The sequence below is a fragment of the Anolis carolinensis genome, chromosome 4 (genome assembly GCF_035594765.1).
Source record: "Anolis carolinensis isolate JA03-04 chromosome 4, rAnoCar3.1.pri, whole genome shotgun sequence".
NCBI classification, from domain to species: Eukaryota; Metazoa; Chordata; class Lepidosauria; order Squamata; family Dactyloidae; genus Anolis; species Anolis carolinensis.
In genome coordinates this window covers 41,033,872-41,322,229 of record NC_085844.1, presented here as the reverse complement: position 1 = coordinate 41,322,229, position 288,358 = coordinate 41,033,872, and the positions used below count along the sequence as shown (strand labels likewise).

Sequence of the window (288,358 nt, the reverse complement as noted above, 5' to 3'; positions counted from 1 at the left end):
TTGGGTTGAGAAAAAGAACAGATTCATCCCTACTGAAATAAATGGATTCATTTATTCCGTCCAAAAAAAGTAAGGTGTCTTCTCAGTCTCTTTAAACCTCTAATACTGGGAAGAGATTAATAACAATTAATTGTGTACATTAACACAACAAATCAAGATTCCCAAATAAAGAGAAATCATAATCAGGAATAGGTTACTTTGCCTCATGAAGGTCCTGCTCAGAATATGGAAGAGATACTGTTTCCCCACAGCCAGCATAGCCAGTGTGATCCAAGAGATTAACTTTCCTGAATTCTATCCCTTCTCAACACGACATCAAAGATTTTGGAACAGTAGAACAATGGAATTACCCTCCCATTTCACATTGTTATATAAAGAAATTTCTCTTTTCTATCATAACTCCATGTGGCACAAAGTCTAAAGAGGCAAACCATGAAACCCAAACATATAATTATCTTGCAAAATGATTCACAGCATCTTCCCCCTCCCCAGTTTTTTGGCTATGTTTTCTTCAATATTTCTTGGACTAACCATCCAAATCTTAATGGGAACAGTATCCTCTGGGCCCTTCCACAAGATTTTGCTCTTTGGCAGGTGGAGTGCTATGCAACTTGACATTTTAGTGGCTGGATTATGACTCATGAGCTTTGTTTGATGTTTTTCCCTTTGGTTGGGATGTAATTTTCCAAAGTATTTGGGTACATTTGCTAAGCCTTGCTGTATTACCACACCTCTACAGAGCCAAGAGGGTTGCTTTCCTTGTTGAAGCATCTCACTTTAGTTAAACATACGGTTTTATTAAACCTGCAGCTTAAATTGCTTTTTATTTCTTGATAACTGGGGTCATTCAAGATGTCAGCATTATGACAACCTCTGTATGATGTTTAATTTGTTTTTTTCAAATTCTGTTTCTTTCTATTACTGTTGCCCTTCACATATTATTTATTATTATTATTATTGTATGACACAGCAAACAAGATAGATATGTTGGATTTCATATCACAGAATCACAAGTCAAACACTTCCCAAGCGTTTAGGACAGTGTGATGTTTATTATTATTATTATTATTATTATTATTATTATTATTATTATTATTATTATTTTATGGCACAGCAAACAAGATAGATATGCTGGATTTCGTATCACAAAATCACAAGTTGAACACTTCCCAAGTGTCTAGGACTGTGTGATATATTTTTGGATGATGCGTGCAGATTTCAGTAGGGTGGCCTTTTGCAGTTGGCAGATTGTGGTTTTGTCATTGTCTATTGTTTCCAAATGCCGGCTGAGATCTTTTGGCATGGCACCCAGTGTGCCCATCACCACTGGGACCACCTGCACTGGTTTCTGCCAGAGTCTTTGAAGTTCAATCTTGAGGTCTTCATAGCAGCTGAGTTTTTCCTGTTGTTCTTCGTCAATGCGACTGTCACCTGGGATGGGATCAATGATCCAATGATCCAAACCTTTTTCTTTTCCACAACTGTGATGTCTGGTGTGTTGTGTTCCAGTCCCACAGTATCTTTGCATGCTCATTTTCCAATACTTTTGCAGGTTTGTGATCCCACCAGTTCTTTACTGCTGGGAGGTGGTACTTGAGGCATAAGTTCCAATGGATCATTTGGGCCACATGGTTGTGCCTCTGTTTGTAATCTGTCTGTGCGATTTTCTTACAGCAGCTGAGGATATGATCAATGGTTCGTCGGTTTCCTTGCACAGTCTGCATTTTGGGTCATCAGCTGATTTTTCGATCTTGGCTTTAATTGCATTTGTTCTGATGGCTGCAAGGATCAGGCCTTCTGTCTCCTTCTTCAGGGTCCCATTCGTGAGCCAGAGCCAGGTCTTCTCCTTGTCAGCTTTTCCTTCAATTTTGTCAAGGAACTTTCCATGCAATGTTTTGTTGTGCCAGCTGTCAGCTCTAGTTTGTAGTGTGGTTTTCTTGTACCGATTTTTTGTCTGCTGTGCTTTGAGGAGTTTCTGATTTTTGACTTCAATCAAAGCAGGTTCTTCACTTTGCTTTACATATTCTGCCATGGCATGTTCTTCTTCTTTGATTATTATTATTATTATTATTATTATTATTATTAATTCATTTCTATCCTGCTTTTCTCCCATGGATGGGATTCAAAACGGCATACAACATACATCTGACCACAATACATAATCAGTTAAAACTTCATATCCAGATATAAAACTCAATTACCATATCAGATAAAACAATTTTAAAACTTACAGCAAGCACCATTTAAAGATAGCCATAACCTACGGCCACTGAAGTTATTTGTCAAATATTATCAAAACATGTATCAGACTGGCAGTGCCTATTTTCATTCATCTGGGAAGGCCTGGCTCAGAAAGGTTTTAACTTGCCAACGAAAGGCCAGTAAGGAGGGGGGTCAATCATGCCTCATAAGGGAGGGAGTTCCAGAGCCATGGGTCCACCACCAAAAAGGCCCTCTCTTTTGTTCCCACCAAATGCACCTGCAATGATGGCAGGACTGAGAGAAGGACCCCTCCCGAGGATCTCAGGAGTTGAGTGGGTTGGTAGAAGGAGATACGGTCCCTGAAGTAGAAAAGTATGCATGCATTTCAGGAGTTCTTTTAAAATGGTTCTCCAGATGATTTGGCTTCTGATTCCTACCAGTTTTTCCCAGAACAGTCAATAATAAAGAATTGTACAGGTAGTCCCTGAGTTACAAATATCTAACTTACAAACAACTCATAGTTAAGAATTGGGGTGAGACTACAGGAAATGAGAGAAATATACCCCTAGGAAGGGAAATTCACTCTTGAAAGAGTTATCATGGGGAAACTGTGTCTTCACTGAAGCTTTATCTCCACTCCTTGTTTCCACAACAAGTCAAATTTTTCAAAATCCAATTATCACAGAGACAGAAAGTGAGGCATAGTGGATGGGGCACAGACATCAAAATAAACGTCACAGGGGTGTTCATCTATATATATATATATATATATATATATATATATATATATATATGGAGTTACTATAAAATGTACCTGTTCCAACTTACATCCAAATTCAGCTTTAGAACAAACCTACAGAACCTCTCTTGTTCATAACTTGGGGATTGCCTGTAGTCCAAAATATCTGTAGGACCAAGGTTTTCCATCATCACATTATTTTTGTCCTTTCACTGCCCTTGCATAAACCAGAGTTTTGTTGATAATTTTACAGTCCATTAAGACATAATATGTAATAGCATAAGATAAAATAACAAAAAATAAAATTAAGAGTAAATGTAGACTACTTTAGTGTGAGAGGTCAATGCTCCACAGAAGTAAAGAAAAAGCATATTATGTAAGAGCTGTATCAAGATGCCTGAACCACAGAAAGTTTTCTCTGCTTTCTTTTATCAGATCAAAGTCCAAAGTCACTGCAATGGTTCACCCACTGTCACAGAGGAAGAACATCCTGACAATGATCTCATACTGGCTAAATCCAATGACCAGAGAAAGAGCAACAGGAAAAATGGTTAATGCTGTAACCAGATTGTCGAACAGAGTTGACTAGACAGAGCTTGAGATTCCTTCATCCCACCATCTTCACTGTTTCTGGATTACTTGAAAGGCTGCATTCTTCAATGTGAGTCTGCCTGTGTTTTGAGATCCTTGAATAAGACTCTTCTTTATTTCCCACCACAGTTTGGAGGATTTTTTGTGGAAAAGTGAAAGAGAACTTCGTTTGTGACTATTTCTAGTTTTGGAACTCCATATTAAAGAAGACCATGCTGACTGTATTTTATCTTACAATTGGGATGTAAAAATATTTATATTCAGATGGGTTTTTAGCTTTTAAGCTAACTTGTTTGTTGAAGTAGTTTGGAAGGGTGGTGTTGGTTTTTTTTGTTTTTTGGGTTTTTTTTGGGTTTTTTTGCTAGCTACAGTCTATCTATTTTTGATCCTAAGGCATCCATGGAGCATTTTCTTTTTGGAGGAACTTTACCAGCATTGTTTCATATTGCCTAGCCCTTTGCCATACTTTTTAAACCTCAAGAATGTATCCCCTGTGTCCTTTCTATTTTACTGCCTTCCTTCCTACACTTCAGGAATTCGAGCAGCAGTTTCTTCTATTTTCTAACTAAATTGTATTCTGCCTAGCCTAGGCTTAGACTTATTATATCTCATTCTTTCACTCTCACACAAACAAACACATTTAAGCATTGTCTTAGCATGCTTGCTTTCCTGCCTAAAGAATCAGAGCAAGAGGACTTCCAAAACTCTCTTGTATTTTCTCGTATTATTTCTGGGTGAGTCATGGAATACCTGCCAACCTAGCAGTTCGAAAACATGCAAATATGTCTAGATTAATAGGTACCGCTCCGGTGGGAAGGTAATGGCGCTCCATGCAGTCATGCCGGCCACATGACCTTGGAGATGTCTATGGACAATGTCGGGTCTTCGGCTTAGAAATGGAGATGAGCACCAACCTCCAGAGTCGGTCATGACTGGACTTAACGTCAGGGGAAACCTTTACCTTTTCATGGCATACACAACTATAGTGCTTCTATAAGCCTCTCCTTGGAAACTTACATTGACATTGGCTACTTAAACTTGGACAACAAGCAAATTACACTGTCATTTAAAAAAAGTTTTGAAATCATTCTTTGCTTGTAGGATCCCCTCCCTTCTTGTATATCAGCTTGATACTGGCACTGCCAGTATCAAGTCTTGTAAATTTCAAGGCATCTCTGTAAATTATGGTTGCCCACCCATTTGCTTCTAGCATGTACACACACACACACACACACACACACCAGATTGGAGTTCTGGCTTGAAACCTGGTCCTGCTACTTGGATGGCCACTGCCGCGCTTCTCTCCCTCCCTCTGTCAAATACTGAGGCATCTAACACAACACCCCATTGATTTATGGCTGTCATATGCAGACATTATGCACATTAACTTTGGGGGGGGGAGAGTTTGTTGTCTGGTCACCACACTAAATGGTCAGTGTAGATGGGACCATAGTATTATGGTGGTAATAAGTTGGTGTATTTTGCTTTTGTCTCTAATACTGAGCTAAATGGGTTAACTGAATTTGTATTCAATGCTTTAAAAATGATAAGAATAACAGAAGTGGTAAACTTGTTACATAAACGAATTAGAAAACACATAGAAACCAATAAGAGGAATTCAAATAGATATTTATTAAATGGACCCGATTTTAAGCTTCTTTTCAGTGCTCACATTTAACACATGTAATGAGAACTAATTGTAATAGCAGTTTTTGAAGCCAACATATTTGATGAGGTCTCTCTCTCTCTCTCTTTATATTAAAGTCATTTAGGGGAAAACTTGAAATTGAAGTATATGTGTGATTAAATAAGTATTCTTCTACTATTTTAACAGTATTTTCTCATTTTGCAAGCAGAATGTAAGAGGGAGAAAATCTACAAAGCTTCCTTGAGATCTTTTAATGTGGAGATGGTGATGTGCGTTTAAAAAAGCTTAAGCTGTTGACTACAGCAAGGAGGCTAGAATTATTAAGTGAAGAATAGTACAAGGTAGTGATCATTTTTTCTTTAACATCTGTAGCCAATGAAATGGCCACTTTGGTCCTGGAGACAGCAGCCGTACAATTGATATGCTGCGGGGTCCTTTTTCAGCTGCCATTTCACTGAAGGGCCAGGTGCAGGGAGAGAGAGAAAGAGAGGGATGGCTTTTAAAGGAAACTATAGAGAGAAGCGAGTCATATTGCAAACCAGTAATTGTTCACTCTTTTTCCTCATTAGAAGCAACTGGCTGTTTCAAGGTTTATTTTTCTGTTCTTTATTGCTTTCAGTGGCACAGTCAAGATAATGGGGGGTGCGTTTCTGTATTATAACTCTAAGCCCTTTATTACACCCCCCGGTATTGCTATCATATGTGATTAAAGCATGCAGCCATCTCAGTTTGTGAAACAGCCACTCTCCGCATAGCAATCATGGTTGTTAGAGACCTTCACATTATTTTTATGAGCTTCCCGGAGTTCTAACTGACATAATTTGCAGGTAGAAAGAGAGAGGAAAATGAGGATCAGTCACCCAATTCTAGTTATATTGTAGCTTTTAAATCTATGCAATAGTCACTGTAGTCCTCTAGATGTTTTGGGGCTACAGCTTCCATAATCTCTTGCCTTTGGATATTAAAGCTACAGATGGTTGGAACTGTGGATCAAAAGCATTTTGAAAGCTACAGTTTCCTTCACCTGCTACAGAAAAAAGATGAGTAACATACTTGGTTGAACCAGTCAATTAAGCCCCTTCCACACAGCTGAATAAAATCCCAGATTATCTGCTTTGAACTGGGATATATGGCAGTGTGGATTCAGATATTCCAGTTCAAAACAGATATTGTGGGTTATGTGGCTGTGTGGAAGGCCCATAGTGTTGCTGTGCTTTTTTAGTGTTATTCACCCATTAAAGGGATTCCAAAATGTGCACTGAGGGAACCAAAACATTATTTCAAAACAAAAAATGCAGTTTTGTTTTGTATATCTACAAATAGCAGATACATAGGCTTCATGCCAAACTTTTTCTGATACTTGATACTTGCTAGGGATTTTTTTCTTCTTCTTCCCCCCACAGCTCCTGAAATCCTCTTTAGTGTTTGAAAAAATGCTCTGGATATGAACCAGAAAAAAGTTCAAGGTCTGGGTCATGAGTGGACAACTGCAGAGCAGGTAGGGACCATTTTAGTATTATAAAAACTGGTTTTTACTGTATTATAACAATTTATTTGTTTTCATTTTTATTTAAAATATTGCTTCTTTTATTGTTTTGCCAGTTACTTCAGAGTCCCAGTTGCTTGGGTTTCTGGTTAACTGAGTCTACTGTATATGAAACAGAATGATGTTCAACATGTAATTCTGCATACGTGGTGTAACAACGCCACCAGTTGAAGAGACGATTTGTCAGGGTCTCCTACAATTTGTAATGAATCTATAAAATTGATGACACAGTTACTAGCCTGTAATATGATGTTTATCTTCCTTTGATATATAGTGCGGCTTGACTCAAAAGTATAAGAAACAGAGATTTGAATTTAAGAGAAACTGTAGTAAGTTTATTGACGTATAGAAGCTTAATGGTTTCAATGTTTCTTAACTCCAAGAGGTACATTCCTTTAGTGGTTACCTTTATAACCTATCATAAAACAACTCTTAAGAGGATTGTTCTTTCCACTAGGCAAATTTTATACTTATTTACTTCAGAATGTGTTCTTTCTTTAATAGATCACTCCAGGTTCTAGCCTATTCTTTCCCTCTGTTATCTCTGTTACAATAAAGACTCTTACTGGGTTTTCTCTTCCCCTTTATGCTCCAACCCTAACTACTTATCTAAATAAGTCAACTTGACTTATCTAAACCACACAGGCTAAAAGCCTAAACCTTCTTGATTCTCAACACAGTAGAACCGACTCTTCCTGCGGTTCTCTGACCACAGACTGCCTATTTTTTCAAAATGCCTCCCTTGTCAAGTGGCAGTTGGCTCCTCCCCTTTTCCATGGCAACCCATCTCAGAATGAGCTGAGCTGGCCACCATTCCCCTAGTCATGCTATTTTAAGTACTTACCTCTTTAAACACCTACCTATAATTATACATGACTGTAGATTAAAATTCACACTTCACCACACGTGGCATGAAGCTTCCAAAAATGATCCACATTCTATCAACTATGTCACTTGCAAAATCTGATCTGGATCTTTTGCACTGGTTAGTTTTACCTGCTGGTGTACAAATCCATTAATAAGTACTTTCATTTAATGGTCCCTCCAAAAAAATTGTGATCATAAATGCATTTTCTAGACCAGTTTATACACTTTGTGGGCAAGCATTAGATTACAGTATGCAATCTTTCATTTCCCCCCAATAGTAGTGATAATTAGAAAGTTCAGTTTAAGTAGCATAAACCTCTTGCCTTCTATTTTGGATTGCTGTTCCCATTGTCCCTAATTTTGGCCATAATGGCTGGGTTTGAATAGAGTTGAAGTACATCCAGGGGTTCAGAGACTAATGGCCCTTCAAGACAGTGATATAAACCAGAATATCAAGGCAGATAATCCATAATATCTGCTTTGAACTGGACTATCTGAGTCCACACTGTCATATAATCCAGTTCAATGTGGATTTTATACGGCTGTGGAAGGGGCCTAAGGTTGTAGGAACCTTTTGTAGAAAACTTAGGTTTAATCACATTTCAGATGTTAATCACATTGAGAGCTCCAGTTGCATGAATTCTGATTAACTTCCAAGTCTACTGTATATAAATCTGTCTGTAGCAATACAAAATATAGTTGCATCGTGGAACTATCAGAATTTTAAAAGAAGGATTTTCAATTTTGTAAACGGAAGTACATGATTTCAGCATTCAACTGCTATAATTGCATGAAACTATCCTAATATCAAAGCAAAAATTGGAGTTTGCTGTGCTGTCATTTAAATTTCTGAAATGGAAATACCTGACTTTAGCATTCAACTGCTATAGACATTTCGGCAACCATGTTCGAATGCTATGGAAAGTTTTATATTCATGAGGAAAACCCCAGCCAACTACTTAGGGCCCTTCCACACAGCTCTATATCCTAGAATATCAAGGCAGAAAATTCCATAATATCTGCTTTGAACTGTGTTATCTGAGTCCATACTGCTATATATTCCAGTTCAAAGCAGATAATTTTATTCAGCTGTGTGGAAGGGGCCTCAGCGGGTCTTATTTCTCAGGGCCCTACTACCCAGCCATATAACCCAGAATATCAAGGCAGAATAACTAATATCTGCTTTGAACTGGAATATCCGAATCCACACTGCCATATATTCTAGTTCAAAGCAGATAATCTGGGATTTTATTCAGCTGTGTGGAAGGGGCCTCAGTGTCAAATACTACTCCTTTTCAGAACCTGGAACCCAAAAACCAACTTTGGTGGGTTTTCTAGCCCTCTCAAGTAAATTTTGAGTGTGCGTGGTTGTCTCAAGAAAGTAGAGAGACCAGAATCCCTAGTTACTCTGACAGAAGTAGTTCCTTCCATTTATATACCCAATCCATCCTGGCTTTTAACAAAGACATTCTTGCCCTAATGTTTCCCATATTATCTCCCATCTGGAAATATATTATGTGTTTCTGATCACATAAAAGAGGGATTTACATTATGAATGGATAGTTCTCCATGCATACAGGTGTGCCACCAGATCCATGCACTTCTGACACTTACGGATATCTGGTGGAAGCTTTTATATATATAAATGACATAAACATAAAAGTTTTGATTATTGAAAAGATCTGGAAACAGGACTGATGCTTAAATTTATACATACAACACCATTATCAGCTCAATCTAAAAAAGGCAGCAATTGCTATATAACATTTTCTAGTCTGGAAAGGTCCTTAGTAATGTGATAATCAACTATGCATTTTTAAAGAAAATACTGTTGAGGATGTTAGGGGGGCAGGATACCTGCGGAATTGGGAAAAATATAGGTAAACTACCCCTTATTTTTGTGTGAGAGAACACCTCTCTGGGAATCTCTTGGGCCCCTTCTACACTGCTATATAACCCAGATTATTAAATCAGATAATCCACATTATCTTCTTTGAACTGGGCCCCCTTCTACCCTGCCATATAAAATCCAGAATATCTTCTTTGAACTGGATTATATGGCAGTGTAGACTCAGACAATATTGTTCAAAACAGATAATCTGGGTTATATGGCAGTGTAGAAGGGGCTTGGATTTAATGTCTACACTGCCATATAATCCAGTTTAAAGTGGATAATTTGGATTTTATATTTCAGTGTAGAAGGGGCCCTAGAGATTCCTAGAGCAAATGCAGTAAATAATCAAATCTGCAAAGGTTAAATCCACACATGTGGCAGGCCCACGGTATACATGTATTAAATCATCCACATAAATTGGTTTCAGTTGGATTAATGAGAAATATCTCATATATGGAATATTGCACCATTTTATCAACTGACTTTTTATTCCCAAAGGAAATGCATTCTTTCCAGCCAAACCCTAGATGAGCCTTGGCTGGATACAATAGCCCTGCCTGTATGTTCATACTGGCAAATCTCTGTTTGACTGTCCCAAAATTCTGTTTTCATTCTGGTTAATTGGGCGGACATCCGAGAACAATAGAGAGTTAGCCTCTTCAAGTCCTGTACCCACTGTCTGCAACAATAATTCCCCTAATCCTGTTCTGGCTCTCTGACAAAGTGGAAAGCAAAATGCCAAAGCGAAGTGGAATAAGGTAGTAAACTTTATGTGCAAAAATGGATTTTTTTAAAAAAAGTAAAATATCTCAGGATATTTTTCATTTAAAATTCACAGCCTTTGGAAATAAGGAAATGCATTCCCCCTCTCTTTCTGAGCCCTTTAACACAGCCATATAACCCAGAATATCAAGGCAGATAATCCACATTTGCTTTGAACGGTATTATCTAAATCCACACAGCCATATAATTCAGTTTAATGTAGATTTTTTACGGTTGTGTGAATGGGGACTCTCTCTCTCTCTCTCTATGGGACCTTCCACACAGCCATATAACCCAGAATATCAAGGTAGATAATCCACAATGTCTGCTTTGAGCTGGATTATCTGAGTCCGTACTGTTATATAATTTAGTTCAATGTGGATTTTATACAGCTGTATGGAAGAGGTCAATAGATAGATGATATAGATATAGATATAGATATTTCAAATAGCTATAGATATCGATATCTCAGAAGTCAGAGCAATGCCAGTAGAAATATGGAGTAGAACCTTTCATTATCTGTAGGAACCAAGTATTTGCCATTATAGTGTCGTTACAATTTTGAAAGTAACTTGCTTTCTATTTTTTTAAGTAACCAAGATGGTTATCTTTTTAAATACTCTTTTAAAAAACATTAGTGCTACAAACTATTGGATCACAGTATGTATAAAAGTACCCGCAGTCAGCATTTGCTGGACTTGGTCTCCTTCACTGACATTCCCTTTTCCTTGTGTTTCACATTTTTAGACTGTAAACCTGTTAAAATGGTTTATGTTATATACCTAGAGAGAAGTGCGAGTAGTCAATTTACCATATTATAAGCCACCTTTTGGCTGAAGAAGCCAACAAACAAAGAACTGTTCTGTTTTTAAGTCATTTTTACTTATGGCAACTTTCAGGCAAACCTATGCTGGGATTTTGACATGCCCAAGTTCACCCAGTAGGTTTCTATAGCTGACTCTCCCAAAACTCTACACAAAGGGTCCAATAAATTTATCCCATTGGTAGAAAACATTACCATTGACACAATCAGGAGACTGAATCCCTCTCCTTCCTACAACAACCACATGTGTTCACGGCAGACTTTTATACAGTGCAGAGCGACCAGTATATCTTTAGATTCCAGCCATACTTTGAAGTATATCATTCTGAACTGTATTACTTCGGTTTTCTGGAGAAAATTGGCAGATTTCTCAAAGATCCCCAAAGGATTACTCAGTAGTTTATGAACCATCAATGTTGAGGGTAGTGGGCTATTGAAACACTGTGAAACAGTGATGGTATCTGAATTCCAATATGCACATCCAGCATGAAGTACTCTATTGTGTCAAGATGAACAATGTTCTTGCATGAATTTGGGGTGCTCCTTCTTGATTCCTCATGTCATTCCATAAAATCTTGTAACCAAAAGTTTGAATCATCAGCATACTGAATTGGTCAAACTCCTCATTATGTACTGTAACCTTGAGAAATCAGACTTCGCCATGGTGGTCCATTCTTTGGTTACATCCCACCTAGACTACTGTAACGTGCTCTATATGGGGCTGCCCCTACACAGGCTGGCGATATGTTTCCAAGTCAGATTCAAGATGCTGGTTTTGTTGTTTAAAGACCTAAACAGTTCAGGTGCAACTTACCTATCTGATTGCATCTCCTGATAACAACCCGCCTAAGTATTAAGTATTAAGATCTTCTGGACAAACCATTTTGCCACTGCAATCCTGGCAATCAGCAATGAAAACCAGCATTTTCATGCTTGTGTTGAGACCTAAAATAAGGGCCGTGGGGAAAATTGGCGCTGGGGATGTGTGCTGCTGTTGGAGGAGAGTGAGAAAGAGAAGAGAGAGAGAAGGAAGGAAGGAAGGAAGGAAGGAAGGAAGGAAGGAAGGAAGGAAGGAAGGAAGGAAGGAAGGAAGGAAGGAAGGAGATGCCAGCGCGTTGCCCTCGCCCGCACCTTTTCGGTCTTGGGAGGCTTCCCAGGCCAGAGTGGAGAAGACTCATCTGGTGGCAAGTTTCTGCAATGCAATTTTCTGAATCAGTACCCCAAACAACCAAACCAAATCTAAACTGATTGGTACCAATGTTGGAGAGTGGTCCCTGGTCAAATGGTCCCTGGTCAAGTGGTCTCTGGTCAAAAAAGTCTGGGAACCACTGCAACAGCTGCTCATAATGCTTCCATTAGTAGTGTAAAGAGTTAAGCTTAAAATCATCTTCATATTTTTCCATCAACAGTAAAGACAGAAACAAGTTTATAACAGTTCCATAATCAGTTCCCAATTTTGGAAATGTTACTTTTTGACTACGTATAGCTTCCAGAAGTTCCCCAACTATGATGGCCATAGGCCATGTTGGAATTTGGAAGTTGGAGTTATGAAAGCCATTTTGCCCATTTCTAAGGATTCTGAAGCTAAAGTTCAGAAAGTTATTGTTCAAAGTTCTGATGATTTCATGTGTTGCATTTATTAAAGAAGTGAATGCTGTATTAAATATCATACAAAAAAATCAAGATTTCTTTAATCCTGCTTATGTTGTATGTTACATTAATCCATGTTTTCACATTAAGTGGAAATGTGGCTTCTTTTCTTGTTGAAGTTGATTAGACTGCAAAGAGCCAATAAGATAAAATCAGTTGATATGTTAATTTATGGTATTAAAAATTCGGCCTTTGGCAATTGTTGCTTCAATTGGCTAGTGCTATGTTTACATGATCATGAATCTGACAGAAAATGTGTGCGAACAATTTTCTCTGTAATGTGATTGTTGGCAGTTACTACGTAATGAACACAGCCCTGTGAGTTTTCCCAGAAATCCCCATGCATTTGCTGCTTTTTAGCCAATCTTCTCATGCATCTTAAATTGTGATATGCATAAATATGGAATAACACGCTTCCAGGTTTTATGCACCAAGGCAAATCTCTAACTGGCCTCTGCTATCCTAGCAGTATTAAACTAATAGATCTGCCCCATTATTTTTATGGCCTATTCTTTGCTTTAGTTGTATAACGTTGGATTAACAATTATCATATTACTTTTCTCTACCATATAGCTGGAAATTCTATTGCTCAATTAAATTTTATGTAGTGCAACTGATGAGCAGAATTGAATCAATTAACAGATTCATAAAACCGAGAATACATCATCCTTAAAACAATGGAATGATTCTAGTTAAATCTTTTTAATTCTTTTTATATCTAGTTAGTAACCCTGCTGAGAGCTTAGGCTTGAGATGGGTTATCCAGCCATATTGAATGTCTATTTGTACAAAATCTACTTTGTTGAGAAACCTAGCCAGTCTTTACTGTTATGCTCAGCGAACAGTAGCACAAGAGTGCACTCTTCCTTTTAATGTTGAAAGGGATGTTTTGAAGTGTTCAACAGGGCAGACATGCACAAACAATAACTGCAAAATATTTACATAAATTCGTTAAGCTTTTCCCCTGACATTAAGTCTAGTCGTGTCCTATTCTGGGGGTTGGTGCTCATCTCAATTTCTAAGCCGAAGAGCCGGCATTGCCCGTAGATACCTCCAAGGTCATGTGGCTGGCATGACTGCATGGAACGTCGTTACCTTCCCACTGGAGTGGTAACTATTGATCTACTCACATTTGCATGCTTTTGAACTGCTAGGTTAGCAGAAGCTGGGGCTAACAGTGGGAGCTCACCCCGCTTCCTGGACTTGAACTGCTGACTTTTCAGCCAGCAAGTTCAGAAGCTCAGAGGTTTAATCTGCTGCGCCATCGGGGTTCGGATCACATTCTAACACTGGCTCATTTATCCCTGAAATAATAATTGCAGTCAGGAAATCAGAAGAAGATACAGTGTGCTCTACATGGTAGTTTTAATTTGGTTTGATGCCATTTTAACTGTCATGGATCAATGCTTTGGAATTGTAGTTTCTCAAGGTCTTTAGTCTACTCTGCCCAAGAGTGTTGGTGCTTCACCAAACTATAACTCCCAGGAGCCCACAGAATTGATCCATGGTGTTTAAAGTGATGTGAAACTACATTAAACCTACACTCTAAGGCAGAGACTATGGGGATCATAATCCACCCAACAGCTTGATACTGCCAACTAATTGAGTCATTCTTCAGGGTAAGCCATTTAAATATTTTTCCTCCCATATCCCACAGATTTGTTATTATAATGGTATAATGTGATTTGTTAAGATGGGTCTCGGGGTCCCTCCAGTTGGCAGTATGATACTTGAAAATCAGCTCCATTGAAATCCTTGATGTGTGTAGGCATATACAAGGTTGTGTTGTTATTTAATTCTTTTATGGCTCATTTTTATATATTTACTAAACTCACTTGAAATTATTTTATTGAAAGACGGGGTTAAAATCTTGCTGCATCAATATGTCGCAAATAACTACATTAAAATATCATTATCTTGATTGGTGTTACAGTGGGTCCCTGGTGCCAGGACCCCTTGTAGATGCAAACATTTATATATTTTCAAATCACATTATATACAATGGTGTAGTCACATGCAAAATTTGCTTTTTGGGTTATTTAAAAATATGTTTTCCGTCTATGGTTGGTGGAATCTATAAATGCAGCTTCCTTAGAAATGGAGAGCTACTAATAGGTGAATCTACTAGTTCAGTGGCTAGCACTGGGAATGAGTACTTGAGGCAAAATGGTCTGCGGCTTTAGTAAGGCTAAAGCAGAATACAGTGGCTCAGGAAAGAAATATTCACTGTGGAAACATGCCTTGGTTTTATGCTTATGGAAAGAGAGTTTCGTGTTTTTATAGCTTCCATCTAAATGAATTTGGCACACAAATCTCTCTGTAACTGTTTGGTATTTGGCTTGCCAATGTTATTGTGACTGAGCACCAAAAACTGTGTTTCAGTGCAAGAGTTGTCCACCCCCACGGGCAAAATTCTCCTTCCCTCCTTGTCCTGCTCAAATCCTCAATTTAAATCATGGTACTGAATATGTGGCATCACTCTCAATCATTTCCACATGGCTTCATTTCTGGGATCAAAAAGAAGGTGAAACGCTTGTGTCAAAAGGAAGACTCATGAAAAGCTATTCCCAGGGAGCTGGAATAAGCTACAAGGAACCCTCTTGGTGAGGTGACACGGGGTATATTTGGAGGGAGAGCTGTTGTTGTGGTTTCAATTTTATTTTCCATCAAAGATGTCGTTCTAGGAAAACCCAGCTTTTAAAAGGATGTAGTGTTAACTTAGTCTCCGGTGTTGGTTGCATTTGGCAATGGGTTAAAGTATAAACATTTTCCATAGTCCTTCATAAAGACTCCAAATAAATACGGTATGTTTTTAGTGAGTAGCCAAATGAATTGAGTAATGGCATGTTGGGATACATAGCCAAATACTTCCATTCTCTCTGGTACATTAGTTTTCTAAAGGTGGCGTTTTGGCTCTAATCGAATGAAAGGGCAAAGGTTACAGAATGCAAGGATGTGGGAGCCAGAAAAGAGGACAGCAATTACAATGGCATGGAAATGTGGGCCACCAGTTCTGAATGTCTTGGGAGATGTGTTAAACCGACAAGGAGAAAAAAGGTGTCATTTTAAAGGGGCAGGAAACCAGTTCTCTGTGGAAAAAATCTTCTCAGTTTTGCAAATGATTCTGGTCCTAAATGTAGTGGAGTCAAGCTAGTTATTATTTATGTCCATGAGACAGGTAAAGTGTGTGTGTGGTGCTTTAACTGAACTTTAATCTGGGGATTTATGCCCAAGGAACAGCTCTTTTGCAAAAATCATGAACACTTTTCCCTTCATTCACAAGAATTAATCTATATGTTGACATACTACTGAGTAAAAAAGCCTTTGACAGATTGGGTTGCATAGCTTTTAGCACCATCGGTATTAAATGACAAATTCGTTAAAGTTGTAGCAGTATTAAAATATTTTAAATTGGTAAAATATTAGGAAATAGCATATAGTAAATGCATAAGTAAAATTACCAATGTGTATTGGGTTCATTTCACTAATCAGGATTTCCTAGTGAAAGAATCTGAGCAGTATCTGATAATGTAGTCACTTACATTCTGAATTTTTATTTCCTTGGGTTGATCAAGGAAGCCACAAGCTTAAGTCGGCAAGATATGAGCAGGACTGTTGATGATGGGTGACTTGAAGGTTTCTCATTCATAGGGTGATTAAAGGCCACAATCCACAGAAGTTATCAGCAACAACAAACAAGGAAGTACTTTGCATATAGGAATTTAGTAACATGTGATGCAGCTCTTATAGTGTAAAACTGCATGCAGATTGTCAGTATTGATGTTAGTATGCAAATCCTGGATATAAACCATTCAAAATACTTTGCGGGTACTTATAGATATTCATCCACAAATGATGAAAGAACACTTAATACTTGCTGGGATAAACAATTGGGGGACACTGGAATGGGGAAGAAAAGAACTTGAGTGCTTGAGTGTATACTATGCAATTATAGCCCTATGATTCCATTTAATTGTCAGGGTAGAACCCTGCAAAACATCTTAGGTTTCTAGGATGGAGAGACACTACAGCTGTCTGGCTCTAGGGAATAGTTTGGCCTTCTCTGCTAGATATCTCTAGGGCCTCCCCAAACTACAAACCCCAAGATTCCATACGATATTACCATTATAGTGCTTTCCATCTGTGTTGTGAAAAGGGAACTAGACAGATGTCATGGATGTACAGCTGTTATACAAAGTTTAGGCTTTGAAATCCATGTCAGCGACTTAGAATGTTATCCCATTTGGGGGGAGGGCATCATATATCCACGGTGTTATGCCCTGTTACATTAGAAAGCGAATTGTATCATTTTTCAGACCCCATCACACGTTGTTTTTTTCTTGCTTTTTCTCCCGAGATCATCCATTTTCAGATTTATCACATGAGCGAGTGCAGTTCCTGGCCACTCTATTTAAAAAAAACTTAGGGGAAAAAACTTTGGTGATACTTCCCTTCCAGTCCTGCTACCAAAAGGGAGATTTACACTTTCCCTTCCCATTCTGCTACTCCCAAGGAAATAGGAGGCATTGATCTGCATTGATCTGCATTCCCCCCCACCCCCGTCTTCTCTGGGCTACTGTCCATCCTCCCAATTTCATTGCTCTGAATCACGAAAGTCTGAAACAAAGGTTACAAAGCTAGCCATAACACAAGTTTGAAAGCCAAAATTTCTATGAAGGAGAAATGAAAGGAAAAACAAAGTGGTCATGTTTTCGAATTTTGGTATTTCTAATGATTAAATTAACTTTTAAAAATTACCATGCCAGGCTCATGAAGCAGAACTACTCATAGACATGCCCCATATTCCATGTCATCAATTTGATTCAATGTAGGGAATCTGACAAATCCCATCCTGTGTGTGTTTTGCCGTTTTCTCCAACTGTATAGTGATTCCTGAGCTCAGAAGATGACCTCTGCTCATGTCCACCCTGCCCCCCCCCCCCAGTTTCAAGACACTTCAGAAACAATTTATTAACAAGACTTGTCAAGACACAGGGAGGAAGGTCCCCTGCATCATGTGATGGGCTCTGTTATACATCATTAAATTACTGTATTATAAGTTTTTTAAAATGTGGAGGGGGGCTGCATGAGATAACGTCCTTCATTTCACCATTGGTTCCACTGGCTGTGGCTGCTGAAGAGCCAAACAATTCCTACCCACTGTTTGTAGAAACAAGGAATTTTGCCCCAGATATAGATTCTGAAATGCAACAGTGGAATTGTGTAGTCGGCAAAGCTGGAAAAAAAATTAATGTCAAATAAGGATCTTCAGTTATTTATGTGCATGCATATTTAAGTGCCCAATTATCATAATTTTTCACACTTTGATTATGGTATTTAGCAATCAAAAAAAGACAGATGTGCAGGCTTTTACTGCTAAGTTTAGACCGAAAATGGTACATTTAAGAACAGGTTACAAATATGGGTGGCTATTCTGGAGGAAGTAAATCGAGATGTAAATCAAATACTGGTAAATTAACAATTTATCTTCCTAGCCTTGATCTTATTCATTTGGGATATATATAGAAAACATGGGACCCTTGAGACATGTTTAGACAAAAACTCTCATTCCTTAGTCCTGGTTAGGCTGGCTAGACTGACTAGATGTACAGACCAACAACATCTAGAAGGCAACATAGGCTTCACTCCAAATGTAGGAATTACTTCTGGAAGTATTTTTTTCTCTTCTTGTATTTGAAAATGTCTAGAAGAGAAACAACCAATGTACATCCTTAATATTTGTATGATATTAGAAATTCTAGGATTTTATTGCATGATGTTGCTAGTCCATGTCATTTGTGTGATCAGGGATAGCTATACTTCTGTTTAGAGGGATAATACTCCCTACCCCACACCACTCCACAGTTCTGCTGCTCTGGGTATTTTTTTACTTCCTTCATTAAAGAAAATTTGCAATTTCAATGAAGTATAGTAAAAAAAAATCTAGATCATTAACTGCTACAAGGATAATGGAAGAGGATGACAATCCTATCCCCTGATGCCAAGTCCATGCCAACACAGAAATGGCTTGAAATGATTTGCCCATCAATAGCAGGTGATGAGTAGACTGGCAGTGAGTTGCATACATTATGCCAGTTTGCCACCTACTTACATTAAAGTCCTGAATACAAGTGCCCTGACTAACATCAATTAGAGACCACTTTCTGCATTTGTTGTCATCCAAAAAAAATGATGGGGCAGTCACAGAACAAGGAAAAATACTTTTTTCAGCACAACTCCATCCATTCTCCATGACCATTACACTGATTAATTTAATGCTGATTAATGCAATGCTCTTATTTTTTTTAACTTCCTACTGTCAAGTATTGAATATTATTAAATGAAGACCATGGTCTTATCAGAAATGTAATGAGAGGCAGATGTGAGTTGGCTGGGAATCCCAAAGAACAAATAGTGAAAGTTAAGTACTTAATATACGTATTTCCACTCTTTCTTATCTTGACTGGTTGATATCACCTTCAACAGTATCATAGTCTATGCTAGATTGTACTTTAAAGGTAGGGGCACTTTTCTTTTTCTTTCTTTCAGTACAGATCTGACATTTTGTTTAGGGGCAGACATCAATTGTATGGATAAATTCTGAACTTAAGGAAATTCTATTAAAAACTAGGAATGTTTGAATGTATCATGATCTCATTGCTTAGGACAGCCACTGATTTAATTACAGTAGAAGCAAGAATTTATTGGTTGAGATTTTTATTCTCGGAAGGGACTCCAGCTCAAGAAAATCACTGTAATAATTTTAATTTTCTACTCAAGATACATTATGTTTTCCCATGAACTATAAGACTGAAAAATATTTATTTTATAACATTTGTCACAAAAAATGTCTCTACTACAACAGATTATTATCATTCCAAAAGAAGGCTGTGATAATAATGTCATGGCATTATTTTCCCCAAGACATTCCTTACTCTGCCATTCTGAAAGGATAAATAGATGTTCATTTGATAGTCAACTGTTTACCATTGTTTCATTTCTGTTGAGATTAAAGATTGGAATTATTTGCCTTTTTTGTGAGTTTTTATTTAGACGTTTCCTATTCAACTTTTTTGTAACTGAACTGGTTGCAAGACAGGTTCTCCAGGCTTAAAATTTGTATGGAACTCCTGATTTTCTGAAAAAATATTAAAAGGTACAGGTGCAGCAGATTAAACTGCTGAGCTGCTGAATTTGCTGACCGAAAGGTCGGCCATAGTTTCTGCACTCATCTTTAAATAAAATATCAAACAGTAAATTTAAAATGATCAAAATCCAATTAGTTATGTTTTATGGAACTTTAATTCTCTTATATCCCTATAGCTCATTTTTTATTTCTATTTTTCTAATCCCCTAATTTCTGAATTGAATCATTTTCTTCTTGTTTCTTGATTAGGCTAATTAATTACTGATTACATAATTAATATAAATCATTAAATACTTACTATAGAAGAGTGATTAAAATGTACAATTCTCCTCAAATAAACCATCCTGGAGTTCAATTATAAGGGTTAGCGAGATTAGCAGACAAAGGCAAAAATGACAGGTATATGTTTCAAGTTGAAAAAAATAAAGTTGAGAATTGCTCGGAAAATGTGTTCTGCTTGATATGCTTTAACTGTTGCAGACCAGTTCTACATGAACAAGTGATCCCAGGGCTGATCCAGAGGGTCAAATTTCAGATTGGCCCCAGGATGGTTTTCACTGCCAGTTCCCCAAGCTACTTCAAAGGCAGAAAGGAAGCCACCCATACTGTCGATCTCATCTGAAATTATGTCAGCTGGGGCACGAGAGAGAGATAGGGGAAGTGGCAAGTAACACATTGACCTGCTTCTTTCACCCTCTTTTCTCTGTTTGCCATTGTACCCCGGCCACCATCACTCCAGGTAACCAATGATGGACACCAGCCTTGTTGTGCCTGATAGCTGCCACTACAAGAAGAATGGGAGGGGGTTTTCCAAATCTGGGAGATATGGGAGTGCCATGTAAACAGTCATGGCTAGGTCCAATGTTACAGTTTTCTCCAGATTTTGGTGAAAAATTTGGGACAACCCTGCAACTTTTTTAATGCAGTCAGGGCCAGGTTAACATAAATCATCTCCATGTGTCATGCAGCTGCCATAGAATTGATTCATATCCCCATCCCCTTCAGGATAAAAGGCCAGTGTAGGACGTGCCCTTGGACATATTCTCCATCCCTTTCTAGGAAAATGTTTTTCCAATGAAATTTCCTGATGTACATCAGAAGGGATTCTTCACTCCTGTTAGGGAGCCAAATGCTTGCTGCGAAGTGGTCTTCTCAGGAACAAGAACAACACAAACACAAAGCTATTCTTTCCAACTGTAAGGCTTTTCTTTCGTCACTTGCAACAGTAGTACAAACAGTACAAATACTAACACAGTATGTGCAACAATCTCTCTCTCTCTCTCTCTCTCTCCACCCATCAAACTCTTATCCTGATCAACTAACACAGAGTTACTACAACTGATATACAACAGTCTCAGCACTGGCCACCATACCCCAATTACAATGACACCCGCAGTTAAGCCTGAGACACTTATCATGTCAGCACTTAAAGAAATGCTGAGTCACTTACAAATCCTGACAGACTTTTTAAAGCAACATCCAGGCAACTTCACCAACACCAATGGAATATTAAATGTGTACATCCCATTTCTGGACTTTTTCTGCAGTCAGCTCCAAGGAAGTTTTACAAGGCACAGGGAAGTAATTCAATAACTGCAAGTGTTCCTCCCTATTAATTGTGGCCATGTAAAATCCAACTTGAAGAAGTGCACAGAACTTTACAATGAAGTATTTCAAGATACTGACACACTGATGGAAGAGCTTGACCTGTGATGTAGAAAATGGTAAAAGATTACACCTGCAGAAAAACCATCAAATGCACTTGAAGCATATCTTGTTTGTGTTTTTCCAAATGTGAAGAAACTTTTTTAGATTTCTGCAACATTTCCAGTGTCAACAGCTACAAATGGAAGGTTGTTTTCAACACTTAAACGTTTTAAAACATACATGAGAATCACAACGGGGCAGGAAAGACTGACTGGACCTGTACTTTTGAATGTCCACCAAAGTTTATTGGTGTAGCCTGATGTCTGTCAGTGTATTGACACAGTTTTCTAGTGTTTCCAACAGGTGTTGTGGTATTCTTTTGTAACTACTAAATTACCAATAAAGAATCATTTTCAAGGGGGAAGGGGTTAAACTTGAAACTTTGTAACTAAAATAGAAATGTGATTTAATTAAGCCTATATAACAATACAGACTGAGTCATAGAATTTAAATTATTTTGCATTATGGACCTAATCCAGACAGGTCTTTGTGATACAGAACAGGTCAGCATGCTTTTACTTGAGAGAACACCTCTCTTGGAAACTTCACTGTGACTTTGTGATCTATTTTCTGCCAGAAGTTGACCAGAGTTGTACTGTAGGACCTTGAGATTCCCAGAGAAAACGTATTTATCAAATCTGCAACAGTTAAATGTGTAGTGTACTTTCAGACTTACTGATAGTCCAGCTCACTCTTGGTTCATATCTTTTGATGTTTCACTTTGTAATACCTACCCTGTTTCCCTGAAAATAAGACATCCCCGAAAAATAAGACCTAGTAGAAGTTTTGTTGAATTGCTAAATATAAGGCCTCCCCCGAAAGTAAGACCTAGCAAAGTTTTTGTTTGGAAGCATGCCCAGCACCTGCCAAACAACACCAGAGCATGCAGGATTGGTAAATGTACATACCAGTTGTATATGGAAATATGTCAGGCTCACTTCAAAGGACCAGTCTGAACGCAGATCAAAGATAGCTGCTCTCAAATTCAATCTTTATTGAAGAATACATGACTTTGGAAAAGTCGAGAATGACCTAATGTTTACATACATCTAATTTTATCACTTCTGATGCAACGTAATATCACACGCAAATATCATCATCAAACCCCACCTTCGGGATCATATTTCTACCATGATTTCTATTCCCACACACTACAGCAATTATAATTGTTTATACTTTCAACTCTGAGTTCCCAGGCTCATTTTATCTTCTCCCGCCAGGTGCTTGCAGGATTGTTTATGTTATGAAGTCAGATTCAGGGCTTGGAAATTCAGCCCTGGGATCTGGCTCCATGACATGGCGCCCTCGTTTTCTTCGTCCTCCTCTTCGGTTCTTCTTTCATCATAGTTCTGAAACAAATCAAACAATAACTCTATGTGTCCATTTTGTCCAAAGTCCCCATATACTTTTTCAGTAAGCTGCGATGGAATACTGGGTGTATTTTCCCTAAACTTTTTGGCAATGCCAACTGGAAAGTCACTTCATTGATAACACCCTGTATTCTGAATGGTCCAATATATTTGGGGCCCAGTTTTTTTGAAGGTAGCCCCAATTTGATGTTTTGGGTACTTAACCACACTAGATCCCCTTTATTTAATTTATCGCCTTCCACCCTCTTTCTGTCTGCGAACGCTTTATACTTTTTGTGTGCTTCCTTTAAGGATGCAGTCACTTGACTCCAGCATTCTAGCATTTGCGTTTTCCACTTCCCTGCCTCTGTTTCCTCATTTTCTGTCCACCTTGGCAACTGGGGTAAAGGCTGTATTTCATACCCGTAAACTACTTCAAAGGGGGTTTTATTTGTTGCTGAATGTATAGTTGAATTAAAGGCTAGTTCCGCAAAAGCCAACCACCTAGACCAGTCATTTTGTCTCATGTTAGAGTACATTCGAAGGAACTGCCCAAGCGTTTGCTGAGTACGTTCTACCGCCCCGTTTGTCATGGGGTGAAAAGCAGAACTTAGACTCCTTTCTGCTCCTAGCATTTCCAAGAATTTTTCCCAAAATTTTGCTGTGAACTGTACTCCTCTGTCACTGACTACTCTACTGGGACATCCATGTAGTTTGTAAATATGATTTATGTACAATTCAGCCAGTTTCTCAGCCGATGGTAGTTTCGTCAGCGCTATAAAGTGGGCCTGTTTAGAAAACAGGTCTAATACTGTCCAAATATAACGATGTCCTTTGCTAACCGGCAGTTCTCCCACAAAGTCCATAGCTACACATTCCCAAGGTCTGGTAGGTTCCGCTACTGTTTGTAACAATCCCATAGGCTTCCCTCCTCCCGATTTATTTCTGGCACAATCATCACATTGAACAACATGATTCTTTATGTCCTTCCTCATTCCTGGCCACCAACAATGTTTTACTATTGCCTTTGTTGTTTTTGTAATTCCTGTATGACCAGCGCTCTGGTTGTTGTGAAAACGATGCAGAATCTTAATCCTTAATATTGCTGGGATATACAGTTTCTTGTTCACAAACCAAAATCCCCCCTTCTGTTTCCCCTTTTCTGCGTTGGACGCGATCCATTGATCTCCTTCATAAGACTGTTTCAGTTCATTTCCCCAGTTTTCTTCCCCGCCGAGTTCAACAAAAGCCGTGTCCTCCTTTTGGGTTTGTGCTCTTGTCCTGACAGCTAAGCCCCATTGTTTGTCAGAGAATATTGTCCCCTCTTTTGCTGTGGTTATGCCTTCGTGTTGAGGCATGCGTGAAAGAGCATCTGCCAAGACATTCTGTTTCCCTTGAAAAAACTTTAATTGGAAATCGAATCTGCTGAAGTATTGCGCCCATCTAATTTGTTTGGGGGACAATTTTCTAGGAGACTTTAAATACTGTAGGTTCTTATGGTCAGACCAAATTTCAAATGGGATTCCGCTTCCTTCGAGGAAGTGTCGCCAGCATTCTAAGGCTTTTAATATGGCTAATGCCTCTTTTTCCCATATTGGCCAACTTTTCTCAGTTTCGCTGAACTTCCGTGACAAATATCCACAGGGTTTTAAGTTCCCATTTTGATCTTTTTGCAATAGTACTGCCCCATACGCACAGTCTGAGGCATCGCAATGGATTATGAAAGGGCTCCTGATATCGGGGTGTTTTAGGATGGGTCCTTCAGTGAAGCATTCTTTTAAGGTTTCGAATGCCTTTTGGCATTCTGGCGTCCAACTCAGTTTGGCGCCAGGTGCTTTCACTTTTGCTGTCTCCCCTTTCCCTTTTGTTTTTAAAAGTTCTGTAAGGGGTGCGGTTATTTGCGCGAAGCCTTTTATGAAGGGTCTGTAAAAATTTGCAAACCCCAGAAATGATTGTAATTGCCTCCTTGTTTGAGGCACTCCCCATTCTTTCACATCTGCTACTTTAGCTGGATCCATAGCTAACCCTTCTGGAGATATCCGATACCCCAGAAAGTCAATTTGAGTTTTATTAAATTCACATTTGGACAGTTTTGCGTACAGCTTTGCTTCTCTTAGTCTCTGCAAAACTTCCCGGACCAATTTTACGTGCTTTTCCTTATCTTCAGTTACAATCAAGATATCATCAAGAAATATGAATACCCCTCTGTACAATAACGGGTGTAGTATTTCATTTATAAGCTGCATAAAGCAGCCGCCTCCGTTTTTTAACCCGAAAGGCAAAATTTCATATTCAAAATGGCCGAATGCGCAGGAAAATGCAGTTTTCCAAGTATCCTCCGGTTTGATCCTTAATTTATGATACGCTTCAATTAAATCCAGTTTAGTAAATATGCTCCCTTTCTTCAATACGGTAATTAAATCCTTGACTAAGGGCATAGGGTATTTATTGTCCTTAGTAATTGCGTTTAAATTTCGATAATCAATGCACAATCTTAGGGAGTTGTCTTTCTTTCTCCTAAATAACACTGGGGCCCCGAGAGGAGAATTGGATGGCTTAATGAAGCCTCGCGCCAGGTTTTTATCAATGTATTTCCTCAATTCCTCCTTCTCCTGCACAGACATGGGATACACTTTTGGTTTGGGTAAGTTTGCTCCTGGGGTTATTTCAATTTCTACTTCTATATTCCTTTTGGGAGGCAATTTACTGGCCTCTTTCTGATTGAAAACATCCACAAAGTCTCTGTATTCAGGTGGCAATAGCTGTGGGTCTATTTCCCCTGCTTCATCTTCCTCGTCCTCCTCTTCTGCAATATTGCTTATCTCCCATTGCATCTGCTGTTCTTTGAATGCTAGGCTTTTTCCTCTCCAATCTACTTCAGGATTTGCCTGTTCGAGCCATGGTATCCCTAATATTACGTGGTATGTGGCAATAGGGGCTATCACAAAGGATATTCTTCCTTCCCATTTGCCTATTTTACATGGGATTCCCCGTATTTCCTTTGTAGACACTTCCCCAGTAGCGACTGATCCATCTAGCTGCGAAAATGCAATTGGGGAGTCAAGCGCCATCTGCTGGCATTTCAGCGCTCCTGCTAACTCCGGGGTTATAATATTTCTAGAACACCCACAATCCACAAATGCCTTGCAGGTGGCCCGATTTTCTAGCCCCGAGAGGCAGATTGGCACTACTATCATGCGCTTGTCCCGACTCACCAGTTTTTCTGAAGATTCTGGGGCCTGCACCTCCTCTTCTGCGCGCCTCCCGGTTGCTGGCTTGGGCTTTGGGGCTTTTGGCGGCTCCCCCTTCCGGGCCCAGCATTCTGCTGCTCGATGGCCCGTCTTCCCACATACAAAGCATCCCGGTCTAGGTTTGTTGTCGTCTCCTCTGGAGGGAATCCCCGGCCTCCCTCCGGGTCTTTCCTGCTTCTTCGTTTCTCCTCGACCTCTCGCCACCGGTCTTTGCTGGCCGCTGCCGCTCCTGAAGCGCTTTACTTGGGCCAGGGTGGATTCGACGCGCCCCGCTAGTTGAATCCATCCCTGGAGCGTTTCGGGGTCGTCTCTGTGCGCAGCCCAGCTGAAAATCTCGGGGCGTAGTCCCTCTTTAAATAATTCCACTTTGGTCACTTCAGACCATTCTGGTACCCTTTCCGCGAGGTGAAGGAATTCCTCTGCGTACTCGGGCACTGTTTTGTCCCTCTGCTTTATTCCTTTCAGCTGGTCTCGAGCCCTCAATTGCTCTAGCCGGTCTCTGAACCGGTTTTCCAGTGCGGCGAGGAAGCGGGGCACTGACCTCAGGCATGGGTCGCGTCTGGCATGAAGCTGCACATACCAGCTGGCTGCTCCTCGCTTTAGTGTGTTGCCGATGGCTCGAACCCTGCTTGCCTCGGAGGGGAATGTGTGTGCATTGTCTTCCATGTATCCTCTGATGCTAATTAGAAAAAAGTTCAGTTCATCTGATTCCCCTCCGTATTCTAGTTTGAGATCTTCCCTTCTAGGCATCCATTCTGCAGCCCGTTGATGCTGTCTGGGAGGCATGGGGAAGGGTTGCATCAGGTTTCCTCGGGCGGCTCCTTGGAACACGCCGCGCCCCACTCCGGTGGTCATTCTGCGCGGCTCCCGAAAGTCTGCCGCCGCTGTCGGCTCTTCCGCCCATCCGCATACTGGCCTTACTGTAGCCCCCTCATCTCGCCTTTCTTCGTCGTACGGCACATCCTCCTCCTCTTCCTGGATCCCCCGCTCCTCTCCGCCTTCGTCTGCAAATCCACTGGACCCGATCCCTGGCCCCAGTGGCCTTTCCACCCCGACGCCCATTCGGGGGGTTGGGAGCTCTGTTGGAGATGGCGGCTTCAGAGTTCCCAGGGCTCGCTGACGCTCCACTTCTCGCGCCATTCTGTCCCGGAACTCCAGCTCCCGCCAGTATTCCTCATCTCCCTCGTCCCTTGCCGCCACGGGACTCTGCGTTGACGCTCGCTGGCCCCTCTGGCTCCAATCTCCTTCTTTACTTGGTTCTCTCTCGGCGCCATATCGGCTGGGCTCCTTTTGGAGATTCTCTTCCAATAATGGCACCAATCTCCCCACGGTTTCCGACAACCTGGATAAATTAGTTTCCAGGATGGATAACCGCAGGGCCACGGTCTCCGGCATACTTCCTCCAGATCCCCAACTGGTTTCTGCAGCCGCAGAGACGCCTCTTCCTCCCCTGGGAATTCTCTGGGTCACGCCGTTCGGCCTGGGGTACCCCGTAGAGGAAGCTATGGCTTGCAGCGTTTCTTCTCCCTTCGGCCGGGCCCCTTGCAAAGGCCTCTCTGCCCCATTTGGGCTTTGATCTCCTTCTTCACTCATTATCACTTCACTGCGAATTCCGCAGGAGGGTGAGAAATGGATTCTCGACTTTAATGTCAGGCTCACTTCAAAGGACCAGTCTGAACGCAGATCAAAGATAGCTGCTCTCAAATTCAATCTTTATTGAAGAATACATGACTTTGGAAAAGTCGAGAATGACCTAATGTTTACATACATCTAATTTTATCACTTCTGATGCAACGTAATATCACACGCAAATATCATCATCAAACCCCACCTTCGGGATCATATTTCTACCATGATTTCTATTCCCACACACTACAGCAATTATAATTGTTTATACTTTCAACTCTGAGTTCCCAGGCTCATTTTATCTTCTCCCGCCAGGTGCTTGCAGGATTGTTTATGTTATGAAGTCAGATTCAGGGCTTGGAAATTCAGCCCTGGGATCTGGCTCCATGACAGAAATAATGGTAGTAACAGGAAATTCTTGATAAGATTCACAGTTTGTCTGGTTATGTTGGCTTGTGATGACAACTACTGTACAGTATATAATAAATGCTGATTTTTTGTTCAACAATAAATGTGAATTCTTCTTCATAGAAAAATAAGACATCCCCTGAAAATAAGACCTGGTGCATCTTTGGGAGCAAAAATTAATATAAGACACTGTCTTATTTTCGGGGAAACACGGTATCATTTAATTTCATCTTCACAGAAAAATTATGTTTTTTGCAATCTGTAACATTTGCACTTATGATGCTATTCCAACATGAGTGAGTTTGCCTCAAGAAGAGCAATACCAATTTGATATGGTCCAATTCAAGCATTACATGTTTGTTTCCCATGTTAGCAAACCTTTATTGGGAAGATTTCTTAGATACTTAATATGTAAGCAAAGCTAAATCCAAATAGCCATCTGCCCCTTCTTTCTTCCAACTTAAAAAACTTGTCTACTTTTAAACAAATCTGTTTCATCTTATTTTATTGCCTTGAATATGATGAATCACCTGCATTTTATTTATTCATTTAATAGTTGGCAGCTGTACAGGTAATTTACATTCAAAACAAAAAATATATAAAAATCAAAATAAAACAATAAAAATAGCATGTAATAAAACAGGATAGAGTAAATCTATGGGTAAGGATTAAAATAAATCAAGAGTAAATACCAATAGCAGAGAATAAAACACTAAAAAGTTATAAAAGCACCAAACGGTTCTTTACAAAGTTCTAAAAGAGCAGTGTTACTTGGATCAAATTGCCATAACAATGGCACCAGACAAGCTTTGCTGCAGAGGATATTGCACAGATAGAGTGCCATTACTAGAAAAAGCAGGCTTCTCTCTTGTAGATACCTTCTTAGTTTTATTAAGTTGAGATCATGGAAAATGCACAATATGATCTGTCTGTGAAAGGCAAATTGAATGCTGATCAATTTGCAAAGTTCCCAATGAGTCTCAGGGAATAAACATATCTTGACATCATACTGTACATTCTGTAGCCAATGTGCATAATTTCTAACCAACCTTAGGCTTTGTCCACATCTCAACATGCAGATGATCCAATGTGTATATTTCCGTATATTTTTTCTACATGCTGTAGGCAGTAGTCATGATTTCCAAGAGTTTTCAGAAAATGTACATATGTCTATCTATTGTATTCTCAACATCCACCAAGCAGTTATATAATGTACAGCAACCCTTGGGGTATGCACATCTCTTTACATCTTTTTATGCATTCAGTGAACTACATGTGCATTCGCTGATTAATATAAAAATAGGCCTTTATTTTTAGTTTGTCTATTCATTACAATTTTATCTAACTTTTCTTCAAGGATGATCAAGACAGTATAAACATACACAGCCCTCTCTGGCTTATGTCTTTACAACAAGCTTGTGGGGTAGACTAGAATAACCATGCTGCATTTCTACTCCAAAATACTGTCTTCTAAAAATATATATTCAAGAGAAAATGGAAGTTCAATAAGATCAATTTAAGGCAAGGATGAGGAATATATGGCTCTCCTTGCATTGCTAGGCTATAACTGCAAAGGAATTGTAGTCCAACATCTAGAAGACAACAGGTTCTCTTGACTTTCATGCTTTATATACAGTAAGCTCATCACCAAAAGGGTCTTGTGGCACCTTTGAGACTGAGAGAACTGTGTGGTATTTCATGAAGCAGTCCCACTCAATGGGATTATGCTGTTAACTTCTTCCTCATTATTCTCAAAGGTGCTATTAGATGCCTTTGCGTGCATTTCATGTAATGTATGGCCTGTGTCTGTGATAGCTAGGTATCTTAACCATAAAATTTGGTGTCAATTATGGGATTCAGACACAATTCACATTCAAATGAATATAACCAAATTTGAGCATGGGAGAATGAAAGGTACAGAAATCTTATCCTTGCTGATTAATATATAATATTTGAGAGTCCATTAAATTTGGGCTGTATGCATCACTATTCAAAATGGCTAACAAACACAGAGAAACTCCAGTATTTGACTTAATAGCTCTTGTAATATCTTCCAACTTTGTGTTTCAATGATTCACCCTTAAACCCTGTTTTTACCCACATTTTGAAGCTTGCACTTATTTTCCATTTTATTTTTTCACAAATGTTCACAGGAGCAAAATACAGATAAAGAAGGCTGTGACTTTGTTTCAAATTTCATTTTTAAGCCAGGGACTGCTGTGTTACCCTCCTTTGAGTTGCTTTGAAGAGTTTGCTCATTATAATTGCATTTAGCCTGTTTTCAAAACCTACTGTGAAACAGTCATTGTGTACGAACTCTCCAGTTTTGTGTGTGCTTTCTAAAGTCCATAGCTTTGATATTATAATTGCTGCAAGTGGATGCAATTAAATCTTTATTTGGAAACCTGTACCAATGCAAGTTATTCAGAGCAAGCTTCTGACTCTGTATTTTAATGTGTATTTACACTTATAATCAAAGCTTTTGTTCCCTTAAACTAACAAGAAGTCTTTAGCATTAGAAAGAGTTGAGTCTGGCTACTTTAGGCTGCTTTCCAGAAGAAAACTGGGTCTGGAAATATCTGCAGCCTTCTTTTCTTTGCAAACAGTACCAACTAGTAAAATTGAATAAATAAATATTGTGATAAAGAGATAGAAAATGCTTTAATAAGTTTAGAGTTGCTTTGGAAAGAACGCAATGGATCAAAGTGAATATTATAAGGGACACACCTTGTTTATCCAAAAGCGCTTAATTCAAACAGTGCCGTGGTGTGACATCATTGTGCTGTGCACCTTCCCTGGGACACAAAAGGCTCTTACATCACATTATACATTGTATTAGATATTACAAGAGAGTCAATGTCAAATTATACAGCATTTTGTGTTTCTTTTTACAGCTACATTGTCCCAAAGTCTTGAATTCTTGAAATGGGATTTGAATGCTGTATTTTTTCCCCAGCTGTTCACGCATGCTTTCCTCTCAAATTTGTCTCTTTTCTTATATGATATTTGATTAATAACTGGAGTCTATGAGGCAGAGTACTACAGTCCGTGGTTTTGTAGATGAGCAAGTTGAATCCGAGATAGTGTTTCACATAGATCATATGATGCTTTTATCAGCCAACTTCAGTTTTCCAAACTGGAACGGATATGTGAATTAACATTGTGGGAGGCAGTTTCTAGTTATGCTAGCAATATTATGTCTCTGAGTGCTATTAGGTGAGCTAGTTTATTTGATAAGTGGCAATTTTGTTGGTGCCCAGATATCATAACATATTTTCATACATTGGACTCTAGGGATAGTTCTCCAATGATCATGCCAAAATTAGGTCTATTTTTCTAGAAATATCTCCTGATTTTGAGGGATGGAATCACTTAAGTTAAGCATCTTGGATGAGGTTAATATATTCAAGATGAATCTTTAGCCATGGATATCTGAAGGGTTTTTTTTATATGTGTGTGGTATCCCTTTACATATTCCTAAAAAGCTTTGTAAAAATTTTAATACTATAATTGAGGAAATGTATGGGGTGGGTTTCCCCCTTCCCCCCATATTTTAGTTGAAAAAATGCAGCTGTCAGTCCTTGTGGGTAGATTTCATGTTCATGATCTTGGTGCATATACATTAAAAGCCACCATTGTACAACCAAATGGCAAATTTCTTTTTCAAGGAACATCCATTTATGTTTCATTTTTTAGTCAGACTGACTCCATTTTTCAGGATATCGTGGTAGGCTCTATGTACGCAGTAGTAAGAATCATTCAGCCCACCAAATATTATCAGACTACAACTGCTGGTAGCCTTAAGAAAAGTGATACAGAATGCTGAGAATTGTAGTCTTACAACTGAAACACATTACATAATTCTAACTCCTGAGGCATGCGTGTTATCCTTCTTTACCCTTCTTTGAGTTGCTTTACTATCACTGTGGTTAGGTAGACTTGGCGTATAATTTACAGGGTGTTTGAAAAAGAACTCCCTATTCACCATTTAATTTCAATGGTGAATAGGGAGTTCTTTTTCAAACATCCTATATTTTTCCAGATAGACTTCATTCTCTGTTGACAGTTGTCATCAACAGCAATTTGGTGACAGGTTAGCGGATCATTTGGGATGCCTGACCAGACCCGCTGGCCAATCATGGGATGGTTTTACCTCTTACTTTCCCTATTTCAAGGTATTACATGATCCAACATATATTATGGCCAACAATATTATAACAATATAATCAACAGAGACAATACGCATTGGAATACTACCTTCTGGATAACACAAGCAAAATAATGATGTTGGGGCTCATCAAAAAAAAATAGGGGGCATAGGACATCATCAGCTTTGCCAGCTCTAGAAGCTCAGAAGACACCAAACAGATGATGAGCAACTTCACGTTGTCTATCTCTGCTGTAGTGATGTCCTATCTTCAGAACCCCCAGCCCATGTCTCTTCCTTGGTAAAGTGCCAACCGTTGTCCTTCAGACTGCCTCTTGCAAAGGAAAGCTGCTCTCCCTGTTGACAGAGGACCATTTTCTCAAGCAATGCAGATCCAATCTCACAAACTGTGGTGTTGCAAAAATATTGGAAGAACTCGTTTTGACATGTCAATAATATGATTGTGGGACATAGGGCCCTCTAAGTATCAATGGATTATGGTTTCCATAATCTCTGCAGATTGGCCATGCTGGCTGTGGCTAGTGGGATTCCAACAATATCCAAATTGTCACTCATGTCTAGTAGTCTACCACAAACATTTGGCCACCAATGCCGGTCTGATCCAGCAGGACTCTTGATGGATTAAGCTGAAAAATTAGGATATTGGTGTTTTCCCAAATGCTTCCAGATAAATACTTTTAAAATCAAAAAGATTTTGGATTCCAGACATTTTTTCTTGTTGAAAACCAAAAAAGGAGGTTTTATGAGGATTTTTTTCTGTACATTTGCAATATTGTTTCCCATGATTTTATTAAGGAAGAATATTTAACTTTGTTTTACCAAATTCCTGGATCAATGAATGCATTCATGCAGCTGCTTCCCATCTGCTTCTTGCAGATCTTTCATGTGGACGTGTATTGCATTGGAGCTGTGTGTCGTGCAGGCATTGTGCTTCTTCTGTCCACAAAGAAAGGACAGTTCAAAGGGTCATCTCCAGCATGGTGTGCCCCTAGATTTCAGAAAATACATTGGGAAAGCTGTGCACAGTGTTTTCTATCTAACAGAAACTAGGGAGAGGAAAGCCTGCTGCAAAATACTTCATTCTTTATATTAATACAGTATATGGTCTGTTTGATTTGTCCCACTTTGATTAGTTCTCACCATCCTATAGTTCTAGTGACTCATAATATAATTTCGACATGGGATCTATCTTATCTATCTATCATTTCATTTTACAGGCAGTCCTTGAGTTACAAACATCCGCCTTACAAATGACTCATAGTTGAGAACGGGGGTGAGACAACAGGGAGTGAGAGAAATCTATCCCTGGGAAGGGAAATTTACTCCTGAAAGAGTTATCAATGTCTCCACTGAAGCTTTCTCACCAATCCTTGTTTCCACAGCAAGCCAAATTTTTCAAAATCCAATTCTCATAGGGACAGAAAGTGAGGTGAATATGCCTGTATTTATATCTTGCCTTTTCTTAATAGGCTTAATGGCAGCTCACCTAGTTTCCCTCATTTAATTGTACAGTATTCTTACAACATTCTGGTAAAACAGATTAGACTGAAAGTTGTTGATTAGACAAAGTTTGGCCAGGAAGATTTGGATGTAGATATTTCTGATCCTAATCCTATCCATTGACTGGATAAACCTATGGGATGCCTTATAGTTTGGGAAGTGTTCATATCATGTGGAAAGGTATTAACTATTTAAAATTTGTCTGAAACAGAACTTTGTGAAATAGAAAACCATTATAAGACCAGGTCAGAAAAGTGGAAAGTTAATTGCTCATCACTTTTTTTAAAGTAGGTTCAGGTTAAAGTCTGACTCATCAAAATACTGTTGAAAAACCAAAATGAATATTTTAGAGGGGAATGCATATTTAATTCAAATGTAGTGTTGCAACAAATTCCAGTTGACTGTTTCTGCTGTTCATTTTCCTGATCACAACTTTTCCATATAATTTTGCACTGCTGGAAGTAGGAGTCAGTATTGGAAGTAATACAGGAACTCACACAGTCAGGAGGCTTGTTGTCATGCTTTTCATGGATAGTAAACCTCTTCCCTCCTGACATACCCGTTGCCTTGGCGTTATAAGAGAGTTTCATGAAACCAGTTGCTCTCATTGCAACAGTGTAGTAATGGTGGGGCTGTGGACCATATTTTAGTTCTTGGGGACCACTGATGGTCCATGGAGCACAGGTTGAGAACCACTTCTCTAGGGACTCTCCAACATGGTTCACAGACTGGTGTGATAATCTCCTAAATAATCCAGGAATCCACACTTTTATGCACTGAAGATTTTGCAGCTATACAGTCAAAGAAATCTAATAATCCACTTACTTTGTTTCTGCTCCTTGCTATGGCTTCTCATAGAGGACACTCAAGCTGCAATCTAAGTTCTTGAGAGTAAATGCCATAGAAGTAAATGAGACTTCTTTCTAAACATTGTACTGAAAGAAGTTGGTAGCCCTAGCCTAAACTTTCATAGACTTGTCTACTTCATCGGATGCTACCAAAGCATATACTACCATCTTATTTCTCACAGTTGATCTCAAAGGTGCTACAAAATCCTTTTGTGTAGTAATCCAGACTAACACAGCTATGTCTTTGTCAACAATGCACTGTAAGGGTTACTAGCATTACTCTTCTGGAGTGGTATGGGATTTAAGTGATCAGTTGTCACCATGGATAGTGTTCATTTCCTTTAACTGTTATGAAAAAATAATCACTACATTAACAATGAGCATTCCCACGCTCTCTGTTCAGAGAAAAAGTTACCCTCCTTTACTGTTTTCGTAGGAAAATGGTACCTCCACACTGTGTAATAATAGACGTAAGCTCAGGGGGAAATGCCGAAGTTAAATGTTGATAAGAAAAATGTATTTAGAAGCTTGTGGGTTACTCATATCGCTTTATGTCCATCATTTTTTAGAGCCAGGTTTGTGTCAGGCTAAGCTGGGAAGGAATGGAGATAGTGAGATCTGGCTTAAGTGAAAGATTTAATTTTGATCATTTGTTTGGAGTTTGTTCACATTTAACACTTACATCTTATAAGCTCCATTAGTTCCTTAACTGAGCAGGGTTTGCTTTGTTTTGCATGGCATACTCCCAAATCTTTAAGTTGAATGGAGCTAATTTTATTCTTGAGAACCAGAAAGCAGGGAGTGGGGAAAGATTAAGAATCTGATAGTCAGTGCATTAAGGGAAAACCTTATTGTCAAATACCACAATCTATATTTCCCAGAGTTTAGAAAGTAACTACTAATTCATTTCTATTGCTCATTACACTATTTATACAGTTATATTGCTTAACCAGCAACTAGTTATCAATAGCCATTGACTTTTTGATGTACTTGTTACATCATTTGGATTGGTACACTGTACTTTTTCAATGTAATTTTTTAAAAGATAACTCTTGCTGCTGATAAGGGAATTAAATAAACATCTACACTGATGAATTATTGCAATTTAACACCACTTTAACTGCCATTGCTTAATGCTATGACATTATAGGAGTTGCAATTTGATGAGGCTGCAGGACTAGAAAGCTAAACACCTGGTAGATATTGTAATGCCTAATCGTATTGAGCCTTTTATTTAGTAAACGTCATCCTTGACTATCCTTAGGATACATCTCCCTTTTTGTGATTCCAACTGAATGCTCTCCAGTTTTTATTTTCTCAGTGCTGCTCTGGGACATTCCTCTTAAAAATCTAGTCCTTATCAAATGAAGCTTATACTCCTGAGATAACAGCTGTGCAATGTGCAAGATAAATCGGTTTCTTGATACTACAGGATGGGTGAAAGGTGAATTCCTCCTTTCTAGCACGATCCTCCTAGAACTAGGGTTAGAAGAGATGTCAAGGACCATGTGGACTGCCCTGTCATGCAAGAATACAAAGCTAATTAAAGTCCACCACAGTCTGAGGCAGTGCAATCAACTATTGGACAGCTCTTACCATCAAGAATGTTTAGATGGGATTGCTTTACTCCCAAAAAGTGTGCCTCTTGCTTTTCTTTATCTCAAGAAGCAATATGGATCATCCAACTCAGAATGTTGTGTTCCAAAGTTAGAAGAAGATGATCCAGTTTGCTTTTGACTGCATCTTCTGGGAAAGTTAAGCTTCCACCCCCTTCTCTCCTTTCTCCTTTGCTGGGTTAATTGAGTATAATCTGCTTTTGAGTAGAATCTGCCTTTGAGTGCAATTTTTTCACTTTGAATTCATTTTTCAGCATTTCAGGTAAAGTGGAGGAGGAAAGGGGGAACAAAGGCCTTTCAAAAGTGCTGAGAAAATAACATGACAAAGGATTAAGTGGGATGGTCCCTGCCAAACTAGGATAGTTAAAGGGCATGGTAGAAATGTTCCTCCCATGTAATCCTGCATCCTTGCACTTTCAGATGGAGTGTACCCTCTAACTCCAAGGGTTCAGAGCAACCTTATCTTCCTGTTCCAAACAGTCTGCTTTCCTTATCACTGGTAAGAAGCAAAGAAGCAACAAATCACAAGGTCAAAGAGAATAGCCTCATGTACTTCGACAAAAAGGAAACATTCCCATTTGCATGCCACAACAGAATCCTGGCCTCTATCTTAGAATCATAGAATCATTGGAAGAGACCACGTGGACCATCTAGTCCAACCTCCTGTCATGCAGGAAAAGCACAATCAAAGTATCCCTGACAGATGGCCATCCAACCTGTTTAAAAGCCTCCAAAGAAAAAGCTTCAACTACTGAGGCAGAGTTTCGCCGTTGAGCAGCTCTAATGGTCATGAGGTTCAATTAGAATCACCTTTCTTGTAATTTGAACCTATTGCTCCAAGTCCTAGTCACCAGGACAGCAGAAGAGAAGCTTGCTCCCTTATGACATCCTTTCAAATATTTAGACATGGCTATCATGTCTCCTCTCACCCTTCTCATCTGCAGGCTAAATATTCCCAGCTCTTTAAGCCTTTCCTCAAAGAGCATGGTCTCCAGACCTTTGGTCATTTTAGTTGCCCTCCTCTGGACACCTTCCAGCTTGTTGATACCTCTTTTAAATTGTGGTGCCCAGAATTGGACACAGTATTCCAGATGAGGTCTGACCAAAGCAGAATAGAGGCATCACGACTTCCCTCGCTCTAGACACTAAACTTCTTTTGATGCAAGCCAAAATCCCATTGGCTTTTTAGCTGCTCCATCACACTGTTGGCTCATGTTCAACTTGTTGTCCACAAAGACGCCAAGATTTTTTTCACATGAACTGTTGTCAAGCCAGGCATCACCCATCCTGTATCTCTGCATTTCATTTTTTTCTGCCTAAGTATAATATTCTGCATTTCTCCTTGTTGAAATTGATTTTTGGCCCAGTTCTCTAATCTTTTAAGATTATTTTGAATTCTGATCCTGTCTTCTGGAATGCTAGCTATTCCTCCCAATTCAGTGTTATCTGCAAACTTGATCAGCATGCCCTCTAAACCTTCATCCAAGTCATTAATAAAAATGTTGAATAAAACTGGGCCCAGGATTGAACCCTGTGGCACTCCACTAGTCACTTCTTTCCAGGATGAAGAAGAACACTGGTGAGCACCCTTTGGGCTTGGTTGCATAACCAATCTACCTAACAGTTGTATTGACTAGCCCACATTTTACTAGTTTGTCTGCAAGAAGAACATGGGGGACTTTGTCAAAGGCCTTATCTTGCCATTTCTTGCTTTATCTATTCATATCTTGTCCTTATCCCAGCACAAGATCCAAACCAGCAATCCCCGCTGCTATGTTACTTCCACATACCTTAATGACTTCACCTAATCAGTAATGAAAGCATTTTATGCCCTCTCTGCCTAGGATATGACTTGATATAGAAGCATGTTACATCAACATTGATAGTTTCTCCCCTTTGTTTGCTCACCATGTTCTCATCTTCTGAGTTCCTTTCAAGAAGCACCACTCAATTTGTGGTCACCAAGGAATGATTCACTGTGGGATTTCATGTTGAATTTTCATAGCGGCTGCCTTCACTTGAGAAACATTTCCATTCCAAAAGCATTACAACACCCTTATACATTTCAACATTATCAGGTTATCTTAAACATTGGTAAAGTGCCTGCAGCCACAATGGGAGCACTAAAAATTGTTCAAATATACATTGCTAAATGACAAGCTATTCCAAACTTGGCCAAATTCAATGTGAATGCCCAAGAGTAATGGGGAAGTTGCCTGGTTAAATCTGATTTAAAGATTCCAACAGTTCATACAATGCTGTATGATATCTTGGACATCTGTATGCAAGGAAAGACTCCAGAAAGTGTAATTTGTCCCAGTGCTGGAGAAGCTGTGCTTGTCACAAGTTCCATTGCAATGAAAGTATAAGTGTATCTGTCATGTACTGAATATGGAAAAGAAAACAAGTACAGGAGAGATTTTCTGTCTTTCCTTTTAAAAATCCAGTGTGTAATACTCCCATAAGTACTTCATAATGGAAAACTTTAAATCATTTTATAAAGAAATATACATTGTTTTTATAAAAACCAAATGTCACTATATTATATTTTTCCACAAACAATGTATAACTTTGTAAAATAAAGCAGCTTGTTAGTTTTGATTTATAAATACTCTTTTCTCCTTCTTGCCTGAAAAAATTATGGATGGAGTGTCCAGCTGTGAAAAACCTAGGGGTGACATCTTTCCCCTTTTCAAACCCCTCTAGCACTTCACCCTTCCCATCTAAATCAAAAGTTACCCTATTTTTGAAAAAGAAAACCATCTTTTTCAGGCTCCCAAATGGTTTGATCTTGTTGAAAAAATCTTGAAATGGGAATCATTTATCTGTATGCAAATCTGAGGTAGCATGCCTTCATTTTGAGGGTGAATTTGTGGGTCATATGTGCCAGGAGATAGCAGCATTTGTTACTATAGTTGCTTTTTAATATACAAAATGACATTTCTGTTATCCGAGATCATTCGCATGACTAGCTGTAATTTTTCATTTCCACTTTCAAGTGGATTTCTTTTAGGTCCAAGAGGTATCATAACAACTTAGAGTTATAGGGCTATAGTACATCAGGTAAATAACACCATATTATTAAAATCTATTTTTTAAATCTCAGTTTAGAATTTGTCCTTCCAAACAGGAAACTGTGGCAAGGTTTTAAGAAATTAATAATAATAAATAAAACTTTATTTATACCCCGCCACCATCTCCCCAACGGGGACTCGGGGCGGCTTACATGGGGCCATGCCCAAGACAATACAATAAACCATAACATAATACAATTAAATAATACATTACATAAAATAAACAGTACAACATAAGATCAAAACAGCAATATAACACGAGCGGGCCGCATGAATACTACATTTAAAAACTAGATTAAAAATTAAAACTCTGGGTGAGAAAGGGATCAGAATAAAACCTCGAGGGACGGGACATCAGATAGTGAACCAGTCTAGAGGATAAATATCGGGGGGGAGTAGCATAGAACATTTACTCTCCGAAAGCACACCGGAAGAGCCATGTTTTTAAATCTTTCCTGAAGGCTAAAAGGGTGGGGGCTTGCCTGATTTCAATGGGCAGCGAGTTCCACAAGCGAGGGGCCACCGCAGAGAAGGCCCTCTCCCTTGTTCCTACAAGGCGAGCCTGAGATATAGGTAGTGGCGACAGGAGGGCCTCCCCCGATGATCGGAGAGGTCGGGCAGGTTTATGATAGGAGATACGGTCACGAAGGTAGGCGGGTCCCAAACCGTTTAGGGCTTTATAAATGATGGTCTGCACCTTGAATTGGGACCGGAAGATGAACGGCAGCCAGTGGAGCTCCTTAAACAGGGGAGTAGATCTCTCCCTGTAACTCGCCCCCGTTATTAGTCTGGCTGCCGAACGTTGGACCAGCTGTAACTTCCGGGCCGTCTTCAAGGGAAGCCCCACGTAGAGCGCATTACAGTAGTCCAGTCTAGAGGTAACTAATGCATGCACCACCGTGGTCAAGTCAGACTTCACGAGGTATGGTCGCAGTTGGCGCACAAGTTTGAGTTGTGCAAAAGCCCTCCCGGCCACCGCCGACACCTGCGCTTCAAGCGTCAGCGCTGAATCCAGGAGGACCCCCAAACTGCGGACCTGTGATTTCAGGGGGAGTGCAACCCCGTCCAGCACAGGTTGCCACCCAATACCCCGATCCGACGAGCGACTGACCAGGAGGGCCTCTGTCTTGTCAGGATTGATCCTCAGCTTGTTCCTCCTCATCCAGTCCGCCACAGCGGCCAGGCACTGGTTCAGCACCCGAGGGGCTTCCTTGGAGTCAGGTGGGAACGAGTAGTGGATTTGTGTGTCATCTGCGTAGAGATGGCAACACCCTCCAAAACTCCGGATGACCTCTCCCAGCGGTTTCATGTAGATGTTAAAAAGCATGGGGGATAAAATAGACCCTTGCGGGACCCCACAGGTCAAAGGCCAGGGGTCCGAGCAGGTGTCCCCCAGCTTCACCATCTGGGAACGGCCCTCCAGGAAGGACTGGAGCCACTGCAAAACAGTGCCACCGAGTCCCATCCCGGAGAGCCTCCCCAGAAGGATACCATGGTCGATGGTATCGAAAGCCGCAGAGATGTCCAGGAGAACCAGCAGGGTCACACTCCCCCTGTCCAGTTCCCTGCGGAGGTCATCCACCAAGGCGACCAAAGCCGTCTCAGTGCTGTGCCCAGGCCTGAAGCCAGACTGCGAGCGGTCCAGAAAATCAGTGTCATCGAGGAACTCCTGGAGCTGCGTGGCCACCACCCGCTCCAGAACCTTGCCCAAAAACGGGAGGTTGGAAATTGGTCTGTAGTTGTTACATACAGATGGGTCTAGCGAGGTCTTTTTTAGTAACGGTTTTACCACCGCTTGCTTAAAACAAGATGGAAATGACCCCTGACCCAGGGAGGCATTTATTATAGCCACAAACCAATCCAACAACCCCTCTTTGGCCTGCTTAACCAGCCAAGAGGGACAAGGATCCAGAGCACAAGTGGTCGCCCTCACAGACCCAAGAATCCCCTCCACGTCATCCGGAAGAACAAGCCGGAAAGAATCCCACAAAATCGGACAGACAGGTGCCTCGGTTACCTCCGCTGGAACTACAATTAAGCTGGAGTCCAACTCATGGCGTATCTGAGCAACTTTGCCTGCAAAGTGGTGCGCAAAATCGCTGCACCTAGTTGCCAAGTCATCAGGAAGCCCCTGGGTCTCAGGAGGCCGCAGGAGCTCCCCAACAACTCGGAACAACTCCGATGGCCTGTTGGCCGCAGACGCTATGCGGGCAGTCGTGAAAGCTTTCCTGGCTGCTCGCAGAGCCACGGAGTAAGCCTTAATAGCGGCTTTAGCCCGTGCTTGGTCAGACACATCCCGAGATTTCCTCCAGATGCACTCTAGTCCCCTCCTCGCACGCTTCATCACAGCCAGCTCCTCAGTGAACCAAGGAGTCGACATGACTCTACGCAGCGAAAGAGGACGTTCGGGAGCGATCGTGTCAAGTGCCCTTGTCAGCTCACTATTATAGCGATCAGCCAGGACATCGACAGGATCGCCAGTCTCCAGAACAGGAAGATCCCCAAGAGACCTCAGGAGTCCATCCGGATCCATCAGCCTCCTGGGGCGGACCATCTTAATGGGTCCACCACCCCTGCGGAGGTTAGAAGACACGGCGAAACTCAAACAGATCAGATGATGGTCAGACCATGACAATGGAAGAATATTTTGCTCTTCCACTCTGACTGTCCCACCGTCCACAATGAAGACGAGGTCCAGCGTGTGTCCCGCCTGATGTGTGGGCCCAGATATAACTTGAGTCAGCCCCATGGTCGTCATGGCAACCATGAAATCCTGAGCTGCACCTGTCAAAGAGGTCTCGGCATGAATATTAAAGTCCCCCAAAACTATGAGTTGTTGGGAGACCAGGGCCGAATTGGAGACCACTTCTGCTAGCTCGGACAGAGAGACTGCTGGGTCGCGGGGTGGACGGTACACCAGCAGAATCCCCAAGCTGTCTCGGGCTCCCACCTTCAGGAAGACACACTCAAACCTCGAAGACTGCGGAACGGCGCATCTGATCAGGGCGATGGACTGCCGAGCAATCACCGCGACTCCTCCTCCCCGCCCCCCAGCCCTGGCCTGCTGATGCACCCCGAAACCTGGTGGGCACAGCTGAGTGAGATTCACACCACCCTGCTCGTCCAACCACGTCTCGGTGATGCATGCCAGATCCGCCCCCTCATCCAGGATCAAATCCTGGATAATAGCTGTTTTACCGTTGACGGATCTGGCGTTCAAAAGCAGGACCTTAAGGCTGGGAGGTCTGTCCTGAAGACTACCACACCTATTCCTCTCCAGGGTCGCAAAAACTCTGTTGCGCTTCTCCCTGGGTCGAAAGTGACCGTTCTTCCTTCTCCCCCAAACCACCTCAATGAGACCCTGCCCGTGGAAACCCTCTCCCCCCTGGAGAGATGACTGATTGAGGTTGCCCATTGAAGGGGATAGTCAGCTGTCCTGAGATAGAAAATCACCAGCAATACTTGGTTGTTTAAAGGAGGGGCCTATCTCCGCTGGTGTAGGAGGAAAGGAGTCATCTAACAGATCATCATCTAGCGTGGGAAGAGGGCTAGGCACTAATGATGTCTGAGAACGGGACTGAGAGGTAACATAGACATGGCCTAAACCTGGGGGATCTTGTCTACCAAGATTCCGCCTGATGTCCAGGGGGCGAATCAATGGGTCTACTAGTACCCTCCTGAGAGTAATGCCCCACTGTTGAAGTTTGGGCCTATACAAAAACAATTCCTCCATCAGTGTTCTGTCTTCCAATCCAATGAGAAGACAAATGGAGCGGTTCCAGGACTGATAGTCTCTACGAAGCCAGTCGATAGTCTTGATCTTCACTTTCGACCAGCTTAAAGATAGAATTTGTGAGAGAGACGTCCGGACCGCTCGCTTAGATGTCCATCTTCCTCTGTTCAATAGTGAGTCTTGCACTTCCACTGCCACCTTATTAGTTCGCAACAGATGTTGGGAATTGCAGTAAGTGTCCAGGGAGTGTCCAAACAGTTCTGGGGACAGCGTGTTGTTTGTCCTCTGAGAGACTCTATTAGTTTCCTTCCGGCCGTCCCTCCCCTGACTCTGACTCTCTTCCCCAGATAAAGACTCCACCCCATCCCTGGCCCCTTCCAAGCCTGACCTATTGCCTTCCTTCTGCTCCTCTAGCTTTTTTCTTCCCTGGCTTTCCAGAGCATTTAATTCCTCATTAATATTAATAAAGCTGGTTGGTACAGTTTGTATAATGTCTATAGGAGAAGGATTCTTCACCATTAGGGAAATTCCTTTGAAAAGATGGTCAATTTTCTTGTTCAGTGTCTCCAACTGTTGTAAAACAGTACTGAACGATTTTCCCAGTAGATCACATAGGAAAAAGAGTTCGTTTTCCCTCGATGTTTCCTGCCAACTCATTCCTATTACCTTTCAAAAACCTTCCTATAATATACCTCTCTAATCTTTCAAAATTACCCCTCGTTTCTACTATCTCTTTCAGCTCAACAGTATCTCGTCCAACATACACATACCTTCATTCACATTCTGGGACCATCAATTTACCAATCAATAAAACTCAAGAACTCTCGAATCCTATGTGATCACTTCCTATGACCTAAGTACCAGGTTCTCAAACCTGCTTCCTATCAGAGTCTCCCTGAAATTAGATAAAAACTTTCTCACTCCTATCTATAATACACACACACACATATACACACTCAAAAGAAAAAAAGGAAAAAAATTAATAATAATAATAATAATAATAAAATAAAAAGAAATAAAATAAAATAGATGGCAGGCTGCAGCACTGAAGAAATGATCCAAGCTATTCCTATCTAGAACTTCCTCATTGATTCAGTCTCAACCAGTAAAATTAAACTCTCTAATTAAAAAAATAAAAATAAAAAAAAATAAAAAATAAAATAAAAAGAAAGAAAGAAAAAAGAAAAAGAAAAGGCTTGATGGTGTCAGGTACAGGAAAACCCTTCGTCACGCGGCACTGGCCCTAGCTGTTGATTCCAACAGGGCAGGGGCAGATGGAGAGGTCGGCCAAGCCCAGGCAAGTCCCAAGGAGCAAGATGGTACACTCCACAGCGCTGCTTCCTGTGTCCTTTAGGAGGATAGGCAATGCAGGAAACCCCAGCGGATGGTGAATAGCAGCTGCAATAACAAGAATGCCTCCAGGGGGGAAGGTCTCTAACAACAGCAGCAGCAGAAGTAGAAGTCTCTGCAGCCTTTGAGCCTTTGAAGCAGCTAGCACTGATAATTGGGTGTTAATGGCTTCGGAAACAGCCAGTCCCAGTCCCAGATGGAGAGCCGCCTCGGGAAGAAAGCTCGCTGTCACGAGTCAAACAGGTAGGCAGTGTTAGGCAACACAGCGGCCAGCTGCAGAGCAATGATCGGCTCCGAAGAATTCAAAGCAGCGGGAGCAGTGTAAACCCTCCTCCCAAGCTGGTCGTTAGCGATGGAGAGGTTAGAGACCAGCAGTGGCCCGAGCTGCTGTATAGTTCCTGCTACCTCTCCGCCATCTTAGCCGAAAATTGCTACAAATAGCTTACCAATGTGGAACAAGTAGACATCAAAGTGCTAACAATGGCAAAACTTAAGGAGGTATCTTATGAGACTTCTTTAGGCCAGTCTGGAAGACCTCTTGCACTCATGGGACACCTTGAGGAAACATCAAGGTACTAGGAATCAATCTAACCCACAACTCATGTATTTGTGACACTTCAACATGTTCAAGCTGCAATCCTAAACGTATTTAATACAGAGCAATTAGACCTCATTGGATTCACTACTGAATAAACATTAGTGGCTAACACTGTAAGGTAGCTGTCTTGTACAAACTTACCTTTGGAAAAATGTACTTACTAAAAAAAAAAAAGTAAGCATGCATTCAGTTGCATTGTAAACTATTATTTTTCTTTGGAAGTGGTATTTTAAGTCAGCATATTTGCTGACTTTTGTAGTTTTACTTTGGGAAGAAATGTTCCCATTTTATTTGGTTTGCACTGACACACTAATGAGCATACTTTTTGTTATATTTATATCCCATGTTTACTCAGGGTGCTGAAAAGGTATACAAAGAAGCTAGCAAATGATCCTTGCTTCAACACCTTATTTTTAGCAAGGTTGCTGTGTTACATGCCTTTAGACCTTGCTCTGAGCACTGAACCATTCTAAGGAATCGTTTAGTTCATGCAAAATGCTGAGGCAACTAAAAAGCATGGGTTGTTGATAGGTGAGGTTAAACAAGCAAGATATGATTGACAACTGTTGCTGTTCCCCATAATCTTCCCAGGAGGCTGTACATCAGTAGAATGTGTGGTTTCTGAAGATTTTTGACCAATGCTCTACCGTATACGCCTTTGACTGCTTTTAGTTTGCTGTTATTCATCATCACTGTTTCTCCAGTCCGTTGTAGATCTGTGTCAATCTGTCTCATAAGAAAGAAAGTAAAGAAAAATGATGAGAAAGTTGCTCAGAACCTGCAGCACCTCAGCATCTAAAAAAGTGTCTAGTGTTCCATCTGATCAAGTTTCTTGATCCAGCATTTCCTCCATCTCTCATTCAGAGTTGGAAGATCCCAGTCTAATTTGACTGTTTTAAACTTGCTTTATTTTTTAAATCTCTATGCCACCTATCTGCTAAGAACTTTACATATAGGAAAAATGTAATTATTCAAATGAATGAATAAATAGTAATAGTATATTATAATCGTCTTCTTTATAATGGTTCTAGCCAAAGTTTGAAAAAGTTGCTTTTTCGGATTAGAACTCACAAAAGCCTCCCTGCCAACATAGGTAGCATAACTTTCCCAGGCTCTAATTCCAAGTATGCTGTTCATTGGTGATTTATAAAGCTTGTCTGCATGCATATGTGCCAAGCACAACACATTGTGGTACATTAATTCATTACAGCTAGAAGATGATGTATCTTCAGCTGGTAGTATACGGTTGCAACTATGCTTTACCCTACAGACATCAGCGATCCCTCATGTCCGGGTATGATTGCCTTCCAAGTGTAGTGTCTTAGCAGTGGGTCCGTAGGTGACTGTAGAAATCTATTCTTGATCCACATGTTCTTTTGCAGGGAGGGCATTGATTTCCAGGTGGAAGGCAGTCCTAGACATGAGGTGCCTTCCTTTTGACATGTTTCTCCCTTTCACTCTCCATTCATGCCTCTTCGAATTTGACAGCACTGTTGATCATAGCTGACCTCCAGTTCAAATGCTCAAGGGCCAGGGCTTCCCAGTTATTGGTGTCTATGCCATAGATTCACAGAATCATAAAATCATAGAGTAGTAGAGTTGGAAGAAACCTCATGGGCTATCCAGTCCAACCCCCTGCCAAGAAGCAGGAAATCGCATTCAAAGCACCCTCGACAAATGGCCATCCAAATTCTGCTTAAAAACCTCCAAAGAAGGAGCCTCCACCCCAGTCCTCCACCACCACTGCCGACCAGCTCTCACAGTGAGGAAGTTCTTCCTGATGTTCAGGTGGAATCTCCTTTCCTGTAGTTTGAACTTCATTTTGTTAGTTTCGGCCCATCTCTCTAGTCTGTAAGATCATTTTTAATTCTGCTCCTGTCTTCTGGGGTGTTAGCTATCCCTCCCAGTTTGGTGTCTAAGGACAGGGATGTTCACCCCATCCTTACCCGCTGGGTGGAAAATGACATGCGGCGATTGCCCCGATCCTCCTAACTAATACCTCCTCCCTCAATCTTCGGGCTGTCCTCTCAGCATTATGCTGGAAGGAGGGCGAGACAGGCGACATCTGAGAGTGCTCCCAAGGGTTCTCAACCTCTGCATGCCTTCCTCGAGCCATCCTCTCGACATAAGTACAGGCCTGCCTGCACCGCCCTTATGCCAGGAGGAGGGTGACACACACGGTAGCTGAGAGCGCTCCAGAGGGCTCTCAGCTGCTGCATGCCTTCCTCCGTCATCCTTTCTGCATAAGGGCTGCTACATCTTTATGCCAAGTGGACAGAGAAAATTAGGAGGACCTGAGATAAGCACCCAGGGGGCCACATCCAACCCCCATGCCTTAGTTTGCCTATGCCTGATCTATGCAATAATTGCTACGTAGTTGGGAATTCATGGTGGACCAAGATAAGAGATACGTAAATGCAATAACCACCACCACCCCTAAGTTTCTGTAGATTTGAGTCCTGACAAGTAGGAAATGCACTCAAATACTGGAATGTGGAACACTGATGTTCAAAATTCCAGTTATTCCATTTCACCCTCTGCTCAAAAACCCCTATTCCATTTCCTTATACACCAAGCAAACTCATTGTTTTTATTGTTTATTTATACTTCAGTTTTTCTTTCCACAAAAGAAACACAAAGCAGCACTGCACCATATTGCACATAGGATGGCCAGATGTAAGAAAGTACAACAATTGTTACAGAGAAGAGCTCCCACACTACCCAATTAAGTAAGTAAGTAAATAAAGTAAGTAGCTACTTTAATTGCCATGATTGCATCATGTACAGTTTTGGGATTTGTAGAGCTCTTCATCTGACAATATCAGCATAGGATGTAGCCATGTCAATTAAAATGGAAATGCAGTGTTGTTACTATATAGTGTAAATGGTCTTGTGTTTTCAGCAGGTGCCATTTTTCATGCAAGAGACACCTGCAGCTGAAATTCCCTTATTTGCCATTCTTCCCTGTTGTCTTTTGCCTTTGGCCACCTACTTGTGTGTCATCCACAGACACTGAGACTCTCCCTCCTTTTGATTTGTAGCTGGTTGGTGCTGTTTTGACACAGCACTTACAGGCGGAATCTCAAAACAGAATAAGGTACTAACTATGGGAACAAAAATGTAACCGATTTAAGTATTTTTTTTTTAAAAAAACAAGTCTTTTCCCATCAATAAATCCTGTTTCTTAGGAATGTCTTGACTTAAATAATGCCTTGTTTATTTTGTTCTAAATCTTATCTGAACAAGGTCATTTTGACCCAGCCAGGATTTCCATTTTCCTTTCAGCTTTTATGGTGAGTAGTTTGAGCACAGAAGGCTGCAAAAACAATCCCTCTTATACACTTTAAAGGGGAAGTACACACATTCAGGATATGGTGCGCAAAAGTACAGTATGTTTTTCCTGTGATATATTTCATATTTAATGGCACTATGCAGGTTTTATAAGTGGTACTTTATTTGCAATGGCTTGTGATATCATATCTCTAAGAAACAAGGACAACCTTGTGAGTCCCAGATGTATTTGATTGCAACCGCTAGTATCCCTATCTAACTTTTCTAGGGTAGCTGATGGTGGTAGGAATTGACCAACACATCTGCAAGATACCAACCTAGCGAAAACTTCTCAAATGACTACACACAGCACTCACTTCTTGTGGATACAGAACACATCTGGGACTTCATCAGACAATCAGGGAGAAAGTGGAGGGAAATGTCTTACACATTCCCTCCTGTCTTTTCCCGTCTTCTGGGGTAGCCACCTATCCCATGTCCTTTCACCGTCTTCCCCCATCTTTCCTCTGCTTTACTCTGTCTTTTTTCTATCAGAAATTGATTGACATCTGACTCCTGATAGAGGTCTTGAGGTTTTGTTTCCATGTGCTTGGGAAACGGAGCACCACAGAGTCTCATCAGAAGTGCCCTAACATCATCTGATGGACTTCAGGGGATTCCCGTGGGGCTCCATTTCCCAAGTGCATAGAATGGGAGTCCAAAGACCATCGGATGAAGTCCCAAGACGCACACACATATATGCAGATATATCCACAGGGGACACATTCAACATCATAAGCCAATGACCTGCCTCAAATACCTATAAAAGACTGGTATCTCTCATTATTGGGGCAATGTTTCCCCCCTCCCCTGACAAATGTATTAATCCCCACTCTTGGAAATAACACTTTGTTGACCTGATATAATATCAAGCTTCATTTTGCCTTCTTTCAACTTCCTTTGTCAGCAGAGGATGAAAAGCTGATATCTCAAAGGTTAGATAGCAGATTAAAAGTGCTAGGCTATGTCAGAGGCTTGAATAAACATTTGCCATGTGCAACAGGACTGGAAAAGGACCACAGATCTGGCTTTTGAGTAGAAGAAGAGGGAGACAGATAAACAAACAGGTATGAATTGCTACAGACCCATCTTAGCCAATTTTATATAAGCATTACAGATATAATCGAAGCACTGATGGAGCAGAACTTGGGGAAATTTAATTTCATGGACTGCAACTCCCTGATCCCACAGCTAGTATTACCAGAAGCTGTGAAATCCTTGAAGTTATAGTCCATAAAAGTAACTTTTCCAAGCTGTATAATGGAAAACACTTTATGCAAGAGCTCGTTCATTTCTAAACCACATAGCCATTCAAATTCCTACCTTTTGATGATCAGCTCCTTAACATTTCATTAATGCTTGTAAAGGCACACTTGTTAAAATCTAACAAAATGAAGTCTTAGGAGAGAAAGAAAAATAATACTTTTAAATGTTTATATTATCATTGGCTCCATATAACATGGCAAACAGAGAAACACCATTACTGCCATACTAATGATATTTTTATATTGGTTGTTCAAATTTCTTTTTTATCAACTTGGGACAACTCACAGCAGTTTCACTAATTATTCCCCAAATGGCTCAAACCCTGTTTGTACTTTATTCAGAAACAACTTAAGAATGTATTTGAATTAGTTTAGCAGTCAACTTCTTTTTCACCTGTTCAGTTTCTATAGCTATAGCTATCTGTTCTAACAGCTGTTTGCAATATTTTGGTTTTCCCTGGGTCTCCAAGTAGTATGCATTTTCTGATGTGGTGTTATTGACACAATAGGGGTGAAACTGTTAAGTCTACACTTTCACAGCTTCTTAGGTTTTACTTGGGTACTCAGAGTACAGTTAAAGTGAATATAAAACAAACTGGTTTTAAGAATGCCTCCAGGGTTTTCCAAATCGACAAGGTTATCCAGAGTCTTTCCAGACCACAGTCTGGTAGGAAAAGAAATAAAGAAAAACAAAGCATGCCCTGTAATATTAATTGGCACAGTTTAAAATCTTATAGTCCCCAAGGGATAATAGTTTCATCATGACCTTGCCACTTACCATTATTGAAAATATTGTCCTGTTGCTTGTTTACCTGACTTTCGAAGAGTTGGGTTTTTTGTTTTAGTCTGCAGCCAACCCAGCATCTGCAAAAGCAGTTGCAGTTTAATAGGCTGAAACAGACACCATATAATCACTTCTGAGAAGAACGTAGAGCAAATGAAATCAGGAACTGTTCATTTTTCTCCATTTACAAGTCATTTACTAACTAAGCACAAAATATATCTGCCTTAATTAATGCTTTATGAAATAGCACTGGTTAGTCTAAAACACTTTCCATTAATATGTATTGATTTTACAAATTAAGCAACTCAAAGCAGGCTTTCCAGACTTTGAGATAAGTTCATATGCATATAGCACTTAAAACAGACCACATTTACAAGCCTTTTCCACAGTTTAGACTTTGCACTTTTAATGTTCTTTTTAGAATTCCGTTTGTCAGTTAAAAGAAATTCAACATGTGTCATCATGTGAAATGCAGATCTAACACAAATGTTAAGATGGACGCTTTAGAAAGCTTTTTTCCACAGGTTTATAAAAATCGTTTTTTCCCTAGACTTGCATATTTGAGAAAGAATATGGAGTGTTTGTTTGCATGGAAACATTCAAGTTCTCTTCATTAGGCTAAGTGATTAAAAAGTAAGAGATGGGGAAGAAACAGAAAAGTTAGGGGGGAAATGGCATGGACTTTACAATTACCTTTATTCTCAAGGTGAAGTAAATTGACTCACTGGTTCACATAGTAATCTGTATTTTGAAACTAGATCTAACTCCAAACAGTATATGACCTAATATTTTTCTCCTTCTATACACTACTTTTTATACCACCTAGTCTGATGAAGAGTTCCAGAAAATGCAAAATATTGCACACTTTCGAGTATCCTGAATGGCCCAACAGAGTATGGTAAGGAATCATGCTGTCAAACTGAAAATCATAGCAATCAAAATTATGTACTATATCCTCTCTACTTTAATATGATTCTTACAATGAAGCCTGCTTTAGAAACATTGGATTGTGCCAGTTACGTATAAGAAAACTTTCAAAAGACGAGAAAACTCTGGTATTTTCCTTCAACACTAATGGATTTACACTTACTCTGATAGTAGCATTTATAATTCTATGGTTATTTGCCATTGATTTCAACTTATGGCAATTCTCCAAAACCCTATAGAGGTTTTGCAAACTCAGGTCAGGGCTTCTTGATTGAATCAATCTGCCTGTAATGCAGCTCAGATAGTTTACGATTTCCCATACTTTGGCTCAATCATTAATCAAAGTGGAGACTGCAGTCAAGAGATCAGAAGACCAGGGGTGGTTCTACACAGGCACTGTAATGTAGTTCAAAGCTGGCTTGAGGGCAGAGTATCCACAAAACATACTCTCCCTCAATGTGCACTGCAGTGCATGTTAATCTGGAAATAGTGTCTTAAAAAACCCTCTAGAAAGTCCAGAAAATCCGCTACAAGTATATCCCACGTAAGGTTCAAATCTAAGACTGAAAAATGTGGAGCACTTGTCAGCACATTGCTAATATTAACAGGCCGTAGGTGCTCCACAATGGAACCAATTTGGTTGAATCCACTTCCTAACTCGCCCTAGGACTCGGAAGGGCAACTATGAAGAAACTAGACAAGATCCTGAAGTGTAAATATACTAGATGCTTTGTATTAAAGTTAGGATGGTTCCTGTCATCATATTCTCAATTTCTATGTATGTTAGTGAAAGATCAACAGTAAAGAAAACTGATAGAAAAATCATTTGAGGGGTGGAGGGTTCTACAGATACTGTGGACTGCTAAAAAGACAAATGAATTCTGGAGCAAATCAGGCCTGAACTTTCTCTAGAAGTCATGATGACTAAACTGAGACAATTGTTCTTTGGCCATATCATAAGAAGGCATGACTCATTAGAGAGAGAGAAAACCCCAATATTGCTTGGTAAGTTGGAGGGTTATGGAAAAAGAGGAAGACTGGATTTCAGGTGGATAGACTTAACCAGGGAAGTCATGGCCCTGAGTCTGCAAGACCTGTGCACAGCTGTTGATGAGAGAGTGATTGGAGGTCTCTCATTCACAAAATTACCATAAGTAAAAATTGATCTTGAAGGCAGCTAACAACAACATAGTCTTCCTCTTTTCCTACTTCTTTCAACTTTACCAAGAATAGTCTCCTTTTCTAATGAGCCATGTCATCTCATGATATGTCCAAAGGATGATAGCCTTGTCATAGACATCATGGCTTCTAATTAGAGTTGGGGCTTGACTTGCTTTTTTTGTAGTCCATGGTATTCAGATAACTTTCTTTCAGCACTACAATTTATGTGTGTTGATTCTCTTTGTTGGCTTCCTTCACTGCATATGTTTAGCGTCCGTACATTGACCCTGAAAATATGATGGTATCGGTGATTCTGATGGTACTTAATGATAGATCTTTAATCTTGAGGAACGTATCTAGTTCCTTCAGATTTGACTTCCCACATCTAAGTCTTCTTTTTTCTTGACTGCATTAGTTATTCTAAATGTTATCAGAGCTACAGTATAGAAAATCTTCAGCAGTTATAAATATTTAATTTCTCTTCCCCTAAATAGGAAGTTGGCCCTGTAATTCTAAGATGTAGAGACAGTAATGGATGAGGGAGGTGACATAGGCTATGATTTGATCAAGAGTTAGGGAAAGAATTTACCAAAATTAAAACCCAGTTGAGCCATCATGAGGTGTTTAAAATCTTTAAATTTTTTTTTTAAAGGTTAGCTTGTGTACAGGTGGTTTTGGCTGTTGGTATGTTCTGGCTCAACTAGCCTTAAGGCACCAGATCTGTCTGATTTTGGAAGCTAAGCAGGTTCAGTTCTGGTTAGTATTTGGATCAAAGATGACCACCAAATACCAAGTGCTAGACCAGGGGTCCCCAAACTAAGGCCCGGGGGCCGGATGCGGCCCTCCAAGGTCATTGACCTGCCCCCTGTCCTAAACTTTAGACTTAGGGTTGACCTAAGTCTACCTGGTCTTTGGAAGTCTCTTTGCTTACCTGTGGTCTTATGAGATCATCTAGATCAGGGGTCCCCAAACTAAGGCCCGGGGGCTGGATGCGGCCCATCGAAGCTATTTATCCGGCCCCCACAGCACAAGGGCAAAAGTGGGTTGGGCTAAATGACTCAAGGGGTCTCTTCTTCTATTATTATTATTATTATTAACATTGAGGCTGGGTGGCCATCTTTCAGAGATGCTTTGCTTGTGCTTTTGGTGCACAGAGGCAGAAGGGGGTTGGACTAAATGGCCCAAGGGGTCTCTTCCAACCCTCTTTATTATTATTATTATTATTATTATTATTATTATTATTATTATTATTAACATTGAGGCTGGGTGGCCAGGACTCAATGGCCCAAAGGGTCTCTTCCAACTCTCTTTGTTATTGTTGTTGTTGTTATTGTTATTAATTAATTATTATTGCTTGGTGGCCAACTATAGTCTGGCCCTCCAACGGTCTGAAGGATCGTGAACTGGCCCCCTGTTTTAAAAGTTTGGGGACCCCTGTGCTAGACAGTACATGCTGCATTTCAGAGGATGGATCTGGCAAATCCACCTTGAGTATACCTTGCCTTAAAAATCCTCTCTTTATCGTGTCAGGAGTGACTTGAGAAACTGTAAGTAGCTTCTGGTGTGAGAGAATTGGCCATCTGCAAGGACACTCAAATGTTTTGATGTTTTTACCATCCTTGTGGGAGGCTTCCCTCATGTCCCTGCATGGAGCTGGAGCTGACAAAGGGAGCGAACCAGCAACCTTCAGGTCAGCAACCCAACTTTGAAGTCATCAGTCCTGCCTGCACAAGGATTTAACCCACTGTGCCACCGGGGGCTCCAAAAAAATCCTATGAAATTAATGGGGCTGCCATAAGTTGACAGGTGACATTGTAAGGTCTTTAGCCTTCTCTACCCAAGAGTGCTGATACCTCATCAAACTACAAATTCCAGGATCCCATAGCATTGAGTCATGGCAGTTAAAGTGGTGTCAAGCTGCATTACTTCTACAATGTAGATGCAGCCCTAAAGACTTCAGCAGACACTTTGTTGTTCTTGGTACATGAGACAACCCTATTTGTTCACAAAATGGACAGATGGCGCATTTATCCAGTTGGATTAATGCAGTTTGACACCACTTCAATTGCCATGGCTCAATGCTATGGGATCATGGGATTTGTAGTTTGATGTGGCACCAGTGCTCTTTGGGCAAAGACCTTGTAAAACCATAACTCCCAAGATTTCATAGCATTGAGCTGTGGTAGTTAAAGTGGTGCCAAAACACATTAATTCAACAGTGTAGATGAACCATGTAAAACATAGGCATACTCATTGTTGGTTTTTGGCATATGAGGCAATCATATTCCTTCAAAAAACAGATGACACAATCTGACATGAGTCTACTCAAAAGTAAGGACCCACTGATTTCAAAGGGACTTGCTTTTGAAAAAAAAATGGGTATGGCATTGCATCCTGAGAAATTCAATCATGAAATTCATGGGGTCATGGGATACTTGAAGCCACATATACACATAGTTAAAAATGCATAGGTCAAGAATGTGTTGTGATCAGAGGATCTGCCCTGATGTGTGAAGGAGTATCAACTTTCATCACATTAGGAATGTTATAATCAATAATACAAAGTTTTCCCAACTGTGTCTCGCGACACATTACTGCGTTGGCTGCAGTGTGTAGATGTGTTGCATGACTGTAATGAGAAACCCCTGAGTCTATGTGACAGAAGCAATAAATCATATACTGTATATATGGTTTTCATGAGATATGTTGTTTCCCCATACATTACAACAACATATGTATGTGTTTGTGTCTCTAACAAGGGGTTGGTTTAACCTCCGGTTTGCTAATAAAGCTGAATTACTGTGCCACAAAATGATCTATGTCTAAAAAACGTGTGTCAACAACAGGAAAGGTTTGGAAACATGTGTTGTAATGTCTTTATTATTATTAACTAGTTTGGGTACCTGGCAGTGCCCAGGTTATTTGAAAAGGGCATTGTTTGTTTTTAGATGTTAGGGGATATCAGTTTGGTCATATGTTACACAATTTCTTAGAAAAAACACAGTCTTTCCTGTTGTTTTGTATGAATGCTCCCATTAGAAAATGCACAAGGATGTGGGTGAACTACAATACCCAAAAATCTTGGATCAATTCTCCCCAGATTATGCCAGTATTCACAGTTGGTCATCTTGGGTCTGTGTGCCAAATTTGGTCCAGATCCGTCATCTGCTGGATTCCGTATTCTCTGAACACAGGTGCACTATAAGTCTCTAATGCCAAGGTCAATCACCCACAAAGCCTGCCAGGATTCACAGTTGGCCAAGTTTGGTTCAGATCCATCACTTGCTGTGTTCAGTGTTCTCTGAATATGAGTGAACTATAACTCTCCAATGCCAAGGTCAATCACCCCAAAGTTCACCAGTATTCCCAGTTGGCAGTGTTGGGTCTGTGTGCCTAGTCTGGTCCAGAACTGTCATTGGTGGGGTGCAGAGGGCTCACAGAATACAGGTGAACTATAACTCCCAGAGTTAAAGGTCAATCACCCCCAAATTCTACCAGTATTCCCAGCTGGCCATGTTGAATTTGTGAGCCAAGTTTGGCTGAGCTCTGTCCTCATATGGGTTCAGTGTTCTCTGCATATGGGTGAACTATAACTCCTAGATGTCAAGGTCAATCACCCCCAAATCGCACCAGTAAACAAAGTTGGCCATTTTGTTGGGTCTGTGTGCCAAGTTAGCTTCAGATCCATCATTAGTGGGGTTCTGCATGCTCTTAGGTAGCAAATGAACTATACATCCAAGTCCTACAACTCCTATAAATTATGGTGAATTCTGCCCAAACCCCTCTCTCTAGTATGTTCAGTTGCTGTGTGCCATAGAAAATACTTCACGGATTTTCACATATCGCGGGTGGTCCTGGAACGTAACCCCCACGATAAGTGAGGGAACATTGTATAGGTAAAGGTTTGTAGTCTGTCTGTCTGTGTGATTTTCTTACAGCAGCTGAGGATATGATCAATGGTTTTGTCGGTTTCCTTGCAGAGTCTGCATTTTGGGTTGTCAGCTGATTTTTCGATCTTGGCCTTAATTGCATTTGTCCTGATGGCTTGCTCCTGGGCTGCAAGGATCAGGCCTTCTGTCTCCTTCTCCAGGGTCCCATTTGTGAGCCAGAGCCAGGTCTTCTCCTTATCAGCTTTTCCTTCAATTTTGTCAAGGAACTTTCCATGCAATCTTTTGTTGTGTCAGCTGTCAGCTCTAGTTTGTAGTGCAGTTTTCTTGTACTGGTTTTTTGTCTGCTGTGCTTTGAGGAGTTTCTGATTTTTGACTTCAATCAAAGCAGGTTCTTCACTTTGCTTTACATATTCTGACAGGGCATGTTCTTCTTCTTTGACTGCTTGTTTTACTTGTAAGAGTCCTCTGCTCCCTGATTTTCTAGGCAGATATAGCTGGTCAACATCACTGCGAGGGTGCAGTGAATGATGAATGGTCATGAATTTTCTTGTTTTTCTGTCCAAGTTGTCCAGTTCCACCTGTGTCCAATTTATAATGCCAGCAATATATCTTATGACAGGTATGGCCCAGGTGTTTATGGCCTTGGTGGTGTTGCCTCCATTGAACTTGCTTTTGAGAATTTGTGATCCCACTAGTTCTTTGCTGCTGGGAGGTGGTACTTGAGGCATACATTCCAATGAATCATTTGGGCCACATCAGGGCCGTAGCCAGAAAAAAAATTCACGGGGGGGGGGTTGAAAATTTGGGGGGGGGGGTGTTTGAACCCCTAGCACCCCCCACCCCCACTACAAACCTGTCAATATCTGCTTGAGATAGTGCCTGGAGGGACTCTTAATGTTTTGCGTCTCATAGATTTAGCATGGGGATTTGGTTAACCAGTTAAAATTCATGAGTAAACCAGGTTTTTTTATAACCTGAAAAATTTCGGGGTGGGGGGGGTTGAATCACTTCCTTCCATCAGTTCTCTTCCCCAGGCTTGGCAATAATTCTTGCTGCCTAAAAGAAAACACAGAAAATAAGTTTCCAGATACGAAAATAAAAATTAGTTGGAGATGACTTTTGGAATTCCTCTTCTATCCCAACAGTTACTAATATCTCATTTCCCATGCTTTTTACATGGTCCCTGAACTCTTAAACTGAAGAAGAGTACACAGAACAGTTCATATGCTGCATATCACGTCATCTTTTTATAAGTTTTTAGCTATTGTTCTTAGATGTAGTTTAGTCTTAAATTTATGTTAAGTGTTATGTTTGTAGGCGTCATTTACATTCTTATTGTTGATTTTTTTTTGTTATCAAATTTAAAGTTAGGTTGCTTTAATATTGCTTGACATGGTTTGTCCTGATGTAATTTATTTATACGTTCTCCCTTTTGGCATTAAATGTTTACCATACATGTCGGAAACCACCCTGAATCCCTTCAGAGGATTTACAAATAAAGTCCTATTATCATTATTATTATTATTATTATTATTATTATTATTATTATTATTATTTTATAATGACACAGCAAACAAGATAGATATGCTGGATTTCATATCATAAAATCACAGGTCGAACACTTCCCAAGTGTCTAGGACTGTGTGATATATTTTTGGATGATGCACGCAGATCCCAGCAGGGTGGCCTTTTGCAGTTGGCAGATCGTAATTTTGTCAATGTCTATTGTTTCCAAATGCCCGCTGAGATCTTTTGGCACGGCACCCAGTGTGCCCATCACCACCGGGACCACCTGCACTGGTTTCTGCCAGTCTCTGAAGTTCAATCTTGGGGTCCTGATAGCGGCTGAGTTTTTCCTGTTGTTTTTCGTCAATGCGACTGTCACCTGGGATGGCAACATCAATGATCCAAACCTTTTTCTTTTCCACAACTGTGATGTCTGGTGTGTTGTGTTCCAGAACTTTGTCAGTCTGGATTCGGAAGTCCTACAGTATCTTTGCGTGCTCATTTTCCAATACTTTTGCAGGTTTGTGATCCCACCAGTTCTTTGCTGCTGGCAGGTGGTACTTGAGGCATAAGTTCCAATGAATCATTTGGGCCACATAGTTGTGCCTCTGTAGTCTGTCTGTGTGATTTTCTTACAGCAGCTGAGGATATGATCAATGGTTTCGTGGTTTGCTTGCAGAGTCTGCATTTTGGGTCATCAGCTGATTTTTCGATCTTGGTCTTAGTTGCATTTGTTCTGATGGCTGCAAGGATCAGGCCTTCTGTCTCCTTCTTCAGGGTCCCATTCGTGAGCCATAGCCAGGTCTTCTCCTTGTCAGCTTTTCCTTCAATTTTGTCAAGGAACTTTCCATGCAATCTTTTGTTGTGCCAGCTGTCAGCTCTAGTTTGTAGTGTGGCTTTCTTGTACTGGTTTTTTGTCTGCTGTGCTTTGAGGAGTTTCTGATTTTTGACTTCAATCAAAGCAGGTTCTTCACTTTGCTTTACATATTCTGACAGGGCATGTTCTTCTTCTTTGACGGCTTGTTTTACTTGTAAGAGTCCTCTGCCCCCTGATCTTCTAGGCAGATATAGCTGGTCAACATCACTGCGAGGGTGCAGTGAATGATGAATGGTCATGAATTTTCTTGTTTTTCTGTCCAAGTTGTCCAGTTCTACCTGTGTCCAATTTATAATGCCAGCAATATATCTTATGACAGGTATGGCCCAGGTGTTTATGGCCTTGATGGTGTTGCCTCCATTGAACTTGCTTTTGAGAATTTGTGATCCCACCAGTTCTTTGCTGCTGGGAGGTGGTACTTGAGGCATACATTCCAATGAATCATTTGGGCCACATCAGGGCCGTAGCCAGAAAATTTTTTCACGGGGGGGGGGGGGTTGAACCCCTAGCACACCCCCCCCACTACAAACCTGTCAATATCTGCTTGTGATAGTGCCTGGAGGGACTCTTAATGTTTTGCATCTCATAGATTTAGCACGGGGATTTGGTTAACCAGTTAAAATTCATGAGCAAACCAGGTTTTTTTTATAACCTGAAAAATTTCGGGGGGGGGGGGGTTTGAACCCCTAACCCCCCCCCTCCCTCGCTACAGGCCTGGGCCACATAGTTGTGCCTCTGTTTGTAGTCTGTCTGTGCGATTTTCTTACAGCAGCTGAGGATATGATCAATGGTTTCGTCGGTTTCCTTGAAGACTGCACTTTGGGTCATCAGCTGATTTTTATTATTATTTTATTATGACACAGCAAACAAGATAGATATGCTGGATTTCATATCACAAAATTACAAGTCGAACACTTCCCAAGTGTCTAGGACTGTGTGATGTATTTTCGGATGATGCGTGCAGATCCCAGCAGGGTGGCCTTTTGCAGTTGGCAGATCGTAATTTTGTCAATGTCTATTGTTTCCAAATGCTGGCTGAGATCTTTTGGCACGGCACCCAGTGTGTCCATCACCACCGGGACCACCTGCACTGGTTTCTGCCAGAGTCTTTGAAGTTTAATCTTGAGGTCCTGATAGCGGCTGAGTTTTTCCTGTTGTTTTTCGTCAATGCAACTGTTGCGATCCATGCAACATCAATGATCCAAACCTTTTTCTTTTCCACAACTGTGATGTCTGGTGTGTTGTGTTCCAGAACTTTGTCAGTCTGGATTTGGAAGTCCCACAGTATCTTTGCGTGCTCATTTTCCAATACTTTTGCAGGTTTGTGATCCCACCAGTTCTTTGCTGCTGGCAGGTGGTACTTGAGGCATAAGTTCCAATGAATAAGTTCCCAGGCAAGAGACAAAACATTTCCAATGCTAATTAGGGTGATTAACTGAAACATTAATGCTGGCTCCCAGTGACAAAGAACTCTTGCCACACCCTGGACTCTACACAGATATATATTATTTCCTTTCCTTACTTAGTTTATCCATACCTCACAACCTCTGAGGATGCCTGCCATAGATGTGGGCGAAACGTCAGGAGATAATACTTCTGGAACATGGCCACACAGCCTGAAAGGCATACAACAACCTTTCCAATGAATCATTTGGGCCACATAGTTGTGCCTCTGTTTGTAGTCTGTGCGATTTTCTTACAGCAGCTGAGGATATGATCAATGGTTTTGTCGGTTTCCTTGCAGAGTCTGCATTTTGGGTCGTCAGATGATGATGATGACGACGATTATTATTATTATTATTATTATTATTATTATTATTATTATTATTATTATTATCCCTCCCAGCAAACTTTGGGTCCCAAAGATGCCAGTGGGTCCCTGCAGGGAGAAAGTTCATTCTCTCCCCTCGTCTTCTGGAGGCGAAGCCTTTTCAACTCATCCCGAAAGAAAGCAGCCAGCAGCAGGTTTCCTTCCCTCCGGTGCTTTTCAAGCGGCGGGTCTTTTGGAAAGGCAAGGCGAGGAGTCCGCCCCCTCACCCCCCAAAGACGAAGCCCCGCCTCTTCCCGTGGCCCCGCCCCCTCCCTCTCCCCCTTGCAAAGCGCTTTTTAGCAGCCTCCCTTCCTGCGGGCCACTCTCAGGTTACTTGGCGAAGGGCGCGCTCGCCCACCTCCAGCCGGGTTTTGTCTCTGCCTGGCTCTCGCGCCTCCTTCCTCGCGGCGCTTGGATTGGGCCGCCCTCGCCTTGACACCGTGATCTCTCTCTCTCTCTTCCTCCTCCTCGGAGCGGCCAAGGGTCTGGAGGACGGCTTCCAACAGATGGTTGGGGTTAGTGCCTGTCCTCAGCATCGCCTCCGAGCCGGGATTAGGGCAGCCCCAGCGGCGCGGTGCTCTCCTCAGCCTCCCAAACCCAGCGGAAAAGGTGCCTTTTAAGACTCTTTTTTGGGGGGTGGGGAAAAGGAGGGGGAGAGGCCGAAAATGGACCCATTGGATGCCTCTTCGGGTGCACCTACACTGTGGACTTCATGCAGTTTGACCTCACTCGTGAACTGCCAAGGCTCGGTGCTATGGAATCCAAGGCTCCAAGCTGCAACCCTAATTCTTCCACAGCATGGAGCCAAAGTGGTGTGAAACTGCATCAATTCCACAGTTAAGTATGGGCAAACTTGGGTCCTCCAGGTGCTTTGGACTTTAACACCCACCATTCCTGGCCTCAGGCCCTTTCCTTTTCCGCCTCAGCCGCTTAAGCGGCTGAGGGGGAAAAGGAAGGGGCCTGAGGCCAGGAATGGTGGGTGTTAAAGTCCAAAACACCTGGAGGACCCAAGTTTCCCCATGCCCTGGTATAGATCCCCATGCCCTGGTATAGATACAACCCTCCTCTTTCTCTCTCTCTCTCTCACTCACCCAGTCCTGGTTTTGAATGGCATGCCAGCCCAGCGCACTTGTCAATGCCAGTTGCGGGTGCTTTATCAATGCGGCTATTGTCCAGCTGACAGATAACACTGGGTAGGGTTTGATGCCTGCTTATCCTCAAGGACCTGAAACTCCTTCCTCCATCAGCTTTGGAAGGAAGGGAGGAGACGAGGGAGGAGGAGGCACAGGATATTGCAAGGCACTCTCAGTGCCATGAGCCACCCCTCCATTCATCTGCCTTCCCCCCTCAAAATAATATTTCTGAAGCTAGCCTTCAGGGAGGTATGGCTACCATGAGTTTAGTCAACCTTCCAAGCTTCTGGGCACCTTTTTCCCTTTTTAAAAAATGCCCCCCTCTCCCCTTAAAATTGGGGGATCCCCTTTACAAAGAACCCCCACTCCCGAAATAATTTGCGCAATGAGATGTTGGGAGTACAGATACAGCAGTTTGTTGTGTTGTCGAAGGCTGCCATGGCCAGAATCACGGGGCTGCTGTGAGTTTTCCGGGCTGTCTGGCCATGTTCCAGAAGCATTCCTTCCTGATGTTTCACCCACATATATGGCAGGCATCCTCAGAGGTTGTTAGATCTGTTGGAAACTAGTCAAGTGGGGTGTATATATTTTTGGAATGTCCAGGGAGGGAGAAAGAACTCTTTGCCTGTTTGAGGCAAGTGTGAATGTTGCAATTGGCCACCTTGATTAGCGAGCCCCCGGTGGTGAAATGGGTTAAACCCTTGTGCTGGCAGGACTGCTGATCTGAAGGCTGCCAGTTTGAATTTGGGAGCTCCCAATGTGGGGACATGAGAGAAGCTCCCCACAGGATGGTAAAATATCAAACATGTAGGCATCTCCTGGGCAACGTCCTTGCAGACGGCCAATTCTTTCACACCAGAAGCAACTTGCAGTTTCTCAAATCCCTCCTGACATGAAAAAAACCTTGATTAGCATTGAATAGCCTTTCAGCTTCAAAGCCTTGCTGCTTCCTGCCAGGGGGAATCCTTTGTTGGGAGGTGATTAGCTGGCCCTGATTGTTTCTTGTCTAGAATTCCCCTGGGTTTTTTTTAGTGTTGCTCTTTATTTACTGTCCTGATTTTAGAGGGTTTTTTAAAATACTGGTAGCCAGATTTTGACAGCATATTATTTGAGAACACAGAAATGCTGGACCACTCTAACAACCATCATATCAGACTACACAGAGAAGCCATTAAAATCCACAAGCATGTGGACAATTTCAACAGAAAGGAGGAAACAATGAAAATGAACTGTCTATCAGTATTTTTAAAAAATCCCTAAAATCAGGACAGTAAATAAAGATCAACATTCAAAAACAGGAGGATTCCAGACAAACAATCAGAACCAGCTAATCACTTCCCAACAAAGGATTCCCCCAGGCAGTAAGCAGCCAAGCTTTGAATTTGAAAGGTTATTCAATGCTAATCATGGTGACCAATTGCAACATTTACACTTGCCTCAAATGGACAAGAGTTTTTTCTCCCACCGTGGACATTCCACAGATATATATACTTCACTTGGCTAGTTTCCAACAAGCCTCACAACCTCTGAGGATGCCTGCCATAGATGTGGGTAAAATGTCAGGAGAAAATGCTTCGGGAATATGGTCATACAGCCCGGAGAAATCACAGCAACTCAGGTACGGCAGATGTTGGCTTGGTAGGAGATGAGGCTCTCCCTCCCAATTTTTGTCTCCTTAAAGGGGTGTCTATACAATTTTGGGGCTTTTTTTGGGAAAGCAGGGCAGAGCAGGGGTATGTCAATGGCTTGGCAAAGCTTCTGCGTGGATATTTCTTTTAGGGAGAGAGAAAGAAAGAAGCAGGAAGGGAAGCCAACAAATCTAGTAATGTGGAGAAGCTGCTCTTGCAGCTGCGGAGGAGCAGATGGATGTAATTCATTTGCAGGTCTGTTTGTGAAAGTTTTACGAGTCGCTGAAAACTAAGTAGCATTACCATAACGGATCATTAAAGCCTAGCTGTATTAATAGATTCTAAACAGGCTATCTGAAGTGTTAATTAAATTTGAAAGGGTTTTTTTATGTGCTCCTCCTTTTAGGGTGAACAGGGCTAAGGTGCAGTGTGATCCGGTGCAGGTTTCTCTGGCCAAACCCCTTCACAACAGGATTTGCTTCCTTGGAGCAAGTGTTTTCATGATTGCAACCCGTTGGGCCCTATTGCCCACTGGTTTTCAGAGTAAGCTCCGCTGAACTCAAAAATTCATTTGAAGTGATATCATGAATAGGATCGGGTTTTTTACTGCTCTCTGGGCTCCTACAAAGGAATGAAGAAAGCAACTCTGCAACTTAAGTAGAATGCAGCTTTGTTTTCTGATCTGGTATTTATTGGCGGCTGTCTCTGTGTGTGAAACAACAAGATCTGTTCCTAAAGAACTGACACTTAAAATAATGCTTGCATTCCTCATGAAACACGTGGAAGATTATAGTCTCTCCCATGTCTACTGTGGCTGATCTAACACTGCTGTTTCAGCCTTTGCAGGTGGGAAATTCTGTAAATGATACACTGAGAATAACACTCTATGAAATAGGATTGAGCAGGTAAAGGAACAGGGCTCATTTATGATGGATATTCCATGATTCTGTTGCTTGACTCTGCCAAATATCAGTACCCAGGAAACCTTTTCCCAAGTTGGAAGTATACATTTTAGCATTCCTTTGCCCCCACCCCATGCGCCTGTTTGGCTGCTTTACAGATTATACTCTCCTTTGATTCTCAAGTGCTACAAGAAAGCATCCTTACAAATAACCCCCTCCAGCAGTATTAAATAAATGTATTAACAAACTGCTAATTAGTCTAGGAGTGAAATAACTGTTATAGAAGTATTTCAATTTTTCCTCTCCACTCAAAGCTCCTCAGGAGATATGGAAACTTTCCCAGATCTTTTAAGGCCAAAAAAAGAAGACCACTTCTTTCAACAGTGGTGTAAAAACGTTACAAGTCTGGTCCTTTGCTTCAGTACAAAGAAATACAGAAACGTGGGAAGGTTCCCTCAGCCAGTGTGTCTCCATAAAGATGTAGGGTTTGGAAACTATATAATAAATGCACGGCACAGCAGTGTCAAGAATGTTGACATGCAAACAGTGTGCATGCCACAGTATAATTACAGGGTTGCTTCCAGCTCTCTGGGGGAATTTCAGATAACTGACCTACAACCTGATCTTGTGCATGTTTGTTCCAAAAGTAAGTCTGTCTGAGTTTTGATGTGACTGATATGGAGGGAGTACACATAGGGTTGCGTAATTAGTGATTTGTAGAGCTTGGAAACATTTTTGAAGCAGTTCCCCAAATCCCACACCAGTTGTAGTTTCCTCAAAGTTATTTTCCAAACTCAAATAATATACATATTTTTGAGAAGTTCGGGCAACCATGCTACTGTTTCACAAAGTCCAATCCTGAGCAAAGATGTCAACTCACGTTCATCTCACATCTGAAGACGGCTGTCTCTTTTTAAAAGGATGGGAGGAGGAAAGTGGGAGAGAAAAAGGCAATGCCCTCAAGCTAGTTCAGCTCTTTGTCCAAACATAATCTACTGTTCCAGATGGGAAATGTTCAAAGGAATATTTATGGCTACTGCTGCATACCTCAGGTTGACATTTGGTTTCATCCTGACAGCGCTTGTGCTGGGTACACACACATGAAGTTCCCATTAGCAACTCAACAGCTGTAAAACTGTTCAGGGCTTAGAGGATGTTGGTTGGTGTGATTATCTGAAGAACAAGAAAAAGGACATGTTGTCAGAGGTAGGAGGAACCACTGTGGTTGAGACAGTTGCCAGCACAGAGGAAACTTTCTTCCCCTTGGACCAAAGATGCATTTCTCTTCATTCTTCTCTCTCTCTTTCACACGGGGAAGGAGGGACTTGGTTTCATTCTGGAATGTAGAACATGCCAGGCAACTTAAAAGTCAATGTGGTGTAGGAGGTTGGAGTGTTAGACTTGGACCAGGAACATTTCAAATCACTTCTCAACTATGACGCCCACTTTGTGGCTTTGGTCAAGTTTGTTATTTCTCAACCTCTAACCTAGGATTCTAGGAAGCTCTCTTCATTCTGAGTCATACCATAGCTCAAGGTTATGTAAGCTGGGCAGTGGCTGTTTCTCTCAAGGATTTTCAAGAGGTTCTTTGCCAGCTTTACCTGGAGATGTCTCATAACGTTGCTGGGAAGGTAGAGTCCTTGCCAGAAAAACTGGACAAAGTGCAACCGTAGAGTTACACAAATTGTGGCATAGAAATGAAGTGAAAAGAACAGCTAGACTGAAAGATCAAATGTTAGGTTTCATTTGTTTTCTTGGGATTCTCTTCTTTTAACAATTCCTCACCTTCACTTAGGTGTCAAAATGTAATTTTACTGAGCTAAGCAGCATTATTTGCTTTAACCCAGTTCATCCATCTCTTCATCCTTCCTTCCCCCTCTCTCCTCCTCTTTGTATGTGGTCAGGCAAATGGCAAGTAACACAACACTTTGAGGCTGAACATACTTTGATGTAGATTGGCTTAATTGTGTGTTCGTTTATTACTTGGCAGGGGTTTTCTCCTTTTGGCACTTCATAGTTGAAGTAGGTGATCCTGCTTAGCTCATGATATGCCAAAACTGTCACTTGCTGTTCTTGATCTGAGTTTTTGCTGGTCAAATTGGTAAGTGTAACTGCAAAACTTAAGTTAATTCACATATGTTCTGCAGAGTAATTTATGAGTCTTTTCAGACAGCAAGTAAGACATTTTTAACAGACAGAATAGATAAATGTGGTGAATGAAACACAGCAGATTTTGATTGTGTTGCATTTCAAACCTGGTCCCCCCTTGTTCCATGCTTGTCTTGGTCCTTCTCCACATTGAAATAATTGTAGATATTGAGATAGGAGTTATATCAAATCACAAATTTCACTCTGGACAGGGACCAATGAAAACAGATTGTGAAACATCCTGAGACGGCGTGGGGCAGCATTTCCAAATATGGAAGGCATTATAAAGCAACATCTCACAGGAAGTTAAAAGCATCTATGGAAAGAATGATTTTGAAGTATTTTCAAATAGTGTTCTGACTAGATAATTCCAAAGGATTTTGGACAGCTTATTATCAAGGTTTTCAATTTTGTGCAGTTCAGAATTTTATAGCTATCTATCTCAAGCCTTTAAACATTTTAAGTGTTTCTGCAAATTGGCAGGGCATACTACAAACATATGAAGCTGGACTCTTGGTTGTGGTTTTTATGACTCTGAAAGTATAACTTGTTGACATCTGTGGATTTGCCCATGTGGAAATAGAGGGAATAACTGCTTAGAACTCTACAAACTCTACTTATGCTGATGTGAGGCTTTGGGAACTGTAGTCCAAAATGTAAAAATTTTAGTCACTGTCAGTACTGAGTGAGCTTCATATGAGAAAGCCCTTTTGATCATTGCCACAAGTTTTGAACCTACAAACAACTTAAAGTGACTTCATCTCTGAATTTAGCAGTTGCTGCATCATCCATTATAATGAAGAACTATTGATAGTGGATTTGCTACTTTAATCAGAATGCTGCAAGATTTTTCAAGCCATGATTATAATGACAATGTTCAGAGGTAATTTAAATACTAGTAGTCATTACTATCTCTCTACAATTATGCTGCTTCAACTGGTTGAGGAATATGCCAGTGCCTCCCTAGAATTCTGTGAATATATTTCAGTGCATCTCAAGAAACAGGTTGATAGTCACAAAAGACCATGTTAAATAAGTTCATCTGAAAGGTGCCACTAGATTCTTCCTCATATCTCCTTTTCACAGAGCCCCATTTTTGATGGGGAAGTTTACTGTTTGTAATATAGCTGGAGCATGACTATTGAAAAGCTTACAGATATTAAGATAAAACAACTATCCTTTTTCCATGTCTTTACTCATTGCCTCATTATTTGTTTCCTGATTAGTTTAGGGCTCATACTATCCAGGTTTGTGGTCAAAAATTATTCTTGATTTACAATGGGCTTAACTCATCCTGTCTAGCAGGAACTGACTTCTTTGTCTAACATGATATCTCCTGATTGGTAGATTGCTTCAAATCCCTTTATAGGGCTGAATGATTGCTGTTGTCTATCCTTTCCTTTCTTTTCTTATCTCTAGAATTTTTCTGTGAGATTGAGGCTGATTGAAGTTGCTTAACAGATGGCTTATTCAAAGTTGTAAAACAGACATTATCTACTCCGGGAATGCTAGGATACCTTAACTTGGCTTACTATCTTGGGCCACACCAGGGTCATTGTGCAAATAACAGTGAGTTGCCCACTACTTATCTTACAGCTTCCTATTTTGCATTTTGCCTTGCGAGTCTGTTATAGGGAGTTCTATGGAGTTTATTTTCATGTAAATGTGTGGCACACAACAGCAACGTGTACACAAGATTGAGCCTGAATGTGTGGTCACATTCTGGTTTTTTTAAAGTGACCTCTGGATTTATTAAATGGGCAGTCAGAGTTTGAAAAATTCACTCTTTATCGGCCACAGCTCTCATAATTTTCCAAGATTATTGGAGTTTGGATCAGCTTTTCTAACTTCTACTAGAAAACATATTATGGCTTTTGACACACCTACATTTTTTAAGAGGTGATTATTGCAGGGCACACTTCTATTTTCCATATCTGCAATCTTGGGGGAGATGTACTCAAAAAAGTAACTTAGTGGTCATTTCCACTTGCATTATGCAACTGCTGATTTCATATTGTAAAATAGAACTAGGAACCATGCAGCCTCCAGCAGTTGTTGAACTGAAAATCTTTCTGTTGTTCCAATACTTCAGAAAAATTGACCAGGAAGGCCAAAAATATAGTGAAAGTGCTCCCATTTATCCTAGGAGCAAAAATGATATTTGGGTGGGGACAGGATTAGCTGTGTGTGGGGTGCAGTGGTCCAAGGTTTCCTGGGGGGCTAATGTGGCTCCATACCATTCTACAGTTGTCTATCTCTGCTGTAAGATGTTTTTGCTAGACTGCAGTTCCCATTTTGCTTGACTACAGCTTTCACCTACCTTTAGTATTCGCTATGCTAGCAAAGAAGCTAATAAGAGTCGCAGTTGAAGAATGCCTGGAAGGCTACGTGGTTTTCATCCGCCCTTGTTTTAAAGGCTGTGCAGGCCAAGTAGATTTCGTCATGGGTTCACAATCTCCTGGAGAATTCCAAACAATTGGATACCTCTCTGTAGCTTGTAGTATACATTCTTGTCTATTGTGATGGAGGGAGTGTCTAATTGCTTTGGTGATGTGTTTTAGTGATTCTGTTTTTAACCTGTATTTTATTACCATTCGCAGCTCTGAGAGCCTTTTGGGAGAAAAGTTAAATAAATGGACTGTTATGGAAATGTAAGATCAGCATTTTGGAGAGAGCTTGACCTACATGACATCAGTAGATCTTCCTCCTTGCTACTGATACTGATGGGAAAAAAATCAGGCGAGCTGAAGCTAAGCTCACTCCTCCTTTTCCTGTTCTCACACTTGGAGAGGGAAAGGCCAAAGCAGGGCATGTTTCTGGGGATCAATAGTGGGGGCCCTGCTGAAGGTGGTCCTAGGCAACTGTCCAGCTACTCAGATCCCTAACCAGAGTGTGACTGACTAGCAAATCTTTTTAGTTATCATCACAGTGAACGAATTAGATTATCCATCATATGCAGCTGTTTTTTTTTTTCATGGAGCAGAAGGATGGCCACAGTTTATATTTTCCTGGAAACAGGGTGCTCATACCATGCTTGTTCTAATCATCCATCTGGACTATAAGAAGCTATTGTTGAAATTTGTTCCACTGTATAATATTTCCTGTAGGGTTCACTATTTACAGGGCTGGTCATTTCATTAGGTGGGGTGAGGCACTTGCTGCAGGTAGAGAACCACACCCACTCCCTTGCTCTAGAGAACCTCACTGGCTGAAATGACTGGTGTCCAGAACTGTCTTCCACCTCATAATGCAAAGGGTGCTTCACCCACAAGTCCTGTCTCTGAAGGACTCCTAAGATCCCAGAGCTTGGACAGGCTCTTGTGAGGAGAAGTAGAAACCACCTTGTGTCGGAATAAGGCAGTGGATAAGCTCTGGCTAAGGGGCAGTTCTTCTCCTCTTGTCCCAGGTGTGTGAGATTTTGGAACACCACTATCTACTTCTATGAATTGCCTTTCTTATGATGAGAACACGTTATAACACTGCCAAAGAACTCCCATTTAACAGCTGTAGCTCAGTGTTAGTGTACATTGCATATTGCATATGAAAGATTAAGGTTTGTTCTCCCCACAGTAGCTCATGTATTGGTAACTTCCCAATTAGACTACTATAGTGAAGTTTACATGGTGCTGTCCTTGAAATTGGAAACTGCGTCTAATACAAAATTCAGGATCCTGATTTCTGAAAAATATATTTCATAGAAACCATATTCCAGTGGCTTTAACTGAATGCACTGGTTTCCATCATGCGTCTGGTCTCAATAAGTGTTGGTGATGTTTGAAAATCTCATATTACCCCCTACCCCTTCCAAAAAAAAACCCCTGTAATTGACTCATTTGTGAGAAGTATTGGGACTAATGAAACTTATAATATCATGCTTTCTAACACTTGAAAAAGCAAAAAAGATAAAAGATAGGGGGTGGGGTGGGCAGGAAGCTTGGAAAGGGTCAAGACTGCTGTGATCAAGTTTGCAGGTGAAATTATTTCTGCATGATTTCAAGGTCAGCTTCTGGAAGTGTTTTGTTGCCCTTATTCCTTTTAAATGAATGTCTTGCATCTCATGGCTAGATTTTGCTTATTAGATTTTCTTCTTTGACAGTGGACGATAAATTTTGTTAGCAAGGGCTACCCGGAACACTAAATGAGAATTGGCTCCTGATAAAAACAAGGAAAAAAGGAATAAACTGTAGAAATAGTTAGGCTGTGCTACTGGTAAGAACATGAATGTTGGCCTTCCCAGGTTCAGCATCGAAACGTTGACATCTCTCCTGTCATTGTGTTTTAGGACATCAGTTATGATATCATTATTGTCTGTATATGTTCACTCATAATACCCCCATGAATTTCATTGGGCTTTCTTATGCAAGAAATATTTAGAGGCAGTTTTACTTCTTCAGAAATACACCTTGCAGCACCTGGTGTTCTTTGGTGGCCTCCCATCCAAGTACTAGCCAGGGTTGACCTTGATTAGCTTCCAAGATTAGCTTGGTTATGGTGCCTTTAGAATAATTTGGACTTTTAATCTGCATTTGCCTCCCACTTTTCCTGACAGAATTTTCTTTTCCTGATATTTTAGGGACTGAATAGCTTTCTTGTACCTTATATTTAAATTGACTATTTTATTTTTAATCTGGAAGGAACTGAAAGGTAGGGGAGCCTTTTTCCTGAATTAATACCAATAATAACTTCAGACTAAGGTTAAAAGGGGTAATGGCCTGCAAAGCTTTTATTCATTTGTCTCTTCTTTCATGGAGATAAAAGATAATGGACATCTATTTTATCCTGACCTGTTGAATAAAGGACTTCAGCCAATAAGCTTTCTGTCACACATTTTATACCGAATCCAAAGTCATTGAATAATTCATTCCTTTAAAAGCTTTGACCTATGTTATAAAGATCTTAATCTCAAGGCACTCCCAAGTTCCCTTTTTTGTTATCCTCCAAACTAAGTAATACTTGGTTCACTTCCAAGGAACTTCCTGCAAATGATTTATAAGCATACCAAATACTTGTAAAGCAGCATAAGATAATATTCTTGCATAATATCTAGAAACATATTATTTTGCTCAACTAGCACAAAGAACTGAATTGGAATTATTTGTTTCCTGCTTGTTGCACACATTTCTGAAATTTAAATTACTTTTTCATAGCCTAAATTGTGACAATTGAGCCATAAGTCTGCAGATATCTTCCATAATTAATATTGTCTAACTATAAACATTTTGTTTTCTTACTGCTTGTAGCTAGCTCTCATAGGAAAGAGAGGGCCTGGTATATATGTATGTACATTTATTCTAGATTTGTTTTACAAAGACTATCAAGATGAAAACCATGTGAAATTAGGGATTTTACTGGTATTTATGCTTATCTGTTAGCTAAATAATTATGCCAGTATAGCTGGATGTTTTGAGGGATTTGTGTGTGTGGAAAATCCAAAAGTTCGTTCCTGCAAGAAATGATGTCATAGTTGAGTTATAAAAAGGTCTGTAGCCAAGAGGGGGGGGGGGGGTCAACCCCTCCCCCCCAAATTTTTTTTTTCAGGTTTAAAAAAACCTGGTTTACTTATTAATTTTAGCTGGTTAACCAAATCCTCATGAGTGTCCACTGAAGTTTATCTGTCTTGAGTGTCCACTGAAGTTTATTGATGGAGCCTGATTTCTAAATTATTTTGCTTTATGGAACTACTCTTCATGATTCGCTTAAAAAGTTTCAAACCCCCCCCCCCCCCTCATTTTTCTGGCTATGGCCCTAGTTATAAGTGAAGACTATCAATATAACTATCACTTCTGGGTATCTTTCATAAAGTATGGCTAAATACTTTGAGGTATTCTTTTTCCTTTGATATGTAATGACCAGTGATAGACAGGTGATGTCTTAGACAGTGGAAACATCATTAAATTTCCTTGATACCCTGTATGATATTAAAGGGGATGAGAAACTACACCACAAATTCTATGTTTTGTAGCAGTAATGCAACTCCTGCATTCCAGGAGATATGCTCCTGAATTTTGCTCCCGAATTTTGCATGGATACCCAAAATGACAGATAACAGCAAACCCTGTTTAAATGAAGGTCATCCAGCTCAAAAATACTTTAGAGTTATGCAGGAAGACCTAGAAAATGCCCAGAAAGGCAAAAGTGGATAAATGAAACCACATGTAGCAGTCCTACAGATAATGTTGTCTGATTTGGTTATTCTACTGTCATGTCCTAAATTGCTACCTGATTACTTCAATGATGGTTACAGATGGGCACCGAGACTTAAATGGTGTATAGCTGTCTAATGAATTCATGCATGTAATGGAAATTAATCCCATTTTCCCAACTTCAGAGCTCAGTGCGCTCTCTCCATTGGATTTCAGGGTTAGCATATCCTTTTACATTCCCAGGTTTACTGTTTGATGGTATGCTTTAGAAAGCAGAGTCAACTCTTTTTCACCAAAACAGAAAATGTGCAAGCATTTACTTACGGGTAATTTATTTCTTCCAACAGCTGGTCATATACCGCAGAATACATGTTTGACATTTCCTTTATTTCAAACTTCAGTCAAGGTAAGTGAGCTGATTTTTCAAGAGGATAACCTAAGATACTTTGGTTCTTCGTGTAAGCTAAAGTGCTGGCATATGAAATTTAGGTATCTATTAAATTTGGCATGTTTTAGCTTTTAATGTAATGTGATTTGGAGTTGTTGCCTGATGTAAAGCAGTACCAGGCATATTTGTTCTACCTTCCATATCCCATCAAGTCTCTTGCCAAATTATCATGGTTTCTGAAGAATTAAATCCCATGAACATGTGTTCTGTTCCTTGATGGAAAAATACCACAATAATGCAGTAATGAACAATTTGCTGCCCTTTCACATCCAGCCATTCTTTGATGATTCTGCCACTCTGCCTAATGGTAGGAACAACCCAAAAAATATCCATAGCTTCATTGAATCTTTTTCAATTTCTCCTTAATGCATTACTGAAAAAGAGGTTTTGAATAATAAGGAATCCTCCCCGAACCTGAACCCAACATGGTGGTTTTAGTGTTTGGATATGCTGATTCATTTACAGATGTGCATATTGAGAAAGACATTCAATGTATCTCAGCAGAAATTGTATCACAGCAAATAATATCTTGTGAAGTATACTATCCAAATCTTGTCAATCCGCAAGAAAATGGAGGGGGGGGGCTTTGCATAATGATGTTGTGTTTATTACTTGTAAAAAGTGGATGAACAAAGTGAGAAGGTTTCTCCGCAGATAGTCCCTTGGGTTTATCAACATTATACAGCACTACTTTGTTATGAATTGTGATGTATGTTAATTATTTTTATTAGCTTCCATAAAAGAGATAGTGGTTGTTTACCATATGAAACCACAATTTTTTAGATTTGAGTATTCCAAAAGATTCAACTTGATTTTTCTTTGCCTCCTTTGTAGGACATTCAGTGTTAAAATTTAAACTAAAAATTCATTGAGAGATGACAAATAAGTTTATTCCTCTTCTTGACTTGCCAATATATAGGGTTCATTCAAATCGCCATAATCCTTGGCTGCCTTTCGAAGAGGCATAGCAGGATTTCACTATCTGCTTGTCTGTTCTGAATGTGAATATATAGCAAGATACATTGGGCCCTCTTACATATAATGGTGTAGTGTAATTTGTTCTCCTTACATAAAATGGCAAAATCAAGGTTTTCTTTTGGAATTATTGTTATTATTGGGGTTGTTGTTTGTTTTCCGGTCAGTATGGCCATGTTCCAGAAGCATTCTCTCCTGACGTTTCGCCCACATCTATGGCAGGCATCTTCAGAGGTTGTGAGGTATATACCCCACAACCTCTGAGGATGCCTGCCATAGATGTTGGTGAAACATCAGGAGAGAATGCTTCTAGAGCATGGCCATACAGCCCGGAAAACACACAACCACCCTGTGATTCCGCCATGAAAGCCTTCAACAACATTATTAATGTTGTTATTTAAATCTGTGGATGGTGGAATCTGTGGATATGGAGAACCAACTGGACACATTTTTCATGTGTGTGAGGACACAATGTAAGTATGATGAACATAAATTGGGAAGCATATTGCACTGCACGCATAATGGCATGATCAGTATCAGTATAATTTGGGGGCATAGGTTGTTGGCTGGCTTTAAACACTGTTGTCACTGCTCATATGAGCTTTGCTTCACTGATTTTTAAGATGTTCCTATTAGAATAAACATTGTTCCAAAAAGAACACATATCCATTGTGTTTAGACAATGTAAGCATTACCTAAGAGTAGCCTCACCATACCTAATTCCTACCATACTTAACTAGCATGAAAATGTTTCTGTTGGCTGCTGCTGATAAGAATTATAGTCCAACATATCTGAGAAACACCTTTTTCCCCTGGGGTGGTAGTATTTAGAGGCATGCCCATTTGTCACTTGCAGGGTCTTTTCTTGATAGTGCTATTAAAACTTTTTTGCCTAATTCATCAGGAAAAAATGTCAGTTGATCAAGATCATGTTTAATCTAATCATTAATCAGCATTTAAATCCTGGGCACAATGGGGCTTGGTTCTCCAAAGGTCTGTCTAGGATTACGGATTAAAAATTGCAGCCCTAATTATCTTACTTAAAGTTCAATGAGTGTTAAAAAAAGCAATAGAAACACACATGTGAGTATTATGCTTGTAATAAAGCACCTGCAGTTTAAACAGAACTTACAGTGTTCTGAAAGAAGGCCACTTTAAAAAATATTTTATTAGAAACTTTCTAATACATTAAAAAGTATACAAAGAAAAAATATACTATTATTTTTTGAAGGAAGGTCACCTTTATTCCATTTGTTTCTCTTGAAATTACTTTAATTTAATAAAACTGAAATAATTCTATTCTCTAGAATTAATTCAGTTTGACACCACATTAACTTTTTTTTTCGTGTCAGGAGCAACTTGAGTCGCTTCTGGAGTGAGAGAATTGGCCGTCTGCAAGGACGTTGCCCAGGGGATGCCTGGATGTTTTTGATGTTTTTACCATCCTTGTGGGAGGCTTCTCTCATGCCCCCGCCTGGAGCTGGATCTGATAGAGGAAGCTCATCCGCACTCTCCCCGGGTGGGATTTGAACCTGGCAGCTTTCAGGTCAGCAACCCAACCTTCAAGTCTGTGCAATTATGGAAGTTTTAGTTTTACAAGTTCTTAAATATTCTCTGCCAAAGAATACTGGTAACTTACCAAAATGCAACCCTCATGATTACATCGTATTAAATCATGGCAGTTATAGTAGGGTCAGACTGCATTAATTCTACTATGTAGTTGTACCCATGGATAAACTCTAAAACGAAAGCACATGGTATAATCAAAACTACAAAACCTTGTAAGTAATATGATCTACATATTAGCTAATTCCATTTAGGGAGGTTTTTAAAAGATCATATTCTTCCATTAGATATTATTATGTATAGCATGGGCAAATGATATGAGTTCTAAAACTCCAAGCAATGTAACTGCCAAGGATAACTCTACTTGAATGTGGAAGAAAAAGCATCTGTTAGTATTAGAGTTGTTTTAACCATCTTTCCACAGTGAAGAAGCAAGTCGCTGTCTTAAAGCATCCTCAGTCCTGGGTGGCCTAAAATGGTAGTCAAATCTTATTTTAGTAATGCATTTCTCCTGGTTACGCAAAATCTTGCATGATAAAACAGTGGCATTTAGAAATTGTGGAATTCTAATGGAAGAGTATCGTGTTGTAATGAGGATGCATAATTTATCCCATCTCAGAATACTTATGTCTTCAGTTCTCTGCATGTAGCTTAGAGTATCTGTAAAAGTTTAAACAATGCTGGAAATAAGCCCAAGCTTGTGCTTGGGGAAATATTTGTGGTGCAATTCATTAAATTAAGACTCCTAAAGATGTATCTAATTACCCTCTTAAGCCACTTACTCCATGTTTAACTAACAACTGGTTATTATGCTGTTTGCTTAAGGCTACCAACACTGGCATTGTATGAATTTGTTTCTTACTGTTTAGACCTCATGAAATACATTGCAAATGTTCCACTATTATTGCATTAGCATAAAAGCAGCTGTCTTAATTAATCCAAATGAATGCACACTGAAGGAGGTTGCTTTTGCGCATGTTTTTAATTTCAGAAGAAACTTCAAAATCTCATTGGAAAAATATAGAAGCATTCCCCATCCTTGTGTGCCTGTGTGTTTCACATGCAGTCATCAGCATGCTCACATGTTGTGCAGTCATTTGCATCTTGTATGCCTTCTCTAGTACACAGGCATAAATAAAAGTAAAGGTGAAGGTTTTCCCCTGACAATTAAGTAAGTCTAGGTGTGTCCAACTCTGAAGTTTGGTGTTCATCTCCATTTCTAAGCCAAAGAGCTGGCGTTGTCCGTAGACCCCTCAAAAATCATGTGGTCGGCATGCCTGCATGGAGCGCTGTTACCTTCCCACCGAAGTGGTACCTATTGATCTACTCATATTTGCATGTTTTCAAACTGCTAGGCTGGAAGCTGGGGCTAACAGCGGGAGCTCACCCGACTCCCTGGATTCGAACCATTGACCTTTCAGTCAGCAAGTTCAGCATCTCAGTGGTTTAACCCACTGTGCCATTGGGGGCTCCATAAACTACCATATATACCTGGCATTGCCTGTGTGTCTGAAGAGCTGCCGCCTACATGCTTTCTCCTTTCTCCGGCTCTGAAAAGACCTACCTCACAATGTCTCCATGGCAATGCGCTTGCAATAGTGAGCAGGCTCTCTTTGTGGATCTTTCTTTCCTCCCTCCATTTCTATATATATAAAAGAGTGATGGCATCACGGCAATTCACAAAACAACAAAACTACAGGCCCCCCAACCTCGAAATTTGACAACACAACCCATCATCCATGCCTCCAGGTTGATACAACAAAAAGAAAAGAAAAATAAAGTCCTACTTAGAGGGAGAGCAATAATTGTTTTTATCCAATTGCTGCCAGTTTAGAAGGCTAAGCTCCGCCCACTTGGTCTCCCAGCAACCCACTCAGCCCAGTGTTAATAAAAGAATAAAAAATAAAATAAATACAAATAATACAATAAAAAAATAATAATTAAAAACACTAAAAAATTTATACAATAAAATATTATAACAAAATAACTAAAAATAATACAACAAAATAATAAAATATAATAAATAAAAAAGATAAGTTACAATAAAATTAATTAAAAAAATACAAATAATGTCAAATAAAAATTCCACAACTTTTAACCAATACCACCACCACTTTGCCACAGCAACGCGTGGCCGGGCACAGCTAGTCCCTTATATACCTTCTCTCTGTCTTTTCTTCTTTTCTTTCTTCCTTCTCTTTCTTTCCCTCATACACCTTTAATCCTCCCCTTTCTGTTATTTCATTTCCTTTCACTTTCTTCCTTTTCTCCTTTTTCTTTCTTCTCTCTCCCTCTTTTCCATCTCTCTTCCTTTCTCTTCCCTTCTTTTCTCCTCCCCTGCCCTCATGCATTTTCCCTTCTTTTCTTTTCCTTCCCTCCTTTTTTCTTTCTTCTCTCTCCCTCTCTTCCTTCTCTCTTCCTTTCTCTTCCCCTCTTTTCTCCTCCCTTGCCCTCATGTATTTTCCCTTCTTTTTTCACCTTCCCTCCTTTTTTCTTCCTTCTCTTTCCCTCTCTTGTTCTTTCTCTTCCAGACAAGAAAGTTAAATCCAGAAAAGACGGAGGTACTTCTGGTCAGTTGGAAGGCGGATCAGGGTGTGGGGTTACAGCCTGTGTTGAATGCGGTTGCACTCCCCCTGAAAACACAAGTCCTCAGTCTAGGGCTGTCCTGGACTCATCACTGACCATAGGACCCCAGGAGTGCCTTCATACAGTTAAAACTTTTGCGTCAGCTGAGCCCATACCTTAAGACGCCAGATCTGGCCATGGTAGTCCATGCCTTGATCGGCAGCCAAATTGCTAATAGGAGCTCTGTACAGGGAGAGATCCACTCCCATGTTATGGTAGCTCCACTGGCTGCTGGTCTGCTTCCAAGCTAAATACAAACTGCTGGTCATTACCTTTAAAGCCTTAAACAGCTTGGGCCCAGTCTATTTGGGCAATGGCATCTCCTCTTACAGACCAGCTCAGGCACTGCGGTCAGTGGAGGAGGTCCTGCTCTCGGTCCCATGCCTCTGGAACTCCCTCCCTAAAGAAATGAAGATGGCCCCCTCCCTACTCTCCTTCAAAAAACAACTGAAGACTCATTTTTGCTCATTAGCATATTGAGAAGAGGAGGATTAAATAATGAGAAAACTATTGTTGTATTTGGGCCCTGCTAGTCCCTGTTGGACCAGCGGTCATCACTGCCATGCAATCAACCCACATGACTTTGTGAACTTTGGTTGGTTCCTGTAAATCAATATGGATGTCTCATGCTTAGGTTTTATATCATTTTATAATTTGGTTTGCTTATGTTTTGTTTAATTTATTGATGTTAGGTTCTAATTTTACGTTTACAAGTGGGGTTATTCTGGACTATTTTGTCTGTATATGTTTATTTTTATTAAGGCATTGAATGTTTGCCTTTTTGTATGTTGGAATCCACCCCGAGCCCCCCTGGGGAGATAGGGAGGAATAGCTTGTTTTCTGCTGCCCTGCAGACTAGGACACGGAACAATGGCTTCAAACTACAGGAAAGGAGATTCCACCTGAACATCAGGAAGAACTTCCTCACTGTGAGGGCTGTTCAGCAGTGGAACTCTCTGCCCCAGACTGTGGTGGAGGCTCCTTCTTTGGAGGCTTTTAAACAGAGGCTGGATGGCCATCTGTCGGGGGTGCTTTGAATGTGATTTCCTGCTTCTTGGTAAGGGGTTGGACTGGATGGCCCATGAGGACAGGTTTTTTTATTACCATTATTATCTTCCTTCCCCTATTTCTTTTTTCTCCCCTGTCCTCATACATTTTCCACTTGCTTTTCTTTTACTCCCATCCTTTTTCTTCCTCTCTTCTCCCTCCGACACTGAAAGAGAAAGTTGCCTAAATTTACTTAGAAATCCCATCTGATCTCAAAAGCTAAACAGGGTCGGGCCTGGTTAGTACTTAGGGAATTCATGGTGGCATTGAGTCAAAGATTACAGTACAACTCTGTGTATATCTGTTGGGAAGCAAGCCTCAGAGTTCAATGCGACTGCCTAGAAATTGTGTCTACAATTGGAACTATAGTCTCCAAATCATTATGCTACACTTGATTTCTAATGGGTAGGTTGGTTGTTAATTGTTTTCTCATTCGCTAAGCATAGACATTGCTGGTAGACTGTTCCTTGTTATGCTTCTTGAAATAATAATTTTTATCTGGCCAAGAGTCTCTACACACTAGAGAGCAACCAATGAATATCAAGTAACTAGTTTGCAAGGCTTGTGTGTGTTTTACACTTATGCTAAAATACTTGAAACCTGGGTTGTCAAGTCTGCCTGAAGTGTCATTGCCTCTAGTAAGTGTCAATTTGTAGCACTGTACTTACATTTTACTGCTTGGAGCCAAATCTGCCAGAAATAGAAGCTGATGACTGAGAGAGATGCTGATACTTTAACACGGAAAGTGTAGGTACCATTTTGTCTCATTAACTTTTCTTAAGCCATGCCAGCATAGTGACATATTCATGTCTCTGTGTAAATGATATACAGGTCACCTGTACTAAAAGAACATAAACCTGCATTTATTTCTACACTTATAGCCCATCGTTTTCCTAGCTCAGGATCCAAAATAATTCATATCAATTTTAAAAGAGTAGAAAAAAAATCTATTTGATCCAAAATTTAAAAACATTGAATCAACAATTCTATTAAATGCACGTAATTAAAACAGTTTTAAAACATGGACTCTCTGTGAAGGACTACTGTTAAACTAATATTTCTACATTCTATTCTGATTTCAATATTTACAGTATACCTCTATGTCTGTGCAGATATACATAGATTCCCAATAAAAGTAGACAGTTATCCTTGAAAGTTTATAATGTAATAAATGTGTTATATGATTCTAGGATTCCTCTCTCTCTCTCTCTCTCTTTTGGCAATGAGTTATAGCCATGTGTTATTCCAAGAAATTTGACTGTCATCTATTACTGGCTTGATTTTTTTTTGTATCTCCTTGACTTGGATGTGTTCCATGTCTTTGTGTGTATTGATTTATAGTTACTGATCTCTGTCTTCTTTAAGTATAGTTTCCATTAGCACTCAGATCACTTCATGAGTTTCTAAATATGCGTGGTCTGCTCCCAAAATAATAAAAATGAGGAGTTTTGCACAGCACAGAAGGGTCGGGAAAGGAAAGTGGGGACTGAGGCAGGTGGAGGGGGAACCCAGACATAGTTTTATCTTTCTCAGTTGAGCCTGCACCTTTATAGCAGTCGATACATTAGCAAAGTGCATAGTAGTTTTTGCGTCTTGTCACAGTCAAAAATGCAGAGGAGTCTGGAGTAGCATCCTTCAGCTTCAGGAAATGAGGATAATCTGGCTCATGTGAAGGCTTCCCCACTCGCCGGGGATTTCTTTCCCCAAGTTCAAAATCCAGCACAACATTTTGGTACAGTTGAAAATGACTAGGCAGCTACAACAAAGGTTTCGAACAACTCAGGTGAAGACTTCTGCCATTGCTATGAAGAGTGGAAGCAATGCTGGAATCACAAGCCTATTTCATAAAATAATAAAATCATAGAGTTGGAAGAGACCTCATGGGCCATCCAGTCCAACCCCCTACCAAGAAGCAGGAAAATCACATCTGCAGGAAATATGTAATTGCATGTATGTTCTATTTAAAAAAATAATTCTCATTACTTTTGGGAAGACCATGTATGACATAGCCTTGTAAATTACAAATAAAGATTTCAGCCTTTGTCAATTCCATGCTGAGATGTTGAAATATTTATTTTTAAAATACTTCTCTTAGGAAGATCTTCCATTTAAAAGCTTCTGGTGAGCATACTGCTTCTTTAAATAACTTTATCAGGTTCAGCTTTCTCCATACATGAAAGTATTTTAATGAGGTTTTTGGATCAAAAGTTGGAACTTTCTGTAGACACTCTACAACAACAGGCTTCAGATGTATAGTTCCACAGCTGGAACATCTGGGGCTGCAACATTATGAAGAAAAGTGATCTTACACTTACAAGTCATTGCATTTCTCTTCAGGGACTGGAAAACATTGAGCATACTGGCATGGGATTAAGGCCTCATCTTTATTAGTTGTTATCAAAGGAGATCGGATGTGAAGAGTTCTTCCATTAAAAGAAATGCTACTTGTTTTAGAAATAATGGCTAAATATGGACCATTAATTGGTCTTGAATTTCTAATAGCTTGTCTTGTTTAGTATTAAAGATATTTTTGGTGTTTATGTAGGCTCCCTCTATTTGTCATGTGCATCTTTGTACACATATGTACATGCAGCTATTATGATTTTGAAAGCTATGTATGAAAATTATCAGTAATGTGCCTTTAAAGTTAACTCCAATTTATGGCAAGCATATGGTAATACCAATATCCAGAAGGATCTAGTAGCACTTAGAGACTGAGTGAGGGAACATAAGCTTTTGTAGACTTAAGTCTACTTCCTCAGATACTTAAACTTAATCATAGATTTTATCTATGAAAGCATATGCTACCACATAGTTCTCTAATAGCTTCTAAGGTGCTACAGAATTTCTTTGCATACTGATATTCCAGATTAACATGGTTATGTTTTTGAATTCTGATGTTTCCTGCCTCATAGGCTTGCAAGTGTGATGTGCTTGAAGTCATCCAGTTGGTTTCTTTGGCCGAATGGAGATTGGAATCCTGGTCTCCCAAAGTCCTAGTCCAACATTCAAACCTCTAACTGTATGACAATGATGGAAATCTATATATCTGCCCTTTGGACTTGCTTGTGTCAGTGCAAACAAAACTCAACAAAATAAAAATAGATGGAGCTTGAAAGTGAAGGAGACTGAACATGAATATTAGGATGTTAGAAAGGCAAACTGTTCCACATGAAATTAACTTAAATTAACTTTAACTGGGCATTGATTCTTTTGATGTTTTAAAAATAGTCCCAAGAGGACTAGAAGCTATCATTTAAGATGTGATCCATTTATAGAACTCTTGTTAATTATATTACATTCTATTGTGCTAATATTTATTCTTACAGTTAATCCAAAATGTGTTCCTTACAGCAAGCTTGGCAGTGGTATTGTAATGGAAAAATTCCTAACACCCTGCAGAGTTTGATTGGATACAAAATATTTGAAACTTAGCTGCTATGACTACCTAGGGGCCTGGCAAGGTAGGATCTCCCCATTGAAGAATCTGCACAGCTTGAAAAGTTACTTTTTAAACTGCAAACTCCAGAATACCACAACCAGCAGGACCTAACTGTGGTGCTAAGGGACTTCCCAAATAACTTTTGGAACTCTATGTTTTTAGAAGTGGAATTATTTCTTTTGACCAAGACTAACCAGTAGCAAAACATATATTACTGCCAATCACCAAATTGCTCTTTGGGAAAAAATATTTAAGGCTGAAATCGAATTGTCTTTGGGATTGTGTATCATAGTCCATATGATGTTCTAGATCTATCCTCCTTGGGGCAGAAAGAGGGCAGGGTTCAATTATGAAGGGAGAGATGCAAGGGTCTAACCTTGCAATAATTTTGATTGCAGAGAATTTGTGGAAATATCTTAACTGCAGAAACTTTGCAGAATTTTTCACTCCAGAATTAGTGAATTATATAGGTAGAGAAATATTTTATTTTTGCTGGTGTGTTAATGGGCTAGGAAAAGGCTAGCGTTTTTTCATCGCATTCGCCTGAACCTGGTGTACATAACTTTACTTGCTTTTCAACCAATCCTAAGAAAACAACTAAAAGTAGAAATCAAATAAAATTACTTTCCTTTTTCCCTTACACCCTGTTAGCATGAACCCTGATTGCAGATGGATGACAGTGTATATAATGCAATAGTAACTCTACTTTTCTGTTTATTAATGATTCTCCCCCTGTGATTCCACTGATTTCTTTCACTGTTGTGAAAACGAGCACAGACATGTTGTCTTCAAAGAGTGCTTAACTGAAATACTATATTAATTACTTAATTAGACCAGACAGGCCATCAGCAGAGTTTACATCAACTGAGTAAGAACTGGTCAATAATTAAATGATAATAAATCTTCACAAGTCAGTTCTCATCCTGCCTAATATTAAGTTCCTCTAATTGGATTTAGGTTCTAGTGTTTTATGATAAATGATATTACGACCTTATTGCACATTAAACTCTCACTCTGGATTGTGATCAAACTCCACATCTCTTTGCAGGATGTGTCAGAGGTCTTTGTGGGAGGGCTGAAATCAATCCCAAATACAAAATCCTTATTGCCCAACTGTCCTGGTTAATCTGCTGTACCACTATTTCAGCTACTTTTAAAATATTCAGTTTCTTCCTCCCACCCCTCTTTTCTCCTTGCTTCCCATTGAGGCAAATTTTAATTATTATTTTGAGTTTGAATTGCAAAAGTAGTTTGTACTCTTATTACTCAGCAGAGGAGGGAGGATAGGATAGGAAGAGGCTTGCCCTTCCCTATAGACTAGGCAGAACTGAACTGCTGCAGACTATCCTGGCTCAAATGTTCTTTGTCATTAATAATTTTTGCATTGTGCTGTTGTTTGGTTGCATGTGTCCTAATTTCCATTTTTGAAATGCCCAAGGGTATGAAAATTAAGGAGAGCTGTTGAAAAGATAAGAGAATTTTAAATATTATATTGGCACTTTTTAACAAAAGATCTAAGTTTTCTGTGTATTGCCTATTTGATACTCTGTGTAGTGCACAGCATGTCTGAAGAAAAAATAATCCAAGTATTAAAATAACAAATAAGAACCTAAAACTCACTGTCTTTGGTTGTTGAATCAATAGCTTATCTTAGAGTGGGAACCTAAACATTTGTGACTTGTAGCTCCTCTTTTAATCAGCTTCCTAGTTATAATTCAGGCAATGCCTCTTGTACCCTGCTAGGAAACCAAGTGGGTATATATGTGTTTGCTTGGATTTTGTGAATCCAAAGTATTTAGATCACAGACCACATCTTGACAGGCTTTCACCGTGATGAGAGGAAGCATTAAGCACTCGGGTCCTCTTGAGATTATAGTACTGATACAGTGCATCTGCTTGGTTTCCCCCAAATAACCTCCCTCTCCCTTTTTAAAAGAAGAGTCTCTTAAATCACTCAGACAGCTTATCTTTCATATAGAGCTGGTTGAACAAAATACTTAAGTGGAGAAGTAGACAGACCACTCTTGTTTCTAAAGTCTATCTACATCAGTCTCCGCATAAATTTATAGATGCAAATTTAATTGGGTGTTGTAATTATAACAGGAGATCCAGCAGAGAAAAAAGGCACTTCTGCTACTCAAAAGCTAACTCATATGTACAGCTCTTCTTCTGAATACCCAATCAATTTTCTCCCCCATATTTTGCCCTACAGCAACCCTATGATTAGTCATTTTGGGTTAATAAACCATCCAGTGAGTTTCATGGTTGAGTGGTGATTTTGAACCTAGTTGTTCCCCAGCCTTGGTCCCCCCAATTGCTTTGGTCTATAACTCCCATTATCACTGCACATTGTCTGTTTTGGAGCATGACCTGAGGCAATTGCAAGCCGGAACATCCAAAGGAAACCAGTTTGCGTAGGACAATCCTACATCATGATGGCAGAATGCAAAGGACAATGTGTCGAGGGCAAAATTAAAAAGTTCCAAAAGTGACATGCAGAACAGCCACGGCCAGTTGTTGAAGTTGGCGGTTTTTCATCTCATCTTCTGATTAAAATCTTCAGGTCATATGTAGGAAGTAAAGTGGCTTAATACTTGGAAGGGAGACAACCAATGTGTACCAGGTGCTTCAGACTATATTTCAGAGGAAAGAACTGGCCAAACCACCTCTGAGTATTTCTTGCCTAAGAAAACACAATGAAATTCATGAGGTCGCTATGGGTCAACTAGCAGCTTGAAGGCACATACACACACACTACATATGTAACACCTTGGAAAAACTCTCACTGTAGTAAAGATTGGTTTACAAGTAGATTGGTCATTGACATGTTACCCAAAAGAGGACAAAAGATGTAGATATTTGTTTAAGCACAAAAGTAAAGTTGAAGATCGTGATCATAGTTTCATGCAGGAACAGGGCATTTTTTTCCATAGAGGGGAACACTACCACCACCTGATATCTGTACCTGCACTGTCTGCTGTCTAAGGGAGGCATCTACACTATAGAATTAATGTGGCTTGGCATCACATTAACTTCCATAGCTCAATGGTATGGAATCATGGGAATGATAGTTTTGCGAGGCATTTAACCATCTTGGCCAAGGAGTTCTGGTTCCTCACAACCTCAAATCTCAGGATTCTATAACATTGAGCCATGACAACTAAACTGGTGTCAAACTCCATTAATTCTATAGTGTAGGTCCAATCCTTAGGGTTGAGTGTCTGAAGTCTCCCTTCTTATTGTTTTGCAGCTTTAAACTGGACTTGGACAGGGCAGTCCTACAGTTAGAGCACTTTCCCATCTAAAATAAGACACATTATTGAATCTACAATTATTTTGTTTCCTCTTTGGAGCAAAAATGGCAAATAAGTCTAAGTACCTTGGAACATTTAAAATGTTTCCTGGTATTTAGATTACTGGTAACTTGTTATCAACATATTTTTCTGTGCAGATTTTGTCTTGTTTTTTGTCTAGTAGACATTACCTGTTTTATTGCCTTTGAATTGTAAATTCTATTATTATGATTATTATGTTTATTTATACTCCACTTTTTCTCTCCATAAGGAGACTGATTCCCTATTTATATTAATTCCAGCACAATTTTAATTTGCACTTTCTTCTTCTTCTGATTGTCCTTTTATAAACATTTCATTTTGCAAAAGGTGATCAGATTTTGTTCTCTCCCCAAGTACTGGAACCCATGATTCGGAAGAATGTACTTTGGTCAACCACATGCTTCTACTACCAGTAATGTGATCCTGGTGTGGACTGTTGTATTTCAAGATGTCTAATATGAAGGGAACCCTATAGCATCATTAGGATTACAGCTATGTATTCAGGGCATGGAAAAAATCCAGAGAATGAAATCCCTTTCCTGGCTTAAACCCAGAATGAAAATAATCAACCACATCAGTATCAAACCAAACATTACAACCCTACACTGGCAAATTCAGTTTTTCTTGGGACTTAAAGTCCAGAATGTAAATAATGCTCATTATTGTAAATTGGATGGAGGGGATTAAATGAGTGAAACTAACAATTCTTCATTGAGCACATTGTTTGATGGAATCTAACTCCATTACTGGCTACTGCATAGTCAAAGAGGCAAATGGGGGTTGCTTGTATTTTGTTGATTAAAAGCACTTCTTTGAGTAGCTTACTTTAGCTGAGTTTCTCCCCACAGATTTTAACTGTTGAGAGCTGCATATTTTGAAAAACCATAATTATGCTATTGTAAGGATACTGGAAGAGAAAGTTCAAACCATTCTTAATTCGTGTCATTTTATGCCAGCCTCACTATGTTTGAATTTTTAGCAGTGATTGTAGATAGTAAATCTTGTATCATATATAGAACCATAGAATAAAAGTGTTGGAAGAGACCACATGGGCCATCTAGTCCAACCCCCTGCAATGCACGGAAAGCACAATCAAAGTATCCCTGACAGGTGGCCATCCAGCCTCTGTTTAAAAGCTTCCAAGGAAGGAGCTTCCACCAAACTTCGAGGCAGAGAGTTTCACTGTTGAACAGCTCTTACAGTCAGGAAGTTCTTCCTAATGTTCAGGTAGAATCTCCTTTCCTGTAATTTGAACCCATTGCTCAGAGGCCTTGTTTTCAGGGTAGAGGGAAACAAGCCTCTTCCCTCTTCCTTATGACATCCTTTCACATATTTCTACATGGCTATCATGTCTCTTCTCAACCTTCTCTTCTGCAGGCTAAACATACTCAGTTCTTTAAGATGCTCCTCATAGGGCATGGTCTCCAGACTCTTGATCATTTTAGTTGCCCTCCTCGAGACACTTTCCAGCTTGTCAATATCTCTCATAAATTGTGGTGCCCAGAATCAGACACAGTATTGCAGGTGATGTCTAACCAAAGCAGAATACAGAGGCACAATGACTTCCCTCAATCTGGACACTCCTTTTGATGCAGCCCCAAAATCCCGTTGTTGTTGTTTTTTGTTTGTTTGTTTGCTTTTTTTTTTTTTTTTTTTTTTTTTTGCTGCTGCATCACATTGTTGGCTCAAGTTCAACTTGTTGTCCACAAAGACTCTATGATCTTTTTCACATGAACTGTTGTTGAGCCAGGCATCAACAATCCTGTATCTTTGCATTTGATTTTTTCTGCCTAAGTGTAGTATCTTACGTTTGTGCTGGTTGAAATTCATTTTGTTAGTTTTTGCGCAGCTCTCTAATCTGTTAAGGTCATTTTGAATTCTGATCCTATCCTTTGGAGTATTAGCTATCCCTCCTAATTTTGTGTCATCTGCAAATTTGATCAGCATACCTTCTAAACCTTCATCCAAGTCATCAATAAAGATGTCGAATAGTACTGGGTCCAGGACCGAACCCTGTGGCACTCCACTAACCACTTCTTTCCTAGCCCACATTTAACTAGTTTCTTTGCAAGTTTGTTTAGGAAAAGGAGAGTATTGTGTTCATATTACTGTTGTGAGATGTTTTGGCTGTTGATAAATCCCCCCATTACCTTACACAAGGAAGTGTACAGTTACAGTTACTGATCATTTTCCTGTGTTTTAGAAGATTTCTTTACCCATCAGGGTATGTTCTCAGTGATAAAGTTGCAGAGAAAACTAGTTTCCAAAATATTGATCTTCCCAATTACTCAGAACAGAAAATACCACCATGCAATTTCATTCCACCAAAGTTTTCATTTCCCAGCCTGACTCTCCCTAATTTCTGGGCAGTAGTTTAATTCTGACTTTTTGCCAAGACTGTTCATTTTGCTAGTCTGATCCAAACATCCTTGTATAAGGTGTTCCCATTTTAGTATGGATGACTAGATAATGTAACAGGTTCAATTAACTGAGCTACTTAAAGGAATTTTCCAAGTCAAAAAAATGGATGCAACCCTCTGTACCAATTTCCAGAAGTGAAATGTTCTTTCAAAAAAGCTTCAGTAAAACACTTTCTATGTAGAGTGGCATCCTAGTTGTTGTTGTGTGGCATTAAGCCATTTCTGATTTGTGGCAACCCTAAGGGGAATCTGTCTCAAGAGTTTTTTTGGCAAAATTTGCCCAGAGTGGATTTGCCTTTGCCTTCAAGACCGAGAAAGTGTGACTTACCAAAGGTTCCCATGGGTTTCCATGACTGAAATGGAGATTCAAACCCTGGTCTTCAGAATCATAACTGGCAGTTAACCAACTGCCAACACAGGAGTCCAACTGGTTAACAGAAGTTTTTAGAGATGACACATGTTACATTGTATACATCAATCATGAGGTTTTTAGAGAGATTTTGGAGATTTCTTTGCTCTGATTTGTGGTTCTCGTTGTTTTTACTCTGACCTATTTGTATTACTCTGTTGTCTTGTTTGAGTTTAGAGCTTGTAAAATTGATGCTTTTATTCAGTGTTAAAATGTATCACATCTGGAAAAGAATTTGTGGAAAGTATCCATTTTATATTTTCCAAATGCCTAATATAAGACAAAGCATACTTCACATGTTACTAAAGTTTATATAGTGTTGGGGGCAAATAGAATATGAAAACATGTGTGTCATTTTGAAAAGCAAAAATACATGCAATTGAAATATACTACTGTACTTCAATCAATGGGGAGACTATGAGCAAAAGTAAAGGCACACCTTGTTTTACAAAGCCTCTGACAAGGAAGCTTCTTTTCACAATGTTATTTTACAACAGACCAGCTTCTCTTTTTCTTCTTTGTATTCTGCTTAGTTAAAAGCTTTCAAAGGGCAGTAACTGGCTAGAGAAGCAGGTATAATAATAATAATAATAATAATAATAATAATAATAATAATAATAATAATAATAGCTTATGCCTCAAGTACCACCTTTCAGTAGCAAAGAACTGGTGGGATCACAAACCTGCAAAAGTATTGGAAAATGAACATGCAAAGATACTGTGAGACTTCCGAATCCAGACTGACAAAGTTCTGGAACACAACACACCAGACATCACAGTTGTAGAAAAGAAAAAGGTTTGGATCATTGATGTTGCCATCCCAGGTGACAGTCACATTGATGAAAAACAACAGGAAAAACTCAGCAGCTATCAGAACCTCAAGATTGAACTTCAAAGACTCTGGCAGAAACCAGTACAGATGGTCCCGGTGGTGATCGACACACTGGGTGCCGTGCCAAAGGATCTCAGCCGTCATTTGGAAACAATAGACATTGACAAAATTACGATCTGCCAACTGCAAAAGGCCACCCTGCTGGGATCTGCACGCATCATCCGAAAATACATCACGCAGTCCTAGACACTTGGGAAGTGTTCGACTTGTGATTTTGTGATATGAAATCCAGCATATCTATCTTGTTTGCTGTGTCATAATAAAATAACAACAACAACAACAACAACAACAACAACAACTTTATTCTTGTACCCCACCTCCATCTCCCCGAAGGGACTTGGGACGGCTAACATGGGGCCAAGCCCAAATAACAACAATAAAATAACCATAATTTTCCGCATTGCGTTGTAGTAGCGGGTCTGCAGTGACCAATGCAATAAAGTTTAAACTGGAAATGAGTGGGATTCTATTCTAGTTGATCCTATTGTGGTTGGATGTGTCCACATACAAAAGGCAAGTTAACAGCCACTGCCTTCAAAATCCTTACTGAGCATGTGTGTCAAGTGTGTCTTACCTACTGCTCAGAGCATGTTTTAATAAAGCCACCAAAATATAAAACATAGGAAAAATGGAGGTTCATTCCTGAATGCAATTTGGAAAAAGCTTTCATGTGGTTTGTAGAGGTTTAAAAAAACTGTGGGAAGGCTTACCTTACCTTACCTGGTTCTTTAATTTCACGTGTGAATATTGCTCGTATTTGATAAAACATTTCTGGAACTTTTTGGACCACTCTTCTTCGTTTTTGTTGTGTAGAAAACTAGTTCTGTTCTCTCCAGTTATTACTGCCTTGGGTACCAAATGTTCTGTTCAAGAAGTAATGCTCAGAAACACATCTGTCTTTTTAACTGAGGTATACCTGCAGGCACATTACCAAAAAGTGTACAAAACAGGAAAAAATGTGGATGGGATTCAAAGAAATACAAAAAAAATTAGAGTTTTTAACTTTCCTAATCAGGCCTTTATCACAAATTGCTTCAGTTCTTACAAGGAAAGTTGAATATAGTTAATCCCATATGTCTTATGGCGTTTCTTTCAAGGAACAGAGTGGAAGCAGTAACTGTATTGCCTGGAGGATATCTGACCTTTCCTCATTCTCTACTCTGTGCTATTATATCTGTTCCAAGCCAGGCCTACTCACAGAGTTAAAGACCCTTCATTTCTCAGTTCTCCTCAACATCTTCAATACATTTCCTCAAAGAAGCAATGACTATGCTTCTGCACCCAAGTAACCAGAACCAGGCTAAGAAGAACACAGCAGTAGCCTGGAAGGGAAAAGAGGAGAAAAACAAGGCAAGGGAATCAGAGGAAAGTAGGGAGAAGATAATGACAAGAGGCAAGTGGACAAGGCTGAGATGGAAAGAATGAAAACCAATCCAGAATGAGGAAAAGAAATAAGGGTGAGGAGACAAAAGGTGGGGAGAGGTCAGAGGTGTTGAAGAATAGCTTGAAGACTGAACAGAGGGCAAGAAAAAAAGGAGGGAGCAGAGGGAGTGAAATAATAGAATGAATAAAACAAAGGAGGAAAACCAAAAGAGATCCAGTTCAGACCACTTAGCACTTGCCTAGATACTAAGCTATGTTCCTAATATCTGTCTCTTAGAAGAACATTTTTCTAGAAAACATCTAGGAAAAGATGGAAAAGACCCAGCAATGAAGTCTCAGTAACCTTCTTTGCTTCTGCAACTGTCCTCATCATCCATTTGAAACTAGCCAAGGAATGGTTGAACAAAAAAAACTATTGGCATATATAGATGATCTTCACTTGTTTCTGAGACATGAAATTTGAACTGCCAATAATTGAATTGCCTGTCAACCTATAGTGAATTTCATAGGGTTTTCTTAAGCATGGAGTACTCAGAAATGGTTTTGTTGATTGTCAATTCGATCCTCTGAAATATAGTATTTGGTATTTGATGGTGGTCTCCCATCCAAGGAATAGCCAGAGCTAACCTTGCTTGGTTTTCAAGATCAGACAGAATCTGGGGCCTTTAGGGCAGTGGTTCTCAACCTGTAGGTCCCCAGGTGTTTTGGCCTACAACTCCCAGAAATCCCAGCTAATTTACCATCTGTTAGGGTTTCTGGGAGTTACCTCCGTAGACACCTCCAAGGTCATGTAGCCAGCATGACTGCCTGGAGCACTGTTACCTTCCCACCTATTGATCTACTCACATTGGAATGGACCTTTTGGTCCTCAAGTTGAGCAGCTCAGCGCTTTAACACGCTTTGCCACCGGGGCTCCCAATAAAGTTGTACATTTTTTTTAACTAAGTGAAATGATAATGTGTCATCCCCAAGTTATGATGCAGGTATGGGGAGACCTTTTGGCCTTCTAGATGTTTTGGAGAATAATTTCCCCATTACATCAGGAATGCTAAGTGTTAGTCATAATTAGCTGTGGATTCTGGGAATTAAAGTCCAAACCACCATTCTTGCAGAGGGAATCTGGAGAAGTCCTGATATCTGGGATATAAGAATCCACAGTTTTATCTAAACAGTTTATTATTTCATGAAAAAATAAAAGGTTTCTCTGAATTGCCTGAAGGGATAAGCTTAATGGCAGTACTAAATTCATTGTGGAGTTAATGCTGGTGTCAGATGGATCAGAAGGAAGTGAGTTTAACATGCCCTGGGAGCTAGAAGGCATTATTCAGCAGCAGCAAAGGTCACATGTTTTCAGGTATAGACAGTGCAAGTAAGGACAGGCTGCTTCTGTGTCTGAGAGGGCGAGGGTCGTCTTTAGTGTGCATTCAGTGAAGCTGGCATGCTGGAGTCTGTGCCTGAGAGGAGAGACTGTGTTTGCCACTGAGCAAGGAGCTCAGGGAATTTGGAAACCTGTACTAGACAGCAATCTATAGCTTCATTTAGCCTGCTTGCCCCCCACCCCAAGGAATTTGTGTACCTTTCAGTAGACAGTGAGGAATTTGGAACTTGTTTTAACTGCCCAGGTAGTTGGCTTCTTCGTGATCATAAAATGTAATGAGGAGTGTATTTAGGGGTTTTGGCCTAAAAATGAACCAGCTCTTTGGGATTTGTATTTTAATTCATCTTGCATAGTAAAATTAGAAAACTGGTCTTTTAAGCAGATCCACATTCTTGGTGAAATTGTTGAAGGTATGGGGTCTTTCCTGACTGACAGCTCCTGCCCACCCAAATTGTTCCATTCCAAAGAAAATCAGCAGTGCCGCTCTATAGGTGTTTGTTCAGAAGTAATTTTCATTGGCCTAAATGAGGCTTATTCCAGGTAAGAAGCAAGCAGTGATAATCTATGTACAGCTTCCTGCAGATGCAGGTTTGCAAATACAGTATATCTAACTTTATTCGTTTTCCCCTCCTTTCTCTTTTATGGGATTCATGTGGCTTACTAAACATGAATGAACACAGGGAGAAATTTTGTAATGATAAGGGCTATTTTACAGTAGAATGGACTGCTTTGGGATATGCTTATTGTTATTTTTTTGTTCTTCACTGGAGATGTTAAAACAGAGGCTAGATGTCTTCTCAAAAACGATACAGTTGTGTCCTGGATTATAGTTCCACTGATCAGGTGGGTTGGATTAGTCCTTTCCAACTCTTTTTAAAAAATTAGTCTTTTTACTTATGTACAGAGGAACAGAAATACGTGACACAAAACCAGTTCCAGATTAACAGATGTGTCCTTGCATCTTCAGCAATACAAACACAAGGAAACCTACCTTAGATTTTCTAACAGTTATAAAATGTGAAGTAAGGAAGACTTTTAGAAACCAGCTGGCATGTAAAATATTTGTAGTTATCTATGAAGATAGTCAAGCTTTGATCCTTCTTTGACCAAGAGAAAATGCTTGAGTGTTATTTTAAAAAAATGCTAAAGGTGCAGCAATCCTGTGTCTATTGCTTTGTATCTTTACTTTAGTCTAATGGTTCTCAACCTGTGGATCCTCAGGTGTTTTGGTCTACAAATCCCAGCCAGTTTACCAGCTGTTATTATTTGTGGAAGTTGCACTGTGTTAAATCTTTTATATATTGTATTTTACTGTGTTATTTAACTATTTTAACTGTTTTATTCTTATTGTATTATGATGTACTGGTAGTGGTCCTGCCAGTTGTGTAAGCTGCCCTGAGTCCCCTCGGGGAGAAGGGCGGGGTAGAAATATCAGAAATAAATAAAATAAATAAGTTCAAAATATCTGGGAAACCACAGGTTGAGGACCACTGCTTTAGGCCAATAATTTCCAAACTTTGGTCCTTCCATAATATCTGACCAGTGGTCAAAGTGACTAGAGCCACTGGCAACTGAAGTTCAAAACACTCGGAAGATCAGAGTTTAGGAATCATTGTTTAGGACATAGACAAAAGTGGGCTGGTAATTATGGGTTTACCTTTCCCTTGCCTTTCCCTTAAGTGTCTACCTGCTGTTAAGTTGGTGTTCTCTTTGAATATATATCACTAAGAAAATCTCAGTTTTCTAAACCAGTTTTGCAGTTTGTGGTAACTTGGTTCATAGAGTTATTTGAAGCTGATCTTTCCATAGAGGAATTCTCCTTCTTGTTAAGGTAGGGTCTGTTAACTCTTATTCCAGTATCCCAAGGAACCTTTCTGTCATGCTTCCAAAACATTGTTATTTTATAACCCAACCCAAGATGTGTAGAATTGTGATTTACTTTAATTCTTGAGGATTCCTGTTGGAAACAATTGGGAGCTTCCTGCTGATTTCAATAGGCACAGAATTGGGCTCATGTGTTTATGATTTAACACTTTCTTCTGGTTGAGGGGGGAAAGGGGATTATGGCTCTTAAAACTTTCAGACTAGAGCGGTTGCATGGTGTGATTAAACGGCCATTCTTTTCTTTCCCCCTTTATAAACAAAACAGCAGTGGAGAACTCTTTTTGATGTTTAGTATAGTGCATCTCGTCATAGGAAAACTAGGGGAGGTCTTGTAAGCTGATTAAATAAAACCAACACAAGTCGCAGGAAAAGAATGGTTGGCCTAACTGAGCAAAGTTTGAAGCAGCCAATATGGGCTGCCTTAGAAAGATAATTAGTGATTTATTTTCCCCAGAACACTGAAAGAAAGGTTTTCACACAAAGAGGCAGCAGTAGGGTTAGACAGGATAAAAAATGTTTATATATTATTCTAGATAATGTTACCAGTCTGTTTTACCATGCTGGAATAAATGCATTTCATGATTATCCTTTCAAGACTCAAAATACCCTAATTTTCTCCTCTTTCTGGAAAAGATATCCTATCCTTTTAAGGTTTCAGTGAATGAATCTCATGTTTAATTGCTTCATAGAACAAAAAATATGAAATATTATATGTTTTGTCCATGTAAATAATGATTAGTTTTTATTTGAAAAAATTAGATACTGGCTTCTATAATCTGTATTGTATTTGGACAGAATTCAGCTCCGCTTTTTTGGAAGAATAGCGATATTGCCCTAAATTTAGGATTGTATTATCTTGTGAGTTTTGATCTTTTTTAAAAATTCTAAACAGAGGTCATTCAATTAGGCTTACTAATATGGTTATATACAACATCTTTGCTATGTGTGCACAATACAAAGCTATATTACGAGAACTTTAAGATGGTCTGGGGAGTCCCTGCTCTTGGTCCCACCTGCCTCGCAAGCGTGGCTGGTGGGGATGAGAGACAGGGTCTTCTCAGTGGTGGCCTGAGAGGAGAGACTTGCAGCCTGTGATGTCTCATGGGCCTCAGAGTTCTGACCCTGGCGCCATCATGGATAATGATGACGACAACATGGGGTTTTTGCCGTCTGAGCAGGAGACGGAGTCATTCCAGATGCCTCCTGTTGTTGACACTTCTTGCCAGGAGCCCATTAAAATGGACCTTGAACAAGTTTTTCCCAGCGCCTCTCCTCCCTTCTTGAGAAAAGAGTCCTATGCTGCGAGTCGGGGTCAAAAAGAACAAACAAGGAAAAGTGCTAGATTAGCAGCCAGGCAGAATGTTAATTAGCTAAGTTTCTCCTGGGAATTTGCAGGGAGGAACGCAGCTTCAGGAAGATGTGTTTCGCTTCTCTTTCCCTTGGGAAAGAAAGCTCTGGACACCTGCTCTGCAGGAAGATTGAACTGCTTAAAAGTTTCCAGCACCGGGGAATCCGTGCGGAGTCAACAGATCAGCTTCAGGATTAACTTCGGTTCCAGCCTTGTGTGGACTGCGTTTTAAGTCTGCAACTCCAGTTTCCTTGCCTTGCCTTGCCTTGCCTTGCCTTGCCTTGCCAAGTGTTCAAGAACTATCTTGTCATGTTTCCAGCCTTGGATCTTGTCTCAAGTATCTAGCCTTGCTTCCAGTTCTTGCTTAGGACTTACTTTGAACTATAGAAAAACTTTGGACGTTTCCCCACTCTACTGCTTGGAAGTAGAGTGTGTTTCGGTTTTGGGATTACAACTTTCAACTCTAATATTAATTACTGGACAATATATTTCTGGACTAAATTTGGCCTTCCTTGAAAGGCCTATTACTGGACTACATTTTCTACTTGTTTTTATTCTACTAAAATATTTCCTTAATAAAGATATTAGATTGTTTTTGGCTTCCGTGTGTTGGTTCTTAGTGCTCTGTCCCAGGGCGTGACACAGCCTTTGTGTGTTCATGTTCATGGGACTTTATCATGCTTGAATGGGACCTTGTTTATTCCTTATGATTTCTTGGATTATTCTTTGAAGCCTTGTTTTGCAACAATCTTTTGGAACTTTACTTTTGCTTTTTAAGAACTGTCTATTTTCTATTTCCTAATAAACTACAAAAGACTTCAACCTGTGTGTAGCCTGGTGTATAAAGCAAGGTGAAACTAGCCTGAGGTGCGACACCATCCATCATTAACTACCTTCTCTTTTAGTATTCTGCCCATGGAATCACGCTCAGTGTTTCCTTAAATTTCCTGATGCCAGCTCTCCTAAAGCTTAGAATGCATGTTTGACTTCTCTTAGTTTCTCCTTTCCTTAGTATCACAAACTCCAGGAGCACATGGTCACTCCCACCACTTCAATTGACCAGATCCTCACTGTTGGTTAGGATCAGATCCAAAATAGCACATCCCTTTGTTACCTCTTCTACCTTCTGGACAACAAAATTGTCTGAAAGGCAAGTGAGGAATTTGTTGGACTTTGTACTGTTGGCAAAGTTTGTTTTCCAACAAATATCAGAGTAGTTAATTCCCCCATTACTACTATATCTCTTCTTTCTGCATGTTTGGTCATCTGGTCAAGGAAGGCTTCATCAGTTCTTCAGTCTGGCTTAGAGGTCTCCATTGCTACATTCCAGTTATAGGACCCATCATACCAGGTTTCAATTATGCCTGTTACATCATAACTGTTTTGTTGTGCCAAGAGTTCCAGCTCATCTTGTTTATTTCCCATGCTCTGGGCATTAGTGTAAAGACATCTAAACCCAGTCATGATTACGCCAAGGGTTGTATTTAAGTGAGCAAGCATAGTTAGTTCCCTATTCTATTATGCATTTATTGCCTGCTATTAAACATTGCTGAACTTCTTCTGATAATCTTTTGTTTTATAAAACTTGGAATATCTGCAATCCTGGCCACAAACTATTTTTGGGCAGCTCTCTATCTCCAAGAAATGTTGAGGTGCTCTCCATTTTTTCCACTACTTAATTTAACATGCCTAAAATCGGGGGGGGGGGGGTTAAATTAGCATGTTTAATTTATCAAGCTGCAAAAATATTTACAGAAATAACATTTCTTTATTTAAGCAACTTTTACCGCACTCTGTAGCCAAAAAGGCTTGTGGGGCAGTTTAGAAAATAAATAATATGACAGTCCCTCCAACCTAATTTCACTGTAAATTTTAAGGCATGACATTTAAAGGCAAAGCATATGGGGAAGGTAAGTTCAGTGATTATAATCTATCACCTGGATGGAAGCAGTTCAGGCAAACTGCTGGAGAAGTGCTATTCACAATGGTGAATAGTCAGTCTATTGCCTGAAACAATGTCACCGGAAGACCTGCTTTCAATAAACCTAGGTAAGGCAGAAGGTAGTGAGTACAGCAGGTGGAAAAGCTGGATACTGAATAAAAGATGGATAGTGAAAACTGATACAGGAAAAGGGCTTCAACTCCTGTAGTCTAATAATACTGGTTCAGTTATTTTGTAACATGCAGGGGTTCATGGCAGGCCTACCAGCTAAACAGAAGCATACAAACCAGGGAGGGTTTTAGTGCCATGAGTTCACTTCAGCTGAAATTACAACATCTTATCGAATCTTGGGATTCCTGGTTTAATAATGAAGACAGTACTTAGAAAACGCTTCTATTGTAGGATTTGTCAGAGTATGGGTCCTCCAGGTATCAAAATTTAATCTGCCCCGAAATTCTCTAAAAAAAATATCTCTAGAGAATGTCAAGGGCATTTTTACCACATTTGGCACCCCATGGACAATCCCTCCTAAAGTAAATCATCATCATTTCATATAAAAATATATGGTTTTGTCTCAAGATGCCTTTTAGGGGCCAAAGAAGTCCCCAAACCATGCCCCCTGTCCATCAGAAGCCATGGGAGGAATTATTTCTTTTTGCAGGGGCAGGTCCAGTGAGGAATCCAAGGTCTCAAGTATGGCTAATGCAGCCACCCAGTCCTTCAAAGTTGTCTACTCGTTCTAGTGACCCAGCAAACGACAAACCCCAGAATTCCGTAGGATACCATTGTGAAGTGAAACATACTGCTATAATTGTATAGTGTGAAAGGCCCCTGGTGAACAAATGCTTATTCCATGAGAGGTGTTGAATCTGGTGTTACATGTCAACCACCATACCATTCTGTATCAGTATCTCTACGTGCTGTTGCTGTGCTGCTTTCTTCTTACAGTATGTACAGCTTTCTTTTTACAGCAGCACTATTTACACAAAACAGTCCCATGGGTACAGCATTGGCAGTGTATGAGACTAGCGGAATACTTCTCAATGATGCATTCTAGAGGCACGTTGGGTATTGCTAAGCCAGCTTTTGTCACAAAGGCTTCTAACATTTATTAAATACATATAGAGGTATAAAATCAAAATTCAAGTAACTACAAATATTTTTTTCCATTTAAAAAAATAAATTAAGGCACTTTTATGATAAAGTTAATGTATCAGAGCTCACTTCCTAGTTTTTAGTGATCAAAATACTTAGTTTTCTTTCTAGATAAGTGATACTAAAAGATAAGAATCTCTGACATACAATCAGTTGGCATAACTAAATGAACTTTCTGGAGAGATGAAATCCTGGTGGGTAAGAGATTTCTTTAAAGACTTTCTCGGGTGCCAGAATAGAAGTGTCTATCTGAAAGACACCTACTTATAGCAGGCAGTTAAACATCAAAGACATGAGGACTGAGAATCACTGGCCAGCTAGATTGCTTCCTTCCTAATCCTGCAATTATTTTTACAACATCAGCAAGGGACAAAGAAAGCAATTTAACATATAGGAAACTGCCCTTCTTATTGCCTTAGCAGTAGAGTTCAAAAATAGAGAAGGCTACTGAGGACATCAGGACACTCTAACCCTCAGAGGAAGGCAATGGCAAACCCTTCTTTTAAGAAACCCATAATAGGTTTGCCTTAGGATTGCCTTAAGTCAAAAACAACTTGAAGGCTCACCACCAACACCACCACAAAATCAGTTATTTGTAAAAGCCACTTTAGGAAACTCTTCTTTTAAATAGCACCTTCTGGCCTTTGCCCCTATCTGTTCAATATCACTGAGATGACAGGCAGAAAATGATTGTGGAACTTTCATATGGCAACCAAGTGTCAGTGTTTCAGAGGAAAGAGTTTTCTCTGACAATTCTTTTCTTTATGAGAAAATAAAAAACCAGGGCAGTATGGTATCTTTGTAAAAAACACAGGCAACATTGATTCAGTAACCTCGTATGCAAGCCTGATTTTATTAATTTTAAAGTCTTTGAAAGGTCAGTGTGTCTATACTTGCACAAATTTATGTCATGCATAATTAGTAAGCAATGTACCAGGACATACATCCCATCACTTTTGCAATCACTTGTATTAAATTACTTCATAGAACATAAACAAGGTTATCCCTTACTACAAATGGGAAAAATATTTATAACTCATTAATTTTTTACACAAAGAATGTGGATTAATGTATCTCCAACAATAGCAGATGCTGTTGTCGAAGGCTTTCATGGCTGGAATCACTGGGTTGTTGTGCATTTTCTGGGCTGTATGGCCATGTTCCAGAACAACATGTTCTTCTGGAACATGGCCATACAGCCCGGAAAATGCACAACAATAGCAGATGGTGCTACACACAACTAGTCTAATTAATTCAGTAGGAGAAAAGCAAATGGAGTCAAAATAAAACAACAAAAATATGAATGCCTCAAGTAAAAAAGATCCAAGATAACCTTCTGTGCATGCTATAATATTTTAATCCATTAGAAAAATTGTGTAATGTATCATAGTACAAAATGATGGGAAGGGGAGCAGTCAGAATATTTTCATTTTTTCTTGAAAGTCAAATACATACAATGTGTTTTAAAAAATTAGAGGAGATAATAATGTATCAGAAATTGTCTAAAATTTTGCTTGGTGATCTGCCTTCAACCCCATTCTTCAGCGTTCAGATCTTTCTCATTTCTTGAATAAGATTGTGCAACAGAGAACATCAGCCAGCTAATTCTGTTAAAAATTATGAAAGATCAGATATAATAAATGGCAATTAACTTGCGGAGATACAGACAAGATATAAATATGGAAAAAATCTTACAACATCTTTAAGACTAGCTGATAGATTTTTAGCATGAGCACTTGTGGATTTGAACTCACCTCTTCAGCTGCACTGATGGAATTCAACATTGGAGCCACAGGCTTATAGCACCCTTTGAAGATTTACGGCAGTCACATAATTTGCATTTTTGTGTGCTGTTGCGTGTGTATCCCATCCATGCAGTTATATGATGGTGTCAGATACCTTGTGGCTTCTGTTTTGTATTCCATTAGTGCCTTCTATGCCTCAAGTGTATTGAAAAACACCCTCCCTATCTCTAACTCTCTCACAGCTCACTAACTTTCTCACACCAAGTGTGTGCCTTGTGCCACTGTTTGGAGCAGACAGCCTGGCAAGACAACCTGACAAACACACAAACCCCAATGCCCTCACATTAATCCTCCTTTTTTTCCTGCCACTGGAAGCTGTCTCTTTTACCCAAATAGAATGGAGGAAAGCAGAAAATGCAAGCTATGCAGGTCAATACTTAAAAGTTTGGAAGAACATTTCAGCTAACTCAAGTCTTTTAAGGCTGATCATGTTTTTAATGTGTCTTTTCTGTCTGTCTGTTGTCATCTCCTTTACTGGCTCCTTGCAAGAAGCACAACACTCCAAAATGAAGGATCATATGAATCACCAACCTGCGGACCCTTCATCCTCTTCCATCGCTCAGTCTGAGTCAGAACACACCATACAAAGAATATAAGGCAGTAGTTATGCTGAAAACATAGTGTATTACACTTCTCTATCATTTCAGATTATTTCTATAAAAATGACTAGTTTCTGAAGTAATAATAATAATAATAATAATAATAATAATAATAACTTTGTTTTTATACCCCGCCCCATCTCCGCGAAGGGACTCGGGGCGGCTTACATGGGGCCTTGCCCGATACAACAATATAATAACAACAACAAAACAATAAAACAAATATCCCAACAATAAAAACATCAGCATCAATAAAACAGTCATTAAAATCAACATACAGCATAAAATGTTAAAAACAAGAGACTAATACACAGATCTAGACCAAAGTGCAGAATATTCCAAAATGGGGAGAGGTAGTTTCACAGCTAAAATGGACAATAAAGTGCAATGTAATAATGGCAAAGCATCAACGATGGAGCCATTGTAGAATGGGCAGATAAATCAAACCCACAACAATTAATCATCAAAGGCCTTTTGGAAGAGCCAGGTTTTTAGGCTCTTCCGGAAGGAGAGGAGGGTAGGGGCCTGCCTGATCTCTCTAGGGAGCGAGTTCCAAAGCTGGGGGGCCACGACGGAGAAGGCCCTCTCTCTTGTCCCCACCAACTGTGACTGCAAGGGTGGTGGGAACGAGAAAAGGGCCTCCCCCGACGAGCGAAGAGAACGTGCGGGTTCATAGGGGGAGATGCGGTCTCTAAGGTAGGTGGGTCCCAAACCGTTTAGGGCTTTGTAAGTGATAACCTGCACCTTGAATTGGGCCCGGAAAAGAAAAGTAGCATCAAGTTTTCAAGCTCTTCCTTCAACCACATTTCTTTTAGTGACCAGCTGTTAACACCTAAAAATGAGGTGGCAGAAAAAGAGATGCAAAGGATAATTGACCATGAAACTTAATTATTTCCAGCAGATTCCTGCCCACAACACCATGAAAGGAGAGTTTGGCTGGTATTCTTGTCCCAAACTAGATGTCAGAGCTGTCGGTTATCAAAGTCTATTCCTCTTCCTCCCCTTTGGCAATGGCAAGATACGATCTGGGCATTTTCTTTATATGGCGATTCTCTTTACATAGAGATATGTGCTATCTTATTTTTTTCTCACCTTATGTTGACATTCTGATTGGTTCAAATCCCTTTTGGTCTATATCGTACTCCTTCAAAAATGGATATGTGCATAAAATGCACTTGGAATGTACTTGGACAGATATATTTTAAGTACATTGAATTTTGTACTCCTTCAAAAACGGATATGTGCATAAATGCACTTGGAATGTACTTGAACAAATATATTTTAAGTACATTGAATTTTGTGCTGACAGTATTGTCATGACCTATTTATATGAAAGGAAGGCTTCTTCCTTTCTGATGTGTTTGCTGTCATAAAAAATAGAAAATCTTGGCATCCAACCCTTATAATTCTGTGACAGAATTCTTCAGTAGTGCAATTCCTAGTTTTACAATAAAGCTCTTAGGTGAGTTTTTGTTCCAAGTTCTTACAGAGTGTGCTCCTGAACTTGGGAATACATATATATACCAGCTGTAACTATTATGAGTATTTTAAATGAAGAACTGGTGTTTTCCCCCCTCATGGCATGATTATTCTGGTATGCAGATTCTGGAATGCTGCTATTTCTTCTGGCACTAGACCATGAGTATTATAGAGACAGCATTCTCGAGTTTGTTGTAGCAGGTCAATTACAGGTCACTAAGAGCTTCCTCCAAGTGTTAGATAGGTTCATATATCTATCAAATTGTAAAGGTGTCATTTGTGATAATTGTGGAATAATATATAGAGGTACAGAAAGTGGGGATATTGTTTTGGAGAGAATTAAATATTCCAAGGAAGTTCTCTCCAGAAGTTTTATGTGAATTACAGCAGAAAAATGTATATAAGCACATTTAATGCAACTAATAATGTTTCTAGAGAGTGCCTCAAGTCAAACCAAGTAACTTCCTTACTGAGTGTAGGTTTTATGGAATAGGATATTGAAGCATCTGTTTTCTGTAAGTGATTTATGATGACTCCCTTTCCTGATTTAGACATATAGGGATATCTCTCAAATTTAAAAATGACAATTTAAAAATAACAATCACTCTGTTTTATAGTATTTGTTTAAGCTTTTTCACAAATACATTCATATATCTGCATAACCCATATTTTAGAAAGCATTGCATACACATATAAATTAATCCAGTTTGAAGAAATGAAGTCCTGATTCCTTGAATGCGTCTGTTTGTGTCTAAGATTTACCTTTATATGATAATAATCATGTATGGACTTGGATGTTACCTTCAAAAAAGAATCAAAGCCAGTTCTTAAAGTGCTTGTAAGTTGCTTGACATTTAGCATTAACCTTGTCTCTGCGTTATTGCAGTCCTTCTGGCTGCAGGCCTTTAAGACAAAGGAGAAGATTACCTTCTGAGTTTTCAGATGCCAAGGGGGAGCAAGAGACCAATGTTGATGCAGATCTTCCTGGGACCAATATCCATTCCTCCTCCCATCATTCTCTTTTGTTGTGAGGGTTATCTTCCTCTCTGTACAATAAAATTGTGTTTATGAGTAGTTTGCTTATGTGACAATATGGCAAATCTGTACAGAAGAGTTCTTGAAAATAAGAATTTTGGGGGATAAGCATGTAATAGTATTCACATAGCAAATTGTGAAAACATCTCTGAGTGATCAGTAGGACATTCACCTTTTTGTTTGGTTACTCCTCCTTGTTATTGAAGCGTATGTATATATTTACAAACCTTAACTCCTGTTTAAAACATGCTCTAAATACCCCCAAGGAGACCAGATTTGCCTGATCTTAGTAGCTAAGCAGGGTCAGACTGGTTACTACTTGGATGGGAGACAGTGAATATTAGGTACTGTATAGGCTGTGCTTTGGGGAAAGGGACTGTAGAACCACATCTGGGTGATTCTTGCTCAAGAAAAGAATCAGACAGATGAGCTGAAGCATACACACACAAATATGCGCTTCCAGCTCATATATGCACATTTATAAAACATGATTAATACAGGGTTGTTGTGAGTTTTCCAGGCTGTATGGCCATGTTCTAGAGGAATTCTCTCCGATAACAGGCATCCTCAGAGGTTGTGAGGTATATTGGAAACTAGACAAAGCCTTGCAGCTTCAAGGCCTGGCTGATTCCTGCCTAGGAGAATCCTTGTTGGGGGGTGTTAGCTGGCTCTGATTGTTTCTTATCTGGAATTCCCCTGTTTTCAGAGTGTTGTTCTTTATTTACTCTCCTGATTTTAGACTTTCTTAATACTGGTAGCCAAATTTTGTTCATTTTCATTGTTTCCTCCTTTCTGTTGAAATTGTTCACATGTTTGCGAATTTCAGTATAGTCTGGCATGGTGGTTGTTAGAGTGGTCCAGCATTTCTGTGTTCTCAAATAATATGCTGTGTCAAGGTTGGTTCATCAGGTGCTCTGCTATGGTTGAGACTTCTCTGGTTGAGCTAGTCTGCAGTGCCTTTCATGTTCCTTGATTCGTGTTTGAGCAATGCTGTGTTTGGTGGTCCCTATGTAGACTTGTCCCCAGCTGCATGGTATACAGTAGACTCCTGCAAAGGTGAGAGGATCCCTCTTGTCTCTTGCTGAATGTAGTAGCATTTGTTGTAGCTACAAGGCTTTTCAATGCTAATCAAGGTGATTAACTGTAACATTCACAATTGTCTCCAAACAGACAACAGTTCTTTCTCCCACCCTGGATCTTCCACAGATATATAAACCTCCCTTGTCTAGTTTCCAATATACCTCACAACCTCTGAGGATGCCTGCCATAGATATGGGTGAAACATGGCCATACAGCCTGGAAAACTCACAGCAACCCAGTTATTCCGGCCATGAAAGCCTTTGACAACACAATGATTAATACATTTTGCATAGTGATACATGTAGAACTTTTGTAGTACTAGGACATCCTAGTAAATAAAGACGATTCATAAATATTAATTGCGTTCTTCAACAGATTTATTTTAACATAATGCATTTGCTTTATTTAAAAAGAAAAAAACAATTTTATCACGAATTTAAATGTCTTAAAAAGCATTTCACCAAAAAGAGAGCACTTACGTTTACAATCTTTCTCTCTCCTTGCATGCATCCATACATCTCTGTTTAGGTGTTTCACCTTACTTGGTGTTATCCTGGCTTCAGGTTTCCTTTCCTGTGTTGCTAAAATATAGGAAGAGTGCTAGTTTCACTTCAAACACTAAATGATGGAAGAGCTAGAATCATAGAATCATAGAATCATAGAATCATAGAATAGTAGAGTTGGAAGAGACCTCAAGGGCCATCTAGTCCAACCCCCCGCTAAGAAGCAGGAAATCGCATTCAAAGCACCCCCGACAGATGGCCATCCAGCCTCTGCTTAAAAGCCTCCAAAGAAGGAGCCTCCACCACGGCCCGGGGGAGAGAGTTCCACTGCCGAACAGCCCTCACAGTGAGGAAGTTCTTCCTGATGTTCAGGTGGAATCTCCTTTCCTGTAGTTTGAAGCCATTGTTCCGTGTCCTAGTCTGCAGGGCAGCAGAAAATAAGCTTGCTCCCTCCTCCCTATGACTTCCCCTCACATATTTGTACATGGCTATCATGTCTCCTCTCAGCCTTCTCTTCTGCAGGCTAAACATGCCCAGCTCTTTAAGCCTCTCCTCATAGGGCTTGTTCTCCAGACCCTTAATCATTTTAGTTGCCCTCCTCTGGACGCTTTCCAGCTTGTCAGCATCTCCCTTCATCTGCGGTGCCCAAAACTGGACACAGTATTCCAGGTGTGGTCTGACCAAGGCAGAATAGAGGGGGAGCATGACTTCCCTGGATCTAGACGTTATTCCCCTATTGATGCAGGCCAAAATCACATTGGCTTTTTTAGCTGCCGCATCACATTGTAGGCTCATGTTTAACTTGTTGTCCACGAGGACTCCAAGATCTTTTTCGCACACACTGCTGTCAAGCCAGGCGTCCCCCATTCTGTATCTTTGATTTCCATTTTTTCTGCCGAAGTGAAGTATCTTGCATTTGTCCCTGTTGAACTTCATTTTGTTAGTTTCGGCCCATCTCTCTAGTCTGTCAAGATCGTTTTGAATTCTGCTCCTGTCTTCTGGAGTGTTAGCTATCCCTCCGAGTTTGGTGTCATCTGCAAACTTGATGATCGTGCCTTCTAACCCTTCGTCTAAGTCGTTAATAAAGATGTTGAACAGAACCGGGCCCAGGACGGAGCCCTGCGGCACTCCACTTGTCACTTCTTTCCATGATGAAGACGACGCATTGGTGAGCACCCTTTGGGTTCGTTCGCTTAGCCAATTACAGATCCACCTAACCGTAGTTTTGTCTAGCCCACATTTTACTAGTTTGTTTGCCAGAAGGTCGTGGGGGACTTTGTCGAAGGCCTTACTGAAATCTAGATATGCTACATCCACGGCATTCCCTGTATCGACCCAACTCGTAACTCTATCGAAAAAAGAGATCAGATTAGTCTGGCATGACTTGGTTTTGGTAAATCCGTGTTGACTATTAGCAATGACCGCATTTGTTTCTAAGTGTTTGCAGACCACTTCCTTAATGATCTTTTCCAGAATCTTGCCTGGTATTGATGTGAGGCTGACCGGACGGTAATTGTTTGGGTCGTTCTTTTTTCCCTTCTTGAAGATAGGGACCACATTCGCCCTCCTCCAATCTGCTGGGACTTCTCCTGTTCTCCAAGAACTCTCGAAGATGATTGCCAGTGGTTCTGAAATAACTTCCGCTAGTTCCTTCAATACTCTTGGATGTAGCTGATCTGGCCCTGGGGACTTGAATTCGTTTAGAGTGGCCAGGTGTTCCTGGACAACTTGTTTCCCTATTTGGGGTTGGATTTCCCCCAATCCTTCGTCCATTCCATGTTGCTGAGGTTGAAGATGGCTTTCTTTTTGTGAGAAGACCGAGGCAAAGAAGGCATTAAGCAGTTCTGCCTTTTCCCTATCCCCTGTCACCATCACCCCATCTACTCCTTGCAGTGGCCCTATCGCCTCCTTTTTCTTCCTTTTTCTACCAACATAAGCAAAAAAACCTTTTTTGTTGTTTTTTATGTCCCTGGCAAGCCTGAGCTCATTTTGCGCTTTAGCCTTGCGAACCTTTTCCCTACAGGAGTTGGCTATACGTTTGAATTCTTCTTTGGTGATTTCTCCCCTTTTCCACTTCTTGTGCATGTCACTTTTGAGCTTTAGCTCAGTTAGAAGTTCTTTGGACATCCATTCTGGCTTCTTTGCACTTGTCTTATTTTTCTTCTTTGTTGGCACTGTTTGCATTTGCGCCTTGAGTATTTCACTTTTGAAAAACTCCCATCCATCCTTAACTCCCTTGTTTTTTAATATCGGCGTCCATGGAATGCCGCTCAGTAATTCCTTCATTTAGAAAAGGTCTGTATTATATAAAGAGATGTGAAAGTAGCCTAAATTCCTTGAAACCAAAGGTAATTGTTTAAGAGTGAAATAAGACCTACGTTTTTTTCACATATTTCCTGGTAGCTATGAAAATCAGGCTGTGATAACCCACACATATATACCAGTCAGAATTTTCAATTACTTTTTCCTAATGAGTCAACAGGAGCTTATTGGGCATATCATGACACCTCCTTTTTAATAAACGTACCTTTAACTTTTACGGTCTTTACTCTGATGGATAATAGACACTATTTTCAGTCACAAGCCCAATGCCTTATAATCTTCAATATAACATCAGGTTTTAATAACCCTCCTGTTTTCTGCACACATGTGCTTAAGACTGCCTGGAAACCAAATCAGCAGAGAGAAGGGATTACTTTAGATTACCCTGAAATATGCATTGTTTGAAATGGCCTCTGGTGACCAGCTTTCATGAATGGCTGATTTTACTTGTGGGGCACATCATCTGGCTTAATTATATCAACATCCCTTTGTGTGACAAGTGCAATTCTTAGTGAGTTGAAATATGAAGCTTTGAAACAAAGCAAATTAGACAGTGAGAAAGCAAAGTTTGCAAAGTATGTGTTAAAAGCTCACACCAATATTGTTTGTAAAAGCACTCTTTTTTCTGAAAGATATAGTATATAGTTCTCTTGGATTGTTTCATGTCACATATGGTTAATATAAACCTAAAGCTCGATACATTTTAACTTTTGATTAGGTCTATGGCTAGCTGGCAGCGAGGCAAATTCTTTACCCACCCCTCTCTGAATATTTCTTTGCTCCCATACAGAAATAAGACTCAACTCAGGTTTGACTTTTCGTTGTGGTTTCAACTGTGAAGGCTGGAAAGAGTACATTTCATCACTTTGCCTGCAGGACCTTTTTTGAATTTTTTTGAAAGATTAAATAGTTCAACTACACTTTAAACCTGTCTTTTCAAAATTAATTAATGAATAAATCTCTGATTAATCTCTGAATTGGCTTGTGTCCAACATTGAGATAGCTTTTCTAGAGTTTTCTGGAAGACTTCATCACCCTTTTCTGTTGTACAAACAGTTGTGCAAGAAATCACATGTGTACACTTTATCTTCTGCACAACCACATGAGAAAAGTTTTAGTTGCTCCAGTAACCTCATGTTGTGTCTAGGCCACAGTGTCAAATGCAAGTCCTACAGGAAAATCCAGCCCACCACATCATTTTATGTGGCACGCAAGGCTTTCAATGTCAGGGCAACATAGTTAAATTTATATAGTCTTGGAATTACAAACAGTCCTTTGAAGGCAACCATAAGGCTGATGTAATTGTCGGTGACAGCTCTGGTTTAGGCCAATACAGTCAAGCTTCAAGGTGGGAAAACCCTTGTAAATAATAACATTGCTTTTTTTTTTAACCTTAGAGGACACCTTTATATGAATCTCTAGTTTCTACAGCATGCCTCTATGGTCAACTTCTATAGAATTGTACTGGAGGAACTAGTGATGGAGGATTTCTAGGTCCTCCACCATGAATCTATAATGGACTTTGGGCAGAAGCTGACTATTGAGTTGCACTAGAAGACTTAGTAATTCCTAGAAATAACATTTTAATCATATCTGTTAATAATCAGATCCTCAAATGAGGAAGACCAGCTGTAATTCCGGTTAACTGTATCATCAATAATCAGGATTCATCTTGAGAACTTTATCAGTAGTAAGCACAGAAAATGAACTTATCCAAATTGACCTTTTCCTTTACATTTTGCAATGTTTTCCTTTTCTAAAACAAATATTTTTATTCAAACATACAAACAAAAAAGAATATACTTGTAAAGCACAACATAAAATGAAATTAAAACTACCACAGAATAACAATGTTTCATTATATAAAAAGGTATCAAACACACATTTAACTACAACATTCAACCTATACACATTCTAAACAAACATCTACTGAACTAGTCTATAAGCCTCCCTCTTGTTGCCTGTAGATTTTAATTTCTTATTCATTGGTTCCTCTAAGTATCACTTTATTTTTTGCTTTCTATTTTAATAACCTTTTTCGATATCAGAAAACCAATGGTTGAAGACTGCCCCTGTCTTTGCTGTATAAAAATAATAAACATGTCCCAGTCTTTCTTGAATGTAGTCAAAGATTTCTCAATTATCAATTTGTCCATCTCCACTAATTCACATATTTTCACCAACCATTCTTCTTGCCTTGGTATATCTGGTTCTTTTCATCTCTGGGCATAATCCTATATAATAGTAATGTTCCATGTTTCTTTTCTAATTGGTCATCTAGCATCCCCAACCAAAGGAACATTTTCCTTATGAAATACCACTAAGTTAAGTGTAACTTCTCTATTTTATTAGTGCAATGGGAGCATTTAGAAGAGGTATAACTTTTGCCATATTTATTTCAAGCATCAACCCCCATGATCATATTCAAGTATTATGTATGTCCCAATAGGTTGTTCATGACTGTATGTGTTTTCCTTACTCAATATTTTTAATACTGTGATGCAGTGTGCATAATGTGTGGCCTTCCAGGTGATGTTGGATTCCAGCGGCAATCAATCCTAACCAATGTAGCCAATGGCAAAGGGTTATGGGAACCATCGTCCCACATTTGGAGGGTCACACATTTCCTGTCCCTACTTTCAACAAAATCTGGGCTATACTGTAGTAAAACACTGATAGGTTTTCTTCTAGCAGTTATAAAAGAGTTCATGGAACAACCTTAATTCATTTTCTCCTTGCCCTTCCTCAGGGAACACTTGGGGATGAATATATGAGCTTGAAGTAATCAGCAGCCATATAAATGCACTTTTGCAAGAATCTATAGCAATTTCTAGTGTTTGAGTTGTGAAATTGTTAGTTCGCATGCATTCTGCTGCTCGCATACTTAAAACATATTTATTGCATGTTAGCATTTATGAAGAATTATTTATTTTCCAAAAGAGTTTGTGTAGCAGCCTCCTGTTTATAGTGATTTGTGAAAATTATAACATCCTTGTTAGAAGGCTACACATTTCTGTTTCTAGAGTTAAATTAAAATAAGGTATAGTTGGTGGGTACATTAATTTATCCATAGGCATGAGTTAAACCATAATTGCAGACGGATTATGTTTGGAGGTGAGCAAATAATTCTGATTGACTGGCAAATATGTTGTAGATCAGACAGATAAATGCTAGGCCTAGATATTTAACTACATTCTTTGTACTCAGTATAAACCCAGTGCTTTACAACTAAGATTAATGGATTAACCTTTAAGAGGAGGCAGTAGATCCTGCTGTTTCTTGATTTGCAGTACTGTAAATGCATTTTCCATGGTGAGAGGCTTTATATCCCGTAGGGAAATGTACTGCTGTTTTGCTCTGGCTCTTCTGATTTGCTGAAAAGAGGATTGTTACGCTTATTTTCCAAGGGCGCAATGTAAGTGCAGGATTTGAAAAGCATTATTTCCTCCAATAAAACTCAGAAAATTTGTATGCTTTATTCTTGCTATAGTTGAATGGCAGTCTTGATTTTGAACAGCAATATAATTCCAAAGGAAAAGTCATCTTAGCTTTGAATTTGATTAAACCAACGTTCATCATCAGTAATCCTTGCATGACGTTTTATTGTGTGGCCTTACACTTGCTTGGTGGTTAATTTTGTGAGGTGGCCAAACTTTTTAACAATGCATTTGTTCAAATAAATCACAAACAATGGTCCTCACAATGCAGTCTACTTAGGATCTGTAGAAGTCCTGAATGTGAGAACCCTAGCTCTGTTCAAACTACTACTTGATTCTGAAAATTCTGTACATATAAATTGATGGATTTTATTTTATACTAAAGGCTTAATCTGAAAATAGATTCCTGTCAACTAATGATTTCTTAAAATAAATAGTTGAAAGCCAAACTTAACACATACATTGAAGGTTCTCTTCATATTTCTTTTTCTCTCATTCTTTTTCTCTCTGTGCTTACTCACTTGTGTATTTAAGTTGGTTCTGAAACTGACAGAAAAAGCAAAATACCCAAAGCACAGCAGGCTTTTTAAAAATCAAATTGCCATCCTTTATCTTAAGGCAGATCTCTAATTTAACAGGACACAAAATCCAAATACCTGGAACAATTTCCTTTCACTTAACTCTGGCTCTATTGGTTTTGTTATCCTAGTCAGATGACCCCAGTAGTAATCAGTAAATAGAAACTGCAGAGGCGATGAAAGATCTTGATGGCCTTAAACTAATTAGCAGCTCAATTTTATCATAGCTGAAATAGTTACTTTCACATAACGAATGACAAAATTAGATTACTAGATTGTTAATCAGCTTTGGAGCTTGAAGTCACAAATGTGTAAATTAGACTCAGCTGTGGGCTTATCCAGACTGATGATTTGTGCAGATTGTTATTGTACTAGTCATGTTGTTCCTTGTTGCTTCTCCATCCACATTCTTTTCTGTCCTTTAAAAAAATTCATTTCAGTGTATTTCTCAGCATCTTTCTTTTGGTATGAATTGTGATGTTAGATATGGATGTAGCCAACCCAATCACTTCCTTGCCCAGATATATTTCTAAACATGCTGCAAATCTTCACATACTTTCTCGTTTCTTTTCCAAGTTCTCAATATTCATTTGGAGAGGGAAGGGTGATCTGATCCCAGGACACAGACATAGGAATATAACAGCCTGGGAGGGGGGAGTAAAGTGCAGCCTATGGGCTGTATGTGCCCCCCAGGGTTACTTCATGACCTTCAAGCCTCCCCAAGTTCTAAAGAATGTTTAAAAATTATTCAAAATCTGCCTTTGCTCTCAAAATTCCACCAAATGCCCCTGGTTGGTAGGGTGCATCTTCTACATTTTGGAAGGCCCCCCCCCCCCCCCCGATCCTTGCTTTTTGGCCCGAAAAGGCCTTTTTCAAAAAGAGAATAAGTCACATGTGGACACTTCTATTTTGAAAAAAAATCATCTGGGCCTGAGATATCCCAAGGAAGCCTAAATTGTGATGCAAATGCTTCCCACAACCCATTGAGGGGAATGTTTTATTTTGTAGTGGAGAGAGGCAGAATAGCAAGGTCTAGAAGCTAACACAGTCCCCTAATCTTCCACAGTTCCCCACCTCTGTAATAGAGCCATTTTATTTTACCACTAAGGTAAAGGTTTTTCCTTGACATTAAGTCTAATCATGTCTGACTCGGGGGGTTGGTGCGCATCTCCGTTTCTAAACCAAACAGCCAGTAAATGTCTTATTAGTCAACTTGAGAAGAATGGAGGAAAGTTTCAAATAATGTATCCCCCTTCTCTTTCCAAGTTTTGTACTTCAATCTGAATTTGAACTGGTATAGTACCCTTGAACTGGTTTGGAAAGGACAATTTCTACCACTCCATTTTCCCTGCTGTTTTTCAAAGGTCTCAGTTTCTCTCTCTTTTCCTTTCCTTTCATCATGCTTCAAGTGCTGCATACTGAATTCAAAGTGTAAAAGTAGTTTGCACTCAATTAACTCAGCAGGAGGGAGAGGAGTAAGCTCATTTTGGGGTTGTTTTTTCAGATTTTCCTAAACTCAGTACACAAATTCCAGGGTTTCTCTGCTTAAAACAGCAGCTTTGTGTGTTCTCCCTCATTAAAAACAACATTCTGACCACACATCGACATTGCTCAATCACAGGTGTCCAAATGATCAATTATGAAAATTTCATAAGTCATGATGTATGGAATGGTGAGCACAGGAGCCTACCACTCTTGTTAAGGCTCTAGAAGGGTGGGCATAGCAGAATCATAAAGTGAAAAATGAGGCAAGTGAAGGCTAATCAATGGAGACCAAATTCAAGTGAGAACCTCAACATCTGAAGGAGAAGACTTTCACTCAGTCCAACCACTATCACAGGCTTGTTTGGTGGAAACATAAGAAAGAGAACCTTCTCAGTGGATGCTCCCACCCTCCGGGATTCTTTCCATGGGAGGCTAGGCTTGCCCATTCCCTGCTTTTCTTTAATTAGCAAGTGAAAACATTCCTATTCAAGCAGGCTTTTAACATGTAAGCAGGAGAGATTTATGAGAATATTTTGCTCTTTGGTTTGTTTTATTAAATGCTTTGCACTGTTTTGTGTGAATTTTTTTAATTGTGAGTATTTTTAATTGTTTTGGAAGCCACCTTGGGGGTCCCACTCCGGGAGAAAGGTGGCATACAAATGGAATCAGTACATAAAATATATAAAGATGGATAGATGGATTGCTAAAGTGAAACCTACAAAATCAATTTGGCTGCAATTTACCATTTATGAAGGGGTGTTTGGAATCTAAGGCAGAGAACTTTAGTTCAAAGTTTTAAAAAAGGATTACATAGGATGTAACTATGGCAGTTAAAAAGGAATAATAACATTATGACTGTCACAAGTGCAACCCTTTGGAATCCACACTTATCTCTGATGTTTAATGCTTAGTATCTGTAGCAAACATACAAGGCATGCGGCTAACTTGCTGTGTTTTCAGATTTTCACGATACAGCAGCTGGAACTCCCAGGTTGTCATTTGAGATACACATCCCAAACAACTCCACTTTTAATTGCAGCAATTTGCTCATTCTGGACTGTTGGTACTGAAATGTGCTTGTAAACTGCTCTTGATTCAGGATTCAGTAGCTAAACTGTTGCCAGTTTGTTTCCAAGCCCAATTCCCTCTCAAAGCCTTCATCTGTCTGGATCCCAGGCATTTGGAGGAAGGCCAAAGGTGCCTTCTCAGTGTGACTTAAAATCTTCCAAGAACTTTGTCTTAGAGTGATTTTCACAAGTTCTCCTCTCTACCTGCCATAGTTCTGATAAATCTTAGTGACTCCTTTTTGTCTGGCCTACCATGCAAATATGAAGACAAAAATAAACAACATTCTCTGTCTCAGTCCCAGTCCAACCCCCCAGATTTTCAAAGGATTCATTTTAGTCAGTTTTTAGGGACTGCTGTTGGGTTTTGTATGTGTCAGTTTCCATATGTGTGAGAAATTAAGCAATGATCCATTGATTTCAGTTTAGTTTAAGTAGGTAAGTAGTCCCAGATTCCCACAAACAGATTCCCAGAGCATGGAGGAAAACTAAGATAATTGCCATCTTAAAACCTGGTAAAGATGCCTCCAATGCCAGGAACTATCGACCAATCTCCCTCTTATGTCATCTATATAAAGTCTATGAGAGGATGCTATTAAATCGACTAGGACCTGTTATCAAACCCAAGCTTATTGCACAACAAGCAGGTTTCAGACCAGGGAAAAACTGTACAGGTCAAATTCTTCATCTGACTGAACATATCGAGGAAGGCTATGAGAAAGGCTGCATTACGGGAACAGTCTTTGTGGACCTTACGGCAGCCTATGACACGGTGCAACATAGAAAAACGCTGCATAAAGTCTACCATATCACCCGGGACTTTGACTTTACAAAAACTGTCCAGACCCTCTTAGAAAACCGCAGCTTCTATGTGGAGTTTCAGGGCCAGAAAAGCAGATGGAGGAGGCAAAAGAATGGTTTACCCCAAGGCAGCGTTCTTGCACCAACCTTATTTAACATCTTCACGAACGATCAGCCACTACCACCACTCACAAAGAGCTTTATATATGCTGATGACCTTGGCCTTACAACACAAGCAAAAGATTTTGAAACAGTTGAAAAGCAACTCACCAATGCCTTGAAAGATCTCTCCAGCTACTACAAAGAGAACCACCTGAAGCCGAACCCTTCCAAGACACAAGTGTGTGCTTTCCACCTACGTAACCGCGAAGCCAACAGGAAACTGAAAGTTACTTGGGAAGGCCAAGAGCTCGAACACTGTTTCCATCCTAAATACCTTGGTGTCACCTTAGACCGAACACTAACATATAGGAAACACTGCATGAACACCAAGCACAAAGTAGCTGCACGCAATAACATCCTGCGGAAACTGACTGGCAGCGCATGGGGTGCAGACCCACAAGTAGTAAGAACATCAGCCCTGGCCTTGTCTTTCTCAACTGCAGAGTATGCCTGTCCTGTTTGGCACAAGTCTGCCCGTGCAAAGCAGATGGACATAGCACTGAATGAAACATGCAGAATCATCACGGGATGCCTTAAACCTACACCTGTTGATAAACTCTACAAGTTAGATGGCATTGCCCCTCCTGACATGCGACGGGAAGTTGCTGCTAATGGTGAGAGAAAAAAGGTCGAACATTGTGAAAGCCACCCACTGCATGACTATCAGCCTCCTCCCACCAGACTCAAATCAAGGAAGGGCTTCATGAGAACCACCACTCCTCTTGAGGTTCCTCCAGCAGCAGCAAGGGTGTCTCTCTGGGCAGCTAAACCTGGCAATTCTAACTGGATGGCCCCCCAAGAGGGTCTTCCTCCAGGAGCAAACCAAGAATGGGCAACTTGGAAGTCCTTGAACAGACTCAGAAGCGGAGTGGGCAGATCTAAAGACAACTTGGCAAGGTGGCACTACCTGGAGGAATCCTCCACCTTGTGTGACTGTGGAGCTGAACAAACAACTCAGCATATGTATGCTTGCCCACAATGCCCTGCCTCATGTACGGAGGAGGAGTTGTTTAAAGCTACAGACAATACGGTTGCTGTTGCCCGCTTTTGGTCCAAAACTATTTAGTTGCTTGTGATTTCTTTTCTTTTTTTAATTTTCTTTTTATTTCCATTATTTGAAATGTACAATGCTTTTGACATGAAATAAATAAAGGTAAGTATTTATTATTAACTATTTAGTAAATATGTATGGGGAAACTTGTAAAACTTTCTGCTTAGGTTGATTTAAGTAAAACAGATGCTTTTCCTTGTAGAACAGTGGACTTGAAAAAATGCTTCAGTATACATACTGGAACATGTACATTAGGCTATAGCCTTAAATACTGTTGTTTTAATCAGCTCTTGATGTCAGGTGAGATTTGAAAATCTCAATAATACATTTCAAGTTATGAAACACTTTGACATCCATTCTGCAATCTGGAAAGACAATGTTTATAGAAAGTTGATCCATCAGTAATTGTAATAACACAACAAGTTATTTATTTTAATCTAGATTCAGATACGGAAGTCAGAAAATGACATCGATACCAGGCGGTATTTATTTGAAGGCAGCATCTTGGAACTGTGGCAGGGTTTTGGACTGATTTTGTGCTCTTGTAGTCAATTACATTCAGATGAATGATCATATTTCTGGAAACTGGAATTTTTTTTTTCAGGATGCACAGGCAAATGTAAAATGTGTATGTTACTATGTACCTATCGTTCAGCCCACTTGTAGACAGTCTGTAGTTTAGAGAGACCATATTATAGTCCCCCAGATAGGTCTGTCTTGTTCACAAATGATTCCGGTTATTTACTCATTTTGAAAATCATGTAGTGGATCATCCTCCCTGTCAATTTTTCCTCTAAATCCAAGTCCTTTCAAAGTTATATTGTAGATTGGAAACAGAAGGTAAGATTTATTTGGATTTTTTGCAGTGGGCATGAGTCACATGTGCCCTACACATTCAAAGGGTTTTGTGTGCTCCCTGGCAATGCTGATAGGTACAGGAAATGCAAATATTTAACAGGTATAGCATTCCCAGGAATACAGATTTCACTTTTTAAAAGACATCTAAGCAATATTTATTGAGTTTTTAATAGGAGATAGACAAATATATAAAGCATTTTTGAGCAGGGAAAGTTGTCAAGATTCATGAAGTATGTGCAGAAAAGGGAAAGTGAATGTTTTCAGACCTAGAAACGGTCAGCATTTCCATTTGGATAAGCCAGATAAGTGGATTAAATACATATATGGTCTGTGTACAGCCATATCAGACCAAGAAGTATCTCCAGACACAGTGGGTTGTATAGACAGCCAAAATGACCCAGTTGCACTTTGAAGGTCATTATATGAATTGCTGGCACACTACTAACCATAGCTTGAAAATTTATTGGTGATTCCTAGAATTTCCTGGGCAGCCACCACTAGCCTGGCCAGGACATTCTGGAAGCAGTTCAAAAAACCAATAATTTTTCCAAACTGTGCAACTAATGCCATATTTAGTTTGATTCCTAAAAATGTTGCAATTGTCAGCGGGTTCTCCTATTTCACTGTGTGTTCCCCCAGTTACCAATCATGCCAAATGTGTTTAGCAAGCCAGCTTTCAAAACAAATGTTCAAGCCATCAGAGCCAGCAATGTTCTGAGCTAGTTTTTGCCTATCTTTGTAGTTATGTGAGTGTTCAAACCTAACTATAAAGCAAAGGACTAGGAATTGTTGCAGTTTGAAACTTTGGTTCCCCCCCCCTTTTGTTTTAAATAATTTATGATTGTTTATTGCGACTTAATAAATCAAACACAAAGAAATTGATTGTCATGCTGAGTTATCTCTGTTTAACATCTTTATTAATGACTTAGATGGAGGGTTAGAAGGCATGATCATCATTTGCAGATGACACCAAATTGGGAGGGATAACTAATACTCCAGAAGACAGGAGCAGAATTCAAAACGATCAGGGACAAATAGAAGATACTCCACTTAGGCAGAAAAAATGAAATGCAAAGATACAGTATGGGGGATGCCTGGCTCGACAGCAGTATGTGTGAAAAGGAACTTGGAGTCCTCGTGGACAACAAGTTAAACATGAGCCAACAATGTGATGCAGATTTTGGCTTGCACAAATAGGAGTATCCAGGGAAGTCATGCCACCCATCTTTTCTGTCTTGGTTAGACCACACCTGGAATACTGTGTCCAATTCTGGGCACCGCAATTGAAGGAAGATGTTGACAGGCTGGAATGTGTTTAGAGGAAGGTGACAGATCAAGGGTCTGGAGAACAAACCCTATGGCGAGCGGTTGAAAGAGATGGGCATGTTTAGCCTGCAGAAGAGAAGGCTGAGAGGAGACATGAAGAGGGGCCATGTATAAATATGTGAGGGGAAGTCATAAGGAGGAGGGAGCAAGTTTGTTTTCTGCTGCCCTGGAGACTAGGAGGCAGAACAATGGCTTCAAACTACAGGAAAGGGGATTCCACCTGAACATCAGGAAGAACTTCCTCACTGTGAGGGCTGTTCAGCAGTGGAACTCTCTGCCCCAGACTGTGGTGGAGGCTCCTTCTTTGGAGGCTTTTAAGCAGAGGCTGGATGGCCATCTGTCAGGGGTGCTTTGAATGCGATTTTCCTGCTTCTTGGCAGAGGGTTGGACTGGATGGCGCATGAGGTCTCTTCCAACTCTATGAGTCTGTGATTCTTTGGGTCTATCTCTTTAGGCCAGATGCACATCTCTGCTTGTGACAAGTACAGATCCAGATACAGTTGTAGCTTTTGCCTCCCTATAGATACAGAATATCCTCCAACATCACAGATGGAGGCCAGGGCACATGTCCAAGCAACATCAGAATGTGATCAAGATGGTAAAATGTATTAATGAAGAAAGGCACACAAGCTAAAGTGGTTTGCTTTTGCCTACTGTGTGGGCCTACTTGGATGACCATGAATCCCACCTCTCCTCTGCTGAGTTAATTGAACTTAAACTGTGAACTCGGTTGCCAGCAATGCAGTGAATGGAGGACAAAGGAATAAAACATAGTCATTTCAAAAACAACTGGAAAAATTGGATAACCAGATTAATCAAGACTATCCCTGACTAAGTGAGACAGTTGGATATAGGAAATGTGATGCACGGCGGTACCAAGAAGGAATTGTGCTTATTATGGAGCATAATCCAACATTTTTAGCAATTCTGTTTTATCCTTATATTCAGATAAAGCCATTGTGTTGAGCATAAGTTCTTACATGTGATTTTTCTAAAAGCTCAGAATACTAGTGATCTCAGTAATTTCAGGATGTCAAGTTGAGGGGCAGGTTTTTCTGTGGGGGAAAGAAAGGAGCGATGTGGTTTGCCGTTGTATAGGAGCAATGTAAGTTTAAGTCAGTTTGTTAAATCACTAGGACTTCTTTAGGATCTGTTTGTGTGTGGAGAATGGGTAGTGGCCAGAGAAACACTTCAAAATACATCTGCTTTCATTCCTTCCATCCAGGGGATCCAATGATTATGTACATGACTGTACAAAACAGCATTTATATATTTTTCCACGTAGCATATTTTTCAATCTCAGTCAATATGTTTTCATATACCTTTGGGAAGAAAGGCAACTTGTAGTCTCTTCTTGATTCTTGGACACTGCACAATGTCTTGCGTTCACTTACCATGTGTGAAGAACAAGGCCTCTTTAATTTTTCTTGCTTTTGACTATTTCTCAAAGACAAATTGCAGTGTCTCTGAGGACACTTGTAGACCAAGGTGAAGTAGCCAACACAAATACTGCACTACGTTCTTATGTCCCCTGTGAAGCGCTGTATTTTGTAGGGCTGGTTCTTCACTTCATTTCTTTCAGAAGTTAGAGACTGGGCTGTGAGAGGATGACTGGTTTTTATTAGGTCACTTGTGGGGGAAAAGAAAGAGTTGCTCATACAAAAGGAAATGTGGCAATATATTTGTGCCTTTCAACTTTCTTGATTTGGCAACGACAGATCTAATTAATCCTCTGCCATCCCACTTTTCCAGCTGCTTTTAAAATGTATGTTTTTTTCTTCTGCTCCCACTTTCTTCCTTCGTCCTCAATTTACCTCAATTGCTGAAAACTGGTGGTAGTAGTTTGCACTCCACTAACTCAGTTAGAGGAAGAGAAGAGGAGAGATGAAGAAGGGGAAGAAGACCGTGTCCTTCCCAGTAAAAGCAAAATGTTGCAGTCTCTCTTCGCTTGTGCTTCCTCATTTTGCCATCTTTACTCCATTCTAGTGATACTTGGCCACACACATCCTGGTTGTGGGACAACAGACAATCAGGACTCTACTTGCCAAATTGAGGCATTTGGAATATGTGCATTTATACACCTCTCTGATTCTCTATATTTGCATATCTTGGTTCTGAGAGAAGTGTCTTCTCATATGCAGTTTATTTAGACATTGAATAAATACACAGCCTGCCAGCAAGATTCTGCCTTCACTCCTGTGTTTGCATATTTGTTTTCAAAATGATTTTATTAACAATTCTCCATTCCACCCACCCACCCACCCAATCATGTCATATATTGAGCATAGATACGTAAACAGTATACGAATGCACAAAAATGCTCAACTTAGACTGAAGTTTCATGTGTAATTTTCATCAGAAGAGCCAGAGAATTCCATAAATAACTGTAGTCACCTTTCTCAGCAGCCTGTATCCTTGCAGGGGCAGGATAGCATTACGTTTATTTAAGACACAAAATTATATCTGTTCACTAAACAGAGAAAACAGTTGAAGATGAGCTAGAACTATGGGAGTCTACTATTGTAAATAGTGATTACTATGGAGGGTCTTTCTGGATCAGAGAGTGGCAACTTGCATCTTGCTTTCTGCTTAACTTCTTGCACTTCTTGCATTTCTTGATGCAATTTCATTGGGTCAGGACTACAAGGAATGAAGGATGATGGGAACAAAAATATAGAAAAAGAGCCACAGTGAGCAAATGAAAAAGTGTGTTAAGAAGAGAGTGAAAGCAATAAAGTCAGGTTCCTTTTTATTAATACAATTTATATTCTGCCTTTCTCGCAGCAAAGATTCAAAGTGATATACAACCTCTTAAAAGCACAGTATAGCACAACTAAGAAACTCTGCTCAGCAAGATTTGTTCAGAGTAGATTTGCGATGGTCTTGTTCTGAGACTGTGAATGTGACTTGTTCAAGGTTGAACCTAGGTCAACTTATCCATGGGTCAATGTGAGTGCTGTATCTTAACTCTCTCAAGACCCTTCCACACTGCCCTTATAACCCAGGATCTGATCCCAGATTATCTTCTTATCCCAGATTATCTGGCAGTGGAGACTCATATAATCCAGATATTTAAAGCAGATAATCTGGAATCAGATCCTGGGATAGGGCAGTGTAGAAGGGGTTTGAATGGAAAAAGGCAAGAGCTTTGTCAATCCCAGGAGAACCTAAAAGAAGCCTTGACCACTCTGTGTTCTCCATCATGGCACTGCTCCTGACCTTTTAAAATGCCCAGGCAGGGAAAATGGTGGCAGAGGTCAGGGTGGCTGGCCCTCTGTATTGGCACTGGTGCTTTCCTCTTTCCACGGAATATGACCCTTGACCTATTAATGGACCATATCATGCTTGGCCCCCAAACATGTTGTTGACTTATACACGAGATTGACCTGTGCATGTGTATATAGATAGTTTATTTGGTATGGCTGACTTCCCTGAAAGACGTTATCTGGAATTTTTTTCTAGACAGTGTAAAACTGATCAAAAAAATACTTGCAAGAGTTAAATTTAGGTTTGGTGTTTAAAGAGAAGCCCAGAGAGAATGGCTGTTTAGCTTTTGCAATAAGTGTGGGCAGTAGGACTTGAACCAGACAAGAAAACATTTCTTTAGCTAGTCATCCTGTTCCGCGGCATCATCTACCATACGTAAGCTGTAGCAAATGGATTGAAAAGCCAAAACATTCTTAAGAAGAAAACAATCCAACTCAGACTAATTACTGACTTCCAGTCTGCTTATCGGAATGTCACGTAGTCAGGGCAATGGCATTTAACTGAGAATGCTGAATCTTCCGGCATCCTGCCTTTAGGTTGCTGTAATGTCAATCAGAGATCCGGAATGTTTGTGCCTAGACAATGGGGTCAGCCTTTCTTTGCTTACAGACGCTTGGGGTTTTGTTTTGAAATGCCTTCCTGAAGCACTCCCCTAGTGCTATTATCACCCATCGAGTGAAGTGCATGATTTTGTCCCAAAGCTTCAAGCAATGGGTGTGTCTAAAAAGATGAAGAAAATCCCCTTCATTTAAATGCATACATTTTCTCTTACACATATATGATGTGTATGAAACTTCCCCCTAAGGAGTCCTATCTTCCTTTTGTGTTTTATATTGAGTGATGTGATCATTCCAAGCCACCAATTCCCTTCCTTTTCTGTTACGCTATGCTTCCATTTAATTAGTTCTGCTGATTTATCTCCTACTGGTTAATGTTGCATGCCTAAATATGAAGTCTCAGGTGTGGGAGTAATGACAGCCTGATGAGTCAGTGTCCCATTCTCATTAACGTTGGTGTCACCCCCTTTCCAGATAGCCTTTTTTCCCAGGGAACAAACTTTCTCAAACTGTTTACCGTCAAGGTTTCATGATGTTGTTTTTGGGATATAAGTAACCGAGTCCTACATTAAGCTAGCATTATTGCAGTCTTCTTACCCTCATGGTGGAGCTTCTGTCAACAGGCCACAGAACGAGAAAGGAAAGGCTAACCTTTTTAGTCACTGGGCCAATCAATCATTTGCCTTTGGGGTTTTTAGATCTGCTCTGGCGACAGGGGGGGGGGACCCCTCCTGAGGTTGAATTGAGACTTTTAATAGCAAGGCTGTTTGACTGACAGTTGCTGCCATAGTGATTCTGGTAGGTTCAGTGAGCCAAATCTGGAAATGGAGACTAGAGTTTGCTGTGCATTATGGATGATGTACTTAGTCCCATTGCTGATTGATGAGGGATATCACCATCTGGCCTTTCACAGGGCTGGTTAAAATCATCTCCACTGTCACTTAACATGAGCTCTCTGTGAACTTGCAGACTAGAAGCAGAGTAGCATCAAAATACTGTTAGGTGCAGGTTACAACTAACACATTCCTTCCTTGCTCTTTGCCTTGCAAGTGCTGGTGAATTAATCTAAAACAGTTCTGCTGTTTTCTGCTTCCCTGGGATTAAGATGTGAGCATTTGCCATTTTAAAAGTCTTCTAGGAATGCAATACAAGTGAAGCAAATTAATTTTTCTTCCCTCCTCCTTTAAGAAATCTTTAGTCTTGCAATAATATATACTCCTTTAAAGTGAATATATTAGCAGAGGAAATTTTAACTGACTTCTCACTTTCATTGCTACCATAAACGGGTGTTCAGCATGCTCCCTGAGAAGTTTGCTTTTTCATTAGAGAATTAAGCAGTTAAATCTGTGCATGACTGAGAGTTCCTTTAAGTTGCAATGGTATACTTGGTTAAGTGGTAATACCATAAGAATAACTAATGTACTGTAAGTGGCATTGACTTATGAGTAGACAGGTTTAAGGCTGTGCTATTTGAAAGCTTTTAGTTGACAAATTAGTATCTTTCTCAGATTTGGTAGGTATTATCTTAAAAGTGGAGCCCCTGGTGGCGCAGCGGATTAAACTGCTGAGCTGCTGAACTTGCTGACTGAAAGGTCGGTGGTTCGAATTCGGGGAGCAGGGTGAGCTCCCTCTATTAACCCCAGCTTCTGCCAACCTAGCAGTTTGAAAACATCCAAAATGTGAGTAGATCAATAGCTACCGCTTCAGCAGGAGGGTAACAGTGCTCCATACAGTCATGCCAGCCACATGACTTTGGAGGCGTCTAAGGACAACGCCGGCTCTTTGGCTCAGAAATGGAGATGAGCACCAATCCCCAGAGTTGGACATGACTAGACTTAATGTTAGGGGAAAACCTTTACCTATCTTAAAAGTGACAGTAAACAGAATTGCAATATCTGTTAGCAACAGTAAAACAACAAAACTAAAATAGTCCACCTACTCCTAAAATATAGGAGAAATACGCAAAAGGATATACATTTAATTTTGAAAGAAAGTGTCCAAACTACAAAAGCAAATTGCGCTGTCCCTAAATAATCAGACTCTTTTACTTGAACTGGATTTGCTACTGCATGCATGGAATTTTTATTTTAGTTGACCTTAATTGAATGATTGTTCTTTCTCCATGTGGCTTTTGCTGATGTATTGTTACTTTATCTAAGAGCTGAGATTTTACATTGTTCTTTCTCCACCTAGGTCCTTTTACAGAACTTGAAAATTAAGGAACAGAAGCATTTGCACAAGGGTTTTATTGCAGCAGTGAACAGATAACAATGAATCATTATTATATTGCATTTGTGTGGACTGTGCTTGGCACTGAACTGCTCAAGAGCCTCAGTACTACTGTCAAATCTCCACGGTTCAGAGGACGTGTGCAGCAAGAGCGAAAGAATATTAGACCAAACATTATCCTGGTACTCACAGATGACCAAGATGTGGAGCTGGGTAAGTTTGTTTTGACTTGCATCACTTTTTCCCACAAATGACCTTTCAGGATCTGTGGGTTTCTTACACATTATCATGCATACTTGACAGATTTGGGAAGTCTGTTCCAAGAAACCAGAAGAAATTTAATTTTTGCACTTCATGTGATATGCCTTAATAGAGTCTGAGATCCATTGCAGAATCAATATAGGTTAACATTCAGCTACCTCTGATTAAATGAAGCATTTTCTAAAACTATGCGGAGAAAGTTCTGTTTGGAAAAGCAGGAAGCTGCCTGCCGACAGCAGTTAATTTTGCTAATTATGTGTAGTTTTTATACAGAGATTTCTCACATTTGACACATGGATGATATATTCCCTATTTACATTAGTACTCTTATTTTCCCCTAATGTAAATACATTAATAACAAGCTTATATACTATTGCTACCAGAAAGGCTACATTGAAGCTGATGCGTGTGTGTGTGTGTGTGTGTGTGTGTGTGTGTGTAAAAAATAGTAGACCTAATTTGGCAAAATAGAGCCTCATTCAGAACATTGTAGAACTAAGCAAAGTTTTTGATGGGAATTCCTACTTGACCCTTGCTGCTCAAACTATAGGAAGTGTTCACCATTTAACTCCTTGTATGCTGAAAACACTGAGGTCTCACTGTCTCTTTAGATGTATGGTTTGTTCTTCATCCTCTCTTCTTTTAGCTTATTTCCCTGTTGTTGCCATTGCTTGTATTGGTGACCGCATGAGCTTCATGTCTTTAGATACCTCCATTGTTGCTTCAAGTTAAGGGAGTCAAATACCTTCAGGGCTGGCCTGACTGTTAAGTGGTGTGTAACAACTGCTTCAGGTGATAAATACTGGAGTAGGAATAGTATCCTTCCAACCATTCCTCCTGAGTCCTCTGGTCTGCCCTCAACTAGTCTGATGGTCCCAGAGGAAATAGAAGACACTGTCCTCTATCACTGAATGTCTATCACTGAATGATAGTAAAGTTGAACAACTTTACTATCATTCCAGTTTGCCTCAAGCGAACAACAGCAATGTCTTGTGTTCTTAAATATCAGCAGCTGTGTGCAGTGTTGTTAATGATGCCTTGCTGTGGACTTGCTGCACAAGCAAACAACTAATTTGAAAAGAAAGGGTATGGATCTTTGCTGGTTTACTATTAATTGATTTGCTGATGCAGAAAGTTGCAACAATACACTGTTGTGGCTAAGCTGATAGCTCAGCATACCGTAAATGTCCAGAGTTGAATGAAGCCTTAGGAAAAGACTACCATGTAATTTTAAGTATTACTTCTTTGGTTTAATTAATAATTCATTATCTATTATTACTGTGAGATGTAAATGTGGATGTACTGATTTCTAGCAAAGCAGTCAATAAGCAGAGTTTTAAAAGCTTGCACTAACATCATAAAAGTAACTCATACACGTGTGAGCCTGTAAGGGCTGAAGGATTCTCAAACCTGCCATACAAAAGTAGAGAAACACACATTATTGCTCATCACTCTAGTGCTTCCCATTTGTGTGCCTTAATTTATTAAGATCCCTATAGCATATGTTGTAAATGAATCTAGACTGAGTGGATGTGCACCTGATTTTGTGAATCCAAAATCCTGATGCTATGCTATATACTTTAAGAATTCCATGTGACTTATTTTTATTATTTCAGTTTGTGGGGCCACTTCATGCTCATATGTTGGTATTTGCATCATGTATTGTTTGTTTTATTCTTTTTTATGCTTGCATGTATGTGTGGAAATGTTGTCTGGATGAACAAGCATTGTTTCACAGACCTTAGTGACTGCTATGTTTTGAGATAAATCGCCAATACATACAGACACACAGCTTGACTACATTTTTGTGTCATGCTCTTCCATTCAATTTTATGTGATCTGATATCTTGTCAATTGCTATAACTAATCACTGAAAGCCAAGAAATTGTGTCCAGGGTTGCCAGGTGTGTACCTTAAATATAAGGGACACCCAATGGGAGGGGGGAGGTTTGAGGGGAGTGGGGCAGGCCTTCTGGGCAGGAACTTCTGGGGGGCTGGACTTCTCGGCCCTCAGCCAATGAGGCCACACCTGGGCTGGGCAATAGTAGATCGCATGTATATAATCCTTGATGAAGGCAAATAGGATGCACATTAATGAAACACTTAGAGGGAGCACTTGTCTTGCAAGTTGTAGCCCTGTGTAGAAGCCACTTGAAATGGCCTCTGCACAGTAGATCTGTCATGTTGTGTGGTTGAAGATATGGATGAATTATCCTACATAGAGTATCTTCATGTCATTGTCAACAGCAATATGGGACATTGGCTACAGTATAAGATAAAATACATTTCACTATAGTTAGTGATTTGGTGATTTATGTTTTCTTTTATCAGTTCTAAAAATTTTATTGATAATAATAATTGTTACTAATACAGTATTTCTGTTGTTTAGGTTCCTTACAAGTGATGAATAAAACCAGGAAGATAATGGAGAGCGGAGGTGCCACTTTTGTCAATGCCTTTGTAACTACTCCAATGTGCTGCCCATCACGTTCCTCAATGTTGACAGGCAAATATGTTCACAATCACAATATCTACACTAACAATGAGAATTGCTCTTCACCTTCCTGGCAAGCAACACATGAACCACGTACTTTTGCAGTGTATCTCAACAACACTGGGTACAGGACTGGTAAGAGACCTTTTCTGTTTTAAATCTTTAATTAAATTGTTGCCTCCTTTCAATCTGCCAATGCTTTTTAAAATGATGCTACCAGGATCATAGTGAAAGGGTAGATGATATATGCCATTGTTGAAGCTCAGTAGGAGTCTTGCAATGAACATTTCAGTTAACATCATCCGTTCCATAAAGTGTGTGTTCCACTTTACCAGGCATTTTAGTCTTTTCAAGTGAACTGCATCATCTCTTGATACATCCAAGGTTTGACAGCTTCAAGTTAGTTACCTTGCATTCTAGTGAAAATTCAGACTTCATATGCTCTAGAAGCCATTAACGTCTTTTTGCTGGGTTAAATGTATCTGCTGAACTCTCCTCCGGTACCACATTTTCAATAAGCTGATCTTTCTCTTAACTTCCTTCACTGTCCAGTTTTCACTATACATAGAAATTGATCTATATGTATCTTTTTCTTTAAGTATTATCTAGCAAGATGTCTCTAAGACACTGCAATTACGAAGAAGCATTTATGTAACAGAAAGATGTGGGAAAGGTCAGACAAACCAGATTATTTTTCTTTGAACTGTAAAGTCTGATTCACTGCTTTATTTTATGTCTCAACCGCATTCCAGCCGCTATTTATTTGCTTTACTATGACTAAACTGGATGGCCTTATTTTCACATTTAAGAATATCCCTGGTCCACACACAGTTTTTCAGGATGGAGAGATTTCATTTAGTGTTTGAAATGGAAGGGGGATCACAACTTTGAAGCTCTCCCACACATTATTATGCTATAAAACCAGTTCGATCTTGAATAAGCACTGTTGTATATGTGTGGAATCAAAATGATAAAAATCAAAGTAATAGGCATTCACACCATATATAAATCTCTTGCTTTCCTTTGTGTTGCATTAAGTCTTTGGACCCATGTAAAACTACGGGCTTTTCTTGGCACCAACAAGATGCAGTGTTGGCAACTGGCAATTTTGAAGGTACCATTAACCTTCCTTCGGGTTGTTCCTGGATAGACCTAAAAAGGGCCAAATACTTAAAAATGTGCGGAAATGATCAACAGAATGCCTACAGAACCTATTTAGTGCTGTTGACTAAGGCAAATCCTTTTTTCTTTTTTGGTTTTCTGGTGTGGTGGCATATGGAGTACAAAACTATTTACTACAAGAAGATATAGTAACGGTTGCCCACTTGGACAGCTGTAACAGAGCTTTAGAGAAATCATTGGATACGGAGGACATCCGTTGTGAACTCAGTTATGTTCCGCTGTTGAGTTTTCCATAGGCAACTGTTTGGGATACTGTGTGAATAGAATTGCAGATAAACATTAATGGGTTTTTAAAGCACATTTAACTGAACTTTAAAAACCCATGACTGGAGCTTCTAATAATGCAAGCTTTTCAGATATGGGAAGTCTGTAAACATTTTCAGTCAAACACAATCAATTCCATACTTCCAGCTATTCCAATTGGGCAGGGACAATCTGGATAAATCATCTGTCATTCCACTTTTGAGCTAATTTTAGAATGTCCCAATTTCTCTCTCTGCTCCTTCTCCTGCTTTGTTCTTCAGTTGTTGAAAAGCGAGATGAAAGTGCAAAGTAGCTGGACCACAGTTAACCATGCAGTGGAGAGAGAGAGGATAAGGGGGAACAAACTCTTTCCCTTTCCATGAGGTTTAGACAAAAGCAAATTGCTATAGTCTCTCTTACACGGTGTGTTCTTTGTCATTAAGAACTTTCCCCATTTTGACCTCCCTCTGATGTTGCTTGGCCACCCGAATCCCAATTTTCCCTAAATCAGTTTTGATTATCGCCCAGATGTTATCCTATATTGGACCTTTAATGCCTGGATGATTGTTTAACATTTAACTGTGTCAATTTTAACTATGACTTGTTTAAATTGTTTTTCAATTGTGTTATCTGATGTCTAAATTGTTATTTTATGATTTTATGTGATTATATTGGGCTTGTTCCTCGTGTGAGCCGCCCCGAGTCCCCTGCTGGGGAGATGGAGGCGGCATACAAAAAATAAATTTATTATTATTATTATTATTGGTGAAATGTTGAAGGATATGTAATTCTCAGATCTTGCTACGAAACACTTAAAAGATCAGAACGGGAGCCAGGTGTGCGGAGGAGGGCAGGATGTGTACATGTATCTATATCTGCTAAACAGTTTAGCTCTGCAAAACAAATACTTGCATTACGCTATTGGGAAAGAAATTTGCTATACTGAAAGATTCAACATTTAGAGTCTCAAAAAACCTGAACTATGGTGATATTTCTTTTTAAAAATATTTCTGGATTTTAGCCTCTTTCACTTTGAGATTTATCTGCTTAGGAAAATGAAAGTGGTGTCTGTGTCAAGTATTAAGTGAGTACAGCTTATTTCTTTCCTGACCTATTTCTTATTTATTACCAAATGCTTCTTAATAATTGCTGATGCCTCTGCGGACTGCTGTTTACACAACCTTAATTGAGCAAATTCAAAGAGCCTGGCATTACTCTTTGCTGGCAAACGATGTTACATGTGTTTAAACAATGACACTGTATCCTGGGAACAGTTAGCAAAACTGTCAGTATGTAGATAAAATCTGTCTCATTAAAAGAAAAAAAGAAAAAAAGCATTTATCCTTGCAGTTATCCCTGTGGGCACTATTAGATACCATAATGAAAAGATGTTCCCTGAAATGGTATTACATTTTAATGAGTCTTTTTCTCCATTCATCTGTACTTGGTATTTTATTAATTATACAAACAGAAATGACTTCCTGGTTTCCCTTGCTTCTGTTTCTAAATATATTTGTTGCCTGGGGCCATCATGAATACCACGGAGACATGAGCAAGTCCAAAACTTTACTTTTGCAACCAGTTGGGGCATGTCACTTTGTGTTTATTTGTATGTGCTTTTTTATACAAGTTTTTTTAATATTAATTTTTATTTACATACATTAATAACTTACAGTGAAACAGAACACAAAACAGTGAACATTTTACAAACAACAACCCTACCACCAAGGCCTGAACAAGTATCATTTCATTTACCATAAAATTTATAATTCAACCATTAAATTAATGTAATATCCAAAATTCATGACCAACAAGGTTGTATTGTTTTCCTTTTTCACTTTCTATAACATATTTAATAAAAACTGACCAGTATAAATCAAAATCAGATCTATTAATTTTCATAAAAGTTTACAAGAATTTTGTCATACAACTTTACAAGAATTCAAATATCAGAACAGATGAAAGAATTTAAGGCCAATGGGCATTAGATCTGTAGCCCATGATACATCTGTTATTTTACACAAAACACCAAAATGCTACCCTTATCTGCATGATCTGTGAAAAGTCATACATGTAACTAAACAGTTCTGACAAGATCAGGACTGTACAATAGATTCTAAAGGCCATAGTGAAAGTGAAGTATTCAGCCACTAACTTATGTGTGATCTGTATCCATAAGCTGCCCATTTTGCTACTGTTCCAGTTTCTTGCCAGAATAGAAGGAAGACATTAGGCCTTTATCCCACCACATAGCTATTACTGATACTAGGCTTTCTTTACATTGCTGATACCAGGCTAACTGGGTTCCAGTCCTGGATGCTGGTGAGATATAAATCTCATCATGCTCACCAGTCTTATCTACGGTGCGGTATTGGTAGTTCTAAAATAGCAGTGATTTCCAAGAGAGCAAGCACATCCAGTTGGTGGGAACTGTCACTTAAGACAAATGATTTCATCTCGCATTTGTTTTGGCCTAGAAGAATATGGTTCATTGCATTTATGTTAGGTTAATTGCACTTGGAAAGGATGAGGTGAATTAACTTTATTTCCCTGTCTGTAGTAATTAAAGCTACACCCACTTGAAAAAACAAAGAAATTATTCTAGTTTCTGCATCTGAATAAGTGGAAGGAGATTCCTGAAAATAATACTGTGACCAGTTCCTGTCTCGTTGATCACCTTAATAGTACATCTCAGTTCTGTCTTGCTGCACTTCTAGATTCAGTTCTCTGGCCTCAGTTGGGACTGACTGCTAAATTATTATTCAAATAAGATATGTTAACAGAAAGAAAAATACAACATAGCCAAAACTCAAAAGCTCAGCAAGAAATTGTTTTTTCCACTTTAATATCAGTATCAGTATTCAATAACTGAATTACTAAAAATATCAAATTTATGAAATAGCCATTTGTGGTACAGCATTTTTATTTCAAATTCAGCTACAATATTGAATTTTTTTTCAAAGATGAAGCAATCCATCCTGTGATTTTTGTGGTTTATTTTAACAACTTCACCTGTAAATTGCAATGAAACAGGATGAGCTGCATATATATTTCCAAATTATGGACTTTGAAACTAACGCATTAACTTTGCCATCAGCCAGTTGGTGGACTCTTAAGAGCTTACAGTATTTCAAAATACCAATATGTGTTTATGAATTATGAGTGTGACCTAGACCAAGGATCCTCACTGAATGGTTTAACAAGTATAAATTGTGTCCTTTTTCACAGCTTTTTTTGGAAAATACCTCAATGAATACAATGGCAGCTACATCCCTCCTGGTTGGAGAGAATGGGTGGGATTAATCAAGAATTCTCGTTTTTATAATTACACTGTTTGTCGGAATGGTCTCAAAGAGAAGCATGGATTTGATTATGCAAAGGTACTGTACAGATTGCATGACAATGTCTGCTGTAATTTCCCTTTTTCTCCATGATTAAATTAAATTATATTGAATTTATTTTATTGTAGCAGTGACTTTAAATATTGAGTATTGTAAGAACTGTCTTAAATGTATTTTCAAAGAAGGAAGGGGCATTCACTATTCAACTAACATTGCTGACCACTTACCATGAAGCAAAGCTTTCAAACAATATGCATAAAAACACATCACTTAATATTTTATGATAATTAGTTGGGGTTTTTTGCTATAACTTCAAGGTCACTCTTAGTCTTTGGCTGGCAGCCTATTTGTGTTACTTATAATGATATGCCACAAAACATAGAAGTTCACAAAATATGCATTTACCTGGAGGTTTTGGAAAAGTAGATGGTAAAGTGTGTTTCATGATGATGATGGTGATGATGATGATTGCAAAGTATCTTCTTCCACAGGGATTTCATCACACCCCATTATTTTTTAATTTGGGTTTGGGTGGCAAGTTTTAAGGGGGAGCCTCAGAGGAAATGTCTGTAGTGCAGCGGTTCCCAACCTGTGCTCCACGGAGCCCAAGGGACTCTGCAACTGCTCCAGGAAAAGAAAATAAATAAAAATTGAATAAAATTACAGAATAAGAAACAAAAAATCGAACCACAATTTAAAAACCTAGAAGTTACATTCTGAGCGGAAATTTGCCAAGTTGAATTTCACAACTCCTCTAGCAGAGAACTCTTGGTCATTCTGCTAGCTTCAAAATTATTGTAGCATGAGACAAACAGGTGACAAGGATGAGTGGGGCACCAGCCTGTCACACACACTCTGTTGTGTGCCATGTTTTAATGGCTTTTCCTGGAAATGAAAGTGATTTCTTGGAACTGCACATTCGAGAAGTTTCACACTCATTCTTGACACTTCAAGAATTCCTGAAATCTCTCAAAGTAGACATTGGAATAATATTTATGTATAGCCAAGTTTTGGCAATATCATGTGTATTGGTGGTAGTTGAGATATGGTAAGTTAAAAAAAATTAAAATACAATTTCACTGCATGGAAATTACACAATTGTTTAGATATCTTTGTTTTCTATTTCCTTGCTACCTATCCTCCCCACCCACCCACCCACCCCCGGTAATGCTACTCCTAAACACCATTAACTTGTAAAACATAAGGTAAGCCAAAGAGGCTCCGCCATAGAAATTGTTTCTAAAAAGGGCTTCACAAAAAGCTTGGGAACCACTGCTATAGTGAGAATTTCCTATAAATACAGTTCTCTTTCCAAACTGCCTTTGGACTTAAGGGAATTAGAGGGGCTCTGTGGGGGCAAAGAGGAGGTGGGTAGAGAAAGGAAGCTTCTTCAGGGTGGCATGCAAATTGATCACAGCCGGTTGGATTGTTCTATCAGTGTTGTGTGAAATATACTCTGCCTCTCTTTCGAGTTGCTTTTGCAGCTGTTCAGAGTCTTCTATGTCCTGTGATTGATTTGTTGTGCCTGGAAGTGTTTGAAATAGTGAACATTATCTTGGAACTTCTCACTGGCACCCACGCCAGTTCTTTGGGCCAAACCGAAATGGTCAGAGGTGGCAAGTGGTTGAATTATAATTGAATTTACATATTTTGGGTTTTATTCGTCACCCTTTCTTTTACTTTCAGACTCCTGTTTTGTACCTTGGCTGTACAATAAGTCAAGTTTATTGGCAGGACACTGCTTTGGCTTTCAAAACTGTACTGTACAATTTAAAAACAACAGTATCCTAGATTAGCTAGATGTATTCATGTTATTTTTTTTCCAGAGGTCATTTGGGCTAAGTGAGTGACTGTGGTGCCAAATTGTGCCTTGAATTTTGTCCCTTGCTATGACTTTTTAGAAAATCAAAATTTTCTTACTATTGCTTGCTAAATTCTTTTCTCATTTTGTAAAATTTCTCCCAACTGTTTTTATCACTTGAATATTTTAACAAGTAGTAAGAATACTTATAAATTTACATGTGCCCTCATGCACAAATAGAATTAGAAAATGGAGGTTAGCCATTGTAATTTTTGGGAATGGTATCCAAACATCAGTTAATCGTAGTTTAATGTAACATGAACAAGTCACAGTGAAACTTGGGCTCATGTGCTTGCTGTTCTCTCTACCTCTCATGCTTACTCTGGCATATCTTCTTGATTTTTACCACTTATCTGTGATTTATGGTTAATGTGATCCATAGGATTTTTATTCAGTTTTTCTAACAAACTATGATTTGTCTAAATTGTAAATAGCAGAAAACAGGAGCAGCAGGTTGTGAATTCTGTTAGTATTTTTCAAAAGTAAAAAAAGAATATGTTCTGTATATGTTTGTTATATGCACTGTATATATCATATATCAAGTGCATTTTGATGAGAACTGGGAAAAAGTTATCTTTTGATGCTCTATTTCTGGTACATAACACAGCTTAACAAAAGCACATTCTTGGAGTCTTGGTTTTTGGCCTGTTTCTGGAGTTATTTGGGTCACTGATTTAGAAAATTGCATTGACTAGACTGCATCAGTGCTAGTTTCCTAGAGGTGGTCATCATGGTTTTCTTTGGGCAAGCAGTTGCTAACTGGTAGGTGACATCTGTATTTCAAATGCTAGATCTGATAGGGGAAAACTGGGTCCATTTTTAGAATCAGCTGGTCAAATATACCCAGAAACAGGTCTAACATTTGAGGCATCAAATGTATGTTGGCCAGTGCAATACACTCTGCTTGAGCCAAAAGACATGCATTCAGTTTCCTCCACATCTTTTAATTTACTCTAATAAGCCATTTTCTCTTCTCTCTTACTGATGTCTGAATATATATAATCATGACCTACTAAATAAAGTTGATATGTAGTTACTTTCACGTTTCTTTCTTTCTATGTTGAATTACTCAACTTTATTTTTTCTTTTCCTTTCTTCTTTGTTATCCTTTTTGTTAATGCATCCTGGAAACCAGCTGTTCATTTGAGTGCAGGGCTGATTTTGTAACAGAATTAATGACTCTGTCTGGATTTGTCCTTCCTCTTTCATCCAGCCTCTGAAGCCAGATCTTGAGTTTTAAAAGCCATATTTATTTCTTATTCACTATAGCAGAATAAAGCAGTGTAATGCAGTCTAGTGGTATTTGATGCACTTGACAAATTTTGTTTTTGTGTTTCAGGACTATTTCACAGATTTAATAACGAATGATAGCATACATTATTTCAAAATGTCTAAGAGGATATATCCCCACAGACCTATAATGATGGTGATCAGTCATGCTGCCCCACATGGTCCTGAAGACTCTGCACCTCAGTTCTCCAAACTCTATCCAAATGCTTCCCAGCACATGTAAGTCAAAATTTTCTTTAAGCCTATGCTGCTGATTTTCACAGCAGCCAAAATCACTCAAGTGTAGAAGCTGGCATTGACACTTATACTTCCCTAAATTGAATGCTGTGCTTTGAAATAATAACCCATGACATTCTTTTTCAGAAATGATGCCTATTAGTAGGCTTTGACTCTGTTTTCACCTAACATCATCAACTGCAGTTGTCTATACTTACCCTGGGATCCAGTTTACCACTTTTATTTTATCCTTGATGACCCTACTCTTGAGAACATAAGAAGACAGACAAATAATCTAGAGCAGCATTCTATTCATAAAGTAACTCCCTCCCCAATTATCTATGCAAGGGATGGGAATGCTCTCAAGATCAAAGGATCATGTTCACTTCCCAGAGTCCCAGCTTCAACTGAATGCCATCTGTGCCAATGCAGATGCCATTTGGTACAACCAGAAATGATATGTCTCTCTCTTTAATGTTTAGAAGGACTCTATAAAAATGTCTTCAGTTTTGGAGAGAAACTTCCCAAAACATCTGTTGAGACTGAAAATGTGGGAGTGGAGTGTAGGGTTCCCTCAAAGACCACCTGTAGCCCATATGCTTCACAATTGCTATTCTTGGCCTATGGAAATCCTACAAATAAGGAATAAGTGTGTCTACACCTTTCCCTGTATTTTTCTCAGAAAGCTTCAAAGACTGGAGGGATTAGGCAGAATTACAACCACTAATAGTTATTTTTTCCATGAATTAATTGAACTGCTGGCTATCGCTACATCTTGCAGTAGTATATTCCATAGTTTCTAAACTTGTGAAGAAGTATGAGTAGATGACCTGAAGTTTCTGGATTATGAGAGGAAGAAAACCTTTAACTGCTTATTCTGCATAATTGACATACATCTAATTATTTCTCCCACATGTCCTCCTTTCTAAGCTAAATAGTATCAGATGCTTTTCTAGCAGAGGAATTTTTCCACTTGCCAAATTAATATCTGTATTAAGGCGGTAGTAAGAATTTGTAGTAAGTTTTCACATAGGACAGACTACAATATGGCTTTCTGTCCTGCAATTTGAATTGGTATAATCCAATTCACCTTCTCAGAATTTTTTTAACCTGTTATTTCAATAATTTGAAGCCATGGTTAAAAAGCAATTTCATATAGTAGGATAATGCAAGTAATTTTTCACATAAAACCTACTATGCACATAATATTAGGCATAGTACTAAATATGCGACAGAATGGAGAACGTGAATAGGACAAAGCATTTGAATCTGAAGGTAAAAGGCAAATAATTCAAAAGGACAGATCAAATCCCCTGAGAAATATTGGAAATCTGTTTTGTCCTTAGTGTTCACTGAGACAAATAAGACATTTCAAAGGCAAGGAAATTTATGCTTGACTGATTGTTGAAAAAGTCTGGAAAGCCAGACTTTCTACTTTTTATTATATTCTTGATGTGTTAAGATGTATTTTGTCAGTTGTGACTGTAAGAGATGGTATAATACTTTGTGTTACTGCCGAAAGTTTGCACTTGTTTCAGCTGGAAGAAGTGAGACAAATTGAAAACATGCTGCCGATTTGAGGTATCAGTGTGCATGAAGCTGTTAAAGGGTTGGCTTCACTACTAAGAGACATTGCTCGCTTGTCATAGCCATGGGATGAAAAGAAATTTCAGGTCTCCTGGGAAAACATGTGGCACATCCCATGAAAATCATGAGGCTTCTAATATAATCCTCTTGTGGGTAGAGTGTCATGTGAACTTTAACCTTTGGAAATTCTCCTTTGGTGGCCAAGCATCATTTTGCATCACTTCCCTCTCCCTTTCCACCTCATGTTGGGATATGACCATCTGAACTTTTCAACAAAATAATACAGAATGTTTGATATCATGTAACTTTAGCATTTACCTCTAACGGAGAAGGGAAATAGCCAAAGGCTGCTCATTGGTTTTGTAATCCCGAGGAAGGTTATGGACATTGTTGAAGAACTGTAATATAACATATTAAGTAGAGGGCCTGTTGATTATAAATAGAGTGCACCACTCAAACCATAGAACATTCTGAGACAAGTCAAAAATGTTCCCTCTACTGTTATATTAAGATAACATTTTTAATTTTAAAAATAGGTGGTGTGATGGCAATTATGATGTAGATGTAGAACATAGGCTTTATCATCTTCTGATATGAAGTGTGAAAGCAATTTAGTGGAGATAATAAACATTACTTACTTCTATTTGATGCACAAATTGAGAATAAAGCATACAAGAGGCTTAATTTTGAGGAAAACTGAATAGTATTTTTCTTGGTGACTACAGAGCTTGAGTAATACAGTAGAATCTCGCTTATCTGACATAAACGGGCTGGCAGAACGTTGGATAAGCCAAAATGTTGGATAATAAGGAGGGATGAAGAGAAAGCCAATTAAACGTCAAATTACATTATGATTTTACAAATTAAGCACTAAAACATCATGTTTTATAACAAGTCTGCCACTTGTTTGGGAGCATGGCTGCACTTGTGTTGTTGTTGGCGTGTTGGCCCACTGTCCGCTGCTGCCTAGAGAAACAGTTGTGGATCTGGGCAGGAGGCAGACTGCGTTGGATAATACAGAATGTTGGATAAGTGAAGGTTGGATAAGCAAGACTCTACTGTATTTGGACTTGGAAATGCAGCTATGAAGGAATGAGAAGATCCTCAATTATATTTACCATGAAATACCAAAATCAGGATAATTTTTGCCATATCATTTCCTTTTTCCGTGTCTGGTTATGAAAGCAGGACAACGAAGAAAGCTGACAAAATCAGCTCATTTGAAATGTGGTGCTGGGGGAGAACTCTGTAGATATCATGCTGCCAAAAAGACAACAGTTTATAGCAAATCAGACCTGAACCCTCTCTAGAAACAAAAAATGATCAAAGTGAGGCCATATCATTTGACATTATGACTCATTAGAAAAGTGGAAGGCAGTAGAGAAAGAAAAAAGACTACATCACAGACGCTTTGACTCAATCAAGGAAGCCACAACCCTGAATTTGCCAGACCTGAATAGGGCTGTTGATGGCTAGGGCTTTTGAAGGTCTCATTTATAGAATCACTCTGTTATGTGATTTTAGCTCCCCTAAAATCTTGTTTTTGTGCCAAGCTTCCAAAGGACCAGTTGAGACACAGATGGGCTGAAGGCAAAATCAGAGGCTTTATTCTCAATAGCCTGAGAGAATGTCAAAGGAGACAGCAATCCAAAAACTTGACATACTGCAAACATATAGAAATATTTATAGCACTATGACAGCAGTTTGAAACAAAGGACTAATGCTGTCCTGTTGACTGGTCCAGATTATGGCAGGCTGGGATTTCCAGGCAAGTTAGCTGGGGTGTGCTGCCTGTTATTGATGCTGATTGGTCTCTGGATTTAAAGGGAAATTTAATAAGCCATCGTTGGTTTATTTGAAGGCTTGTGTCTGTTTATTGAGGGGGCAAGATTGGAAAGGAATGCGGTGCGGGCAAGCAATAATGACCTGAAATGGGTCTTAATATTCCAGCCCTGCTTAATACAATATGTGTCAATCCAAAGAGATAAAAATGTTCTTAGGATGGCGGTCTTATCCATGGAAGCCCTTGGGAGAAGTTCAGTTTGGTGACAAGAACAAGAAAGCGCTCCCAGAAATAAATCAGATAACTGGGAGGAAGAGAAAAAAGACCCTAGATCCTTGTGCAGGCCCATTGCCCGCCCTCCCCCCTCCCCCCCCAAATGTATTGGTAAAGGATTATGATAATTGAGGAATTGTTTCCTGAAAAGGCAACATCAGCTCTCTATATGTTCCAGTGGAGCCGTGTCTCAAAACCCATAATTTTGGGGTCTAATTTTTTGATAACAACCCCAGGGTGCAGCACAAAACAACAACAATGGAGAAACCAGTTCAAAAGCAGTTCTAAACTGCCAGCAAACCATTTTTTGTGTTGATGGCAAAAGAAAAATAGACTGCTCTCCTCATTCAACATAAAGAAGTTTATCAGACTAACAGCTGAATTTTTCTTCAACATTAGTGAATGGAAATAATCCTCAGTCATTCCTGAGGTTACCAGGAAAGGTTCAGGAACATCAAACACAACATGTGAACTGGGTGGTTCTATCAGCTAGCATCTTACGAATGGTCCTTTTTCCCTGGGATCTACCTTCTAAAGGGGCTGGCTTTAGGTCTTTAATGTGAGGGATATACCTGCTTCTGGTACAGTGGAGCTCAACAGTTTGACATCACTGTTTTTATCTGTTCTTAAAATGGCAACATGAGAACCTGTGCAGGAAGTGGATTTTTTCCTTTATTTTTTTCCTTTTTCTGAAAAATGTTATATGGTCCCCTTACAACTACTCTGCAATTTGAAACTTTTAATTTTATAAGTCTTTTATAATAATTTACTATCCGAATGAATGGGGAGTTCTTTTTAAAATGTTATTTCTCTAATGTACATACAAACATACACACAAAACAAGTTGAGATTTAGATAGACAGAAAAATGGTGAGAAATTTGTAGACACTGCCTGTGTTTTTATTATGATCAGACATTTCTAACCTATCCATCTCTGACTGGATTGTCAAAGTAAATTATTTCTCTTCAATCAAAAGGCATATATTATCATTTCTATCAGGTATCAGTGTGAGTAATGGCACTGCAATGTCAAAACTACTTTTATACTGTTTTTCAAAAAGTGACTTATTTTATCCTTTAAAGATTTTACTGAAGGTAAGAGATGTCATTAATTCCCATATTTAGCTGAAAGTTGAATGTTACTAAAATTAGTCTCCTGAGTGTTGATGCTCTTCATTTTGAAGGACAAAAAATATATTGCTAAATATTTTGCATAACATTTCTGTGAGTGGAATTTGTAATGCATTAAGCATGATTTATATTTAGTACTATGCACTATATTGAGCAAGGCAATGTAATTTAGATGTAATGTAACTCTTTGCAATATTTTATTAGTGTGTATAACATGTGCAAAACGTATCTAGTTATGTGCTGCACAGGTGCTTGTTGTTAACTGAGCAAAAAGATCCAGCAAAACATTCAACTGTAATAATAGATTTGGGAGAAAGCTATAGAAAAACCACAGTAGAATTATCATTAAAATTAATGTACATTCTGGCAAAAATCCTGAGTGAAGTTTTTGTTGGCACGGTTCTGTTAAATTCAGTGGGGCTCTACCAAAACAAATACTTCTGCATCTCTGCATAGTTTCCCAGGTGTATAGAATCCCTTCTGAAAGCCAGATGAAGGTCTATGGTATATTTTGAGAATGGCCATTGGCTGAGGAAACAAAGTTTGGGTTTCTTCTATCATTAACAATTGGGGACAGGCCCAGGTCTTCATTGAGGCCCCTGAAGGTGGTGGTGGGCGGTGGCGGCGGCCATTGGGTTGCTCTCTGTGGAACAAGAAAGTATTTAGTATTCTCGCGAGATTTCGCAAGATCTCACGGAAATCTCGCAAGATCTCGTGAGAATACAAAATACTTCCTTGTTTTGCGGCGAGCGACCCAATGGTTGCCGCTGCCACCCCCGCCGGTAAGTTTGGGGTGGGGGGCAGCCCTAGGTTGGCTTAAAAGTATGATTTTTGTTAATATGCAGTCCCAGTGAAAATCCCCAGAACTTGGGAAGCAATTTTTAGAAAATAAATCATTCCATTACTTGTTATTGTGCTGGAAAAGGAACCTGTTGCCATTACTTGATGCAAGTGTAACTTATTATATTGTTTTCTCAGTTTTGTGTCGATTTTGTATTGCCTTTTTTAGAGTGGACAGAAGTTTAGGATTGAATAGAAAAGGGCATACAATGTGAAAAATTCCTCTCGAAATGCTTCTGTAATTCTTAATTGTTACACCAATTTGAGCTGTTACTTAGTTGCACTCTGATACTTTGAAATAGCAACTACAATTTTGATAACTACGGACTTCATCACACGGGCAAATTTATCCATTGTACAACACTTTCACCACTGTTCGGGGACAGAGCCTGACAGATCCCATCAAATGACGTAGAGCTACTTCCCAGGGCCGTAGCCCGAGGGGGAGGGTTTAAGGGCTCAACCCCCCCCCTCAAACCTGTTTTCCTCTTGAATTTTTTACTGGTTAACCAATTTATGAGTAAATCAGGTTTTTTTTTAGCCTGACACATTTTGGGTGTGTGTGAAATTTTAACCTCCTCTCTTGGTATGGCCCTGCTACTTCTGGCAGGGCTTCATCCCCAAACTGTGGTGAAAGTGTCATACAACAGAGCAACAAGAACACAAGAGGCTTTCCATTTTCTTGTTGTCAGCAATGGGGCAACATTTCCTCTGCGGGATGGGGAATGCAGCATGCAGGGTGTCTGATTTCCACACTGCTCAACAGATTCGCCCTGCTGCCAGGTGAATCCTCCTGCTATCGCCCACGTTGGGCAACATCATGTGATGAGGTCCTTAATTACTTCTGTATCTCTTCCAACGCTCTGTACAGTCCTACTGGTAGGTCTTTTAAACTGAAGAATGCCATGTCTGAGGACCTTGCAGTAACAAAAAAGGGCAACTTTTTAAATGTCCTCTTCCATCTTTGGTTAAACCTGGAAGAGCCCTGCTGTATGAGAGTCTTTTGCATACAGTAAATAATGTTCTAGCTTGGGCAGATTTTACACAGAGGCATTTTTTTTATATTTGACCTAACATTATTTCATCAGGATGACTAGTTGGAAAGTGAGTACATTATGTATTTGCCTTTTTTGTTATTGATTTATGAACTTACCTTTCATAATTTTGCCACATTCCTTTTGCAAAGACTGTTTTCTACAAAGTGTACAGTTCAAGTCAAGTGTATTGTGCATAAACTGCAAATCTAATTTTTTTATAGTAAATGATGGTAAAAACTTCACATCAGTGTTTTCCTTTTATTTTCTCCCAGAACTCCCAGTTACAATTATGCACCAAATATGGATAAACATTGGATCATGCAATATACAGGCCCTATGCTTCCTATCCACATGGAATTTACAAATGTCCTGCAGCGCAAAAGACTTCAAACCCTTCTATCTGTTGATGATTCCATGGAAAGGGTGAGGAAATAAAAACTCTGTAAACAGTACTGTACTGTTTTCCCCACTGGTACTGAGTGGACTCTAAAAAGATGTGTTCCACTTTCTATGTTGCAAGAGGAAAAGTTATTTGCGTGAGGAAGGGCTACATCATTAATATAATTGCTTCCATCACGTTGATTAGTCCAACTAGAGTAGACCCATTCAATCAATAGTTCAATGGGGAAGCCAACACATAGGTAGATCCCATTAATTTAATAGTTGGCACTAACAAGATTTAATATATGCAGTTTAGATTATTTTTATCTTTGTTCCTGTAATGAATTTAAATTGTTTTACTTCTGTACAATTGTTTAATTGCATCTTAATAATAATGTATGTGTACTTTTATTCATGATCCTGTATTTTAACCTGAATTTGTTTTGATATTTATCAGCTGCCTTGGGCCTCTTTGCCAGGGAAAAAGTGGGATATAAATGGAAATAATGTAGTATTAAGATAGTAGTAGTATTCGTGATAATGGTGTACTACTAATAGTATAAACATAATCAGGAGTATTTGACCTTCCACTTGTTATTGACCTATATATAGCCTGGTCTTGCTGGAACTTATGGGAACTGAAATTCAATTATATTTGCAGAGTTTAAAGATCATCAGCCCTGATATAGGAGATTGGTGCTGATGAAAAGTATAGTGTAGTGAAATTAACTGTCATTTATGTTCTGTACTCATTGAAAAGATCCTGAAATAGGTCTACCTTAGCATTTTTGTTGTGAATGCTGCATTTGCATAAACATCTTGCTTCTTCATTTTCAACAGTCTGTAGAAAAGAAAGAGTGTACAGAGTTCTACAAACTAAGTTTAAGGCATGGTTGATGCATTTTCTTGTGTATTCCACACACAAAATTAAGGTGCATAGCTCCCAGCCAAGTTGAACATGAGACTGAAAATCCCGAGAACATTTCTCTATCACTACCCCTGAAAGTGAAGGTGAAAAACTACAAATAAAAATAAGGGTTTTTATTTATCTGAGAGAACACCTCTCTAGGAATCTCTAGATCATCAAGCATGACACTAAGGTCAACTCCAGTGAAAACCAACCATAGGATCTGGAGATTCCTAAAGAGAACATTTTAATAATCAAATCCACAAAATTCAAATCTGCAAACATGAGGGTCCAATTGTAGAATAATATTGCATACATGGACTTATAGTCTGATTCTATGTACAACATCTCTTTATATCTATGTGGCTCTATAATTACACAAAATGAAGATCTTTTCATGAATTATAGCTGTTTGCCCAACAGTAGAATACTGTTTGAGTTACAACCAACAAAACAAAAAGGGCAAGAGTTCACAGACTTCCATGCTGTGAAATATCGTCATTCACTGGACTGGATGTTTTTATTGGGAAACTATTATATCTAAACCACAATCCCCTTATAAACTACAGTATGTAAACGTTCTGAGTCAAATATGCTAATGGGGTTTTTTGCCCCCAAATGAACCCTTATTTTGACTTCTGAGTTTAGTCATTTTACTAGTATACAGCTTATGAGAGAGGTGAAATGTAAATGCTCATATATGCTAATATATGTTTATTTGCTGGAATTGATTTAGCTTTCCGCCTTGTTGATTAGTGGTTTTTGTTTATTGTATTTCAGTTATATCACATGCTAGTGGAAACTGGAGAACTGGAGAATACTTACATTATTTATACTGCCGACCACGGTTACCATATTGGGCAGTTTGGACTGGTCAAGGGGAAGTCAATGCCATATGACTTCGATATTCGTGTTCCATTCTTTATTCGTGGTCCAAGTATAGAGCCGGGATCAGTGTACGTTCTATGTCTGCAGCACAGCTGTTGTACCTAATGTAAAATATTTGTAAGCACATTTGATTGTCATCCTTAGTGGCTGCTGTTTTGTTTTGTCTGTCTATGTAGAGTATTGCAAAGAATTGGCTAAGAACAAGCCACCCCCTTGTAAATATAGTTTTTAAAGCTCTTTAAATATATACCAGAATATTCACATTTTATTGTAACCTGTACATGGTTGCATATTTTGGGTGACTTGAAACAATGGTGTTAATGGGGGTCATGTAAGGATATCCCATGGTGGCTTACCACAATAGATAAATATAGATTTTGTACTGCGCCTGGTCAGAAAGGGATAGCTTGCTGCACTTCTCTGCCTAACATAGATTCATGTTAATAGTGTTAGCATGTCTACCCATAATTGCACAGTCCAGTCAGAAGTATTTGTAGACTTATCTCCTGAAAAAATATATAACTGTATATCAAAATACCACACCAGGATTAATTGCCATTTCAAATTCCACAAGGATGTAAAAGGTTACTTCAAATGTGCCTAATACAGCTCTGACCTTTTCTGTTACTTTGTAGAGTATCTCAAATAGTGCTGAATATTGACCTTGCTCCAACAGTTCTGGATATTGCAGGACTTGACACACCTCCAGATATGGACGGCAAATCTGTTCTAAAACTCCTAGACCTTGAAAAACCAGGAAACAGGTTAGTGAATGTGAGCATGGCTTTTGATAGCAAATCAATCAACTGAAAATGAATGTGGTAAAACAGTGGAGTTGGCAGCTCAGGTTGGAGTTGCCAGCTCAAAAACTATTTTAAAGAGCAAGTTTATAAAACTGTGGGAAAATGTGAACAAATAGCTGATTTGAAGGGAAATGAAACTGTTTCCCACTCATTGCCTAGACAAACATGGTCACAGATCCCAACTGTAAATATTATTATTTTGATTTCAGGTTTCGAACAAACAAGAAAACCAAAGTTTGGCGAGATACCTTCCTTGTGGAAAGAGGGTAATTATTGGAGCTGAGAGAGTTCTGGGAAAATTGCCTAGTGGGCAACTACATTTTATTTAAAGGACAGCAAAGCAATACATTTTGTGTACAACACAACAGAGCAAGCTTCTTTCTTTGTTGTAGCTTGTCCAGTTTGTTTTCTGCCATTTATAATATGCTACATGACATTCTCAGTGCCTGGTGTATTCGGTTTGAAAATTAATTCGCAATGTTGAACACTAGAAATTGACATTCAAAAATTAATTCACTTCCATAAATATTAATAATTGAAACTGCTTAATTGGGTAGTTACTGTCGATTAATTTGTTTATTAAAACATTAGTGTGGATCACAGCATCAGATTTAGAGAGAGAAAATAATGCATGATTGACCATAAGGAGCACATTTTGTTAACAGTAATCAAAAAGGCTGTTTTTGTCCTTATGAAACGCATAACATGATTGTTGCCTGGAAATGGTGGGAGTCCACGACTAGGAACTGTCAGGGTGGGAATGGCTATTCCAAAGAATGGGGGGCCCAGCTTACCATGTCTTCAGTTTGGTTTGTCACTCATCTGCATCTCTCTCTTTTCCTCCACCCACTATTCAAATGACCTTTGTTGTTAAAGATTAATAAGAAGTTGTTTATTTCACTTAAAGGGCATTGAACCACCTCAGGTACAGCAATAAGTGGATAGCTACCAAGATTGCTTAGTGGATCAAAACTATAGAGTTCTTAGTCTGAGGTTATTGAGAGACTCTGAGCATATGCCAAACCTTTTATAGTGTAAGTAAATCACTGCATTCTTGCTGCCTTCCTACTCCAAGGACAGAAACGTGATCTGCAAAGCTCAGTTATAGAGCACATGTTCCTTTGTGTGCAGGAGCCAGGGATCTCAACCTGTGCCATCCAGTTTTAATGGTGAAGGTGTCTAACAAAGAAATATATTCTCTGTGCCCCATAGATTATAATGTAAAGGGGGTGATTGAAAAGGAGGTGCAAGATAGGAAAATAAAAAGCGGCTTAGAAAGTGTGAGTGAGTGGAAATGGATTTGAGAAAAGCATTTTCACTAAATTATCCAAATACATAGCACTGTGTGAACAAACTTATAAAGGGGTGCATTGTAATTCTCCACAAGTAATATTACAGTCAGCCCTTCACATTTTGGGGTTTAACATTTTTCCTTGATTATTTGTGGATTTGATTAGTTTGTCCTTTTTAGGAATCTGTAGGTTCCCCAGCGCAATTCTGTGGTCAACATCTGACAAATGTTGACCCACCGAGTTACCCTGAAAGACCTAGCAATTCTTTAGAGAGGTGTTCTCTCCAGTTTTAAAATTTTGGTTTTTAAATCATGTTTTTTCACCACTTTTATGGAGGGTCTACTGTAATTATTTCTGAATACGGTATATAGGAGAAAAGAAATAACTAAAAGTCATAATTTTTCTCACTCCCCGGAAGTCCAGAAGCTTTTTTTCCCACATAGTCCTGGTCACTTGAGGACAGTAGTTCTTGCTAAGCAGAGAAATTACTTTCCCTTACATTTTTACTTTCTTCTTTCTGAAACTAAGCTTTGCTCTCGTCCCAAAGAAATCACATTAATTAGTCTGGTTAATAACAGAACAATGTTTGTTTATTTGTCTTTTTAAAAGATGAAAGAATAAATAAATTAAAAATTATTTCACATGTAAAACTTAATAACTCATTGTTAACTCACATAATATTCCATAAATCATTTTTTTCATACTCATCTCCTTTTCCCCCATTCTCCTTCCCACACAGCTATAAGATGTATAACTTCTATTTTCTGATAATTTATTGAATGTGATAAAAGGAAAGGTACCCTTATTAATGAATTTTAATGACTTAATTTAATATCAGTATTAATTGGGGAATATAGTAAGATGAAACCAAAAAGAATTATAATAATGTAAAAGGCTAGTTCCAAGTTCTTTCCTTTGTTTCCAGTAGGTTTTCTCTGCAGACATTGCCTAGATCCTATAGTTTTTCTGGTTTTTAGCTTTAGCAGTTACAGTACAATCCTATACATGTCTACTCTGTAGCAATCCCACTGATTTAAATTGCATCTACTCTTGAGATAGTCAGTTTGGATCTGCACCTCCTTAATCTCTTTTCTTAGCTATTTGATGTTAAATGTCAGGAAACTTCTGGTTCCTTAGCCCTGTAGTACCCTCTGACCCAGTTGAGAGCCAGCATCTGCTTTTCATGGCACAGCTCAACCTTGAAATATCTGATGTGATAATACAAGACAGCTGTGCCTTTGAGTGTATCCAGCAAAACTTCTCACCAAAGATCTGTCATAAATAGCCTTCTCGTCTGGAAATTGAGCTCTTATGTTGTGTGTGTGGTTGGTCCTCTCTAAATGTCATTATATGCATGGGTAGAGTTGGAAAAGCTACCTTTTAGATCACAACTCTCAGGACGCCCACCCACATACCCACTGACCATACTTCCCAGAGGATTTTGGAAGTTGTAGCCTAAGAAACCTACAAAAAAATTGGTATTTATTTCCAAACAAATCTTTACACAATATATACATTTTTCTACACAACGTTCTCTCAAAGATTTGTGGGTAGAGTTTTAACCCATTTTTTAATTTCCACTTGGGAAGGAACACACAATATGAAGAACAAGTGGTATCTGATTTACCTCTTAATCTGGAAAGTAGAGTTATGGATAGTTCCCTTAAAGTGAGCCCATACAAATGTTGCCCCAGCCCTACCATGTAAGGAGGCAGTAATTGCCACCCCTTGCCTATGTTCATTCATTCACATTCTTGAAACAGAGCCTCTCCTACCATACATTCTACCCTTGTGCAAACACCTTTTGGGAGTTCAAGTCCAGAAACATGTTGGCTGGCTCTATGTCATTTCATATAGCTTGGGGTGGGGAGATCTTAAGAAGTTTACTTGTGTAGGCGCCTCTCATCATAATGTGGACAACTGTACACATGGGAGCATTGTTCAAGTAAAGAGGTGGGGTTCAACACTTTACTCCCTTTCATTGTCATTTTGTGTGCTTATTACACATCCCTAAAGGGTCATGCTGGCTGGGGAATTGTGGAAGCTATTGTCCAAACGTTTCCAAGTTATGGAAAGGAGTTTGTGTATGGCTTCTATTCAGACCTACTACTCCTTAATACAGTGGTTCTCAACCTGTGGGTCCCCAGATGTTTTGACCTTCAACTTGCAGAAATCCTCACAGCTGGTAAACTTGCTGGGATTTTTGGGAGTTGTAGGCCAAAACACCTGTGGACCCCAGGTTGACAACCACTGCCTTAATAGTTAGAAGGTGATACTTTTGGCTGTAATTGGTAAATCTACAAAGATTTGTAGATGAAAAAAATTCCAATATCTTACCCAGGAATACCAAGCTCAAGACATATGCCATCCTTACTGTATATACTCATGCATAGAAACATTAGTAAAAACTTGGCTAGCAAAACTTGGGGCTGACTTACCCATGGTTCAGTGTAAATACTATGCTGCTTGTAAAAAAAAGGAGTGGTGAAAGACAAGTGCTTTGTCCTTTAAAAAAGGTCCTTGAGGGAAAGCACCAAGGAGGTGTCACTGCCATGTCCTGACTCCGGCATTCAAAAAGCCAATAAGTGGAGAGAGTAGAGGGGATTGGAACTTCTTTTAGGTTGTCCAACTATGTACCAAGCTCTTGCTTTTCATCCGTCCATTTAGATCAGTAGTTCTCAACCTGGGGTCCCCAATGTTTTTGGCTGTTTACCAGCTGTTAGGATTTCTGGGTGTCGAAGGCCAAAAACATCTGGGGGGCCCAGGTTGAGAACCACTGATTTAGATAAAGGACCTCCACATATAGATAAGTATATATGGTAATTCTCTAATAAATAAAAGATAGCCCTTTAGTTTATGAAAGGATGGAATGGATTTCCTTCTGTAATTTGCTTCTGCTCAATAAAGAGCTGTTCTGTTTTTATCCCTATATACTGTTTTTATATGCTCAAAGTCCTGGCTACTTTTTCCCTTTTAAAGCAAATTTCTGCGTAAGAAGGAAGAGCCGAGCAAAAGTTCCCAGCAGTCGAATCACTTACCAAAATATGAAAGAGTAAAGGAGCTGTGTCAGCAAGCAAGGTACCAGACAGCTTGTGAGCAGCCTGGCCAGGTAAGCAGCAGTGCTTCACGGTGTATTGATGAACAAATTCCAATACTGTTAAACAGAATAGTCATCACTAGTTTCAGTTTAACTCTGGTCCATGTTTCACAAAGCTAGTGGGTTATTTCTGGCAAAAATACCAGTACAACAAGTGTTCACAGAGAGAGTGCATTTTCTGACAGCGCCATTCTTTTAAGATTTAAACATCAAAGAGAGAGGGGAGAAGGAAAAAGAGAGGATTTAGATAGAAATTCTCACAATCTCCTGGGCAGCACAGCCCACTGGAAAGTGTATTCTGAAAAAATAACTTTTCCAAACTTTGCTCAGAACATAAATAGCAGAAATAAATAAAAACATTATGTATTAACTTTCAGAAATAGTAATAATGATGGAGAAAGTATTGAATGCCTGTTTTGTTGTTTTCCAAAGCAATTTTATATTAATGGCATTTGTATTTTTAAAGTAGAGTCTCACTTATCCAACATTCGCTTATCCATAGTTCTGGATTATCCAATGCAGTCTGCTTTTTAGTAGTCAGTGTTTTTGTAGTCAATGTTTTCAATACATTGTGATGTTTTGGTGCTAAATTCGTAAATACAGTAATTACTACATAGCATGACCGCATATGGAACTGCTTTTTCTGTCAAATTTGTTGTAAAACATGATGTTTTGGTGCTTAATTTGTAAAATCATAATCTAATTTGGTGTTTAATAGGCTTTTCCTTAATCCCTCCGTATTATCCAACATATTCGCTTATCCAACATTCTGCCGGCCTGTTTATGTTGGATAAGTGAGACACTACTGTATTCATAAGTTACTCATGGGTTCTACAATACTGCAAAGGAAATACAGAATGCTGCTAATTTTTCTTTCTCTGCTAGCTCTTAGAATAACAAGGTCATGTATATATTGTTGAAGATCTCTTTTCTGGATAAATATAGAGTACAGAGAACAATACAAATAGGAGAACTAAATGAAAGTCCAAGAATAAGCAGCCTCAAAATCCACTAAGGACATTTTATATGATAGCTTACACCTTTACATTATTGGCATTTGGAACAACCGTTCCAACAATTCCAGTGCCCTGGAAATGTGTGTGCATGGAGACATGCACAAGTTTTCTTCCAAACTGTAAATGGGCTGTTTAAGGTGCAGAATGCAATCCTCAAAATGGCTTCAGCACTTAAGTACATTTAAAGTTCAGACTAGAATCCAGAGGAGATTGACTTCATGGACATGTTAAGCCTATAGCTGCCAGTGTTTTTGTGACCATGCTGGCCAAGAAAAACAGTTGTACATGTAAATAAAAAACAACACTCTGAAAACAGAGGAATTCCAGACATGAATCAATCAGAGGCAGCCAACACCTCTGAACAAGATTTCCCCAGGCAGGAAGAAGCCAGGACATGAATCTAGCAAGGCCATTAATGCTATTCAAGGTGATTAATTAAAAGATTCACACTGGTCTCCAATAGAGTTCCTTCTCCCACCCTGGACCTTCCACAGATATGTAAATCTTCCTTCCTTAATTTTTTCAAATATACCTCACAACCTCTGAGGATGGCTGCCATAGATGTGGGAGAAGCGTCAGGAGAGAATGCTTCTGGAACATGGCCTTACAGCCCAGAAAACACACAACCCAGTTGTACATGTTCACAATTTATCGTAGTAAAAAACCATTACACCTCAATTTTTCAGAATTCAATTTGGCAGGGGATCTCTTTATTTACTATTTTGTCAGCATGTTTACTTGTGTATCAGGAGAAGTCAGCATGGGATGCCAGGAACATATGTAGTGGGTGCAGATTCTCACTAACTCACTAGCGAGTACAAAGGTATTCTGTGTAGTGAGTAAAACATCTGTGCATGTCCTCTGAAATTGTTTATCCTTGAACCTCATAAAGTGGCCACTTGAAATGTAAGCACATTGCCACAGCTCGTGAAGTCCAGTTCAACCTCCAAAGGGTCAATTAAGGATAAACTATATTGAATCTCATCAGAATAGTTGTTCCAAATGAGGAATGTTAGTAGGAGGGACCCTACTAGTAGCCAGTGTCCTCACCTGACACTGTACTACATACCATGTTTATATTTATTTCTGCTATAACCCAAGTAGGCTCTGCCTTAGGCGGGGCAAGGCAGCTTCCTCAAATGGCAAGTGTTTGGGGCACCAGTGGCAACTATCATTTGTCCCAAGTTCCTAGTCACATGCCTCTGTTGGATCTCAGAATCCGTCCTGTTTTGTCTAAATTAAAGTTTTTCCTCATGCGTGATGTAGAATGCTGGTCCACTATCAATCATAAAGTAAAATTCAACCTGTAGTTCAAATTGTTTCTGTATGTGGAATAGACAGGAGGTACATTGTGTCCATTCCTTCTGATAGATCTAGGTCTGGTTATACTCAGACAATACTTTTGCAATCCACCCTATGAGTCGATGGCCTTAAACAAGATATAAATTGGAGTAAGCAAGGGTAACCAGAGAAAATTATGCTGTTGGTTCAACGATGCTACATAAATTTAGTTCCAGGCTTATAAAAAGGTTTAAGATGTTAAAATACTAGTGGATGGTGTCACTAAAGCCTGGAAATACTGCATTTCTGGATTGTAACTTAGTCAATCCTGGATGGGAGACTCTAGCAGTTATTGTCCAATCTGGCAATTCTGGGCTCTGCGTCTGTATTCTGGGATACATTTTCAAGTTAAAATGATACAAGATTTAAAAAGAAGCTTCAAGGCCTACATATTTTGTTTTATATTTAGCACTGTGGTGCTCGATTTCTTTCTCACATCCACATCGCTCAAATAAAGTATAAAAGTTTGTAGAGTCTCTTCCAACACACAGTGCTCCATGTAACAATGGAATCACCTGTTAGAACACACCGTTTGTTAATATAGGTACAAAATTAAGTCTCATGTCAGATTTGGATATCTCAGAGGCCAACTCTGAAGCTGGAAGATTCAAACTTGGAAAACTACCTTTTTGTAGCATGCTGACTATGGAGTTCTGAGAGTTGTAATCCAAAAAAAAGGTTTCTTGATGTTCTTTGATAGCTGGGTACTTCCTTAGAGCGCAATGCTACATTTTTGTGTTTTTCAAGTGCACAGAAGAAAAGTTAAGCAAATATAAACCTTGCTGAAATCCAGTAAATTAATTCTTCATTTTGGGTTGCTCTTTTAATGCCTTGGCAATTCACCTTTCCAACATTTTAAAGCTTAAATTGTCAGCTGCCAGCATTTCCCTAACCTCCTTACCATTGAGGCATCTTTTGTAGGCAGTGTAATTAATTTCCTCATTACATGAAAGGCTTTCATGGCTGTCTCAAGCTGTCACAGCATATTAAGTAAACACTGTTCACTTTAAATACTTAAGTGGGGCATTTATTGCGCTTTAATGATGTTGAATGTAAAGCTATATTAACACTCTTACAAAAACCAATAAGTGGAGGGTGTCATAATCTACCTCTCGGGGCTTTCTCTCAAATCTTTCCAGCATCTCTCCTCTGGTTCTCTTGGCAGCTACTTGAGAAGAGTGAGCAGATTTCTTTCAGGTGGTGAAATGCAGGGAAATATTTTCAGACTGGAATGCAACAGGAGGATGAGAACAGTGACTTTGGGCAGGGTTTCCTTATCTCTTTCTCTAAGATGTCAGATTTAAATACAAATTCAGTAAGCTGTAGTGTAGAACTTCACATATACTCTTTGCTAAATTTAAACATTTACATAATACAGTCTTTGGGGTAATGTTATAAATGTGCCTAATTTTAATATCTTTTAGCCTGAATGGCTGTGTAATTCTCCTGTATAGCAGATATTTATTTTTTAAATGGTCCAATTCTAATCCAATTCAAGTTTTTTTAAAGTAAATCCTTATTGGTATAATAAATAACAAAAGGAAAGGGAAAAGCCAAAAATGCATACAAAACAATAACACAGTAATTATTAGTAGGCTTGCTCAAATAATTCGATTTCCCCGTTACCCGTTATTAATTCGTTATTTTCGTTTGTTTTGAAGCAATATACGGCCTTGATTGTCCACACGTCTGGATATCGCGGTTTCGAATTGCGAGAGGACGTTTTTTCTTATTTCGTCGTTTTTTTCGTTAGGAAAAAAAAGCTTTTGCAAATCACCCAAACTCCCACCATTCAGGCCCTTTCCTTTTGCCCCTCAGCAAAAGGGGCGTCACGGGCTCAGCCAATGGGAGGGGGCAAGGGGGAAGGAGGCCGAGGAGGAGGAGGAAGACGGAGGGGGGAAATGGCCGCCGCCGCCTCGCCTCAGCTCAGGCCTGGTGTCTCTCTGTGAGGCGGGAAGGTGGCGGATGGAGCCGGGAATGGAGAGACCGAGAGAGACAGAGAGGGGCCCGGCAGTGAGGTTTTGACGTCTGTGCGAAGCTAGGCAAGTGGGGTTTATATATCTGTGGAAGGTCCAGGGTGGGAGAAAGAACTCTTGTCTGTGGGAGGCAAGTGTGAATGTTGCAATTGGTCACCTTGATTAGCATTGAATAGCCTTGCAGCTTCAAAGCCTGGCTGCTTCCTACCTGGGGGAATCTTTTGTTGGGAGGTATTAGCTGGCCCTGATTGTTTCCTGTCTGGAATTCCCATTTTCTGGGTGTTGTTCTTTTACTGTCCTGATTTTAGCTTTTCTGTAGCTAAAAATGCATATAAAAATGATTCTATAGGGAGGATAAATGATTGGATTTCAACTCCTACAGCTTGGCTTTCTCTGCCAATAATGGTACCCATCTTGGATATTGTAAGGGATTTTTTATTATTATTATTATTATTATTATTATTATTATTATTATTAGACCTTGCTCCCAGGAAGGTGCCTTCGCTGTGGCTCCCAACTTATCTATCTATCTACCTTTCCACATATTCTCCACATTGTGTGTATGTGTATGTATATTATATATACATGAGCCCCGATGGCGAAGTGTGTTAAAGCACTGAGCTGCTGAACTTGCAGACCGAAAGGTCCCAGGTTCAAATCCCGGGAGCAGAGTGAGTACCCGCTGTTAGCTCCAGCTTCTGCCAACCTAGCAGCTTGAAAACATGCCAATGTGAGTAGATCAATAGGTACCGCTCTGGCGGGAAGGTAATGGCACTCCATGTAGTCATGCCGGCCACATGACCTTGGAGGTGTCTATGGACAACACTGGCTCTTGGGCTTAGAAATGGAGAAGAGCACCAACCCCCAGAGTCAGACATGACTGAACTTAACGTCAAGGGATACCTTTACCTTTACCTATACACACACACACACAAACACACACACACATATGCAGGGACTATATATATATACACAGTATATATTACACACACACCAATTTAACAAAGTTTCAGCCACAAAAACAAAGTTTCTGAAGTAGAACAATGACTTTCACAGTAAAGACAACCCAATTTAACAGGAAATAAGACTTTCAAACCAGGAACAGATTTCTGCAATTATTAAAAAATGGTTTATTATAAAAGCTATGAAAATTCGCCAAAAATCAGAGGATAAGGGAAACGTTCCAAATTTTGGTGAGCTATCAGTGTTAAATGTGTTCTACCACTGTACCAAGTTTGAAGAAGATCACTCAAAAAATGAGGGTGGGAGAGTCCTGTAAAGTCCTCTCCCTCTGTGCTGTTTTTGGGAATTGCACATGCGCGTCCGCCATTAACGAATTAATTTTGAAGATAACGAATTTTCATTAATTTCGAATTTTTTGGGGGGCAAAATTCGGAAATACCTTCAGAAACGAAACGCTGCCCCCCTCTAGTTTTGAAACGAGTTTAGAATCAAATTTTTCGTGGATCGATCAAGCCTAATTATTAGCTACCAAATAAAATACAAATCGCAACTCTTTACTTCTCTCTCCTCTTCCTACTCGTAAAAGTCATATAAATATTGATTTCCCACTCCCTTGAAGAAAGACTCCATAACAAAGAATATGATATATTTCTCTATAATACTTTTAAAAAAACCAGTCTCCAAATCCTTAGAGTTGATCCATCCAAATTCTGAAGTTAGCTCATTAAAAATTAGCACCTGGGTTGTAAACAAAGCAGGCACACAGATTACTCAGACAGACATTCTCGCTTGAATGAAATATGTACATTGTTCCCTCACTTAATGTGGGGGTTACGTTCCAGGACCACCCACAAAAAGTGAAAATCTACCAAGTAGGGACGCTACGTTTGGACGCTATATAGGGTCTTTTGAGGCACTTTTGAGGCAAAAACAGAGCTGCTTCATCCTCCTTTTCTCTCCCTTTGGTTTCTCCTTCCTTTCTTCGTTAGGTTTCTCTTTAGGAAGGAAGTAGAAAGAGGGATTTATAATATTATTTTATGACTTATAATATTATTTTAGTGTTTATTAAAAAACCGCAAAACAGCAAATCCGCAAAAAGCGAACCGCGAAGTAGTGAGGGAACACTGTATTTGTATTTCTGTTTATGTTTTACTAATGATTTATTGATCTGCAGCTATATATACAGCATGTGCACATTCTATTTAAACATGCAGCCTTTCCCTCCACACTTTATCTGGGAGTGGGGAAGGGGTTAGACATTTTATTTTATTTTTCATAGTAACCACATTAATAAGTAGCCAGCCACCCTACTTTGAGAAATCCAGTTGTAGGCTCTCTTTGTTGAGAAAAGGTGGAATGTTGATGTAGCAGATTACTAATGAAGCTTAGTAATTGTTGACACTCAATTGGGTATGCTTCTGAGTATTTAGGGCAGCAGTGGCTCCAGTGTTGCGGGAGTTGGATGGCAAATCTGCTTTGGGTTTTAGCCTCAGCTTTAAAGGAGCTCTGTAGAGTACTGAACCTCTTGAGCAATAGGGTTCAGCACCTTGGATTTCTAAGATTTAAACCCAGGGCAGATTTGCTACCCAGCTAAAAGAGAGCCACCACTACTACTAGGAGGTGAAGTGAACAGTGGGAAACCAGATTCATCTGTGGCCATGGCAGGGGGGTAAGCAAAGTCAAGGTCTGATCAAATGTCTTTCCAAAAGTTGAAACCATATCAGCATAAAGGCTATAAGAGGTTATTTTTGACAGTGGAGAATAATCAAAAATGCACAGGAGAGGTCTGCTTGACTTACATCAACATTTTAACTGATAATGAATTTCTTTATTTGTTATACAAGTACCAAGTAACAAAAGGTGAAAGGTAAAGTTTAAGTAGAAAGCAAAAAAAAAGCCCAAATGATCATAGAGACAGAGTTGCTTGTACTGTATTTCCATCAACAAAGTTTGAAGCAGATTCCTCACCAACACCTACTCTGGAAATGTGCCTCACTACAATTCCCAGAATCTCCTAACAATTATGGCCAGTAGTTAATAAACCATTGTAATATTGTTAAGGACTAATGGCAATTTATGTTGGGCTGGATTAATTAGGAAGTACAGTAGTACTCTCTTATCCATGGGGGATAGGTTCCAAGATCTCATGTTGGACCTGAAAGCATGAATAGTAGCAAACCCTCTATTTTGGCCATACATGGCTGGAAGCGTATGATAGAACTGCACTAGAGGACGTAGAGACCCACAAACGCTTTCAGGGGGAATATAGTTTGGCACATGGGTAAGTGAAACTATGGATATCAAATCTATGAACAAGGGGGGCATATTGTATGGTTTAACAGCTTGTTCATTCACTTTTCATTTCAGAAATGGCAATGTATTGAAGACACATCTGGCAAACTTCGCATTCACAAATGCAAAGGATCTAGTGACATTCTTGCTATAAGAAAAAGAACACGAAGCATACATTCCCAGGGATATAACAACCAAGAAAATGAATGCGACTGCAGAGAAGCTGATTACCGGAGCAGTCGGACCCAAAGAAAAAATCAAAGAGCCTTTATGCGAAACCCCAGCATGCCAAGTAGGTTGATGGGAGATGCAGAGGCTGTCAGAAAGGTCAGGAATCTTGATCTGCTGGAAGATTAGACTAATTTTTTTACCATCTTGGGGAAAATATATATTCTCTGAAGCTCTGAAACATTAGTGTACTATATACACATTACTGTATGAGTTAGACAATGGACTGAGCTCTAGACTTTCACTTTGATAAGCATTATTGTATAGTATGGATAGGATAGGATAGGATAGGAGCCCTCAGTGGGTTAAACTGCTGGGCTGCTGAATTTGCTGACCAAACAGTCAGCAGTTTGAATCCGGAGAGTGGGGTAAGCTCCCGCTGTTAGCTCCAACTTCTACCAGCCTAGCAGTTCAAAAACATGCAAATGTGAGTAGATCAAAAGATATTGCTTCAGTGGGAAGGTAACGGCACTCCATGCAGTCATGCCGGCCACATGACCTTGGAGGTATCTAGGGACAATTCTGGGTCTTCCGCTTAGAAATGGAGATGAGCACCAACTCCCAGAGTCGGACACGACTTGACATAATGTCAGGGGAAAACCTTTACCTTTACCTTACACATGGATAAGTTGATCCAAGTTTTTGGGTCTCTTTTTGATTAAAATTTCTATACTTATACATGTGTATGTACAATATTTGTTGGGGAAGGAACTATTTTTCATGCGTGCTATATCTCCAGTTGGGTTTCTGTGGCTTCTCAGTTTTGAGGTGCTGATAAAGAGAGTAAAAAGAAATAAAAGGGCACTAAACTTTTGATTGTAGATCTATGTAGGTGTTTAAAAACATCAACACTGTCTAAATCAAATAGCCCATTTAAACAGACAGAGATTAATCTATTTTCTGCCTAGAGCCAGGTATGTGTGTAGGTGTAAATGTGGGGAAAACAGAGTTCAGCCCTCAGCATCCCTCTTTCCCCAATAGTCCCTGTAATTACAGCTGCCTGTCCAAAGCTTAGAAAAGTGGTAGAAATAATTTTTGCATTGGAATGAAGTCATGAATGTATAGTATCTTGCTCTCAGTGCTTGATGGGACTCCTTTTGTTTCAATCAATAAAGTTGAGCTCAGCCTTGTTCACATGCAATTTAAGAAGCTTTTTTATGCCATTGTTTAAAGGACTAGTCCAGTGGTTGCTGTTAATTGATGTGTGTTATCTTCCTGCTAAATAATGATTTCCCAACTGGTTGTCTAGATTCTGTGCATGTATAATACAAAGTGCCTGCTTCTTTTAAGAGAGGCATGTTTGCACTGAATAGTTCTTGCATTGATAATTCTCTGATGGTTATAACACCAGCAGAATAAGCAATTTACATCAAAAGGCTTTAACAATATTTTTGTTCAGCTAATGAATTTCCCCTGCCACAAACCTAAATATAGTTTAAATTGTTTTCAGTTAAATTCCTTTTTAAACTCATTCTTATCTTTGTAAAAGTAAGTAGCTTTTTGTGTATGTGCCTTTCATTTGTCTGTTGACTTATGGCAACCCCATGAATTTGATAGGGTTTTTCTTAAGCAAAGAAGTTTATCCTTGCTTTCATTTCAAATAATGTCTCTGCAGTGCCCTCAAGTGGAGTCAAACATGAACCAGTTATCAAGTTCAGTAAAATGAAGATACTGGGGAGACAGTGTGTGAATATAAGCTACTATTTATCAGAACATAGAAACATTAATTTTTTGTACTGCAGTTCTCTGAAATTGTTTGTCACCATGGTGATGGTGATGGTGATGATGTTTATTTATACCCCGCTTTTTCTCTCGACAAGGAGATTCAAAGCACACGTGCAGTAGTTGTGTTGGCTGGAAGATTTTGTGGGTTGTCACCAAAAAATATAATTTTTAAGAGTGCTGAAGTTGATCAGCTGATAATTTAATGCAGTATACATGTACAGCATTGATTTCCAATCAAGTGAAGTGGAGAATTTGGAAGAATCCCAAGAACCAGAAGAAGAGTAGCAATATGATAAAGCAAGTGCCACTTAAGTGTGGTTACATCATTTAAAGTAACACCATTGTAAGAACATGCTAATAAAATACACAGAATAAAAGAGTATGCTCATAAAAATACACAAAGTCTTATTATACTTCCTGTTACCTAGGTCTAAGTACCAAACTACATGTCACACCTAATGCACAGCATGGATTTTGTCTCACTTTTGGTTTTTATTCATTTATCCAATGAAGATTTTTCCCTGGAAGCTGAAACAGAGATTTTAATTCTGATCACAGCGTGGAAGTTAGGTCTGCACACTGTGCTCTCAATAAGAATCTTCTCCTGCATGCTTGGAATTAATAAAAATAAAATGGAAAACAAAACCATTTACTGTGTATTAAACATAACATGTGGTCAGATGCTGATATATGGAACAGAAGAAGTTCATAAAATGGATTGTACAGTCTCAGACTGTGACAGGAAGGGGAACAACATTTTTAATTGACTTCGGCTTTTTTTAAAGCTCTTCAGCTATAAACCTTACACCATGAGGAATATGACCTTTGTTCCTGATATCCCAGACCCTTCCTAGCAGAGTTTCTTCCTTTTTACATAGCATGAAGATTAAAAACAGCATTCACCATTACATTATGAAATGGTACAGATTGCTCTACCACACCTGGTTTTACCAGTTCTTTGGCTGTATGGATAGAACACACACAAACATCGTTTTTTCTATTTGGATTAGCATTTAAGAATCTAAGGAGAGATTTTGCTCTAAAGCAGTTGTTCTCAACCTGTGGGTCCCCAGGTGTTTTGGCCTACAATTCCCATAAAATCCCAGCCAGTTTACCAGCTGTTAGGATTTCTGGGAGTTGAAGGCCAAAACATCTGGGAACCCACAGGTTGAGAACCACTGCTCTAAAGGTAAAGTAGATGTCTTGGGCTAGGCTCTCTGAAGGACTGTCTTACTTTATGGGTCCATAGAGCTCTAAGATCTTCTGGATAGGCATTTCTCTCTGTCCCACCATCTTCTCAGGCTCTTTTAGTGGGAATGAGGGAGAAGATCTTTTCTGTGGATGCTACCAGACTGCAAAACTCCCTCTCTAGGAAGGTGAGAATTCCAAGCTTTTGCAGTCCTTTTGTCAGATTTTTAGAAAGTGGTTGCAGTGGACTTTTAATGATGTGAAGTAGTAATGTTTTAAGGTTTAATGTTTTTATCAATTAATTGATTTTTAAATACATTTATGTGTCTATTTCAAAGCTTTTGTATATTTTTATTATATATTGTTTTTAACATGTTTAGCCATCTTTAGCCTCATTATTGAGAGAAAGGCAGGATACCAATGCTTTCATGACACCATTTAACCTGTTAACTGATGATAACACCATGTATTCCATAAGGTTTTTCTAGGCAAGGAATTATCAGAGAAGGTTGTAAATTTCTTCATCTGAAGTACAGCCTATAGCACTTGTTATTCCTTGGCATTCTCCCATTTTAGTGCTAACCAGGATGACTCTGCTTAGCTTCCCAGATCAGATGGGGTCTGGTGCCATTAGGGTATTTAGATACAATAACCACAACAGTAATAGTAGACCAAGGTGACCAAGGTAAAAAGTTTCTTTATCCTGAACATGTGTCGATATCTCTTCATACTGAATGCTCAAATGAAGAAATTAATTTATTATTACCTGTATCCTGCATCAGCCTTATACCCAACTTCTTTGTTACTGTTTGATTTGATTTGTAGCTATCTAATAATGCATTTGTGTTCCTGTTACCCATGCAGAATACAAGCCACGATTTGTTCATACACGACAGACTCGTTCCTTGTCTGTGGAATTTGAAGGAGAAATATATGACATAAACCTGGAAGAGGAATTGCACATCCCTCAGCCAAAGAGTATTGTGAAGCGACATGGGAGTTACAGTGAGGAGGATGACGACAACGAAGATCAAGAACAGCAGCTGCAAGGTTCAGAAGATGATGGTGGTGGTGGTCATGAAGCCATGCTAGCTGATGGAAGCAACACAGTTGGCCAGCCGGACTCTGTCAGAGTGACTCATAAGTAGGAATGCTTTTTGCTCCTGGTATTCTTCATTGTTTCTATTGCATACTTGATCTCCAAGGTACTTACAATGTGGTCTAAGCAGAAATAGGCTGCTGCCAACCCCAGGTAGCAATGATTTTCTACCCTTAAAATGACTGTGTTCTTATTTTACTCAGCCTACCTTATCTCCTTAAGCAGTTTTCAGACATATCTTTTGTATCGATCTTTTGACTCTGTTTCCCCTCTGACAAGGATTTAAAAGACTTGCCTCAGTTGCTTATGAAGAGATGCTAAAATTATAATAGTGCGTGTTATTTTTACCTTGTTACCAATATTCATTGGAATTTAGGGTGAGGTTGCCAAAGATATCTCAAATATATCGCTTCTGTTTTCTCTTTTATAGGTGCTTTATTCTTCCAAATGATTCTATTCACTGTGAGAGGGAACTTTACCAGTCAGCCCGAGCTTGGAAAGACCACAAAGCCTACATTGACAAAGAGGTAAAAATTATCTCAAGCATCTGTACTGGAACCTTACCACAATCTAAAAAAAATGTATCAAGTAAAAGCTTACAACATGACACTGGACATTTAGCTTCAAGCTACTGCTTACCCATAGAGACACTTGCTGTGTTCAGGTGTAATACTTAATCATAATAGAAAGTTACATGAATGGGCTTGCTAAATAATCTTGTAGTCCCCTAAAGACTGAAAGAACAAAGTTGGTAGGATAAGCTTTCGTGGACTAAATCTACATCTTCAGATGCATGGAGTAAAGTGCCTAGGACTGGGCTGTGGCACAGGCTGGATAGCAAGCCAGCTGCAACAAATCACTCTGACCAAGAGGTCATGAGTTCGAGGCCAGCCCGTGCCTGCGTCTTGTCTCTGTTCTATGTTATGGCATTGAATGTTTGCCTTTATGTGTGCAATGTGATCCGCCCTGAGTCCCCTTCGGGGTGAGAAGGGCGGAATATAAATGCTGTAAATAAATAAAGAGGAGTAAACCTTTATAGTCAAATTGTATGTGTGAATAACCGTAGACATGCAAAACCTGTGAGTATGATGAGGAGGTGACAAGTTAGGTTTTAGCAATGGCCAGACAGGAGGGACATACGTAGATAATCATATGAATAGTGGAAAGAGTTATTAGAATGTAGTGTGATGCCGAAAGGGAGATGTGATAACTGTCCAAGAAGGTCCTCATTGTATACATTAATTTAAAAGTCAGAATCATAGTAGATTCAACTCCCAATGACTTATAAAACTAAGCCATGGCGTTTGATCTTGGAGAAATATTTTTCTTAGTTTCAGTTCACCTTTTTCAAAGTGAATACCAGAGTATATTTTATTGTGGTGGCTTCCTACAATATGGATTAAAAGCTGCAGAATATTTTAAAAGCATGTTAGCAAAATCATAATGTTATTATAATTAGCATTCCAGTAGCAAAATAAGTTCATAGTGATACTTTATCACTGACAAAATCACTATCATGGAATATATTCCTGCTGTATAGATTGAGGCTCTTCAAGATAAAATCAAAAAACTAAGGGAAGTGAGAGGACATCTGAAAAGAAGAAAACCTGATGACTGTGACTGTAGCAAAGGGAGGTATGTAATATTATTTTTCTCTATTAAATAAATCTATTCAGAAAAGAATGTACATGGAGAAACTGATTGAAACAGTGTATATGAGTCCAACTCACATAAGTTAAGTCAGGTTTGTGATTAAGAATAGCTGTAGCTTAAGGTATTGGCATTTTTGCCAAACTGTGGGTATATGACAATCTGATTCAGCCTTCTTTCTATAGTGCTTGTACTGAACAGGGTATAACTGTGAAACTCTAATGCAAAGGCGGACGATATTCGCCCCTGCCACCCACCCACTCCCATTGCTTCCCTACCAAAAATGATTGGAATATGGTTGGACGCCAAATACTGTCCTATGTTCTCATCGATGTTCTGTGGTTAATTTTATCATGTTTCAGAGAACTTTGTGTTGCTTTAGGGCAGGGAGTGGCTTTGTTGCTCTAGGAAATCTCCCAGAACACAGCTTTTGTTTGAGTTTATTAGGGGTGAAGACTCTTGTAGGTCTAAAATGCCTTGTGGGATGGGAAGAACATGGAAAATTGGTCTTTAAGGGCATTTGGGAGGAAAGTAATTTCAATAGAAATTGAATTCAGTTAGCCACAAAAACAGCCTATTGACCTCTTTCCCCATCACTACATGATGTTCTCTGGAGCAAGCGTTCTATTTATTTAGTATATTTATATACTGCCTTTCTCACTCTTAGAGGGACTCAAGGTGGTTTACAACATATTAATGACAAGAATTTAATGCCAACATACATATAATAAACATCATACTAACTAGACACAGACATATAACTATAAATTAAAATAATTAAAAGCAATAAAATCTAGGCATATACAACATTTAAAACTAAGACAAAGCATTAAAAACATCCTAATATAAAAGTTAAAATCACATGATCACATTTACCCAAGAAAGCTAACAAAGAGGCAATAAAGTGTGATGTTGAATTTTGGCCACTGTGTACAAAAGTAATTTGTGTTTCTGAAATTAATTTGAATTTTGTGAGATCATTCCTTTAAAAAACACACACCATATTTTGGACTATTGCTCATTGCTATCATGTGTATTTCAATATCTATTATATCATGATTTTTAAAATTGGCTGCTACAGAGCTGCTTGACTAAGCAGTAATCTGAATTCATTGACAGAACAAAATCAGATATAATGTAATTAAGCATTTGTAATGCCAGATGTTTTATAAGTTTCATTCAACTGCAATTCTGTACAAATGATGACAGCTATATTTTTGTCTTGTTCCATTTTTTTCAGAACCTTTTTTAATCATGATATTTCTCTTACAGCTATTACAGCAAAGAAAAAGGAGTAAAGGGTCAAGAAAAATTGAAAACAAGTCTTCATCCATTCAAGTAAGCCTCCCTCTCGCCCTCCCCCTCTAATCCAACATGTCATCATGGGATGCTATTATAAACAGAAGTATCTGTTGACATGCCATTTAATGATGTGGAACATAGGGACAAACTTGCCCAATTTCAAAATTCAAAAGTTTGGCTTTTAGTTCCTGTTGGTAATATCTCAAACTGATGGACAGAAAATTATTATGTTTAAAAATTGTGCCAAAACAATGTAGCTGTCTTGAATATTTTGCACTTTAAATTGAGTTGGCGGGGAATTGCTTGATGCTCCAGTTCAGGCAACAAAGTATCTTGGACCCCTTCCACACAGCTGAATAAAATCCCACATCTGCTTTGAACTGGAATATATGGAAGTGTGGACACAGATAATCCAAGTCAAAGCAGATATTGTGGGATTTTCTGCCTTGATATTCTGGGTAAGATGGCTGTGTGGAAAGGCCCTGGGTCTATGCAGGTAAGAAATGCAATAAACAAAAGGTAGCATCTGAATCCAACCCTGAAAGGCTCCAGTTTTTCTTCGAAGCATTGGCTAGGACTGATGACAACCATATTGAGATGAAAAGTATTTTAGTTATATCCTGACTTACTATGTATTCTTGAATTTGACTAGGGAAGCTGCACAAGAGGTAGATGGGAAGCTTCAGCTATTCAAAGAGAACCGTCGGAGAAAGAAAGAAAGGAAAGGGAAGAAGCGCCAGAAGAAAGGAGATGAATGCAGCCTTCCTGGACTCACTTGCTTTACCCATGATAACAACCACTGGCAGACTGCACCATTCTGGAACTGTGAGAACTGTTTTCTAGCAGATGCATGTTCATGGGAATCGGGTTGTGGGGAGTAGGAGGACTTTAGATCCATTGCTTTTGGATCAGAGCTAAAAAGAATTTTTCAGCCAAATATGTCAGGCAAAGTAAAAAGATACCAAAGCCAAAAAAAAGGGGGGGGCAGAATTCTATATATGGATAGGTGGCCATTTGCTTATTTCTTTTTGTCCTCAAGTAGTGTTGTGGCTTTGGGGGACATGAAGTGCTGTCTGTAGAAGTAAAGCAGTGCAACACCATTTTAACTGTCAGGCTCAATGCTATGAAATCCTAAGAATTGCAGTTTGCACCAGCATTCTTTGGCAGAGAAGGCAAAAGATCTTGTAAAATTCCATAATTCCATAGGATTGGATCCAGGCAGCTAAATTGGTGTCAAACTGCATTAATTCTACAGTGTACAGTGATTTTCTTTATCAGGGGACTTACAAGGGTAGCCCTCTAAGGTGTCTTCTGGGATGAAAGTGGCCCTTTGATCCCCAGCAGTTGTCCACATCTGTTTTTAAGAGATGTCCATAATCAGAAAGAAATTTCTTCCAGCAATTTAAGGTTTACTTCTTGTATGTGTTTAGATGTCTTGTTCTTTATTAAAACTGCAAAATTTCAATTTTTGGAAAAGGAATGTTGCTACCACCACCACCACTCCTGCTGCTACTACTAATCATAATAAAAATTTCCTTGATGTAACCTCCTCTATTGTTTCCAATCTAACACATGCGTAAGCTTAGAAAATTATGAATATGTTTTACCCTTTTCCAACAGTGGGATCATTTTGTGCTTGTACAAGCTCAAACAACAACACTTACTGGTGTTTGAGAACAGTAAATGAAACACACAACTTTCTCTTCTGTGAGTTTGCCACGGGATTTCTGGAGTATTTTGACATGAACACTGACCCTTACCAGGTAAGTGTGTATCTGCTTTACACAATTTAGAAAGTCTGCAAGATCATTGGATTCCTGTATGATTATTGCATTGTGCTATGTCCTCCTTTCATTCCATGTAACACTAAAGACCACACACATGGGATTCAAGGGTAGATGTCATATATAGGAGTCAGTTTTGGGTCCAAAGCTTAGTTTCAACAAGCAGGTCATTTGGCAGAGAGTGCTGATGGCCTTTGGAGGAAGATGCTGGCAGAATCCTGACCTTCTTTCTGGACCACTGTTTTCATTTACCTCACAACATGTCCTGGAGCCCCTAACTAGTTTGATGTCATCATTGTATTGGAGAGTACTCTACTATCACCAGTGCTGGAAGTTAAACAGCCAATTCAACCAGCTTCTGTACATGGAATACGGGCAGGGCAGCATTTTGCCTGCCACTTCTGGCAACATAATGTCTTGACCTGACCTGGTTAGTAAGAGGGCTGTTTCTTGTGCCTTCTGATAAAAACCCAGGGACAGCTCTAAGTGGGTTATATTTTTGAGCAATATACCCAGATGCTTCAATTCTTGATTCTGTGTACATGTGTGAGTAAATTGCAACTCTTCTTTTCCAATGCCAAATTGTGATTGCTGGGAACTATTATTACCTGCATGGATGTTTGAGAGAGAAATGTTGAGAACTGGATAATTTGGTTTGATCTGCCACATTCATTGGGGTTCAGTTCTGGGACCTGCCACAGACATGAAAAACAGGCCTTATATTAATAAATGGCACCAATGTGAACATGTGCTTTCAGCATGTCCATATTCACTCTACTGCCATAGATTAATTTGGGATGGAATGATCTGAGGTCACTGGAAAGCCGCAAGTTCAGTGGTCCGCTGTAGTGTATGCTTTTACCTCTCTGTACAGGTTGGAACACAGCAATCATTTAGCCCAGAATGGGCACCCGGGACAGCCCAATTTTCACCTCCTAAACAGCCTGCACTGATGTTTTGACAGTAATAGTTTCAGAAGTTACCGGGTGATCTGATTAATTTTGAGGTTGATTTGGCAGATCGTGAGTGACTCCATTATTCCAAAGGGTGTTTGCAGAGGGATGTCATCTGGCCCGATTAGCTTCAAAGACTCATTTGATAAAGAGATGGGACTTCTCAGTGGCTGCTCCTAGACTATGAAACCCCCGACTCCCAGAGATGGTTCAGTTGGCCCCCTCTCTGATGTCTTTTCACATGCAGGCAAAGATCCTTTTATTGAAAAAAAACCTTCAGATGTGTTGTCGATGTTTAATGATTTTTAAAAATTTAGTACAGGTATTTCCAACGATTCCTAAGCCAGTTGGCAATCAACTCATTTTTAAATTCCCATAGAGGTGGGCAAAATGGCCAGTTTCCCCATGTGATGTTAATCCCTGTTGCCTGCTTGTAAATAAAACAATGACGCTGTGTGTGGGAGGAGCCAAAAAGCCCATTTCCCTAGATCGCCAATGCAGAGGCTTAGGGAAAGATCAGGGTTAATTTTGAATTTAACCCTGGGGGAGGGGAACAACAGCCTGGCGAACACTATATTACCCACGACCACAGGGAACCGCCGAAAGGCTAAACGGAGGGCTGCACAAACACAGCAAGGACCAAGTACAGAGAGCACAATAATCCCAAATAAACAGTTCGAGGGGAGGTCACAGGGGCTTACATGTCTTTACACTAATGCTCAGAGCATGGGAAATAAGCAAGACGAACTCCAACTCCTAGCACAGCACCACACATACGATGTCATAGGCATCACTGAAACCTGGTGGGATGACTCCCATCACTGGAATTTAACCATTGAGGGCTATAACCTCTTTCACAGAAATAGAACAAAGGGGAGAGGAGGGGGAGTAGCTTTATATGTCAAAAACAGTTACGTTGCAGAAGAAATGCAAGACTGTAATCCGGGAAACCAGCTTGAAAGCATCTGGATAAGAATCAAGGGAACAGGGACTCAAAAAGATCTTGTCGTGGGTGTCTACTACAGACTTCCGAGTCAGGATGAAGGACTTGATGAAGCCTTCTGTCAACAGCTGACCAAACAGGCACAAAGAAGAGATATAGTAGTTATGGGCGATTTCAATTATCCCGATATCTGCTGGAAAACAAACTCAGCCAAGAGTACAAAGTCCAACAAATTCCTCACTTGCCTTGCAGATAATTTTATGGTCCAGAAGGTAGAAGAGGCAACAAGGGGATCAGCAACTCTTGATCTAATCTTAACAAATGTGGAAGACCTGATCAATACAGTTGAAGTGGTTGGATCCTTAGGGGCAAGTGACCATGTGCTCCTGCAGTTTGCAATACAAAGGAATGCTGAAACTAAGACAAGTCAAACACGCATTCTGGACTTTAAGAGAGCTGACTTCCAAAAAATGAAGGAATTACTGAGCGGCATTCCATGGACGCCGATATTAAAAAACAAGGGAGTTAAGGATGGATGGGAGTTTTTCAAAAGTGAAATACTCAAGGCGCAAATGCAAACAGTGCCAACAAAGAAGAAAAATAAGACAAGTGCAAAGAAGCCAGAATGGATGTCCAAAGAACTTCTAACTGAGCTAAAGCTCAAAAGTGACATGCACAAGAAGTGGAAAAGGGGAGAAATCACCAAAGAAGAATTCAAACGTATAGCCAACACCTGTAGGGAAAAGGTTCGCAAGGCTAAAGCGCAAAATGAGCTCAGGCTTGCCAGGGACATAAAAAACAACAAAAAAGGCTTTTTTGCTTACGTTGGTAGAAAAAGGAAGAAAAAGGAGGCGATAGGGCCATTGCAAGGAGAAGATGGGGTGATGGCGACAGGGGACAGGGAAAAGGCAGAACTACTTAATGCCTTCTTTGCCTCGGTCTTCTCAGAAAAAGAAAGCCATCTTCAACCTCAGCAACACGGAATGGACGAAGGATTGGGGGGAATCCAACCCCAAATAGGGAAACAAGTTGTCCAGGAACACTTGGCCTCTCTAAACGAATTCAAGTCCCCAGGGCCAGATCAGCTACACCCTAGAGTACTGAAGGAACTAGCGGAAGTTATTTCAGAACCACTGGCAATTATCTTCGAGAGTTCTTGGAGAACGGGAGAAGTCCCAGCAGATTGGAGGAGGGCGAATGTGGTCCCTATCTTCAAGAAGGGAAAAAAGAATGACCCAAACAATTACCGTCCGGTCAGCCTCACATCAATACCAGGCAAAATTCTGGAAAAGATCATTAAGGAAGTGGTCTGCGAACACTTAGAAACAAATGCGGTCATTGCTAATAGTCAACACGGATTTACCAAAAACAAGTCATGCCAGACTAATCTGATCTCTTTTTTCGATAGAGTTACGAGTTGGGTCGATACAGGGAATGCTGTGGATGTAGCGTACCTGGATTTCAGTAAGGCCTTCGACAAAGTCCCCCACGACCTTCTGGCAAACAAACTAGTAAAATGTGGGCTAGACAAAACTACCGTTAGGTGGATCTGTAATTGGCTAAGCGAACGAACCCAAAGGGTGCTCACCAATGCGTCGTCTTCATCATGGAAAGAAGTGACAAGTGGAGTGCCGCAGGGCTCCGTCCTGGGCCCGGTTCTGTTCAACATCTTTATTAACGACTTAGACGAAGGGTTAGAAGGCACGATCATCAAGTTTGCAGACGACACAAAACTGGGAGGGATAGCTAACACTCCAGAAGACAGGAGCAGAATTCAAAACGATCTTGACAGACTAGAGAGATGGGCCAAAACTAACAAAATGAAGTTCAACAGGGACAAATGCAAGATACTTCACTTCGGCAGAAAAAATGGAAATCAAAGATACAGAATGGGGGACGTCTAGATTGACAGCAGTGTGTGCGAAAAAGACCTTGGAGTCCTCGTGGACAACAAGTTAAACATGAGCCAACAATGTGATGCGGCTGCTAAAAAAGCCAATGGGATTCTGGCCTGCATCAATAGGGGAATAGCGTCTAGATCCAGGGAAGTTATGCTCCCCCTCTATTCTGCCTTGGTCAGACCACACCTGGAATACTGTGTCCAATTTTGGGCACCACAGTTGAAGGGAGATGTTGACAAGCTGGAAAGCGTCCAGAGGAGGGCGACTAAAATGATTAAGGGTCTGGAGAACAAGCCCTATGAGGAGCGGCTTAAAGAGCTGGCCATGTTTAGCCTGCAGAAGAGAAGGCTGAGAGGAGACATGATAGCCATGTACAAATATGTGAAGGGAAGTCATAGGGAAGAGGGAGCAAGCTTGTTTTCTGCTGCCCTGCAGACTAGGACACGGAACAATGGCTTCAAACTACAGGAAAGGAGATTCCACCTGAACATCAGGAAGAACTTCCTCACTGAGAGAGCTGTTCGACAGTGGAACTCTCTCCCCGGGGCCGTGGTGGAGGCTCCTTCCTTGGAGGCTTTTAAGCAGAGGCTGGATGGCCATCTGTCGGGGGTGCTTTGAATGCGATTTCCTGCTTCTTAGCAGGGGGTTGGACTAGATGGCCCATGTGGTCTCTTCCAACTCTACTATTCTATGATTCTATGATCCAAGGTGATGGTTTTTTAAAAAGATAAATAATCAAAATCCTGGTGGGACAATGGGAAGAAACAAATATCAGTGCAAATGACCCCAGAAAGGTGCTTAACTGTTTCAGTGGAAGGGTCTTGAGTGTCAGCAAGCCCATGGAAAGTGCCACCTTAAGAAAAAGGCCTTAAATCTGCTTCAGTGAAAGTGCCTTGAAGGCAGTGCTGCCTTAATGGATGCCTATTTTAAAAAGTGTTATAGTATCCTTGAAATGGGAGGTGTCATCGCCTGCCCGTGTGATGGGAATTAAGCAGATGGTTGAATTTTAAAAACTGGATACAAGTAGTGGATAGTCTTTCTTCCCTGGATGGTCAAAAGTAGCCAGATTGAGCTGTGGTGAACTCCTGCAGCCAGTAAACAGCCAGGGAGATGGAGTTGTGTGCAGCAAGCCCTCCCCCATGTTTTCTTATGAGCCAAGATCTTGCATAAGAAAATTTTTGATACCTCCTTTTACAAGACATAGAAAAGTAAATATACATTGTCATAACCCCACTTAATCCTGCATGCATCATCATCAAGATGCTGGCCAGTGAGTTCTGCTTCTAACTAGACATGCTTATGATTTATACTAAAAGGTTGTCTTCTTTTTCTTTCTGTGCCCAGTTGACAAATACAGTACACACAGTGGAAAGAGGCACTTTGAATCAACTACACGTACAACTAATGGAGCTACGAAGTTGTCAAGGCTATAAGCAATGCAATCCAAAACCTAAAGGGCTTGACACAGGTAATAAATATTATAAATCTTGTTTTTCCATCCATCATTAATTGTTCAGAAAGTATGACTTGGGTTATGTATAATATTTGCTAAGAAATAATGCCTTGAAATGTATTCAGAATGTGACATTTGGCAAAGGTTTTAGCCAGGAACATATGTATGATGCTTCACTTTGATTTGTATCAATACATAGTATCCAAATAAATGCATAAGAATTGTAAAGCAGCATTTCTATCATTATTCATTAGTTTGTGTGATTCTCCAGGTCATTCCGTAAGGTATAGCTTGTCTTTTTCCCCTGATATAAACAGTCATCCTGAGACAGATGAAGGAGATATTGCCATTGAACAGTTTTCTTCTTCATCAGAAAGTAATGCCAGTTGTTTCTCCAAAACATATCTGAAAATTCAGCTAAGTGCATGCAACTTCAAGCTCAGTCTTCTTTTCCTACTAAAGATTAACCATTCTTCTTTGGGGCTAGTCTGTGACCAATAAATTTTGCAGGTCTCTTCTATCGTCACTCAAAATATTAGTGTAAATTGATACAAAGAATGTGGTGTAGTTAACAGCTTTCAAGACACCACTCAGCCATGCAAACTTCCAATAAATTTTGCTAAAAAAACAACAACCCTGTAGAAGTGTTACCATATGTCAGGGTCAACTTGAACACATGTAACAGCAACAAACTAATTTGAGTAGATATTTCGGCAAATAACAGTTGATTTTCTTATGCATCCCCATCGACCATACTTGTAATGTTGGTGGGACTGAGAGCCTCTCTTGATGATCTCAGAGCCCAGGCTCATTGAGGGTGATGCAGTCTGCCAAAAAGCTATATAAGGCATTATAGATTATAACCAGCTCTTTGAATGTAGTCTGTTCTCTGTTTAATTTTCTGATTGCCCTACCAACAGGTAATGTGCTGATCTTGTATAATCTGAAGCATGTAAATGTTTCAAAATAATGGGTTTTGTTCCTGGGAAATTTGTCTCTTAATTTTTCAGAGATTTGCTTTTTTTACCAATAAATGTTTTCCCTATCTTTTGACTTATCTCGTTCTTTTCCTATTTTAGAAATACTTTAGAACACTTCTTACCAGGTATCTTTGTGGGGCTGCTGCTTTATCTAATTATAACATAATAAATTTCCCTTTAGGGATTAGATGCTCTGCATGGAAACTACATTGTGAATAATTTTACCGAATCTAAACACTAACAAAAGTTACTCTTGTATTTTCCTATATCAGGAAGTAAAGATGGAGGAAGCTATGATCCACACAGGTATCAACACTTTATTATTCTCCTCGACAGCTTCTTTCCAAATAATTGCATGACCTGGTTCATTTTGACTAATGTCTGTATTCTGCCTGTTGCACAGTGCATAGCTTTTGCTGCATGCAAGCGCTAACCATGTCCTTCACCCAGTCATCGGTGGTTACATTTGCCCCTTTGCATTTAACTTTGCCCACATTGAGACTCTAAGATCATTTCACATTAGCTTGCTTTAGGAAATTCACTCATCATCCTTGACCTCGGGTGGAGGGAAGGGAAGATATTCTCTTACTGTACATGTTGGTTGGTTCATTCACATACACACACTCCTCTATAGGCGGTTTGCCATGTTACATTGTGATGGGCAACCTATGGCCCTCCAACTGTTGCTGGACTCCAACTCCCATCATCCCTGACCACTAGCCATGCTGACTGGCACTGATGAGAGCTTGAGTCCCGTAGCATATGGACAGCAACAGGTTCCTTGCCTCCGTCATCTATACATTTACCACGTGTATGAAAGAAGTCTGCATATATGCCACATTCTTTATGTAAGACTCCTCAGCATGATGGGAACCTTGGATGAGGTGTTTTAGCTGTGTATTATTGATTTGTATGTGCAGAGCTTGGAAGTAACACATTTCAAGTTACTATTTGAAGAAATGTGAAGAATAACAGTCTTATCTTTTGAAATAATTTGCCAGCAGTGACCTGCAACACTACCTTTTTTGGTGTAGCTGCTGGGCTTTCTTTGTTAACTTTAAAAACAATGGTATTGAGATGTCATTTGGGATAATTTTTGCAGGAAGCTTTTCTATGTAACAATTATATTTTTGTTCCAAATAAGCATTAACAAAAGCAACACATTAACCACAAACACATTCTTAAAATAATGAATCTTACGCCATTTTTAAAGCTTCTGAGCTCTGCACTAACCAGAAGAGCGCAATCCTGTTTCATCTCCATACATTCAGTACATGCAGGGACAATGTGGTTGATCTTTGGTTGTATTAATTTGTCTGTGATATTAAAATGTTTATTGCTTGTAAAAATGAACTCTCTTTTGTTTACATAATATTTTCTGGCTTCCACTAGTCTGAGCTATAATTAAGTCTGTGGAAAAAAGTGTTCTCACCATCACTGGCAACCAAGCTAACTGAAATGGCAATTTAAATAGACTTTATATTTGCATGTCATTGCTGTCTTTAACTCCCACAGAAAAAAATGTTGCTGTTTATATCTAATTGGGTACTGGCATGCATTGTACCTGTTTCAATGTGACTCAGGAACTAAGGGCCATTTTCATATTAAATACGTTATATAGCTGCTGAATTTGTAAACAAAGTGAAAAATTACACTAAGTAGTATGCCGTCTGAGAGCACCTGATGCCATAGTGTTACATTGAAATTAAGATGTCATGAACCTGATCCATACTTGCATGGAAGACTGTGGAAACCACCTCAGTGAATCTTCAGAAAAGAGCAATGATACCAATTGTCTTTTTTAAAACTTCAGAAGAAAGTTGGGACTAATGAATTCAATATGTGACATGTTCCACTTACACAAGAATATATAGCAGCTTTCTAATATTTAAAATAATACTGGGGGGAAGCATGATAAGATTTTTGGTCTGTAAGATAGAGATGTATAAACAGGCTTTTTAAAAACTAATATCAAGATCTAGTCCTGGAAAGTAGGAGGGAATAATACACCAAAGCATCTTCAGCTCACTTTTCACTTAACAAAAAGGATTCCTTACTGACCTCACACAATTTTCACGAATGTGCTAAATTTAAAAAAATGCTTAATTTTGTTGCCCTCTATCAGCTTCATAGTGGTTGATTTCAAAATAAAATGTTTTCTTCCCTTTGTCATTATCTTTAGCTCATAAGATACTACTATGAAAGAGAGGTGATGATCAACTGACATTCCACCTCTATTTTATGACTGGAGACTATCAAAGAGGCACTATTTTCATTTGTGTCATCTTCTATAATAATTTCTGATGAGACCCTTCCCAGTTTAATCAAGGTCTTCTAAGAAGCCAACTAGATTCCTCTGAGAAGCATATGGCCAGGTTTTGTAGACAATAGGTCTCTTTTCAATGGCCCAGTGCTGGGTGGGCAACTTCAGAGGCTCTGTGCTCAGTTGTTCCTTGCACCGCTTTTCCCCAAGAGTAATTACAAACCTTCTGTTTGTCTTTTTTAAAAACTCTTTACAATTAAGCCATGGGGAGTACAGTGTAAAGTAAGTCAAAATGCATTTATGGGAGGTGTTTAGGGAGCTGCAGAAATACAAAGCAGATGCTACATGGAGCTCACAAACCACATTCCCCATTTCAGCCATACTGGCTCTGAACATGGAGGTTCCATTCATTAGTTATAACATGTCTCTGTCTTGACACTCATGCTAGTCCATCCTCTTCATCAGTGGAGGACCAGTAGACCTGTCCTTCCAGTAGCTGCTTCCAGTTCCTAGAATTTCTAATGAAATTTACTATCTTTTTTGTGTGTGCCCCCCCCCCCCCAAATTGACCAATGAAGACTTTTTCCCTATTCTGACAAACTTTTGCAGACTGGTTGTTTATAAGGAAAAACATTTTTAATGGAGCTGCACTGTTTCTATGTATTTTATGGCTATTTTAAAATTATGCTTTATTTAATTATTTTATTGAGGTTATCTACAAAAAACTAGAAGCTCCTTTTAAATTATTGCTAATGCCACTTTTCAGACATTGCCATTGTCAACATCCACAGAAGTGTTTGCAATAAGCTGGGGTAATCACGGTTGCTTTTCTGTGTAGTTGTTCATATGTGTATCTATTGATTTATTAACATCATTTACAAATCGTTCTTTTCAGATTTATAGCACTGTAGTGTGCTTTGGTTTTAAGACATTATGTTCCTGCAATCTTTTTTTAAATGCAAAATGTATAGTTAAAACACAGCCAGTTGTCATGGCTAGATCCATCAGGCACTAAATAAAGGTTCCTTTTTTGGTTCTAATAAGAAACTCATATTGAATATTTAATTTTGTTGCCTTTGACTGTAACAATACAGTCTTGATGCTGTTGCATTGGAAATTGTTGTTGCAATTGTTGTTGTTATTCATGTGGGAAAAAGTGGAAAGCATCCTGCTCCTGATTCATGGACATGTTAGCCCCCTTTAAGACAAGGTGCAGAGGCCTATTAACTTGTCCTTGCATTCCATCCAAATACCTCCCACCGCCCAGCTGTTGTCAAGTCCTGGGAGGGGTCCCTATCACTATCACTTACCAGTGGGGATAGGAGGGAGGCAGTTAATACTATAAAGATCCAACAACTCCTGTGCAAGGGGAAAAGGTAGGTACTCTGCATTTGAGAAAACGTCTTCATTTTTACCCTACCCCACCCCACCCCCAACTGAACTGAGACCATATCTTTTTTGTTTTTTTGAATCAGACTCTTCCCCAGGTCCCTCCTGCTGGGCAACTTCCAAGTAGTAGGTTGTCATGAAACTGCAGAAGTGGAGCTATGTACTTATTTAGGCGCTTGGCCAATTAACTCCATACATTGGCCAAGGTCCTGTTTTTAATCCAAACTAGAGTATCAGTTTGAATCAGTTGGCTTTGTCTGCACATCAAATTACCATTCAGCCATGTATTCAGTATGTCTATTTTAGCTGAAATCAACCAATCAGAGAGCTGGTTCAATTATAAGCATGATAATGATGATCATGTTGAATATCTTGATATTGTCACATATGTACCTTTCTTTCAATCTGTGGGTTCTGTGGGTCTTTCTGCATCTTACTATAAAATAAAAAAATAGATTTTGCTATTTTCCCATAACAAGTCAAAATACTAACATTATTTTTGTAATGTTTTTATTTTTAATTTACATGTTCATAAAAACAGTGAAACAAATCTTTGTACATGTATATATGCATGAACCATGTTACTTCCTAACATCTATACAATATTCATATTTGGTTATACTCTCCCCTCCTCCCATCCCACCCAAATTAATTTAAACAGGGAATTCGGTATTTTAAATGTTCTGTTCACAGCTGTTGAATGGAAACAGGATAATACAGCAATACATTGAACTTTGGGCTATTATCTGCCATTTCTTTTCTTCTCGTTTGACAGAGGACAGTTATGGCACGGATGGGAAGGCTAAACTGCCAAATTTCACAGAAAATGTCAACTGGCAAGGGCTGGAAGATTTGTACAGTGTGAATGAAAGTTTGTATGAAGCCAGAAATGACTACAGACTTACTCCTGATGACTGGACAAATTACTTGAAGGATGTAGATAGAATCTTTGCACTGCTGAACAGTTATTCTGAGCAAAATGGAAGAGCAAAGACTCCGACTGCTCATCCTAGTTGGTACTTGGATGAATCATCCACACCATTTGCCTTGCTGGAAATGAGCTCTGCTGAATCAGATGAAGGTTCAAGTTGGTTGGCAATCCAAGAGGCACAGGTGATCATGCCAACAGATTTTGGGGCCCTGGCTTTGAGCACAGTTATGTCAAGGCAGGAGAGCCAGCTTGAATCAAGTAATGATATTCCTGCAGGAAAGAGTCCTAATCCACCACACTGGAGTAATTACCAATCCAAAATGCGGCTGGGGACCGAAGAACCAGTTGATTTTGAAATGGATTTCAGTGGGAATGATCTGACAGAGCTGGAGTCCAGACATAGCTTCATTTTACAAACAGCTAGCATTCTTCAGAAAGATTCTGTCCCACACAAGGAATCTGTGGATGACATTTTTGAAGAACAGACTTACCTTCCCATGAACTCACCTGCCAAAGTAATCCATCGGGCTTTAAACACTGTCAGTTTGGAGCCTAAGATGGAGAGGGTGCTAAGAAAAAGGGAATCTTCACAGGTCCTTAATGTAGAAGAAACTGTTTTAACACCCCTCCCCTCAAATTAGATTGTGTACAGATACATATTTCCTTGCTTATTAGTTGACAAACAGAAATAGCCCTGACAACAGATATTCCGATTTTTTAAAATGATTACACCCTTTTAAAGCAGACTGAACTGTATGTTCTACATGCATATGCATAAGCTCTAGCATTCATATATCTAGAAGAGCAAGAATTCTAGTGCTCAAAACAAATGGCTGCATCACACTATATGATACCATGCAATGTGGAATTACGAAGTCACATTACAAATATTTTTATAAAGGCTTCTTCAAATGTGACCTGAGCCATTTCTCTATTCCCATAATGACTTGCCGTAAGTAAATGTTTCAATCCCCTAAGTTTTTTATTAAATAAAATTTTAATTAACAACTTTAACCACTGAAATTTCATACTGTAAGCATAAAATTATATTGCACTTTTTAGAATTGTGTGCCATACCCCTTATTAATTGGATAGTCTTACATGTTCTTGGTTTTGCTAATGGTGTGTAATTTGCAAAACAATAAAATAGGTTGATAGTGAAAGTGGTATAAAGCATAGATTGTGAAAACTAATTATCTGAACATTGAGCAGAAAGTAATGTTTGATTTTAAACCTTTATGCTCAACTTGATTTATGGTAATTTTTCCTCAGATAGTGTTAATTAAAGATTTAATAGAGAAGGGGCAAAATAATTTCCCATTTCAGTGGACAAGAAGTTAAAAAATTATTAAGGCTTTCAATGTTCAGGGGTTTTTTTTTGTTGGAAAGAAAGTTTCATTTCTGATACATAGGGGAAAACCTTGATATGATCAGTAACTACATGAGGTTATTTTTAGACTTATGAAATATGAACTCAAATCCAAAGAACAGGTGCATAATACTCAATATGCAGTGTTCCATGCTACTATATGCACCCAAGCATGGGATGTATTATGAAGATTGCATACTACTTACATTTTTGTCTACACACAGTGCAGTCATGCACCTTGCCTCTATGTCATATAGAATGCTGGATTATTGCTATGCATATTAATGTAGACTTAATATGCATAGCAATGCTTATAGACAGGGAATCTCCTAGACTCCTATGGGATGTATATGTAGAAGGATTTATCTAATTACATCAGAAAAGAAATGAAACAACTCCCTTATATCCCACAGTGCTTAAGTGAACAATTAAATGAGATGGAATGGAACTGCTGAATGGGAAAATAAGGTATAATTATCAAAAAATAAAATAGTTTACAAAAGTATACAAATATAAAATGTTCATTTGGTACAATGTCAACAAAAGTTAATTGCTAGGCTTCACCAAACATGACATGAAAATGTTTGAACAAGAAAACAATGACAAAAGATCTTAACAATGCTATTTCTGATATCTGGTTTATTTGAAAGTATATCTCTTTTGTGTGTTAATTAAGATAACCTATTAACACAGTTTGTTTAAATGACATTTAAAGTTAACCTTTAAAATTTGCAGTTGAGTGACCTATGGTGTTGGGTCTGAATGATTTCCAAGAAAAGCTTGTGATGGGCTCTGTAAATTCTTTAAAATTAACTAGGTGTTTATCATGTATGTATCATGAACCGAATGACAAAACAAACTTATTTATGGGCATGAATGATGCTGTTTGTATATAGATTTTACATTATTAGGCTATAAACTGTGTACATGTAAAATATTCTGCAATACTTTTATAGAACAATTCTGACTTCAGGAAAGTCTAGAAGCAATATTTCATGAAATAAAGAGCTCCTGTACATGTTTCATAGAAATCTGCCAAATCAAATTTTCATGGGGGTCAGGGAAGTGCTTAGTTGAACCAGTTTTTGTCTACTATTTTTGAAGTATTATATTACATTTGAATTATTGTTGGCTGGAATACTGTATGGACTTTACATCCATGTAAAGACCACAATTATGGTGCTGGAAACTGAATTCTAGCATGACCAACCCTCACTTGCAAGGCAGTCACTGGGGCAAACAACAGGTCTGTTACATGTTTGTTGTTCAGAAAGCAGTTGGCCACCATTTCCACCCTCCCCAAAAGCATTCACAGTACAACAAGCAGAAAGCAGTCGTCCTTCACAACAGAGATTACTTGTGTGATGAAGTGGGAATGGCATCCAGCTTCTTCCTAAGCAACAGGGTAATTGGCCCCCATCAATCACAGTAGCAGCTTCCCAGTAGCCAGAGCCTGGTAGACTTTCACAGGGCTACTTTGGGGCTATATGGGATCACGAGTGTGATTCCAAGTTACATGTGTCATATTTTGGGTGTGTAACTCCAGGTTATGCCTTCATAATAGTGATACAGGATCCTGGTCAAAATTTCCAAATAACATAAAGCAGTATGCATGGTAGGAAAAACAAAGCCTATCGGATATTGTTAGCTATAACCCCCTTCTCAACACTAGCTGTATTGCCTAGGTATGCTGGAAGTTGCAGTCCCAACATAAACTGAAAAACAGATTGCTTCTACCCCTGCTCTCCATTTTATGAAAGACCGGGTTTTGTCTCTTGATTAAATTTGTCAGAAACAGATGCTATTTGAAAATGTGATGCATGGTTCTGGATTAGACTGTTCAGAATCCCATTTGAATTTACATAAAGATGCCCTAATGTGGATTAAGCATCATCTGCCAAAAACATGAGCACAAGTTACAATAACTTCAAAACTGCATAAAGTCTTACTAAGAAGTTCTGTGTAATCTTAATAGGAGCCATAGGAACAAGTAGCAACAAAGTTTAAAACAAAACTTTAACCTTGCCGTAGCTCAGCAAAAAAGCAGGCAGGTAAACCTAGATTAGCTTTGAAGCAGTGGTCTTAACAAGGGAAAGGCGTGTCTTACTTTGCACTCATATGTTGCTACTTAATATTGTCACAGAAATACACACCTTTCTTTCAACCCTTATTCTCAAAAAGGTTAAAACTGCCATGTCAGAAATCTTCTGACAGATATTTCTAATCAGCCACTGGATGTCAGTGTAACACTAGGAAACGTCTTTCATCTTGCAACTCATATTTCAGTGCTGGAAATGAACACATCCCAGGCAAAACCAATGTTTCTGTCTCCTACCCCCTTGTCCCCACCTATGGCAATTTCAAGAGCCTAGCATAGCAAACTAGCAGAAAACTGATGGGAAATGAGGGATAAAGTAGTACTCCCCTGTAGGCATGATCCACATCCCTGATATCCACAAATGTCACACAACAAACAGCTGGTAGAACACCATTTTTTATTTCAAAATGTCAAGTATTGAAGGGTTTTCTTGCAAACAGATGTTTACCACCAAGTTCTCTCCATACAGTGTATTTAGATGAACTTGCACACAGGCTTTGAAATCTTTTCTTTGTTCCACTAAGACATAAATATTAGTAAAAGTCTCCTAAAATGTAAAGTATTTCACAGAAATCCATGACATTTATATTTTTGTTTCCACAGATATAATTGATAAATATTTTTTATCTGAGGCTCTCAAAAACATGTATTCAACATAAACATTAACACTTTTAACTAGTTTGTTCCTTGATTAAGACCTTTCCTCCTCTTTCAGGCAGCTAATTTGAAAATGGACAATATACTGCTATTTCATTTCAAGCCAATGGCAAAGATCCTCTGTGGGTGTGGGGAAGTATAACAGTATTTTTAAAAAGTAACAGTAATTCAAAATTGCATATTCCATAGAATATTTAGGTCATTCCTGCAATGTTTGTTTTCTCACAAAAGTATCACATCTTTCCAGTAAGTATCAAACATCCATTATAGTACAGTATACATTTATTTTTCACTATCCATTCTGTTTTGCAGGAGGAATAGGATATTGCCTTTTAAGGTTATAGGTAGTCAGAAATCTGCTTGCCCTGACATTCACACATTTTCAGTATTAACCTCAATAACAACTATGCTGTTATATAGAAGGAACATCAATGTGTATGTTTTATATGTGCTCGAAAACTACTCCCCAAAATCTTGTCAACTTGGTATTTGCTATTACATCTGTTTAGCAAAACTGTATCATAATGTCTTTAAAACATTAATAAGCTTCTTCAGCAAATTATGTTTACAGCCTTACAAATTACAGTTGCTCCTTTTGGTTTAACGTATATAAAAATACTGGTTTAGGTTTGTTTTTCTTCAAGCAAATGACCAGTTTACAGAATAAGAATAGGCGCCCAATCGACTAATACTATGTGCACTTTTTTATAAGACAATTCAGATTAAGATAAGCACATGCAGCTATATAAACCTATCTGAACTATTTCTCATGCCAGAAAGATTACTTTGTTGCTTTAGCACCATTTTTTAGCACCAGTCCAAAGGTGATCCAGTTGATGCAATCGTTTTTTTCTGGAGGAATGGTTTCCACTCTTGGCTGCACTAAAAAAAGGTAGACTGGAAAATGTGCTGTCACAGATATTACACAGCAAATTCAGGCTTCTACATCTTCCATTTTGTATCAGGATACAAGAACGGTAAGGTACAGTATAAATAAATTACACAATAACTGGAAATGTATATAGCCCAGGCTAAAACATTCTACTACAGACAATTCTGGATACACTTTCAAATTGCAGGAGTGAAACCAACATGGAAATAGCTGTACATAGAAAAATAATGAATAATTTGAGGCTGTATTAGGTTTGTATAAATACCCTTAATACTACAAGTATAAACATATATTCACATTAATATTTATGGCTGTCTACTTCCGCATATATTATGTACATCATAAACAAGTACTAAATTAAAACTTAAAATCTAATGGAGGGGAAAGGAAGGGAAAAAATCCCTTCAATTACATATTGAGTATTATTGTTGTCCCAAAGGAATTTTTCCTGTAGTTCTTTCCTATCCAAAAGGGATGGCATTGAACAGCCAGTAAATGAATTGTTAATACTAGGAAAGCAATTAAGAGGCACAGCAGGCATCCTGCTGCTTTAAGCAATCACAGAGACAGGGAATGTTGCTTGTATAAAATATCTGCATGATCATGTAGAAGATGCTGACCAGCAGTTTCCCTGTTATTTGACTGGAAAACAGTGTTTTCTTCAAAACACAGAACTATGATTTGCAGTCTGTTCATTTTGTATATTCTATTTACATCTAAGACGTAAAATAAAATGTATTATTTTGTTCCTGAAAAATGTGATTTTAAACATTTGGTACCAACCTTATGAACACTGACATACTTCTCCCTTTTTTGGTGTCTTCAGAAATACTTCCTTATTTATACTTCTTTCCCAGCATGAACCACTTTTTGTATTACATCAGCACCAATGCAAACTCTACATATACGCACTGAGCCATAGTAGCCTTGAGCTATGATTACAGACCTTATGCCTAATGTTCTTACCATTCTCCATTATGAATTTTCCATCAAAACGTTTTATCTACTATAAAGATAACGACACGTTTCCCCCCTGCATTTTCTCTCTGTTATAATGCCCCCCCCCCCGAAATAACTTGAGGGGTGCACAAAAGCTGACAGCAACTCCTTAGGTTGTAACAGAAGTTAAAGCTGAACTTGCTCTGGTTTCAAAACTTTGTGTCTAGAAACACAAAGGATTCATTTGCAAAGTAAAGTTTCAAAATGTTGTTGCATGCACAAAGCTAACTGTATGGACCATCAACCACAAAGGACAAAAAAAAAATCTGGTAAGCAAAGCTCCTAAAAGAGGACTGACTATGTCACAATGCCCAAGTATTCTTTGTTGTTTCTCTCTGGAGTCTCTGAATCACACCTTTTCAGCTGTAATAGAACTTCTCTATTTCCACAAAGGGACTTAAATAATCAACAAACTATGATAACTGAACAGAACAAAATGAGAAAGTTAGCCTGGAACTTTCACTAAAAAATGCAACACTCACATGAGCATATTTCCCTTAACTTTTTTTAAAAAACCTATGACGCTGCCATACATATAGCTTCAATATAATGTGAGGTTCATCTCCGACTGCCACAAGGTAGATGTTTGTTTTTGTTGAGTCTATGAAAGCTTGAATGGGAACTTGGTGACTATAGCAGAGTGGTAGAATAGCTCCTAGCTGCAGAATATGCAGGTACTAAACTGGTCTTCATGTAAGGTTATGCTTTAAGAAATACTGATAAAACTGGTGCTTTTAATTTTGCAATATCCTAAACTGAGAATACATCATGTCATGCTAAAATTAAATTACATTGACAGACTAACAAGTAACAATTAAAAGTACTTTATTATGATTTAGAAATTGAGACTTTATTTGGTAAAGTCTGCTCTGTAACTTCAAGTAATTCTTTAAAAAGAAAACATATTGCGTAAGTACATTGGATTATTTCAAATGGCCTCTTTTGCAATTCAGTGATAAACTTTTGAAGAAAAATACCCAGAGCAAAAAGTTATCCAACTCAAGTTGCATAGCTGTGAAGAGTTATAGTTGTGCTTTGAAAGAGAATGCGAAGTAATTTATCTGTTCTCCAGTCCGAAGGTTGTGAATGCATTGCTTTATCATCAATGATAATGCAGTTCTGTCTTAGGATCACTAACCATTTTAAACATTTGCCTGAATGTGAGGATCTTAAAGATGCAGCTAAAGTACTTACAAATATAGTTTAAAACTCCATTTCCCAAAGGTAAGAAAGATCAACCTGGGTAGTTTTGAGGTATCCAGCCCTCAGATATGCCATTGCTCTGTACATTAAGTTCTGATGGTTTGTTATCTATTCCAGATTGCTTTATCAAGAAGAAGGCACTGGTGTTTCAAAAGGCCCTATACTTAAAATTGACCAACAAACCAAAACTGAGGTTGCCAAAAAAAGGCACACCCTTATATCTTAAGAGTGGCATCTTCAGAAGCCTTCTCAAATGCAGCATTTATTGTTTCTGTAAGGAGTCCTGGATAGGTCTGTGCTGTGGAATGCATGCCTACGGCCAGACTTGTATCTTCAGCATGCTCACCTTGAGAACTAAAGGTAGGACAAGATCTAGTCCTCGCATAGTTTTGTTGCATTCCAGTGTTACCCACCACTTCATTCACTGTGCTGATATGTGAATCCCTCCACATCTGCCTTTGCAGTTTCTCCTCTTTATACTTGATGGAATACCAAGCAAGGAAAATGAATAGAAATCCAACACATTTCAGACCAGCTGCTAGGCCAAAGTAGACAAAACGGAAGGATGTCACATCGTATTCCCAACACGATCCTTGCACACCACACTCCTGTTGCCACAGCATGCAGGTGGTGTCAATAACAGCTCCAAAATAAATCGGAGTAGGAATGTATGCTGAAAAAAATTAAGAGTTAGAAAGCTATCCACTCTCTATTTAACGAGTTAATGCTAAAAGATTTGACATTCTGCACAACAATCACCACTTTTGAAAGGCCAACATATGCTTTAAAAGAGAGAACATACCATAAAATCAAAAAGAAAGGGCAGATAATCTTGTGGGTAAAATCTTTATGAAATAGGAAATTGATTTGCAAATTACTTAACTGGATTCCCAATCAAAGCTAATGCCAAAATTCCAGTTCCTTGCAATAATGCATTTTAAGCCAGCATGATGTAGCAGTTTAAGAACTGGACTCAGGCTTCAAATCCTTGCTCAGCCATGAAACTCAATGAATTATCCCTAGGCAAATCATATGCTCTCAGTCTCAGAGGAAGGCTGATAGATTTGCTTTAGGGTCTCCATAAGTTGGAAACAATTTGGAAGCACAAACAACAATGAATCAGATAAAGTGTGGTTTCTCATGATGAGGACAAGATCTTCAGATCTGTGTGCTCTCCTCCCCTATTTCTCCCCTCCATTACACTCGATGGTTGAAAAGTTTTATCCAAGTTTTAGTTTACTAAAGGACACTGTTTTGCTTCATATAAACCACAGTTAAGGTGAACCTCACCGTGTTGCATGTGGATGGCACAAAAAGGTGCCATTCATCAAAAACAAAAATGAATACTTACATTTTCCTCATGTCTACACAACAAGGCTAGGTTCAAGCCTATCCCCATAAAACATATTTTATTGTGGTATCTGGAAGCATTTAAGTGTAAGTTTGTTAAATATAAGGTACCCCTGTTCCCTTCCACACTTACCAAGGGTTCTTAATAAAACAAACTGCATTCCAAGTGCAAAAGGCCTCTCACCATCTTCCACAGACCTAAAAAGACAGTAATTTCATAATTTTTAAACTGTAAGACATATTTACTTTATTTTTTTTTAAATTTAAAATATTCTGTATGTGCAAATACTGTGAATTGCCTTATCCAAATGCCAATGAGCTCCATAGAGCAAGTAGAGGCAACCAGTTTAATAAAATCATATCCAAAAGCTCACAAAAGCCAATTTAACCAAGGAAACAAACTGAGTCGCCTTTTGATCAAAGGATATAAAAGAAGCCATTATTATTATTATTATTATTATTATTATTATTATTATTATTATTATTATTATTATTATTATTATTATTATTCCCCACTTTTTCTTTCCACAAGGAGTCTCAAAGCAGCTTACATTAAAAGCATTTCCATGCAATTTAAAATCGACAACGATATAAACATTAAAACAATTAAATATCACTGGTATTTTTAAAATGCAGTTAAAACCCATAAAACATATTCAAATTAAAAATCACAGTACCCTTACCTGATCTTAAAAACCTTCTTCTTTAAAAGCCTGCCTGAATAAAAAAGTTTTAGCTTGTTGCTGGGGGGAGGGGGGCGCATTCTGGTTTCCCTGAGCAGGGAGTTCCAGAGTTGAGGGGCAACCACCAAGAAAGCCCCCCCCCTCTCTCTCTCTCTCGTTCACACCAACTGAGCTTGAGATGGAAGTGGGACTGATACAAAGGCCTCTCCTGAAGATCTCAGGGCCCAGGCAGGTTCATACAAGGAGATGCGGTCAGCCAAATAGTCTTGGCCTGAGCCTTTCAATAAAATACGAAGTAAAAATGCTCCAGACTTTCTTTTATTATTATATTACCTCTCCATTCTGCTCAGAGTTTAGGACAATGCAGCAGCTACTCTGCTTATTGGAGGCAGCACTCCTCAGAGCTTCAGGATTACAGAAAGAGTGGAAATAAATTCATGCCTCTTGATATAAAGCCTACATTTTCTGGGTAGAACCAATTAGGAAATGACATTTATAACCCAGGAACAAAAATCATGTTACATAGTGTTAATTGGTTGCTGCATACTCATGATTTATAATGCATTCAATGTATTCCAAATGGGAACACATTAATCGAAACAAGTGAAAAAATTAAAATTTGCGATCAAACATTTAAAAAACAGTTAAATAAGACACTACATTAAAACCACCAAAGTTTGAAACAATGTAAAATTATTATATTGCCTCCTCCTTTTTCTCCTCTATGTACTGGGTGCACAGAACAGCATTCACACAAAAAGGATGGTCATCAAGATAGTGTTGTTAATTACCAGCTAAGATATATCCTGATGAAGTTAATATGACAGGGATCTTTCTTTAAAATGTATACTGAAGGCTGATGACAGACATCAGTGCTCTAGTAGAAGGACAATGACCCCTTACCTGAGTGTTACTATGATTGCTGATGGCTGAGCACAAGCTGTGATGAGTGTAACTATAAAGAGGAATACAAGGAATGGGATGAGTGTATTGCAGGTTCGATTGCACTTTCCCGACACAGCATAACCATTCTCATTGAGATAGGTTTTCACAATGACCACCCTTAGTTGGCTGCGCTGCCCAACTGTTGGTGGGGTGATAACTTGTCGACTTTGGACACAGGCACATTCTGTATAATTTCTTATCTGTGAAATGAAAAGGAGATGAATTATCCAGATTTTGATTTGTATTTTACAAGAATATCTCACTTTCACCAATTTCAAAACAATGGGTAAAATGACAACAAAAAATAACAAAATGGCTATCTCATGTTTTTTTGTTACATCAATGAAGGGTCTGGGTGTTTGCAGACAAGAGTAGGAAAGGATTTATATGCCCTCCTTTTAACCCTTGCAATACAATAGAGATGGACAACTCTTGGCGTATCACGTATTGTTGGACTACATCTCTCACCATCCTACATCATTGGCTATGCTTACTAAGCCTCATGGAAGTTGCCATCTGGAGGACTAGAGATTGCCACTCTTAGTCCACAACAACTACAAGTACTTTTTTCAGAGTTTTAAAAATATTTTTTCAGCCATACTTGGAAGCAACGGAGGCTAAATTGGAAATTTCTACATGCAAATTAGGTCCTCAATCCATTAAACTAGGGCCTAGGCCCACTAGCAGCCATTTTGGACAACTGTCTTTAAAAATTGGAAAAAATGGGTGCAGCACAAAACATTACTAGTTTGTGTTCTTGCTGATAAACTTACCCCTGCACTATGATTTCCACTACTGATGCAACCAGCAAGACAAGGATTGAAATACGTAATTCCATCAGACCCGCACACAGGTTCATATTCATGGATTTTACAGCCGCAATTGACATTACAGCTGCCAGTCAGATTCCTGTGCGTCATTGTGAGGGTAGGACTACAGAAAGGGGAAGATTATGGTACTGGTGAAATTCAGAAATTATTTTCTCACAAAATACTTCAATGACAAAAATGATACAACCACTCATTTTTCTGCAGCAGATGGAAGCTCCATGACATCTTTTATGCATCATACTATACGTCACAAGTATACAATTTTTAATTGTTTTATGGATTAGTCTTTACTCTAGATGACTATCCTGGGAGAAAAGCATTCTATGGCCAGCATCCAATCCTGGATATTATAGCATCTCCATAAATTGTTTCAACATGCTGAACTTTTTCTTGGAGTGATTTTTGTCACAGAATTTCTTGGATACACACTTTGTAAAGCCGTAATGAAATATGGTCTTCATATAGTTAGTTACAAGTTAACCTTATTTCTCCTCAACAACAAATATACAAATGGATATATAAATATATTTTTACTATTTTATATGTTGTTTGTTCCCCACTTTATTTCTCCCGAGGGGGACTCAAAATGTCTTAACATAAAAGTATTAGCATACCATAAAAGTATACCAATACGCAAACATTAAAACAGGATTAAATATAAATACTATTGAAAAATTCCCAGTTAAAAATCATTAAAACATATTCAGTTAAAAACCACAACATCCCCTGAACTGATCTTAAAAACTTCATCTTTAAAAGTCTGTCTGAATAAAAAGGTGTTTGCCTATCGTGGGAAGGACAACAGGGAGGGGGCCATTCTGGCTTCCTTGGGCAGGGAGTTTCACAGTCAATGGGCAGTCTCAACTCTGGAATTTGATATAGAATCCTTGTAAATATTACAGAAAAGGCATAGAAATTTCTGTAGAGTTTTTGGTGTGTTGAAATATATTTAGTTTAAAATTTTAATAACTGAATTCCTGAGGCCATAGAAAAATGTGTATTACAGCTTGCTGTTCCAATATTGTTTCATATTGCGTGTAAAATATAAAGCTTCATTCTTTATACTTCCTATAAAGTATAACGCTTCCTTCTCTTGATTTTCATTAACTAATATATTTCCAAACTTCAAATACCTAAACAGTTTTCATACTAATGTGATAACATTAATTGGATCCACATGTTATATTCAAATTCAATGTTACTTCCTACTCCAAGCCTAGATCCAATTCACTGCACTGGACTGAAACTCTGTCTTTGCTACAGGAAAAAATTCATCCACAGAAAGCTACTATTTGACTTGGGAGGATCATCTCTCTCCTCCACATACAGTTAAGAGGGCTGGAAAAGTTGCCATAGAGAGTAGCAGACACAGAATTTCTCTTCTGCCAGTCCAATGTCATGTGTCTAAATCTGTGTTCAACCTAATGCATTTATTTAATTACTAGTAAATTTACACCCTGCATGTCCATCCCCAAAATAGCTCTTACTGCAATTTATATTCCTTTAAAAACTTTATGAAAACATAACACCTAAGCCAATAAACTAAAAACACAGTAATACAACAATGAAGGGCACAGCCAGCAGCCACTCACCCCCCTCAAAAATACAGGAATTTCAATGTTAAAGACTCCTGAATAAAAAAGGTCTTTACCTACTAGAAGGACAATAAAAGGAGGATAGTTTAAGTTTCTAGTAAAGGACTAAAATATGGACAATGTCACTGCCTGGACAGTAAAACATATTTATTTTATGAGAAGAAGCAGAGTTCTTCAGATGTCTACAGCAGAAATATTTACAATCTATTGCATATTCATGATCAACACTGAAAAAACATTACTTAACTGGGAATATCAGCTCCCAGTAAACAATATGCTGTAAAACATAAAAGCTTTCTCAGAGCTGGTTATATTTACACACATCTTTTATAAAGAGTTTGCTATTGCATGAATAACAAGCAATTATCAACAGAAGCAATAAATAACAACTTGAACTGTAATTTATTTCACTTTGCTGACTGGATTTGGAAACATCGATTGACTCTCCATTATCAACAAATGATGAGATTTCCAAATGAGTCCTTTTATACACTAAAGCTCTATTTGGGCATCCAGGATTGGGTTGCATGAGGAAAGGGATACAACTATCTCCAATCCTTCCCCAATAGACTGAAGCAGCATTCAGAGAGCTGGTGCTGGTTTATGTAGACCAGACTATATCTAATTTTCAGGAAAAGGGTTGAAGATAATGGGCACAAATATGATGCATTGGGGGGGGGGGGGGGGAGCTGCTGATCTCCCACATCAGATAGCTTAAGAAACACTAACATAAATAACATGATCTTCTTGAGACTGTCCACACACAGAGACCTCAAGAAAGAGGGGTATTACCCTGATCTCCACAATCTATACTGGTTAACCAAGTATAACTGGTTATACTGTAGAATAAAAGGTGGGCTTCCTCCTGTGATTATTTCAAATACTCAATGCAATATGGGCAAAAAGATTCTTATATGAGGGGAATTTCACACCCCCTTTTCTGCTGATTGCAACAACAAAAGCCACCCTCCTGCTGCAATGCCAGCCTTGGATGTGAAGTGGAAGCATGTTGGAATAATCAATTTTTTAACATGGAGGCAGCTTACCTGCGTTCCATACACGCAAAATGCTTCACCTTAATTTTCCAATATTCCATTTTCCCACTTATATCCCAGCTTTGCCCAAGGATTGCTCCGCTCTCAAGAAGGAGGCTTCAGCGAGAATGAGGAGCTCATCCTGTGTTGGATGCAAGGGTGTACACCTAATACTGTAAGGATGTGAACAGAACAACTAAATTTGTAAACATATATATTGCAGAAGAATGCTCACTGACAGCAGTGATTAGCCACAGCTTCCTGCAGAGACAGTGAGAAACCTAGAACTAAACTGGCATATGAAACACCATGTGTGAAAAAGAATTGTTTGAAATGGCTTAAATCTTTTGAATAAAACAGCAATAGGCATACTTCCAGTTGTGTAATGTATCTATGGGTCACAGCCTGGAAACAAGTCTGCTTCAGTTATTTTTTTCAATCCTGCAAATACTAATCAGTTGAATGCTCATTCTGGTTCAATACGACAGCATTGCTTTGACTCCGGTGGCTTTTTGTTAATTTTCTATTTGTGCAAGAAATTTTTTCTCTCCTGTCTCTAATCTTCCCAACAGCAAAATTCAGTAAAATGTAAAGACTACTAGCAAAATCCTAGATATTAACAAATAGATGTCATTTATGAACTCTGAAGGTAGCTGAGGTTAAACACAATTAATCTGGCAATAGTTGTGCTTTAATTTGATTCTGCCTTGAAAGAAGAGTTCAAGGTGGAGTAAGGAAGAGCTGAAGCAGTAATGTCTGGTGCTTTAAAAATTGACATGACAGCTGATTTCTGCCTGCCCTCTAGAACATTTTGTGAGCTGCCAAGGCTTGTCACTTTGCAGTCCAATACAGCTGCAGCTACAGCAAACAACATGAACGTATGCTGCTTGTAAACAACAGAATTTGCTTGTAAACAGACAGCATATTGCTCAATCTGTTCTATTTTTATTTTTCCAGTTGCTGAAGTACCAAATTTTATCAATCTTACAAAACAGTTTACTCAAACATCCCAGTAGTTTTTACTGTCCAACCCAACAAAGCACTTTTTGTCCCCCATCAACCAAGACATTTTTCTCCCTAACTCCCATCACGCGCTACTTATTCACTTCCTCCTATCTACCCAAGAAATCTCTCTGTTTATTCATCCAAGTGATAATTGTTCCCCTTATCCAATCAGTTGTCCTTTATTTTTCTTCAAACATCCAAGAGGGTTTTGTTGGATCAGACTAGAAGTGAGGAAAGTGCAGCCTGCAGGCCACATGGGCAGTTTTATAGATCCTGACATCACCTATGTATTTCACATGTGAAATACATATTTTCCCCTCAAAGGGAGCAATTTTGGTTCAAAAAGACATGTGGGGGCACAGCCCCCCAAGTATGACCAATGCAATTCCCTAGACTTCAGCAGCAGATTTGTCTGCTCCAGTTGTGGCCCGAGGTTTTTGTACACCCAATAAGCAGGATAGAATGCAAGTTCTATTTTACCATCATTATGCTGCATACAATTCTGGCAACAAATATTTAGAAGTACACTGTTTCTGATCCTGGAGGATTCCATTTGCCTATTATGTGAGATGATACTCGCCTCCTCCATATCATCTAACTTCCATCATATCCTACTAAGTCATGTAATTATGGCCTCAAAAGGTATAAAAATTAGCTTTTGTATCTCACAAAAACTAAAAAAGCAAAAAGAATTAAAGAACAATCCATAGATATTCATTGTCCTTTTCAGTACCTTATCTTGCTCTATGATAATTTTTTCAGCTGAACCTTTCATAATTGTACACAATACTGGAAGTTAATCCTTACCATAGGTTTTATATAAAATGCACTATAATATTGACCATTACACTTTCAATCCCAACAGACCCTTTATTTTAATACCTCTGCTAGTGCTGCTGCATGCTGAACTATCTACCATAGCTTACTTTGATCACCATCAGCTACAGCCTTGAGCATGCAAGCTTTTTCTGTGCCCTTTGTGTTGGCCTAAGAATTTTTGAAATAGATTCAGGTTTCTACCTCTCCCATAGGCCAGGAATGTTTAAGAACAACGTATTTACTTTTCTTAATTTTTTTTCCTTTCAAAAGGGGCTACATGACAGGAATGTCCTTTCTGTCCTCTCTGTCCTCTGATATAAACAAAACACAAAATCTCACACTATTTCTATTTATACAGAAGTATATATTTAATATCTTTATATATGACTATAAGGCAATTTAACCATATAATGTTTTTTTCCAGATGTACTGAGATTCCTTGAGAAATTCAATGTTCTTTTAAAAAGGGAACAATTAGTTTCACACAGAACAGGGACATATGGATCTGAAGAGAACTCATTTTTCTCTTTGCTAGTGGAACTGAAATGTTATTATCCATTGTTTGCTCTATGAATTCATGCTGTTGAATCCTCTGTGATTAATGTAAAAATACTCTTGGGAAAAGTCCTGTACTCCAAAATTGGAAAGTAAGACATTCACTATTAATGATGAACATTTTTTACTTTTAATGATCAGGACACCTTATTGCATTAGCCATGCATGAACGTGTACTCATATTCTATAGGTGTCACCTACAAGAAAATACACAATCAGCTTATTTTAGTGTATATGCCTAGCCGTTATCTTCTCTCTTTTTTCTTTCTTTATAATCATATTCTTAAATTCATATATAGTGTTATCCTCATGTAAATGTTGATAACAGTATACATATGGAGTTCCAATTTTTTGTCACTGGATGGGTCACCTTAAACTTATTTACAAAAAAAAAAATTTTATTCTTACTGCTGGAAGAAATTTAACTGTATTACCAATATAACCAGTGCTATTAAAAAGGAAGCTTGTCATTGATTGGTATGGATACATATTGACATTTACCTTACAACAGCAGTTCTTGTCCTAGTGGACTGATTAAAAGTATTATTCTACAATTATTAAACATACAAAAATGTTTTAAGTTTCTCACAAACATTTAAGAGAAGAGCACTAATGAAGAAGAAGCTGACATGGTGGATTTCTGAAGAAACTTTTGGCAAATGGGGATTTCTGATGGCTAATTCTTGACGTTTTTATGCATCTGTTTTGTTTTTTCCCCTTCCTAATGGATTTTTGTGGTTAAAAGAGACTGAAGAAGCAATAGGAGAACATCAGAGGGTTACTAACAGAAGATGACATCGACTGCCATACTCCCTGTACACATGCTAATAAAATTCTATTAGTGAAATGGTGTGATCAAACCATAAAAGCCTAGAATGTAAGAACTCCATGATCCTCAATGAAGGTTTCTGAATAAAGACTTAGCAATATGAAATTTGCTCAGCAGCACTTTTGGTACTCAAAATTCTAGAGTCACCAATACTGCTGGCAATATATAATATACAGAATGTCCTTGAATGTTCTGATGATGCTGGGGGAAAAGGAAGGAAAAAGGAAGAGGGGCTGACCAAGAGCAAGATGGATGGATGGTATCCTCGAAGTGACTGGCCTGACCTTGAAGGAACTGAGGGCAGCGACGGTCGACAGGAAGCTCTGACATGGACTGGTCCATGAGGTCACAAAGAGTCAGAAACGACTGAATGAATAAACAACAACAACAAGCAATGCACGCAAGGAGTGAGTGGAAGGGGGTAACATTAATCATTTCCCCAAATTGAAATTTGCATTTTATACCTAGTAAGCACATTTCCAGTATTCTTCTGGCTATCTCAACAGGAAGGTTTAGGATGTATGTGTATATATAGAACTTTGCAAACATACTAGTTCAAACATCACACACACATATAGAAAAAAAGATTTTTTTAGAAGAACACACAATGCAAAAGCCTTGCTGGATCATGCCAGAGTTCAGCATCTTATCTCACTTTCTTTCAAGGACAATATATTTTCTCTGTCCCTCTCTCTCTCTCTCTCTCTCTCTCTCTCTCTCTCTCTCTCTCTCTCTCTCTCTCTCTCACTGTGAGTACTGGTGAAGGTGGGCAGAGGATTGAACCGTGTTCTTTAGCTTCTTTTAGTGCCCTTTGTTTAAGTCATTCCAACTCTCCTTTGTATTTATAGCCTAATATGGCAGTATTGCATTGATTGTATGACACATGGTGACAAAGCCAGAGATTCAATTTTGAAGGAAAATATTGAAAACTCTTCTGTAATATTTTCCCCTTTACACTGAAAATAAAAATACTCTCATGTTTTACTATAACATAAGTAATACCCAACAATCCTTACATTTCTTCCCTTGAATCTGTGATGTAAATGATGATACCACTCCAAAGATATTTGTATGATTAAATAAGCTAGGCCTTACAGCATTAAGCAAGGACAAAATGTTGTCATATGCCAATTCTGATGCTAATGATCACTGTCTGACCATCCCTACATAACTATTATAGTGGTTTAAAAAAAGAAAAGAAAAAAGATTTGCCCTGCATTGATTTAATTCCGGATCAAAAAGTTTCAGGGAGTGCAGTTGTCTAACTCCCAAGGAAATGCAGATAGAGATACAGCTTTTATTTAGTAATGATAAAGGTATTTATGAATTTTCAAAGCATCAGTTACCTTCAAAGCATGCCTTAAGATACAAGCAAAGCATTATTTTATCTGCTCTGCATCTATCCCGCCTTCAATATCACTGGTTGATCTCATGTTCTATTTTTTAAAACTATTTACTTCCCCACATCATTAAATAATAGTGTAAAGGCTAATGACAAATTTAGGAATTAGGTCATTTTCTGGCTCCGACCTTCAGCAGTGCCTGCCAACAATTGACTGCAGCCTTGAAAGTTTCTATTTTAATGGTTAGGGAACAGACAGATATATAAGGTAGAAATAATACTCAAAATATCTGAAAAGTTGGTTTCTCAAAAGTCAGCACATCTTAGTGAGATGGATCCCAATCAAAAATCTTCACAGTTTAAGACCTATTCTGCGCTATAAGAATGCACGTTCATTTTTTATTTTTATTTTTGCATGGGAAACAATATTTACGTAAAGAAAACAAGTTTCATACACATAAAATACCATGCATAAATGCCATTTTCTTGCTTAAAAATAAATAAATAAATAAATAAGAAGAGCTCTCAGACTGCAAATAGTCTTTAAAAACTATAGTTTGCAATAAACTTCCTTACAGTAAGGAGAACATGGTAAAATTATTTGTTCATGCCATCATTACATCATTAATAAACAGACAAACACTCCTAATTTATGTCAAAAGCCTATGTTATGTACTAGAAAATATCTTTAAGTTGGTAAACAGTTGAAAAAATATAAATATTGACTGAATTACAAATTGGGTGAGCATTATTTGTCAATATAGAGATGTAGTTTCTGCTTATTTGCAGAACTACAGATGTCAATCCAGAAGTAAGCAAAGCTCCATGAGGCACTTCCCTGTGTAAATAGGTACAGAGGTACAGCCTAATTCTATTTAGTACACTTATACTATCATTCTCCATTACAGAACTAGGCAGTTTTAAAATTTCAGAATTAAAGGTAGTATGCATAAAGGCTGGCAAAAATCTGATAGCACTTCCCAGTGGTGCCAGCTGAATAATCAACCAACGGGGCAACGGTCTGCAGTGATAGGCAGTGCAACGGGCCAGGTGCAGTCCAAACAGTCGCATCAACCTGTCAAAACCACAAATGTTTTTTTTTTGAGAAATGCCCAAAACAAAGCCATGTGGAAACGACAGGCAAAGCAGACCCTACGAATTCGTGGGACAAATGCTAGGAAGAAAAAGAAATGTAGTATACATAAAGTTTCTAACGTTTTCTATCCTATCACTAACATACACAAATCTGTTTAGTTCCAGTAAAGTAGCAGCAGCATATACCATCTCCTACTGTCTAGGACACATTCTATTCTGAATGAGACAGAACTGTATATGTACTCTAATCCTGTTGCCCAATGGGGTAGCCTTCAATATGAGTTTGAAACTAGTTGTCCAATAGTTCTATGTTCACCTTTGATTAAAGCGCTTTTAAGTTATTTAATGACTGCATTTTAAAAATAGCTATCAGCTTTATATAAAGCCTGGCTTTGATGCAACTCATTACTTATTTAGAAAGGAAAAACATCTTACCCTGTAGTATACGGGATATTTATCCCCCCTAGATTAATGCTTTCACATCCAACAATGAAGAGTGTTGAAAAGCACAAAAGAGACACACCACTGCAGATCATTGCCAGTTTTGCAGATTCTCTTGCACTGAGTTTGAGTTTTTTTATAATGTAGCCCCCTAGGACAATACCAACGCCAGCACTTGGAACAATAATCACACCTGGTTAAAGGAAAAATAGTAAAGATTAAGAAAGATTAAAAGAGTAGGCAAAATACTATGATACATTTTTAAATTCAAGAATTTTAATGTTTAATATTCAAGAAAAACTCTTCATTACTTGTTCATTTAGTCTATCTGCCAATGTATAAGCATAATGGGACAAAAAAAACAAAAAAGTAAATGAAATATTTTTAAAATGATCAAAACGCTGCTGCAATGATCAGTTAGAAAAAAGTGGGGAGTTAAACTATCACTTTGAAAAAAAGTAATATAAAGGTTCAAAAGATGTGGGGAAGCAAAAATGTCTTTGGCAACTATTAGAAAGATATCAGAGTGGGAGCCTGTTGCCTTTCAGGGCAACAAATGAGCAGCTAACTACTAAATAGGCACTCTCTTCTACAGCTAATTCTCCTGTCAGAGAGATTGAAAGAAAGGTCCTCTGTTTATAATCACAAAGCTCACATGTGCTCTCCACTATCTAAAGATCTAGTTCTCATAAAGATGAGGTGATAGTCAACTGGTATGAGGGTGTCTCCTGGAAAAGTTAGTTTGCTCAGAAGATACCTACAGTTTGGAGTATTCTGGATTCTGTAAGAACTGTAGAAACAGATGGCACCAAATATCAGTATTTCCCTTTTCCTGCCTATATGGCAATAGGGTATCTATCTAATCAGTGTCTTGGTTTAAATCATGTCTGTGATGTTGAAATTCAGATTCATACAACACTCGCTACTGCCTTTAAAGACAATCCCGAAACTACAACTGGCAGCGATGTCAGACTAGTTCATTGGAGCACCGTATCTCCCAGAATATACAGGAGAATATACAGGAACTCTACTGTTTTGACAGTGCATTTCTGGACCAATTTAAAATGCTACCTTTGATGTGTAAGATCCTAAACAGTTAGAATAGTACACAAATAGCTAAAAACACACCCTCATCATTATAAGACCTCCACATATGCCCAGCAATGTGAACCATTAAACTGGAGGGCACAAAAGAGATGGGGCGTTTTCAACAGTGGCTCCATGACTACAAAACTACCTTCTTAGGGAGACATACTTAGTTCTTCTCTACAACTTTTCCAAAGCAGACACCTACAGACTTATTCTAGATTAGTTTCTAAAGAAATTCTATTGTTCTATGGATTTTAGGTTAAAAGGTTTTAAAGGATCAGCTTATTTTAAAGTGAATGTGTTTGTTAGATAATGGGTTTGTGATGCTGTGGTTAGGATTTACTCATATTTGGGTGAAATATGGTTATTTTTTGTAATAAGTCTATTGTATCTGATTTATAGCTGTGTTTTAATATTGCAGGGAAGGCACTGTGGAGGCTTTTGTCCTAAAATCCACCCAATATTGATTTTGTTGCCTAAAGCAAAAGGCAAGTGTATCTATTCTCACATACAGAAGACAACTGGATTGGCCTGAGCTGAATCCCACTGGTACATAGTGACAGGGTAGCATTTTCCATTACATTTGAAACAGCATGCTAGATCAGGAGGGACATGATAGGCCATGTAGTGTACATACGAAGACTATTGCTGTTATCCCCATGACCTACTACCCAATGCACTCAATTCATTCTGTCTAATAGGAGCCTCCAATGGCCTAGGGGATAAAAGCCTTGTGACTTGAAGGTTGGGTTGCTGACCTGAAGGCTTCCAGGTTCGAATCCCACCCGGGGAGAGTGCGGATGAGCTCCCTCTATCAGCTCCAGCTCCATGCGGGGACATGAGAGAAGCCTCCCACAAGGATGGTAAAACATCAAAACATCCGGGCGTCCCCTGGGCAACGTCCTTGCAGACGGCCAATTCTCTCACTCCAGAAGCAACTCCGGTTGCTCCTGACACGAAAAAAAAAATCTGTCTAATAGATAGACTTGGAAAATTAACTTTTGGGGGTTAACAATTATCAGAATAACTTGGCCAGTACTGCCACTAATCATATTGGCTAAAGCATTCAAGAATATGATGTTGTTTGAAATGTAACATTTAATGACTAGCCAATTTTCACCCCACCCTACCCCTTCTAAAATTTCCACATATATGTCCAAGTGCAATTTTGGTCCTGAACACAGACCAACTTATTTAAGGGGAACTTGGTAACAATTACCAACACAAGATCCACTGATTCCATGAATCTACTGTTAATGTAACTAACAAATAGATTTAGATCACTAAAACTTGACATCAGGAAAAGGGATTCTGCCCAATTTTCTCCCTATCTTGCTGGCTTTCTACATGTGGGATTTATTTAATTGGGTACCCTTTTATCATGTTATCAGACAATTTAAAGTGATCCAGTCCAAAAGACAGGTTACCCATCTCAGCAGTGCTTGATGACAATTTTGCCAGTAGCAAAAGGCCAGAATTTTCAGCATGCTGCAATGACGTCAAAAGATTAATAAAGGCCTCCTTATGATTTTTCCAGAAACAGCAGAAATATTGTAAATAGAACAATTGTCAAAGAAGTTGAAATATTCCTTTGTTTTATACTAGCCTGAAAGGGACCAGGCTCTCAAGGATTGTTATTAAATATGTGAAATTCAGATAGCAAAGCAAATTCAGTTTAAGATTCAACGATGTGATTATTTTTACTTAGATACAGGGAATTCAATCATACTTCATCACTCTTTTTACACAGGACTTTATGAATAAAGAGTAGTTTATAAAACTTTGTTGATTTATTGATGCCATTTGTGTAGAGGGAGGTATTCAACGTATTTATAAATTCTAAATTGGAGGGAGAGGGACTTTAAAAAATTGGCTATCATAAGTCAAAAGATTCCATGACATTGTCAAATAACAAAGAAAAGTAACACAAAAAGACAATGAAAAATTAATTGAATTCCCAAATTAACTGCCGTGCAGAAGAAGGCATTAAGAAGTTCAAGTTGGTTCTAGAAACAATAAGGATCCATAAAAGTAATTACTAAGTTTCACCTGTTGTCCCATTTTAAAAATGAAGTAGTTGAGTTTTTCTTTTCCTTTCCTTTTTACCCCTACCCACCCCCCTCAGAAAAGAAGAAAAAGCTCCTGAAATCATTTTGAGCAATGATGCTTGTTCCTGTAATAGCCTTTCTTGCACCTTAACCACACATTTAAAGTTGAATAAATTATTGTGTTTTCATTCAAATGTCTCTTCATTGTCACGAAAGATTAAAGGTATTGTACTGCAAATAAAGGGAGAATATTTGAATAACATTTATTAATCAGAAAATTGCTCTTACATAGGCTTTATTATGCAGACTAATATTAATTTGGATTTGTAAAAACCCATCAAAAGGTCGAATGAAAAATGATATATATGTCATCATTGAGTGTATATCTGAAATACAAGGCAGTTAATGTTAAAAACAATCCTCAATTATGACATGTTTTCCTAAAAGGAGATTATAATGGGAAGCATGTGCTAAACAAAGGTGTTATGTGACAAAATGCAGGAAGAGACCTGAAATCAAATGAGTGGTGACTAAATTTTTTCCCCCAGAGGACTAAAATCCATTCAGACAGTATCACTTCGAGGACACCACCTAACAGTCAGGGTATTTAAGAATTATTCAGTCTGAATTATCAAACATCTTGAGAATTGACATTTTTTCATTGTGTCAGGGATGGCAAGAGCTCTTTTCCTCTATATAAATACTTGCTAGTTTCGCTCTCTCTCATTCCTAGTTTTGACATTAGTAAAAATTCTCCACAGCAAGCATAATAGTTCTCCTGGATCTTTATGTTTTGGAGTATACATGTAATTATAGGCAAAGATTAACTAAGGCTCTTGGGTATGTGAAAGTACACAGAAACAACATTCATAGTGCTAGGAAAGCTTCTCCAGTGATCAAATGGAATTACAGACCTGTCAATCAGGTCAGACATTATTTATATAATACACAACTTCCATACCCTATGGAGATATATTCATACTCTCTACGGTCTTGCCCAAAACCATTCCCCCTCCTCCTTTTAATTTTCAGCCCCTGCATGCAGCTTCGATTGTCAGCAACCTCCTGTCAACAACATTTTAACCAATTTGAAGAGTCTGTATGTGTACCTGTTTTATGGCAACTCCATGAATTTAATAGGAATTTCTTAAGCAAGGAATACTCAGAGGTGGTTTTTCCAGTTCCACCCTCCGAAATATACCCTGCACCACATGGTATTCCTTTACAGTCTCCCATCCAAATACTAAGGTGAATCCTGCTTAGCTTATTACATCAGATAGGATATGGTGCTCTGAGGGTATTTAGGTATTTAAGATCTAAAATTAGACTATTCCATATGACTTTTATTTTAAAAGCTGACCAATGGTACATATTTCCCAGAAATATGAGGGAGTCCTCATATGTGATGCAGAGAAGTTGAGTGCTTCAGAATGAAATGGCTTGCCTGAGTTGTGCAAAAATGAGAAACTTCTATCCATTGCACCACATCTCCAAGGTGGGAGATGGTTCTTCATATGATGTGTTGGTCTAAGTCGATCATTCAGAAGTACCCCACCTGCCTGCATAGCAGACCTACCATGCGAGCAGCTTCCTTAAGTTTTAGGTGGGTTCTTAGCACCCATAGGGACTTGGGGCGGCTTACAAAATAACACACAGTTGTGCCATACAACATATAAAATGCAACACAACAACATATAAAATCATATAACAAGAGCTCCTGCATCTGATGTGGCAGAGCTCCTCAGGGTGACTGAAGTCAAGAATGCCAAACATGGCTAATGCACCAGGAGTTGTATGGGACTGGGGCTCTTTTCAAAATGCTTGTGTGCAATTCATCCTTCTCCTAAGGGTAATAGGTAACTTAAGGTGATTATTATTATTATTATTATTATTATTATTATTATTATTATTATTATTATTATTTGTTAATAATAACAAATTCAGTGCAAGATCTCCTCCTATGTCTTTTCGAAGCTATTTTGACTGTATGACTGAATGATGGAGTGTATTGCAACCAATAGCTAGCATTATAGCTAAAGTCACAACTTACAATTTAAGGGAACTCTGAGGCCATAATTAATTTTCCTGATTGTTGTTTATATTGGATGTTGATGTTTTCAATGGTCTCAAAACCATTTAAATTCTGGGAACAGAAGAATGTTCAACTGGATGGACCCTGGTCAGATCTACTTTAGCAATTCATTGTAGCATGCTTTCATGGCTTTTAAAAGACCATTCATACAAGATTTCTATAATTACAACAATAATAGTATCCTCTGGAATGAAAAAAAAAGATATAGGAAGATCAGTTGACTGATGAAAGATTTGCAATGCCAGAGCAATCATTCCACTCTGGAGATTTTATATCACATTATATACTGACCTGAATCAGAGCTTGGAACAATTATGTTTTGAACTACAGTTTTCAAAATACTCCAGTCACTGTCTACGTTGGTTGGATAATTCTGAAAATGGTAACCCACCATAACTTTCCCATACTCTAACAACTCATAAGGCAACAAAATAAGCCAAACTGAACACAGAGAAAGAGGAACAGTATTGCTGAAACCTCTGCATGACCCCCCTCAATCATAGAAAAACCATCTTTACAAATTTCCTGACCAGAATGGCAATGCCTTACCAGTGTAGATGCTGGCATTGGAAGCTGGAATGCCAAACTGTGACTCGATGAATTTGGGTATAAAGGTAATAAAAGCAGTAACAATGGCACTCTCAGCTGTGTATGACAAACTCACAAAAAGGAATGTCATGTTGCTTAAGATCCTTACAGCTGCTCTTGGAAGTTCTACAAAATGACAAAAAATATAAAATAACATGAATGCTATCTATAACAGATGAAAAGTAAAAACAAACTTGGTCTGCTTTTAAATGAACTCAAAGGAATGGCTACAACTTAAGCTATGAAAAATAATAATAATAATAATAATACTTGTGATTTTGTGATACAAAATCCAGCATATCTATCTTGTTTGCTGTGACATAATAAAATAATAATAATAATAATAATAAATCATCTTTATTTATATCCTGCTTTTCTCCCAAAAAGGGGACCCAAAGCAGCTCCCAACATATTAAATACAGTATAAAATCAACAGCAGTTAAACACATATATAACACATGAACACATCAATAAAATATATATTGCAAATTCATAGCCTATTGCATAAGTCATTAGAAAATAACTGCACCCAGTCTATGGGCACATATCCTTTTGGCAAATGTGAATCTCTATGAGTATGTGGAAGCCACCTTTTAAAAGCCACTAGTCAATAAAAGCTTGAACTTGTTAAAAGTCAACTCTTTGGACAAGTGATATTTACAAGCATTAATGTAATAGCACACTGGTAACTCAGCTGTTAAACTGAAGAAACATGTCTTGTAGTTGTAGTTGCCCAAAAGATATACGGTCCCTTGAAACATCTTACTAAAAATATGCACTCAGAGATAAAAAAAGAAGAAGTATTCTTTGAAAAATAACATATTTTGATTATTCATAAACATCTATTAATTTACCATACAGGCACATTTTTAATTGTTCAGTTACAGATAGGATACAGTTTCTTCTCTGTGTTGTGTACGTAGGGTATCATTCTTTATCAATAGTCCATAGTCTTTAAGTATACTTTTACTCACTGAAGTCCATAAGCAAACATGCATCTATGTAAGTCTAAACAGCAATCTGCTTTCATAGAATTATAGAGTTGGAAGAGACCTCATGGGCCATCCAGTCCAACCCCCTGCCAAGAAGCAAGAAATCTCATTCAAAGCACTCCCGACAGATTGCCATCCAGCCTCTACTTAGAAGCCTCCAACAAAGGAGTCTCCACCACACTCCAGGGCAGAGAGTTCCACTGCTGAACAGCTCTCACAGTGAGGAAGTTCTTCCTAATGTTCAGGTGGAATCTCCTTTCCTGTAGTTTAAAGCCAATGTTCCGTGTCGTAGTCTCCAGGGCAGCAGAAAACAAGTTTGCTTCCTCCTCCCAATGACTTCCCCTCACATATTTATATATGGCTATCATGTCTCTCTCAGCCTTCTCGTCTGCAGGCTAACATGACCAGCTCTTTCAGCCGCTCCTCAGAGGGCTTGTTCTCCATACCCTTGATCATTTTAGTCGCCCTCCTCTGGAACCTTCCAGCTTGTCAACATCTCCCTTCAATTGTGGTGCCCAAAATTGGACACAGTATTCCATGTGTGGTCTGACCAAGGCGGAATAGAGGGGTAGCATGACTTCCCTGGATCTAGACACCATACTCCTATTTATGCAGGCCAAAATCTCATTGGCTTTTTTAGTCGCCACATCACATTGTTGGCTCATGTTTAACTTGTTGTCCATGAGGACTCCAAGATCCTTGTCACACATACTGCTGTTGAGCCAGGCATTTCATTTCTTTGCCTAAGTGGAGTATCTTGCACTTGTCCTGTTGAACTTCATTTTGTTAGTTTCAGCCCATCTCTCTAATCTGTTAAGATCATTTTGAATTCTGCTCCTGTCTTCTGGAATATTAGCTATCCCTCCCAATTTGGTGTCGTCTGCAAACTTGATGATCATGCCTTCTAACCCTTCATCTAAGTCATTAATAAAGATGTTGAACAGAACCAGGTCCAGGATGAAACCCTGTGGCACTCCACTTGTCACTTCTTTCCAGGATGAAGAAGACGCATTGGTGAGACCCTTTGGTTTGTTCCCTTAGCCAATTACAAATCCACCTAACTGTAGTTTTGTCTAGCCCACATTTTACTAGTTTGTTTGTCAGAAGGTCATGGGGGACCTTGTCAAAGGCCTTACTGAAATCCAGATATCTTACATCCACAGCGTTCCCTACATCTACCCAATCTGTAACTCTATCGAAAAAAGAGATCAGATAAGTTTGGCATGACTTGCTTTTAATAAATCCGTGTTGACTATTAGTCCAAACACATCCATGCATCCACCTCCACTGAGGTCTGATGCAAGAATGCTCCCATTGAAGTCTGAACAGAAAATGAAAACAAAATGGAGTCTTGAGTTTACACATGCTAGGTACAATCACATGTCTATAACTCCTCGCACACCAAAGAGTTAAACTGGCAAATCAACAAACACATAGAATACAGGTTAGCGAATATATACATTAACAAATAAATGGTGAGAGTCTTGGGAGGTTGCTATTTCCAATAATATAACATATTTTATATTGCATATTTTAAAAAACCATATGCATTATTATGGTGTCTCATTTGATCATATTGCACTTCACTCCGCTCAATAAGAGATAGCCTCCCTGCCCCTTCAGTCTAGATTTCTTCATTGAAGCTTGCCTAAACAGAAAGGCTTTTAGTTGTTTCTGAAGGATAACAGAGAAGGAACTGTTTTAATTTCCTTCAGGAGAGTATTCCAAAGGCTCGGGGTGGCCACCAAGAAGGCCCTCTCTCTCGTTGCCTTCAAGCATATTTGAGGTGGTGGCGGAAGTGAGAACAGGGCATCTCCCGATGATCTTAGTGATCTGACAGGTTGGTATAATGAGATGCAGTCAGATAGGTAAGTTGGACCTGAACTGTTTAGGGCTTTAAAGGTCCAAACCAGAACCATGAATCAGGCTAGGAAACAAATTGGTAGCCAGTGCAGGTGCTGTAGCAAGAGAGTGGTGCACTCCTTCGGTCCAGCACCTGTAAGTAGCCTGGCTTCAGCTCTTTGAACTACAGTAGTCTCTCACTTATCCAACATAAACGGACCGGCAGAACGCTGGATAAGCAAATATGTTGGCTAATAAGGCGGGATTAAGGAAAAGCCTATTAAACATCAAATTAGGTTATGATTTTACAAATTAAGCACCAAAACATGTTATACAAGAAATTTGACAGAAAAAGTAGTTCAATACGCAGTAATGCTATGTAGTAATGCTATGTACTGTATTTATGAATTTAGCACCAAAATATCACGATGTATTGAAAATATTGACTACAAAAATGCATTGGATAATCCAGAACGTTGGATAAGTGAGTGTTGGATAAGTGAGACTCTACTGTAGTTAATACTAATAATAATTATTATAATGATAATAAACCTTTATTTATATACCGCTCCATCTCCTCGGGAGGACTCAGGGTGGTTTATAGTGTCAGAACCCTGCTACTAGAGCCTGGATGTGGCTCTGAGTTTCAGGGTCACTGACATTGATAAGACACCTGCGTCCCAGGACTCGGAGGAGAAACGGCTGATGGACTTGGCGGGGAATTTGCGCGGGGTTTTACTGAGCGGGAAGAGACTGTTCAAATGAGGGGGAGGGTATATAAAGGAGGGTTGGCCGGAGCCTCCCATTCTTGGCTTTTCTGATGTTCATGTTTCCTACAGTAAAAGTTCCTGGTGATACCACAGAGAGTCTCGTGTGTTCATTCAGGAGCGGCTGTGGTGAGCTGACACTAAGCCAAGAATACGGACACCATCCCGCTGTAGCGGTGAGGTGTAACATGCAAGTGGAGGATGAAGAGCTCTTGGGCGCCGGAGGAGGAAGGTCGGAAAGGGCCACTCCCGAGACGGACGCTGAGTTCCACCAGCTGGCGGCCCTGGCGTCATCCACCGCTTATGCCCAGCCAAATGGGGTAACCCAGAGGCGCGGAGTGGTGCGGGGAGATAGCACCGGAGGAGAGGAAGGTTCACCTTCCCCAGGCCCGCAAAAGATGGTGTTTCTGGAGGAGAGGATGTCGGCGATGGAGACCACCCTGGCAGTGATGTCGAGGGCGATGGAGCGCCTGGCGGTTTTGGCGGAGCCGGAGCGAGGAAGGGAACTCCGGGCTAGCTCAATGTGGGACGTGAGCATGGGAAGCAGCCAGGGCTTTGCAGACCTCCCAGCACCGAAGGGAAGGGAAATGCGAAAGGAGCCCGGTGCCCGGCCCAAGATCCAAACGAGCCTGACGCGGGTGGAGGAGAGTGACGACGAAGGGGAAAAGCCTCCGAGAATCCCGGCTACGCTCCCAACTGAGACCCTGGTGCCCCTGGCGAATGCCGGGCGTGGCACAGGACAAAGGGAAGCAGCAGCGGGGCCCACTGGCCCGCAAGGGGGCTTGCGACGGGCGGAGAATTGGGGATTGCCACCACAGGGACCCCTACCGAGACGAGAGGAACTAAGGATCGAGTTTGGGGGAGAGTCCTCTGAACTGGATTTTTTCCTGACCACGGTGAGGGGCTATATGGAGGACAATGCCCACACTTTTAGAACGGAATCCAGCCGGGTACGGGCCATTGGTGCAGTGTTGAAGAGGGGAGCGGCCAGCTGGTACGTTCAACTACACGCGCGGCGCGACCCATGTCTGGGGTCACTCCGACGCTTTATGGGGGCCCTGGAGACCCGTTTCCGAGATCCACTGGAGCAGATCCGGGCGAGGGAGGAGTTGAAGACCGTCTCCCAGGGGCAGAGGTCGGTATCTGAGTATGCGGAGGAGTTCCAATGCCTCGCTGAAAAGGTGCCGGAATGGTCTGCAGTGACAAAGATAGAACTCTTCAAAGAGGGGCTCAGGCGGGAGATCCTCTCCTGGGCGGTGCATCGTGATGAGCCTGACACACTGCGCGGATGGATTCAGCTGGCGGGGCGCATCGAGACATCGCTGGCCCAGGCGAGGAGGCACCGAGGAGGGCTACAGCAGCGGCCGCAGATGAAAGAGGGGAGCCGGAAGGAGGGATCAACCCCAGCCGGGAGGAGAACGGAGCCGACAGGGAACGTGAGCACCAGCAGGAGGGGCTGCTTCGTGTGCGGCCGTTTGGGCCACAGGGCTGCCGAGTGCTGGCAGAGAAAAGGGGAAGGCGGAGGCCCGCCCAAACCAAGAGCCGTGGCAGGGAAACGCGCCGAGGAAGAACCACCGATGAGGCACCACTCGGGGGGGTTGGTAAGTCAGGACAAAGCCATGATAGTGGTCCCCATTCAGCTGGAAAGTGGCAGCAAACAAGCAACCTGCAAAGCATTTGTGGATTGTGGATGTTCCAGGAACATCATCTCCCCTGAATTAGCCGAGGGATTGGGATGCGAAAGAACGAACCTAGAATCCCCAATAGCTTTTTCGCAGTTGGACGGATCCACAGCATCGGGATCATTAGCTAAGTACAGTGCCGAAGATGTAAAGTGTAAGATAGGGAGTTGGGAAGGAAAGGTGTCGTTTGTGATATCACAAATAGCCAGCTATAATGTTATACTAGGCATGCCATGGCTGGGGCAGGCCAACCCGCAAATCAACTGGGAGGATAAGAGCATGATCTTCAGGATGAAGTTGGAAGGAGGGAGCCAGGAAGTGGAAAGGGAGCCGGGGAAAAGGGGGGAGGAAGACTCTATCAGGATAGCAGAACTGGCAGATAAATTACCCCCAGAGTATCGGGATTTTGTGGACGTATTTGATGAGAAGGAAGCAGACAGTTTCCCACCGAAGCGGAGAGTTGAAGTGAAGATAGAGCTAGTCCCAGGAGCAGAGCTTCCTAAGGCAAAAATATACCCAATGTCGGCTAGGGAAAAGGAGGAACTGAGAAAATACATTGATAAAAACCTAGCGAGGGGTTTCATAGAGCCTTCAAATTCCCCTCTAGGGGCGCCTGTGTTGTTCAGGCGCAAAAAGGACCAAACGCTGAGACTCTGCATTGACTACAGGGGCCTGAATGCAATCAGTTCTGGAAATAAATACCCCCTACCTTTAGTGAAGGACTTGATCGCCCAGTTATCGGAGGGACAGATATTCACTAAATTGGACTTAATTGAAGCGTACCATAAATTGCAGATTAAACCAGAGGACAGGTGGAAGACGGCCTTCTCCTGTGCATTCGGATTATTCAATTATCGTGTGCTCCCTTTCGGTTTGTGCGGCGGAGGCGCCGCGTTCATGCAATTAATCAACGAAGTGTTGCATCCATTGTTGTACAAGGGAGTCTTTGTTTTTTTAGATGACATATTGTTAGTATCTCGGACTAAGGAGCAACACATAGAACTAGTCAGGGAAGTCCTGCAAAAGTTGAGAGAAGCAAAACTGTATGCGAAGCTTGCCAAGTGCGAGTTCAATAAAGACCAGATAGACTTTCTGGGGTATAGGATTTCCTCCCAGGGAGTGGCGATGGACCCTGCGAAGGTAGAAGACGTGAGGGGGTGGGAAGCCCCCAAAACACGGAAGCAGCTGCAATCCTTCCTAGGGTTCGCAAACTTCTATAGAACATTTATCAAGGACTTTGCGCGCCTCACTTTGCCATTAACGGATTTGTTAAAGACTAAAGGTAGGGGAGAAACAGCCAAAGTGAAGGCCCCAGGGGCCAAACTGACCTGGACAATAGAATGCCAGGAAGCTTTCGAAGCCCTTAAAAAGCGTTTTACTGAGGAGCCTGTCCTACAGCACCCTGATATGTCTAAAGCCTTTGTATTACATTGCGATGCGTCAGACCGGGCATATGGGGCAGTTCTGCTACAGAAAGACGAGGGGGGGAACCTGAAGCCATGTGGCTATCTGTCAAAAAAGTTTAGCGATACAGAAAAAAACTGGCCGATTTGGGAGAGAGAAGCCTTAGCGATTCTAAAAGCACTAGAGTGCTGGAGACACTTCCTGGAAGGAAGTGGAACACCGTTTGAGGTGTGGACTGACCATAGAAATTTACAGTATCTAAGATCCCCTCGTAAACTATCAGCGAAGCAAATTAGATGGGCCCAATATTTCAGCCGTTTTGATTTCAGACTCAGATTCTTCCAGGGGAAACATAATATACTCGCTGACGCTCTCTCTCGGATGCCTCAGCACGGGGGAGGAATTCAGGAATCTGAAGGGAGTATTTTTCTTGATAAGCAATGGGGCCTGGCAGTACTAACTCGAGCACAAGCGGCCAAAGAAAACAAACGTACTGCCATTTCCACGGGGGGAGGAGAAATATGGGAGGAAGAGTTGAAGCGAGCGTATGGAATGGACAAATGGTTACAAACAAACAAAGAAAAGGGAGAATTGTGTGGGGATTTGGTGTTTGTAAATAAGAAATTGTATATTCCTGAATGTTTAAGACGAGAAATGTTAAGGAAGTACCATGATAACAAGGGTGCGGGTCATCTAGGCCCCACCAGGACTATTAAACTGTTGGCCAAACAATGCTGGTGGCCCGGAATGAGGAAAGACGCCAGGGGATACGTCACGCAGTGTGAATTATGTGCAGAGGGAAAAACACCACCGGGGAAGCCCCAGGGGCTATTGCAGAAGGTGGTGGAGCCCATGAGGCCATGGGAATGCGTAGCCATGGATTTTGTAGGCGAACTACCCCCCAGCAGAGGCCACAGATACATTTGGACAATATTGGACCTATTCTCAAAACAGGCACACTTTGTGGCTCTGCCAAAACTCCCTTCAGCTGAAAAACTTGCTGATTTGTATGTGAAGCATGTATATCGCCTACATGGGTGTCCCGACAAGATAATTAGTGACCGGGGAGTCCAATTTACTGCAAAATTTTGGGGAAAATTCTTACAGCTGTTAGGAGCAGAAAGGAACCTGAGCTCGGCCTTTCATCCCGCGACCAACGGGGGGGTCGAACGTACCCAACAGACACTGTGCCAATTCTTAAGGATGTACACCAATTATAGACAGGATGATTGGGCGGACCTTCTTCCGTTTGCTGAGATGGCTTTTAACGGGGCCGTACATTCGGCCACAGGTCGTGCCCCATTCGAAATAGTATACGGACAGGAGGTGGCACCTTTCCCCAGGCTACCCGAGTGGAAGGAAGGGGAGGGCCAGACCGACGAGGAATGGCCGGCCAAAATCAAGCAAGGGTGGCAAACCGTGGTAGAGGCATTGCGGGAAACACAAAAGAAGTACAAGCTCTTTGCGGATCGTAGGCGCCGAGAGGGGGACAAATTGGGCGAAGGAGATCTGGTTTGGCTGAGCACAAAAAACCTGAAATTGGGGTTCCCATCCAAGAAATTGGCTCCACGCTATATAGGGCCATTCAGGGTAGCAAAAAGAATAAACGAAGTGACCTATGAGCTGAGGCTACCAAAGGACCTAGGAAAGGTACACCCGGTATTCCATTGCAGCCTGTTAAAAAAGTATAAAGGAACTCTGGACAGCGGAGAACAATAGTTGTGTTTAATCTTTTCCTTCCAGGACGAAGGGGAGGAGGACGCCATGTCAGAACCCTGCTACTAGAGCCTGGATGTGGCTCTGAGTTTCAGGGTCACTGACATTGATAAGACACCTGCGTCCCAGGACTCGGAGGAGAAACGGCTGATGGACTTGGCGGGGAATTTGCGCGGGGTTTTACTGAGCGGGAAGAGACTGTTCAAATGAGGGGGAGGGTATATAAAGGAGGGTTGGCCGGAGCCTCCCATTCTTGGCTTTTCTGATGTTCATGTTTCCTACAGTAAAAGTTCCTGGTGATACCACAGAGAGTCTCGTGTGTTCATTCAGGAGCGGCTGTGGTGAGCTGACATATAGCATGTACAAAACAGTTGTCAAAACAACATACAACGGCATGAACAAACAAACATATTAAAAATGTCATAAAACAGCAATAAAAACAGTTCAATCTAAAAATGAACACAGTTACAGTACCAATCAGCATGAGGGAGACCAATATAGTAATCTACCTGTGAGGTAGACATAATCAATTAAAAGATAGGTAAAGACTTATACTCCAGTGTATCATAGGACCCGGGGGTGGATAGTGCGTAAAGCAAGGTCAACATGTTGAACACTGCTCAAAGACCTCCCGGAACCACCAGGTTTTCAGTTCCTTGCGGGAAGAGGGCAATGTAGGGGCTTACCTGATCTCTTTGGGGAGGGCGTTCCAGAGCCAGGGGGCCACCATTAAGATAGCCCGCTTTCTCATCTCCACCAGCCATGCTTGAGACAGTGGTGGCAGTGAAAGAAGGGCCTCCCTGGCAGATCTTAAGGCCTGTGCCGGTTCATAGGTGGAGATGCAATCACAGAGATAGGCAGGGCCTGAGCCGTTTCTGGGCACTCTTCAGGGGCAGCCTCACATAGAGCCTGTTACAGTAATCTAGGTGGGATGAAACCAAAGTGTGGACCACCATGGCCAAGTCTGGCTTCTCAAGGTATGGTTGGTGGGGCCAGATATGACCTGGAACAGCCCCATGGTTGTCATGGTGGCCATGAAGTCCTGAGCCACTTCCAACAGGCTAGTCTCTGGACGGATGTTGAAGCCCCCCAGCACTATTAGCTGATGGGACTCCAACACCAGCTTGGCTAGCTCAGGTAGAAAAACTGTTGAACAGCGGGGGTGGGTGGTACACTAACTGAATCCCTATTCTTCCCAGCTGCCCACCTTTAAATAGACACACTCGAACTCAGTTGACTGCGGAATGGGGCATCTGATCAGGGAGATGGAATTTGGACACACCACTGCCACTCCTCCTCCCCACCACAGGTCTAGCCTGCTGCTGTACCAAGAAACCTGGTGGGAAAAGCCAGGAGAGATTAACCGCTCCCCCGCGCAGCTTCGTTCAGCCAGGTCCTGGTAATACACACCAGATCAGCTTGTTCATCCAGGATCAAGTCCTTATTAGAGATGTTTTACTATTACTGACCTGGAATTTAGCAGCAGCAGTTTCAGCCCGGGGGCGGGGGCTTGCCACCATATACATCCATGTTCCCTACTGGAGGAGACAGTCTGGAGGCAACAAAAATTTACTGCGCTCCCCTTGATGGTAACAATACTGTCTCCTCCTCCTGCACCTCCTCCTGCCTTGAATCACTGATGGTCTTCTCAGTCTCGGAAATCCCTCTCCTCCCTTTGTAAGTGCATCCCTTACTGTTAATACAGCCTAGCCAACTGAGGTAGAAATTATGTAGTTTCAACAGCAAATTAAAATTAAAGGCGTACATTACAGCCCATCCCGACATACCTCCCCATCCCCTTCCACCATCAATATTTATTTTATTTATTATTATTTACAGTATTTATATTCCGCCCTTCTCACCCCGAAGGGGACTCAGGGCGGATCACATTATAACACACATAGGGCAAACATTCAATGCCCATAAACACATCAAACAGAGACTGAGAGACACACGCAGAGGCAAGTTAACGTTCTTCTGAGGGGATGTTCGATTCTGGCCACAGGGGGGAGCAGCTGCTTCATCATCCACACTGACGGCACTTCCTCATTCCAGGTCGTAAATTAGTTAATCTTGCCTCCCCACTTTATAAGTGGTACCTTATCTCCTACTTGATAGATGCAACTATCTTTCGGGTTGCTAGGTCAGCAACGAGCAGGGGCTATTTTTATTTTTAATTGACGGGTGCTCACCCCGCCACGGGCTGGCCTCGAACTCATGACCTCATGGTCAGAGTGATTTAAGGCAGCTGCTCAACAGCTGCACCACAAATATCTTTTTTTTCACCCCTTATAACCCCTTCTGGGACTCTTGGTCACAAACTCTGCATAGCCCTTGATCAGAGTACTAATCAGGCGTAATATAGCAGAAAACAGTATTATGGATCTTGGGTCACGCATGTTATAACTAGCAAGTAATGTTGTTATTTTTATCAGAGCAATGATAAACAAGTGTTAGTGTGCTCAAGGGGTGGGAGGGAAGGTCAGGGTTTGAAGACTTTTATAGAGTGCTGTGGGCAGTCTCAAAATGAGATCTTTGACTAACAAACCTCAGGTTAATTTAGTCCAGTTGCCATTATATTGATATCTGCAAATGTTTAATTCTAAAGCAGAAGGTAACAATAATAAAATTGGTCTGAACAAGTGGCTCAAACAAACAACCTGGCAGCAACATACATGGATTTTAGCTAGCACTGATGTCAAAAGCACAGCTGTCCTAATTTGGCAGGCTTAAAACTAGACTAGAATGTTTTATGGCATTCCTGACTTGAATTGTCAGGGCGATTTATGTCCAACCTGGCATGACTCTAATCAATCAGTAGGCAATCATTGTTGCAGCAATGACAATGACCAAGAGCCAAAGAACAGCAGCAAGAGCTCCTCACCAGCATCGAATAGCTGAGAAGAACAGGGACTGAAAAGCGCTGGTAGTCCTAGTCAGGCCTGGGTCCTTGCAGATGCCCCAATCACCGGATTGATACGATGGAAAGCTGGCTGAGAGACTCCCCAGCCCTTTTTACCTCGGCACCATCTTGAATCCATGATACAATTCTTCCTGAGCAGTCTGCTCTCAGAATAACACCACAATCACATTCAGTACAACTTCCTTCCAATGTAGAATGATTCCACCAAAGCATTTTCTGGAGAAGAATTTCAATGCAGGGCATTATGTGATGTGTGTAAATGGTCCCATGAATAATCCAGGAACCTCCAGTTAAATGATCAGATGTGAGATTATGAAAAAGATCTGTGTCAAAAATGCTAGTGAGTGAGCAATATCTAAACCATAAAGTTTCTAATTACACATAGCCTCCTACACTCAAACTAGTATTGCTGTTTTAAAGTAGTTTTATTGTTGAATGTTTGGTAACGACATGAAGGCACAGAACAGTAAAAAGTGGAGTTGTGTCTGGGTATCAGCATTGAAGCTAGAGCCCAAAAAATGGTGGAGGACAAGTCCGTGATTTCTGCAGTAAGTATTGGCTATGTTTATATGTTAAGCCAAAGCTTCAGAAACCATTTTTTTTCGTGTCAGGAGAGATTTGAGAAACTGCGTGTTTTAGAGAAGATACACACTACTATCAGACCAATTTACTTCTCAATTCTTGGTGTTAAGGAAACTGTGATTTAATGTAAGCCAGGAATCACATAGAGGAGTACAGGATCGATCAGTAGAATGGCAGAATAGTTTTCATCCATGGCTTTAAGGGGGGGGGGGGGGGGTATGTAGCTGTAAACAAACATGGGATAGCACAAAATATTCTGCTACCACATTTGATAACAGGAGAAAATTTATGAAATGTGTAGCATAAAACAAGTGGGAAACTACTGAAAGGAGGTAGGGCAGATATTTCCTATTAATCCCTGGTGTACCACGTAATTTTCAAGGGACACAGCCACAATCCTGAGCTCACTGGCTCCCAGCCTGAAGTAATAAATGGAGGCTTTCCACCTTGAGATTTGCTTGGGTAGCTGTGATGACTCATGGGCCATGTAGTCCCGTTCCTAGTGCTGTTGTGAATGATGAAGAGGAAAACTTGGGTTTTCCACCATTTCAGCCAGAAAAGGAACTATCCCAGCCAGAAATTGAGCCTTTGCACCTGCAGGAGGCTTGTCTTCCAGAAATCTGCCAAACAAGCCCTGAGTCGAGTTCTCCCCCTTTTTCGCGCCGTAATTATTATCTCCAGCAAAAAGGAGTGCAACAAGCTAATCGCAGGAGCTTGAGAATTGCAGCAAAGCATTCAGATGATTAAGCCTGCTGCCATGAGAAATTTTAGGGAGTCATACATCTGGACACAGAGATTGACTTTCGTTTCTGATTCCCCAGAGAAGTGTTCTCTGGTGGGAAAACGAGGCCTATTTAGGTTCCTTGCTCCCGAAGGAATCTTGCGGAGTCAATTCGTCAGCTACCGGAGCAGCGTGTGTGGACAGCTACTCCTGCTTCCAAGCCTTTGTTCCTGTTCCAAGCCTTCGTTCTCAGCCTTGTTTTCTCCCCGGATCTTGCCTTGTTTCCCGGACCTCGCCAAGTAATTACCACGGATCTTGTTCTTGCTCCTCGTTTCCTTGTTGCCTTGAATCAAGCTTTGTGTGCCAAGAATCAAGTTATTTCCTAGCCTTGCTCAAGTTCATGGACTAAAGGACCTTGTCATCTCCCCTCACTTGCTTGGCAAGTGAGTGTTTCGGTTATTGGATTACAACTTTGGACCTTACTATTTCATATTGGACATTGCTTTTTTGGACTAATTTTGACCTTTCCTGAAAGGTCTATTTCTGGACTATTTCCTATACTTGTTTTTATTAACTTTATATATTTCCTTAATAAAGATATTAGATAGATTCTGGCCTCTGTGTATGGTTATTGGTGCTCTGCAGCCTGGGTCGTGACAGTTTGACTCCGCCACCCTAAGCACCAATTAACCTAGGCCAGAATGTCTACAGGAGCCGGACCGGGGGCCCAACCACTCAGTTACACCATCGACAAGGATGAAGTGGACCGCATCCGTGATAAGCTCAATGCGCAGGAGGGAGAAATAAGGGGATTGAAGGAACGCGGAATCTGTCTCCCGGCCCTGGCGCTGCCAACCAAGTTTACTGGAGAAGCTTCTAAGGTTCATGTTTTCCGTCGCCAATGCCAGGCTTATCTAGAGGCCCGTAATGCCGAGTTTCCCCAAGAAGACATCAAGGTGGCGTGGATCTACAGACTCCTGGACGGGCCAGCGGCCAACTGGGCGACGGCACTGTTCGACCAAGACTCCCCACATCTAAGATCAGCGCAACAATTCTTGGATCACATTAAGGCGACTTGGGGAATTGAGGACAATTTGGAGGCAGCCGGCCACAAACTCCGGCGCCTCTCCCAAGGGGACAGACCCATGTCCCAGTACATAGCCGAGTTCCGAGTGCTGGCCCATAACACCGGATGGAACGATATAGCCCTCAGAGGACAATTTCGGGAGGGTCTCAATATCGAGATGCTGGAGGAAATCTCCAAGGTGGATCCTCCACACTCTCTTGAAGCACTCATTGATCAATGTTTACGAGCTGAAGTCATGATTGCCAACAGAAGACAATGGATCCGAGGCCAGAGCGGTAGAACCGGAGCGAGACCTCCCGCTCCCACCGGCGTCCAGCCGCGTCCAGTGTGGAGACCCCCGCCACCAGCCCCATACCCCAGAGGAAGCGAGGAGGTGCCGATGCAGTTGGGCAATGTGCGTCCCAGATTAGATGCCGCCGAGAAGGCCCGCCGCCAACGCCTAAATCTCTGTTGGTACTGCGGAAACGGGGGCCACTTTGCCAGAGAGTGTCCAGCCAAAGGGAAGCCCGCCGCTCGTTTGGCGGCGGCGTCCTCCACGGAGACGAAGACGTCTGAGGCGGCTGGCGCACAGCCGGCGGGGGAAGCCAGCGACCGGGCGTAGAGAGGCTCGCCAACCCGGTCAAAAAACCCACTCAAGAGCCGCCAACCGGGGTCCTATTTCTCCTAGTGGTCACCTTGTGGTCAGTAAAAAAAGGACCCGTCATGGTCCACGCCATGATAGACTCAGGAGCCACCAACAACTTCATTGATAGAGAGTATGCCGACTCTCTGGGATTACAATATCACGACTTCAAGAACGCCCATGTGGTGCAAGCCATCGATGGCCGCCCCCTCAAGACAGGTCCAGTAAGCCAGTGGTCGGAACCCACCAGAATGTGGATAAGGGAACACATGGAAGAGATTTCCTTCTTTGTTACCGAGGTTCCCCACTTCCCTGTGATTTTGGGAATTCCATGGCTGACACTCCACGACCCAAGTATCTCCTGGTCCAACAGAGAACTGCAGTTTACTTCAAGATATTGCCAAAACCATTGCCTTGTAGCCAAGGTCTGCCATGCCACAGACGCTGAACCCATCATCACCTTGCCCAAGAAGTACTCAGAATATTGGGATGTATTCAATGAAAAAGAAGCCGAGAGACTACCCCCACATAGACCTTATGACTGTGCCATTGACTTGGTGGAGGGGGCCCCGATTCCGCGAGGACACCTCTACTCCCTGACTGAACCAGAGCAAGAAGCTCTCAGGGAGTTCTTAGAGACAAACCTCCGCAAGGGGTTTATCAGACCCTCTCAATCCCCAGCCGCTTCCCCAGTGATGTTTGTGAAAAAGAAGTCAGGGGACCTACGCTTGGTGGTGGATTATAGAGCATTGAACAATATCACTAAACGAAACCGGTATCCCCTGCCCTTGATCTCAGACCTCTTAGACCGGCTTCGAGGGGCTAAGGTTTACACCAAACTGGATCTTCGAGGAGCTTATAATCTAGTTCGCATCAGGGAAGGGAACGAGTGGAAGACTGCCTTCCAGACAAAATTCGGTTTATTCGAAACCCTGGTTATGAATTTCGGTTTATGTGGAGCTCCCGCAACGTTCCAGCATTTTGTCAACGATATTTTTCAGGATTATCTAGATCGGTTCCTGATTATCTACCTGGACGATTTTTTTGGTGTTTTCTAGATCACAATCAGAACATGAGAATCACGTCAGAATGGTGTTACAACGATTGCGGGACCACGGACTTTATGCCAAGTTGGAAAAATGCGCTTTTGATCTACAAGAGGTAGATTTTCTGGGATATCGTGTCTCGCCACTAGGGCTCACCATGGACCCGGCAAAGGTTGCAGCAGTATTGGAATGGCGGGCGCCAACCAACAAGACAGAGGTGCAACGATTCTTGGGGTTCGCGAACTACTACCGCAAGTTCATTCCAGACTTTGCTCGCTGGTCTGACCCAATCACCAGCTGCATCCATGGGAAACAGCCTTTCCGCTGGACAGATCAAGCAGAGAAAGGTTTCCAGCAACTAAAGAAATTATTCACGTCCCAGCCAATCCTTCAGCATCCAGATCCTGAAACCCCTTTTGTCGTGCAGGCGGACGCCTCCGATGTGGCGATTGGGGCTGTACTCCTACAACCAGTGGGAGATCATCTCCATCCTTGTGCCTTTTATTCCCGTCAATTGACTGCACCAGAGAGAAATTACACTATTTGGGAAAAAGAACTTTTGGCCATAAAGGCAGCCTTTGAAACTTGGAGACATTGGTTAGAAGGGGCCAAATATCCCATTGAAGTCCATACTGATCATCGGAATCTAGAGCATCTAAGAACTGCCCGCAAGCTAAATCAGAGGCAACAACGCTGGGCTTTATTCTTTGAACGTTTTAACTTCCAAATTCATTATGTAACCCCAGCCCAGACCAAGCAAGCAGATGCCCTGTCACGGAAACCGGAATACGCTGCAGGGCGCAAGGAGACCTTTGAGTCCCAGCTGCTACAACCCGAGAACTTTGCCACGCTCACAGTGGGAAACACCAAATCCACTCCCATTGAATCAACTCCCTCTACTCCAGGGCCCCTTTGTGCTCAGGAAATCAGGGCTAGTCAGCAAGCAGATGCTTGGGCACAAGACCAACTTCGCCAAGGGCTACGTTTTCCCTTTTCGCTCAAGGATGGGCTACTTTGCTATAGAAATCATGTTTACATCCCCCCAGGACCGGGCAGGGAAAAAGCACTTCGTCTGTGTCATGACTGCAAGCCAGCAGGGCATTTCGGACTATTCAAAACCATGCATTTGATCCTAAGAGACTTCTGGTGGCCCAAGATCCGCAAGGATGTGGAGAAATATGTCAACACCTGCCCAGTATGCCAGCGCTCCAAGACAAGAAGGGAAAGACCCTCAGGGCTTCTGCATCCCCTCCCTACCCCATCCCACCCATGGGAAATAATCTCTGCGGATTTTATCACTGATCTACCACCTTCCTGTGGATTCACCACGATCCTAGTGGTGGTGGACCTTTTTACCAAGTTAGCCCATTTCATTCCCTGTGATGGCCTTCCCACGGCCAAAGAGACTGCAGATCTATTTCTTCAACATGTTTTCAGATTACATGGATTGCCCAAGAGTTTGGTCACAGACCGTGGGTCCCAATTCACCTCTCGTTTCTGGAAAGCACTACAAAAACTATTGGGCATAGACTCTCGTTTATCTTCGGCTCACCATCCCCAAACGGATGGGCAAACTGAGCGCACCAATGCCACTTTGGAACAATACCTTCGCTGTTATGTGAACTACCAGCAGGACAATTGGGTTTCCCTGTTACCGCTGTCAGAGTTTGCCTACAACAATGGGGTCCAGGCTTCAACTAAAGAAACCCCGTTCTTTGCAAACTACGGCTTCCATCCACGTTTCTTTCCTCCCGTCATTGAAACCTCAGAAGTTCCCGCAGCAGAGGACTGGCTGCAGGAACTCACAGTGGTGCAACAACTTTTGCTCCAGCAACTGGACCAAGCCAAGGAGGACTATAAACGCCACGCTGACAAACATCGCCAGCCGGGCCCCGAAATCAAGGTAGGAGACCGGGTTCTTCTGTCCACTCGCTTTTTGCCCTCCCATCGCCCTTGCCGGAAATTAGATGCCCGTTTCATTGGGCCCTACCCAGTGGTGGCGCAACTTAACCCCGTGACTTTCAAACTCCAACTTCCGCGCTCTATGCGCATTCATCCAGTGTTTCATCGCTCTCTGCTCCTTCCGGCGGAAGGTGTGCGCCCTGATGCAGACCGGCCGGCCCCCACTCCTGTTTTGGTGGATGGGGAGGAGGAATTCGAGGTTCAGGACATTTTGGATTCTCGCTTTCACCGCCGCCGCCTACAATATCTCATTGACTGGGTGGGTTTTGGCCCCGAGGAACGTTCTTGGGAAGACGCTTCCACAGTCCATGCCCCCGATTTAACCCGCCGCTTCCATCTGACCTATCCCGCCAAGCCGCGGCCTCGCGCCTCGGGGAGAGAGTCCCAGTTTGAGAGGGGGCTTGAGGAGGGGGATAGTGTGATGACTCATGGGCCATGTAGTCCCGTTCCTAGTGCTGTTGTGAATGATGAAGAGGAAAACTTGGGTTTTCCACCATTTCAGCCAGAAAAGGAACTATCCCAGCCAGAAATTGAGCCTTTGCACCTGCAGGAGGCTTGTCTTCCAGAAATCTGCCAAACAAGCCCTGAGTCGAGTTCTCCCCCTTTTTCGCGCCGTAATTATTATCTCCAGCAAAAAGGAGTGCAACAAGCTAATCGCAGGAGCTTGAGAATTGCAGCAAAGCATTCAGATGATTAAGCCTGCTGCCATGAGAAATTTTAGGGAGTCATACATCTGGACACAGAGATTGACTTTCGTTTCTGATTCCCCAGAGAAGTGTTCTCTGGTGGGAAAACGAGGCCTATTTAGGTTCCTTGCTCCCGAAGGAATCTTGCGGAGTCAATTCGTCAGCTACCGGAGCAGCGTGTGTGGACAGCTACTCCTGCTTCCAAGCCTTTGTTCCTGTTCCAAGCCTTCGTTCTCAGCCTTGTTTTCTCCCCGGATCTTGCCTTGTTTCCCGGACCTCGCCAAGTAATTACCACGGATCTTGTTCTTGCTCCTCGTTTCCTTGTTGCCTTGAATCAAGCTTTGTGTGCCAAGAATCAAGTTATTTCCTAGCCTTGCTCAAGTTCATGGACTAAAGGACCTTGTCATCTCCCCTCACTTGCTTGGCAAGTGAGTGTTTCGGTTATTGGATTACAACTTTGGACCTTACTATTTCATATTGGACATTGCTTTTTTGGACTAATTTTGACCTTTCCTGAAAGGTCTATTTCTGGACTATTTCCTATACTTGTTTTTATTAACTTTATATATTTCCTTAATAAAGATATTAGATAGATTCTGGCCTCTGTGTATGGTTATTGGTGCTCTGCAGCCTGGGTCGTGACAGTAGCTGACTTCATTCTCACCTCATCTTTCTAACATAGGTAAGGAGATTGAGAATGAAAGCTGAATAAACTAGCTTTTTGAGATCTTAGTGTCAGAGTCAAGATTACCTTGTTTCTAAGTTCTGTGAGTGCTGTATATAACTCCTTTCTCATTTTCCCAGATTACATATGTGAGTATGGAGTGAAGATGGGATCCTCAACTAACACACCGAGACTGGTGATACAGTGATTCTCAGAGTATCAGATGAAACCTCTCTCTGCTCCAATTACTTTCTCAAAGGCGAAAGAAGAGTGATCAGTGATCTCTTAACAATTAGTGATGTCTCTGATCAGCAATAAAACAGATTCTTTTCCCTAAAGAGAAAAGGCTTCCATCTGATTCTCTGTGGACTAGATAGGAGACAAATGCAGACTGCATGAGGGATATTTATTTATTTATTTATTTATTATGATATCCACTCATGGAAAAAGGGTACCTTCTCCTGCTTTAGATAAACATAAAAAGTATGTTTATCTAATATGCAGTGTGTCTGCAGGAGTTGTTTCACTTGAACATTTTGTAACAAGTCTATATGGCCTCTACAAAATGAACATCCAAATAAAACTTTCAGTATTTCATAAAATTTTAACAAAAACCAATAACAACAAATATTTAAAATTTATTGGAGTAGTTTCCTAGAGGAGGGTGGGGAGGGGAAGGAGGAGGAAAGATGTTTTACCTTTAACATTCTTTTCAAATCCCATTGAAGCAGGTACTTCATTATCTAGCTGCTGTTTGTTGTTTGCTTTCTCTTTCACTATATCATCATCATTTGAAATATCATCAGCGATATTCTTTTTCTTTTTCTTGTGTCGAGGTGGAAGTTTTTTGGGGAAAGTAAACATGGGGAGTATAACAAGTAGCATTGCACTAGCACAAAGAAGGAATCCACTCCACCTAAAGTGAGGGCATAAAAAATAGCACCTGCAGTTAGTGTGTATATGTGTGAGATTGAGAGAAACAGAGAATTTTGTACATACAGTGAACTTCTGCATCATAACAAAAAATAACTACTATTTTGTTAAAATAATAATTCTTTAAGCGATCAAGCAAGAAAAATGGATATAAGTATTATTTATTTGTTTGTTCGTTTTCTTGTTTGTTTGCCCACTTTTTCTCAAAATTAAGACTCAAAGGAGCTCACATTTAAAAATCAAAACAAAAATATACAAAAGATAAACATTAAAATAAAATTAAACTTAGACAAGTATTAAAACAAATCAACCAAAATGATTAAAATAAATATATGAGTTTTAAAACCAATTCACTAAGTACAATTAGGATTTGAAGGAGATACATAAGGCAGAGTAAATTCTTATTATGCCAACCAAGAAAAGAGAGGCTATTCAGACTTATTACCATCTTTGATTGAATGTAATTTACTTTAGTCTTCACACTAATGTGTTCAAAGCCTAGTTAACGTGGGGCCTCATCATGTGGCCTACTATAGATTTCTATGACCAGTAAAAATACTTTTTTGCACAGGTTTATATTATATTGTTGCTGGGACACTTTCTGATAGCTAACATAAGTCTCCAGGATACATTTAGGTAATTTAGACATCTCCTTTCACTAGTATAGTTGATATACAATCACAAGCCAGATATTCTGAAACTTACAGTAGTTCTAATTTTCCCTTTGTGAAGATGCTCATCATAGAGATGAAAACTGCTAAAACTGTTGTATCTTTTAAAAAATAGTTTTGCCAAGCTTTCTGCATTTTCACATTCTCTTGATAATAACTACTGGAGGACTGTCATGATGTGGGTCCATATTACAGCATTTACCATCAGATTCTAGCCTAAATACAAACCAAAAATAGAGACCACGACTTTCGAAAATCATAGATCTGTTTTGCTAAGAAAGTTGTTAAAAAGCCAACTGCATCATCTGCAGAAAATCAATTAAAAACCATCTGTTAGAAATTGAAAACTATCAAGCTTTATGGATAGTCACAGTCCTGTATGTGCGCCTAATTATAGCACAGCATCCTGACATATGTTTATTTATTTGCAACATTTATATATGTTTGGTATGGAATGTCTTAAAAATCTAAAGCCATGTCAATACAAATAAAAAAACCTATTATTTCAGTGGCAAACCTGATATTGCAGTTTCCTATGGTTCTTGTATAATTATGACAAATCTTTTTTGTGGCTGCAGCTGTTGTTAAACCACTTTAGGCTGAAATAAGAAACACTTCTTAACTTCTTAACTTAAAGTGGTCCGAGGATGAATGAAGCTGTTAAATTGCCAATACGAAATGAGTACTTCACAGGGCATTGCCTGAATGAGAGATTGAACATGTGCCCCAGTTTAAAGCTACTTTGAACTTCCTCATAAGAGAGGCATAATTCCTTAAAATAGAAGTATTTTCTAAAAACCATTAAAATACTAACATTAGATTCCCAGTAAGAAAGTTCAGAGATCCCAATTTGGATGAGGTTACATTGTGGGTAGGGTGGGTTCTTCTTACCCCATGATTCCAATATGAATTTGGCAATTATTTTGGGATACGGAGAAAAGCTATAGCTAGTACCGACATTATAAAGCAATATATAGCTTGAACCACTGTTCTTTGCATTCTAAAGGACCACTGCTCTAACTTCAAGTTTCATTTAGCTATTATGAATACCAGCTTTTGACAAACGTGTACCCTGTAAATCTGTAGTTCATTTATGTCCTATTACATAGCTTATAATAGTTATCATTCAATTCCCAGAATACTTTCTCTCAATCTCTCTCTCACCCGTTATGCACAAATAATTACGTATTAAACAATTATCATTTAACAAATAAAATAAATGCATTCTTAAATGTTGTTGTTAAAGTCACAAAGTATGGGTAGCAGTCAAGAAATTGTTTAGCTCTTGTTACACTATAGCTTTCAGATATTCTTAAATTGACACTACTGAGTGCAGAGTCCAATATTAAGCTAGTAACTAGTTTCTGGGGGGGGGGGGGGGGAATTATATGAAAGAAGAAGTCAGTGCAAAGGCAGTAACCATCCTTTCCCATTGCCTTGCACAGGTGTGACCAGATTACCAAATCTGACGTGAGATTACTTCTGGTTCCCTGAATTGGCAGAAATATAACCAATGCCTACAGTTTGGGGAAAAAGTGGGAGGCAATGAAGGTCAAATCCCCATATTTTAGTGTTTCTAAAAAGTGGTTTGGCTTGGAAGATCTCAAAAATTAAAAATTAAGAGATGTTAAGCCATTTTGGAACTCTCTAAAGGATTGTATCCATTGGCTACACTTCCTCACCCCAACACAGGCATGTAGCCCGGGGGGGGGGGGGGGGGGGGCTTGAGGGCCTTCAGCCCCCCCCCCCGAAATTCTCAGGTTGGTCCGCGAGAAAGCCTTACATTTATTATTTAAACTGTTATATTTATTCATATCATGATTTGATCACCATGCTCAATATATCCCATATGCATGGGGGTATTGGGATAACAATACAAATGGTGTGCTAAGATAGACCCTCTCCCGCTCAGGCTCAGCCCCCCCCCCAACCAAAATCCCAGCCCCTCCTGAAAAAAAAAATCCTGGCTACGGGCCTGCCCCAACATTAAATTTCACAATTATTCTAATGGATAAAAAACACACATTGTTGCAACTTACCAGTTACCAATGAAGCGAGGGTCACTCTGGTCAATATAAACAGTACTTCTAGGATCCACATAAAATCCAATAAGAACTCCTCCTAATAAATATCCTGCTGCAGGACCAAGAGCTCCCATTACATACATTATAGCTGTGAAGACAAAACAGGAGAGAAATCCAAGCATGCATTCAATTATAATACATCATAGACAACAATATTTAAGTAGGGTGCAACATTTCACAGATCAAAAGAACGGGAAAACAGAGTGCTCTCCTAATCATTGCCTTACCCTTGTTTCCCAGCTTTTTCATTCCCTTGACATCAAATGGAAAATCTCCTAAGAAGCAAGCTCAAACTTGTGATAGCAACAAGCAGCGACATCTGTTGTTTCTCTTTCTACTTTTAACAGTAGTAATATATTCCCCATGAGGAGGCTGTAAGAGAGAATTTTTCTCTAAAGGCTATTGGATAGAAAACAAGTAGCATAGGTGGGAAACAAGAGGAGAGACTGGCAAATTGTAGACCAATAACAGCATTGGTTTATTTTAAAAATCCCAAGGCAGTTCTCTACACTTCAGCTCTGAAAAATCAACCAGTTTTTCTCTGACCAAACCTGCTCCTTTGATCAACCTTTTCCAACTAGACACTGTCTAGATTTATTAACCTATATGGCCTACATGCTAGTTGGGTTGGAATGATGCGTCTTTGTGACATGGCAGCAGGTTAGAAAGGCTGATCTACATATATCTAATTGGTAGTTGACTCTTTTTACAAAACTACCCAGGGTATGGCATCCTCAACCATATCTAACAGTAGTCAGCTAGCTTAGTGGATACAAAGAAGGCTTTGTGGCATGCAACTCACTCCTCCAGCAATCTGCCATCGCTGCTGATGAGCATAAGTCAACTAAGGCAATAGCCTTACCGTTATGAAAGAGCAGTTATCTTTTTTTGCATAAGGAGCTCATTCCCAACACTCCACACCAAAAGGTGAGGCAGTGAAATATACAACACAATTAGCACTCATTTCAAATAAGACACTGTAGACTGCATAGCAATAGTCCTTCTAATAGAGATCATTTATAATATCATTCAGAGGAAAAGTTTCACTTTTGTACTGTGGTTAAGAATATATGCTAGAGACTCTTTATTCAATCTCTCCACTTTCCAGTTCCCTAGAAAGAGGCCCCCACTTATCCTAAGCCACCATTGGCAGTAAGAGAAGTATAACATCGACCAATTTTACAGAGTTGCTGTAAAGTCTGAACGTTTGAATATAAAAAGATTTGTCTCTTTGGATATCTGTTGTTGTTGTTATACTTACTGAGATATTTGTATCCTTCAACTAAAATTACTGATACAACAAATGGATACACACACACACCATGGAAGCATGGAATGACATTATTGAGAGAAGTCCTGCTTTCAGATTTAAAATGAGAACTTAGGTACCCCAAGTTTTCCATGTGCAGAATTCCAATCCTTTTCCAAGAATGCCAGTGTTTTGCCCAGTGAAAAATCAAAGGCTAAAATTCCTAATATAATCCGATAAAATTTGTGTCTTGTATTTTCATTAAGCAGAACTCAATAACTATAAAATGTGGTTAGAACAACACAGAAAAAGCAATGTAGCTATAAAGGAACTTTCTGTATTGTGTCTAAATTTTAAATATAAATAACATTCTTGAACCTATTAAGTACTGAATATTTTATTTCTTAAGCATTTTCTTGCTAGCTGTGATGACCCATGGGCCTTGTAGTCCTGCTCAGGACATTGTAATTCCTGATGAAGATGAAAACTTGGGTTTTTTACCTTCCCAGTCTGAACTGGATTCCTCTCAGCCAGATCTTTCCCAGGCAGATCTGGGAACCTTGCACCTGCAAGAAAGTTGTCTCCCAGAAGTATGTCAAACAAGCCCAGAGCCTACTTCTCCCGTATTCTTGCGCCGGGAGTTTTGTAAACAACAGAGAAGTTTGGATTCAGCTTCGCGCAGGAGTGCAAGGATTGCAGCTAAGAATGTGGCCAATTAAGACTGCTTCTCGTGAGAATCTTTGGGGAGTCTCACATCTGGTCTCAGAGTTAGCTTTCGGTTCTGATTCCCAGAGAACTGCTTCGGCGGGAAAGCTAGACTCTATTTAGGTGTTTTACCCGCGTAGTAACTTCGCGGAGTCAATTCGTCAGCCTACGGAGCGAGTTGTGTCTGGACAGCGCGCTCCGATTCAAGCCTCGCTCCTGCTCAAGCCTTGCCTAGCTATCCAGCCTTCGCCTTGCTTCCCAGCCTTTGTTTATCTACGGACTTTGCCTTGTTTCCCAGGATCAATCCTTGCCTTGTTCCACGGATTTATCAAGTTATTCCACGGACCTTGTTCTTGTTCTTAGTTACCTTGTTCCACGTTCAAGCCTTGTTTCAAGTATCAAGTTATTTCCTAGCCTCGCTCAAGTTTCATGGACTAAAGGACCTTGTCATCTCCCCTCACTTTGCTTGGCAAAGTGAGTGTTTCGGTTATTGGATTACAACTTTGGACCTTAATATTTCTTATTGGACATTGCTTTTTTGGACTAATTCTGACCTTTCCTGAAAGGTCTAATTCTGAACTATTTTCTACATTTGGTTTTATTAACTTTATATATTCCTTCAATAAAGATATTAGATAGATTCTGGCCTCTGTGTATGGTTATTGGTGCTCTGCAGCCTGGGTCGTGACAGTTTGACTCCGCCACCCTAAGCACCAATTAACCTCGGCCAGAATGTCTACCGGAGTCGTACCTGGGCCGAGCGGCCAGCCGATTACCTACACCATCGACAAGGAAGAGGTGGACCGAATCCGTGATAAGCTCAATGCACAGGATGGAGAAATAAGGGGTTTGAAGGAACGCGGAGTTCGTCTTCCGGCCATGGCGTTGCCAACCAAGTTTACTGGAGAAGCTTCTAAGGTTCATGTCTTCCGTCGCCAATGTCAAGCTTATCTGGAGGCCCGTGCTGCCGAGTTTCCCCAAGAAGACATCAAAGTGGCATGGGTTTACAGTCTTCTAGACGGGCCAGCGGCCAGCTGGGCGACGGCACTGTTCGACCAAGTCTCTCCACACCTAAGATCAGCGCAACACTTCTTGGACCACCTCAAGGAGACTTGGGGAATCGAGGACAATTTGGAGGCAGCCGGTCACAAACTCCGTCGCCTTTTCCAAGGAGACAGACCTATGTCTCAGTATATAGCCGAGTTCCGAGTGCTGGCCCACAACACCGGCTGGAACGATGTAGCCCTCAGGGGACAATTCTGGGAGGGTCTCAACATTGAAATGCTGGAAGAAATCTCCAAGGTGGATCCTCCCCAGACCCTCGAGGCACTCATTGATCAATGTTTACGGGCTGAAGTCATGATTGCCAACAGGAAACAGTGGGTTCGAGGCCAGGGCAGTAGAGCCGGGGCAAAACCCCCCGCTCCCGCCAGCGTTCAGCCACGTCCGGTGTGGAGACCCCCACCGCCAACCCCATACCCCAGAGGAGGCGAGGAGGTGCCGATGCAGTTGGGCAATGTGCGTCCCAGACTAGATGCCGCCGAGAAGGCCCGTCGTCAACGCTTAAACCTCTGCTGGTACTGCGGGAACGGGGGCCACTTCGCCAGAGAGTGCCCAGCCAAAGGGAAGCCTGCCGCCCGTCTTGCGGCGGCGTCCTCCACGGAGACGAAGGCGTCTGAGCCGACTGGCACACAGCCGGCGGGGGAAGCCAACGACCGGGTGTAGAGAGGCTCGCCAACCCGGTCAAAAAATCCATCCAAGAGCCGCCAACCGGGGTCCTGTTCCTTCTCGTGGTCACATTATGGTCAGCAAAAAGGGGACCCGTCATGATCCACGCCATGATAGACTCTGGAGCTACCAACAATTTCATCGATAGAGAGTATGCCGACTCTCTGGGATTACAATATCATGATTTCAAGAATGCCCGTGTGGTGCAAGCCATAGACGGCCGTCCCCTCAAGACGGGCCCCGTAAGTCAGTGGTCGGAACCCACCAGGATGTGGATAAGGGAACATATGGAAGAGATTTCCTTCTTTGTTACCGAGGTCCCCCATTTCCCTGTGATTTTGGGAATTCCATGGCTGACTCTCCACGACCCTAACATCTCCTGGTCCAACAGAGAACTGCAGTTTGCTTCACCGTATTGCCAAAACCATTGCCTCGTAGCCAAGGTATGCCATGCCACAGACACCGAGCCCATCATCACCTTGCCAAAGAAGTACTCCGAGTATTGGGATGTATTCAATGAGAAAGAAGCCGAAAAATTACCCCCACATAGACCTTATGACTGTGCCATTGACTTGGTGGAGGGGGCCCCGATCCCGCGAGGGCATCTCTACTCCCTGACTGAACCAGAGCAAGAAGCTCTCAGGGAATTCCTAGAGACAAACCTTCGCAAGGGATTCATCAGACCCTCTCAATCCCCAGCCGCCTCCCCAGTGATGTTTGTGAAGAAGAAGTCAGGGGAACTACGCTTGGTGGTGGACTACAGAGCATTGAACAATATCACCAAGCGGAACAGCTATCCCCTGCCCTTAATCTCGGATCTACTGGATCGGCTTCGAGGAGCCAAGGTTTACACCAAGCTGGATCTTCGGGGGGCTTACAACTTAGTTCGCATCAGGGAAGGGGACGAGTGGAAGACCGCCTTCCAGACCAAATTCGGATTATTTGAGTCCCGAGTTATGAATTTCGGTTTATGCGGAGCCCCCGCAACGTTCCAGCATTTTGTCAATGACATTTTTCAGGACTATCTAGACAGGTTCTTGATAATCTACCTGGACGATTTTTTGGTGTTTTCCAGATCACAATCAGAACATGAGAACCACGTCAAAATGGTGTTACAACGATTGCGGGATCATGGACTTTATGCCAAGCTGGAAAAATGCGCTTTTGATCTACAAGAGGTAGATTTCCTTGGTTACCGCATCTCGCCTCTAGGGCTTTCTATGGATCCAGCCAAAGTTTCAGCAGTATTGGAATGGCGGGCGCCAACTAACAAGAAAGAGGTGCAGCGTTTCTTGGGGTTCGCGAACTACTACCGCAAGTTCATTCCAGATTTTGCCCGCTGGTCCGACCCCATCACTAGCTGCATCCGTGGAAAGCAGCCTTTCCGCTGGACTGATCAAGCAGAGAAAGGGTTCCAGCAACTAAAGAAACTATTCACCTCCCAGCCAATTCTACAGCACCCAAATCCTGGAACCCCTTTTGTGGTGCAAGCGGACGCCTCTGATGTGGCAATTGGGGCTGTACTCTTACAACCGGTGGGAGATCACCTCCACCCCTGTGCCTTTTATTCTCGTCAACTAACCACACCAGAGAGGAATTACACCATTTGGGAAAAAGAACTACTGGCCATAAAGGCAGCCTTTGAAACTTGGAGACATTGGCTAGAAGGGGCCAAATTTCCCATTGAAGTCCACACTGATCATCGTAATCTAGAACATCTAAGAACTGCCCGCAAACTAAATCAGAGGCAGCAACGTTGGGCTTTATTCTTTGAACGTTTCAACTTCCAGATCCATTATGTGACCCCAGCCCAAACCAAGCAAGCAGACGCCCTGTCACGTAAACCGGAATACGCTGCAGGACGCAAGGAGACCTTTGAATCCCAACTGCTACAACCTGAGAACTTTGCCACGCTCACGGTGGGGAACACCAAATCCATTCCCATTGGTTCAACTTCCCCTACTCCAGGACCCATCTGTGCTCAAGAAATCAGGGCTAGTCAGCAAGCAGATGCCTGGGCGCAGGACCAACTTCGCCAAGGTCTGCATTTTCCCTTTTCGCTTAAAGATGGGCTGCTCTGCTATAGAAATCATGTTTATATCCCACCCGGACCGGGCAGGGAAAAAGCGCTTCGTCTGTGTCATGACTGCAAACCAGCAGGACACTTCGGACTATTTAAAACTATGCATTTGATCCTAAGGGATTTTTGGTGGCCCAAGATCCGCAAGGATGTGGAAAAATATGTCAACACCTGCCCAGTATGCCAGCGCTCCAAGATACGAAGGGAGAAGCCCTCAGGGCTTTTACACCCCCTTCCTACCCCATCTCGCCCATGGGAAATAATTTCCGCGGATTTCATCACTGACCTACCACCTTCCTGTGGATTCACCACGATCTTAGTGGTGGTGGACCTATTCACCAAGTTAGCCCATTTCATTCCCTGCGAAGGCCTCCCCACGGCCAAGGAAACTGCGGATCTATTTCTTCAACATGTTTTCAGACTACATGGATTGCCCAAGAGTTTAGTCACAGACCGTGGATCTCAATTCACCTCTCGTTTTTGGAAGGCACTACAAAAACTATTGGGCATAGACTCTCGCTTATCTTCAGCTCATCATCCCCAAACAGATGGGCAAACGGAGCGCACCAATGCCACTTTGGAGCAGTATCTTCGCTGTTATGTAAACTATCAACAGGACAATTGGGCTTCTCTGTTACCACTGTCTGAGTTTGCCTACAACAATGGAGTTCAAGCTTCTACAAAAGAAACGCCGTTCTTTGCAAACTACGGCTTCCATCCACGTTTCTTCCCCCCTGTCATTGAAACTTCAGAGGTTCCCGCAGCAGAGGATTGGCTGCAGGAACTCACAGCGGTGCAACAACTTTTGCTCCAGCAACTGGATCAAGCCAAGGAGGACTATAAACGCCACGCTGACAAACATCGCCAGCCGGGCCCCGAAATCAAGGTAGGAGATCGGGTTTTCCTGTCCACTCGCTTTCTGCCCTCCCACCGCCCTTGCCGGAAGTTAGATGCCCGTTTCATTGGTCCCTATCCAGTGGTGGCGCAATTAAACCCCGTGACTTTCAAACTCCAACTTCCGCGTTCAATGCGCATTCACCCAGTGTTTCACCGTTCCCTGCTCCTTCCGGCGGATGGTGTGCGACCTGATACAGACCAACCGGCCCCCCCTCCTGTTTTGATGAATGGGGAGGAGGAGTTCGAGGTTGAGGACATTTTGGATTCTCGCTTTCACCGCCGCCGCCTACAATATCTCATTGACTGGGTGGGTTTTGGCCCTGAGGAACGCTCTTGGGAAGACGCCTCCACAGTCCATGCTCCTGATCTAACCCGTCGCTTTCATCAGACCTATCCCACCAAACCACGACCTCGCGCCTCGGGGAGAGGGCCCCAGTTTGGGAGGGGCCTTGAGGAGGGGGATAGTGTGATGACCCATGGGCCTTGTAGTCCTGCTCAGGACATTGTAATTCCTGATGAAGATGAAAACTTGGGTTTTTTACCTTCCCAGTCTGAACTGGATTCCTCTCAGCCAGATCTTTCCCAGGCAGATCTGGGAACCTTGCACCTGCAAGAAAGTTGTCTCCCAGAAGTATGTCAAACAAGCCCAGAGCCTACTTCTCCCGTATTCTTGCGCCGGGAGTTTTGTAAACAACAGAGAAGTTTGGATTCAGCTTCGCGCAGGAGTGCAAGGATTGCAGCTAAGAATGTGGCCAATTAAGACTGCTTCTCGTGAGAATCTTTGGGGAGTCTCACATCTGGTCTCAGAGTTAGCTTTCGGTTCTGATTCCCAGAGAACTGCTTCGGCGGGAAAGCTAGACTCTATTTAGGTGTTTTACCCGCGTAGTAACTTCGCGGAGTCAATTCGTCAGCCTACGGAGCGAGTTGTGTCTGGACAGCGCGCTCCGATTCAAGCCTCGCTCCTGCTCAAGCCTTGCCTAGCTATCCAGCCTTCGCCTTGCTTCCCAGCCTTTGTTTATCTACGGACTTTGCCTTGTTTCCCAGGATCAATCCTTGCCTTGTTCCACGGATTTATCAAGTTATTCCACGGACCTTGTTCTTGTTCTTAGTTACCTTGTTCCACGTTCAAGCCTTGTTTCAAGTATCAAGTTATTTCCTAGCCTCGCTCAAGTTTCATGGACTAAAGGACCTTGTCATCTCCCCTCACTTTGCTTGGCAAAGTGAGTGTTTCGGTTATTGGATTACAACTTTGGACCTTAATATTTCTTATTGGACATTGCTTTTTTGGACTAATTCTGACCTTTCCTGAAAGGTCTAATTCTGAACTATTTTCTACATTTGGTTTTATTAACTTTATATATTCCTTCAATAAAGATATTAGATAGATTCTGGCCTCTGTGTATGGTTATTGGTGCTCTGCAGCCTGGGTCGTGACACTAGCAAACTATTTTATTATTATGAGATAATTTATCCAATAAATTTTAAATGGTTAATTAAGCTCATGTGTAAATTTAGCACAGACCTTGTGGAGAAGGCTAGAATTATTACTTTTTTAAAATATTAGAACAAGTTAGTAGAACAATCTTGGAAACACTGTTTTTCTGCTCTCACACTACATTCCTGGTCTTCTTTTTCTATGCACAAAATATCAAGAGAACAATATCATACTGATAAGCATTTGGCACAAGTAGATATTAATGAAAGAGGGAGAAAAGGAAATTTCCAAAGTAGATAAAGTCTGATTCAAATTCTGGTATTTAGTTTAACAATATAGTGGTCAATATATTTTAAATCTGCACAAACACACACAAATTTGACTCAAGTCAAATTATCCGCACACATACTGTCTCGCTTGACCAGGGACCCTGTTGAGATCAAATAGGCACTTACTTCGATTAATTTTTACTTATCTAAAAAATTACATAATTTATTATTAATCTATCACACACATTCGCAAAACTATGTTAAAAGCAATTTTACAAATCACATCATAATATATAAATAAAGTAAGTAACATCTCATTCCTATACATGGCTCTGAGAAAGAAGTCCCATCTAGTTCAATGGGGCTTACCTCCAGGAATGTGAACATAAGACTGCCATTCTCCCAATTTTTATTGTCTAGAAGTAAGAAACTACTGACATAAGGGTTTTTCAAAAATTGACAGTCAAAGCTCTAGCATTAATAAGTGCAAATTTATTAATCCTACCAAACAGCAACTACTTTCCTGTTATTCAAAGCCTTATTCAATGTAAACCACAGGACTGCTGGAAAGTGCATTTATAGAAAGAATATGGCACAGCAGAAAGGTTAAAGACCCTGTCTCTGAAGTAATGTCATTTTGAGCAAACAAATTAAGGGAAAATGATTAAAAATTGGGAGATTTCATCACAAATTTTCTCTATAATAACTCAGGCCCAAACTGTTAGCATTTGACACAAGAATGTGCAGCATCTGTATCTAACTAGACATTCTACAGCATTTATGTAATAAAGCTGTATACAACTTTCACAGTATGCAGAAATACTGTAGAGATAAAAATAATGAATGCAGACTCCTTTCCATTAGAGATGGGAATGGTGCCTAAAATTAAGATTTGAAAGATATTACAAGCTGGCAAGTTTCTTTAAATATTCTTTACTGGCCATATCAATATCAAACACATTGATTCTTTAAAAGAAGACAGAGACATAGTGGCATGATTCAACTATTTAGTGCTTAAACAGGGATTAGGAAATAGATTGACCTTGTAAACAAGCTATATTTTTCTAACATTTAACTATTTGCAGCACCTATTGTTGTGAATATCAAGTAATAACTCATACAAAACGTCTCATTTTGTTTATAACAGAAACGTATTTTATCTATTATGTTAGAATGGGTAACGTGCCATTAATATGAGTACAGCTTGGAAGAGTGGAACACAGAGAAAGAACAGTTGAGCCAGAGGTCACTGCCACCCTGTTTCCCTGAAAATACGACATCCCCAGAAAATAAGACCTAGTAGAGGTTTTGCTGAATTGCTAAATATAAGGCCTCCCCCGAAAATAAGACCTAATAAAGTTTTTGTTTGGAAGCATGCAGGATTGGTAAATGTACATACCATAGATTGTTGTACATGGAAATAAAGGTAGTAACAAGAAATAATAATAATATAATAACTTTATTCTTGTATCCCACCTCCATCTCCCAGAAGGGATTCAGGGCAGCTTACACAGAGACAATCCCAACAATAACATACATTTACATACAAACAGAAATTTAAAACAGTAATTTAAAAACATTATAGCAATAAAATATAATATAGAAATTCTTGAAAGGATTCACAGTTTGGTTATGCTGGTTTGTGATGACAACTACTGTACAGTAGATAATAAATTTTCATTTTTAAAAAATGCAACCATTAATGTGAATTCTTTGTAGAAAAATAAGACACCCCCTGAAAATAAGACCTAGCACATCCTAATTAATATAAAATTAATTAATATAAAATTAATATAAGACACTGTCTTATTTTTGGGGAAACAGGGTATAAGATGAGGATGAAGCATGGTAAGTCCTACTTCCTGCACCTCAAGAAAAGTAACCAATACAAGCAAATGGGGTGCCAGAGGTGGCACAAGGTCAGAGGCAAGACTGTCTACTCAGGCCACACTGGACTGTCACCTTTCCATCTGTATTGGCATACGACCCTCCAAAATGATTGCAGAGTTCTGTGTGAGAGCCTGGCCATCACAGACACACTGTGCTGACATGAAGCCAAGCACTATTCCCATAATATAAATTAATTGTATTTCTTGTCTTCCATAGTAAGTGTTATTTTTGAAGCTCCAGACTTACATTAGTATAAATGAAGAGAGGTTCCAAAAATGTGCTTCTAAAAGTAGAGAAGTTTTAAAAAGAAACAATTTGAGTGACAAAACTGTTTGCCTAAATTAATTCATTTGGGCTGCATAGATAAGAGTCTGCTGAATATATTTCACTTTAAAAAAAAAAAACACACACACACACACACAAAACCACAATTATCTACAAAAAATAAACAAATCAAAACCTTAATCAGATCCTTCCCTTGCCACCATAATATATTATTTATGTAGTGGAAAGGACTAATGGAGAACCCTTTAAAACACACAAGTCAATAATATGCTTTCTATTCCTAACAGAGACGGAATTATTAAAGTATGAAGAATTCATGGTCATTCAACAACTCAATACTATCATGTATTAATTTAAGAAATCACATCCAATTCCAACTGAGAGGAAATTTAAGGTTTAAATGGAATTACTAGCTTCAGATGTTATCACAGCAGTGCAATTGGTTCAAATATGTTTTTAAACCTCAGCATAATCACATCCGGCTAGATCACAGGCCTGGTGGCAGCTTCCCTACCTGAGAGAGGGGATTGTACCAGAGCTTTAGGAGAGAGCTGAGGTCTAGAAGTTATGACTACTGGACATCTTGACTCAGAGGTATCGGAGTGAGCATCTGACCGAAACAGGAAAGGATGGTCTCTACAGCAGTTCTCATGAGTCAAATAGTAATCATAGTATGAATCTCGGCCATAATGATGGAGGTGGCATAAATATGTTTGGTGTCTGTACCAATAGCAGAATTGAGAAGTTAACTCAAACAATCATGACAATGTCTCGAGTCCCTATATTAGAATAAAGAGGGAGAACATCAATATCAAGATTGGGAAACCACCCAAGCCCAAGATCTGGTATTGAGATGGGGAAGAAGATCAAGGCTCCCTGTCAGGTTCAACATATTCCAGCTGCTCAAGAACAGATACTCTCAATATCTAACCTGAGGTCTCATGGTGATTAAGAGCCAAGCTTCAGGATTTGTCAAGAATCTTCCATTCTGAGAAGGAACTAGCAACGTGAACTACATCAGATCATACATTTAAATCTTTATTGAGATTTTCTCCAAGATTGGCCTTGGAAAAGTTATTGAATGGAAGAACCCAATGTAACAGAATTTCATGGTTAATCCTAATCCTTCTTCGCACTGAGAACTTGAGCTGTTACTCCATTGCTTCAGACAGGCATGAGCAGATACGAAATTCCTTACTCTGGGTATCAAGGGTTGCAGTCTTCCTACTGAAGAGCCTTAAAATAGAGAGTTCAGTTATGCTTACCCCGTTAAGGTTTGTCAAAACAGGCATAAGTCAACTATGTGATCCTTGAGCAGGCAGAGGAGACAATACACATGGCCATCCAAAAATACGATGGTCTTGTCTTCAGACATTTTCTGAAGAAAGTAATTGGGGCCATAAGCCCTTATAGAGTGAAAAGACAAACCGGTGAACTGTGAAATGCCAAAATGCCAAGACTTCCTAATGAATCTACTCTTATGGCAGCTAAAAAGTAACTGGGTTTCAGCAGAAACACACAGCTTATATACATGCAGGCAACCACCAAAATACAGCTCTAGAAGCTCTCAAAGATCTCAATGAAGGAACAGAATGACTCATATGTTCAAGTCACACAGACCACGAAGAAGAAAATTTGATTATAAAAATAGAGATACTTAACAAAAAACATTTCCATTTTTTTGAGCTGATCACTCACCAAATTTGTACCATAAACACAATTAATTCCTTTAACAAGGTCAGTTTTTTCTTAAGCTATGTAATGAATTGCTTATAACATAACTGCTGTGTATAAATGTTGCATAAAGAAGTAGTTACCAGTAGAAACCTGGCTCTGTGTATAAATCTGGCTCAAGAATTCTATCTCTTCCCTTTTTGAAAGTTACTATTCCAAATACTAATGATATAGTAAGAAATTTTTGTTAGCTGCTCCTCAAAGCACTAGGTAATATATAGTGGTGATCCTATCAAATAAAGAAAATGTCATTCAGACTACTGAGGGAAAATAAATGTTAAAGCAGCAATTAAAATACCACCAGAAACCCTCTAGCATTGTCAGTTTCCCCATACTCAGTCCATAAACATTTTCAAAATGTCAACACAAATGTTTGTGCATGGTGTATGTGCATACAGAAAACATTCATAATTTGAAGTCACCAAGTACGCTTCAAAGAGAATTTACAAAAAAAAAATATTTATTTTTCCGCTCAGAGACCGCAAAATCATTTCCTAATGAAAACAAGTTTAGTATAAGGGGTAAGTCAAAGTTCAGAGGTTACTTATGCAGAGATTAACTCTTTTGAATATGGGATGAGTTATACAAACAAATCTGAATCAAGGATAGACAATGTAAAATCATAATATAATGATCAATATGCAGTGTATGATAGCATCTAATGAAACAAAACAAAAAAGCACAAGTCATGTACCCAATCACCGTTCTTTATATACACTTCTGTAAAATTGAATCTATGCTCTAATGAGTTTCTTTCATTATAAATAACAAAGTTCTGTTCTTTTCACGATCTACCTTATTTCAAATAGTAAATTTGGAAAATTGATATTTTCGATTTTATTTTACTAAAACCCACATATTCCATCCATCAAACTGGCAAAATTTGTAGTACACCTTAAGTCAGGCTAGGAGGAAATATTCATTTCATTAAGACACAAATCATGAACTAGAAATCATGAGCAAGTAGATCATCTTATTCACACAGCAGATCACAAAACATATACATATATAATCAAGGGATGATGTACTACTTTGAATGATAAAATAAAATTGCCTCCCAACAGCCATCTCAGAACTGTTTCCTCCCTCTCTACCCAGTCTTGATACATTTAAAACTGTGCAAACTGTTTCCTTCAAAATCCTGCCTTTGCAAATACATCTTTACCTCCTTCTGTAATGAGATTTTCAAAGATCAGGTGGTTAAATCAAAAACTATCATTAAGAAAATACTCATTATGCATCATCATAACTAATCTATATATATATGATCCATCCATTTGTAAGCTATGCACGCATGTAGAATCAGAAGATGTTTCCTTTATGTGACGCTCGAAAATAGCATGACACATTACAATATCTAGAAAGCAACTTATGATTCAGTTGTCACAGCTTAACAGTGATTCCTCAGAATCTGAGTATTGTTGAAACATTTTCATCTTTCCATTAAAAATTAGGGCTCCTTTGAAGAAATTTAACTTGCTATAGCATTTCTACAAGTACCCAAGTGCTTCCAGATTAGAGACTTATTTACTCGAATATAATGTGCATTTTTGGCTAAATTATGTTGCCAAAATCAGTGTGCGCATTATGTTTGCATAATACCGTAAAGTAAAACGGGAAACCATTTGAGGAGTACCTAGCTAGAAGGATTTGGGAAACAAAAAGGAAACCAAGGGAAGAAAGAAGCCGGGGAGAGGGATTGGAAGGTGTGGAATAAGCCCACGTGGCAAGTGGGAGAGAGAGGGAGGGAGAAAGAGAGAGAAGCCAGGAGATGGCTTGGGTAGCAGGGAGGAAGCCCCATGGCAAGTGGGGGGGGGGGGAGAGAGAGATGGCTTGGGAGGTAGGAAGGAAGGTGAAGGTCTCTTTTTTTCTTTTTTTTTTGCCCAGCTCTCTAATATGTTAAGGCTCTGAATTCTGATACTGCACTCTTGGTTATTTGTTACCCCTCCTAATTTGGAGTCATCTGCAAATTAGATAAGTATGCCTTCTATATTCCATCATCCAACTCATTTATAAAGATGTGAAATAGCACTGGGCAAGGGACAGAACTCTGTGACACTAGTCACTTCTCTCCAGGATGTACAGGAGCCATTGGTAATCACCCTTTGGATTCAGTCAGTCAACCAATTACAAATCCACCTAACAGTAGCATTGTTTAGTCCAGATTTTACTTGCTTGTTTGGAAGAATATAATGGGGAACCCAATCACACACCTTACTAACATCACGTAATTCCCTTCATCTAACAGTGCTATATGAGACAACATGAATTTCATGAATATTTTCAATGATATGACATATTTAAAAGTTTGGCATGCAAGTTTTCCTTTTAAACCTGCAATTACTGTATGTTTATTGCAGAATATTTGCCAAGTCTAGCTTGTGCAAGCCTTAAAAAGTAACTTTCATTACCCCAGTGTTTGGTCAATATCTTTCAAGTGAAATTTACTAGAATGTTAACACTTGAAACTAAAGCTCTGTTTATGAATCACACTAATAGGAAAGCAAAGGGCTTTTAAAAATAGCATCATGCTTTTAACACTGTCTTTTTAATAATATCACAAATGGAAGAATTGGTGTTTGCTGCTGGAGAGGCACATGATTGGGGTTATTCAAGGCCAGTTTAAAAAATATTACTTGATTTTCCTAATGCATCGTGATTTTAACAATGAGTGACAGCACTGTCCCAATCCATGCTATGATCCTTAACTAAATCGTTATATCTGAGTTGATAAACTGACCACAAAACAAACACCATCAAATCAATGTCAAGAAGAAAGCAATGACAGCAACTGGGAGGAAAAATGACATAATCTATTGGGATTGAGGCCAAATATGAAGTAGAACAGCAAGAAAGTCCTATAGTGCACTAAAAGCAGACTAATTTATTATGACATTATCTTTAATTGGCTTCAGTTGCCTTAATCTAATGAATGAGGCAACTGAACATCTACAGGGTCTATGTAAGTACTGCATCTTGACTCCTATAAAAAAAGAAACAATATCCTCTGAGTAGAGTGGTAAAATGGAGGAACCTTGTCCCGAGAAAACCTAAAAGAAGTACCAACTCCCTCTATTCTCTCTGCTATGATATCACATCTGGAGTTTTGCCATGTCTAATTGGGGAAATGGCAGTGGTGGACAGAGGCAGCTGCCCCCCCACCCAAAGGCAGAATTGCTGCTTCCCCATTTCTACAGAATTATCCACAACCTATCCAGAGGCAGGCCTGTAGCGAGGGGGTGGTTTTAGGGGTTCAACCCCCCCCCCCCGAAATTTTTCAGGTTATAAAAAAAATCTAGTTTACTCATGAATTTTAACTGGTTAACCAAATCCCCATGCTAAGTCTATGAGATGCAAAACATTAAGAGTCCCTCCAGGCACTATCTCAAGCAGATATTGACAGGTTTGTAGCGGGGAGGGGTGCGTGCTAGGGGTTCAACCCCCCCCCCCCCCCCGAAATTTTCAAAACCCCTCCCAAATTTTTTTTCTGGCTACGGCCCTGTCCAGAGGTCATATCAAAATTCATACCTTGGCCCCCAAATCTGCCCTAGACTTATACATGAGGTAGACTTATATAGTTATCCTGCCCAAGACACCAGAACACTGTATGATTCCATCAAAGTGCAGTGTACCCCATTACTTCTCTGTCCTTTGTAACCAAAGTGCATACTACTCATATCAATTAGTACTCAACTTTCATAGTTGGAAAGAGAATATCAACATAAACTGTTTCTGCAATAACCCTATTAAATGTCTTCATTACTCAAAGAAAAACAGTATAAATCAATATCAACAACTTTCATCATTAAGATCCACTTTGCCCATTACATCTTGACTCAGTGTTTTTGATTCTTATTTATTCAATAAAATTCTCCTTTTCTATAGTTTTGCATAGATGTGAATTATTTATTTCAATTTGCCCAAAACACTCTACTGCCAAGATAACAAGATTCTTTATAGGCATGTGCACTCAGAACATGTATGGGTTTATGAATGCACTCTTGTGATCACACTTGGTAACGGACTAATATACCACTGTCTGAAATCAGATTCATTATCACCAACTATACTGACTACATTTTCAAAACTATATACTGCCAATATTTTGCTCATTACTTCTGCAAATGCCTGTGAGACATTTTAAACTAGCAAGATATGTAATATGCCACATTCTGTTTTTGTTGAATCAGGTTAATTAAAGTCACCATCTGCTAAACAAAATAAATTGTTAAAGGCAAAATTCTGTTTTAACTTTGATGTTCATTTTTTACTTAAATTGAATAGAGATCAAAGTACTATTTAATATTATTGTTCATTTTTGCAAGAAAACACAACTTTTTTCAACGAATACACATAAAAATGTATACCATACACCAGTCCCACTTTTGCCATATCAGTTACTGCTAAAGCTTGCCTAATAAAGATAAAGAATTTCTACAGACTAAATTTTAATTTATTTCCTAAGAGCATGGTGAAGTGGCTAGACCAAGGGTCCCCAAACTAAGGCCCGGGGGCCGGATGCGGCCCTCCAAGTTCATTTACCTGGCCCCCGCCCTCAGTTTTATAATATAATATTTTATATCAGTTTTAATAATATAAGATATTGTATATACATATAATATTGATAATATTGTTATACAATATAATACTAATAGTAATACCATATAATAATATTAATTATATGTTATATATTACATATTATATAATAGTATAGTGGTATAGTTCAATATAGTAATATATAATGCTAATATTGTGTTATGCTAATAATATAATATATTGTATGTACATACAGCTGCTCTGAGTCCCCTTTGGGGTGAGAAGGGTGGGATATAAATGTAGTAAATAAATGCAGTAAATAAATAATTAATTTTAGACTTAGGCTCAGCCAAAGTCTGAAATGACTTGAAGGCACACAACAACAACAATCCTAATTAACTTGACTATCTCATTGGCCAGTAGCAGGCCCACACTTTCCATTGAAATCCTAATAGGTTTATGTTGGTTAAAATTGTTTTCATTTTTAAATATTGTATTGTTTTTTGTTGTTGTTGTTGTTGTTGCACTACAAATAAGACATGTGCAGTATGCATAGGAATTTGTTTTGTTTATTTCAAATGACAATTCGGCCCCTCAACAGTCTGAAGGATTGTGGACCGGCCCTCTGCTTCAAAAGTTTGGGGACCCTTGGGCTAGACCAAAGTCCTTAAACAGAGAGTTGTAGAAACTACTGCCAGGCATTGTGGATTTTCCAGAAAAAAATGTCAAGAAATTCCCAATGACCTAAATTAACTGGGAATACACATGAGTCAATTAATATCCTACAAAAAAATTAAATAATGCCCTTAGCATTTTTAGTGTGGGAAGCAGGGATCTGCATACTGTATAGTGTCAAAGTAAAGTAGTCATTTACATGTGCTTATCTTCATATGAAATAATATCTGTCAGCTACCCACTCAGTTGACTGTGATTCAGAGAAAAATTTGAAAAGCAGCAATACCAAAATGTCACAACAACAACATTTAGCATAGCTTCTCTCCAGGAACAAAAAAAAGCTTTGAATAGCTGCAGTAGTATGTTTTTCACCTACTTTCTAGAAAACCTATGTGGAGGAAACATTAGGGAGACTTCCCTTTAAGGCAACCACTCACAGTTCAAAGAGGCCTTGAAATGGGGCTATGGCAGAGCAGAATGTTTTTAAGCCAGAGATTTGTCTCTGAAGTGGGGCAGAGAGGGTTTTAATTTCAGCCAGACTGGGTTTGAGGAGGGCATCAGGTTCAGTTAAAGAGACAAGAGTTCTGGATATGAATGAAATGCTAGAACTATGATACTAGAGGAATTTGTGGCAGAAATTATCAGTATTTATACTTTACTACTGTTTTGATAAACTTATTGTTTTAAACCAATCTCCGGCTAGCTGCAAAATCTGAAGTGGAACCATATCATGCATATGAAAAACCCACTCTGGCCCTGCAGGCTGCTATATTTTATCATTTTTATACATTTTAGTTGTTTAGATTTTATTATGGTATAAATGTGTTTGATTAGATTATTAAGTTTTATTTAATTACTTTTTAAACTTATTTTTGGCTAGTTATTATAGGTTTTTACTGAAGTTGTTTTATGTATTGTCTCAATTATCATTTAGTTATTATGGCATTGAATGTTTGCCACTTTTGTTTGAAAACCGCCCTGAATCCCCTAGGGGAGATAGGGCAGGTTATAAATAAAGGTATTATCATTATTATTAAATATGTAAAGCCAACTATAATTAAAAGGATACCCCGAGGCCCAGCAACCCAATCCAGAATGTTGTAGTTGGGCCAAGGGGCAGTAATAGTTCTATGGGTGAAACAGGTGGAAGGAGAAAAAGGACTAATAGAGAGCAGGTGCTTGATGAAGAACAAGTAAAGCAGGTCCAGGAAATACTTATGGCTCCTTCAGAGGATGAGACATTTTATGGGTTTTCTAGTGATAAGGAGTCCATGCTGGAGGATGATGGTTTCACAGAGAGTAGAGGAACTAAAAGGTCTACTTGAGAGCAGGAGTCAGATGAGGAAAGTGAAAGGAAAAAGATCCGGGATATACTCACTGCTCCCACGGATGAGGAGACATTTGAGGGGTTCTCTGGGAATGATGGGTCTGGGAGTGAGATGGAGAATGTTGATTAGACTCAAGTAAATGTGGATGATGAGCCAGCTTATGGGGCTGCATCAGGGGATTGGCACGACTCTCATACTCCTGGGACATGGGGAGATCTAAGTCTTGAACGAAGATGGAGGGACTGGAGGGATGAGAGGCGAGGTCCACAAATGAGATCAAGATCAGCTGTCGATGATGAGGACAGGGTGGAGGCCTCATCAGCATTGGACTCCAATGAGTAAGTTAAAAGTGGAGTTTCAAGAGCTATTGCCTTGCAGAAGGCAAGGTGTCGTTTTGGGGACATTGCTTTGTCGCTGCCTGTTCTCCTTGGGTCCTGGCTGTACAGCTTCCTGATAATCCAGATTGAATCCTGCTTCGGTGTTCCTGGCTTCTGACTCCTGTTCGGCTCCTGACAACGATGTTTCCGGTTTGGCGTTTCCAGTTTGGCGTTTGTTTTGGCGTTCCTGCTCGGGTGTTTCCAGTTTGGTGTTTGCTTTGGCATTCCTGCTCCGGCGTTTCCAGTTTGGCGTTTGCTTTGGCGTTCCTGCTCTGGCGTTTCCAATTTGGCGTTTGCTTTGGCGTTCCTGCTCCGGCGTTTCCAGTTTGGCATTTGCTTTGGCGTTCCTGCTCCGGCGTTGGCTTCAGCATTCCTGCTCCTGCGTTTCCAGTTTGGCATTTGCATTGGCTTTCCTGCTCTGGCGCTTCCAGTTTGGCGTTCGCTTCGGTGAGCCTACTTCAGCCTTTCCAGCTTGGTGCTTGCCTTGGCGACCCTGCTTTGGCGCTCCTGCTTTGGCATTTCTACTTCGGCATTTCTGGCTACTGAACCCGGTTTGATTCCTGACTACGTCTGTGCTTGATCCTGGCTTGGCGTCCCTAGTTTCCTCCTTTGGTCTTTGAAACTCGGCTTGGCTTTCGACTACACTTCTGTTTGTTGCCTCTTGGGAGAGTTTAACTCCTCTTTAGCTGTGACACCCCTGGCTGCGAGAGCACTGGAAACCAATACACCGAGGCCAATAAACAATCTAATATCTTTATTAAGGAATTAAGAAATTAAAACGAAAACAAGCAGAAGATATAGTTTATCAATAGACCTTTCAGGAAAGGTCAAATATAGTCCAGTAATATATTGTCCAATGTATAATATTAGAGTTTAAAGTTTGTAATCCAAAAACAGAAACACACTCAAACTTCCAAGCAGTTTGAGTGGGGAAAACGTCCAAGTCTTTTGCTAGAGTTCAATGTAAGTCCAAGGCAAGGTATTGAAGACAAGGCTGGAATCACAGTGAGGCAAAGCAAGGAAACACGGCTAGGCAAGACATGGAAACACGGCCAGGCAAGGCACGGCTAGACTGGAAGGTAGTGGAACTAAACGCGGTCCACACTTGACTGGAAGTGAAGTTGATCCTCCAACTGACATGTTGACTCCGCGCTGGCTAGCCAGCGCACAGAACTTTTAAGGAACTTCAAATCCCTTCACAGAGCAGGTGTCCAAATGCTCTTTTCCCAAGGGAAAAGAGCTAAAACAACATCTTCACCAGATGCGATCCTCCCTGAGAGTTCTCAGGGGAAAACAGGTTAATCAGCAGATTCTCTAGCTGCTAATCGCACGCTCCTTCTCCTGCCAGCTTTCTCAGACCTGCAAGTTTCCCAAAATATTCGTCTATCAAAGGGAGGGGAACTGGTGGGAGAAGGCTCCATTTCAAGGGCCTTTTTAATGAGTTGTGGACTAGAATTGTCAATAGGAAGCAGCTGGAACGAGGCAGAGTCTTGCTGAATCGGCACAAACCCCATGTCCTCGTCACTGTGGTCCATAATGGAGGCAGGATCACGGCCCAAGGGTTCAGGAGACATCACATTAGCCCTTTGATCCACAGCATGACGTGGCATCAGCTTTAGAGGCATTTGTGTTATGTTTGATGCGGATTATCAAGCCAGATAATCCGGATTATCCTTTTGTTCTTGCTTTTTGACTTCTTTTGAACTAAGACTCTTACCTTTTAAAAGTAACACTGCAGTTAAGTGTTTTTTGAGTTTAAAACATCATTTAATAAACATTTAAGAACTTTTATTGTGTGTGTGGCTCTTTAAGAGGCGGCTGTATCACGACACAGAAAGAGAATATTTGGTGGAAAAGGAGCACTGTGAATGGCCGGATTCTTGAGGCTAGAGTCTGGGGATCAGCCTTGTAAAGTGATCTGTCACACTCTCGAAGGCAGGTCAGAATCTCCATTTCAGTGCTAGAAGAGAAGGCAAGCTTCCCTAGGCAATTTATGAAAAAGGAAAGATTTGAGTGGGGAAATCATAAATACATAGCTCAGACTCTTAGGAATTTATCACACCAGTTTATTGTCTTGTTGCAATCACATTCTTTTAAGCAAATGGAAACAAACCATTATTTAAACATTCACTTTTGTATCTCACTGCAATTGCTCAATGCTGGCATTCTGATGAGAATTCCTGCAACCTGTCTTCCATACATCTTTGCTTCTAGCCGTATTTGCCCTATACAGCGCACGTGCACTAGTTTTTCTATTTTTCTCTCCCCCTCCCCCAATCTTTCCATAACTATGCAGTCATACAGTTCTGGTGTTCTTCTGAGACCTTCCCCTGCTTCACAATATCAGGATTGCAGTGGAATATTATTGCACAAGGAAGGGTAGCAAAAGAAGAGTGACATTTAATGCATTATCCATGGAGATTATCCAATCCCAATTCAAGTGCAATGTGACTATGATGTCATGCACCGGGAGGGAGGGAGGGCAAGCACTCCCTCCCTCCCTCCCCCCACCCCAGGCAAGAGACTGCTCTCCTCTTCAATGTTGTCTCTGCCCAGACTCCCTCCAGGGGTGGCACTCTGCTTTCCCCATCCCTTTTCCCTCAGGAAGCGAAGCAGCCAGGCCTGGGCACCAAGGGGGAACCGCCACTACTTCCTTCATCCGCGGACTGCAGCAGTTGCTGGAGAGGCAGCTGCCTGATGCAAAGGACTGCTCTCCTTGTTGCCTCCACTCCCAAATCCCTCCAGTAGGCCATCACATCCTCCTGGTGAGAGGTTGGAGGAGAGGGTCCAAGGGGCCGCATACAGCCCGCAGGCCTTCATTTGCACATGCTTGATCTAGACAATGAACGACACATTAATACTAAAGTCTCATTCAAATATGCAGACTCCCCAACCCACCATTCTATAAAACAGTCTGCCATACAGATATGTCTCTCCACAGATATATATTAAGATATATATTAACCTTCCTTGCCTAGTTTCTCCATGCCTCACAACCTCTGAGGATGCCTGCCATAGATGTGGGCGAAACGTCAGGAGCGAATACTTCTGGAACATAGCCCCATACAGCCCGGAATACATACAACAACCCTGTGATCCCGGCCATGAAAGCCTTTGACAACAGTCTGCCATACTATTTTGGAATCTCAGAATATGTTTTAATAATGCTGGCATTATTTTATGGGATAAAAAACTCCACCAAAAATTAAATCAAAACCACATGCTACTAGATGCACAATACATTCCATTCTGCTGCTTATCATTGCAAATACAATGCTTGAGATTATCAGTGTACATTTTCAGGTGCCAGTCATTACTTAATGAGTCCGATGAGTATATATATGTTTGTTCAGTAAACACTAAAAACATGTGATAAGACTTGCATATGTATGCATTTTGTGTCTAATTTAGTTATAATAAAACCAATACATTCCCTGAAATCAGACTAAAATTGGCATGTATCTGATTTTATGAATCAGTATGAAAGATTTCTTATTATATGTATTTACTTCAGCCTTCTTCTCTGGTAAACTGTGTGCCTTGAGACCATAATCCAAACTACACTGAGCTATGAAACTTACTCTCTAGCTCACATGATTATTTTGAAGAAAAACATAAAATGAAAAACAGGTTTACATGCTACTGTGAGCTCTATGATGTTCTACAATCTCAAAAAAATTGCAATATGTATAAGATCTTATTGTTTTGTACAAATAGAGATCAGATTATATTTTATGATTAATCAGTCTACTGGAATGAGGAGAGTGTAGTGAATTGACAGGAAGTATGAAAGCAGAACATTTGAAAATTGCTGTGTGATACTTTGTTGACAGTTGGATATGAAATCAAACAGAGCAGGTGTAGAAGTTTGGCTGTAGTAGCATGTGAAGGTTAATGAGAGGAAAGTCAACTCAGTTTATTGTTTTGGTTACATGGTAGAGGTGAAGTTAAAATTAGAATGATTAAGCAGTATTTATTTGAATAGCCCTATAAAGGCCTTATCTGGAATCAATATCCTTGTATATCCTATCCTTTTCATTGATTTCTTTTAAATTTAGTGTTTTTTCTCTCTCATAAACACATATGTTGTCAGGGTATTGTGTATTGTGAAATGTTAAAATCAATCTGGATACAGCAATTATGGAGTTAATGAGAGTCTGCTATGATTGATGTATCACAGGACCAATGGGGTCAAGTGTGTTTTGACCGGGACGTACTATCTTGTTTCCTGTGGAATGCGGAGGTGTTTCCTGTGTAGAACGGAGAACAGCGATGAGCAATGTGCTGTGTGTGTGCATGGGTGCTTTCGGCAAGCACTCATGGAGGAAAGGACTAAATTGACTCTATTTGTATATAGATCATGTAAATAAAGTTTAATCAACAGTTGGACTTCGTCTGCTGGAGTGAGTTTATCCAGTGCTGTTTTCCACACGGGGAAACAGTCTGGAGAGAAGGAGGTGAACCGGGATGGTGAATTTTTGGATTTCACTCTGCTACCCATCATCCCCGCTGACATATGTAACTCTCTTGACTTGCTATGCTACCAGTACTATAGGGTTTGTGTTGTCGAAGAGGTAAGAAGGATCCTTTCACCTCTGCAGGAGTCTACCATATACCATGTAGCTGGAGACAAGTCTACATAGAGACCACCAAACGCAGTGCCCAAACACGAATCAAGGAACATGAAAGGCACTGCAGACTGATTAAACCAGAGAAGTCAGCCATAGCAGAGAACTTGATGAAACAACCTGGACACAGTATATTGAGAACACAGAAATGCTGGACCACTCTAATAACTATCATGTCAGACTACACAGAGAAGCCACTGAAATCCACAAACATGTGGACAATTTCAACAGAAAGGAGAAAACCATGAAAATGAACAAAACATGGCTACCAGTATTTTAAAAACTATAAATCAGAACAGTAAATAAAGAACAACACTCTGAAAACAGAGAAATCAATCAGGGGCAGCTAACACCTCTGAACAAAAGATTTCATCAGGCAGGAAGAAGCCAGGAGATGAATCTGGCAAGGCTATTAATGCTAATCAAGGTGATTAATTACAACATTCACACTGGCCTCCAACAGGCAAGTGTTCCTTCTCCCACCCTGGACCTTCCATAGATATATAAACCTTCCGTGCTTAGTTTTTTTCCCAATATACCTCACAACCTCTGAGGCTGCCTGCCATAGATATGGGCAAATGTCAGGAGAGAATGCTTCTGGAACATGGCCATACAGCCCGGAAAACACACAACAACCACTATAGGGTTTCATATGAAATGGTGTCTGTAATGGCAACAATCTAATGGAAGTGTGCAGTTATATAGCAGGTACCCAATCCATATCAAACACTTCTAGGTAGAAGAAAATGTTATGGGCTGCTAAGATCATCTTCATAATGTAGCCGTATAGCAGCCAGCCCTCTGAACATACAAAATGGTGTCAGAGAATTACTTCTCTCAGGATAGACAGATTATGTCAAATATATTTCTTATGTAATAGATTGATGCTTGTTTCAGACAAAATGTGAATGTCTCAACCAGGCCCATAGACAGGATTTTGATTCGGGGGGCGGGGGGCTGAGTCTGAGTGGGAGAGGATCTACCCTACCCTGTTTCCCCGAAAATAAGACAGGGTCTTATATTAATTTTTGCTCCCAAAGATGCACTAGGTCTTATTTTCAGGGGATGTCTTATTTTTCCATGAAGAAGAGCTCACATTTATTGTTGAACAACAAAATGAACATTTATTATATACTGTAAAGTAGTTGTCATCACAAACCAGCATAACCAGACAAACTATGAATCCTATCAAGAATTTCTTGTTACTACCATTATTTACATGTACAACAATCTGTGGTACCTCTTGCAGTTTAGGTTTCACAAGGTTTCCATACTGATTTCTCTCTATTCTAGTTTCAATGTAGTCATGAAAATATAATATACTATAATAATAATAATAATAATAATAATAATAATATGGTATTAATAGGATAATATAATAATGGGATATAATAACAGAATAGCACAATAATATAATAATAATAGGATAATATAATAGAATAATAGAATAGAATAGAATTATATAAAATATATTAATAGGATAATATGAAATGGAATATAATAATAATAACAGAATATGCTAATAATATAATAATATGATAATAAAATAGAATAATAATATAGAATATAATGATATAAAATATATTAATAGGATAATATAATAATGGGATATAATAACAATAACAGAATATGAGGCTAATAATATGGTAATAATCTATATATATAAAAGGCTTTTGGCATCACAGCGATGCACAAAACAGAAAAACCCCAAACCCCCCAAACTCAAAAATTGGCAACACAATTAATCATCCACGCCTTCAGTAAGATAAAACACAATTATACTAAAAACACAATCACAACACCAACAACCACAACAGGCGATGTACGCATGCGCCACAATCCTCCCAACCCTTTCCGCGCGCGCACACACACCCCTCGCTCACCCTCTCTCGCGACCTCCACTGCCCTCGCGCCCTTCACCCTGTTGCTTCACCTTCCTGCCTTCTCGGCCCACCCGAAAGGTGGCTACTCTCTGCGGGCCTCCAGGTGCCCCCCACGGACCCATACACTTTGCCGCCTTCCCCGGCAGCCGGAAAGGCCACGGAGGCTCCAGGCGGCCGCTGCACATCCAGGCCTCAATTTCCGCCCTTCCCCAACAGCCGACATACATACACACGCACACACACGCATCCCCATATCCATGTACACCCGCCCTCCTCCGCTACCTCCCCGCCCCTTCCCGGGAGGGCATCTCTTTCCTGGGACGGCGTCCTATGTGAGGCCAGTGCTTGGCGTCTGGCTAGGCCTCGCCTCCCTTCTCAGGCAGCAGGCCCAGCCAAACCCTTCCTCCACCTTTCCCTCCTGCAAAGGGCAGCCGCTCGGAAGCCCAAGGCAGCAGGATGGCGACAGAGGAAAACCACCCTCTGTGGCTGTGCTCCGACCTCAGCCAGCAAAACATTCTGGACTCCAACTCCCAGAAACGCTTGCAAGCTTCTTCAATGGCTATGAATTCTGGGAGTTGAAGACCCAAGCGGTTTCCAGCAATGCCAATGGATGGCATTCGGGACTCCAACTCCCAGAAACCCTCGTGGATGGTTCAAAGACCAGGGATTCTGGGAGATGAAGTCCACGGTACCGGTTGAAAAGGCCATTGGCCAGGCGCCAAGGGAAAAAGGACGGCAAAAACAAAGTCACCCTCCTTTTCTATATGACTGGCCTTCATGGTCTCTCAATTAGCAATAATAATAATAAGAATAAAAATAATCCAATAATAATAACCCAACCACACATCCTCAGGAGTGACAGTTAAACTGACAGTTAAATAATAATAGTAATAATAATAATAATAATAATAATGTGCACAATGTCACATATAGGAGTATTATTATTATAAATTTAAACCGTAACTATTCATATCTCACATTTCTATCTAAACAAACATACACGGAATTTCATGTCTACACTTTGGCCCCGTCTCCAAGACATCTCATTAAATATCCCTATTATACAAATACAGGGTATATTTATCCAAATCTAGGTCAATCCCAAAATCCCTGAACATCAGTATTTCAGATTTTTCTCTATCGAAGGAAACATATTGGAATGTCGCGCCTCCGTCTGGGCCCATCCACAAAACATCTCATTAACTATGCACAATATGCAAATGCACAACATACATTTATATATTAATTTACTAAATTTATATCCTGCCCTTCTCACCCCGATGTAGACTCACAGAGGCTTATAAATAATATATACATACAATACATTATATTATTATCAACGCACAATATCAACATTACATATTATGTACTATATTCTACTATACCACTATACTGTCATATTATTTCTAATAAAAATAATAAAATAAATACAAAAAAACCCAAAATAAAATAATACAATTAAAAATAAAAATAAAAATAATATAATCAAATAATAAAATATAATACATAAAAATAATAAAAGAATAAAAATACAAATAATAATAAAACAATAAAAATAAAATAAATACAAATAATACAATAAAAATAATGAAACTAAAAAAATTAAAAACACTCAAAAATTAATACAATAAAATACTATAATAACACAAAATAAGTAAAAATAATACAACAAAATAATAAAATATAATAAATAAAAAACGTAAGTTACAATAACATTAATTTAAAAATACAAATAACATCAAATAAACATTCCACAACTATTTTTAACCAATACCACCACCACTTTGCCACAGCAACGCGTGGCCGGGCACAGCTAGTAATAGTATAAAATAATAAGTTTCATGGCATAGGATAGGAATAAGAATGGGAGGAGAATCCCAATGCGTCCTGTGCCTTTATGAAGCAGAAGGAGCAAGACGAGTGGAAAGGGTGTTGAAGCCCTCTTCCTTCCCTCCCACCCTGCCTTGCCTTGGCACCAGGAGACAATCAGAAGCCTCTGGGACGAAGGGAGCATGGCCAGGACGGAGCCTTGTCTCTGAAGGAAGAAACGGCATTGCAGCGGCAGCAACGGAAGGTTCTTTGAGCTGCGGCTGAGGGACAGGTGGGAGGCAAGGCAAGGCCAGCCAGGGAGGCACAGAAAGCAAGCACTTTCTCTCCCTCCCTCCCTCCCTCCAGTGCGTATGAATGCTGCTTCTGCCCTGCAGCCATACTTCCCAATGGAACTCTACTGTAGCCTGGAAGGTCCCATTCTTAGTTGCTAGGTCTTACTTTCAGGGGAGGCCTTATATTTGACAATCCCCCCAAACCCCTACTAGGTCTTATTTTTTGGGGAGGTCTTATTTTAGGGGAAACACGGTAGCAAGCCTTTTGTATCGTTATCCCAATACCCCTATGCATATGGGATATATTGAGCATGGTGATGAGATAATGATATGAATAAACATAACAGTACCAGTAAGCCCTTCTCGCAGACCATCCTGAGAATTTTGGGGGGGGGGGGGGCTGAAGCCCCTCAAGCCCCCCCCCTCCCCTCCCCCGGCTACATGCCTGGTCTCAACAGAAAAATATTACAATACTGATGCTGATTACAAAGGGAATACTGCAATGGCTATTAAACATACAGTGGTCTATTGGTGGGATTGTAGGACCCCCGGATGCTAAAATTCAGGGGCGCAGAAGCCCCATAATATATAATGGCATAGTAAAATTATGTCCCTTATATAAAACATTTTGCTTTTTGGATTTTTAAAAAATATTTTCAAGTGGTGGATGATTGAATCCATGAATACAGAATACCTGGATTCAGAGAGCCAACTGTATAACAACTGCCAGTTTGGAAAAGTATCCGTTCCTGTGCTAATTAATCTATACTGGTACCTCTTAAATAATATAAATGATTCCTACAGATTTATATCATATGTCTGTATATTTACTTAACAGGTTATATGAAATGTGAGTCTGAGTTCTTTCCTAAAATAGCCTAAAATAGTACAAAATAGAGATTTATTTCCCCAGATTAAATATTCTGAAATTTCAATACTTAAGAGAACCTTAAATGGACTGTTGATGTAAGCCTGCCTATTATGACAATGCATTGCTGAGTTGGAAGCTCAGATGACAAAAACATAATTTATAGAGAAGTCCTAACAGATACGGACCGACAGATAGCAATGAGTCACAAACCTATCATATAAAGAGATAAGGATGATGAAGAAAAACAAACATTTTAAACTCAAAAAAGAAAATTAAGGATTCATTAATAATCTCATATCAGTTAAATGAGAAAGTATTTTTTAAACTGAATTTACATACTCTTCTCCTATGAATACCTATAATGCAGTTAACAAGCAATAAAAATAAGAAACCTAGTCACTCTTTTTACATTCTGATTAATTGCCAAACATGCTACAATTTGGCTAATTAGAAATCCTAGGAGGTCTTTGTAAAGACGGAAGTATGGGAGAGTTATGGTTTATGATAGGGGCTTTTTCTTCATTCCAAATGCTATTACAATTTTATTTATTTATTATACAGTAGAGTCTCACTTATCCAACATAAACATCATGTTATACAACAAATTTGACAGAAAAAGTAGTTCAATATGCAGTAATGTTATGTAGTAATTACTGTATTTACGAATTTAGCACCAAAATATCACGATATATTGAAAACATTGACTACAAAAAAGACATTGGATAATCCAGAAGGTTGGATAAGCGAGTGTTGGATAAGTGAGACTCTACTGTATTTATAGCTACCCTTGCCACCGGGGGTGGGGGTGGGACACAAGTGCAGCTCTATTGTACCCGGGTCTGGGGAGGGAGCACATTATATTCTAGCTTTCACTAATCTCCTTGAAGGGAGAGAAGAAGAGGCAGTATCTGCTGGATTTAATCCCCTCCCACAGTGCATTTTCTTTTTGCCTTAGAGTGTTAGGCCCGAGAGCAGCGAACTGTTCTGTTGTTCTTTTACTTATAAAGTACCATGTGCAGTGATACAGTAGAGTCTCACTTATCCAACACTCGCTTATCCAACATTCTGGATTATCCAATACATTTTTGTAGTCAATGTTTTCAATAAATCATGATATTTTGGTGCAAATACAGTAATTACTACTTAGCATTACTGCATATTGAACTACTTTTTCTGTCAAATTTATTGTATAACACCATGTTTTGGTGCTTAATTTGTAAAATCATAACCTAATTTGATGTTTAATAGGCTTTTCCTTAATCCCTCCTTACTATCCAATATATTCACTTATCCAACGTTCTGCTGGCCTGTTTATGTTGGATAAGTGAGATTCTACTGTAGTTCTATATAAACAGATATTAATAATGATGATAATAATTTAAGTTACACCATATTGCATAGTAGAGCTGTGCAGCTTTTTTCTGAAAATAATATTTAGTGATCTTCACTTTTTTTTCAAATTAATTCCATTTTTTTAAGATATAGACACAAAAATTACATTTAAAATAGAAAAGACTGGCCAGAATATAATAAATCACCTTCACCCGCTCACATGTCACTCATACCATCTGTTTCATGGTTTAGTTTCCTATTTTTGTGTTTTAATAAGGAATAATATGCAAGCACTAATCTGTAAGGAATTTGCGTTTTTAACTATGGAAAGCATTTTGGATCTGCATTTATCTAATTACTATGCTATTGACATAATTATTAAGGTGAATGTGAGGTTAAGGCTTTTTGGATACTGAAATATCGCATGTTGTATAATGGCTGGAAAAAATAAGAACATACTTTCTTGGTCAGCTGTTTTTAAACCTACCAAAAAAATATGTTCTCAATTTTTTTCAGCAATCATGAATATTTTCCCCAGACCCACTCACTTCTTCCACTGAAAGATAGTTGTGCTAAATCATGTTGATCTAAAATGGAAATAAGAGCTGGTATTCTCAGCTCAGCACTAAATAAAAAGTTACTTTTTATAGCTCCTAAACTGGAAACTCATCTTTTATTTCCATTCAGTTATCTCAGACAAACATCCAAACCTCAGATATTACTCTTACAAGGAATGTAGAAATCACATGTTCATTATGTCCATTATTTTACGTGAAAACCAAGTCAAAGACACCCTTTCGTGTATTAAATAATTCTGTTTGCATTAGGGTACATTCAAATATCAATAATGCATTGAGGAAGAAGAGCCTTGCTTCATTCCTAGTATAATCCCATCTGCCAGGAAAGTCACCGCAGGGGAATGGCAGAGAGAGAAGAAATACCATATTATAAAAATATTCTGCTAAACAGACAATGGTGTCAGTGCTTGATACCATTGTCTAAAGAGAAAAGATGCTACCTTGTAAACTGGCACATTGCCATCTTGACAGATGGACTAGGGTGCAAGCAGCCAAGAGATTATGTATAAGCATCAAATGTATTTTCCAAGAGCAAGGCATCCAGATAGGAATGTCAAACCAGCTGTCCCGCCTGAGCTTGCATGTCTGCACATAAGAGGATATGACGTTGCCACTCAACCCTGAGCTGGATTAACTTGGAAAATAAATAAAATAGCTCTCACATCTACATAAGGTAAGTTTGTAAATTCGGGATTAGCCATTTCTGAGACTTTGTAGAATAACTATACAAATGGATAGATCTTAAAGCATTTGGGGAAACTAAGTTCTATAGAGAGTTAAATGTAGCAAATTTACAGGAGTAGACAGAATGGTCACTAAAAAAAGGAGACCTATTCGGAAAAACTATATTCCAAAAATTATTTCTTCTAATCACTTTGTCTAAACTTTGGATTATATTTGCAGGTATTTTGTTCGCTTCCTTACTTGTATGGTTTGGAAGAACTCTTCCTTTTTAATTATAGGCAAACAGCCAGGCTGATATCCTTTACGGTTGTGCACATCCATGTAATTTTTCTTCCAAGTATTTCGAAGGTACATTGTAAGTTTGGCTGTCTTAGTCGCATAGCCTTGCTTTCATGCCTCTATACTGGACAGGATGGAGTCCCCAATAAGACCAAAAATGCTATGGTTTCAAACAAGTAAAAGCAACTTTTATATCACTGAACAGCAGGGCCATGTGATAAACAATTTATGATGTGCCCTTGGCTGCCTCACCTGCCCTCTGCTCACTTAGACTAATCCATTTAGAGCAAGGCTTTTTCTCACGTTCTAACTGCCTGAGCTGGTTTCGACCTTCAAGCCTGCTGAAATTAATCTACTAGATAGAGGCATCTTTCAAACATGGGTAGAGGCAAAGATTACAAATCCTAGCACTTAACTGTGGACTTGCAAGGCATTAAAGAGCAATCATATGCATATTCTATGCTACAAAATGCCATAGATGAAGACTTTAAAATTCAAAAATGAGGAAATGTCTGGATTTTTTTCATAACAAAGGATAAGGAATTTGGACTTAATTTTTGAAGATTTACACACACATGCATAAACACAGAAGCATGATCATTCATGCATCATAGTATACTTGATGAAGTCTACAGTTACAGAGTATTCCTGTGAAAATGTCAGTACAGAAAGTGATACTGGTTTATCTATATTCTAAAAGCTGTATTTTGTATTATACTTTCTCGTGTATTCTGAAATCTGACCTCATCAAATTCTCACATTATTAGCCTTATCTACAAGTCAGAGAACTGCTTCCTGCTCCAGGCAGTAAGAACAAGCATGTTCCCATGAAAAGATTTACTGACAAGTACCTCAGAAAAAATCTGCTCAATTGGTGGCTTAAAGAAGATCAACTCATCCATCCATGGTTAGTAATTGTGTTAGGAATTCTGGGAGTTGAAGTCCAAAACATCTGGGGAACCAAAGCACCGACTAGTCTACACAGTTTACTATCCAAGCACCTGAGAAAATATGTGCTTCAAGCTATCCACATATAGCAATCCCCTTAAGAAGCCCCAGTCTTCATGCTGAGCATTTCAACTGGTGCTGTGAAAAGAGGTATTTTGTGCCATTTTACTGATTTTTTTTCCTTCAGGGAGGTTCTCCTGGTATCCTTATAAGAAAAGATGTTATCATACTTCAAAGCAATTGATAGATTTTTCACTTGTGATGGAGGTGTTTTAGCACTGACCTATAATTTGTTATTTTGTCTTTCTTTTCTGCATGTTTATTAGGTTTTTGTCTTACTATCTCCAACCACTCTGAAATGTTTTTTGACAGTACAGAAATTCTAAAATAAACAAACTTGATGCAGTAATTTGAAACACTGGTGGAATAACAGACCTTGCCTTTCTAAATCCTGTCAAATCCTGTCAAAATGTATGTTATGTTTTAAACTTTGTAAACAATCACCTTCTACACACCACTGAGATAATAGATTTGTTAATTTTTCTCATTTTAAAGATGAAACTCCAGGAAGGAAAGGCCTTTCTGAAGACTAGAACTTTAGTGAGGAATTGTGACTTAAATAGGCTCCAGAGTTGTCACAAAGACGGATTTATCCTAGTCTGATTCCATCCTTGCCACAAAAAGCAAAAAAAAAAAAAGGCTTCTGATGGACTTGCTTAAATGCAAATTACATTTCTACATAAAAGGATTCCTAGTTGCACAACACCCCTATTAAAGCAGATTTACTGGCTGTCAATAAGTTTCTGGTCCCAATTCAAAGTGCAGGTTATGACCTATAAAGACTTAAACAGTTCTGATCCTGCCTATCTTCAAGACTTCATCTCGTCCTATGAACCGGCACGGGCTCTAAGATATGCCGGGGAGGCCCTCCTCTCGCTCCCGCCATCAAAAGCGTGGTTAGTGGGGACGAGAGAGAAAGCTCCCTGGCTTTGGAACTTCCTCCCACAGGAAATTAGGCCAACACTATCCACCTTTCATAGGGACCTGAAAACTTGGATGTTTCAGCTTGCATTTAACAACGCCTAGTCCTGAGTCTCAAATGCCCAGAATAATATGCTGTACTCTTCACTTTATCCAGTACCCGGTCCTATCTTAAGCTTGCACTACCCCTTGCCTGGCCCTTGTATATCCTGATCATGCCCATTGTACTACGGCAACTGGTTTCACTGAGTATTGATTATGCAGCTGTTTTATATTCTTATGTTTTACTTAATTTGTGTTTTTAACTGTTTTGTTATTTTTAAACTATGTTTTATTTTAATTGTTTTGCTTTGATGCATCAAAATGCATCTATGTGCATTTTGTCCCATAAGTAAGCCACTCTGAGTCCTGTTTGGGAGATGGTGGCAGGGAACAAGAATAAAATTATTATTATTATTATTATTATAGTCACACCTAGCATGTCATAGGAGCCCCCAATGGCGCGGCGGATTAAACCACTGAGCTGCTGAACTTGCTGACCGAAAGGTCGACAGTTCGAAACCGGGGAGCGGTTTAAGTGAATAATATATATGACACAAGGTAGAAGAAAAAAATTTCAAATTCCCACATTTTAAAAGATGAAAAATCAAATATCAGTACCTGATCTTTACTACAAATCCAACTGAGACTTTCTCTATTTAATTTGCAGTATTTACATTTATGGTTTTAGTTATTTATCCTTGGTGATTTTAACTATACATATTTTTGTGAGAGAATTAGCCCCAATGAACTCATCTAAGAAAAATGGGCTATAAATCAAGTAAACAACTACATCAGATTTACTGATTCAATGGGAACTTCGTAAATTTATTCATTCAGTGAATAGTCTAGTTGTAATTACTGATTTACTATGATAATGCTGTCCTTCAAATTTTCTTGACGTGATATACATTTCAGGGGGGGGGGGAAATATCAGTTTTTCAAATGTAAATATCTAGTTAACCCTCTATTCCCAGGGCTGACAGAATATTACTGCACAGTCAAAAGAGAACAAATGCTGGTTCAGATAGGTTTCAACTTGGGTTTAATTTCAAGGTAGAGGTTTTTGTCACTAGAATAACTACGTTCAAGTAATCTTGAGCCACTTCAAGCCATCAAGGCTGTTAGCACTGAGGCATCCAAGTTTCAGTTGGCAACTGGTATATATAAAGGGAGGAACTTTCAACAGAACTGTTTCCAACCCTATTTGCATTTATCCCTGGTCCCAAGAATCTGCACACATGTGAACTGTGACTTTTATGAAGGCATGATAAAAGAGAATCAAAATACCTTAAAATCTAGCATCAGAAAATTGTTAAAATCAGAACCTACAACCACAGATATATATCCATTAAACTGAAGTGCTTTCATATCCCATTGAAAATACAGAGTGTAATGCTGTGATATAAAGTTTTTGAAGCACTTATTGGCAACTGTCTTGTTTTATTTCTTATAGACATGGATTGCTATGTATGCACGCACAATAGAATGCACATGCAGTTTTTGGTACATTCAGATTACAGTAACTACAACACTGTGACATGATGTTTTCAGGGTAGATTGGAGGGGAGTGGGTTAAAAATGCCTAGAAAACAGTTTTAGACACAGCTAGGTAGCATGTGAGTCTTACCTAGGTAGAGTGATGAGTTTTCTTTCTTGACATTGTCATCCAAGTAGGTTGGTCCCAAGGTATAGATGGGTGTGGAGCCCATGCCAATGAGAATTTGGGCACAAATAAATAAAGCTACATAGAGTGAATGGTTATTTCCACCTGAATCTTTGAAACAGGCAGGTGATTCCACATGGTCTTTGCCTGTGTTATTGTTAGTCAAGCACAAGCCATCATTAGACACAGAAGAGTTCAGTTCCTGAATCTGATATGGTGGAGAGATGAAATGAGGTAAAGAGAACATGGCAGCCCCAAGAGCAATAAAAAAACCACCAACAGCAAGCCACAGAGGCCTTCGCCCTCGCCCCCCAAAGTAACTGATGAATACCACTACCACTAGGCTGCCAATATCAAAACAGCTGACCAGCAGCCCAGATTCTGAACTTTTCAGGCTGTACCTCCGTTCTATGGTGGTGATAACACTGCTGAGATAACCAGACACCATGAGGGACTGGATGAACGTCAGAAAGCACATGCACACTAAAAAGAAGCGAGAGTCTGCAAGTACTACATTAAGGAATTTTCTGCCTGGGATTGCTAACAGCGTGGAAGCTGATGAAGCCCCTTTACTCATGCCAGCAGAGTTATTGCAGTCTGTTCTTTCAATGAAACTTCCAATTCTTGAGAAGCTAGAAGCTGTAAAAGACAATATTGTTCTGGTGGAAGTTGTGACGGCAGCACCATTGCTCCGGTGTGCTGATATATCAGGGTTAAGATCATACCTCTCTTCAGAGACCCCTTGGAAACTCTGCAAGAAGCTCCTTTTGTTGGCAAAGAGAGCACTTTGCATGGTATTAATCCGTGGAACACACCCATTAAGTACCGGCAAGCTCTTGGACCTAAAGCTGTCATCATGCTTTTCTGGCTGCTGTCCACCAAGAGACTGTTGGCGCTGGTGCTTTGGTTGCTTTGTTATCCCGGACAAAAGCATGCTGCTGGTAGACCTGATTTAGAGCAAGTTACCGGTTCCAAATCAAAGGCATGGTCTTATGGAAAACCAGCACTGCCTTTTCATCTCGAGAGTCATGCAAGCTTTCCGTCTGACAATCAAAACCAGCTCCAGTCACTCTGGAATAAGGGCAGTGACAGTCCAAGGGTGTCACACCAGTGGATTGGAGCACGTGTCTAGCAGATTCTTTTGTGGCTCCATCCTTCTTAGCACTGTTCTACCCTGCCAGCAGCTGAGCTATAAACAGATTGAACTGGGCTGCTCCCCCTCTGCGGACACATTCCCACGTGGTTCCACGTTTAGTCATGAAGAAGTGCCAGGGTTTCTATTGAAGTCCAGAGACTCTGAGATAGTGTCCTTGACTGCCTGCATCATTGGACTCCGGGATATAGGTCTAGAGGACGTCCTCTCTCCCTTTCTCAGGTTTTAAAGCCTCTGGATGGCAAAGCTACCAATCTGTAAAGCAGATACAGAGAGAAAGAGGGAGGGAGAAAGGGAGAGAGATCAAGCATAGAAGGTCAGCATGCTGCTTTTGTCCTGCTTCTCCCAGCAGTAGTTCCCAGCTGCTGCTCCCTGGGGCTAGAAAAGAAGACAGCAGTTTCTATTATATGGGGTTCCCTTGAGCAATAAAAGCAGAAGGCTTGGACTCCTGTTGTCTTTCCCTAAAATCCCCCCTCCATTTGCCCTTACTGGATCTAAGTCTGCTTGTCAAAGGGGATGTTCCATGAAGCAATTACAAGACGTATGTTATGGATATCTAGTAGACAAAATTCAATTCATTTCAGGCACTTACTCTCCCTGCACTATATTTCATCTAAAGACAGGGTTTTATATAAAAAGGGTACATATATGTGTGAGTGCATAAAACACTCTTGCCCCTTGTAGACACCACAGCCCCAATGCAATGGCATCATTGAACACACTTGTTTTCTTTTAAAAAATAACAATAAATAGACCAGAGTACATATACATACACACACACACACACACACACACACACATATATATATATATATATATATATTGTGTGTGTGTGTGTTTTCAGTTATAAATACTAAAGCATTGCTGACTACTTTTACCCCATGCATAGTTTACTTCCCAGGACTCCTTCTATCAAACATAATCATTATGGGAGGCTCCCCCACAGGCCGACACAGGAAACAAAGAAAACAACGCACATCTCAGGGACATGTGCCAATTCAATAAGGACCACGTAAAACCCAAGAGCACATTACTCAATTGGTACAGACTGTAACAACAATTCAATGCAATTTTGTACACACATCTTCACGCTCAGAGTAATCAACAGCAGGCAATTTCAAACTCATTCCCGCTCACACAGCCTTGGGTGTGTGTGCATTTAGACAGAAGGAAATGTCTGTCCCTGCCTCTTATGTATTAGAATAACCAGCAGGGCACTTGGTTTATTGCCTGTCTGTCTTAGCTTTGTAGAAAGTATTAAAAGGCACGCTCATATGGACATGGATAGGGATCAGGCATGCATCCGGAATCAAAAGAACCTACACAATGCTTCCCAGGAAAGCCCAAGCCATTTCCCTTGTGAATCATTCTTGGTGGATACAAACATCTATTTATTTTACTTATTTTCTTTAGATGCTGCCTTTTCTCCTGAAGCAGGATCCACGGTGGCTCAGATAAAACTAGTTTAAATACAGTAACAGAATAATTAAAAAAACAATTAAAAGCAGTATACAACTGAAGACAGATAGAAAATTAAAACATAAATAAAAAGAGCACACACTCCCTGAAAGTAATTATATACTAAAAGCTTGCTTGAACAGAAATATTTCCTGGGCTGGATAACTACATTATAGTAGTTTGAATCTGTATTACCTGGTCAGTGTAGATCAGGCATGGGCGAACTTGGGCCCTCCAGGTGTTTTGGACTCCTAACAGCCTCAGGCCCTTAAGCAGCTGAGGATAAAAAGGAAGGGGCTTGAGGCTGTTAGGAATGATGGGAGTTGGGGTCCAAAACACCCGGAGGGCCCAAGTTGGCCCATGCCTGGTGTAGATCCATCCTTTGATGTCCCGGAGAAACAATGTCTAATCCCAGACCAACTCGTTCACTGCCTCAGTTTCCCTCTTTGGTCTTCTTTCTGCAGTTTAGTGCCCAAAACTTTGTGCTGCCTGACTGGAGGAGTCAAAGGGGGGCTCTGAAAAGATCAGGAAGGAAAAGCGAGGGGCATAATCAAGCATCCCAGGAAGCATCCCCATTCTCTCAGCAGCAGCAGAGATGGAAAAGGCGCCTGTTACTCACACAACTCGCCCGCAGTCGTCTGTGGGGAACCCGAGGGAAGGACAAAGCCGGGAGGAAGAGAGAGGAGAGAGGCTTTCGAGTGGTTCCCTCCTGGTGGGGATGATGAGCCCGAGTGCCTCTCCTCGGCATCTCCTCTCTCTGTCGTCCCCCCTCCCCCCGCTCCTCTCTCTCCAGAAGCGAGGCCGGGCCGGGCCTAGTGCGCAGGCGCGCTCCCTCCCCTCTCCTTTGTGAGGAGAAGCGTCTCCCAGCGGCTGTTCCGATCCACCTGCCCCTTGCCTCTCCGGGGGAGGGGGTCCGCAGGAGGGAAGAGCGCCCAACGGTTTTCTGCCCGCGAGGCGGCGCGCGCGGCCCAAGGGGAGGGGCTGGTCCCCGCTCTTATGCAGAGGCAAAGACATGAGTGAAAATGGGCTCCCCATATATATGTGTGTGTATGTATACACACACAAACACACATACACACACATACTTATATACATGAGTGGGTCTCTCTATATATGTATATGTATATATGGAGCCCATTTTCAGTCATATGTGTGTGTGTATATATATTTATATATACATATATACAGTAGAGTCTCGCTTATCCAACGTTCTGGATTATCCAACGCATTTTTGTAGTCAATGTTTTCAATATATCGTGATATTTTGGTGCTAAATTCGTAAATACAGTAATTACTACATAACATTACTGCACATTGGACTACTTTTTCTGTCAAATTTGTTGTATAACATGATGTTTTGGTGCTGAATTTGTAAAATCATAACCTAATTTGATGTTTAATAGACTTTTCCTTAATACCTCCTTATTATCCAACATATTCGCTTATCCAACGTTCTGCCGGCCCGTTTATGTTGGATAAGTGAGACTCTACTGTATATATATACACACACACACATACACTAAATTGGAGACCCGGTGGCGCGGCATGTTAAAGCACTGAGCTGCTGAACTTGCGGATTGAAAGTTTTGAATCTGGGGGAGCGGAGTGAGCGCCCACTGTTAGCCCCAGCTTCTGCCAACCTAGCAGTTCGAAAACATGCAAATGTGAGTAGATCAATAGGTACTGCTCCAGAAAACCTTTACCTTTACCTTTATATACACACACATACACTAAATTGGGGACCCAGTGGTGCCCGGATTATTAGTTTTCTACAAACCTAGAGGCAAAAATCTTATTATATTTCAGAAGTTAAAGCTACTTGTTACATATAGGAATCTCAAATAGCAACTACTGTTCTTCATCAATATTTAAAATGTCTTACTTGTACTTTACCTTCTCTTCTGTGTCACGTCTCATTTGTATTTGGCTGTTTTTATTACTATTAGTCCCTTGATTTTTGGTATATCGCTGTTACAAAGTAGGAATAATGAAAATGTGTGGAGAAGGACACTACCTGGGCTACTACTTGTCAAACAAAAGCAGACCATTTCACAAAACACAGAAACATCAAAAGAAAGAAGAAGAAGCCAACACTGAATAATCTGAAGCATTATCTGCCAAAAGCTAGCTTCTGGTGCTACTGTTTCTCCTATCTTGGTTTGAGGGTATTTTCAAAGACATCTTACTGGTGGTTGCATTTTCTCATTCAAATAGTTCATGAGTGGAAACTTTTTCACTACTGCATTGCAGCTGTGGGGAGAGGGAGCTTAGGAAAAGGGGGCAGATTGTGAAATTGACAGAGACAAAAATTATAAAATTAAGGCTACAACTTGCAAGTTTTGGCATCCTACCTGCCACAAATAAAGAGACGCTTTTGACAAGAGCTCAGTATAATTCATTAAAAATTGTCCTGCAGTGCAGGAAATTTCCAGAAAAATGTGTGGAGTGTTACAGCTTTAGACTAATAGATGACAGAAGCTATTGCATGTAAAAAATAGATTTCCATGCTATTATTATACTTACATTTCATACTCATGTCTCACAACGAATGCTGTTTCAGTATGTTTCAATATATGAAATTACTCCCAAGGTTTTTTGATCTCCTGTAGTGCCCAAGCTGCCTCAGACAGTGTTAACCACCCCAATTAAACGAGTGTGGGATGTATATGATTTTCTATGCATTGAATTATTGCTTAGGAAATTCCACCAAGGAGCATCCGTTTGAAAACAAAAGGCAATCCTGTAGAATTTTTAGTTCAAAGGATTTCTAAAATGGGAAATATGTTCCCAGATTTTGCATGGATATGTGAAATGTGAATTTGCAGGTGCTAGTGAACCCTGTTGTTTTCAATGTGACAAACAACACTGATTCCAATAAGAGGGTGTAGCTTGTACAGGAGGCCCTCAGTGAATAACTGAATAATTAGCAGTATGAATAAGTGAAACACATACATTGGTTCAATGGATATGAAGTCATACTGTGCTTACTTTAAGAAAGCAGTTTGCTTTTGAGTCTCTGCTGAGTGCGGCGCTGAGGTTGGAACCCTAAACATCACCTTCAATTAGTTAAACTTCTAAGGAAGGATTCTTGTTAAGCTTTATTGTGGGTTCTTATTAAGCTTTGTTGTGTGCCTTCAATAATTTCTGACTTATGGCAAGTTTGGCAACCTTTCAGGGGACTTTCTCGGCAAGATTGGTCCAGAGGGAGTTTTCCTGTGCTTTCCCCTTTACACTATAAGGGATTTCCATGGCTGAATGGGGATTTGGACCCTGGTCTCCAGGGTCTGTAGTCCAACACTCAAACCACTACTTACTTACTTACTTACTTAGGGAATCCCTCATTGTCTGAGTATGATGGCCCTCCAAGTATACACCTGTTCAAAACCACATCATATTAAATATCACTATCAATTTCTCCATTAATTTTTTAATGAATGAGCTCATAAGATCTTCAAGCCTGTTTGTATAATATTATCTCATTCATGAAATAGATTACAAACTGATTGTTTTTAAAATCATTTATATTTAATTCTATTTTAATGTTTCTATATTTTTAGGTTTTAAATTGTATTGCACTAGTTTCGTTGTAAGCCACTTTGAGTCTCTGTTGTAAAGAGAAAAAGCACGGTATAAATAAGCATAATAATAATGTCAGAAGCAATAAATCAAACTATCAGAATCAACTGTTGATTTAGAATATTGAGACTGAACATAAGATGGTTAGTTATGGCCTTTTTGTAGTCTTTTTTTTATCCACAGGGTTTCAGTGGATAGAAGTCAGTTTCCCAAAATTTTATGTCGGTCTTTGACATGTTGTTTTGTGAAATTTCTGTCTTACCAAACAAAACAAGAAGAAATAGCTAAATAGGGTTGTGAGCAGTGAAACTACCATATAGACTAAATTCAGCCCATTTGTAAAGATAGGGTAGCATACTGCAATTAATTGCTTTGATAAAGTTACTTCTTGTTGTAGGCAGACCAGGCTGGTGAAATGAGAATGCAGAAGAGAGGAAACATTGTTGACCTTGGCTGCAAATGCATAGAGTATAGGTACAAAACTTATGTCTACACCTAATTTATTTGGTTACCTAACTATACAATGGGTAAGTGTAACAAATAGCTGTTTTACTTGTTTCACCAACAATGGAAGATGTAAAAGAAAATGACAATTTCTCTTCCTTGTGGATTTCTTCCACCATTTTTAATTGCTTCTTGCAGCTGTTGCCGCTAATTCTCACCTGCTGCTCATAATTCTTTTTTACCACAAAGAAGAACTGAGAAATAACATAAAGAGTATATGTCTCTGATTTTTTTTATTTAAAAAATAGATTCCCAGTATGAATGCCTGGCTGTTTGTGATTTTGGCTCCATTTCAATAGCTATGAACATTAATATCGATAAAATGAGGTAAAAGGCCCATTGATTACCCACATACACATTAATCAAACTTTATAAAGAAGCCAGTATTATGTGTGTGTGTTTCAAATACCAGCTTTCATGGAAGATAAGTACAGGAATTTAATCAGGGCACTTTGAATATTCTATCCCTAATTCACATTACAAATGCTAATGTGCTACTGTGTCAGCCATAAATGCCAAGGTCATTCATGACTAAAATCTCCCACATGTGACATTGCTGTTTTTATGTAAAATGATTCCTGCTGTTTCCATGGTTTCACCTGAAATGTACCCTGGGCTTTTATTGTTTAAAATAATTGAGAGTCTTTTCAGGCAGAGAAGAAAAGCAGTTTTCAAACAGCCTGCTTGTCTTCATCTCTTATAAATGGTTGTATAAGATCCTGCGTCATAATCACAAAGATAACTGTTTGTATTATCCTACTCTTTTAAGCCAATCCCTGGATATCTTTTAAAGTTGCACCCTAACATTTTTAAAAATTTAATTCTACTACAAAGATAGGCTGCTCATTTCTTTAAAATGTTACTTTCAGGAGATTGTTGAAATGCACACTTCATAGCATTCTTTCTCAACAGAATGAGAGAAAAACCAGAACTTTTTTGAAAAAAAAATCACATAATGACATTATTGAACATGTTTTTTAAACAGTGCAAATAAGACATTTAAGATACCGGTACTTTGCATATTATTTACCCAAAAGTAAATTTTTGTTTTACATGAAACTCTGGTTCATAAGTTCACAGCATGTGAAAATAACAGTAAATTAAAATGCAGATGGAATAAAATATGCAGAGAGCATCATACAAGTTGTAGAAAATAGCAAAGCTCTGGAATTATTACTAATTTAACTATTTTAATGTGTTTTAATCTTATGCCTGTGTTACAATGGGGGGGTTTTATCTATGTATTTTAACTGTGTTGTATTCTGCTCTGAGCCTAGAGGGGAGGCAGGTAACAAATTATTATTATTTATTATTAAAGAAAGTCAAGAAGAAAGTGCAAATGGATGTGTACAGTTAAACATTAAGAAAACAGCAATAGTCACTAAAGACATGCTTCAAGGTTTTCTATAAATTGACTCAGCCATTGATCAGAATGAAGACTACAGTCAAGAGATCAGAAGACTAAGACTTGGAAGACAGCTGTGAAGGAATTAGACAAGATCCTGAAGTGTAAAGACATACCATTGAATACTAAAGTTAAAATTGTCAATGTCATAATATTTCCAGTTTCTGTGTATGGTTGTGAAAGAGAGACACTGACAAAAGCTGATAGGAAGAAAATCAACTCATATGGAATATAGTGCTGGAGAAGAGTTCTACATATACTGTACTGTTAATTTCTAAAAAGATGAATAAATGGGCTTTGAACAAATCAAGTGTGAACTCTTCCTAGAAGCCAAAATGACAAACTGAGACTGTCATACTTTGGTTATATCATGGGAAGACATCTCACTGGGAAAGACAATCAAGCTTGGTAAGGTAGAAGACAGTTGGTAGAAGCTATTTGGGTTATTCCCGGACCAACCACTTGCTGGAAAGTAAACCTCACATGCTTTCTCCCAAGCCTCATAACTTCCAAGTAATAAGGAAACTCCAAGGTTTGCCTTAAGGATATACTCCTTTTCAACACACTCACATTGTGTGACCTGCAGAGGCTGTTCCATAGCCATACTCTACATCAGTGGTTCTCAATCTGTGAGTCCCCAGGTGTTTTGGCCTACAACTCCCAGAAATCCCAGCCACATTACCAGCTGTTAGGATTTCTGGGAGTTGAAGTCCAAAACATCTAGGGACCCACAGGTGGAGAACCACTGCTCTACATCAAAATGGGTGCCGAGATGAACGCCAAACTCTTAAATTCTGCTGCCATTACCTACCAGATGACAACCTGTTCATCAATACCATCCTAAGCAATTGTCAAAGTTTCCCAGATACAGTATGGAGTGGGCAAAAAAAACCCCATGTAAATAGATAATCTGCCATACACCAATTATCTTAATTGTCAAAGAAAAGAGGGAATACAGAGATAAGGACTAATATAAACTACTCTGATGTTATCCATTTCAATGTCTGTAAAAGGGTAAGCAAAAACCATACATTATTTAAAATAATTCTTAAGATGACAGTGTCAATTGGTGAGTCAAAGCCACATTCCATGAATTTACTCCTATCCAGTAGACATAATAAATCTACTAATTTAACATGAAATGCCAATCTGGAAGTCATACAATTATGTAACAAGGCATCTTGTGGAAGCAATAAAAATAGAACCTTTGGTAATCAAGATAAATCACTTTTTCATAAATGAGCACACTGCAGTTCATTACTCACACATTTAAGAATTAGGAGAAGGGGTTGTCCAGCTTGTTTGCTTTCAGACCCACAGACGCTTAGTTTTAGCTTAGAATCTTAGCACTTCTAGATAAAATTCCTTTTCTGGAGCATTTGCCAAATGTTATTGATGATAAAATATAGTAAACATAAGATTATCATTTACTGATATACTGAAAATTGTTATGTTGACCATCCCGTCTCAAATCATTTTGCCACCTGAAGTAGAGGAGCAAGTTGCACCTTCAGCTACACAAGTCAAGGTATAGTTCTTAATCTAGTTGAGTTACGACCACATAACTTGAGTTATGACCACATCTTGTGGAATCCCAGGAGGGTTGTTTAGAGTGAGGTATTTAAAATTTGTTGTAAGAGATCCTTAGTGTCTAAAGCATCTACAAATTTCAGGATTTCATGGGGTGCAGTCATGATAAGCAAAGTGGTGTTATTTCTATGTAACTGAAAAGGACCAGATAGTAAGGACATTATCACATAAGGGTTAAGGTTCATGTTAGTATCTTGTTAACAACTAGTACAAATGCTTCTCATTGCGCAACATTGTCTCAAACTATTGGCAGTCTAGTTTCCCTCATTGTTTGGCCATACCATTTAATGCACAGGAGAAACCCATGAGCAACCTCCTGATTTGTTCCAGTTTTGATAGCGGTGCAATAAGTCACCGGCTCTGGTGCTGCAAGATTGGAAGAATCCACATGATGCTGTGGCCATGTTGTGGGTATCACTTTTCTCCACTTCACTTCTCTGTTCCTAAGTTGTGGCCATTCAGCTTCCAGTGAGCAAGCAGAGAGGGGCCCCAGCTGTATAGCCATCACTTCCGCCTTTCACTCTGCTCACTTCCTTCTTTTATTCAAGGTAAGTGCTCAATTTTAGAGTTTATTCTTGGGACCTCTATGATTTTTGTTGTTGTATTAGTATTTCCTTCAAAGGGTATATACTGCTGATTTTTTTTAAGTTTGTTAATCTGGATTGCCTTCTGAATGTGGATGCACATGGTAGATTGTGATGTTGTGAAATGTATTCAAATTTACAACAATGTCACCTATAGGAACCTCTTGGAGTTTTGCTGATTCAGCCACCTCAAAACATAACAACAACAACAACAACAACAACGTTTATTTATTACCTGCCTCTCCTGATAGCTTGAGGTAGGTTACAACAAATTAAAAAACATATGAACATAAAATATATACTATATACTACATAGATAAAAACACAAAAATATTTTTAAAACACTTGCGTTAAACAGATACAGAATAAGCATATAGGAGCAATAGACACATGATTGAAAGTTGATTGGGTAGGCATGCCAGAGGATATGAGTCTTCAATTGCGTTTTTGATTCCAACAGCTCATTTAGATGTCAGAGCTCTTCTGGCAGGTCATTCCATAGTTGTGGGGCAGCTGATGAAAAGATCCTGTGGGTGACAGTCACCAGTTGGGTTCTGGCTGGTTGAAGTAAGCATCCCCAGAGGACCTAAGGCAATGGTTCTCAACCTGTGGGTCTCCAGAGATTTTGGCCTTCAACTCCCAGAAATCCTAACAGCTGGTAAACTGGCTGGGATTTTTGGGAGTTGTAGGCCAAAACACCTGGGGACCCACAGGTTGAGAACCACTGACCTAAGGGATGGTGCAGGAGGAGGCAATCCTGTAGGTAACCTAGACTCAAACTCTGTAGGACTTTAAAGATGAAAACTAATACTTTGTACTTTACCTGGAAACTAATTGGCAGCTAGTGGACATTAGTACAGATGTAATGTGCTCACTCTTAGATGTTCCTGTAACTAGCCTGGCTGCCATGTTTTAAGCTAATTGAGTTTCCAAACTTGGCACCAAGGTAGCCCAATGTAAATCACATTGTAGACGTCCAACCTTAAAGTTGCATGCACAGGCACCATCTTTATGTCCTCTGATTCTAGGAAGGAGTGCAGCTGGGGTATCAGCCAAAGCTGGTAGTAAGCACTCTTGACTGTTGAATGTACCTGGGCTGGCATTTGGAGAGATGGATCCAGGCTCACCCCCAAGTTGCGGAGACAGTCTTTCAGGGGGAATAATCCCATCTAGAACTGATTGACACACTTCCATCCCTAGGTTAGGAATCTTCATGGCAAACACTTCTGTCTTGTTTGGATTCAGTTTCAATTTGTTTTTCCTCATCCAGCCCATTACCTCTTCCAGGCATTCATTTAGAGGACATTTGCTGATTTTGGCTGATTTTGAAGGCATGAAGAAATATATTTGGGAATAATCAGCACACTGATAACACCGTGCCCCATGTCTATGAATGATCTCCCCCAGTGGTTTCATGTTAATGTTAAAAAACATTGGGATAGAATGGCTCCTTGTGGGATGCCATATAACAGCTCCTTTTTTGAGGACTCAGTATCACCAAGCACGACCATATGGAACCCACCTAAGAAGTACAACCGGAACAATTGCAACATAGTGCCTCTGCTTCCCAGGCCCTCTGGGTGTTCCAGAAGACTACTGTGATCAATGGTATTGAATGCTGCTAAGAGATCTAGAAGTACCAAAAGGCACACATTCTCCTTGTCAGTTTTGAGCAGAGAACATCCACTAAGGTGACCATAACAGTCTCAACCCCATATCCTGCTCTGAAGCTGGTTTAAAATGGTTCAAGGAAGTGTGTTGGAAACTGCTTGGAGTGGGAGTACAACTGTCTTTTGAATTGTTTTACCCAAAAAAGGAAGGTTAGAGACTGATCTGTAGTTATTAAGGTTCAGGGGATCAAGAGAGAGTTTTTTTTTCAGCAGTAGTCTAACTACGACTTCTTTTAAACAGGATTGAAAATTCCCTTCCCGAAAAGCTGTATTGATAATTTTTGTACAGTATTTGAAATGTAATTGCATCTCCTCCCTGGGCAATCAGCCAAGAGGGGCAGGGATCAAGAAAGCAGGTTGTCCTCCTTACTTGCCTCAGCAGCTTGTCCACATCAATAATACTCACCAATTGAATCTGATCCAGTGTAATCCCATTCACATAGGCTTTGGACACCATTTTGCTGGCTTCTGCTCCAACAACAGTGTCTAAGTCAGCTCTTATACAAGTGATTTTATCTGTGAAATTGTTGTTAAAGGCATCACAGTAAGCTACTGAAGATTATAATTATGGGTTCAGAGAGGAGGGTACCTGAATTAAACTTCTCAGCTGGACATGAATCCACAGTTCAGCTGGATATGAATCCACAGACTCAATGCATACAGAGAAGAAAGCTTACTTTGCTACACATATTACCACCTTATAGGACCAGAGATGCCCTCTATATCATGTCTTGTCACATAAAAGTCAAGTTTTCCACCATCTGAAGTCTAGTTGTCCTTCTAATTTTCCTGAGGGTCTCTGTATATCAGGGAACCTGATTTGTAATGGGTCTGAGATGATGTTTGGGAGCAATTGTGTCAACAGCCCTGATTAGGTTTTGATTCCACGTATTGACCAGGGTTTCAACATAATTGTTGGTGATATCACCATAAAACCCTCTAAGGCCTCCTGGAATCTCAAAGGATACATTAGCCTTTGAGGGCAGACCATTTTAGTAGGTTCTCCGCCCCTGCAGGGATAGGTTGTAGCTGCGATACAAGTCCTGACCAGAAAGGTCCATGACAACTTGGGAGGCACTGGTTATAAAACAAGGATTGGCAGTGATAACTACAACATTCCCTGGCAGCATAAACTAATTTGTCTACTGATGGGAATTGTACATTTATTATGTAATCCATGTATATTACAATGAGTGGTACTGAGAGATTTAAATATTCACGGCAACCTGGAACTGTTACTGTACAAGCACAAAACTGCATGGAAACAAAAACACAAAATGGCAGATTCTTACAAGAATGAAGTTCAACAGGGACAAATGCAAGATACTTCACTTCGGCAGAAAAAATGGAAATCAAAGATACAGAATGGGGGACGCCTGGCTTGACAGCAGTGTGTGCGAAAAAGACCTTGGAGTCCTCGTGGACAACAAGTTAAACATGAGCCAACAATGTGATGCGGCTGCTAAAAAAGCCAATGGGATTCTGGCCTGCATCAATAGGGGAATAGCGTCTAGATCCAGGGAAGTTATGCTCCCCCTCTATTCTGCCTTGGTCAGACCACACCTGGAATACTGTGTCCAATTTTGGGCACCACAGTTGAAGGGAGATGTTGACAAGCTGGAAAGCGTCCAGAGGAGGGCGACTAAAATGATTAAGGGTCTGGAGAACAAGCCCTATGAGGAGCGGCTTAAAGAGCTGGGCATGTTTAGCCTGCAGAAGAGAAGGCTGAGAGGAGACATGATAGCCATGTACAAATATGTGAAGGGAAGTCATAGGGAAGAGGGAGCAAGCTTGTTTTCTGCTGCCCTGCAGACTAGGACACGGAACAATGGCTTCAAACTACAGGAAAGGAGATTCCACCTGAACATCAGGAAGAACTTCCTCACTGTGAGAGCTGTTCGCCAGTGGAACTCTCTCCCCGGGGCCGTGGTGGAGGCTCCTTCCTTGGAGGCTTTTAAGCAGAGGCTGGATGGCCATCTGTCGGGGGTGCTTTGAATGCGATTTCCTGCTTCTTAGCAGGGGGTTGGACTGGATGGCCCATGTGGTCTCTTCCAACTCTACTATTCTATGATTCTATGATTCTATGATTCTAAGAATGACTCAAATCTCAAGATTATGTAGTTAAAGAGGCATGGGCAACAAAGGATATTGCACAGGTTGGGAAGAGAAGTCTACAAGATGGTGCACTAAGCAAAAAGCACAACCTGTATTTTGAGGAGTGATAAGCACCATACCAATGTGTTCCTTTCCTCTCAAGTAGGACAGATTAACGACTCCTGAACCAACATGTGGTAAAGTCCAAAGAGCCAGAAAGGGGTGGACCTATGCAAACACAATTCCTCTTTACCCCAGTAGATTGTTTAAAACTGGAATCCTGTTAATTGGGATCAACACATTTTTAAAAACACATACGGCACACTATTAGTGTTAACGGGTTGTGATTTTATTAGCATGGGTCTGCTAACACCACACTGCCATGCAGAAGCTGATTAGATTCTCCTTGCCCAGCTTCTATTCCTCTATTCTTAGTTCTAACTTCTATGTCTTTTGATTGACACAGGAAACATAAATGGAAACAAGACTTTGGTGGCTAAAACATCCAGAAAATTAAAGTCAGCTGGCAGAGATTAACCCATTTACTACAAATGCATTTTGCTTAATGCTGAGAATGCAGGCTTTCATGTGTCTGCCTCAATACAGAGTCATCTGAAAACACATATAAGGTAACATTTTAAAATGGGTCACTAGACCTTGCACCAGGAAAGATTCTTACACTGACTCAATCAAGATATTACCAAACAATCCCCATTGAACCCTGAGAAAAATGGTATGCATTTTAAACAAGTGATTTATTTCCAGTTCAGTTTCTACCCAGAAAATAATCAAACTTCAAAGGATCTGGTTTTATATAAAGCACATCTTGGGAGAAAAAACAAGAAAAGGAATGTTATATTCATATTTTTCAAATCCCAAGAATGCTAGTTTTTGCATGCCAAGAAAATATGCTAACATGGGGACTCTTCCTGCCCTGAGCAATTTTTGACCATCAGGAGAAATGTAGAATTTTCTCTGCTTAATAACAGATTGCTAGATATTGAAATGATTATGTGAACAAATGAATTTAATCTCATCAAGAACATTTTCTGTAGCTCCTTTCAAAACTGTGTGCTGTGAAATATCAAAAGTCAGTTAGATCTAAATGGCTACATTTTAACTTGGTGCCTTGTGAGTCACATGCATAGATTCCAATTATTCTAAGAGGATTTCTGAATAGTACTTTTTGCACATGCTGTTTGCAGAACATTTGCATTCATGAGATCTCTTTGTATCATGTCATCATGTGACATTTGTGCTAACAGGCCGATGTAATGGCCAGATGGGATAGCAACAAGCCAATTAAACCTCAAGGCAGGCCTCACGCTCCTCCCACCCTCCTCTTGCTTCATTCTCCTCTCAAAAAAGAAGGAAATCAAGGACAACAGAAAGAATATTTAAGCTTTGTTGTTCCAAATCTAGGACAAAATATCTGCTATAGGAGGAGGAACTCTTGTTTGCTACTTACTTCACTTACATTTCTAGCACACCCTGTCCTTAGGGTCAGGACAGTGTAATGTACATCCAATTGAAATAATTAGTGCATTACATAAAGTATAAAGTATTCTTAAAAATAAAAATACACCGGATATAGTGTGGTAAAAGTAATACCATTTTATAACTTTCTCCAGTTCCCCGCTCCTCAAATGATTTATCACCACTATGCCCAGTGATTCCAATTGTGGCAGAAATTAGCTCAGCTTGAAGAGAAAAAAAACACCAATTCACACTGCACAATTTTAGCACTTTGCTTTTTCTGTAACCTGAGGTTTTTAGTTTGCTGAAGCACTAGAGCTCTCTCACATTGAATCCTAATAGCAATATTTACATCACATATGGTGGATGCTGAAATTATTTGGAAAAAAAACAAAACTCCAGTTTAACATATTTAATGTTTTGTGTGCTTCTGGATATTTAAGTAGATGCAGTCAGTCCCTGAGTTACAAACATCTGACTTGCAAACAACTCATAGTTAGGAATGAGGGTGAGACAAGAAGTGAGAAAAATCTACCCCTAGGAAGGGAAATTCACTCCTGAAAGAATTATTATGGGGAAAATGTCTCCACTGAAGCTTTCTCACCAGTTCTGGAGACCACAACAAGCCAAACCTTTCAAAATCCAATTATCATAGGGACAGAAAGTGAAGTGAAATCTTCTGAACAGGGGACAAACAGCAAAACAAACACCACAGGGGTGTTAACCTTTCCCTAGGCTATCCAAAGGTTGCATATATATGTATGTATGTGACCTACAAACTGGGTTAACAAGTGTGTCTCTTGCCCTTCCCATGTATTAGAAGAAATATGGGAGTCCTTCAAAGGTTACAGAAACTATGACAAAATCAGACCATCCTTGCTAAAACATGCAGGATGGTGGGTTTCTGTCACTACCCTGTTTCCCCTAAAATAAGACATCCCCAGAAAATAAGACCTAGTAGAGGTTTTGCTGAATTGCTAAATATAAGGCCTCCCCTGAAAGTAAGACCTAGCAAAGTTTTTGTTTGGAAGCATGCCCGCTGAACACAATACCAGAACAGGATCAGTAAATGTACGTACCACAGATGGTTGTACATGGAAATAATGTCAGTAACAAGAAATTCTTGATAGGATTCACAGTTTGTCTGCTTATGCTGGTTTGTGATGACAACTACTGTACAGTATATAATAAATGGTCATTTTTTTGTTCAACAATAAATGTGAATTCTTCTTCATGGAAAAATAAGACATCCTCTCAAAATAAGACCTAGAGCATCTTTGGGAGCAAAAATTAATATAAGACACTGTCTTATTTTCGGGGAAACACGGTATTGAATCTGTGTCAAGATCCACATAGGACAGAAAGTGGTGGTGTATACAGGCATTCTGCCAGTCTATTTCTTTTTAAGGTTATTGCAAAAGTAGGCATTCACAACACCATCTCATCTAGGCAATTTAGATCCTTGTTGTTGGTGTCTCTCCCAAACATTTAATGGCCAGATTAAAGTTGGGAGTACAAAAATTCTATATTTGACACTTGCCTTGCTGCACATAATCTAATAGGCAAATCTAAAGAAGCAGAAATAAGGAGAATAATAATAATAATAATAATAATAATAATAATAATAATAATAACTTTATTTTTATACCCCGCCTCTATCTCCCCGGAGGGGACTCAGGGCGGCTTACATGGGGCCAAGCCCGAATAAAAACAGTAGCAGTATAAAACACAGCAATAGACAACAACTTGCACAATAAAAAAAATTAAAAAAAATTAAACATTAGCCAATAAAAAACAAGAACTAATAAAAACATGGATTAAAACTGAGAGATTGTAAAAGTAGACTGGGTAAGGTGCACCATATAAATATTGTAAACACGAGGTGACTGATAAAGTGCTGCAAATTCTGGGAAGTGCAAATTGGGATGGGAATAGACCTTGTGTCTATATCGAGTTGACAAAGGTAAAAAGTGCAAACCGGTACAAGAATGGTCACAGATACAGATTGCTTCTGGATTAGCAATCTTTATCTAAAGGCTTGAGTAAAGAGCCAGGTTTTCAAGCTCTTTCTGAATGCTACCAGGGTGGGGGCTTGCCTGATTTCCCTGGGGAGCGAGTTCCAGAGCCGGGGGGCCACTACGGAGAAGGCTCTCTCTCTCGTCCCCACCAACCGTGCTTGTGACGGAGGTGGGAGCGAGAGGAGGGCCTCCCCCGACGAACGAAGAGATCGTGCAGGTTTGTAGGGGGAGAGGCGATCACTAAGGTAGGAGGGTCCCAAACCGTTCAGGGCTTTGTAGGTGATCACGTGCACCTTGAATTGGGTCCGGAAGGTGAACGGCAGCCAGTGGAGCTCCTTAAGCAGGAGGGTTGACCGCTCCCTATAATTTGCTCCAGTTAGAAGTAAGGCTGCCGAACGTTGAACTAGTTGGAGTTTCCGGGCCGTCTTCAAGGGCAGCCCCACGTAGAGTGCATTGCAATAGTCCAGTCTAGAGGTAACTAAGGCATGGACCACCGTGGCCAGATCAGACTTCACGAGGTAAGGTCGCAGTTGGCGCACAAGTTTTAATTGTGCAAAGGCCCTCCCGGCCACCGCCGACACCTGAGCATCAAGCGTCAGTGCTGAGTCCAGGAGGACCCCCAAACTGCGGACCTGCGCCTTCAGGGGGAGTGCGACCCCGTCAAGCACAGGTAGCCACCCAATACCCCGATCGGACATACGACTGACCTGGAGGACCTCTGTCTTGTCGGGATTAAGCTTCAGCTTATTCGCCCTCATCCAGCCCATCACAGCTGCCAAGCACTGGTTCAGTATCTGGGGGGCTTCCTTGGAGTTTGGTGGAAAGGAGTAGTAGAGTTGAGTGTCATCTGCGTAGAGATGGCACCGAACTCCAAAACTCCGGATGACCTCTCCCAGCGGTTTCATGTAGATGTTAAAAAGCATGGGGGACAGAATGGAACCTTGCGGGACCCCACAGGTCAAAGGCCAGGGGTCCGAGCAGGTGTCCCCCAGCTTCACCAACTGGGAACGGCCCTCCAGGAAGGACTGAAGCCACGACAGAGCCATGCCCCCAAGGCCCATCCCGGAGAGCCTCCCCAGAAGGATACCATGGTCGATGGTATCGAAAGCCGCTGAGATGTCCAAGAGAACCAGCAGGGTCACACTCCCCCTGTCCAGCTCCCTGCGGAGGTCATCCACCAAGGCGACCAAAGCCGTCTCAGTACTGTGACCAGGTCTAAAGCCAGACTGCGATGGGTCCAGAAAATCGGTGTCATCCAGGAAACCCTGGAGCTGCGAGGCAACCACCCGCTCCAGGACCTTGCCCAAGAAAGGGAGGTTCGAGATTGGTCTGTAGTTGTTTAGAATGGCCGAATCAAGGGAGGCCTTCTTCAATATAGGCCTCACTAAGGCCTGTTTGAGGACAGATGGAAATTTGCCTTGATCCAAAGAGGCATTAATTATCATCACAAACCACTCTACCAACCCTCCTCTGGCCGATTTAATTAGCCACGAGGGGCAAGGGTCTGCAGAGCAAGTGGTCGCTCTCACCGCCCCAAGGATCCTGTCCACGTCATCCGGGCGAACAAGCTGAAACGAATCCCACAAGTTCGAACAGACAGGTGCCTCAGTTATCTCTTTTGGCATTAACTGCCTAGCAGCTTGTGCATGTTTTAGAATGCGAAGAGTGGTTATATTTTATCCTTTTGATACATGACCTCTTTCTGTGAATTTGTTCTTACTGAGCCTTTTTTTTAAAAAAAAAATCAGCCATCAGCAGAATGACTAATAGAGTGAATAGGATAGGAATTCATAAGGCTACTCTAACGCCAGAATTGCTGGAGGCATCATGTGTCTTTTAAATACTTTTATGCGAGGATGGGCAAATGCATAATGGGCTGACTAATACTAATGCTTAGAGCAGGGGTCCCCAAACTAAGGCCCGGGGGCCGGATGCGGCCCTCCAAGGTCATTGACCTGGCCCCCACCCTCAGTTTTAGACTTAGGCTCGCCCAAAGTCCAAAATGACTTGAAGACACAACAACAATCCTACTTAGCTTGACTATCTCATTGGCCAGAAGCAGGCCCACACTTCCCATTGAAATCCTGATTTTACACAGTATGTTGATTAAAATTGTTTTTATTTTTAAATATTGTATTGTTCTTTAATTTACTAATACTGTGCAATCTGAATAATATAATATATTGTGTATACATATAATATTGATAATAATCTTATAATATAATACAATATAATATAATATTTTATTTATTTATTTATTTATTACAGTATTTCTACCCCTCCCTTCTCACCCAATAGGGGATTCAGGGTGGCTAATAATAATAATACAATATAATAATATTGTGTAATATAATAATATTAATTGCATATTATATATTAAATGTAATATTACTAATAATATTACAGTACAGTGGTATAGTACAATATAGTAATATACAATGCCAATATTGTGCTATGCTAATAATATAATATATTGTATGTACATACAACTTGTAAGCCGCTCTTAGTCCCCTTCAGGGTGAGAGAGGGTGGGGTATCAATGTAGTAAATAAATAAATGAATAAATAAATAATTGTTGTTGGGGGTTTTTTTTGCACTACAAATAAGACATGTGCAGTGTGCATAGGAATTTGTTTGTATTTTTTTTTTCAAATGATAATTCGGCCCCTCAACAGTCTGAGGGGCCATGAACCGGCCCTCCACTTTAAAAATTTGGGGACCCCTGGCTTAGAGTATATATTATATTTCGTTAGTTTGTCAGCCATCATTTTCAGCAATTTCCTCAGGAGACCACCTAAATATTTACCCATGGGATTCATCCCTAATTCAATGCCTTCAACCTGTGTGGGATTACCACTCCCAGAGTCTTCATACATCCAGTGTAGTCCAAGGACAGCTGTTTGGTCCAATGTAGCTGACTGAAGCATATGGCTGGCATGACTGTATAGAGCGCATGCAGTCATGCGTGCGCTCTATGCAAGATGGTACTAGAGTTAAAAACCCAACGAATTACTGAATAGTTCACTTTTGTGAAAATACCTCATCTGCTTACACCACATATATGTGCTAGTAAGAGATCACAAGATTTTTTATTTGGGGCAATGAAGTGGCACTACAACCCAAATGATATTTGTATGCACTTGGCCCTCTCTCCTTGAATCACCCTCCACTTGATTCTCTGACATTTCATTGGATTGTTTTTTCAGGGACTGCTTCCTTCTCTTTTAATAAATCATCTCTTATAAAAATGATCAGTGAGATAGAAGAAACCATGCAAAACCACGGGAGTAAACCCCTATGAATATGGCAGAACATTGGCATAATAAAACCCTCACTAAGTCCCCTCAGGAAGTCTTCAACGACATCTGGCACTATTGTCATATGGAACACTCTTTTCTCTCCTAGGTGGCTGTGTGTTTCTTGTTTAGGGTAATGAGTTTTCTTTTTACCCTTCATGAGTGTGTTTCTCTCAGTCCCAGATTCACTTCCCTACATATGTGTATCTCTTGACCTGCAATTCTATGCCAACAACAGCTTCTCCTTCTTACACGTGTCACTATTAACTTCATCCCATCACTTACCAGCAAACTGTCTCTTGGCCAAAGTTTCTCTTCACTGGAAGGTTGTGAGCCTCTAGATGTTTTCTTTCTCCATACTTTTGTGTCTCTCCTGCTCAGTTTCCTTTCCTCCCAGGTGCATCAAACTCAGCTTCTTCTTCCTATATTTGTCACGGTTAACTTCATCCTATCCCTTGACAGAAAAAATGTTTCCTTTTCTCTCTTTTGGGGGCTTTTTACATTAAAAAGAAGGAAGAAGTGGAAGAGGGTGCTTTTGGGTGCAACTGTTATAGTGTATTCACATTGCTTAAATTTTATTACTAGAATTTTAACTTGTAAGATTATATTTTATTTGTCCTGGTACATTTTCTGTAATCATTTTACCACAATAATATTTTTAAGGTGATAAAGAACAAGTACCTACACAATAACTGAGAGTAGTACATCTGGAGGCAAAGTGAAATAACTATCTTGTACTCATTTTATCTTAATTTCATTTGAATTAGTAATATATCAGTTTTCTGCCAAATATACATCTGAAAATAAACACAGAGAAATAGCACACAAGTATAACAACCAAGACAATAAATAATAACAATTTAAAAATGAGCAATATGGGAGGAATCCAAAGGTCAATAGGATGTGATTGAAGAATGACACCCAAAAATGCAGGCTCTTGTTGTATGTCTTTCCCCCAGAATTGGGGGTCAGGAAACCATTCAAAATTAAAATCTTTAGCCTTCTCTGATAGTGCTTCACCAAACTATAACTGCCATGATTTCATCGTCATGATTTCATAGTCATGGTAGTCATAATGGTTTCAAATGTCATTAATTAAGATACATCCGACATAACAGTAAATATATAACTTAAAAAGGGATAAATTTACATGATGATGATGATGATGATGATGATGATGATAAACTTTATAGACCATCCTATCTCCCCAGGGGGACTCAGGACGGCTTCCAAGAAAAAAGGAAAACATTCAATGCCTTGGTATATTGGCAGGGGCAGTTCAAGCGTTATGCCAACTATGCAATTGCTGAAGGTGCCATCCTCTAGAGGAAATGAGGGACTTTTCACGTAAGGCAGAAAAACCCACAATAGCTGCTTTGAACTGGGTTATATGGCAGTGTGGACTCAGATAATCCAGGGTCCTTCCGCACAGCCATATAACCCAGAACATCAAGGCAGAAAATCCCCCAATATTTGCTTTGAACTCGGTTATCTGAGTCCATACTGCCATATATTCCAGTTCAAAGCAGCTATTATATGCCTTGATATTCTGGGTTATATGGCTGTGTGGAAAGACCCTCAGTACTCTTCCACACAGCCATATAACCTAGAGCATCAAAGCAGAATAACCCACAATATCTGACTTGATCTGGGTTATCTGAATCCACACTTCTATATAATCCAGTTCAAAGCAGATAATGTGGATTATCTTCCTTGATATTCTGGGTTATATGGCTGTGTAGAAAGACCCTCAGTGCTCTTCCACACAGCCATATAACCCAGAATATCAAGGCAGAATAACCCACAATATCTGCTTTGAACTGGGTTATCTGAGTCCACACTCCCATATAATCCAGTTCAAAGCAGATAATTTGGATAATTTCTGCCTTGATATTCTGGGTTATATGGCTGTGTAGAAGGACCTTCAGGGCTCTTACACACAGCCATATAATCCAGAATATCAAAGCAGAATAACCCACAATATCTGCTTTGAACTGGGGTGTCTGAATCCACACTGCCCTATGTCCCAGTTCAATGTTTGGTGCTAAATTCCGCAAATATAGTAATTCCTACATAACATTACCATGTATTGAACTGCTTTTTTCTGTTGATTTGTTGTAAAACATGATGTTTTGGTGCTTAATTTGTAAAATCATAATGTAATTTGATGCTTAATAGGCTTATCCTTAATCCCTCCTTATTATCCAACATTTTTGCTCATCCAACACTTATTTTTCAGTGATTGGTTTGGGGTGGGGGGGTGCCAAACATTTTTTTGCTTACAGTTGAAAATTACCTAGGGCCGGCCCTGTATATTGGTAACTTTTATGTTGCTTTTATATTCCTTCTTTATGAATATAGCCAATTCTATAATTCTTAAAATTGGTAACATTGCAATCTTTTCTACATTTTATGAGGGAGGCAGAGAAAACAAATTTTCTGCTCTATTTCAAAAAGGCATGATGTGCATTTTATCCTTTTTTTGCTGAGTGGCAAAAATAATGATTGGGGGGGGGGGGAGAGAGAAGTGTAAAGTGGTGAGAACCCATTAAAGCACTTTTGTATTTCTATCTAGCCAGAAGGCCTGCAGTCAATGCAGCTGACCTGGGCTACTTAGAAAGTGAAGCAGGGACATCTGATGGTCAAATTATCTGCTTGACTTCCCTCTACTTCTCTCTCTGTGGTCAAGTTGCATGACTAATCAAAGATCTTTGTAAAGACATTTGCAAATGTCAGCCATTTAACTACTTAGAGCACAAATGATGACGCCTTCATTCTGTGCTTTCAGAGTGCTTGACTGCTTACAGACAAGAAAGTTAAGAAACACTTTCTCACTTTGTTTTAAAGAATACCATCCTTCACTGATTTCCCTACTATACCTAGTTACTTTTCCAAGTTCTGTTCTTAAACTGAGTAGAATGAATTAATCTGATGAGCCTTTAAAATGAAGTCACCATATTGTATGTCTACACCTTTAAGGGCTCATCTACTTGGATTACAAAATTCAGGGCTGGCCCAAAGCATTGCTGCTTCAAACCAGCCTCACCTTACACCACTCCATTGTCTCAAAGGTGGAAGTGGAGTCATCACTGTCCAGTTAGACTGAGCCCAATTCAGTCCCACTTTGTCATTTTTCATTGCTGTTGCAATAGCCATGAAGTTATGAAAAACTCATGTCCATCACTCAGCACCTTTACCAATATCAGCGAAGATGCCCATGTGGCTTTGAGAGGTGGGAGAGAAAGGAAGAATGATCCCATTTTCCCCATGCTATAAAACATAGGGAAAGGGGAATTGTGCTTTATGAGATGTTCTGCAAGGACAGACATCTTGAAATATCCACACTGGAGAGAATAAATGGAGCAAAGTGTTTTCAAAAAATGAGACTCCAATTTATGAATTATGAGGGAATCTATGGGCAGGCCTGTAGCGAGGTTTTTTTTTTAGGGGTCCAAACCCCCCCCCCCCCTGAAATTTTTCAGGTTTTTTTAAAAAACCTGGTTAACTAGTTAACCAAATCCCCATGCTAAATCTATGAGATGCAAAACATTAAGAGTCCCTCTAGGCACTATCTCAGACAGATATTGACAGGTTTGTAGCGGGGGTGGGGGGTGCCAGGGCTTCAACCCCCCCTGAAATTTTCAAAAACCCCCCCCTCCCCCAAAAAATTTCTGGCTACAGCCCTGTCTATGGGGACATACAGCACCCCTGATTTGCCTCTCCCATTTTGCTCTGTAGTAACCCTTCATGAATTTCCTTAGAATGTTGCTTTGGCACACCTTGGACTCCAGGAAACTATCTTCCAAATTACCATAATCCTTTCACAATGAACTGGAAGACTGGGGGAGTAGGGCACACACAATGGGGTTGCATCAGAGTCCCCGAGGTCCTTTTATTGTTTCATCTGATACAATCTGGGTTATTGGTGAAAATCATTCCTCTCCCACACGCCCAGCCAGACTCATCCTTGTGACATGCATTGAGATGGCTATCACCCTAAAGCACTTTTTATCTGGACTAACCCACTGTATCCACCCATTATCCAAGCCCATTATCAATTGCCACACTACTGTCCCTTCCAATCGCACCCCTCTCAGGGGCAGATTAAAAAAATCAACATACTAGTCTACTCCCTTTAAGAAATATTATATAATCCCATTTCTATATATAGTAATATAAATCCCACAATTAGTCAGTCCCCTAAGGTGTAAATATATCTTTATTATAATATCACCCGTAATGGAAAAGGATTATGCACAAAATTATAGCAAGACACATCTCTAAATGTAGGCATCTTAGTACACAAACTCCCAGTACATTCAAATGTCTAACTAGTTAGAACTTTAAAATATCAGACAGAGAATGGCAAGTTGGTAGATGTTTACATTCATTATTTTTGCTTTTGTATGTATATTTTGTGTATTGGTTTGGTCTAGTAGTTTTGTTAGTTGTTTTAAATTAATGTTTTATATTAAGAAAAATTGTGGTTTTAGTATTTTGTATTTCGTATTTTTCTTTGCATATGCCTTTGTTTTTATGATGGTCTGTCTGTTTCTTTGAATAAACATTAATAATAAGAATAATAACAACAACAACAACAACAATAACAACATTGGGTGCCGTGCCAAAAGATCTCAGCCGGCATTTGGAAACAATAGACATTGACAAAATCACAATCTGCCAACTGCAAAAGGCCACCCTACTGGGATCTGCACGCATCATCTGAAAATACATCACACAGTCCTAGACACTTGGGAAGTGTTCGACTTGTGATTTTGTGATACGAAATCCAGCATATCTATCTTGTTTGCTGTGTCATAATAATAATAATAATAATAATAATAATAATAATAATAATAATAAATATAGAACCATTAAAATGGACATGCTATTCAAAATAATCTAATGACAGTTTATTAAAGTCTCCTGCCACTGCTAAAACCAACCAGTGATGATACTGAATGGAGCCCTGGACTGCTCATGGAATAGATCGTAGTCGGAAAGTTTCTGAGCCAATCAGGAACCAGCACAGTGATTTGAATAGCTGTCAAAATACTATAATAAATATGATCTGAATTCGCAATTGCAATATGTCAGTTCTTTGGAGTGCATTCTCCACTGACATCCCCTCTGGCCATTCAGAATAAAACCTCTGATTTTGCCTTCAACCCATCTGTGTCTCATTTGGCCATCTGGAAAGCTTGACTCACCGGGCTCTGAATCCATAGTTCTTGCAAAAGCTGAAATCACATAACAAATTAACTGGAAGTCTATCCCAGTTGCCTGTGGGAATAACACTGAATCCTTGGTGGAAATGTCTGGCATTGCTGAAATTGGTCCACCAAACCTTGGCATATGTCCAACCCTGCTATATACATTTAATGTGATTTAAATATATGTGCACACATAGAAGCACAGATCTCATAGTTGCACAATTATACAATTGGTACCACAGCCTTGAGCTCAACAATTGTTCACCAGTAGAATAACCATCCACACACCAAGTCAAAATGTTACCGGGGGGGGGGGGGGCTGTATATACTGCAAACGAGGGAGAACAGGAACAAAAGTTATGGCATTGCTAGAGCTTTATGTATACACTCTAACTGGGCTATTGCCGCAAAATACTTTTTATTGCCATAAATTGCTTATAGATCACTTCTGAAACATAGGGTCATTGGTCCTCACCGATTTGGTAATGACTATATGATTCAGAAATAATGAATGGAGAAAATGCTATCAATCATGGGAAAAAATTGTGGAGAAACCGGGAGGGTTCTTTACTCTCAAGAAATAGAAAATTTAGCAATTCAGTCTCTCTCACCGATGCAGCACTGCAATGAGAGAACCCAAATCCTATTCAGTATGAATAAGACTCAGATCTTAAGAAACTGAAGCATCTCTAACTGCACTCGAAACCTCAACTTACATGTAATAATTGTAGCAAATGCATCCATTCTAAATGTAACAAGCTACTCACAAGTTATCTCAAAAAATTAATAACTCACTTCCTTTTTATATGGCTTTTTGATAATACCTGCTATAGTGAGATCCAATGTGATGTAGTGGTTTGAGCATTTGACTATAACAATGAATACCAGGGTTCAAATCTGTGTTTAGACATAAAAACCCATTGGGTGACCTTGGGCAAGTCACACACTCTCAGCTTCATAAAAAAGAAAAGACAAACATACACTGAACAAATCTTGCCACAGAAACCAGTTTCCCTTAAGGCCACCATAAGTTTGAAACAATTAACACATACAACAACATGCTATAGTACCATATCATTTGTTTTACTTTTACGTCTCCAAATAAACTCTACATTATAACAACAACAATCAACTAGAAAAACAAACATCAACAAAACAACAAAATAGTATTGTTACAGTTGTTAGTATTGTTACAGTTGTTAGCAGCAGCATTTGCTTGTTTTAAAAATACTTTGAAAGGGTAAATCCAGTGTTTGTTAAATTCAGACTACTCTAAGCAGAACTTTATCCCAGAGTTTGATATAATGTTTCCTTATGCATTCAGAAGCCATGAGCTTTGGTGGTAGTCAGATCTGACAGAATCAGATCTTCTGCTTAGCAATCTTTGTACATATTGCTAGACAGGATATTTTCACAACTTCTATTTATAGAAAGTTATATAAGAGATGGATATGCACAGAGTTGTTCACTTTGATGATAAAAGCACATTCTCCCATGACAGACACAAGCTCAAACTAAATATAGCAATCATCTTGTTATAGAATCGTACTCCAAATGAGGCCAAAGTTTGTTAAAAGAATTCCATTGACGTGGAAGGGACAGATCCTGAGAAAAAGATAAAGTTTTATGTTACGTATCTCATAAACGTACTGTGTGTATATTTTTTAGATTTGCCACAGGAGAGAGCTTTCAATAGAGGCCTTCTTAATTTATAACTCACTCTCCTAGCTACAACAGCACTCCAGCTCTTTGAATGTACAGCTATCTACAGCTTTACATTCATTCTATAAAGTTACTGTTCTATGTGCTTGAATCCAATGCACAATACCCAGGTGCTGATATTCAACATTCACACAAATGTTTCCGTTAAGAGAAAGTAATATTAGTAATGTATGGAGCCTCTTAGTAACTCTGATAAAATCCTTGTGCATCTCCAGTAAGAAAAAGGATGACAAGGGAGTTCATATACAAAATATTCCAAGTTCTGTTCATGCATCTGGCCATACACGTTGTTGTTTGCTATTTTTTCTGTGTATTAGAATACTACAGCTCCTGATAAACATAGAAAGCAACAGCATAAAGTCATTATCTTCAGACTGTTAAATGTAAAATATACAAACTATGTGAAGGGCATTGAGGTTAGCCCAAGAATGACTTTATAGAGTTGGCAAAACTGAAACAAATAGAGCCAGCATGGTGTAGTGGTTTGAGTGCTGGAACAGCATTTGGGACATGTTGATGTGTGCCTTCCAAGTCATTTCTGACTTATGGAGACCCTATGGTGAATTTTATGGGGTTTTTTTGGCAATATTCATTTGTTGTTGCCTTGCTCTGAGGCAGAGACAGTGTGACTTGCCCAAGGCCAATGGTTGAGCAAGGATTCAAACTGTAGTCTCCAGAGTCATAGCCCAACATTCAAACTGCTAAA

General features: G+C 39.8%; 3 protein-coding genes across 6 annotated transcripts; 2 read left to right on the top strand and 1 right to left on the bottom strand.

Annotated features, from left to right (window-relative positions):
• The first annotated feature begins 60,960 nt into the window (after positions 1 to 60,960).
• sulf1 (sulfatase 1) lies at positions 60,961 to 179,172 on the top strand. Of its 3 annotated transcripts, XM_062980281.1 has the most exons (21): positions 60,962 to 61,256; positions 72,949 to 73,007; positions 124,453 to 124,701; positions 127,139 to 127,378; positions 131,897 to 132,048; positions 135,210 to 135,379; positions 142,300 to 142,450; positions 144,096 to 144,271; positions 144,839 to 144,967; positions 145,216 to 145,272; positions 149,278 to 149,407; positions 157,059 to 157,275; positions 160,989 to 161,268; positions 161,654 to 161,750; positions 162,764 to 162,858; positions 164,146 to 164,211; positions 164,828 to 165,000; positions 165,796 to 165,938; positions 171,101 to 171,224; positions 172,462 to 172,495; positions 176,617 to 176,779. In XM_062980281.1, the coding sequence occupies exons 3-21, from the start codon at positions 124,530 to 124,532 to the stop codon at positions 176,645 to 176,647; spliced, it is 2,637 nt and encodes an 878-aa protein (XP_062836351.1). In that variant the 5' UTR covers positions 60,962 to 61,256; positions 72,949 to 73,007; positions 124,453 to 124,529; the 3' UTR covers positions 176,648 to 176,779. The 3 variants fall into 3 exon arrangements, with proteins under 3 accessions (XP_062836349.1, XP_062836350.1, XP_062836351.1); XM_062980279.1 differs by lacking the exon at positions 172,462 to 172,495 and having other exon boundaries at positions 60,961 to 61,256; positions 176,617 to 179,172; XM_062980280.1 differs by lacking the exons at positions 72,949 to 73,007; positions 172,462 to 172,495 and having other exon boundaries at positions 60,961 to 61,256; positions 176,617 to 179,172.
• A 1,447-nt stretch (positions 179,173 to 180,619) lies between these two features.
• slco5a1 (solute carrier organic anion transporter family member 5A1) lies at positions 180,620 to 263,336 on the bottom strand. 2 transcript variants are annotated; one of them, XM_003219635.4, is made up of 10 exons: positions 263,124 to 263,333; positions 259,858 to 261,301; positions 224,670 to 224,802; positions 221,725 to 221,942; positions 202,292 to 202,456; positions 196,508 to 196,706; positions 187,742 to 187,901; positions 186,927 to 187,168; positions 185,474 to 185,538; positions 180,620 to 184,663 (listed from the first exon to the last, which is right to left on the bottom strand). In XM_003219635.4, the coding sequence occupies exons 2-10, from the start codon at positions 260,825 to 260,827 to the stop codon at positions 184,206 to 184,208; spliced, it is 2,610 nt and encodes an 869-aa protein (XP_003219683.2). In that variant the 5' UTR covers positions 260,828 to 261,301; positions 263,124 to 263,333; the 3' UTR covers positions 180,620 to 184,205. The 2 variants fall into 2 exon arrangements, with proteins under 2 accessions (XP_003219683.2, XP_062836352.1); XM_062980282.1 differs by lacking the exon at positions 202,292 to 202,456 and having other exon boundaries at positions 263,124 to 263,336.
• LOC134298856 (uncharacterized) lies at positions 205,767 to 211,034 on the top strand. Its single transcript, XM_062980283.1, has 2 exons — positions 205,767 to 207,532; positions 210,761 to 211,034. The coding sequence occupies exons 1-2, from the start codon at positions 205,985 to 205,987 to the stop codon at positions 210,800 to 210,802; spliced, it is 1,590 nt and encodes a 529-aa protein (XP_062836353.1). The 5' UTR covers positions 205,767 to 205,984; the 3' UTR covers positions 210,803 to 211,034.
• Positions 263,337 to 288,358: the final 25,022 nt, after the last annotated feature.

Bases quoted from the DNA above. Each gene is read 5' to 3' on its own strand.
- sulf1 (XM_062980280.1), top strand. From the start codon at position 124,530: ATGAATCATTATTATATTGCATTTGTGTGGACTGTGCTTGGCACTGAA. The intron at 127,379-131,896 runs GTAAGAGACCTT...CCTTTTTCACAG, and splicing joins CAACACTGGGTACAGGACTG to CTTTTTTTGGAAAATACCTC. The intron at 162,859-164,145 runs GTATGTAATATT...TTTCTCTTACAG, and splicing joins TGTGACTGTAGCAAAGGGAG to CTATTACAGCAAAGAAAAAG.
- LOC134298856 (XM_062980283.1), top strand. From the start codon at position 205,985: ATGTTCATGTTTCCTACAGTAAAAGTTCCTGGTGATACCACAGAGAGT. The intron at 207,533-210,760 runs GTAAGTCAGGAC...TTTTCCTTCCAG, and splicing joins GGCACCACTCGGGGGGGTTG to GACGAAGGGGAGGAGGACGC.
- slco5a1 (XM_003219635.4), bottom strand. From the start codon at position 260,827: ATGCTTTTGTCCGGGATAACAAAGCAACCAAAGCACCAGCGCCAACAG. The intron at 202,457-221,724 runs GTAAAACATCTT...GTCATTTTGTAG, and splicing joins ATTTGAAAAGAATGTTAAAG to AACTTCCAAGAGCAGCTGTA. The intron at 187,902-196,507 runs GTAAGATGTTTT...CCCTTTCTGTAG, and splicing joins AATATCCCGTATACTACAGG to TCCTACCCTCACAATGACGC.